Source organism: Colletotrichum aenigma (assembly GCF_013390185.1).
Source record: "Colletotrichum aenigma strain Cg56 chromosome Unknown KSG_Cg56_contig07, whole genome shotgun sequence".
In the NCBI taxonomy this organism is placed as follows: domain Eukaryota; kingdom Fungi; phylum Ascomycota; class Sordariomycetes; order Glomerellales; family Glomerellaceae; genus Colletotrichum; species Colletotrichum aenigma.
The window spans coordinates 2,244,197-2,464,254 of NW_023500913.1; the positions used below are offsets into that span (position 1 = coordinate 2,244,197).

At 51.6% G+C, this 220,058-nt stretch overlaps 55 protein-coding genes across 55 annotated transcripts; 28 read left to right on the plus strand and 27 right to left on the minus strand.

Moving 5' to 3' along the window:
* Positions 1-10,762: 10,762 nt before the first annotated feature.
* On the plus strand, positions 10,763-14,893 carry CGCA056_v010864 (UPF0592 membrane protein; the record flags this gene model as incomplete). The annotated part of the gene is made up of 1 exon (XM_037326111.1): positions 10,763-14,893. One exon carries the CDS (start codon positions 10,763-10,765, stop codon positions 14,891-14,893), a length of 4,131 nt encoding a protein of 1,376 aa, XP_037175385.1.
* Positions 14,894-18,882: 3,989 nt separating this feature from the next.
* On the plus strand, positions 18,883-19,128 carry CGCA056_v010865 (uncharacterized protein; the record flags this gene model as incomplete). The annotated part of the gene is made up of 2 exons (XM_037326112.1): positions 18,883-19,024; positions 19,079-19,128. The coding sequence occupies 2 exons, from the start codon at positions 18,883-18,885 to the stop codon at positions 19,126-19,128; spliced, it is 192 nt and encodes a 63-aa protein (XP_037175748.1).
* Positions 19,129-21,758: 2,630 nt separating this feature from the next.
* On the minus strand, positions 21,759-22,487 carry CGCA056_v010866 (uncharacterized protein; the record flags this gene model as incomplete). Its single annotated transcript, XM_037326113.1, has 1 exon — positions 21,759-22,487. The coding sequence occupies one exon, from the start codon at positions 22,485-22,487 to the stop codon at positions 21,759-21,761; it is 729 nt and encodes a 242-aa protein (XP_037175386.1).
* Positions 22,488-23,790: 1,303 nt separating this feature from the next.
* Positions 23,791-24,282, plus strand: CGCA056_v010867 (uncharacterized protein; the record flags this gene model as incomplete). The annotated part of the gene is made up of 1 exon (XM_037326114.1): positions 23,791-24,282. The coding sequence occupies one exon, from the start codon at positions 23,791-23,793 to the stop codon at positions 24,280-24,282; it is 492 nt and encodes a 163-aa protein (XP_037175387.1).
* Positions 24,283-29,274: 4,992 nt separating this feature from the next.
* On the plus strand, positions 29,275-30,188 carry GRX7 (Monothiol glutaredoxin-7; the record flags this gene model as incomplete). The annotated part of the gene is made up of 2 exons (XM_037326115.1): positions 29,275-29,809; positions 29,860-30,188. The coding sequence occupies 2 exons, from the start codon at positions 29,275-29,277 to the stop codon at positions 30,186-30,188; spliced, it is 864 nt and encodes a 287-aa protein (XP_037175383.1).
* A 1,583-nt stretch (positions 30,189-31,771) lies between these two features.
* On the plus strand, positions 31,772-32,839 carry CGCA056_v010869 (uncharacterized protein; the record flags this gene model as incomplete). Its single annotated transcript, XM_037326116.1, has 1 exon — positions 31,772-32,839. The coding sequence occupies one exon, from the start codon at positions 31,772-31,774 to the stop codon at positions 32,837-32,839; it is 1,068 nt and encodes a 355-aa protein (XP_037175384.1).
* Positions 32,840-37,000: 4,161 nt separating this feature from the next.
* On the plus strand, positions 37,001-37,237 carry CGCA056_v010870 (uncharacterized protein; the record flags this gene model as incomplete). Its single annotated transcript, XM_037326117.1, has 1 exon — positions 37,001-37,237. The coding sequence occupies one exon, from the start codon at positions 37,001-37,003 to the stop codon at positions 37,235-37,237; it is 237 nt and encodes a 78-aa protein (XP_037175619.1).
* A 1,654-nt stretch (positions 37,238-38,891) lies between these two features.
* Positions 38,892-40,062, plus strand: mlcG (Deshydrogenase mlcG; the record flags this gene model as incomplete). Its single annotated transcript, XM_037326118.1, has 2 exons — positions 38,892-39,809; positions 39,865-40,062. 2 exons carry the CDS (start codon positions 38,892-38,894, stop codon positions 40,060-40,062), a joined length of 1,116 nt encoding a protein of 371 aa, XP_037176013.1.
* A 297-nt stretch (positions 40,063-40,359) lies between these two features.
* RPF2 (Ribosome biogenesis protein RPF2) lies at positions 40,360-41,446 on the minus strand (the record flags this gene model as incomplete). Its single annotated transcript, XM_037326119.1, has 3 exons — positions 40,360-41,248; positions 41,316-41,372; positions 41,433-41,446. The coding sequence occupies 3 exons, from the start codon at positions 41,444-41,446 to the stop codon at positions 40,360-40,362; spliced, it is 960 nt and encodes a 319-aa protein (XP_037176012.1).
* A 724-nt stretch (positions 41,447-42,170) lies between these two features.
* Positions 42,171-43,321, minus strand: CGCA056_v010873 (uncharacterized protein; the record flags this gene model as incomplete). The annotated part of the gene is made up of 2 exons (XM_037326120.1): positions 42,171-42,561; positions 42,621-43,321. The coding sequence occupies 2 exons, from the start codon at positions 43,319-43,321 to the stop codon at positions 42,171-42,173; spliced, it is 1,092 nt and encodes a 363-aa protein (XP_037176011.1).
* A 2,057-nt stretch (positions 43,322-45,378) lies between these two features.
* srr (putative serine racemase) lies at positions 45,379-46,287 on the plus strand (the record flags this gene model as incomplete). Its single annotated transcript, XM_037326121.1, has 2 exons — positions 45,379-45,703; positions 45,761-46,287. 2 exons carry the CDS (start codon positions 45,379-45,381, stop codon positions 46,285-46,287), a joined length of 852 nt encoding a protein of 283 aa, XP_037176010.1.
* Positions 46,288-47,258: 971 nt separating this feature from the next.
* On the plus strand, positions 47,259-49,538 carry SP1 (Subtilisin-like protease 1; the record flags this gene model as incomplete). Its single annotated transcript, XM_037326122.1, has 2 exons — positions 47,259-49,317; positions 49,384-49,538. The coding sequence occupies 2 exons, from the start codon at positions 47,259-47,261 to the stop codon at positions 49,536-49,538; spliced, it is 2,214 nt and encodes a 737-aa protein (XP_037176009.1).
* A 5,868-nt stretch (positions 49,539-55,406) lies between these two features.
* Positions 55,407-56,936, minus strand: CGCA056_v010876 (uncharacterized protein; the record flags this gene model as incomplete). Its single annotated transcript, XM_037326123.1, has 2 exons — positions 55,407-56,650; positions 56,843-56,936. 2 exons carry the CDS (start codon positions 56,934-56,936, stop codon positions 55,407-55,409), a joined length of 1,338 nt encoding a protein of 445 aa, XP_037175618.1.
* A 3,336-nt stretch (positions 56,937-60,272) lies between these two features.
* On the minus strand, positions 60,273-62,795 carry pta1 (mRNA cleavage and polyadenylation specificity factor complex subunit pta1; the record flags this gene model as incomplete). Its single annotated transcript, XM_037326124.1, has 7 exons — positions 60,273-60,403; positions 60,430-61,312; positions 61,359-61,710; positions 61,765-61,968; positions 62,031-62,161; positions 62,215-62,380; positions 62,455-62,795. 7 exons carry the CDS (start codon positions 62,793-62,795, stop codon positions 60,273-60,275), a joined length of 2,208 nt encoding a protein of 735 aa, XP_037176008.1.
* Positions 62,796-63,934: 1,139 nt separating this feature from the next.
* Positions 63,935-64,272, plus strand: CGCA056_v010878 (Cytochrome c oxidase assembly factor 3; the record flags this gene model as incomplete). The annotated part of the gene is made up of 3 exons (XM_037326125.1): positions 63,935-63,942; positions 64,003-64,130; positions 64,184-64,272. 3 exons carry the CDS (start codon positions 63,935-63,937, stop codon positions 64,270-64,272), a joined length of 225 nt encoding a protein of 74 aa, XP_037176007.1.
* A 464-nt stretch (positions 64,273-64,736) lies between these two features.
* DEP1 (Transcriptional regulatory protein DEP1) lies at positions 64,737-66,794 on the minus strand (the record flags this gene model as incomplete). Its single annotated transcript, XM_037326126.1, has 4 exons — positions 64,737-65,159; positions 65,213-65,696; positions 65,755-65,824; positions 65,876-66,794. The coding sequence occupies 4 exons, from the start codon at positions 66,792-66,794 to the stop codon at positions 64,737-64,739; spliced, it is 1,896 nt and encodes a 631-aa protein (XP_037176006.1).
* A 727-nt stretch (positions 66,795-67,521) lies between these two features.
* Positions 67,522-69,317, plus strand: NOP12 (Nucleolar protein 12; the record flags this gene model as incomplete). Its single annotated transcript, XM_037326127.1, has 4 exons — positions 67,522-67,532; positions 67,588-67,654; positions 67,719-68,759; positions 68,814-69,317. 4 exons carry the CDS (start codon positions 67,522-67,524, stop codon positions 69,315-69,317), a joined length of 1,623 nt encoding a protein of 540 aa, XP_037175674.1.
* A 560-nt stretch (positions 69,318-69,877) lies between these two features.
* On the minus strand, positions 69,878-71,612 carry TUB1 (Tubulin alpha chain; the record flags this gene model as incomplete). Its single annotated transcript, XM_037326128.1, has 5 exons — positions 69,878-70,356; positions 70,414-70,917; positions 70,981-71,291; positions 71,365-71,423; positions 71,601-71,612. 5 exons carry the CDS (start codon positions 71,610-71,612, stop codon positions 69,878-69,880), a joined length of 1,365 nt encoding a protein of 454 aa, XP_037175675.1.
* Positions 71,613-77,473: 5,861 nt separating this feature from the next.
* Positions 77,474-79,171, minus strand: CDH-1-0 (Cellobiose dehydrogenase; the record flags this gene model as incomplete). Its single annotated transcript, XM_037326129.1, has 2 exons — positions 77,474-78,484; positions 78,536-79,171. 2 exons carry the CDS (start codon positions 79,169-79,171, stop codon positions 77,474-77,476), a joined length of 1,647 nt encoding a protein of 548 aa, XP_037175673.1.
* Positions 79,172-81,362: 2,191 nt separating this feature from the next.
* On the minus strand, positions 81,363-82,753 carry SAT4-4 (Satratoxin biosynthesis SC1 cluster protein 4; the record flags this gene model as incomplete). Its single annotated transcript, XM_037326130.1, has 6 exons — positions 81,363-81,366; positions 81,579-81,776; positions 81,833-82,227; positions 82,295-82,362; positions 82,442-82,478; positions 82,550-82,753. The coding sequence occupies 6 exons, from the start codon at positions 82,751-82,753 to the stop codon at positions 81,363-81,365; spliced, it is 906 nt and encodes a 301-aa protein (XP_037175080.1).
* Positions 82,754-84,638: 1,885 nt separating this feature from the next.
* Positions 84,639-86,174, plus strand: CGCA056_v010884 (Trichothecene 3-O-acetyltransferase TRI101; the record flags this gene model as incomplete). The annotated part of the gene is made up of 1 exon (XM_037326131.1): positions 84,639-86,174. The coding sequence occupies one exon, from the start codon at positions 84,639-84,641 to the stop codon at positions 86,172-86,174; it is 1,536 nt and encodes a 511-aa protein (XP_037175678.1).
* A 568-nt stretch (positions 86,175-86,742) lies between these two features.
* On the plus strand, positions 86,743-88,017 carry CGCA056_v010885 (putative NADH dehydrogenase; the record flags this gene model as incomplete). The annotated part of the gene is made up of 1 exon (XM_037326132.1): positions 86,743-88,017. The coding sequence occupies one exon, from the start codon at positions 86,743-86,745 to the stop codon at positions 88,015-88,017; it is 1,275 nt and encodes a 424-aa protein (XP_037175539.1).
* A 1,478-nt stretch (positions 88,018-89,495) lies between these two features.
* Positions 89,496-90,550, plus strand: faeA (putative feruloyl esterase A; the record flags this gene model as incomplete). Its single annotated transcript, XM_037326133.1, has 2 exons — positions 89,496-90,438; positions 90,498-90,550. 2 exons carry the CDS (start codon positions 89,496-89,498, stop codon positions 90,548-90,550), a joined length of 996 nt encoding a protein of 331 aa, XP_037175676.1.
* A 2,862-nt stretch (positions 90,551-93,412) lies between these two features.
* NSDHL (Sterol-4-alpha-carboxylate 3-dehydrogenase, decarboxylating) lies at positions 93,413-94,950 on the plus strand (the record flags this gene model as incomplete). The annotated part of the gene is made up of 2 exons (XM_037326134.1): positions 93,413-93,653; positions 93,710-94,950. The coding sequence occupies 2 exons, from the start codon at positions 93,413-93,415 to the stop codon at positions 94,948-94,950; spliced, it is 1,482 nt and encodes a 493-aa protein (XP_037175677.1).
* A 4,790-nt stretch (positions 94,951-99,740) lies between these two features.
* CGCA056_v010888 (uncharacterized protein) lies at positions 99,741-100,564 on the plus strand (the record flags this gene model as incomplete). The annotated part of the gene is made up of 3 exons (XM_037326135.1): positions 99,741-99,855; positions 99,965-100,038; positions 100,166-100,564. 3 exons carry the CDS (start codon positions 99,741-99,743, stop codon positions 100,562-100,564), a joined length of 588 nt encoding a protein of 195 aa, XP_037175679.1.
* Positions 100,565-101,288: 724 nt separating this feature from the next.
* Positions 101,289-103,175, plus strand: CGCA056_v010889 (uncharacterized protein; the record flags this gene model as incomplete). The annotated part of the gene is made up of 1 exon (XM_037326136.1): positions 101,289-103,175. One exon carries the CDS (start codon positions 101,289-101,291, stop codon positions 103,173-103,175), a length of 1,887 nt encoding a protein of 628 aa, XP_037175680.1.
* Positions 103,176-105,905: 2,730 nt separating this feature from the next.
* On the minus strand, positions 105,906-107,390 carry dmoA-0 (Dimethyl-sulfide monooxygenase; the record flags this gene model as incomplete). The annotated part of the gene is made up of 1 exon (XM_037326137.1): positions 105,906-107,390. The coding sequence occupies one exon, from the start codon at positions 107,388-107,390 to the stop codon at positions 105,906-105,908; it is 1,485 nt and encodes a 494-aa protein (XP_037174942.1).
* Positions 107,391-108,008: 618 nt separating this feature from the next.
* Positions 108,009-112,674, plus strand: DUR3 (Urea active transporter; the record flags this gene model as incomplete). Its single annotated transcript, XM_037326138.1, has 5 exons — positions 108,009-108,296; positions 108,352-108,613; positions 108,669-108,946; positions 109,002-110,250; positions 111,602-112,674. The coding sequence occupies 5 exons, from the start codon at positions 108,009-108,011 to the stop codon at positions 112,672-112,674; spliced, it is 3,150 nt and encodes a 1,049-aa protein (XP_037174962.1).
* Positions 112,675-113,268: 594 nt separating this feature from the next.
* CGCA056_v010892 (uncharacterized protein) lies at positions 113,269-114,009 on the minus strand (the record flags this gene model as incomplete). The annotated part of the gene is made up of 1 exon (XM_037326139.1): positions 113,269-114,009. The coding sequence occupies one exon, from the start codon at positions 114,007-114,009 to the stop codon at positions 113,269-113,271; it is 741 nt and encodes a 246-aa protein (XP_037174965.1).
* A 4,508-nt stretch (positions 114,010-118,517) lies between these two features.
* CGCA056_v010893 (uncharacterized protein) lies at positions 118,518-119,135 on the minus strand (the record flags this gene model as incomplete). The annotated part of the gene is made up of 1 exon (XM_037326140.1): positions 118,518-119,135. The coding sequence occupies one exon, from the start codon at positions 119,133-119,135 to the stop codon at positions 118,518-118,520; it is 618 nt and encodes a 205-aa protein (XP_037174964.1).
* Positions 119,136-121,480: 2,345 nt separating this feature from the next.
* On the minus strand, positions 121,481-123,091 carry yjhC-0 (putative oxidoreductase YjhC; the record flags this gene model as incomplete). The annotated part of the gene is made up of 1 exon (XM_037326141.1): positions 121,481-123,091. One exon carries the CDS (start codon positions 123,089-123,091, stop codon positions 121,481-121,483), a length of 1,611 nt encoding a protein of 536 aa, XP_037174959.1.
* A 746-nt stretch (positions 123,092-123,837) lies between these two features.
* Positions 123,838-124,571, plus strand: CGCA056_v010895 (Oligoribonuclease; the record flags this gene model as incomplete). The annotated part of the gene is made up of 2 exons (XM_037326142.1): positions 123,838-123,918; positions 123,969-124,571. 2 exons carry the CDS (start codon positions 123,838-123,840, stop codon positions 124,569-124,571), a joined length of 684 nt encoding a protein of 227 aa, XP_037174958.1.
* Positions 124,572-125,214: 643 nt separating this feature from the next.
* pgmA (Phosphoglucomutase) lies at positions 125,215-127,175 on the plus strand (the record flags this gene model as incomplete). The annotated part of the gene is made up of 5 exons (XM_037326143.1): positions 125,215-125,267; positions 125,404-125,501; positions 125,559-125,762; positions 125,818-126,831; positions 126,883-127,175. 5 exons carry the CDS (start codon positions 125,215-125,217, stop codon positions 127,173-127,175), a joined length of 1,662 nt encoding a protein of 553 aa, XP_037174961.1.
* A 913-nt stretch (positions 127,176-128,088) lies between these two features.
* Positions 128,089-129,980, minus strand: CGCA056_v010897 (uncharacterized protein; the record flags this gene model as incomplete). The annotated part of the gene is made up of 8 exons (XM_037326144.1): positions 128,089-128,336; positions 128,463-128,590; positions 128,649-128,760; positions 128,817-129,046; positions 129,096-129,241; positions 129,289-129,359; positions 129,414-129,490; positions 129,547-129,980. The coding sequence occupies 8 exons, from the start codon at positions 129,978-129,980 to the stop codon at positions 128,089-128,091; spliced, it is 1,446 nt and encodes a 481-aa protein (XP_037174960.1).
* A 2,883-nt stretch (positions 129,981-132,863) lies between these two features.
* On the minus strand, positions 132,864-133,450 carry nhp-1 (Non-histone chromosomal protein 6; the record flags this gene model as incomplete). Its single annotated transcript, XM_037326145.1, has 3 exons — positions 132,864-132,893; positions 132,956-133,173; positions 133,387-133,450. 3 exons carry the CDS (start codon positions 133,448-133,450, stop codon positions 132,864-132,866), a joined length of 312 nt encoding a protein of 103 aa, XP_037175089.1.
* A 6,552-nt stretch (positions 133,451-140,002) lies between these two features.
* CGCA056_v010899 (uncharacterized protein) lies at positions 140,003-140,871 on the minus strand (the record flags this gene model as incomplete). The annotated part of the gene is made up of 3 exons (XM_037326146.1): positions 140,003-140,375; positions 140,483-140,648; positions 140,706-140,871. The coding sequence occupies 3 exons, from the start codon at positions 140,869-140,871 to the stop codon at positions 140,003-140,005; spliced, it is 705 nt and encodes a 234-aa protein (XP_037175034.1).
* A 669-nt stretch (positions 140,872-141,540) lies between these two features.
* ATG11 (Autophagy-related protein 11) lies at positions 141,541-146,095 on the plus strand (the record flags this gene model as incomplete). Its single annotated transcript, XM_037326147.1, has 4 exons — positions 141,541-141,608; positions 141,669-141,780; positions 141,834-145,829; positions 145,925-146,095. 4 exons carry the CDS (start codon positions 141,541-141,543, stop codon positions 146,093-146,095), a joined length of 4,347 nt encoding a protein of 1,448 aa, XP_037175243.1.
* A 923-nt stretch (positions 146,096-147,018) lies between these two features.
* On the plus strand, positions 147,019-149,048 carry CGCA056_v010901 (uncharacterized protein; the record flags this gene model as incomplete). The annotated part of the gene is made up of 2 exons (XM_037326148.1): positions 147,019-147,785; positions 147,863-149,048. 2 exons carry the CDS (start codon positions 147,019-147,021, stop codon positions 149,046-149,048), a joined length of 1,953 nt encoding a protein of 650 aa, XP_037175242.1.
* Positions 149,049-149,706: 658 nt separating this feature from the next.
* SLC1A1 (Excitatory amino acid transporter 3) lies at positions 149,707-151,371 on the minus strand (the record flags this gene model as incomplete). The annotated part of the gene is made up of 4 exons (XM_037326149.1): positions 149,707-149,879; positions 149,932-150,438; positions 150,499-150,984; positions 151,083-151,371. The coding sequence occupies 4 exons, from the start codon at positions 151,369-151,371 to the stop codon at positions 149,707-149,709; spliced, it is 1,455 nt and encodes a 484-aa protein (XP_037175241.1).
* Positions 151,372-154,328: 2,957 nt separating this feature from the next.
* mx1-0 (Interferon-induced GTP-binding protein Mx1) lies at positions 154,329-156,570 on the minus strand (the record flags this gene model as incomplete). The annotated part of the gene is made up of 3 exons (XM_037326150.1): positions 154,329-154,559; positions 154,614-155,141; positions 155,197-156,570. The coding sequence occupies 3 exons, from the start codon at positions 156,568-156,570 to the stop codon at positions 154,329-154,331; spliced, it is 2,133 nt and encodes a 710-aa protein (XP_037175240.1).
* A 4,386-nt stretch (positions 156,571-160,956) lies between these two features.
* On the plus strand, positions 160,957-162,863 carry stcS-0 (putative sterigmatocystin biosynthesis P450 monooxygenase stcS; the record flags this gene model as incomplete). Its single annotated transcript, XM_037326151.1, has 4 exons — positions 160,957-161,203; positions 161,291-162,220; positions 162,278-162,723; positions 162,789-162,863. The coding sequence occupies 4 exons, from the start codon at positions 160,957-160,959 to the stop codon at positions 162,861-162,863; spliced, it is 1,698 nt and encodes a 565-aa protein (XP_037175247.1).
* Positions 162,864-164,114: 1,251 nt separating this feature from the next.
* On the minus strand, positions 164,115-164,477 carry CGCA056_v010905 (uncharacterized protein; the record flags this gene model as incomplete). The annotated part of the gene is made up of 1 exon (XM_037326152.1): positions 164,115-164,477. The coding sequence occupies one exon, from the start codon at positions 164,475-164,477 to the stop codon at positions 164,115-164,117; it is 363 nt and encodes a 120-aa protein (XP_037175246.1).
* Positions 164,478-168,444: 3,967 nt separating this feature from the next.
* CGCA056_v010906 (uncharacterized protein) lies at positions 168,445-169,894 on the plus strand (the record flags this gene model as incomplete). Its single annotated transcript, XM_037326153.1, has 5 exons — positions 168,445-168,738; positions 168,790-169,156; positions 169,219-169,363; positions 169,414-169,484; positions 169,539-169,894. The coding sequence occupies 5 exons, from the start codon at positions 168,445-168,447 to the stop codon at positions 169,892-169,894; spliced, it is 1,233 nt and encodes a 410-aa protein (XP_037175245.1).
* A 213-nt stretch (positions 169,895-170,107) lies between these two features.
* Positions 170,108-171,268, minus strand: CGCA056_v010907 (putative aryl-alcohol dehydrogenase AAD14; the record flags this gene model as incomplete). Its single annotated transcript, XM_037326154.1, has 1 exon — positions 170,108-171,268. One exon carries the CDS (start codon positions 171,266-171,268, stop codon positions 170,108-170,110), a length of 1,161 nt encoding a protein of 386 aa, XP_037175244.1.
* Positions 171,269-175,236: 3,968 nt separating this feature from the next.
* CGCA056_v010908 (uncharacterized protein) lies at positions 175,237-175,923 on the plus strand (the record flags this gene model as incomplete). The annotated part of the gene is made up of 1 exon (XM_037326155.1): positions 175,237-175,923. The coding sequence occupies one exon, from the start codon at positions 175,237-175,239 to the stop codon at positions 175,921-175,923; it is 687 nt and encodes a 228-aa protein (XP_037175249.1).
* Positions 175,924-176,116: 193 nt separating this feature from the next.
* YHM2-0 (Citrate/oxoglutarate carrier protein) lies at positions 176,117-177,356 on the minus strand (the record flags this gene model as incomplete). The annotated part of the gene is made up of 6 exons (XM_037326156.1): positions 176,117-176,329; positions 176,387-176,703; positions 176,757-176,907; positions 176,968-177,063; positions 177,134-177,174; positions 177,248-177,356. The coding sequence occupies 6 exons, from the start codon at positions 177,354-177,356 to the stop codon at positions 176,117-176,119; spliced, it is 927 nt and encodes a 308-aa protein (XP_037175248.1).
* A 511-nt stretch (positions 177,357-177,867) lies between these two features.
* Positions 177,868-182,469, minus strand: ZRA1-0 (ZEB2-regulated ABC transporter 1; the record flags this gene model as incomplete). The annotated part of the gene is made up of 4 exons (XM_037326157.1): positions 177,868-178,746; positions 178,806-179,756; positions 179,816-181,357; positions 181,426-182,469. The coding sequence occupies 4 exons, from the start codon at positions 182,467-182,469 to the stop codon at positions 177,868-177,870; spliced, it is 4,416 nt and encodes a 1,471-aa protein (XP_037175916.1).
* A 1,077-nt stretch (positions 182,470-183,546) lies between these two features.
* Positions 183,547-185,696, plus strand: CGCA056_v010911 (uncharacterized protein; the record flags this gene model as incomplete). The annotated part of the gene is made up of 5 exons (XM_037326158.1): positions 183,547-183,625; positions 183,685-184,266; positions 184,330-184,619; positions 184,677-185,132; positions 185,202-185,696. The coding sequence occupies 5 exons, from the start codon at positions 183,547-183,549 to the stop codon at positions 185,694-185,696; spliced, it is 1,902 nt and encodes a 633-aa protein (XP_037174929.1).
* A 346-nt stretch (positions 185,697-186,042) lies between these two features.
* On the plus strand, positions 186,043-188,270 carry CGCA056_v010912 (Aconitate hydratase; the record flags this gene model as incomplete). Its single annotated transcript, XM_037326159.1, has 5 exons — positions 186,043-186,233; positions 186,283-186,845; positions 187,122-187,459; positions 187,608-187,824; positions 187,873-188,270. The coding sequence occupies 5 exons, from the start codon at positions 186,043-186,045 to the stop codon at positions 188,268-188,270; spliced, it is 1,707 nt and encodes a 568-aa protein (XP_037175917.1).
* A 759-nt stretch (positions 188,271-189,029) lies between these two features.
* On the minus strand, positions 189,030-190,802 carry CGCA056_v010913 (Serine/threonine-protein phosphatase 6 regulatory ankyrin repeat subunit C; the record flags this gene model as incomplete). The annotated part of the gene is made up of 1 exon (XM_037326160.1): positions 189,030-190,802. One exon carries the CDS (start codon positions 190,800-190,802, stop codon positions 189,030-189,032), a length of 1,773 nt encoding a protein of 590 aa, XP_037175918.1.
* Positions 190,803-191,756: 954 nt separating this feature from the next.
* CGCA056_v010914 (uncharacterized protein) lies at positions 191,757-192,077 on the minus strand (the record flags this gene model as incomplete). Its single annotated transcript, XM_037326161.1, has 2 exons — positions 191,757-191,997; positions 192,043-192,077. 2 exons carry the CDS (start codon positions 192,075-192,077, stop codon positions 191,757-191,759), a joined length of 276 nt encoding a protein of 91 aa, XP_037175919.1.
* Positions 192,078-192,506: 429 nt separating this feature from the next.
* Positions 192,507-193,706, minus strand: mii-0 (3-methylitaconate isomerase; the record flags this gene model as incomplete). The annotated part of the gene is made up of 1 exon (XM_037326162.1): positions 192,507-193,706. The coding sequence occupies one exon, from the start codon at positions 193,704-193,706 to the stop codon at positions 192,507-192,509; it is 1,200 nt and encodes a 399-aa protein (XP_037175920.1).
* Positions 193,707-198,203: 4,497 nt separating this feature from the next.
* On the plus strand, positions 198,204-200,230 carry qutD-1 (putative quinate permease; the record flags this gene model as incomplete). The annotated part of the gene is made up of 6 exons (XM_037326163.1): positions 198,204-198,309; positions 198,369-198,481; positions 198,571-199,249; positions 199,416-199,735; positions 199,797-200,013; positions 200,079-200,230. The coding sequence occupies 6 exons, from the start codon at positions 198,204-198,206 to the stop codon at positions 200,228-200,230; spliced, it is 1,587 nt and encodes a 528-aa protein (XP_037175921.1).
* Positions 200,231-200,397: 167 nt separating this feature from the next.
* On the minus strand, positions 200,398-202,366 carry Hsp70Bbb (Major heat shock 70 kDa protein Bbb; the record flags this gene model as incomplete). Its single annotated transcript, XM_037326164.1, has 4 exons — positions 200,398-201,907; positions 201,960-202,050; positions 202,104-202,176; positions 202,232-202,366. 4 exons carry the CDS (start codon positions 202,364-202,366, stop codon positions 200,398-200,400), a joined length of 1,809 nt encoding a protein of 602 aa, XP_037175922.1.
* Positions 202,367-208,176: 5,810 nt separating this feature from the next.
* CGCA056_v010918 (Chitin deacetylase) lies at positions 208,177-209,411 on the minus strand (the record flags this gene model as incomplete). Its single annotated transcript, XM_037326165.1, has 2 exons — positions 208,177-208,818; positions 208,869-209,411. 2 exons carry the CDS (start codon positions 209,409-209,411, stop codon positions 208,177-208,179), a joined length of 1,185 nt encoding a protein of 394 aa, XP_037174930.1.
* Between the last annotated feature and the right edge of the window lie 10,647 nt (positions 209,412-220,058).

A 220,058-nucleotide genomic window follows, 5' to 3' on the forward strand; every position in this document is an offset into this window, starting at 1 on the left:
TTGGCGTCGTTTCGGATTTTGATTTCCTTTGGGAGACGGAACTTCTGGTCGCCTTCTAGCTGGGTCGCGAGTGCGACAGAACAGCAGCAGTTGGCGTGATGATTGATCCTGTTGGACACGCAAACACCGCCGATCCCATCTGGGGTTGGCCAGGCAGGCAATTGACTTTGGCGTGGCTCACTAACCAAACACTCAAAACAACAGCAGCTTGTGACATCATGTTATTGTCCGCCTCATTCGCGCGCGATGACAACAAAACACGGCATATGTGTGTACAGCAATGGGCTTCTCTCTGTGCCATTCTTGCTGAAGGAAATTTTTAACGTGCCAAGATCAAATCCTGCCATTCTATTACCAAACACCTATGTCGCTTTTCGTCTCGATAGCTCTGGTGCATGAAGAACGGGCAACATCTCTTATACTATGACGCCATAATATGTTGTTGTGCGCATGTGCTCTGATTTGTCTGACAATGTTCCTGCTGCTACCGTCGTTCGTTCCCGTTGCACTAAATCCGGGGCATTTCCCCATGGCAACCATGCCACGGGAATTGTGTCGAACCCGTTCGGATGAAGGAGACCTGGAGATGGGAGGCTCAAATGAAAGGCGCGAGGCATTCGGCTCCACAACAATGTGCCCATCGCCCAGGTCCCCCGTTTTTTTCTTTCTCATCTGCCCGGAGTGTCCGGCTCACCGCCCAACACACGAGACGTCGCTGGAATTGCGGCCGACCGGTGGGGGCAGGGGGGTTCCATTGGAGGACACAGCGCTCTCTCCGCGTATCGGCCGATGGCCTGCTGCTGCTGCTGCTCGGCTGCCTGAGCGCCGCGTCCACTGTAGCCAACCGCGAGATCAGAGATTTCAGCTGACAATGCCCGCTCAATGATCTGATGGCAAGCGCATGCTAGCTGGTGCAGGTGGGGAGGGGAATTCAGGCCAGGGGTTGATGAAAGCCCACCTTCAGGCTTCAGGAGACGAAGCTGGAAGCACTTCGCTAAAACCGCGCTTGGCTCTTTCGCGATTTCATCTTGCGCTGTGATTACAGATCTGGGCAGAGACGCCGTATAATGGCACCAGTGACCACGGGTGCCGCCCGAACACCGGGCACCTCCAATTCTTGGTTTTTGCCGGGTAAGATTATTGGGCGCGAAGGAGGCACATCGTTGGACGCCACATTGTTGACTCCACGAACCTGCGCTCACGGACGCTCCTCATTTCCTCGAAAACCCCAACCTTTCCTCTTCGCTTCAGAGAGTTCGTTCTTTCTTTTTCCGTGAGGCTTCTTCTTTCACTCTCACCGACTTGCTTCGCTCTCCGCCTCGACCTCTTTGCGACAGGTCCGCCAGTTCGACCAGACGGTGCGAAGACTATCATCGTGGGCAACACATTGGGCCCGGCACCTTGCACCTCCACAGGCTTCTCCAGGACGTCCCAGGGATATCGGAGGCCTTGGCTTGAGGACTGCGGAAAGCTGGCAGCAACAGGGCCCTGGCAAGCCCGCCGCCGCCCATGATGGCATAAGCCGCGTCGGGGGTCACCAGCCGTACCGGGTAGGGGAGGGTTACTGAACGAGCTAGTGTTCCCACTCCCGGACAGGGGGGTCGAGTGATGGCAATGTCGAGGATTGCGATGTGCGATTTTTGACAGCTGACGGGCCACCGCAGCAGCAGGGCTGGTTCAATGCCACCACCTCTTCTCTGGAGTCCCAAGCCGCTGGGTGTTGTCCACTGGGGCGTTCAGGCGTTCAGGCGTTCAGGCGTCGTTGCACCGCCGTGAAGGAGAGGCTTCAGGCAAGGCTTTTCGCTGGGTGCCTGGCTCTGCGGGCTTCGGACATTGCACAAGACAGAGCCGACACACCGTCTCCAACAGCCAGTATTGACCGAGACACTTCATTCTGCCTCAGCCATTGTGTAATGTGTTTGCCGGGCTCGAAACAAGGTTTAACACAGCAACAAAGTTGTTGTCGCCGATCGTCCTCCCTCCCGTGCATTCCAACGGCGTCGACGGTTCGAAATAAGCCCTGCCCTGTCGAGCTGAAAGAAAGAGAGGCACGAGCAACAACGAACGCAGGAGCAGCAGCAGCAGCAGCATGCAGTCAAGAAGAATCTGCTGGCCCTTGCGTACCGGTTGACGCGCCTGGGACTAGTTGCAGCCCGGCAGGCCAAACAGTTCCCGAGTTGGGAACATGTGGCGTTTTTACGGCAAGCTAGGAGCGGGAACGGGGCGGCGTTGGTGTGAGGCCGATTAATACCCTTTTTTTTTTTTTTTTTTTTTTCTTTTTTTTTTTGCTCCTCTTTCCTTCTCCCTGCTAACAGCGCGTATTTGCTGATTAGTGACCTCTGCGAATATAATTACGCAGAAAAAGGGGATGGACGGAGGCGGGAGATTCGTCCAGCCCGGGACGGACATATGACCGGTCTAGTCGTGGATGATGAGGAGCCACCACCCGACCTCAACTTGTCTCATTATCGCGCTTGGTGGTGCAGTGCAGCGCACATCAGTCATCCATCGCGCATCAGCGCGACCCGGTATCGTACAGATTGCAGCTGCAGATACGGCGGCAGATGCAGCAGCGGCGCGCTCAGGCGTTGCGACGGCCGAAGTGTAGTACCAAGACTGTGTAGCATGCGGCATGCAGTATGCAGCACGCTGGCCGCAGGGCGCCCCCCACGCATTTCGCATCAGATGGTTCAACATTGTCAACGCGAATGACACGGAAACAGAGGACGGCAGGAAGAAAGGGAGCCAGCAGCCCCTCACTTCGCCGAAGCGTCGCCGCGCCTTCGTTCCTCACGAGTCACGATGCGCTGCTGCGGCGTCTGCGTTGGCCGTGGAAATAGAATGTAATGTTGGTCCCCGCTGGGCCTTGTTCGTGCTGGGCGGCCACGGGCATGGCATGCCACAGTACCCTGCCGAATGCCGATGAAGCGAAGGCGGGTCGGGCGGTTCGAAAAGGGTTATTCTTGGTTTGATCTCCCCAGGCATTCTGCCTTGCTGCGTTTACCGCTTTCCGTTTTGTGCCTCTGGGCGGGAGAGAAGCAACACTGGAAGGAAGGTGAGCCAGGGACAGGCCGGACGGAGAAATCGCCCGAACTTTTTTTGACTTTCTGGCAAGATTGTTGGCGCGTGGGAGAGCATGCCTCTTTGGTGTGTGTGAGGCGACGGATGAGGGAGAGAGGGGACGGGGCGATGCGAGGCGGAGGACGGATGAGCGTGCGTTTGCAGATGTCAGGTTGAGGGCGTTAATGCGAGCAGGAGGAGATGTCGTCCGTTGGTTTGTATCTTTTTCGGAACGGTGTTCTGTGCGCCCAGGGGCATTTCTCTGGTCGATTGTGTTGGACAACAGCTTGTTTCCAAGCTTTTCTCGGGCTAGAAGAGATTCGCGACGCCTTGAGACGCTAGCAGATGCGCCAGCGCAAGAACGCACCACACCCCCTTCATCGTTCATGATCGGCGAGACAACGCTCGCCCCGACGGTTTAGTCTTAGCCAGGGGGTGAGGTGTGTGGTGGATGGTGGATGGTGTTTGGAGGAGGAGGTGCTGTGTGCCTGGGAGGAGGGGAAAAGAAGAAGCGGTTGAAGACACCCTAAGCCTGCCGCTGGGACGGGTAGATCCCCTCCTCTCAGTGTCCCCTCCCCTCCCCGTGGACAAGGACCAAGGAGGAAGGTTTGACTGACGTGTACTGGACGAGTATGAGGAAAGAGGTGGTCGGAGGGCCAGCACACAGCATGCCTAGCGCGCGTCCGCGCCCAGTCTCAGGTCCCTCGGTGCGGTCGTCACGGGAAAAAAGGGACTTGTGAAGCGCGCAGGAAATAAGGTGAGATATTAGAGCGCAGGAGAGGAGAGTACGGACGGAGGAGATTCAGGGTCTTTGACTCGAGGAACCGAACCCCCCTTCTTCCCGTCGTTGGTTGCCAACAAGTCTATTATTTGGAAGGCATCTGGAATGTGCACTGACTGGCATTTTGGTGTTGGGGGCAGAGGGGTCTTTGATCAAGGGCTAGGATAGTCGGCGCCCCCCTCCAGCTAATCGGCGCCCCCCTCTTGTGGCGTTTGAGGCGCATGCCTCCAATAACCGGCAAAACTAGCATAAAGCTAACTTAAGTAGTTAAAATAGAGTCCTCTAATTAGCCTAGATTAGCTAGAAGATTAGCTAAGATTTCACTAAGCTGTTAAATAGTTTAAAAACTCCTTAGATTTAAATTATTTAAAGCTTTATAGCCAATTTTTTTTAATTTTAATTAAAAAGCTATTATATTATATAGTTTTTAATAGCTATAACTAAATATAATATTAAAATTAATAGTTTAGCTAGTTTTAGTATTATTTAATCTCTTATAGCTTAGCTTTTTTTTAACTAGTTTCTACTTTACTAAATATTTAATCTAAAATCCTCTTAAACTTAAGATTAAAATTAATACTATATCTATATAATAAATTATTAAATATATCTTATATAACGTTTAACTACATAAATTTATTCTTAATTTATAATTGTATTTTTATTAGTATAAAAGTATACTATAATAAGCTTAATAATATATTAATAATAAGATTAATAGTATTATTTATAAAAAAGTTATTAATATTATTTTTAAGAGTAATAATAGCTCTATTTAACTAATAGTAATATTAAATAATAAGTTTATATATATCTTTTTGTTAGCAGTCTAGTTAACCTATATAAGTAGGTATCGCAGTTCACTCTATACTTTTTTTCACAGTACTAAAACCTAATAGCATCACTTTAACCTATACTTAATCTCAATAAAGCAAATAAATAAATCTCAGTATAACTAGTTATTAACGCTTAGCTTAACTTATCCTTAATAAAAGAGGGTAAGTAAGCAGGTAATAAAGCGGCAAAATATATTAATAAGAGCGTTATTTATAATATAACTAGAGCTTAATAATAGCTTAAACCTATACTTAAGGGCGTAAACTTAATAGTATAACTCTTTACTATTATAGCTAAAAAGGTTCTTATAGCTATAATATAAAAACTTAAATATTTAAATAAAGCCTTAAGCTTATTCCTTATATCCTCTTATATATACGATAACTTTATTTAATATTTTTCCCCCTTATTATAGTTATATATAGGCTAAATAAGGTTATCTTAAACGACTTAATCTATAAAACTAAAGTAAATAAAATTAAGGGCTCTAAATATAATAACTTTTTCTATACTAATAAAAGAACTCTATTTAAATTTACTTAGAAATACCTACTTAAGATAGCTAATAAATATAAGATATTAAAGTTATATAGCTTTAAAGTTAATATAAAGATAATTAAAGTTACTAATAATAATCTTAATATTTATAAATACTTTATAGACTTCTTTAAGATAGCTAAAATAGCTTAAAAAGTTAGTAAGTTAAAATAAATAAATCTAATATTAAGAATATAGCCAATCGTAGTAAAGCTATTAAAACTACATAGTAAGGCAGAAGATATTATCTATTATAACGTAAATATCTAAATAATAGAAGAGACTTTAATAAAAAGTGGGTATAGCTTAGAGGAGTAGGAGATAAAAGAGACTAATAGAGATAGAGGCGGCTAGAGGAAGACAGTTAACTTAGCTTGTTGTGATATTTGAAGTTAGAGGAGCGTGGAGGCGAAGAAGATATCTAAGTCTATAGTCATATAACCTAAAGGTTATTAGTAGAAGGCGAGGGGACTAGTTTAGCTTTCATAGTTAATACTAGTTAAATTTCATAATATAAGGCTAGTAGCTATATATATCTTTATATTTAATAGTTTTAAAGCTTTTTTAAGTTATTATGGCTTTCTTAAGTGAGGCTAACGCTATTAATAGAAGCAAAATTAATAGTAATAATAGTAAAAGCATTAGTAAAGCTATATTAAATATGATATATATTAATAAAAATACTAATAATACTTTTATACGCTTAATAACCTCTTTATATTTAAAACAAAAAAGGTTTTACTAAATTAACTTATTTACCTTTTTAGAGGCTTTTTTAATATAATAAAAATAACTATAGCTTTATATCTTAAATAGCTTATAAATCTTAAAAATATTAGTTATAAAACTATATTTATAAAGCTAGTAAAAATAGATTTTATTAATAAGTATTACTTTTTTAGTTTATATAAAGTTCTATAGTATATAATAGTAAAATAAGCTATATAAAATATTAAAAAGATAAAGCTTTTTATAGATATCTTATTATTTTTTAAAATAAACTACTTTTATATTTAATTAGTAGCTATTTTAGCTTTATTACTAAAGTTAGTAATACTTTAGAATAGAAATAGTACTAAATCTTCTTAAAAAGATAAATTTTAGCCTCTACTAAAACTTTAGCTTATTACTATTTTAACTTAACGTTAATAATATTATACTAACTAGTCTAAAAAAGTATTAATTTCTTGAAAATATTCTTAAAGTTATTAGTATAACAGTAGACTTTAATTTTAATAGCTATGTAAAATAATTTAATAATTAAAATAATAATATAGCTAAAATAAGTAATCTAATTAGTCTAATATAGTACTAACTTTTTATATTAAAACTAATATATATTATATATATTACTATAGAGAAGCTTGTTTTACTTATTAGGAAAATCCTAAAAATATAAATAGTATATAATACTACTATGAAGGCTTTTTATAGCTAAAAAGAAGTAATATTAAGTTTTAGCTAGTTTATGAAGATTAATATATTCATAGTAAAATAAATAAGATATATTTTTAAAATAAAAGCTAGTATAAAATATATTAAATAAAGCTAACTTATAATCTATACAAATAACTTTTAAGTATAAGATTTTGAACTTCTCAAGTAAGTTAGTAAATATATTAATAGCTTACTTATAGTTTAGCTTTTTTTTAATACATAAAAAGTAGAAAGCTATTTAAAAAGCTTAATTATTATTAGTAATACTATATATATCAAAAAAGGTATATTAAAGTAGTTAGTTTTATATATTAAATCTATTAGTAGTATACTAAAATAAATAATAAAAAAGTTAATAGTAGTATATAGTGTAATAAAAAAAGTAGTAAAATAGCTTTTTATATTAATATAATATTAATATTAATACTAAATATAGTTATATAGTTAATTAAAAAGCAATTTAATTAAGCTATAACTGTTAAGCTTTTTAAAGTAATATTTAGTAAATAGATTAATAATATTATAAATAGTAACTTTAATATATATAGAGCTCTCTATATATAAAGTAGCAAAAATCTATACTAGCTATATACTTTTATTCTATATATTAATAACTTAAGCTTTATATATAATAAAAAGCTTTTAGCGCTACTAAAAATAAGCTATTATATTAAAAAAAAGGTAGTTATAATAATGATAATTTTTATTATTAATAGAGTAAATAAAATACTTATTTTATAGCGTTATAAGTAATGTAAATCTATTAAAAATAATTAGTAGAATAAATAAACTTCTTATAGCGTTTCAATATGTATATAATTTTAGTAAATTAATATATTTTAGTATTATTACATTAAAACCTATAAAACCACTATATATAGACCTTACTAGCTTTTTTATATATTAAGTAAAATTTGAATTTAACTTTATAATAAATAGCTTCTAAAGTAGTAAAAATAATATCATAAATACTTAAAATCTTACTTACTATAAGTATAATAAAAAGTATAAAACTAAAATCTTTATAATTAAATATATAGTTATAAATAAAGCTAATAATAAGAGTAATATTAATATTAATATTAATTTTACTTTTAAGTACTTTGTTACTATTAATATTACTAGTAATAAATATATTAAAAATAATATTACTATTAATAATAGATAAATTATTAATAATAATTATATTAACTATTATACTACTAATATTAATAATAATATATATATTAAGCTTCTTCTTAAACTTAATCTCTTTCTGTATTAATAATATTATAATAGCCTTAAAATAGTTCAGTTAGTAGTAGTAGTAGTAGGCTTAAATCGATAAAGTATAGACGTTAGCGCTAAAAGTTTAGCAATCAGCAGAGCAGAAGGCTAGTATTAGCATCTAGGCAGAATTAAGCTATAAGAGGGGGGCGCCAATTAGCCGGAGGGGGCGCCAACTATCCTAGCCCTTGATCAGTGGGCTACTTTTCTTGCAGAAGATACGGATACCGCAAGGACAATGAATGAAGGGCGTGCAGCAGGCATCTTTGTGGTGTCCCTCGCATTCGACAGGGCTGGCTGCCATGGCAAAGTTCCCAGGTCCAAGGTCCAAGGCAGGTTTTCTGTTCCTTGGCCGGCAGAAAGGAGAGAGGCGGACCCTCCTTCGTATTAATCCCCGCCGGCTGGGCGATCAACGTGCAGTCCCCTCCCATCTGCAGCTGCTACACCGAAAGAGGGACAGGCAGTGCGAATGCTAGCTTCGATGCGGCATTGGGCGGACTGCTATTTTATCGTCCATCTTTTTTTTCCCTTCCTCCATTAGTTTACTATGCTGTACCGTGTTGACAAGCGAGGGGGAAAAAAAAGATGGGAGGTTGGGGGTCTCTCGAGATGTAACTGATCTGACAAGTAGCACCATGGTCTGCTACCGCAGTACATCACGGCGATGATGAGATTGCTTCTTTGCCCCGACTGGACTGGTGTTGCAGCGCCGCGGCGTCCGTTCCTCGACATCAAACAGGCTGGTGGTATTGTTTGAGCGTCCGACTCCGTGCTCCGTATGGCACCGTCACAATCCCATGCTGCCACATCGTGGACTATCCGCGTCTGGGAAAAGATCCAGGTAGGCATCGGAAGGCAAACTGCGTCTGTGTGTCGCTGCTCATTACTCTTATTTCATTGCCGCCGCCCAGTCGTCTGGTTCGGTTCTTGGTGGCATCGCTAGCACGCGACCTACGAGACCGCCCTTATTCCGCACGTAATCCATTAGTGAAGTGGTGGTGCATGGATGGATGGGTGGATGGACGAACGAACGGTGAGCGAGGTGAGGTGAGATGCAAGTACCTTACCTCACATAGGTTGGCTACCGAAAGTCGCTATGGACCCTTAGTGAATGCAATATTACTGGATGATTTTCGACTCAGTCAATCGAGACTGACGTATCTTGTATTATGTGCGGGCCCCTGATTTCTATTATTACAGTCGTCCACCGTGGGCGCCCCGTCCGTCTGCCTCCGCTCCCCTCCCAGTACCCGACTCCTGGTCTTCCGATTGTTCGATCTGCCTCTTTGCCAGCCTTCCATTGGCCTTCTGTCGCTCGCTTTATTTCTCTGTCTTTTCGTCTGAAATCCTTCAGGCCTCTTTTTCGCCCCCCCACCCCCTTTGCCAATCTTTGGAGTGTCTACGGTAGCAGCCAGGTTGCCAGGACATCAAGAGAAGGGAAAGAAAAGTGTTTGCTCAGCACCAGCACCAGCACCAGCACATCACCCCTCTCTCTCTAACTTCTATTGCCTACCCGTCCATCTGCCGCCCGGTGTGCTGAGACATCCTCGATCGAGTCTCACACCTCACCATTCTTCTACAACAAGCTTCTGTCTCGCCTGGCGACCGGAGGCGTTTAATTTGCATCATCTGCCGTCCTGTCGCAATACAGCGCGCGTTCCTCAGCACCTACCTACCTACTTTACAACGTCAGGTACCTACGGCACACGGAGTCCCCAGCAGCAGGTACCTTAGAAGAAAAAAAGGTGGAGGTCATCATAATATCCCAGCTCCGCTATTTCATCGCTCTTTGAAACGTTCCAGCTCCAGTCTTGGACCAGGGAGCCCTCTCCGTCCCGTCCTCACAGCTGCACCTCGACCACCTCTGCGTCTTTCTGTCTCTCGCTCGACGCACCATCCCCGACACCTCAGAGTCCACAGCTTGTCTGCCCGCTGAGGAGAAGACCCAGCCGACACTCGGGATACCCAGGACAGCCCAGACAGCACTGACTGGCCGAGTTGCTGGTCGCCGCAACAGTCGTTCGTTAAGGTCGTTCGTTCGTTCTTGCTATTCATATCACCAGCCCACCACCACCGCCAGAGGAGCACAGAGTACAGGCCATCGCCTTGTCTGCCTCTGCCTGCCAGCTTGCCTTGCCTTACCTTACCTTACCTTTCTCTGTGTATCCGTTCCTACTTACCTAACTTCCGAACGGATACCTTGTTGTTGCTTGTCTCTCTCTCTCTCTCTCTCCCCTCTGCCGGTGTACACAGATACCGACAACACCGCACCCCGGGCACCGCATTCCCAAGTACCTACCTTACCCTGCGGATACCTTACCATTCGTAGGTTTGCGGCGGCTCTTGGTTCCCTTAACTGTGTACACCCCCAGCTTTTTTCCATGGTCATGTCCGACTGAGGGGGGAATTCGAGAAGCAACCTTACCTCACCTTATCTCGCCTCTCCTACACCACCACCCTACCGTCACCCTCACCTTACACACCTTACCTCACGCACACCTCTCTCTCCTCATCTCATCTCCAGCCTAGGGGAGCCAGCAGACGTCGTGCCACTGTGACACCGAGCATTCCGCCCGCCCTCCCTTAACCCTTCTCAGCCATATCACGACCCGATTCCCTATTCAGTCGGGAGCCCGCACCTGCTAGCCGCCCTCTGTCGTCACAGTCGCGAGTAAACAGCCCTCCAACACACCGGGGGACTAGCCAGTCATCATTTATACGACACCCCAAGGAAACCTGCAGCTGCAGTCAGTGACAAGGTCATCGAAGGAAGGAGAAAGGAAGAAAGAAAAATAATCTTGTGGTTGGGGAATTGGCCATGAAATGAATGGTCCGACGCTGACGATGGCCCCGGCCGTTGTCGAACCAGCCAATGGTTCCTACATGCACCGAACACACACATCCGATGACCGCGCCGCCGATGCGACGACTTCGACAACACCGACAAACCCCCAGCGAGGGCCGAGCGTGCAGGGCCGAGCTGCATTCGAATTGCCGTCTTTCGATACCATTCCCGACTTCGACACGACTCTCTCCTTCGACGTCAAGGACAACAAGGAGGAGGCCCCGGCAGCAGCAGCAGCAACAACAACAACACAGAAAGCCGAAGAGAAGCTGCCGCAGCCGCAACCGCAATTGCCGCCGACAAAGGTTCGGTCAGACCCCGTGAAGCTGTCCAAGCCTTCCAAGGACGACGACAAGGAAAATGCGAGAGATGGGAAGCAAAAGGAAAAGGACAAGCAGAAGGAGAAGAGAGGCAGGAGGGCTTCGCTAATGGAACGACGAAAGTCATGGCTGCCAGCCTCCAGGTCGCCTTCCAAGGTTAAAGAGCCGCCTCTTCCCGACAGACCCAGCACACATGCCGGAGACCACGTGGATTTTGCTCTTGTTGCTGCTGCTGCCGCCGCTCCACCTGCTCCAGCTGCGGCGGTGTCATCCGGCTCGGCGGTACCACTGACGCGGCCAGAGCTTGAACGCCCCAGGACAGTCTCCGAGAGTTTCGCTAGCTTTGCAAAGAAGTCATGGATGTCGACCTCGCGGTCCCCATCTCCGAAGAGAAACCCAGAACCTGTCACACAAACACAGCCAGCTACATTGCGCCCTCCCCGCAGCCGAGCACCGAGCAACGATTCCGCGAAGAGCGCTGCCGAGTCCTCCCGCAAGAGACCCGTCTCTCTCCTTGTTGACACCTCACAGTCTCCCGCGTCACGGAGCACCGAAAACCTGAAGCCCACTTCGCGCGCCCTCAACCGAGCGAGCACGTATCTGTCCAAGATCAAGCCTCGCCCGACAAGCATGCTCATCAAGTTAGGGTCTGGCAGCGAATCCGAGCTGAATCTGGCGCCTCCTTCCAGCCTCAGCCTGGCGCCTCCGCTCAGCGCCCCTCTAGCGATCGACCAGCGCAACAGCACCAGCAGCAACACCAGCAAGGCTCCCGAGCCGACGAAGCCTGCCGCGAAGACACTGTCGAAACCAGCCCCTTCAAAGGCAGCTTCAAAACCAGCTTCTTTCGCAGAGTCCCAGACGACGGTGACGGACGAGTCATGGAGCGAAATGTCGGCTAATAAGGACACCATTTGGTCCGCCTTCAGGTCATTGGATACCGAGTACGCCGGCTTCCCGAGCAAAATCATGCCTCAGCGAATGCACGTGGTGCGGGTAACCCTATTGCCCTTTTTGCGGACCTATATGAATCACATATCCAACAAGGGACTCAATTTCGAGGATGTCGAGCGGAGAGCGACGGTGCTGAACAAATGGTGGGGCGGATTGTTGGAGATGCTTGAAGGGCACGGCGGCCAGTCGCTTCCAGGTGTTGACCGACCGGTCCTTCTCGAGGCCTTGACGATGTTGATGATGAGACCCGAATGGCGATCAACGACGACATATTTCATGCCATTGGTGGACCGTTCGCCAAATGAACGCGTCCGACCCCGTTCGGGAACCCAGTCGACGGCGGATTCGTCACTAGCGTCGAGTCAGGCTTTCCTGGCCGAGTCGGCAGAGCACAATGTCCGCACCATGTTCGTGAGCAATCTCATGAAGCAGATGCAGATCGTGGTGGACAAGATGTCGCTGCGCCATGCGCCGCTGAGCCTCGTCAATTGGTGCGGTAAAGCCTGCGCCTACGGCTTCTTCTTTTGCCCGTCGGTCGCCGAGATTCTAGTCCGTCTCTGGGATCTGCGGCCGGAGCTCATTCGACGAGCCGCCGACGAGTTTGGCCTGCCGAAGAAGAACAACGGCGAGAGCGAGGACATTATGGCGCTCTTCCCACCGAACCTGGGAGTCCTTGGTTGGCAGTCGCAAAGATACATTAGCATGCGCTTCAAGGAGAGGGTCAAGCTGTCTGTCATGGCCGCAAGAATTCCGTGGTTCAGCCCTTGGGTGACTAGATGGCGAGGCGGCGAGACGGATCTCTTCTTCATTTTCTGCAAATATTTCCACATCTTGTCGGAAGAGTTCATGCCTGAGGGCCTGCCTTTACTTGAGAAGGCGCGGTCGCCAGGTTTTGTGCTCGTCCAGAGTCAGCTCCTGGCCTGCCTCGAGTCTACGATTCACAGACAGGCCGAGGTAGATGCGATGATGAACCCGCTCCAAGCAGGTGATTCGTTCTACGGAGCTGATGCTGCGGCTACCTCCATGAATGTGCCAGGCAACTTGTTGAAGAACATGGCCGAGAACCGCCTCATCGTGCTATTGAAGGACATTTTGGGAGAGTCGGCACCGATCTTTAGCGCTGCGAGACGCACCTTTGCAGAGGCCTTCTTGTCCGTGATTCGCGGGGGCGTTCGGAAAGTCTCGGTGTATGATCACAGCGCCGTGTTCACACTTTGCGATTTCCTGGAGGAGGCTTTGGTGGCTTACGACCAGTTTGACGATCTCAACAACCCGAACATCTCAAAGTGCGTTGATTGGCCTTTCTGGCTCGATGTGTGCAAGAAGATGTTGGTGTCCGACAACGCCATGACGGAGGTTCGCCTTTTGTCCTTCATCTACTCGACCTGGGAGACCGTCACAGCAGACCCAGCGAGAAAGAGGGCACTTTGCCTCGACTGGCTGCTCTCTGAGGAGATCTTCGACACCTACTTCAACCACTGGTGCCCCATGGTCCGTGGCTACTACATGCGCTTGCTTTGCTGGAGGATATGCCGAGACGCCGGCAGCGCCAACGAGACTGATGCCGAGATCTTCATCGTCGCTGCGTCCAGACTTAAGACAGTCTGGGCTCACTACCTCTGGCTCCGCAACACCGCCGAAGCAGCCGAAAAGTTTCCCCCGTCTACAGCACCCTGCCTCCCGACGCCGGGCAAGAAGTTCATGATCATCCGCACCGAAGTCAACCTCCCACAGCCGGGCTACTTCAACCAGCCCTTTGACTCGTTCTCCAAGATCCTCAACGGCGAGGGGTCTGTTGCCACGACCCCGCCTACCGAGACCGCCGAGGCTGCTCCTCCCCCGAAGCCCGACAACAATAAGAAGCGCTGGTCTCTGTTTGGCAAGGTCTTGTCGCTTGGTGGCGCTGGCTCATCGAACTCGGACAGTGAGGACAATGAGCCGCGCAAGGAGTCGAAGTCCCTCACCAAGAAGGTTCGCCAGGGCGGCCCGCCACTGCCCCCCAAGATTTCCACCTCCGCTGCCTCCGCCATGACCTCATCCTCAGACGGCAGCTCTCCCGGAGGCTCCCCCATTTTCATGGAACAGAAGTTCGTTTTCAAGTTTACACTTACGTGGCAGCCTCCTGCTGTCCAGCAGCCTCGCGACCGCGTCCTCACCCGCCCGCGTCTTCCCGCTCCGGCGCAAGCGTGGGTCAGCGCCCGCTCTCGCAGTGGCAGCACCCCTCCGCCCCCGCCGGCCGGTCTCCCCGAACCGACACGCCGTGTCTCTGGCGCAAAGCACCGGGGTCTTGTCGATGAGGCCAAGAACGCCGGCCCATTGAGCCCGCCTACGTCGCCGATACCGACATCGCCCACTGCCACTGGCCTCGAGCGCAAGTCCTCGGTCACCGCCGTATCCTCGACTTCTTTGGTCCGCAGACTCAGCAACAAGTTCGACTTTGAGGAGAACCCTAAGGCCGAGCTGATGACCTTTGACTTTGAGAACGCGGAGAAGACGTCTGCGTCGTCCGTGTCGTCTGGCGACTCGACAGATGCGTCGCCGGTGGAGGACAAGATCGAGGAGGAGCCGCAAGAGCAGCAGCAGCAGCCGCTATCCCCGCCGCCGCAGCAGCAAACGCACCAGCCCCCGTCGAGGATGCAGAGCCGCAGGTCCGGCCCTGAGCCGCTGACCCAGCCTCTGCGTCCCACGGGTTTCTACACCAAGCGCGCCGTCTACACTGGCCGCGCGCTTGCGGAGTGGAGCATCGTCGTCGCCGAATGCAACGGCTTCGTTGATCGGAGACGGGACGAGGGCGTGCTCGGCCTCAGCGACGTCGAGGTGCCGCTTCTCACCGTCGAGGGTTTCAGAAAGATTGGTTAGCCGCCGTCTATTGGATACCAGAGGCAGCGCAATGCATCTCCCCCTTTGGGAAGACTACCGAAAAGCGTTATGACAGAGGGCTGGATACGAGAACTGCTGGACACGAATGACTCCCCTCCCGAATGAAGACAACAGCAACAGCAAGCAAGCACAAAAGCATCAAAAGTATAGGCGTTGGCGAACCACGCCGCCTGATGAAAGAAAAAGGCGGCTCGTATTTTGGGAATTCTCTTGACGCATTATACCAATTCCCCGACCGAATTTCCCCACCACCCGAACAAGCTCCCACCGTTTCGTTTCTTTCGTGGGCTCCTGTTCCAACAGACTCGAATCCCAAGCATTGTTTCCCCTTATCCGCCCAAATTATTGCTTAGAGGATCATTTTATCTTCGTTGTCAGTATTGTTCTTGACTTCTGCAAACATCATCAAAGTAATGATAGTTTATTCTTTTTCTTTCTGCGTGTGTGTGTGAGACCGAACTGGTGTGGTATTTGGTTGGGCGTTTTTTTTTTTTTGGAAATTCGGAATCACAGAGCGGATTATAACCAATCGTTGCGAACAAGGGGAACCGGGGCATTCATTGGGATCAGTTGTCATTTTTGTGTGTGAACCAAACAGAGTTTATTCATTCCATCCTTTTTTTTTCCATGTTCAAATTCGTTTTAAACCGGGGAACACGGGACGGCTTTATTCGAGGGAACATTGTGTGTGAAATGTTTGTAGGATAAGTATATCCCGTTACTATCAATGAGGAACACCTCTTTTGAGTCAATATGAAGTTGAGGTGATGTCTGTTAGTGATTGTTTGAATACGACGTACATGATGGAGACGGATGCCGTGAGAGAAGTGCGATGAGCAGCGGCTTCCTTGTGCGGTCAACATGTCAAATTCCCTTTTCGCGAGTGAGTTACCACTAAGCCAACAGGCTCGATGAGGGCCATCAGACATCATTTGTTGGGCCTGTATGATTGGTTTGCAAACAACGCAAACCAATTCAATATATATATAGATCATGGGTTCGCTACATCAATGCGCCTATTCATACATCACGTACAATGAGTTGATGCTTGACCAATGCCTAGGCGTGAAACCGCCTGGTGAGACCACATCTTGATACTATGAAATGTCTCAGCAACCGCTGTCGAGTAGGAACAGCAAGGACAATGATACATGCCTGTGATAATGCCCACAAAGGTTGATCGATTCAAGTGTTGGGCAAGAGACATGACGCGTGTCGAGATTTGTGGGTGCCTGCCCACGACCTAGAGGCTGGCGCCCACTATCTAGTTGACTGGTGTCCTCTGCTGTTCTGCATCTCTAGGGCTTTCAATGTATTCTATTGGTATACTATCCTCTGACGAGAACTGCGACTCGGAGTGGGGAGCTTCGAGAAGCAAGAAAGTTGTGTCGTTGCCGAGGACTAGACATTCAAGAACCCACTGATCCCAAGGCAGAGTCTCAAGGAGATGTTCTATTCGCTGCTGGTTTGAATTTGAGTCTATGGCAGGAAGAGGGGTCTTATATAGCATACCGTGTGAGAGGGTGGAAATGGGAGGGTGAGGGGTATAAGTAGGACTAGTTGGCGAAGAAGTCTTACAGTATTGGTAAGCAAACAATGTAAACGGTTCTTTGTACTTGTACTGATATGAGAAGTTGACCCTCTCTGTTTGGTGCCTCTGAAATGGCCCTTGTTCTAAGTGCTTGTCGGGAATATTGTGGTCCACATCAACATATACCTTCCTGTGAAGAGGAATAAACCAGTGCTAATGATGGACAATGAGACCGAAATGAGCGACGCGGAAAGCCGGCGAGGCACTACCATGGTCTCTAGAAGTCTTGCTTAATGGTGGTTGTTTTGTGGTCCCTGAATACAAATTCGTCAAGAAAACACCAATCCATTTGCGGTTGCAGGTATGAGGATGAAGCGGTGGCTGTTACTTTTATGGGCGACACAGGGTATTGTCATCATGTGAAGGCTGAAGCAAGAGTAAGGTGACAGGCGTAGCAAGAAGGCGCGTCATTTTGAGAAGCAGGTAATTGACCAATCTTTGAGCAGTCCATATATTCGAGAAAATGGCTATCGTGATGGATGTTGAAAATAAAATAAGGGCGTGACGTGGATCTTTCGCATCGGAGAATCACAAAAAGCCGCCTCGACCTGAAGGGATAGGCCATAAAAGATTTGATATGCCCGGACTTCAACACCGTCTTTATCTTTTCCCTTGGGTCTCTATCGCCGCTTCTGTATTCACGACTTATTCGTCAGGTCGGAATGAGACAGCGCCTGGGTTCGGCTGCAACATTCTGAATGATGTTTATGTGAAGGGCTTGCCAGGTTCTTCTTCAAGCGACAAAAAGAGTTGCGTCAGATATTACATTGGTGTCGTAAGTCATGCTTTTGTTATGGGCCTGCTCGTTTTATATCAACTAGCGCATCTTGACGGAACCCTGGGATTTACGGCATTCGCGCGGCCATGGATCTGGTTTAGGAGCATGACTATGACCACCATCATGTTTAGCAGTACTTCAACATGAATTGCTAAAAAAAAAGTGCGAGAATTTTCAGAGTATTTACCGTGGTATTCCGGTGCCAAGATCAGCTTCCTGTGTGGCTTTGCTGCAGCACGAAGCGGGCGTCGAACTGACGTTGAGCAGCGTTGTATACTCGTGTCACTCTGACTGGCCCTTTTGCAGCTGGGTTTTGATGTTTCAATCATACAGCCAATTTCCAAACGCTTTACGGAATTCTCTTCAAACCATCGTCTCTTGTTGCGTGAAGATGGCTGTGACAAGGACCCAGCTTGGAACCGACTCATCAGGTCACTGAAACCTTTGTGTTGTTTTTTGCTCGTGAGATCAGTGGCTCAAGAATGAAGCATAATGAAGTAAATAACCAGAAGCTGCTAGTAAGCAATCAGAAGAGGAAGACGGGACAATCGGCGGAGGCCACGGACGACAATTCTATCTGGAAAGACGGCATCGAAAGTCATCTTCACGGTGAGCCCAAGAATGGCGCCCATGGCTATGAGACGCGTTTCGATCTTCGGGCCGTCCCTTGCCTCTGCTCTCTGGATATTGAGTGCGAATACGCAAGGCGTTACCGTGAAGTAGCGGGCAAGCCTCTTCAAACTGACAAAGTGAACGTCCTTTAGTGATAGGGCCAGACTGGTATTCAGCGCATCTGACGGTTCTTCAGCGTCAGGAAATTCATTGTCACACACCATTTGACGAAGTGACAGTTTTAGATCTCCCGTGTATTTATTTATATGGTGAACAAAGATAATGGAATAGCCGCCCTTCGCAGCTGGTAGCAATCAAATATACTTACATGCCTTCGAGTTGCTCCACCTTCGATTGCAGAACCATGACGTCTGTCTCGTCTGCCTGAATTCGATAGTAGCTTGTATGTGGCCCAAATCCAACTCCCGAAAAATAGCTGACGAAGCTGATTGCCTTTCTGGGCATGCAGCTGAGGCCCTTGGCCGGATTCGTACCCTCCATCTGTCCCTGTTCAGCTAGCGTGGACGGATGACTGCGGCCCGACCCAACCAAGATGTCAAACTCAATTGGAAGGATCGTTTTGGATGCGATAGATTGAAGGAGTTTCAGCTGTACATGAAGTTGACGCTGGTCCAATCGTTGCGTGCGGAATGCGTGGCATGAGGTGCGTTCAGCTGGTGATTTGAACGCCATGGTTCTACACCAACAGAAACGTCGCGGCCGAAATAAACCCTTCGACTGAGATATGCTGGAATCGTGGCTGGCGTGGTTGATCTAACGATTCTGATGTAAAGTACTCACCGGCTTTCTCGTCGTGTAATCAAGATGATGCCGAAAATAGCTGAACATCTCTTCCGAGAAAACAATTGCGAGAAAGTGATTGAGTATATAAGGCAGACCTTAGTAAGCTGTTTCCCTTTTGATGAAGATCTTCTCAACACAAAATTCTCAGAGCAAAACGACCATTCGCAGAATAAGCCGATCAACATGAACCCGGCAGTCATCTTGACCACCCTCATCGCCGTGACGGCTGCGCTTCGCATTCCTTCCCAACACTCAACTCAGTCCGTCGTGGTTTTGGACACCGAAGATATTGAGGTTGCCTGCTCCATCTTTTGTATTGGGCTCAGTAAGTTCGACCACTTCAATAAATACCTTATTCTTTCTGACTGGGGGTTCTCAGCCAAGTGCTGTCCAAGCGGGTTCTGCGTGGCTCTCTGGGAGTCTTGCTAGGGGCTTGATGCCAGTCGACCACTCGGGTGGAATTTCGATTTGGATGCGGTACCTAAAGTGAATTAGGCAGTTGGGACTTGAGGACCCTGCCAGATTTCAAGCCTAAAGATGGGCGACAGGGCGATTGGATGGAAGACTGGAATATAAAAGGGCGCGTCATGTACCGGCTCATAGCTCTGTTCTTCTTCAAATCGACTTGGTTGTAGCCTGAATCTGCTTGTGTTCGCGACCCAATTGCTCCTAGTGACGATTCGCAACCAAGACTCATGAAACACATAATGTCACTTCAAAGCAGGCCGTGAAGACCATTGCGGCCATTGGGGCCTCTTCGGCCTCTCTGCTGTTTTATGTGTATTGCGTACTTATAATCAAGAAGAAGTACATACAGAAATTCACCATGACAGCGTATTGACGGATCTCAGGGCGTCCTCCTTCCCTGTAAATAAATCATAACCGGTAATCAAGACCTGGTCGGAATGTTGGATCATTGGCGCTCAAATTTGGGCAGCTAGTCTGATTGTCATGATGCTTCTCATACTTGAGAAAGAGGCAAATGCTGATGGTTTTGCGCATAGCGAAAATCCAAGACCTAGACTGAGCTGGATTATAGATATAAATTTCACACGATTGAGACGGTGTTCCAACGTGCAATCCATAATTCATCCCACACATCGAGAATGTGAGGATGGTTTGTGAATGAACGGGGGAATTTGTAGGCGTGCGAATGCTATTGATAAGGTTGACAAGGCCAGCACCGTGCGACGGTAGAGTTGAGGCCGCCAAGTGACTGAACCCCTTTCCGCCTCTGGTGTCCGGCATTCTTACCCATATATGTGAGGGGAATACTTCGACGATACAAACGAATTTCTTTGCTTTGGAGCTGGGAGTTACAATGTTGTGTCTAGGCATGAACACGACGTCTGAAAATGACAGACTTACACACATAGAGTCGACGTTAAACAGCTCCCATGAAGAATGGTCGACCGCGAATTGCCCGTCTCTGTCCCGGAAAGAATCGAAAGGAGGTCGTGCATGATTCTAGAGGGCTTAAATAGCTTCAGTGTCCCAACACATACGTTGCCGCTGCACGCGAGCCCACGTCCATGTTTATGTTATCCCGGTGAGTCCACAACATGAGGCATACGACTACAAAAGGGCTTGTAACGTGATTTCCAGGATAGTATTTTCAATAAACAAGAATCGGATGAGGAATCTTGAGTCTCGATGAGATCTTTAGGATCATTTGCTCAATACGCTGATTGGCTACTTTACACAGTCACATCCATCAGCGCACGTCTAGGGCTGGGCGAGGCAACAATGAGCAACGCGGGCAAGGAAGGTCATCCTGTATCGTCGCCAGCGTATTCTGACTGCATACGAAACCAGCAGAAACGAGAGACGTAGTCGACTTCGCCGCAGAGAACCCCCTCGAACACTTATCTCTTGTACCACTGCGAGCACGAGGAAGATGATGAGATGCCCGTCGTCTACATCCGCCATCGCCGCGCCGGGCTGTTGATTGTGGAGGAACCAGATTTGTTCTTCATGGTCAGCTCAGTTCCGCCTGTGGGCACGACTTTTATACACCTTCCCCGCCATAGGGTGAGGGAGATCGCGGCTACGTCTGGTGCTGATGACATGTTCAATTTAAAACGTCCGTGAGTCCTTCCTCAATTTTGAGTTCAGACAGCAATAACATCTGCGATAGCCCGTTGTCGATCTAATCTGCCACGACATGGTCAATGGTAGTGGTGTCCATGTTGGCAATGTGGCTCATAGAAACAGCTCCTTTCTCAGTTCGCATCGCATTTTCAAACAGAAGTCTTGGTTCGTTCTCGGGTATTCCTTATAATTAAATGCATAGTGAAAGTGACAAGAGGCAGAGCGCGGCAAAGGGACGTCTGATACAGGAGAAGCTTGCATCGTCCAGTGGTGTAATAAATCTCGTTCAATGACCAGTTCCAACTTGGAAAGGACGAAAGGACATTGCAGAGTCATTTGACAGAAGATTCACGTTTATATGGTCAAACCTGAGGTTACCCAGTCTCGAATCTCTGCCCTCTGCCCGAGTTATGTCTACTTCGACCACTCGAAGTAGGAGAACATGAGCACACAGGGCAGGATCTCAAAGCAGCGAAGAAGTGACGGGGGAACGCTGACCTGCTGAAATGCTACAAAATGGAATGGAAGGACACTATGAGACATCGCGGAGGACGTGGTCCGTCCCAAAAGCCCTTGAGAGTTCGAGGCCCGCGAAGCTGGATCGTGCCGCCCTCGGAACGAGGCCTAGCCGCTTGCCAGTCTAGACCTTGCCCCTAGTCCAGACCCTGATCAGCTGAGAGAAGCTTCCATCTCCTGTCAAGGAAGACACCAATCCCTGCATCCAAAGCTTGGTTCCAGGCAGAAGACGAACAATATCCCTCAGTCTAGCCCCTTGGACCCTGGCGGGAAAGCATGATTGTGAGCTGATGTGAGATGTGAAATGTCGGAATCCTCTTCTCGTGCGTCGTGAATCCAGGCCCCATCCGAAAGGAGTGATAAGAACCAAGAACTAGGAACGACAGAATGCCGCAAAAGAAAGAATAAGAAAAGCCCCGAAAGCTTGCATCCTGCTGACCTCCCCTCCTTCTCTATCCACCAATCCCCTTCTCCTTCTCCTTCTCCCACTCTGCGATTTTAGCGAGCAGCTTCCCCCTTCTGACCATCGCCTCGGGTCGCCAGACGCCCTCCTTCTGCGGATAAAACCCCTCAAAGCGGAGCTTCCCGTCGTCTGGAATCTCAAAGAAGGACTGTTTGCTCCGCACGAAGATGTGCACCAGGTCCGGGCCCGCAGCGAGCGTCGCCGGCGCATCTAGCGTTCCGACGCGCAGGAACTTGAGCAGGGGGCAGTCGTCGTAGTTGCTCCAGACTGCGGTCAGGCAGACGGGGCAGCGCGCGATGTTCTGCGGCGCGCCTGACTCTGCGGGAACAGGGAGGAGGATCGGTGAGGCGGTGGTGGTGGTGTCGTCTGGTAGGCAATCCGAACTGCCGGGACCGTCCTCGAGGGGCCTGGGCCTGGCTTGTCTAGGGGTCCAGGTGTCTAGAAGGGACGGTGGGAAGGTTATGGACCGTTGGAGGGTGGTAGCGGCGCCCGGCAGGAGTGTGACCAGCTCGCCCTCGACGACGGCGTTTACCGCAAAGGCGGTGCCGGTCTCACGTTGGCAGGAGGTGCAGTGGCAGCAGTGGACCACGAGAGGCGCGGCGGTGAGGGCGTAGCGGATGTTGCCGCAGGCGCAGCCGCCCTCGAGGGGGAAGATGGTGTTGTTGTAGGTGGTGCCGTGAGGCGCGGTCTGGACGGGGTCGTGAGACGGTCGAGACATCTTCTCGGCGGTGGTGGTGATCCGTTTGGGAGAGACCGGGTTGCGCTTTGCCGTAGTCGATCAATCAGGCAGATCTGGACTCTGACGGATTGTTTCGTCAGGTCTCAGTACTGCCTCGCTTTGCGTTCTCGATGGTGGTGAGGGAGGATTGGATAAAAAGGCACGACGGCGCAGCCTGGACGCAAGAGGCGTGTAAGTGACATTTCTGCGGGAGGCTGGGGATGGGGGGATGGGGGGGGGGGGTGATAATTCTGGCACCTGAAGACGTGTCTCAGAAGGACCCTTGATCTAGGCAATATTGGTCTAGCCGTGATGCAGATGGCAGATTTTGACTGAGAAGACAGTGAAGAAGGAAGAACAAGAGAGGCGAGGAGAAAAGGAGAGACGGAGGAGAAGAGCTTTTGGAGCAAGAAGAGCAGGCGAGCGGGGGCTGACACGAAGAGCTTGAGGGAATTCGCAGACCCAGTCAGAGGCGGCATGATGGCCTGAATAGGCAAGTTTCTTATCTAATCGCTGCAAAGTGACGCCCGCCCCTCTTGCTCTGCGCCTTTAGGCAGACAAGGCCGGAGTATTCGTGCGGAAACGGTCCTTTTGGCCGCTCCTGCATGGCCCTCCTCGACTTTCCGACCTCTGTGGACCAGTAAAAGGTGTGTTTTGACGATGGTCCAAAGGGGAAATCTCCTGTAGACTGAGGTAGGCGCATCCGCTCTAAACGCGTTTAGCCTACTGTACGTTCGAAGTGGTGTGCTGCTCGCCCCACGGCCGAGAGCAAGGCGACGCCCTGAGACCAGGTGAAGCGACGAGATGGTCGAGCTTTTCTTGGCTCTGGGGAGTCAAGGCCATTTGAATTGATCATTTGTGACGGTAGTGGTGTTGTGAAGGAAGGGATTGGGTGGTTGACTCAGACAGAAGACCCTTCGGTCTCTGGGCAAACCGCCAAACAAACCATCGCAGGGTCTGAATCGCCAATGCCCCCTCCACCGACGATGTCCGCATTCCAGCGGGTGGCAGGTTCTCGTTTGACGTCGGCGTGACTTGAACAAAGCTAGGCGCCGTTGAACATGACGTTGGGGTGTCTCTTCGTCATAGCATGTCTGGCGTGACCGCTTTCCGAGAACTTTTCACTGGAATATAAACCGTTGCAACGCCTTCCACGGTCCAGAACCCCGCAAGACATCACGCCTCGACCGTTTTTCAACCATACCAGCCAGCCAGCCATTCCGATAAGAACAGTGGAATTCTCCAGCTCCGAAAACGATCGAACCCAAAACTCTTTCAACGGAAACATCCGAATCTCATAATCATGCAGCCTGTCACCTACCTGGGACTGCTCTTCTTTTGCTCAACGCCGGCTCTCACGGCGCCTTCGCATGTTCACAACCATCTGCAGCGTCACAGAGACCGCGCTGCAACACATACCCTCATCAAGCACAACCACGAAATGCTGGCCAGACGGGCCGAACAAGTCCAACTGGAGGCCATGGAGAACGCCCGGCTGGAAACTCAATCAAATTCACCCGCGGACAAACCAGCGACACAATCCCCGTCAGAACAAGGGCCGACCGTAACGCTGTGGGGACAAGAAACCGGACCCAAGACCGCCGCGGCCGGGGCCGATGAGGTGGTAATACGAGCGTCCGGATCGGCTTTTGGGTACGGGAGAAGCAAAGTTGCGGCGCACGGCGAAATCGACTTGGAGCATGTTGTGGAGGGTCTGGACAGCCGGCAAGTGGACGCGGCGACACGGCTGTTGCTTGCCCATGCGGCGCGGAAACACAGCGGGTTCCGTCGTTAGGTCTCAGCAGGAGGAGGCATCTTTGGGTGGTTCGTGCGGCTTCATGTGTATTTTTGTCTGGAATGGTGGCTTTCTGCTTTGGACTAATCGGGCGGCGGTGAGGTCTGGAAGAGTTGGCCAAGATGAAGATAGATAGCGACTTGCTGCAGGATCAGCGGGTGATGCGCGCGGGAACGTAGGGCTGGCTGGTATTTTTAGTAGTCAAATTGTGGATAAACATGATTCTTCTTCTGGGCAGTTGAGACGATCCTCATTCGTATGTATTGGCTCTTGCGTTGATGTCGGGCAAACTCTGTATCGTAGAGATGAATTGGCACACCCACCAACAATGAACCCTGAACTGCACTGTGACTGCTCGTCATCGTCATCGGATTTTGCAGTGCATGTCGTGTCAGCATGCGGATGGAGAAGGCGGTGGATTTGGGTGTGTCAGCGGCGCTCTCGCATCCCTGCGTGTATCGAGAATCCGCCCTGGTGCTCCTGGAGACAATGTCTGTCTCGTCGAAATGCCGGTGCATATCAGTCTTTTGTGTGCTGAAGCGGCTAAAGAAACGAGGGCGGGTCGAGGATGCTCCCTTTCGTTAGATGATAGCGCTGATCGGTGAGAGTCCCTGACAGTTGTTGTTGGGGAGAATCTTCGAAATAGTTGGGGCGGTCAGCGGTTGACATCACAGTCGGAGATATTTGTAAGAAGCATTGCGGCGATGGCGACTGCCGTTTCGTTTCGAGTCGTGTAAAGCCATCCCATGTTGTTTCCTGCGAGCAAGGCGGCGTGTGTCAGGGTGACGATCCTCCGAGCCGTGCGGTGTTTGGGAAAGGGAACTGTGTAGCCAGGTGTCTTTGTCGAGTGAAAGTACAGTGCGGAGAATCTGTTCAAATGGCGCGAGCTGATTGGCGTGTGTGCCCTCAAATGACCCACAACAGCTTGCAGGCAGGGAACGGGGTCGGGGTACTTTAATCTGTGATCTTGGCACGGGCAACTGTGCTCCCCGTCGCGCACGTTGGCAGCCAGCAGCCGAGGGGCTATATTCGGCACCCCCCAGTCGCTTCTTCGGCACCTAGTTAAACCCTTTTTAGTAAGTTATAGCGTAGGTGCTATACTATATATAGCGTAGTAATACTTTAGTTTTAGTAACTACTAAAAGTTTATTATATAAAGTATTATACTATTCTATAAGATATAGAGCGAAAATTTATATATTAATATACTTACTTAAAGCTATAGCTATTCATACTATTTATACTATTTCTAGTATTTATATTTATACTACTACATTAGCTAACTTAAAAATTACTTAAATTATTACCAATTTAAAAGTAGTAAAATTTTAAAATATATTTATAGAAGTAATAAAAAAGTTTATGAATACTATTAAAGCTAACTTTAATTAAAAAAAGTTAAATTTAAAGCTAATAATAGTAGTAAAAATGGTAATAACTAATTTAAAATAATATTTTATAAAGTTTAAGCTAATTACTAACTTATCTAATAAAACTACTAGCTAATTAATATTTGTATCTTCTTTTTTTATTTTTTAACTTACTTTTCAATAGCTTATTTCTTTTTCTTTTTTAGTAATTATAATAATAATAGTAATATAATAAATATATTAATATTAGCTACCTTAAACATAGAGAGGTCTTTTTTAATAAATATATTATAGTTAAGATAAAAGAAAAGTATTAATATAGTTAATTAATATTATAGTATATTATTTATAAAAATATTATTATTGTTAATTAATATAAAGTTTTACTAATAGTTCCTTTTTTTATAAAATAATATTAAGATTAAGCCTTTTTATTACTACTCTAAATACTATAATCTTTAGTTATAAAATATTAGTTAGAAGTATATTTAGTAAAATAATAGAAAAACAAATATATTAAAGTTCAGTTAAGCTATTAGTAGTAATTAGTAGTATTTTATATAAATAATATTTATTATTTATTAATTTAAAATAATTAAAAATATTATAATAATAGAGTAAGCTTTATTAATATAAAAAAGAGATAGAATAGTATCTTAACTTTTTTATTTATAATTTATTAATTTAAACCTTATAAACTATTTTATATTATTAATATATTATCTTAAGTATTTTAAACAAAATACCTTAAATTAACTAATATAATATAGATATCTTATTATAAATGTTCTTAAATTAATATTTCTCCTTACTAAAATAGTTATATAATACTTATTTTTTTATTTTAATTATTTTAGTAATTATAAAATAAAAGCTATAGAGATTAATAAAGTAGTTATATAAATATAATTTTAATTTAGTATAAATATTTTCTATATATAATATTACTTTAAAACTATAGTTATAATATTTTCTAATAGTAAAGTTAGTAAATTAGAGGTAAAATAGAAAATAAATAGTAGTAAAATAGTCAATAATTTAAAGCTAAGTTATTTTAAAAACTTTTTTAAGGTTTTTCTAGCGCTTTTAGAATAAAGCTTTAGTTATTATATAGATATATACTTTCTATATTTATAAAACTTTATTTAGCAATTATTTAATCTTATTAGAATTAATAGTTAATAAGATAATTAAATTTAATATTATAGTTAGAAAGTTAATATTATTACTATTAAACAATAAGAAGTTAATAGTTAATATTAAATTCTCTATTTTATAGCTAGTTATTAAGTTAATAAAATCTTCTATAATATTAACTTTAAAATCCTAATTAATAGAATTAACTAAAATTTCTTTAGATCTATTTATAATTAAATTAGATAAATTAGAAGTATTTCTAATATAAAGCACGCTAAGATTGTTAGTATTTCTAAACCTACTAAAAAGCTAGTTTTTAGCTTAGCTATTATTATCTATTTTTAGTACTTTATATTATTTATTTTTTATATTAAATATTATATTCTTTTAATATATACTAAATATAGATCTACTACTAAATACTTAGAAATATAACTCTATTAGCTTTTTTAAGTATTTTATTAGAATTAGTTATTATTACTTTTAAGAATCTTTTTTTTACCTATAATTATATCTCTAAGTTACTTAAAGACTTATTTATGTATAGTAGTACTTTTACTTAAAATAAAGTAGAAAATAATATTAAATATTAAGTATACTAAAATAATATTATTAAATTTCAAAAGTAATATATTAAAATAATTTACTTATTACTAATTAATTTTACTTATTTTTTTTAACTTTATAACTAACTTTATATATAATATCTATTAATAATAATTCTAAATTTTATTATTACTACTTAAAATACTAAAAGTATATCTAAGAAACTATATTAATCTTATTTAAACTAATGTTATAATAGAAGCTTAAATATCTAATATTTACTCTTTATTTTAGTTTATATATAAATATTTAAGTAGCTAAAAAAGAGCTATACTTTTTATAATATAGTTAATACTACCTATTATATATATTAATTATATAGATATAATTAATACCTACTTTTTTATTTATTTATATAGTAATATAACTTACTAAATTTTAAGAGGTCTTTAATATATACCTATATTACTTCTTTACTACCTACTATTTTATGCACTATTACTTAGAACGCTTAATTATATAGCTTTAACTTATTAATAATAAATAAGTAGTTATAATAATTATTAACTATAGAGGTAGTTTATCTCTCTAAAGTTTCTAATAAATATATAAATTATTTATAACTTATTTTATTAGTTATTAAATCTCTAGAAGTTACTATAGATTTCTTTAAATAGTTTTTATATTTATAGTTTAAGTTTTATTAATATTCTATACTATATACTATTAATTATAATTTACTTCTAATTATATTATACTTAAAAAGCTTCTAATACTCATAGACCTTTTTAATAAGCCTTTTAAAAATGAAATTAATTAATTTTATATTAAAGATATACTAACAATAATAAAATTAAAAAATTTAGTAAAGATATTTATATTTTAATATTAGAGGGATATAAAATAAGTTAGGTTATTAATAAATAATATATTTATACGTTCTAAGTAACTTACTTCAATCTATATACTTATTACATAAAATATCTAGTATAAGGATAGTTTAAGTGGCTATAAAGTAGTAGGCACCCTCTATAGCTATAACGCCTATAAACTGCTAAAAGGGGTTTAACTGGGTGCCGAAGAAGCGACTGGGGGGTGCCGAATATAGCCCCTCCCAGCAGCCCATTTGCGTGAGGTGCGCCTCCAGCTGAAAGAGCCACAGCATCCCGCCCAGCCCAGCCAGCGTCCGCCAACCCGTGAAAAGCGAGCTTCCAGAAGTCCCTGCCTCTGCAGTATTCCGGCCAGCCTCTCTTGTCCAACCCAACGGCACAGCACAGTAGCCAGTCACGAGGGCAACACTGCACCTTGTCGATCCCACTTGCAGTTGGAGCTCTCCAACTCATCGCCTTTTGACGGCTCCCACTTTCTCAGAACGCTGCCTCTGCCTCCGCCTTCCTTCTCCTGTTCGTCCCCTTATTACGAGCATCACACGTTTCGACAGCCACTGCGCGACACCTCCTCAGCTCCAGCAACACGCCGCCCCTTTCCTTACCAAGAAGAGAACAATACTCACCGTTACTATTGCTGCGCTTGCGACGCCAACATCAATTCGCCTTGTTGCTTAGGGAATCCTGCCTTACCTTATTTATCCGTCGTCCACCCATTCGAAACATTCAAAGCACCCGATTGCTGGGGGAGCTCCGGAACGCTTGGGCTCGTACTTATCCACGCCAGAGCCGCAGGGAGACCGCTTTCCGTGTCGAATCCGAATCCCTGTCGAGTCTTTGCTTCTTGCCCGCTTGCTACCGTAGCATTTACGAGCCGCCATCTCCTGACTGTCAACTTGCCATCGTTGCACCAACTCAATCGCCCACAACAGACCAGAAACAATCGCGACATTGCTCGACCGTCGCATCCCGACCATTGTCTTCTGCCCGCGCGCATACCCTCATACCAACCTCACCCGTCGCGCACCGTCGAGCGCCAAGACTCCCTCGCGATGCCTTCGCCAAGGCAACTGCGCACCCTCCTGATCGGTGTCATGATCGGAGTGGTCTTCGTCCTCTTCTACACCTCATCACTCCGATCCGGCGAGGCCAGCGACTCGCGCTCCGTTCAAGACTTCTACCACAAGACCGTCGAGGGTCTTAACAAGAAACCTCCACCAGGTCAGGCAGTGCTTGATCAGAACAAGGGTAAGGCCGCCGGCCATGCCCCCACCGACAAGGACGCCGACGGCGATATCGACGAGGACGATGCGAAGCTGGCCAAGGATATGCAGGAAAGGCTGAAGGCCGCCGAGGACAAGGCCAAGGAGTCTGCGAACAAGAAAGCGCCGCTGAAGCCTGACGCACCGAGCGAAGTGGTCGGTAAGGGCAACTCGGCCGCAGGACAGGACAAGAAGAAGGAGAAGACGGGCAACGCAAAGGACGTCTCAGCGGAGAGCCCGAAGGAGGAGAAGAAAGAGAAGGAGGAGACCGCCGAGGAGCATGCTGTCGAGGTGGAGCTCAACTCGATCCTGAAAAAGTCGCCGGGTAGGTCGAGCGTGGCAGCTGGGAATGAATATTTACTAACTTGAGAACAGTCATCATTTTCTCCAAGACATACTGTCCTTTCTCGAAGAAGGCAAAGGAGATTCTGCTCAACAAGTACTCAATCTCCCCCGCCCCTTACGTCGTCGAGCTCGACAAGCACAAACTCGGACCCGAATTGCAAGCTTTCCTGGGCGAGAAGACCGGCCGCAAAACTGTTCCCAACATTTTGGTCAATAGTGTGAGCATTGGTGGAGGCGACGACATTGTCGAGCTGGACAACCAGAACAAGCTGTTGCCCAGGATTGTCGATCTTGGACAAAAGAAGGTTGAAATGAAGCTGCAGACCGCCGACGGGTTGAAGAAGGAGAAAAAGAACTAGGCCGGGCGCGCTCTTGCATTTCCTTTCTATATTTTACATCCTTTCTGGCCGACATTATCTTCTTGGAGCAAACTAGGGATACGGTGGGAAACTGGAGGAGGATTCCCCAGTAATGGACATTGCATACTCGGCGTTTGGGATCGATTCAATTCTCGTCACCTGCAAACAGACCTCAGCCAGCGATGTCGAGTCTTTCCAGAATTGCGACGGCGGACGAAGTCAAGGAGACAGCGGCGCGAGACAGCGACAGCCCTATAATGCGGAGGGACTTGTACGATTAGCTCGTTCAAAGAATACATGACTATGCCGTTCCGTCGGCCGGTCGTTACTTCTCCAACCAGTGTGTCCTTGACAGCCAGACCATGGCGCGGCTGGCTAGATGGGCTTGCACATCATCTGGCACAGATGGCCGAGTGAGCCTCTGATGGGTTCATAATGCTAACGAAACATTCTAGCGACGTTTCTCGAGGCTCACAGTTGTCGGCAAGTAATGCGAGAGACCTTGAGTGGCACCGATGTTCTGCCTTCACGGCACTGTCAAATCACAAATCGAGGCTAGTAAACTAGATCTCCTGCTCGCGTCTCTCTGTCGTCTTCTCATCGTCCCCTACAACATCTTGTCTTAATTCATAGCTCTGTGGGCTTTCTCACTAACCTGGCCCCTCTACCTATCCTTCTCCTCGTTACTCTGAGAGCGGATGTCTTTTGAGACGCTCCAATTGCGTCAATTGACATGGCGGGGCAGGGTCCTCACGATCCAGCTGAGGCTCTTTCTAGCTACCCCGCCAAGATCGGCAGCGCGCCTCTGCCCAGGATTAGGTCTCCATGACACAATCCGTTGGCGCGTGTCGGCCATAAAGGTGTCAGGTACGTTCAAAATCAGGATTCGGGCCCTATTGAAAGCTTTGTACCCATGTTTCCTGTGGTTGTTGCGAAAGCGCTTGTGTTCATTGTGTCTTTGTCGTGTCTTCTGAAGAGTTCAAGGTGCCCCGCGGCAATTGTCATCGCAGCCCCTCGCCTCTCTCCGAAGCTTCCAACAACCACAATCCCGTTCAACTCCAGGAGGATGCAAGCACGACAGCGACAATGTCACACATGCCTGACTAATGCAAGATTAATTGCGACTCTTTTTGACGGCTCGCCTTCTGACACCACTTTTTTGATCTAGATTTCTGGGGCGGAGCGCAATCGCCATCATCAATTGAGAACCCGGATGGTCCACGTCGCAACATGAAAAGGCAGCCGGGTTCTCACTTGCGCCTGCGAGATGTGTTGCTCAACAGCCTCTCCCGTCTTTCCGTCTCATCCTGCCTCTTGCTTTTTTACTTTCAGAAACCACGTGGTCACGGGTGCTGAACGGCGTGGCGCCTGACATTTCATCTTATATCGTTGACTTACACATCGACTGCTAGTGCTGCCCCTGGCGCATCGTCAACGACCACCCTCTCCAATTCACTACCTTTCTTAAACACCTCAATCAAGACCATCTTCCCCCTCTAATTCCTTCTTGGAAACACTCGAAACCATCAATTGGACTTGAATCACTTATCAACAACCTCTACTTCATCATCTATTCTTGGATAATGTCTTTTCTCCCTCCACACCTGCTTCTCCTCATCGCGGAGCGCGCGGGCTTCTCAGAGATTCAGGCCCTCAGAGCAACATGCAGAACGAATCGTGAGCTGCTGGACCGGTACGAACATGCCGTGACCAAGATCAACGCCGCCCACTACCCCTGCGCACCCCGCAACCACATCCTCGCCTCCGACACAAGAGAGCGCGAAGTCCTGCCCAAGGACACGTTCGAAATCATCCGGGAACTCGAGACGCGCGAGAGCAATATCGAACAGCTCATTAACGGCGCCTTCCTCGCCTTCTGGGAAGAGTACGACCTCCAAGATACCTCCAAGGCGGACGTAATCCGCGCCAGCCTCACCAGCGCGCTCTGGCGGTGCTCAGAGATTGCGGACCTTGAGACACACTCCATAAGATACAGAGAAGACATCGTCCCGCGGAGAGACCCCTGCGTCAAGTCGCTGATTCACCAGGACATCATCCTGCGCGACGCGCCACCGCCGGACGGCTGGCACCTCGCGCTCAAGGAGGTCCACCAGTCAAATCGGCAGGACGTGCGCTTCCGGCAGCTCGCCTACATACGGGGCCTGTCGGCGCAGGAGCTGGCGGGTATGGTTGTGCTCTCGCACCTGACGAGCCAGGGGTACATGCGGTACCGGGCGCCGACGTCAGCGGCGTCAAGACCGGAGATTGTGGAGATGGCGGTATGCATGGCGGAGAACACGATCCGGCACGGGGTGTTCTTCTTGTACAGCAAGATCAAGGGCTCGGAGGACGCGCATCACCATGCAAGGCTGTTGCTGGACGACACATACGAGGAGATGCGGCGGTGGGAGGCAGGGGATCCGAGCGTGTTGCCGGGTCTTACGATGACCGTTGCTTCGCAGCTTTGCGAGAGGGTCGGGTGTGAGCACAGAGATCTGTTGCGGGCTGCATGTGTCTTGGTTAAGGGGGGTGTCTGGAAGAAGGAAGAGGACACGGAGCAGGCGGAGGAGGTTGAGCGGGAGAAGGATGTCGGAGACGAGCATGTTGGAGATGAGGATGTCCCTGAGCTGGTGCAGGTGGGTGGTCCTTGAGATGAACAGGGGGTGTGAAGATGGCCTGATAGAGATTTATGAGATTCATGCGTTATGACCCTGCCTCTGGACTGGTTCGAAGACCAAAGCGATACTTGATACTGATGGCTTCTACATGAGGGTGAACCAACAGATATCTTTTGTTCCCTGGAGATCTATTGGACTGTGATGGCCATCACGATCTCCGCAGGTGTCCCGCGGCCAAGGATCAAGGCTCTGTTGGCATGAACGTTGCTTCCTGATGGCGTCGGAAAGTCTCGTCGAAACGATGGATCCCCTCGAGGCCCCGGATCTCAGCCTCAAGGGGGCCTCGTCGACAGAAGCCGTTCAGCAGCTCTGGAGTAGCTTCAGGCCAGGCATCCACGCTAGCAGTGGACTGTCAGAGACAGCTCGGGATCGCGAGACTGACGTCTAGGTTTCGTGGGTTTTACGTCAAGCACATCTGCAATGCCGAGGGCAGGACGAGACCTCCCCTCAATCGCCGGGTGCGGTTGAGGAGGGTTATGTGGCCGACGCGGTGGGCTCTCTGGACGGTGCTTGGGGGTTGAGGAGTCGGCAAGTGGTCTTCTGCTGAGGCGTGACGGAGGGACGCTGATTTATGAGGAGGGCACTGGGAACTGATACCCAAGGACTTGAGCAAGAGTGATGGAAGGATTGTTCGAGACTCTTTGGATGAGGCCTCTGATTCAATGTCACCAGAGAGCTGAAACCGAAACTTCCCATGAGCGGCCACCCTCTCTTGTGCCGGATGCTAAGGTTACCCTGTCTCTCTGACAGCCAAGTATCCCCTCCAGGAGACACCGGAAGAGCTTGCAAAAGGAGACGATCAGGACAAGCAGAGTTCTGGGGCGGCAACTCTTTAGATGTCATGGTGTGCCTAGGCAGGAGGATGGGGACAGGTGTCGTCGACGGCTAGGAGCTGCCTTCCGAGACCGAGTCCACTGCCGCGGAGAGAAGGAGGGAGAGAGACTTGCTCAAGTGCTTGAGTCAAGGTGTGTACGGTGAGGCCTTAGGGTTGACGCGTCTTCGACGGTTCTCATGTCCATCATGGTTTCTCTTGGTCCAGAGAGTACTCTGAACGAGGATCAACTGGGAATACACCTAGTAATGGCCGGAAAGATGCCGTTCAGCAGCTTGTGGGATCGCATCTGCCGGACTACGAAGCGAAATCAAGCCCGTAGGTCCGCCGAGACGCTGTCACACCTTCCTCCTCGGCCAGTGGGATCCCTAGCCCCTTCTTCATGTCGAAATCAGAGTGGGCCAAGTATTACGGGTTGAGGGCAGACCAAGTTACCAGTCTATGTCGTAACTGAGGACAATCGACTTCTACGATGGCAAGAGAAAGAATGCAGGCGCGGCTTCAGAATGGGATAGCTCTTTGTGCCCTTCCCTCAGAGACGCGGCATTGGACCTTTCTTAGTGGAAGTCGGCTGCCATCTAAGGTGTGTCGAGGGATGTACTCTCCCAGGATATCAGACCTCAAACTCAGCGAGAAGAGGAAAATACAAAAACGTACAAGTCGACGAGGCTCCAACGTCGTAGACACCCATCCCCTATCTCGCATCATCCTTGGAACGCTTCAAGTTAGGAATCCCCCACAGCAATCAGGCAACCAGGCGGGAATCCAGGCAGCCACAGGACCTCGAGAAGGACATCACCGCAGGACCATAGTTTAAACTGGGTCAGCCGTGGGTAGATTCTTCCTGCCTGGCTCAGCAAAGAAAGAAACAGTACGGTACTTGTCGGAGGGGGGCTTGTGTGACCAACACCCGACCCCCGGCAGTCCAGAGATGCATGCCGGGGGTTCAGTGGTCAGCAAGCCAACGCCCGGGATGCCATGCCGGTAAGGGATCGCCGAGAGATCGGGCTGCGGCGTTGCGTGGTAGACAAGCTTTCTTCTCTCTTTCTCCTAGCGGCCGGGGAGCCGCGCGGATGGGCGACGACGTTCAGGTACGAGTGGAAAGCGGAGCGGATCTTTGGCGTGGTGATGGCTCATTGTGATGCGGAAGAGTCACTGTGGGGGCTGTCTGAATTCTGCGACATGACGTTTTTTTGAGAAAAATATCTTTTTACGCGGATGTGTTCATCTTGTCAGGAAAAAGAAGACGAACAACACAGCGAGAGATTACGCGGTACTCGGGCAGAATGCCCTCAACACGAGGCAATAACCCTGCGGACACGAATCTGCGCCACAGAGAAAAAAAAAAAAAAAAAAAAAAAGATGATGTTGCGCGTCCCGTAATTAGCGGGTTTTGCAGTGTAGGCTGCGGAATTATGCGCGAAGAGTCATCGGGTCCTCTTACACGCATACGGGAGGACTGCTGATTGGTCGGGAGATCGACGTTGGCAGCATCCCGCGGCGGTGGTCTGTCGTCACGGGCCACGGCGGCATCCCCGCTGATCTGTCTTTGCTTATTGCATCCCTGTCAGTTACGCTCCGTAGGACCGGACCTTGCGGGATTCCTAGGACCTGCATCGTGGCTCGAGGCCGGCGAGAACATGGCAGGTGTTGGTGGTGATGCATCGCCTGGTGACTCAGGCCAATGTCTCAAAGACAGGGTTGCGATGATGTTCAGTCAAGTCACCGAGGGACAGGGTAAGGGAAAGGGGTGTTGGGTTCTCTGTCCGATATCCATCAGCCCGGGCTAGAGAGATGAGGTTCGAACCAAGGACAATAGACGGGCTGCCAGTTTGCTACGGCGACAACCTTGTTTTCTTTGGCGAATTGGGTCTGGATGCCTGTTGTCTAGCGGTTCCCCCCTCCCCTTTAGTCTGGTTTGCGCAAGCAGGGAGCTTAATTTGAGCCCTATCTTTTCTGTTGGACCCGTTGCCGGGAGCCGAAGAACGCGTCGCCTGCTTCTTCCGTGGAGCCTGGGCTCCCGACGGGACGGGGATAGTTGGGGAGGTACTCGTAAGGCGGTTGCGTGAGGCATGTACGTTTATCGGTACGTTCGTTCCGTTTTCCACTGCAACTTTTGTTGCTTTCATTGCCGATATTGCCAATACGGCAGCGGGCGATTGCAGAGATGATGGCAGCGCTTGGCGGCCACGGGGGCTGAGTACCATGGCTTGCCAATGCAGCTAGTCTGCAGCATTATTGCCTGTGCCCTCTTTGTCGCCTTGGGAGACTTGTCCAGAGGTGGACAGTTTTGGGGTTCAGCCAGCGTAAGCAGGAGGCAGCAGTAGTGTGTCCAACTGCCGTCGGTCCGCTGACAGCCACGGGGGGAAATCAGGACTCGACAGGACGTGCCGCAAGGCTTTCGGCGTTTGGGGATGATGGATGGCGATGTATGCAGTGCGAAGTTGAATTTTTTCTGTGCAAGCAGGGAAGCCGCTACTCGCGTGAGTCACGGCCGAAGGAGATGGAAAAGTAGGCACTTTGGTGTGCAGGGAATTATGATTCTCTCTTGAGTTCGCATTGAAGGGGTTGACGAACCGGCGTCACTCCTGTCCTGCGTGGGTTGTCGCTGTCAAAACGTGTTGTCGTAGGCAAGGGAGGGCCGGGGTTACATGCTACAAGGCCGGCGAGTTGCGCTTGTGTCATTTCCGGTAATGTGGTTGGGCGGACTGGCCCTTGGTGCACAAGAGGCGGGGGAGGGGAAGGGAACCTAGTCCTCCTCAAGGCTCAGGGAGAGAGGGGGGGAAGACGCGGATGTGTGAGTGCGTGCGTGTTGCCTTGCGAAAAAGGGGACAATACACATGGGATGGATGGAATTAGAGGTGGGCGGTGAACTTTGGGGGTAGTGTGGTGTGTAGGTTGGAGAAGGGACCATGCTTGTTCTGCGCCCGTTTGGAGTGACGCGCCAATTCCCACTGGTTCGCCCGTTTACCATTCGGGACTGCATTTCTTGGTGTGTCCTGGAGATACATCCAGAGATACATACAGGCGATGCGGGTGACATTGGCCTTGGGGCGGTGCATTTCTTGGAAGCATATAAAGAGCTAGGGCAGCGCCGGATGATGCTGCTATCTCCTCCTCTTGGCCTCCGTCAGCAATCAATCAACCTTTCACACATTGACACCCAACAAACACACAAAAACACCCTCATCGCCTCGATCAATTACTCCCAAGTCGAGCAACCACTACAACCAGACAACACCGTCAACATACTTACCACCACCACCACCACCACCACCACCACATCACCCAACACCGCAAACATGGGCAGAGATTCCTTCTCCGAGACCTCCACCATCTGCTCCTTTGAGAAGGAGACCTCACCAGAGGCCGTCGCCCCCGTCAAGCTCTCCAAGAGACAGAGAGTGAAGCGCGCGCTCCGAGATATCGGACACCCGCCCACGTACCGCTACGACCTCGAGCACGGCATCGACACGATGAAGACTGTCCCCGTCGGGCCTCAAGGCTCTAACGTCCTCAACCAGCCATCGCGCATCTAAAAACGCCCTAAAAAAATTCAATATTTTGTTACGTAAGACATGCACGAGCGAAAAGGGGGAAAGACGTTCTCTTTCTCCTGATTACAACGGGATACCAATGAGCGATGCACACAAACGGCGGGGCGTTTTGGGGGAACTTTTCCTACGGGGAACCCTGATGGGCTACATTTCTTTGGGTCATGAGATGTTTCTATGAAACGACAAAAGGCGAGGTCGTCTTCTGCTGTTTTTCTTTTGGTCTCGCTGAGCGGGCCGGGTGTTGGCAGAGACGGACCTTGGGCCACGGAGGCATCGTGGGCGGCCGCTGCTTGTCATGAAGCGAGAGGGCGGATCGGGAAAGGGCCGTGGATGGCTTGCGGGTTTGCCGTGTTCCAAGGATTGGGTCGACACTGGGCTGGCTTTCAGCATTTTTGGGAGTTGGGAATGAGCAAAATTGCCGGATACCCCAAGATTCGGATTGTTTGAATAGAACAGATACCAACAAGTTTTGTTTCTCCTTAACAATTTTGTGCCTTTTCGCACCCGTGATGAGCTCTGCATGCCTCTAACATAGGAGACAGACTGCAACGTGATGCTGACTGCTTTTCTTGTGTGCTCCAACCCTTTCCTTCTCGCGGTCTCTCCATTTCTAAAATCACCACTGTCAAAAGAATGTGTCACTTGCACTTGAAAAGGGACAATGCTGCATTCCTCAATTCTACTGACGGCGGGGAGAACCGGGCTCCATTTTTGCCGTTCGGCCCTGCGCTTAGAGACCCGGGTTGAGTGGGGCGGCCGGACCGGCGGGCGAGGGAATGCATTCCGCCCATCGGCGGAGATGTACCAGGTTGGTACATACGTTCGCCTCATAGCCTCAACTTCCAGAACTATCTGAACCCCAGGAGATAGTCTCGAAATGCCAAATGCACATTTAGTCATGGCTCTGAATGCCCGCTGTCTGCATGCTCGCTGCCGCGGCGGCCTCGTGCAGAAGTCCAGCATGAAGGCAGTGGCAGCCCGCAACAATGGCATCCCGGGGCCGCGTAATTCACCAGTCGAGAAACAGGGTCTTCTTGATGTTGCCCTTTTCGAGCAAGACTTCCACTCTAGGCAATCTCGGTACCAGGCGAGGCGCATAGAGCAGATGAGCAAAGTACGTCGCGACCCCGAACCAAATTCATCGAGGCTAAACCCAACGTTTACTATGTATAGAAATTGACGTAAGCAAACTCAATTCTGCAAGAACCCATTGCGAGATTCGTTTCTATCCCATGTTCCTGAAACATTTCTGCCAAATGAATCTATTCTCGGACCAACAAAGTCTGAGCGGCGGAGGGACACGGGAATAAGACCGGGGCGGCGGCTGTTGTACGGCGCGCCGTCTAGCTTAGAAATCACGACATCTCTCGGCGCCGAAGGACTTCATCTCACCCGGAAATTATTCAGCATCAACTTCCGCGGGAATACTCGATCATGAGCACACTTCGACAATTGGAACTCCGGACATGTTTGTTGCATCGGAATACAAGTACAAAATGGATCCAAGCCCCAGAGGTCGACAGCATGGCAAGCCACACGTCACGCATCAACCCCCATCAGACATCAGACGGCCCTTACATCATAACCCAACAAGCTTAAACATCCTCTCCCAAAGTTTGCCGTTCTTTAGCCAAGAATGGTAACCATCCCAAAGACGCACAAAGCGGTCGCCACGCCCGCCAAACGCGCGCCCCTGATCCTCCTCGACCGCGCCACCGAGCCCCCCGGCCCGGGCGAGGTCCTCATCCACAACGAGTGGACCGCCTCCAGCCCGCTCGACCTCCACCGCGCCGACGGCGGCCTGCTCTGCACGTACCCGGAGGTGATGGGCGGCGGGGCGGCGGGCACCGTCGTCGCGGTCGGCCCCGGGGGTGACGGCCGTCTGCGGGCCGGCGACGAGGTATTCGCGTTCGCGTTCCACCTGCCCCGCGAGAAGGCGCACCAGGAGTTCGCGACGGTGCCGGAGTATCTTGTGTCCAAGCTGCCGGGGAACGTCACGCCGCAGGAGGCCGTCACGGTGCCGACGAACCTGATCACCGTCTTCCACGCGGCGACGGCGGATCTGGGGCTGGAGCTGCCGTGGCCGAAGCCGGCGGGGTGGACGCCGCCGGGGGGAAAGGGAGAGGCGGCGGTGGTTGTGTGGGGGGCCGCGAGCAGCGTTGGGGTGTACGCGGTGCAGGTGCTGCGGCACTGGGGGTATGGGAACGTGATTGCCGTCGCGAGCGAGAAGCACCATGCGTACCTGAGGAGCATCGGCGCCAGGGAGACGTTTAGTTACCGGGACAGCGATGTGGCGAGGAAGATTTTGGGGGTGGTCGGGGAGGAGGGGGTGCCGTATGTGCTGGACTGTATTGGGTCTGTGGAGGGTACGATGAGGCCGTTGACGAAGATTGCGGGGAGGGGGACCAAGGTCGCGGTTATGCTGCCTGTCATCGCGCGAGATGCGACGGAGGAGGTCGAGCCTGAGTATGAGATGGATGTGAGCAAGGTGCTTGTCGGCGAGTGGGCCGCGGGCGTCGAGGTGAGGGGAGTCCGGACGCATTTTTACCTCGAGGTAAGGTTTCTCCTGTGCAACACGACGTGGAAATCGATGCTAACTTTGGGCTCAGAATGGATTCTTCAGGGAGAAGATGCAGAGGGAGATTGTTCCCACATTGCTTGAGGAGGGCATCATCAAGCCAAACAGGCAGAAGATTGTCGAGGGCCCAACCATGCTGGAGCGTGCTCAAAAGGCCATCGAGCTTCTTCGAGCAAGAGATCCCTCGGGTGAGAGGCTTGTGTGGAGGGTGTCAGATCTAAAGTTGTGAGACTGGGCAAATCAGCATAGCAAACGTAGGGAGGCCGCCTCAAGGCTGACCTCTCTGTCCATCACTTTATCCAGTCCAGTTCGAAATGGGGTCCTGAAATGCTTTTGACTTTGTTCCTGCTTTTGTAATCTGCCGACCATCTGCTGAAAGAAGCTCAAAACTCCGACCGTGGGAATGAATGCCTCCTGACCAAAACAATAATAAAACGCCGGTGAGTGGTCTTCCGCCGCATCTCTCCCACCACTCTTTTTTGGGCCTAAACGTCTCCAATACACACAACACATCCAACGACATCCATTACGCCTTGCGGCTCTTCTTGGGCTCCTCCACCTCGACGTCGTCGTCTCTCTCGTTGTCGTCCGCAACGTCCCTGCTGCGCTTGAGACCCTTCATCTTGCGAGTCTGCAGCTCGCTGAGGTCCTGGCGGCCGACGTGGATACGTCCCATCTTGTCACCCATGCTGTCGGTGGTGATGTTCTTCTTGGTGCGCTCCTCGGTGCCGCGCGGCTTCTTCATGGCCTCCTTAAGCATCGCCTCGTCGGGCTCGCGCTGGCGTCCGACGCGGAAGTCCATGCGGGGGCCGATCTCGTTGACCTCGACGCGGGGCGCCTTCTGGCCGCTGCGCTTCGTGCTGATGGTGTAGCAGCGCAGGCGGATGGCGGGCTTGTCGTTGCCGTCGGCGGGCTCGTCGGCGGTGATGGAGACGATCCACTGCAGGCCCTCGACGTCGATCTTGTCCGTCTGCTCGCCGCGGAAGAAGTCGATGAAGAAGGAGCGCGCGTGGGTGTACTCGTTGGCGATGGGGCTGTCCCAGGCGGTGCCGGAGAAGTTGAGCATGGGCTTGAGGCCGATGGGCACCTTCTTGCCCTTGAACTGGGCGAGCGTGCGGAAGGACTCCGGGTCGAGGTAGAGCTCGAGCATGTCGAGGACCTTGTGGCCGAAGGTGCGGATGAAGGTGATGGCGTGGGGCCTCTTCTTGGAGGTGTGGCCGAAGACGACGATGGAGGTGTCGTTCTTCTCGGAGAAGAACTCGATCGAGTCGGCGTTGTCGAAGGGGTGGATGTCGTTCTTCTTCACGAAGCGCTTCGCGAGGGGCTGGCGGAGCTGGTAGAGCTCGTTGAGGGCATCTTGGGTGACCTGCGAGCACGACGTTCCGCGGAGGAAGAGGGCTGTCTTGGGGTTCTCTCTGTATGGCGGCGGTGGTTAGCTTGCGGGAGGAGGTCAAAGTCGAGATCGAGCGAAGGAGGACATACTGGGTCTTGGCCTCGCGCTTCTCGAGCGCGCGCTTTGAGCGAGCGTTACGGGGCTTTCTGTAGAAGATTGTTAAAATTTTCGATGGCGAGTGTTCGATTCGGGTGGTTGCGACTCACATTTGACGAAGCATTGTGCCGTTGGTCGAAGAGTCGTCCGTCGGGTGTGTTGCATGTGGCTGGGATGCGACTGGATCTGGGACTTCAACTGGAGTTGCCGTCAAAAAAATTGCTTATCTTCATTGGAGAGTTTATCTTATCTTATCGGTGCCCCTCGGGTCAGCTTTGTCTCTGCCAGCTGGTGCCGCTTGGCAGCCGAATGAGCTCAAGCGGTGGGTCCTCACTTACACCCTCGCGACGCTTTTTAGATACAGCAACTATGAGCATTAAGTGCGATGTCTAGTACTACGATCAGAAATCGTCTCTCTGGCATTGCTTCGTCGTTTCAAAAATTATTTTGATTATCTTCTTTAGATTTCCCAAATTTATTGTAGGACGCCCGTCCAAAGCGTTTCTAACATTCAACGCAGTGAACAGTGTAGATTAAGCCACTGTAAGCATATTGACTCCGATAATCACTTGATTCAGGTTGTTTTAGTGGTTTATCATGCGTTGCAAAGGTAGATCAATTTAATCATAATGCGTTGAGAGCTTGTTTGTGTCAATAAACAGTCACCCCTTACCAACTCGTGGGGACTCACTTCTGTTAAAAAAACACACAAACACAGTCCTGGTGCAAGTTCAATACCCCGTAGCCAATGTTCCCCCTTTTTCCGTATTTTTGCTCTTTGATATCATGTGTGCGCGACCTTTGAATATGTACATCGAATTCATCATTGGTTCTCAAAGCCATACGATCTAGTTCACTAGCTCATACTTCTGACTCACAAGACCGAGACCCTCTCTCGAGTACAGAGCCAAGAAGTGCGTAGGGTCGAGGTTGAAGACTCCAGGCCAGTGAGCTTCAGCCTCGCCCGTGACAACGCTGGTGCTCCATGTCTTGCCTTGATCGGTACTTGTAATGACCTTCATTTGACCATTGTTGTACCCCTTTCCGACGTCGACGTCCTCGTTAGTCATGAAACTAGCCACCAACGTGCCCCACACATTGTAGACCTGGGGGGCACCAGAGAGCTTGCCGTCACGGGCAGTGTACAAGCTTCCACGCTCTCCCCAGCTGTAGCCGTCGTCGTGAGAAAGGACATAGTCGACGTTGAATCTGCCCTCTCTTGTGTGCTCAAATACGGCACTGCGTGTGCTTTCTGTTAGTTTATGTGCCAAAGCATGCATATCCAGAAGAGAACTTACATCAGGTTTCCGTTATTGTCGATGGGCGCAACGCCAACCATGCCATCACGAGAAAGAAGGTCTCCACCAGAAACCTTGACCCAGCTGGACCAAGTCTGACCTCCATCCTTGGAGTACTTCATGAAGTTGTCCTGGTCATCAGCCGAGTTCTCGGCAGAGTAGTAACACTGCAGAGTGCCGTCCTTGGCGATACGGAGGAAGGGTTCCCACAGTCCGTTGACGCCACTGGGAACATGCTCCTCGACGGTGGAAAGGTACTTGAAGTTCTTGCCGCCATCATCGGAGTAGGAGACGGAAATGCGGAAGTAGGTGTAGTGCAGGTCGGCTCCGGTGCGGTCATGGTTGCGGTAGGCGTACAGGATTCGGCCGCTGGGTAGCTGGAGAGGGAACGCGTTGTCCATATCGTGCTTGGCGACTGGGCCGCGGAAGACTTCGCCAATGTGCTGCCACGACTGCGCGCCGTCGGTAGACTTGACAACTCGCATTATCTTCGTGTCGCCTTCGGTTGCGCCATAGCCTCCGATCAAGCTGCCGTCGTTCATGAAGCTGACGCGGAGATAGTGACTGTTCGTATCGATGACGACGGGCTCGCCGGCTTTGACGACGCGGCCGGGCAGGCGCTTGTCCAGGGAGACCGGGCTGCTGGCTCCGAGGCCGACGAGAGCCAGAGTGGCAACAAGTGTCTTGGTGAGGTTAAACATTATGATTGACTGGGAGGTTGAGGACTCGAGAGTGACGAAGCAGTCGGGATCACTAGCCTCGAGTCTGGATGTGCTTCTTTATGTATTGCGTCCTCTCAACGCCCCATCTTACGAGACACCTGGTACAGCAGTCTGACGGCATGTACCGGTGCCATTGTGGTTGTTTTGCTACGGCCTGGAGCAAGGTTGGCGATGCAGTCTCCCTGGGCTTGTAATTTAGCTGCCTGACAGGAGAGCGGGTAAAATCCTCTGAATTGGGAAACTTGCCAGGGCCAGGGCATCGAGCTGTCATCTTTTTCTGGGGTTCGTGCTGGGCGGAGGCCATGTCCGGATCCTTCGCTGAAAGCACCCCTGCTTTTCGCTTTTACGACTCACCGCACGCAATTCTTAGTTAGGCACGACCACATTGACAACATGGTATGATTTTGCTTCCTCAGAATCCCTTGAAAATCAGGAGAATGGCGTTCAACCGCTGCAAGTCTGCTTGGGTACTGATATCTATCACGGCAGATCTCAGATTCAAGCTGCGACACAGACTCTACTTGAGATTCTCTCAAAAGTCATATTTGATGAGGCAGCATCACACAACCCGGCGCTTAGAATGCACCCTATTTAAATGTTCGTTGTCTTCCGATCCCATGGACCCACAGAAAAAACAACCAAGGCAGCTTCACCAAAGTCCCATTTGCGACTCCGAAGGATCGTAACCCTGGGACCCATGTGGTGGGTTACAACTACTCCGCCTCAACGCGGCCCCCTCGGACTATTGCAGCTTCAAGATTGACAACCTAAAAATGCGGTCTGCCTTTAAGCTCAACGCAGAGAAACGGCGAATTCAGGAGCAACCGAGGCTAGTCAATGCGATGCTTGACGTTGGGGAATTCAACGAAGTGATGCGTACATTGGTAAATTCCTACAGGATCCCAGGCAACAGCTTAACATCCCCCACATTGATCTAACAACATGGACAACGGCATGGATTCAGTTGTTGGCCCATGATACGATGATCTGGAGTTGAAGCGATAACACACTTGCCTTCCTACTCCATTGTTTCTACAATAGCAGTGCACTTAACCTCCACAACCAGCTTTGGACTTGGCAACTCTCTCACCCCAATGGTCGTCCGAGCCGGAGCCTCCTCAACGTTTGGATAAAACTCATTCCATACGGCGTTCATCCTGGAGTAATCCCTCTCCATATCCACCAGGAATATCGTCGCGTCAATGACGTTTCCGAGGCCGCCTTTGTTTGCAGTGGCATGCTTGATTACCTCTTCTATGTTGCGGAGGATTGCGGCTGTCTGTTTTCGTACGTCCAACACTTGAGTGCCGTCGCTTCTTGTTTCGACGCCGTCGAAAGTCCCATCTGGGCGCCTGGAAGAGGTTCCTGAAATGTACAGTGTTCGATGACTTGTGGTAGGCGCCAAGCGTCCGCGGGGATAGTTGGCAAGGCCAGTGACGGTGCCTGTTGGGAGAATGACTGCGTCGCCATTGCCGGCCATGTTATCTGCTGATACGACAATGTCGTGAATGATGAAGAATTGCGAGCGAAATCTTGACTTGTTTTGCCCTAAATAACGATAGTTGGGAATATTTCAAACGACTGAACTGGCCGCCTTCGGATGCGAGTTCCGATATATTTGTCTTTCTCGGAATAGGCTTGTAACTTGCTATTCAGTGAGAGTATCATCTATGAGTTGGGAATATCATTGAGCGGTATCGGAATGTTTCCCTCGGTGTTTTGCTTCTTTCTCCGCCGATTTACCGGCGTCATCTTCATTTATGCCGAGGCGGCAATAAGGTTCACCTCGGGCATTGCAGCCGAAGACCGCATGGTGCAAGATTGAATTGACTCGTTCATCTCAACGTGAGCATCTTGTATAATACTCCATATTAATATTACCTCGGCCAAAACTGTACAAAGGCCGTTAGTCGCAAAGGTCTTCAGACTTCAACTAATACAAGTGAAGCGCTACATATGAAGTCGCTCACGGATTCTTGAGAACGCTCGACTCAAGGTTAATCATTTTCAGATTGATATAAAAATCGGTAGAAACCATGGCGAGTCTCGCAACATGCCCGCCCTTGACCAGAGAATCGGTCTTTGAGGCACGAAAGCTCATCCAGACTCATGTTCACAAAACTCCGGTCCTCACAAACAAGACTCTCAGCCAAATGGCGTCCACGCCGAGGGCATCTTCTACCCTCGGTGACAGAAAGCCTGCCAAACCTATCATCAGGCTCTGGTTCAAGTGCGAAAACATGCAGCGCATAGGTGCTTTCAAAGCTAGAGGAGCATTTCATGCCATTGAGAGACTCAAACAGGAACCCGGGTGGCTTGATAATGGTGGAAAGACCAAAGGAGTCGTTGGATTCAGTGCAGGTGAAATTGAGAACAGTCACTTAAGCCCCCGGAATCAAAGCTGACAATCGCATACAGGAAACCATGCACAAGCATTGGCACTGGCAGCCAGAGAGAATGGCATCACAGCGCACATTGTGATGCCAAGCACCACTCGCCCTTACAAAATTGACGCCACAAAGGGATATGGCGCTAACGTTGTTGTCTGCGACCCCAAAGACCGTGAAGCTGTCGCGGCCAGGATTGTCTCGGAAACAGGCGCTCGTCTCGTTCCGCCGTTTGACCATCCAGACGTGATTCTCGGCCAAGCAACTGTTGGCTTAGAGATGCAGGATCAGATCGAGAGCCTCGATGCCGTTATCGCACCATGCAGTGGCGGCGGTCTTCTTTCTGGCGTGGCATTGAGCTGCGAGGGAACAAGAGTGAAGGTTTTTGGAGCCGAGCCTGAGTTTGAGGGCGCTGATGACGGGCGTAGAGGCTACTATTCAGGAAAGCGAGTTACTGAGGCCAGTACCAGATTAATTGCGGACGGTTTGATCGGCGTCGTTGGAGCATTTCTTTTCCTTCGAAATTCTGATCTTTTAGGATTTGATTATCGCCTTTAACATTTGCAGTTTATAGACAAATATAGCCAATCAACCAGTAGTAACAACCTCTACTATCAGAGGTCTGTTCTTGTTGAACAGAAAAAACTTTGACGTGTGTCTTCAACTAAGACCATCCCATAAACAAATTTCAATGTTCCCACATCGGACATCAAATCCCAACATCTGGATGTTGTTTTCACGTATCATAGCAGAGCAAGATTTCCTTATCGCCCAAACAATCACCAATTCAGAATTCAGGCTCGGCATTAAATGCTCGCCGGTCGTGTATTTGTGGGCCTGGGCGTAGTCGCAAGCGCGATACAAAAGGCTGAAGTTAATTCGTAAGACAACAATACGTAATAGTTGCTATACGACTATCGGTGTGCCTTTGTCACAGATGTTTGAAACTGTGGTATTAATTAAAAAGGCCGTCTTAGCCGGCGATGCACGCCGCCTTATTTTGCTCACGGGTGTTCTGAGAAGTGCAGGCCTGACATTAGAGACGATGTTCTGAAGCAAGCCACAGACTCTGAACGCGATCGATTATGGCCCACAATGTCAATAGTTCTTGGGGGCTGGCTCTAAGCCACGCGCAAGAAGAATAAGGTGTGTCTGCCATTTAGTGTAGATTGCGGAAATGCCTTGGGTTTAAAGTTTGACGGACGGCCCCTTCATTGCCGAGCCTATCTAAAATCTTTATGCGCACGTCAAAAATAGACATCAGTCACGAGGTCGCGCAGATCCATGACTCGGTGTTAATTCACATCCAACAAAACATGCCTTCTCATATGTGCAAATAAATGTCAAACATATTGCGGTCTGCTATGGGAACTATGGCTAGAGGCTCGAAAAAAAAGTAGGCGGCATACTTAAACCGTCCGATCTAGCCCACGCCAGAAACACAGAGGGCTCAGGGACAAGTCTGTCTACACGCTGACCTTGAACATCCATTCTTTTGCGGGCCAGGTTTCCTAGCCGTTTCTCTCATTATGTATTCAATTCAGGCAGTCACTCTTTTCTTCACCCTTGTTTCAGTGTGCAACTCCCAACAGTCGGGACCTGTGAGGTCTCCGTTCCCTTCAATTTCTGGTTTCCGTAACACAACCAGTGTCCCTGTATCGACGTTCATCTCTATCACCCCAACACCAGTGTCCTCATCAGTAGCCGCAACATCTTCAGCCCCGGCAACCGTGACCGTCAGCAATGGCGAGACTGTCGCCGTTGCAGCCGGCGTCGTCGTTGTCGGTGCTGGCATAGGCGGCTTTTTCACTGTCAACGGTGTTACGACGCCTATCGCAGGAGGTGCATCTGTGGTCGCCGGATCATCAGCTGCGAACCCGGGTGACCCGAGCAATCCGGATGATCCAGACAAACCAAAGTCTAACGACGGCGACATTGCGACAAACTCGGGGCCAGCATCTGTGCCGGCCTCGTCCGCACCGCCGGTTAGCGCGACCAGTTCAGATATCCCCTTTTCGAGCACATCGTCGTCCGCAGTCCCAACAGGCACAGGTGTAGACTACATGATCTTTGCCAAGGAAAACACCGTCAAAGCGGACGCCGATGGCTTCGGCAACACCCTGGCAGGCCTGGTTGGTGCAAATAACATAGACAACATTGTGAATGATGCCGGCGTTCCCTATGCCTGGCGTGCAAACCTCACCCCCGATCAACTTGAGAAGGTCAAGAACGACCGCGTAATCGCCGGGACGGACATCAATGACCCTCTGACACGCGATGATGATCCGCCGGCTGGAGCCCAACCGTCGGCCACTCAGCAGAAGCGAGCCGAAGTCACGCAGACACCGATCGCCAAGAACGACATCTTTGACCTCCGTGTGCTTTCGACGCCGCCGAGGGAGAAGGAAGCACTCCCCAACTATCGATATGACGACTTCGCCGGCCAGGGTATTACCATCTATGTGGTTGATACCGGCCCGTTCGACTTGCAGCATGAAGAGTTCAGGGCGCCCAGCCCCGACATCACCCGCCGGGAGTTGAACGTTGCCAGGAACAAGAAGTTCACGCTGGAAGATACTCAGCACGGGACGTGTGTCGCTTCCAAGACTGTCGGCGGAACGACCGGAGCTGCAAAGCGCGCGAATCTGGTCGGAGTGCGTATTGACTTCACCGAGTTCGGTCTACTTCGCGGTCTCCAGTCCGCCGCCAATGAGATCAAGCAAAAGGGCCTGAAAGGTAAGGCCGTCGTCACAACGTCCATTCTCATGAGGGCGCCCGACGCCATTTATACGACCTCATTCCGCAGCGTCATGAGGTCCTTCGTCGCCTTGGACGTTCCTATTGTCGCGGCAGCCGGAAACAAGTTCTTGGACGGCCTGACCGAGCCCGACAAGTTGCCGGCAACGATGGCGAAGGATTTCCCCGTCATCGTGGTAGGCAACGCAGGGAGGGATTTCAAAATAGCCCCGAGAAGCCAGCGAGGTAATCTCGTGACGACGTATGCCATCGGTGCCGACATCAAGTGCGCGGATCCTCTCGACCTGACTGGTCTCGCGACAGATTCAGGTACTTCGTTCGCCGCACCCCAGGTTGCTGGTATGGTGGCATACTGGATGTCACACCCAGAGTTTGCTGGCGACTTGACGCCAGGCAAGGTGGCCGAGACGCTCCGCAACATGACGGGTGCCCTTTCGTACCCCCGCGTTGCCGAGACAGGATACCCTCCCATCGCCTGGAACGGGCACGACCTGGCCGAATCGTGTTCCATCCCGAACAGCGGAACCGGAAGGAGAGCAAAGCGCGCTATGAGGCGTGACCTGGGCCAGGCGTGTTCGTATGCGCCCACCTCGGTCGCTTCAGCCGCCCCGACAGCCTCAGCCCCGGCCGGCAACGCTCCGCCGTCGGGAAGCGACGTGCCTACGGCGACGACAACCTCGGTCACGGAGACGGCGACCGCTGGACCGCCGACGTGTAACTTGTGCGGCGCCATGCTCGACAGTGGCAATGCAGGCAATTTGGGAGGACAGGTTGGCTGCAACGGCGCTGAGTATGCCCGGAGCTCGTGCGAAGCTAACGCCGACTGCAAATGTAAGTCTTGATCCTGTCTCTTTCGCGATGTTGATCTGGACATGACATGCTGACCGAACATGATAGCTTGGGCTTACGGCAATGAAGACCGGGGGACATACACCATTCCTGTCTGCCTTCTGTTCACGGAATCGGCTACGCAAATCGTCAGCCAAGCTCCGCCAGATCCCGAGGGCAAATGCCCTTTCAGATACCACGATAAGGCATGCCCTGTACCATGAAGGACCTTGGTGCATGAATGGCTATTGTGGGCGTCTGCTCAAGACAACTACTAGGTTAGAATTTCATACCGCTACCCACATCCGGCGACGCCGCAAGCTCTTCTTCGGTTTGGATGTTGTGTTCTATGTAGATTAGTTAGAGATAGTTAGAGAACTTGTACATACATCCATCAGTGTATGAACTCACCTGTAACCTCTATTATCTCCTTTACGACATTGTACTGGTTGCTTGTCCGGGATTTGTGCAATTGAATCTTCAGCTTTGTCACCTTCGGCAGACCAAAACCTCAACCTTTCTCAGTCTCCGAGTGAGATGACACCGTTTGGGCTGGACAGAGATAAGATGGGTAGTTGAAGATACCGTGAGAGACGGTGGAACAAATTTGCCCGGTCGGTAGCTTGATTCCGACAAGCTAAGTTGAAAGTCAATAAGCCAACAACGATTGAAGTAGAAAAACACAACAAAAAAGAAAAAAAAAACATGCCCATGTTACGGAGCACAAAGGAATGGTTACCTCTCTTCATACCGCAGCGTCTGCTATTTCAAAACCGTTCACTTTGTTACATGGTGCTTTTCCAATAAGCCTCGCGCCACATACCAGCTGAGCCTTCATGTGGGCAAAATATCACTTGATAATCCACGTCAGCAGAAGAGGAAGAAAACGCTCCGTCGAACTATTCCAAAAGATGTAACAAGAATCTGTCCTCATTGCCTTATGTCCTACCTTGGGGGATGCTCGCAGAAATCTGTAAGTGCCAGAGCCATGTGTACCGAGAAAGTGCTTGGACTGTACTTATATGCTTTCGGACTGCTCCTGACCTAATCAAAATAGGCTTAGACTTGCCACCCCCCCGAGTGAGCCAAGTTGGTTGCGAGGATCCCCTCGAGTTCACAAGACCGGCTGAGTCTTCGCATCGGAGCGTTCCTTCGACTGTTTTACCTCAAGTTAGTTAGAACACTGCTCTTCAATCTCAGGTCAAGGCTGTTCCAATAAGAAGCAATCCGTGGATTGCTCTCTGATGAAAACCGTACCTCGATGTGGACAGATCCGTGGACAGATCCGCGTATTCTCTTGGGCTATTACAATTGTGATTGCTTTAGTATCGTGAGACTCGAAGGCTTTCAGGTTTAATGAGAGGCGGTGCATTTAACGTCCGGTGATCTCACTGGGCAAGCTCACAGACAAGTTCGTCTTTCATGCAATCAATGACTTGGTGACTGGTATCCCAAAAATTAACACACCGTCACGGTATTACCTCAGGGCAACGTTAGGACAATTTTGTCCATAAAGTCATGGCTGTAGAAGCGTGCTGACAACCTGGGTGCAACGATCTGCACGCATTTAAGTACTTCCATTGCATTATGCTGCTGCCAGGAAGTGCCCACTTCGATGTTTGGGGCCAGGAGCTGGCGTAATCAGACCTCTGCTTACGCAGTGGTCCTCGCAACCACTGCGGTCTTCCCTATCGCCTTCCAGCTCTTTGGTCCCTTACTCTGCCTCCCAGTCGAGCGCCTCTTACTCCCTACCACCCACGCTTCCTCCTGTCACTCCAACACGGGCGTCCTCCTCAGCATCCTCAAGAACGTCACCCGAACCTCCAATCATCGTCATCGCCAGCAATGAAGAAACTGTTGTTATGGATACGGGAGTCGTTGTGTCGGGGGCGGCTTCTTCACCCTGAATGGCGTCACGACAGCTGTTCCGGCGGTGCTGCCGTTACTGCTGGATCAACTGCACAGAATCCAGAGAACCCAGACGACCCAGTGAACGAGGCAACCAAGAACTCAGAGCAACAGATACCTTCTAAGGTACACTTGAATGCGACCAGTTCAAGTGTACCTGCCTCAACTTCAGGAAGCCCGACCACCTCATCAGCCGCCCCCACTGGTACGGCCGCCGAATACATGATCTTCGTAAATAGAAATACTACGAAAGCAGATTCAGACGGTTTTGGAAATACCCTCAAAACCATCGTTGGCGATCAGCCACTCAATTCTATTGTAGATGAGAATGGCATTGCTTACTTGTGGCGCACGAAGCTCAGACCGGACCAACTCGGTAAGGTGAAGGCTGATCGCGTCGTCGTCGACGTAATCTGTATCAGAAGGGTGCCGCTGAAAAGGACCCGACGCCGGATCCTGAGGACAAGGATCCGGAGGTCGACCAGGCTCTGGGTCAGTCTCCCTCAAGGACCAGTGCCGCACCATTGGCGAAGAGAGCGGGCTACACGCAACTGCCAACGACTAAGAATAAAATGCTCGATCTCCGAACTCTATCCACACCACCCCAGACCAATGAACAACTTCTTCTACGAGGATCCTGCGGGTGAGGGGATCACGGTATATCACATCGACATCGGGCAGATTGCCATGGACCACGATGAGTTCAAGACGGATTCCAAGGCTAGGCGAGAAACCATTGAAGTGAACCTCGACAAGGAAAATCGCGTTGAGGATGCGGATCACGGAACCTGCGCAGCTTCCAAGATCGTTGGCCAGGGAGTAAGCACTGCCAAATGCGCCGGCCTGGTTACGGTTCGAATTGACGCGGATGCTTGGGGCGTCATCGAGGGCCTACAGGCTGCCGCCAAAGATATCATGGCTAAAGATCTTCGAGGGAAAGCTGTTGTTTCTATCTCTGTCGGCGTGGAGACTGAAGACGCTACTATCATCGAGTACATTCGCGTGGGTAGCGTCGCTGCCGACGTGCGCGATCTCATCGGCGCAACTTCATTCCCGCGCATCACCCATGAGGCGGGATACCCCTCCATGGCTTGGAACCTCTGGGGCTCGCAACAGGCGTGCTCCGTGAACGGAGGCGGCAGCAGCGGTGCACAGAGCAGAGTCATGAGAAGGGCCCTCGAGGGACGGCAACTTCCTGCTTGTTCTCTTGCTCCCTCATGGGCACCGGCCACGGCCGCGCCAACGGCGGCACGCGGCACCTTCTGGAATTCCCAACGGAGGCACCCCGACGACCGGCGGTCCGGTCACCGCTACGGTAACTTCTCCTGCCGCAACAGCCACCGGGCCTCCCAGCTGTGGTGTCTGCGGAGCGCAAGTCCCGGATGGTGTGAGCGGGGAGATTGGAGGGCAGGTTGGTTGCCAAGGGGGAATTCCGTACGCACACAGTTTCTGTGAGGGGAATGCGAACTGCAAATGTGAGTCCCTTACATGGAACAACGTTTTATGGCATCTTCGTACTGACTATGTATTACATTATTGGACAAGAAGACAGAGGAACCTACAGTATCCAGGTGTGCCTGTTCTTTGACCAGAACGCTCCGAAGATGGTCAGCCAGGCGCCGGCAGACCCAGAGGGGAAGTGCCCGTTCAAGTACTACGATAAGGCGTGTCCAGAGCCAGCGTCATGAGTTGATGCTGGCGGTGTGGAGTTGTGGAGACATACGGGCAGAAAAAGTCCAAGATAGGAATGAATTAAACAATGTTGAAATTACATGGTCTTTTGCAGTTCAAAGCTTCTTGATGGTATAAATTGATGGCTCTAGATGGCCCAGCGTCTCCATATCGTTTCAGCACTTGTCTTCACACCACACACCTCTTTCACAACGGGCAAGACCAGTCTATGTCGCGCTATTTGCATGGCATTGCCAAAGAGAACGCTCGGTATCAATACTCTCAATGTCCTGAACACGTAACGGAATATCAGCGGAATACTCACAAAACCCCGAGGATAGGCGGCGACAACGTTGACTGCATTCTGGTGCCCTTATTCCAAACCGTAAGTCAGTGAGAGTTCGGATTCGGGGGCTGGTGTGCATTTTCAAATGCTTATCGAAGCACTTACCTGAAGAAGCTTCAATTTCCCAAAGATCTCCATTCTTTGAGTCTTTGAGTGTCTTTATACTTCTCCCAACCTGGGCAGGCGGATGGCGGGAGGTTTAGTCGACTCTACCATTGCGCAGTCGTTAGTGTATAGGGCCCACGGAAACATTGGAGGGTGCGCTTTCAAGTATCATGTGATCACCCACAACTAACCGGGCGAATGACTATTTATATGACTGCACATCCGGTCCCCTGCCTATTTCTCAAATCAAGAGATCAAGCATTGGTGCGAGAACGTTTCGAGCAAGCCTAGCTCACGCATGACGAGTCGCGTTTGCATATCTTTGAACGCGATCTCCTTCTCTGTTACGACAGCTTTTGTATGCTCGCTCGGCACCTTTCAATGTCGCTGTCCAGCCAGGAGTGCGTATTGTTGAATACTTCGGTAGAGACGGAGACTCAACTACCAAGACACGGCTCAGATCACGCAGATCGACATATCGGAACATTTCAAGCCCTTACAATGAAGAGGCCAGCTGCATGAGCACGCTTGCTTAGGTATGGAAGCCGCAAATTTGTTGTCGTAAAGACACTCAAGTTTCGTCACTTCCCGTGACATTTAAACCTTCTCAAACTTAAGGGTGTCCAAGGGTCTTCACTCTGAGTCTTTGACCACGACACACGCGAGACTCCGTTCTATCGGGCTGATGCAGAGGACAGAAGGACTGGTATATCAGCAGGCCGGTGCTGGGAATCTTGGAAGTTGTAGCCGAAGAACAACACATTGCGCACTTGTGAATCCATGCGCATTATGGTTAGCGAAGGCGATAGTGCGCTACAGTCTTGTAAGACATCTAAGCAGCCATCTTAGACGACACCCACTCAAAATCACCGCAAGCCTGTCCGAGTTGCGTTGCCGTCGTCCTTGATTGTCGCCTTGATATACTGGGAATACATGAGTACCATACTGGTTACATTGGCTTTCACTCCCGTAGGATACGATGGCATGATGCCTGGCGCGCATGTCTGGAAGCTGAAAACGCACTTGGCCGTTACATTTACTGGACCGGTTTGACGACTTGATTGTGTCTTGTGTCAAGGGCACTTACACGAGGAGCCGCCTTTAAATAGGTAGACTGAGATGCGTGCCAGAGTCTTCACGACTTACTACCTCACTTACCCACAAGCGATCTCAGCACGCCTTTCACCAGGGCTTACCTCTCTGCCTCAACTCAGCCCGAAGACACATTCAACACACATACAGCTTCATGAACTTGTTCAATATGATTTGATTCTCAAAAGACAATGGTCTCAACTATGCCCCAACACGCCGTCCTCGGACGTAGGAAGTTTAAAAAGAAAAGAAACCCGCACAATCCAAAGTCTACCCACTCCTTGCCCCCCCCCCCCCCCCCCCCCCAGGCGGCGGCGATACTCCCATTCAGCAAGTGTCCTACCCTCGAGGGCAAGGGGGAAACAAAGTAGACACCAACAAAGGGGCGAACGCAAATCTCATGCATTCCCTGGCATCCGGCCGCCCCCGTTCCCCAAGAACGCCCCTAAACTCCGATTCCCTAGTATCTTTCTCTTCTTGATGCTCTTTTTTTGTGGACAATCAAGTGCAGACCAATGTGCGTTTTGTGTAAGTTATTCGCGGTTCCGATGCCTAGGTTCCCCTTCCGTCCGATATGGAGAGAAACAAGGAGCGGTAGCCAAGTCTCTGTATCCAGAAATGTGAGAAAAGGAATGTTTTCCTATCCGCCATCCGTCCCGGGTTTCGTTTTTTCTATTCTGTCGTGTTTGACTCGGTTTCCTTAGGAGTGTGCCGTCGATCGAGAGAAGAAGAAGAAAAGACAAAGTGAAGTTCTCTGATCCGAGGCCTGGTCTGGTCTATGGCCTGTGGCCGGCGTGGTTCGGTATGCACATCTTTCCTCGTGTGCTGGGTGGTCCGTGTTTTATCGCGGTAAATTGTAAATGTGGGTATAGCCGGCCAGAGGTTACGGGATGGAGCTGGTATCGTATGAGAGGAGGTCCGGCTGCGGCGGTGGAAGGTCCTGTGCCGTCTGGAGGCAGCGTGACCGAGATCATTGCAACAAGTCCTTGACGTTCTCTTTTACGCTCAACGCCCACTTCAACTTTGCCAACGTCGATCTCGTCTCTTCCAACAACCTCTCCTGCTCCGCTTCCCTCTCCGCCGCGTTTGTCTTGATGCTCTTCAACGCCTCCTCTTGCCCCGTCTTGTAATCCGAAAACTTCTTCTCCATGTCCTCCTTCTGCCGTTGCAGCTCCTTGATGTTGCCGTCCTGCTGGTCGCACAGGTCCCTCAGCGTCGTGATCTTGTCGTCGTCCCTCCTCCTCTCCTCGACGAGCCCCGCAATCTCGGCACGCAGCTTGAGATGCGCTCGCTTCACCTCGTCGCCCTGGTCCTTCCAGTGCGAGCTGATGGCGTTATACCGCCCCTCCATCAGCGCGGCGTGCGTGTTGGCGTCCTCGACCTGCTTCGTCGTGCTGGACCGCATCTTCTCCATCTCGTCGCGCCACATCTGCTCCTTGGCCTGCGCGTCCGTCGTGCGCTTCTTCTCGAGCTCCACGTTCCCCTGGAGCGTCTCCACCTGGCGCTCCTTGCGGCTGAGCAGCGTCTTGGTGACGCTCGCCTCGAGCAGGCGGCTCTCGTAGTCGCTGATCAGGCGCTCCATCTTGTCCTCGACGAGCTTGGCGGCCTGCTTCGCCTCCTCGGCCCGTAACCGCTCGATCTGGATGTCTCGCTTGAGGGCCTCGTTGTCGCTGACGAGCTTGTTGATGACGCGGCCCGTCTTGCCCAGGCCCGCCTTGCCGATGGTCGAGTCCCAGCCGGCGCCTTGGGATTCGGCGGCGGCGGCGGCGTCGTCGTCGACGGGGGGCGAGCCGTCCCTCGGCTTGAGGGTTGCGTCGCCGTTGGACCATTCCTGTTTTAGCTTCACGCTCGGGGGCGTTCTGTCTTGGTGGTTGGAGGCCATGCTGACGGCGCTGGCGTTGCTGTTTACGGAGGATGAGAAGGCGGAGTTGCGGGAGTGGTGGGTGTCGGAGCTCGTGTCGCTCGCGGCTTCGAAGCTGGGTACTGTGCGGATGGTCTGGACCATCTTTTGGGTGCCTCGGGGAGACGGGGAGGGGCTGCTCGTCGACTGGATTCTGGTGTTCCCGTCGAAGCGAGTGCTCATGCTAACGTTGCGGGCAGCACCGGCGGTTGATGTTGCGAGGCTGCGGTTGGACTGTGGACCATTTAACGGGGTGGTTGTCGTCGTTGTGGTCGCCGCCGAGGAAGGGTTCGCTGAGGATGCTTTGCGGGTGTCTATGGTGAGAGGAGAAGTTAGCCAAAGAGAATTCTCCCCAGAAATCTGCGTATCCCCCTCTGTCTCGGGCCGTCGAAAGTAGTGGCACAAGGACGGAAGCGACGTCGATCGAGAGAGGCTTCAGGAGTGGTGGACTGGCGGCGGACGGGGCGAGGTTTCAAGCAAACAGCGGGAAGGACGGGGACCCTTACCGAGAATGAAGCCCTGGAATTCGGGGACTTGGGGAGGATTAGAGGGGATGCGCTGCGTCTGTTGCTTCTGTGGTTTTTGGATTTTACTGGGCATGTCTCTCGTTCATTGTCCGTCTTGTTGAGGTTGAGTAGTCCGGGTAGGCTGGTCGAGGTTAAGATAGTTCGCGGGCTGGGTGTTGGGTAGCGCGTGGTAGTACTAGTAAGGTAGGTACGGTTGGTAGGCGGTTCAAGTATGTAGCAGCGGATGGTGGTTGCGGCAGACGGGAGGATGGGAAAGTTTGGGGGGAGGGGAGCGCGTTCGTCTTTTTTGGATCGGGGGTGTGTTCGCTTCAGTGGTCGAAAACGGCGGGCAGCATGTGCGTCTGATGTCGCGGCGGCCGTTCGAGGGCACGAGGGGTGGCTGACGTGGGATTCTTGGGAGGGTTGGAATGAGAGCTGCAGCTCTGCGTCAAGCAGGACAAGACAAGCGATGGCGATTCCAGACGTTTCTTGGGGCGGAAGTCCGGGGCGATGCTTGGGACGAATTTCCTCGGTGCGCAATGCAGGCGATGCAGGCGCAGAGCAGCGCAATGGCGATGCGATGCGATGCAGGGAAGAACGAGAATCTCGCTCCGCTCGGTGCCTGGCCGGATCACGGAGTGGAAGGCTGGCTGGTAGTGGTATTTCGTACACTGCAAGCTACCTAGGTACGGCACCTAGGAATAAACAGCCGACGAACGTGGGTATGTGTGTTTTGTGTGTCTCTGCTTGCTCGGGGCCGTGTGTTTGGAGGCTACGTCAGTCAGGTCATTTTCCTCTGACAGGAGGTGGGAAAGGAGGGTCGAGCGAGAAGGGGAAAGCCCAGATAAATTAGTGTAAAAGAAGGGCCGCTCTGCTATGAGCATGGGGATGGAAGAGAAAGAGGAAGACGACGCGACAGGAAAAGGCTCCAGTTTCTCCTTGCAGCGCGTCCAGTGTCCAGTCCTTGTTAGCGAGGCCGGGTTCAATGGCAATGTTTTTCTGCGGCCCCCAGATTCGTTCTAAAGTGGATGCCTTCCCATTTCCTTTTTTTCGGTGCACTTGCAAGCAATTCGAATGAAGCCGGTCCAGGCACAAGCAAAGCACAGGCATAATTCAGACTCACACACGCGGATGGGCGGGAGCCACCACACCGCGTCGGGGAATCAACACTGCCCAGCTACGAAAACAGTCTAGCACAGCACAACCAGTTTACTTCGCTACTATGTATGTACTTGTGCAAGTACTGCCGCCATCGCCAGGCCTTGCCCTCCACGCTCACGCCAGACTCCCGACCGGCTGGGCAGGCAAATCACAGCGGACCACGAGCCCTGCGAGGCCACCATCTTCCAGGTCCTTCCGGGCTGCCGCCGCAGGGCCAGCCAGTCGGACCCCACTAAAAAGCAGGAGACCACCCTGTTCCCCAGCAACGAAGATCGCTGCTGCTGCGTCACTCTGTATCCGTCCAGTACTGGGTGCTGGCAGCTGCGGCTGCTGCTGCTGCTGAGAACACAAGTCAATGCACGGCCCCTCGCATGTCCTCTTTCGTGACCCCCGTCCGTCTTTTTCGTGCCTGCCCGTCTTAGCTTAGGGGGGCTCAGGCAAGGGGAACATGGTGAAGCATTGAGGCGTTGTTGTCGATGTCACTCACAGACGGACGTTGATGGTTGGATGCATTACATCGAATTTCCCTCTTGTTTGAGTTGAACAACACCAACCGCAGCATAGCACCCCCTTCTCCTGCGGCACCACACCCACAACAGACCAGCGCCTATCAACCCATCAACACCAGAAATATCTTGACACATCGAAAGAAGAATAGCATTGCCTCCTCGCATAAAGCCAACTGCATCCCATCTCCTGCCCCCCCTCGCCTCCCGCAGAATAAGACTTGCAGCAATCAACGAGAGATGCGATTTCGAGAAAAAGCAAAGCCCAGCCCGTTTCCCCTCAATCCCATCCAGTCCCAACTCCGCCCCCGGCCCCCGGCCCCCAGCGCAGATCAAAGATAATATCGTGCTCGATGATCGATCCAACCCTCCCAAGGTTCCTCCCATCCTCGGTCCGCCTCTGGCAGCGAACCCCCTCGTAGGGCTCTGCCTGTCCTGGTCGTATCAGTGACAAAGCATCAAACCCCTTGAACATGAGTCTTATTCACAACAAACCAACTTCAACTAAGTGCATGAATGAATCCCGTTCCACCCTTTGATTTAGCATATCTAGGTACTCAAAGTCCGACAACGAGGCTGAAAAAATCCCAAACGGAAAACGAAACCCAAAAACGGCAACTCTCCAACGAGGCCAACTACACAGAAACGCCAGAGTTCCTTGGACAAAAGGTTGTTATTATTATCATCAGACCCTTAACCTCGAGCCGAAAAGTATGACCAACTATTTTACATCACCAGAGAACATTGAAAACAGCCCAGCATCGTCAGATCTTCGGCTCCATCTGCATCCTCTCTTGGCGCAACACCGCAACTGCACAGCATTGATCAAAGTCTCTCTACGCCCAAGTTAACCCCTCCCCGCAAAAAAAAAAAAGCCTCCTGATCCGCCCGCCCCTTTCTGTCTGTAACAAAATATTCTCCGACGCAGCATTTCCTTCCCGTAAACCTACACAAAAAGGCTGGATGTCACCCGTCCTTCCCAAAGCAAGGCAAAGCTCAAAAAACGCATCGACCAACAACGCCGGCAGATCACCCGCGCGCCGCACGCCGCCGCCCCAGCCATCCATCCATCCCCCCTTCACGTTAGTGTCGGCCGGTCTTCCGGAGTCTTTGCTCGGTCTGGCCTGGCCTCTCGGCCCCCCGGACCCCAACCACTGATAGCCCCACAGCGTCCGTCCAAACCGCTCCCGCCCTTCCCGTGCGTGCCAAGATGGCGCCCCACAGACAGCGGTCTTTGCCTCACTGGCTAGGAATGGGAATTCGTCTTTCGAACATCCGGCAGACAAAGATCTGGAAAACGGCACTCGAAGATCTCTCCGGAAACCTGATTTCCATTTGCTAAGCTTTAACTTTTGAGACTTCATCTCCCTTTGCCTTGCGAGGGGAACTCCTAACCCCTGATGTTATGTATGCACAGTAGTAATCCGTACACTCCATGGTCTTCCCGTGGAAAACCTCATAGTCAAACGCCAATTCGATGCCATGCTTAGCCATTCCCGCGTACGATTCCCCTGCCTTTCTGCGGTGGGGAGTCATCGAACGCTCTCTCTTTAGGGTATCCTCAGTCTGAAGCTCAAACAGCCCATGAACCACCATCGTTGACCACTGCCCGCCAGTGTCCACAGGGGACCTCTCTCTCCACATTCCAGTCCGCGCGTACCTTTTTTGCCGTCTACATCCTTTGTTGTGCTCATGTGTATGTCTGTGTGAAAAATCATCCATGGTCGCGTCATTGATTGACGGCGGCATACAAGCGACCGCCTTCACGTCGCGATGGCCGTGTTGTTGGTCGCCGCGGCAGCGTTGTTGTTCTCCGCGTCGCCCTTGGCCGCCTGGAGGAAGGCCGGTCTGAACTTGACGAGGTACTTCGCCGCCAATGGCTTTGCGTCCTCGACTGTAGTCGGCGTTAGCAAGCATAACAGTACACAAAGACGGGTCTCAACTTGCACTCTGTCCAGATATTTTGCACGGTATCCAGAGCCATCTCCTTGGCCGGCGGCCGCATCATGACCAGGTACAGCAGACTCGTCAGCGCCAGCGGGACGACTGTCGGGTCTCGACAGATGGCCTTGACGCGCGACAAGATCGCCGGGCTGAGCTCGGGAATTTCTCCCAAGAACCTCGTAAGCACCTTGTCCTGCGCATTGAGATATTGTGAGAAGCCGTCGATAAGCTTCAACGCCCACTTTTCGTAGTGCATAGGTTGATCGCCGGCTTGCTTCTTCTGCAGCTGGTCATTGTACCACTCTTCCGTCAACCATGTGATGGCTACGTCGATACGCCGTCGGAAGTCCTCGAGCACGTAGGTATATAGAGATTCTCTGATACTGTTGCCGAGTGAGAACCGTGCCGCGGAGCTACTGCTCTCGTCTTTGACGTCTACCCCCTCCAGGCCTGCCGCAGACCTGCTAGCCAGACGTGTGATGATGGCAATCCATGATTCACGATCATTGCTACTAGCCGCCAATCGATTGATGCCAGACTTGGACTTCTTGGCCGGATCTTCGAGCGTCTTCACGAACTGGAACAGGGACATCACGGAACCTTGACCCGCGCTGAGCGCCATTTCGGGCGTCAGCGTTGGTGGCGGCGGCAACCTGAAGGACCTGAGCCCAAAGTCTCCGTCATCCAGCCTGGCCACATTATCGCCATCAAGCTTGTTCAGAATCTGCTCGTTGTCCTCGGCCGCAGAAAAGTCCGGCTCGTAGTCATCATCGTCTTCGTCTACACCAAGCGGTGCAGTCTCTGGGTTAATCGGGGGTGGTGGCTGGGCAGCCAACGCATTGAGTCGTCCACGAATGCCCTACGGAGTGTTAGATGGGCGCCTCGGGTCGTGGCAGCGAACTTACCTCGAGCGCCTTCATAAGCAGATGTTGATCTGTACGGATGAGAGTGGTGATGCTGATCTTGGCGGCCATAGCGGGAGGCAGCGTTGCTACGTCAAACGCCTTGAGGCCTTCGCTGCCCGTGAGTGTGAACACATCGCCGAGGCTGTGAGGTCCTGGTGGCAACGGTGTGATCTGGATCTGTGGTGTTGTCGATACTTGTGGTACCAGTCGCTGACGCTTGGGGTCCATGCCGTCGTGGTGCTGAGCCTCATAAGCCCGTTTGCGGCCGGCCTCGTCGAATATCTCGTTTCGCATACGCATCATTCTCTCGACGTGTTGCTGGATTCGTGGCGCCATGGGGTTGTGCGGGTCGCTGGGTGCATGTTAGTCGGTGGCAAACACCAGCCAGAGACAGTGGAAACAGTACCGTTTGGACAAATGGATCAAGAGCATACGGGTGGTCTTTTCCATGGACTTGACCATTACGCGGGTTTTGGGAGTCATGGGCGAGTTTGCGAGCTTCAGTGGGTTGAAGTTGAGCACGGCATTCAAGATCCTGTTGGCCGTGCCGGGCCGTGTGCGGATCAAGATGGACAAGCAGTTGAGAGTGGCATCAACAATGAGGACATCACTATCACCAAGGCGCCCGCGGTTAGCTGTGATCCAGGCCTACTCCCACATACTGATCCTTACCTGCTGTTCTCCTGCAAGACGCTCAGCATTCTGTCCAGCAAACCAGCTCCTTCAGCGTCGAGCGTCCTAGCATCCAACGTCTGATGATTGGGCGGGATCTTGTCCAGCGATATATCAAGAGAGTCACCACGCTAGGGAAGTTTGTCAGTGTCGTCAAGATAGCGATGCATCGGGCCGAGCCTACTCTGGGTTCCGCTGGGTTGGCCGTCGACTGCGCCAGTACGACTCGCTGTGCAAACTTGATGCAGCAAATGCGCACCGTAGGCTCAGCGTCGTCCCATATCCTGAGAATCCTCTTCTTGATCGCTACCATCCGCTCCCATGTGGTGGTGTCATACGAGTTGTTGATGCTACCGATAGAAAGTCAGCGTCCAGCCCTGCCCCATCACCACCAATCGCCGTTCAATCCTAGGGTCGTACGCACATCCATCTCAACGCATACGGGTAAACGCTAGCGGCGGTCTGTATAGCGCTCCGCAAGACGTGGGCGTCCTCATTGGGGTTCTCGACCATGGTCTGCAGCGTGTCCAGCACGAAGAGCTGCATCGTCTCCTTCTCGCTTCCGGGAAGTGCTGGTGTCGCAAAGGCCTCGGCCAGGAAGTCGGCGCCCCATCTTCGTAGTTCGACGCGCGCGGAGGGCCCGACGATCGGAAGGATGCTCTGGACGACGTTGGGATAGTATTTGACGTCGCCGAGGACGAGTTTGCGGGCGTCGTTCAGTTGGCGGATCTGGTCGCTCACGGACTGCTCAGAGGCGGACGCCATCGTTGCGATGACCGATCGGGAATGGAGGGACTACAAGTCGAGCCGATCTCGCGAAGTACTCTAGAGATTCAAAATGCGAGATATTGTGGTTTGTTGTGGCGGAGGTTGACCACGGCGAGGGGGGTTGAGATCACAAGGGTCGTGGCAGGAGCTTGTCGCGACTTGTCGAAATTTGGAGAGCTCAAGCTTTTTCCAGGTCACCATGCCTCCAACGCGCCGGAAAATAAACAAGATCGTAATCAGTCGTCGTCGCCAAGAGGGTCGCCAGCAGAATCCGATGGAAAATTTGTTGGATGGTTAGGCGACTTGAAGGCGACTGGTGTCCGATGCGATTGCCTTGTCCTTCTTTTTTCCCCCAAGCTCCAAAAGTGTGAAGTGTTTCTGCGGTGCAAGTGCAGCAGCGGCCTGGCGACGTCGAAAGGCTGCGTGACAAGCGACCAGCGACGCGGGTTATGACGGGGCGTGTCGACCTAGGTAGCTGTTTTGGGCTTAGCGTCCTTTGTGCCCTTTCTGCAGACAGCGCTCCGTGCCTGTGGTCGTGGTGCTGGCAGTGGTGCCTGTGGGTGGAGGGAAAAGACAGCCTGTGCACCCGTCTGCCCCCCCTGGAGCTCTGGGCCTCTTTAAATCGAGATGTTGGACGTCCGGCAGATGAGAAGGAGCTGGCTCCGTGATGACGATGCAAAACCGGAAAGCTCCTTGATTTCGAAACACAATTGGCTTGGGATTTTAAGCTTGCACTTCGCAGCTGTTCTCACCTTCAGGTAGAAGAAGCACTAAAGGAAGCAAGGTATGTCTCTCATGTTAAAGGCAGCGAGCGCTCTCTGCGTCCTGGCCCGGCCCCAAAAAAAGACAACCGCCGCCCGCAGGGACCCCTGCCTCCACCTAGGCTTATCGGATCAGTCTACGTCACTATCAGTTCAGCCGATCTTCAGCCGCTTTATCGATACCAATCAGCGGCGAGGGAATGTTCGGCCTGTGAATTTCCTCTAGATTGTTCGGTCTATGCGACAGGCGAGATCGAACTTCATCACGGCGCAACCCACGATCGCCCAAGGGCAGCGACACACCCCGTCACCTCCACACCTACGACGTTCCTCATAGCGATCGAATAGAGCTGAAGGCCGATATATCCAGTCGCAATGGCAATGTATGGCAACGAGTCCCCCGCAGTCACCGGCTGAGTGTGGTCTGACGAGTAAAAAAACAGCCCCAAGAAGTCCTCCTACTACGATCGCAACCTGCGACAAGGGCCCGCCCTGATTCGAGCACGCAAGCCTTACCTCGTCAAGAACCTCGCTGTTGGTGCCGGTCTGTGGTGCTTCGCCGGCGCAGTGTGTATGTGGCGACTGTTGATATTCAAGAAGTGTTTAGCTAATTAGGCATCTTAGACTGGTACACTCTCAAGGCGGTCGGACAGGACGAGTTCGAGGACGTCAAGGTCCCCGATGTTCCAAGGCAGCCAGCGAAGAACAACTGAGGGTACGATGCAGCGGATGAGCGATGGAATGAGGCAAAAGTGTCACTATGTGGCCAAGTCATAAGACGCCGAATACGTGGGTTTGCAAGTGAGAGCGCATTTGCATTGTATAATATATGCCGGCGAGAAGAAGTCGCCTCCTAACATGAATGCACCTCTGTAAAAAATCAAAAACAACCAATCAACTTCTGTACATGTCTCGTTAAAGGTACAGGGAACAACTGCCCACCCCAATGCAGACGAGGCGCCCCAAACCGATCCAAACCACCCGTCTTTTTCTTTTTAAAACTGAGGGACTTCGCACGTCTATGCGAACCCAACGATGAAAAGCCAACGCCTCTGTGCGCGGCATAAACGTAACCGAGATGAAGAAAATAAAAGAGGGCGATGCGCCCAAGCCGTCGTGGGGTATCATAACAGTACAGTAAGCCTCGAAAACGCCGTCAGCAACCGGGTGATGCCTCTCAACTTGCCACCGCTGTCGCTGGTTCCTGTTTGGGCGCCGAGTCCTTGGCCGCTTTCGATGCCCGACTTCCTGCGCGCTTCATCTGAGCGCTCTGCGTGAGAACGTTTGCTGTCCTTATCATCTCTGGGGATGCAGAAGGAAACAGACTCGTGTGTGGTGACGTCTGCGGGACCGCGTGGCCGTTCGATAACGGCGGCGGTTGCGATGGGCCTGCTGGAGTCTTGCTCTGCGACGGGCTGTTGACCCGCGCCCCCTGCGCCGAAGGACCTGTGCTGATCTTATGGGAAATGTGGTTCGGGTTTGCCCAAGGCGTGTCCTTAATGAATTGCTCGCCGGCAGGGCCAAGAGCACCCCCGAACGCAACTGCTTGATAGTCCTCAAGAGGCTGCATCATTGACCTTTGACGGGGCTTTGAGCTGCGCTGGGAGGCCATTAGCGGATGTCCGGTACAGCCAGGGGACTACGTTATCTTACCTTCATGGCCTCCAGGTCGTCTTCGACTTCCATCGCGTTGGCGCCGCGGATGGCGGGCATCGCAGGGAAACCTTCGTGCTTGGCAAGCCCTGCAAGGAAGGAAACTTCCGAGTTGTACGCGACAGCATTCCTGGTGCGCTGGGTCGGGTTGGTAGGGAACAGAAGCCCGTAGTCTGGCACGCTATGCGCGCTACGTCTAGCATTCTGTGTCTCGTACCACTCCTTGTTGAGATCCTCTAGCATCTTTGAGCGCTGTTCCCTTACGCCTTGGTAGAACTGGTCCCAGATCTGGGCGCGGCGTGCCACAGCTAGTCGTTCGAGCGCCTCGACGGACAACTCGTACTCCTTGTTCATGTGCAGCAACTTCTTCTCGAGCCTCTCGTCCAAGCATTGCTTCATGTTGAGGTACTCGGGATGGGATGGAGGTTCGGCTTGCAGGGAGTGCTCCTCTTGCTCGAGGCGCTCTAGGCGATCCTTGTACAGGCTGCCGCAAATCAATCAGCGCGTGTCGGGCGGGGTGATTCGACGCGTAGAATACTCACCGCTCGCGGAAAAACACAAACTTCTCCTCCAAATCTGTCCATTCCTCAACAGCGGCACGCTTTTTCTCGACTAGAAATCTGGTCAGTCTAAGCTTCGTGCACTAGGTCAAGGGCTCCTTACGCTCTTCGTCGTGTGTCGCTTCCGCCTCGTCGTCACCCTCGTGTTCAGCGTGGTCGTCATCGTGAGCCCCCGCATCTTCGTCACCCCGGATGTCATCGCGGGCGTCGTCGTGACCTTCATGATCATGGACCTCAGCAGCATTGCCTTTGCGCTTGCTGCCGTTGCGGGTAATCTTTTTCGTTATTTGAGCGTCCTTCGCCGGACTCTGGCCGTCGCGCGACAGACCACGCTTGGTCGGTGGAAGCTCGGGGGCGTTGTCGTCGGTCGCAGAGTGGTCGCCGCTGTGGGAATTTGTGGATGGGACCTCGTCCTCGTGCATCTCCACGTCATTCTTGTGTGGTTCCTGGTCCTGGGGCACGACTGACCCGGTGCGCTTCCTGGAAGGCTGCCCCGGCTCGCTTGACTCCGCAATCGGCGACCGTTTCCTCTTCTTGTTATCGGCGCTCTCAGAGTTGTCTTCGGCGGGGGGGAGCTCTGTGGACTTCTTGGGCTTGCTGGGGGACGCCTCGTCACCGTGGCTGGAGGCCATCGACACGTCGTCGTGGTCGGAAAGACTGTCGTCGTCGCCATCGTCGGCGCCGTCGACAGAAAATGTCTTTTGGAGCTTGCTAGGCGTGCGTTCAAAGATCTGGCCGTCGTTGAACTGATTGACGACCACGTCCTTGTGCCGCTGTGCCTGCGGGGTGTCGTAGAGGCGCTCAGTCTCCGCCTCGGTATCGTTCGCCTCGGACAGGTTGCTGTCGGAGTCGAGCGCATCGTCGTGGTGTGACTGAGGCGGATCGAGCTGCATGCCATCGAGGGAGTCTCCGCCATCCTTGTCCTCGACGTCGCTCAGAGGGCTGGAGATGTTGCTGTCGTCGTGATCGAGCGTCGCCTGGCCCGGTGAGAGGGCAGGCGGCGCTGACGCCGTGGCTGCCATTGAAACGAGGACTTGGTACCGTGCTTTACGATATCAAATCGGGTGGTTCGGGTGCAGGATGGGTCGCGGACGGGTGCAATTCGACCAGACGTTTTCGTGGGAACGACGGCGACGGGGCGCGGAGGGACAAGCAGAACCAGCAGAGGTAGGTTGGGGTGGTGGGCTGGCCGTTGTGGGGAGAAAAGCGAGTGTCTGCCAAAATCTAGAGGTAAATAAAAGCTGGCAGAGGATAGCATGAAAGCTTGGGATTGCGTAGAGCCCGGAAACAGAGGTGGGCGAGCGCGGAGTGGTGGTGTTGTGGTGGGTTTTCGGAGATGGGAAGAGAAGCGTTAGTGACCTGCCGCTCCATGAGAGATGCGCTCACCTGCTGCTCCCTCTCTGTCTGTGCCTTTGCCCGTCTTGCCCAGTGCGGAACCAGCATCGGTCGGCAGAACGAGTCCTCGCCCTGACAGCGAAAGCGGTGAGAGCTGGCACAACAGTGGGCACGGGGCACTTGTTCTCGGCAAATAGCGCCCGGCAGACCTTTTGCTCCAATGGCTGGTTGTTCCGTTTCTTATCAGCCTCCGAACCGCCGAAAATTCCTTATCGGCTTGGGGGGCGTAGGCCGGCGACAGAGGAGCTTGATTATTTTTTCTGGCGGGAGACTTTGGCGGTCGGTGCATCTACAGCAGGCCCGCTGCAGAAAAAACATCGTGACGTTACGCAAGCAAAGAAACTCGTCGCAACAATGGCCAAGGGGTATGTTTGGGACTATTTGAAGTGTTACAACACAGAATACTTACATATTTACCAGTAACTCTAAAATTACGGCCTCAACAAAGGCCATTGACCCCACCCTCGATGCACTCTTCGCATCCAGTGTAAGTCTTTGATATAACACTGGTAGTCGGCCAATTGAAATCCCATAATTCTAATAAATTCCAGGCTGGTCCGGTCAAGGCTCCCTCTACGACGAGATACTCCCAAGCGCCTCCCCCAAAGTCAAAGCCCGAAACGGCAGACTCTGACGAAGAACTGCCCGATGCCGATGAGGAAGACGACGAAGAGCTTTCGGAGCTAGGGCAAGACTCCGAGGAAGGAAGCGATGACGATGAAGAGGCCGAGGCTGAGTCAGAGGAGGAAGAGGCATCAGAAACGGTCGCGAAACCCAAGAAGGAGCGCAAACGCAAGAGGGACGAGGACGATATCGAGGGCAAGTACCTAAGCAAGCTTGCGGAAGCCGAGGAAAAGGAGGCACCCGCGGAGAAGCGCAGCAAAAAGGAGGACAAGGATAAGGAGGCGGGCTCAGAAGAAGAGGAAGAGGAGTCCGACTCTGAAGTCCCCGTCCATGAGTCCCTCGCAGCCGAGGGCAAGAACAAGGACAAGAACGACGAGATCGACAAGGCGAACCGCACCGTCTTCCTCTCCAACGTCGCCTCCGAGGCCGTCTCCAACAAGGCCGCCAAGCGCACCCTCGAAGCCCACCTCACCAGCGTCCTCGACAAGGACGCCACCCCGGCGCAAAAGATCGAGTCCATCCGCTTCCGATCCGTCGCCTTCTCCGGCGGCGCCCTGCCCAAGCGCGCGGCCTACATCACCAAGGCCGTCATGCAGGAAACTACAAAGTCCGCGAACGCGTACGTCGTCTTCTCGACCCCCGCGGCCGCGCGCAAGGTTGTCGCAGAGCTTAACGGCACGGTTGTCCTGGAACGCCACCTGCGCGTCGACAGCGTTGCCCACCCTTCTCCGACAGACCATCGCCGCTGTGTGTTTGTTGGTAACCTGGGCTTCGTCGATGATGAGACGATTACAACGGTGGATGAGTCCGGTGAGACGGTGCAGAAGAAGCGCACCAAGGTTCCTGCAGACATTGAAGAGGGTCTGTGGAGGACGTTTGGCAAGCAAGCTGGCAAGGTTGAGAACGTGCGCGTCATTCGTGATCCCAAGACGAGAGTGGGCAAGGGTTTTGCGTACGTTCAGTTTTATGTGAGTACCAGCAGAACTCCCCAGGTCACAGTCGCAAGATACTAACATTCACAGGATGCCAACCACGTCGAAGCAGCCCTTCTCCTGGACGGCAAGAAGTACCCTCCCATGCTCCCCAGAATCATGCGCGTAACCCGTGCCAAGGCCCCTCACAAGACCGCACTCGCAATGGAGCGCTCATCCAAGGCGAGGGTTCAAGCCGCTCGCGGCGCACCGGGTAGCACAAGCTACAAGGCGAAGATCACTCCCGAGCAAAAATCCATGGCCGGCCGTGCAAGCCGTCTTCTGGGTCGCTCCGGTGCCATGCGTGAGCAGCGCAAGGGCGGTGACAGGAAGCCCCCTAGGGCCAGCGGCTCTGGTGTTGTTCCCAAGGATGACATCAAGGCGCCGGAGGCCTTCATCTTTGAGGGACGTCGCGCCAGCGCCAAGGACGGCAGGCCCAAGGATCTCAAGTTCGGCAACAAGCGGGCCAAGGTCAAGGGTCGTGTCCAGAAGTCGAAGCCTACAGGTCGCGGCGCGAAGAGAGCGGAGGCGTGGAAGAACAAGGAGAAGAAGTAAAGAGGTTGTTAATGATCCGGGCAGAGAAGCATGCATTATTGTCAGGGAATACCACTGGTGAACATAAAACGGCATAGGTAAAAGGCGTCCAAAAATGAGATAGATCACTTATTGCAGCCACATGATAATTCTTACCTCACTTTATTCCTGACATTGTGACATCACTGGAGTGAGTTCGTCTGGCACGCTGATGTGAAAATGTAATGTGCAATTTCAGTTACAATTGACTACGGGAAAAGGCCCCGACCTTTCAAGTATCGGGGAACCAAAAGACCACGTGTATGTACTCGTGTGAAGGAAAGGGACTTGGTCTCATCTGTTATCAACTCGAGCTCGACTCCGAAATATCCATTCATGGGTTATGGGGTAATCCAGTGTCTTGCGCGTCCATGTCCGTTCAGTGGGAACGAGAACAGAGAAATCTACTGAACCGACACTCCAACGGCCGCCAAAACAAACTTTTTCGTGAATTCGTTTCGCCCAAGGCCACCAGATACGTCGTAGTTCGTCGCAGTAACCGATTTACCGCGAAACGAAGAAACGGTGCGTCCGATGTCGGCTTAGTACTCAATGTCTCCCTCATCGGCCTCGTAGGAGTCGGCAGCGACCTCCTCGTAGTCCTTCTCGAGGGCGGCAAGATCCTCACGGGCCTCGCTGAACTCACCCTCCTCCATACCCTCACCAACGTACCAGTGGACGAAGGCACGCTTGCTGTACATGAGATCGAACTTGTGGTCCAATCTCGACCAGGCCTCGGCGATGGCGGTGGTGTTGGAAAGCATGGAGACGGAACGGTCGACAGAGGCAAGACCACCGTCGCCGGCGGCGGCGGGAACGGCCATGGGCTTCTGGTAGTTGATGCCGAGCTTGAAACCAGTAGGGCACCACTCGACGAGGTTGAAGGAGGCCTTGGCCTTGAGTGCGGCGATGGCAGCGTTGCAGTCGCGGGGAACGACGTCTCCACGGTACAGGAGAGCGACAGCCATGTACTTGCCGTTGCGGGGGTCGCAGACGACCATCTGGTTGTTGGGCTCGAAGCCTGTAATCTGTCAGTTTTTATGCTCTCAAAGCGCGTACGGTGCTGGGGCGGACGTACACTGGAAGGTAAGCTCCTGAACCTTGAAGCTCTCGTGAGAGCTCTTGGAAGCCGAGATGACGGGAGCGTAGCTGATGAGGGGGTAGTGGATACGAGGGTAGGGGACCAGGTTGGTCTGGAACTCGTTCAGATCGACGTTGAGAGCACCGTCGAAGCGGAGAGACGAGGTGATGGAGGAGACGACCTGAGCGATCAGGCGGTTCAGGTGGTCGTACGAGGGACGGGGGATGTCGAGGTTGCGGCGGCAGATGTCGTAGACAGCCTCGTTGTCAACCAGGAAGGTACAGTCCGAGTTCTCGATGGTGCTGTGGGTAGACAGAACAGCGTTGTAAGGCTCGACGACGGCAGTCGAGACACGAGGAGCGGGGTAGACGGCGAACTCGAGCTTCGACTTCTTGCCGTACTCAGTGGAAAGGCGCTCAAGGAGCAGAGCACCGAAACCGGAACCGGTACCACCACCGAAGGAGTGGAAGATCAGGAAACCCTGGAGAGAGTGGCAGTTGTCTGTTGATGTCGGTCAGTTTGGGCGCGGGCTGACGGGTATGCGTTGGACGGGCAGAAACGAACCGGCGACGCGGCGGACACGGTCGATGACATTGTCAACCATCTCCTTGCCAATGGTGTAGTGGCCACGGGCGTAGTTGTTGGCGGCATCCTCCTTGCCGCTGATCAACAGCTCGGGGTGAAACAGCTGGCGGTAGCCACCAGTTCGGATCTCGTCAATGGGGGAAGGGTCGAGGTCGACGAAGAGGGATCGAGGGACGTATTTGCCATTGCTAGTCTCGGTAAAGAACGTCTCGTAGGATCCTCCGTCGACGACATCCTTGGCGTTGGGGTCAGGACGACCATCGGGGCCGAGGCCGTGCTCGAGGAGGTAGCTGGGCGCTGGCGGTCAGTCCATCGGATTTTCCATCGGATAAGGAAGGCATGGGACGAAGAAAGTCGACGTACAGCTCCCAAGCAGAGTTACCCAGCTGGGTACCGGCCTGGCCGAGGTGAAGGTGAAGAATCTGGAGAAGATTGATGTCAGTTTCGAAGCTATCAGGGCCGAGGCAAGGCGAGGTAGACTGGGTAGCTGGGCCGGATTTCAGGGGTCGTTGCTGCCGCGAAAATGGACAGCGAAGCCACGATGCAGCAGCTTGAATCGCCTGTTGGGAATTTTGGAAAAAGAGGACGCGTTGACCTACCTCGCCCTTCATGATGAATCGTAGCTAGACGGTTCTGGAGGGATACTGCGACGCAAATTGGGTTGGGGAAGGGGAATATTTTCACGCGCGCAGCGCAGAGATGAGGTTCGGAAGAGCTAGGGGGGGGGAAGGCGTGGTGATGGTTTTCAGAGGTTTGGAGGGTCTCTCGTTGTGGGCAAGGCGGGGCAGAATCAACAAGGCCAGCCAGTGGCACGATAGGCCTGTGGGAGAAGGGTGCTCCCCCCTCCTTCACCGGGTTTAGCGCCAATTGATCACTGCTAAGGTAGCTTGGTCTGTTGGGTCTCCAGTACTTGCCAGACTGCGGGGTCCTGCTGAGCCAATCAGGTAGCTGCGACCCTCTCACCGCTACATGGTCCAAGCGTTTTTGCTCGGTGGCTATTGGGTGGCATTCAGGGGTGCATGAAGATACCTAGGCACTGCCACCTGCCATCACAACACACTGAGTTGGCTCTTTCAGCCTGTTGGCAGTCACAGCAGCCTGGCAGGTGCAATGCCGTGCTCCAATATCAACTAAGGAAGCCACTTCCCCAGCCTTCTTTCCTAGACTTGGCCACTAAGCTTCACCGGGTTAACATTCACCGCTCGCTTTCACATTGACTTCACACTGGCTGTCATCTCTGAATTGGCCAATGGTCTGTGCGCAATATCCAAAGTGTACAAGGGTCTCTCAATGGCAGTCAAGATCAGCAACAAAACCGCAACTAAAGAGATTGTTCTTTCCTCTTTGAGTTTCAATGACTCTTTGCCTTCCTACCTCCTACACACACCATGGTTCTAACGGCATATCAGATGATAGGATACACCTCAAAACACTGACAGCAGCCAGGTTGAGCTTAACTCAACTTATACTAAGGTAGTATCGCTCCAAGGGAAATTCCTCGCGCCGTCGGCGGGATCCGAGCGATCTTTGGAGGGGCCGTGCCGGAACCGGCCCCACCCGCCGGCTTAGTCTAAAGGAATGCCACTCACCATCTGTGATAAGACATATTAGAAGCTACGGATTACACTTGAGGACAACTCTGCAAACATTGTTGATACAACGCGTCTACGAAGCCGCCGCGTTCATTTGAGGGACGTTATGGTACAGGTTGCTCGAGCCACAGCTTAAAAAACATCTCTAGAGGCAACACCACCTTCTCCCAGATGCCTTGCAGGCATTCGGGACTCATCATATCCGGCCCTCGATTAATCAAGAACTTCAGGCACCATTCAACTCCGTCGGCCAAAAGGCATCCCACTTCACACCTTGCCACTTTTACCCACTCCATCGCTGTGCAAAAGTCCATGAGTTCGTTCGGCTTGCCGTCGACTCCTAAATGACCAGATCGAGGACGTGCTTCAAAAGACTCTCCGAATATGAGTTCAAGAAGCACTACCCCAAGGAAGAAAATGTCATGGAAGTCTCCAGCTGAAGGTTTCGACTCTTGTATGGTATTCAGAATAGATGAATGCATGATGTACGGCTGAAAATTGGGTTGGAAAGTGTCCCCTATCAAGATTAGCTCCGAGTTATGGGAAAGCCAGGAGGTGCCGCCAGTACTCGCAACCAGCAAGACTGTCGACAGACCAATTCGCAAGCGTTCTGGTCGCGCAACCTTTTCCTTGCTCAAAGAACCCAGACCTAATTCCCGATAGCTTTGAGTGGTCGGTGGTTTGGAAGGTTTTAGCTCAAGACAGATTTGATCCTGGTGATCAGTCTGGAACACCCCAACTCTAGACTGTGACTGGCGACCGCTAACCGCAGAACAAAGGTTCGATGTTGATAAACTGCCAACAATCTCAACGGCATGTTTGTCAACCCCCGAAGAGTTGTGTGAAAAGTTGACCCGCTGAAGTTTAGATCTAACCTCCGAACTGGTTCCTTTCCCTTGCTGAGGGTGTAGATATTCGTTCGGTCAGTTTCGGGAGCTTATGGTTTGTTCATGTTCCTGTTCAGGAGTGCTTACGCGTCAAACGATGGTGGGCTTTCCTTCTCGATTTCCACACTTCCAAACAACATTCTTCTGACAGGATTCAACCTTTTCCACGATCTCTTCTCGGCTGTGTTCTGCGTACGATTGGTATAGATGCCACTCTTTCGAGCTGAAGAGATCTGGTTACTCGCGGATGACGGTGCCTCCCCGTTGGCGTATTTGGAAATATTACCCTCTGTCAACTGACGGCTGCAGTATGTTGGTTCGCTCTGTGATATGCGGTTTACGTCATATCTCGGCCTCTCATTTTTCATTCTGACACTGAGTTGCATCCGCTCAGATGCGACCCAAGGATTGAACATAACCATAACGTCAGGGTCTCGACGACCTTGAGTGACGTTGTTTCGGACTGTGATGCCACAGGGGTGACCACTGCTGCAGTTACATGTAAGGCTTTTCTGCAGACAATTGTACACTTGGCTCGCCTGCTTCTGAAGCATTTGAAGTATGTCTCGCCGCTGTTGCTCCTCCAATGTAGCATGGTTTGGTAATCGCACCGACAGATGGTCTCCCAATGCTACTTGCTGGCGAAGAATTTCTCGTCGGACATATCCATCTAGATCAGAGTTTGCTTTCTGAAGTTGCGCAAGAAGTCGATCCTTTTTGTGTAGGAAGCTGACAGTGAACTTGAACTTTTTGTTATCGGCTAGGCGAAAGTTGGATAAGTTGGAAGTTCGGATCTGTGTACACCGAATGAGTGATTCGGCCCACGCAGTTTAGTAATAGACATACTTCGGTTCGGGTAAGTGCTAGTTGACAAAGTTGCTTCAAAGCACTGTCAATATCCTGCAGTCGGCGAACAATTATTTCATAGGCGTTGCTCGTAAGCTTCTGCCGAAATTTCTCCTCAAGCCATGGTCGGTGCCAGATCGATGCTTCGTCACCCGCTGTCATTCGTGTATTCTGTAGGTCATCCCTGCCCGCGCCGTGAATACCTACCAAATCTAGAATGATATCTGATATCTGGCGATAGGTGTGTTGCTCCAAATCAACGTCTGCAATGAATTTTTCTAGGCTTGTCTGAAACGTCCAGTAGAATTTCATGTCTCCTAGAAAGTCTTGTAGTTGTTTGAGACCTTCCACAAGAAGAGGGAATCCGCCCAATACGATGCCAACGATTTAGAAACCCGAAATTATGCTTAAGCGCGATTTGGATTTTCAAACACGAATTAGAGTGGCTGCTGATTGATGTGAATTGAATAGAATGTGAGTTCAGAGTGAAAGACGTAAGATCAGGAGCTGTTTTGTGCACCTCGTCATCTTTTAGCCCCCAAGCTTACGAATGAGGGGAACTGAATTACCACGTGCCTTCCATCGTGCTGTTGGTCAAGAAACTGCCGATGATCGATACGTATTCTACACCTGTCTGGGTTCTGCAGCAGATGACGCCCAAGTCTGACCTGAGCTGTTCTATCGACCGGTTCATCACTGGTTTCAGAAGCAATGGCCTCAACATTCAGCAGGCACAACTCCAGCACGGTCAATTTAGGCATGGACGCGGACTCCAACAACAGATCCCAAGTCACTATAGAGGTATTGGCATGTCTCAACGCGCTTTGTGACCTTATGAGCGGCCTCGAAGAGTCGGGTCACCATGACCGCCAGATCCTAGCGGAGGACTCCAAGGGGAGATTACGGGTTTGGGCATTCGAAGTAGGTGTATTGCAACCGTCAACAGCACCAGGCTATTTGGAGGATCGTTTCGACATCACCAAAGAGATGAGAATCAGTATTTCCTCGGGCCTGGGAAGGATTAGACGATCGTCATTTTCCGGTCAGATTCCCTTGCCCTGCAGTGCCATCCCTTAGGCATGGTCAGTCGCTAAAGTTGAATAGCCACTCAAATCGTCTCGGGCCAATTACCGAACAGAAAAAGCCCGGTGCCACGGCGACCGCCGGAGACCAGTCCGGACGAGTTGCAAGAACTTTTGGAAAACATCAAATTTGCCGTGGATTATCTATTCAAGTTGTCTATCCTGTTGCGAAAAGAAATACCTCCCACCCAAGTCAGACGTTCTCAGACAGGAAAACCAGATCAATTAATACATGCGGACCAAATCACGACCGACATCTCGAAAGTCATGAAAAGTTCTTGGCTTCTTCAACGCCTTGATTTCAGTATAGATATCAGGATACAGGATCTTCAGCATCAGCTGAAGCAGCGAGATGCAAAGAACGTGGCCAAGCCCATTACACAAAGGACTCTTGACAGTGAGTCCGGGGTCGAGATAACATACACTCCCGGCGGAAACATACATTCAGCTTCAAATGTCCAATTCTCGGTGGCAGATCAATTGGCGGTACCACCGTGGAGTCTTGCTCAACTGACTCATGTTTCCGTCGACGGACTTCGGTTGACTTACGGGGTGCCATTTGAATGCCCTTTCTGCTTGACGAGTACAACGGTCTCGAACCAAAACCAATGGGAGTATGTACATTCTCAAATAAGACCCCATAGCCGCTGACCCTTCCGAAGAAGTCACGTCGACTGCGATTTAAAACCGTACATTTGTACTGTCAAAGGCTGCAAAGAACCAGGTGAACGTTACAGTTCTCAGGAGTCGTGGCTTAGCCATGAAAGACTACATCGACGCATCTGGTGCTGTCCAATTTGCACCAAAGGCACGATTCACCAAAGTCCCCAAGATCTGGTCGAGCACTTCCATATATCTCATCCGTACAGGGTCGGAAAAGATCAAATACTGACTGTAGTGGATGCGTGTGAGAGACCGCGAACTAGTCTCGAGCCGACTTCTTGTCTCTTCTGCGACTTGTGGGGATCGCACACTCGTCAGACAAATGACGAGAGTCAATTATTTCACCATGCTGCTGAAAACCTTAGACAAATAGCCATACAGTCGATACAGGTTGACAAAAATGGCTGGATATCCACCAAGTCAGAGATATCGATGAGAAGGAAGATCACAGTCAAAGCTTGGGCGAAACTGGCGTATCTACACTTGGAAATAACCAGGAGGCAGATTCGGTGCAGAAGAGACACGCAACGAGAGATTATGCTTATCGCCTACATAGCCAGGAATCAGGGCTGACTGCAAATCTTTCGAAAGCAGACTGTCCTTCGGCAAAAGCTGCAGGTGGAAGGGGAAAGATCTCGTATCTGGATCAACAGCGGATTCGGCAATACCAGGATGCATCGGGTGTTAGTGAGGAAGAGACAGGGTATCTGTGGCGCTCGAACATTATTTCACCTGCGATGGCCGAGACCTTCGGTCGGCAAAGTCAGCAACCGGCGAACGAAGACGATGGCGACCCTAAAGACGACACCCATGTTTGCAGGGTACTGAGGTCCTACTACGCTGAGAAGGGTCGCCCAATTCCTTGGTGGTTAAGGGAACAGGATGCCATGATTAAGAAAGGGAAAGGGATTCAGTTGGGAGAAAAGCAATTGCTGAGACGGACCTAAGACCCGTGAGCACCCGATCCAGTATATAATCTTTTCATGTGGGTGTCACCGAGAACGCAAAGGGCCGATTAGTTGCAGACATACGAGATGTACCGATTACTTAGTATCTCAACCTAAGTCAGGTGCGGCTTCCCTTAAGACACAAGCTCTCAAAGTCCTTCTGGGTTCGATGCTATGGGCTTGTGTAAGTTCGCGACAACGCCCATCTTACAATTGATCACATCACAACGACATTGCGGTAGCTCTGAACTGAGTTGTGCTGACACATCAATGCATCCGAGACAGATGGAGCGTACGGCATGACTAAAAGTGAGTGGCAAAGAGCGATATATCGCTGCAATTCAAAGCAAAGCGAATAACGTGAAGGCGCAAGCATGGTTGTTGTGCCTGGTGTCTATATTAAACATCTTTCTGTCGAGCGTGTTATACTTGAACTATATCTCAAATCGCTGGACTCAGGCAGAGAGAGCCAGAATTCGCTTCGCAGCATACGCAGCAGCGACCATGATGGGAGCCTGAGTGTTACCAGTAGGAACCTCGGGGTGCATGCTTCCATCAACAACAAACAGGTTCTCAGTACCCCAAACCTTGGTGTCAGGGTCGACGACGCTCTTGCCGTCGTTGGAAGAACCCATCTGGGTAGTGCCAAGGTAGTGGCTACCGCTACCAGCCGCAGCAACAAGAGCCTCGGCAGTGGCGTTCTCGGGAACACTCAGGATGCTGTCAGGCTTGCGGGCGTACTGGAGGAGAGTGTCAACCATGGTAGTCAGAGCCTCAACATCACCCTCGGTGTGCAGGAGAGGCTTCTGGGTCATGTTGGTAGCTCCCTCAGGCGTGATCTCGACGGTGCCGACGGAGGTGGTACCGTGGGTGAGGTAGACCTTGACGCCAATGGTGTTGTTGGCATCAGCACGAACGGTGCCCTGGATGTGACGGGTAGCGCCATCAGTGGTGTTGACGGAAGTCCAGAAGTTCAGGCGTTGACCAGACTGAGCCATGAGACCGCTGCCTTGGGCGAAGAGGTCGATGGTGGTCTGGTCGGGGCTGGTCCAAGCAGTGCTGGGGAGGGCAACAAGCTTGTCCTTGGTGGTGAAGGTGACGGTGGCGATGGCATGGTCCTTGAGGTTCTCGCCGACAGGAAGCTCAATCCACTGCTCCTTAGGAGGAAGCTGGATGTTGGTGTTGCCGGAAGCAACGATCTCGATCTGGGCGGCAGGGCCGATGCCGGAGTTGAAGAGGACACGGGGAGTGGAGTGGGAGCCGGCGGCCAGGACCAGGGATCCGCCCTTGGCCAGGTTGATGATCTCGCGGGCACCGCTGTCGTGCTCGACCTCAATGCCGGTAACCAGGCCACCCTCACGGATGGCACGGAGGACCTTGGTGTTAAGCTCGAGGTGGAAGTTGGAGAGGGCCTCGGCGTCGGGGAGGATAGCGCGAACGGGGCTGTCACGGAGGCCGTGGGCGATCTAAATAGTGTTAGATTGGGCTGGGACTTTGGGAATGATGTTGTTACTTACCGACCAGGGAGGGTGAGAGTACATCAACTCCTTAGCCTCAACATCGTTCAGGGCATCCTGCTCGCTCCAGCCGTTGGCATCCAAAAAGCGAGACATGATCTCGAAAGCGCCGTCATCGTAGCGCTTGCCGTCCTCCGAAGCCAAGGTGGTACCGGGAAGACGCTCGTAGAACTCAGCAGCTGCATCGGCGATGCCGTTCTCCCAGTGCCACTCCTCGTGCCAGGACGCGAAGTCCGCGGCGCGGGGCCTGACGAACATGAGTGCGTTGAGCATGGCTGAGCCACCGAGGAGGCATCCCGCCGCAATAGCAAGATCTCTGCAGTACTGCAGATCGGGGGAGGCGCCGGTGTGGTCGGCCATGCCGGGAACATCGTACATGGTGACGGTGCTGTTCCATGGCATCGTCTTGTTGTTGCCGGTCATGTAGAAGGAACGTCCACCACGCTCAAGCAGGAGAACGCTGCGACCGGAGTTGGCGAGCTTCTCGGCTGCGACAATACCAGCGGTTCCACCTCCAGCTACAATGTAGTCGTAGGTGGTGTTGCGGGTGGTCGTGGCATTGTCGCGGGCGTAAATGCGAGCGGCGGCCGTCTCGCCCAGCGCCAGAAGCGCGGAGCTCAGAGTAATGAACTTCATGATGCCGGATGACGATGCAAAGAAAGGAATGGCAAGACACTCAACCAAGAGCTTGAGGAAAAAACCAACGTCATGATGTTGGCTTACACCTTAAATATGTGAACGATTGATAAGATGAGATTGATAATCTTATTCAAGTACCTTGTCTCGGTACTGGGAAACACTCCGCAGAACCGGAGGGTGCTAACTAGGAAAGGCAACGATGGCACCTGTTCTGTGGATCTGATAATATAAGCATACTCTAGTGTGGAGGCCCTACACGAGAGCCCAGTGAATCAGGCAACTGGACGCGGACGATCGCGGGAAAACTTTGTCGTTTCTTGGTCGTGTATTGTCTTGGCTGACTGCCCCAATGCCTCGCGTAAAAATGCCTCATATTCGGACCGTCGCCGAATCAGTACGGCTACGTGGAGAAAGGCGGTGCAAGACGGAGCCCGTGATCAATCAGAATTCAAGCAGGCCGGGTAATCGAACTCCCAACGAGCTGAGCCATGTCGTCAAATCTTGCTCTACCCAGTCTGCTGCAGGCCGCTGCTCGGGAACATGGTCCTGCGTAGCCATATGCAGGCACGCGTGACGCCGGAGCGGTCAACTTGAATGGCCCAAGAAGCCCATCGAGCTTGACCGGGCTGACTTAAGAATGACATGCTGGCAATAGCAGTGGACATAAGAGTGTTTATGGTTGCCAAGGCCGAGTTCCAGACTTTAGCGACTGACACATTTTCAAGACCTTCCGATGACAGGTTACCAACCTCAAATGACCCACTAAGCACAGCCTTAAGGATGTGACCTTCCTTAAATTTCGCCCCCGCGGCTTCCGTTCATGCGTCTCCGACGTCGCTGAAGGATGTGAAAAGCTTCCGATGAGAAAAAGGACATTGGAGTTGAAAGGAGAACTTTCTGGCGCTAGTCCGCATAAAGGAGGTTGCGTTGGGAGTTGCGTCAATGCCCCTTCTTGGAAGTAAGGTCTTCGTGGACGAACTTGATTGTTAAAAAGAGTGGATACTCATCGACATCAACTCAAAGCAGAAGCTACGGTAAAGGTTTAAAATGTCAATATGGTGTTCATGTTGTGCCCAGAGCTGGTACTATGGCACCTGGTCTGTTTGGCCTGTTCAAACAGGACGGCAAACACAGCTCACGAAACGATATTCAGGCAAGCAAGGCAACAGACTGCTACGGCTGAACCAGCCCCAGTTGACCCACGTTTGCCATTCCACACGAGATTTCATCCTCGCAGTTGCACACATTGCAGTTTGGATATTAGAACTCGCCAAACCACGGTGAGCAAATCTCCCTTTTAAAGCAACCTGATTCCATGAATTTACTGTAGATCGATCGAATGTCGTAGTCTGGAGGCCGACTCCCATGTTCAATATTGAATGCGACGTCATTCCCCTGGTCGATCTGATGTTACAGATGCCAAGTTTCCTACCAACTCGAAGCAGGGGTGGCGGCGTCGCATTACTTCGGCCCCCAAATGAACACCGCGACTCTGTGCATGATGACACATCGGTTGAGACCTCCAAAATTGTGTTCTTGCTTACATGCTTTGCAATCGAGAGCTATTTGAAATTCCTACAAAATCAGTCTCAAGACCAAAGAGGAAGATAACAGCAGCTCATAAGAGCGAATTCTCCGAATCGCCGTCAGGACTCTTCTGGAAGAAGCTAGCAAGCGGATTCGAACAAATAGGGAGCAGCTTGGCTATATATAGAGCACAGATAACACATCACATAGAGTAGGCAGATTTCAGTGTTCCATCTTTTGACCCCCAACTCCAATTGGCCTCTGTGAGCCTTCACGCTGTGTTGCAAACCTATTGGTGGGCGCGTAGCCTTGGAGCGCCGTAACTATGACTTTTGGAAACCGCGCTTCTTTCCGCAGGTACACGAGTGATGAGTGAACCCTCTTGTCGGGTGTGCTTACAAGAATTCTGGCTTTTAGAATCATTATATTACGGCGAGAAACTTAAGTTCGAAATCCTTTTACCCAATCAAGGTAAATCAAGATCATATCGCATGGCTTCAAAACTCAACCTTTGAGTTTCATGTTACTCGCAATATGTCTTTCATTAGGTTCATGATTTCAACTCCGATGCATGTTCTATTTCTCATGATGCTTGTCTTCTTGTTTCTGTGAAACTACAGATACCTGAGTCCTGACGACAATCCCTCGCTCATAGTCAGAGCTACCTTTGCTCTCAGCATCATGACTCGATACCGTATCCCCAGAAGCCACCTTGCAAGTCAGATCGACCTCATCATCCTCAAGTCTTGTATGACCCGCCTGGCTTCGGCTCAGACCAAAGCCCCCCACACTTGCTCTTGCAAGATGACTGCCGTGAGCGTTGCGGCTGCGTTGCCCCCCGTTACCTGAGATACCACCGCTACGTTCACCTGCGTACGGATAGGATGGACTCTTCGAGGACTTGTTCCGACCCATGCGGAACAACGGGGCGAATGTTGGTAAGCAAGCGGAGATGATGGCGACGGAAGGCTCAAGGCTGGACCAGGCAAAGGAGGGACCCATCCACCATGTGACGTCGATGTTCTGGAACAAGCCATTGAGGTAGTAAATACGCACGACACTTGCAACGCAAACGCTGTAATCACCTGTCAGCATACATATCATTTCAGGCTGGAAGTGAGGAGAACATACAAGCCGCCCAGAAGCATGATACCAATTATGGAAGTCTTAGTCCGCTTGTTCATATGCAGTCTCCAGATACGAGGCACGGGTACCAGCAATATGACGATGTCGTTGAACATGTTGACGATGCCTAGAAGAAGGAAGAACAAGCTGACATTGATGCAGCTTCCCTTCTCCCCCAGATATTGAGTCCAGTAGAATGATACCGGACTGCAGGCACAGGCCATGGTAATCCAAAGGATGAATGGATACGTACTGGTAAGAAAGGTCGCGGTCCAGAACATTATCGAGTACATCTGACCTAGGCCAGTCTTGGAATGAAAAAGACGACGGTAGAGAAGAAGGATGCTAACTTTTGTCGAGGTGACGGCGGTTACGTACACGTAGGGCTCGGCATATACGATCTGATCAGGGATCAATGTCAGTGACCTGAATGATGAATGATGACAAACAAAGCCTGCCCCAGCATACCTTCAATAACGTCACGAAACGCGAGATGTTGCTCGACCAGACGTGTTCTCCGGCGCCATAGCTCCCGGCTTTTCATGAGGTGTTAGATGGTTCTTGTGTCGCGTGATCTCATGAATGGAAAAGAGTTATCTGGCCTTATGTACTCACCCAAGATGGTCATAAACGTCGTCGCTGCACATAAGAACTAGAATGGCAAGGAAAAGCGGTCAATATCTTCCACCGGATTTCTCAGAACAGGGGCAAAGTCCAACTTACAACGCTGAGAAAGATTGCCCAATCATCGTACCAAAGTTTCGACCCCTTGACGCAGCGCACGTAAAAGCGAAGCGCGACTGATGCGGCCGCAAGGCCCAGAACGATGCATACCGCAACGTTGTAAGAGGTCACGATTTGCTCATCTAAGTCGAGTCCCGCCGGCGACTCTCCAAAGATAGCCACGATATTTGGGTCGACGGTCATGCTGGCATGATCTGTGAAGAGTTTGTCGAGTGGCAAGTTCTCCTCGCCAAGGGAGAAACGGAAGACGGGGAGAAAAGGGGAGCCTCACAATGACATTTGAGCGGAATGCTAGAGGGGAAAGAAGCCAACCAAAATTCTCCGCTTACCACAACGTTTTAGCGAAGATCTGAGTCGCTCTTAAGCCAACCCGCGCTTCCCCATGATTGTGGCTGGCTGTACCGACACGGAAGCTCCGAGTTGACACAAAATAATTCTGTTCATTCCACGTTGCATTTCAGCTTCGCCTCTTTCCTGTATAACTTCACAAAAGTCTTCCATTGCCTCGGTTGTCTCAAGGACTTTTGCAAGACATGTTGGCGCTAGACCAGGGGGCTAGCACTTGCGTGTATGTTTGCTTCGCGTTCACAAGGGTAGCGGACAGAAATATTCGTTGGCAAACATCCAACAGTAGTACGATTCTGCAATAAGGTAGAAAGATCTTCAGCTGTGCCGCATGCACATTACGATACCGAAGTCTCGGACACCTTTTAGCCCTTGGAGGCCGAGACGACCTGGTTGTTGCCGGAGAAATTTGCTAGATAAGTAGAATGGTTGATTGAGCCGTTGGACAAAGACTCAGGGCCTTGTTGGGGCAGCATCCGAACAAGTATTCTTCCCGTGAAGACGATCATGCCTTCTTCGTGTTGGCAGGTTCTCGGATTCCCACCTTTTCAGCGGTAGTAAACTGTCACTCTTTCCTGTCTGAGGCTGTTCCCACAGAAGTCGGGATATCCGCGAGAACCCGAGCCTGGATGAGAGCCACCTTCATCTTCCAGCGGGAAGGATGCGACTGTCTGTGCAAGTATTCTCCACTTGTCTCAATGGAGTTCCTTTCAGGCCATCCATGAGAAAGCGGCCCAATCGCGTCAGCCGATTTCAACGGCGAAGAACCAACACAACACCAACGGCTTATTACCAGGCATTTCCAGGGTCCACATATCATCCAACACTCGCCTGAAGAGTGCATTATCTCCTTTAGCGTATCGCAACAGGCAAGAAGTCCGAGTTTTCAGAAACACACCGAGGCGAATATGCGTCCTAGGAAGCTTCCGCGGTGCCCATCTGCAAGCCTCCCGGTATGGTCAGCACCTTCTTGTAACGGTCTGCTCGATGCCGGGGCCCTTGCTTCTCGGCACGGCGGGAAGCCGGAGAGCAACTCGCACTCACCACTAACAGGTCCAACACAACTACCATGCGTACCGACAAGTGTCGAGCTGCAAAAACTCCACTTATCATTACGTTTAAGAGAGTGAATTCGCAAGCATCGACAGGCCCAATTGCGCTAGCAACGGTCTAGATATCCAGAAGTCATCTTCGACAAGCCGGTTCAGGCACGCTGCCATGTGAATCACGCTCTCAAAGCCCGAAAACCCGAGCCCTTGTCAAGGGATATCGCGACCAGACTGTCATCCTCGAAGGTCGATCGGCATGGAGTCCCTTTTCATAATGAGCAAACAACGGAGGAACGAGGCATTTGCCTGTTCGGGATAGCGAAGACGTACAGCTTGTAATCACATTTCAACTAGAGTGCAGCGATTGAGACGCTGCAATCTGGCCGGGCCTGAAGATGTTGGTTCCCCTGAACCGCATGTACTACGCCACCCGAGCTGCAGAATCGCGACCAGGTCGGCAGAGACTATCATACGAGCGACGGAAAATTCCTTTGGCATCGATGTTACAGTTAAGATGATAGACCAGCGATGAGAGCTCACTTCTTCAAAAGCCCTTCGTCCCATGCTCTCCAGAGACATCTGAGCTATCTTGTCTCTGATCATACTTTACACTCTGGGTCTTGTAGACATCTCATACTATTTTTAAGTTCTGAGTTCTTTCTGAATTTCTCAACATGGCACCGGGACTCACTGAGCTTAGTCTGGTGAACGATGCCCAGCCTCTCCCTGAGAAGATTGTCTCGACCACAACAGCCACGGAGATCCCCTCGCCGACTGAGACGAAGCTCGACCTTGCCCCTCCCCTTCTCCCCGTCGAGCAGATCGGCCCCAAAGGATGGATTCGCTGCATCTATCACTTTGAGCTGTCCGACAACTACGATGCCGACCGCCTTACACACATCCTGAAGACTGCCTACAAGGCCATGAAGGATCGTGTCCCTATCGCCGGGTGTGAGGTCGTGCCCCTTGAGGACTCCAAGCAAGCAGGTCTTCTCAAGCTCCGCCACTACGGTGACGAGATTGAGGACTTCCTTGCTAAGGACCTCCGTGGCGATGAGACCTCGCCTACCTTCGCTGAGCTCAAGGCCCGCGGGTTCCCTTCTTCGGCACTCCTCCCTGAGAAGGTCTGCCGTCGTGGATTGGGTGGCGAATGGCCTCAGGCTGGTGACAGGCTGAACGTCACATGGATGCAAGCCAACTTCATCAGGGGAGGTCTCCTTCTCAACATGCTCTTCCTACATGCCTATGCAGACGGCACAACGGCCTACAAGTTCACGGAGCTCCTCGCTGAGGAAGTCCGACGCCTGCAAGGCATCCCAATTACCCGCCCGGCCGAGGTCCCCGTAGAGGACAGAGTCAAGGTGATGAAGTCCACCGGCGCCCAGCCCGGCCGTCCGGAAGACCATGCAGAATACATCGAGCTCCCCTTCACTCCCCCTGGTGTGCCACCCAAGCTCGCCTCAGACATCCACCATGGCCACGTATGGTACTTCTCTCCCTCTGCCCTCGCTGCCCTCAAGGCCGATGCATCCCCTGCCAACGCCAAGCTCTTCAGGGGTCGAGAAGGCATTCCAGAGTACATCACCACCAACGACGCTTTGTCGGCGCTTATCTGGCGCGCGACAATGTCGGCACAGCACAGCACCAAGATCCGCCCCGTCTCCGAAGACCCGACCCCTTCGCCCTCGGTGATGGGCATCGCTCTCGATGCGCGCCGGAGAGTGGGCGTGCCGGTGCACAAGCACACCATCGGTAACATCCTTGGTTTCGCACCGGCCGTTCTCGATGTTCGTGAGGTTGTGTCCCCGGAAAGCGAAGCAACGCTCGCGGACCTGGCCATCTGCGTCCGCCGCGCCGTAGCCAAGACTGAGGATGTCTACCTTGACAGCCTCAATGCTCTGGTCGAGAGGCTCCAGGATGTGACTAGGCTCGCGCCGACCATGTTCCTTGACATGCCTGGTAACCATATGCTGCAGTCATCATGGCGCGAGTTCCCTTTCTACAATATCGAATGGGGCTCTGCATTCGGTGAGAAAATCCTGGCTGTCCGCCCGCCATCTGTAGGTGTAACGCACACGATGCAGATTGTGCTGCCGGACCCGAAGAAGGGCGGCATCGAGGTTTTTGTGGGTGTTGAGCATGAGGCAATGGAGAGGCTATTGAATGATCCAGTTTGGAGAAAATATGCCCAGGCTCCCGAAGGCCTGTAAGCGTTGGCTTTGTATAATATGTACGTATCGTTCAAATGGACTAGGTATCACCATGTTGGGGGTGCTAATGATGGTTTCAATGAAGAATTGCCTTTGCCAAGGATCTAGCTCCCATGCACCCCGCAAGTGTATTTCCAATGCCAATTTTTTGGGGGCGCTATTTTGTGAAAGAGGCAGAAGTTCATGATGCCGGATTTCCGTGTTCTCCATAAATCGGATTCTCGTCAATTCTGGATCTCGGTATTCAGCCACGGAGATCTCCCGGCATCTGCCATCTACAAGCTGACAACCAGCTGCGACCAATCAAAGCGCCTAAATCGTTAGCTAAACTGCCTGAAATGTAACATCTCCATTTCCCGAAAGTCGATGACGTCCCGAAAGTGAAATAGCTACTCCGCAGCCGACCACCACATTTGCCAGGAACTATCGCAAAACCGTAAAACGCGTGACGTCAAGCTTGCGATACTGAAGCTTTGTCCGCTAAGAATGAGGGGGGAACATAAGTAGGCGGGTGGCCGGACAAAGCCATTTTATTGTGAAAAGGGCAATCTCAACATACAGCACGAAAATGGTCGACTCGAAGAAGCCTGTTCTCGCCGTCATCGGCTCCGGCTGGGGCGGCTTCACCCTGACCCAAAAGATTGACCTTTCGAAATACACCGTCAAGGTGATATCGCCTATTCGCACGATCCAGTACACCCCGCTCCTCGCCAGCGCGGCATGCGGCCTCTTCAACTTTCGCATGGCGGAGGAGCCCGTCCGCCGTAAAAGCCGGACGGACATGAGCTACTACAAGGCCTTCGCCGAGGACATCGACTTTGAGAAGCGGGTCATCCGGTGCAAGTCCGACACGCACATCAAGGGCGATGACGAGGAGCCCGAGTTCTTCGACGTGGAGTACGACAAGCTGTGCATCGCGCCGGGGTGCGATATCCAGGACTTTGGAACGCCCGGTGCGAGCAAGCATGCTTTCTTTCTGAAGACGACGAACGATGCGCGGTTGATTCAGCAGAGGATCTTGGAGATTATGGACAAGGCGTCGCTGCCGACGACGACGGAGCAGGAGCAGAGAGATCTTTTGAGTATCAGGATTGTGGGCGGCGGGGCGATTGGGATCGAGGCGGCCGCGGAGTTGTGGGATTTGTGGTTTGAGGAGATGAGGTTCTTGTTCCCCCAGTTGGATGGGAAGTTGACGATCACGATCCATGATGTCGCGCCTTCGATTTTGTCGACATTTGATGCCAGATTGAGCGAGTACGCGACACAGAGTTTGGAGGGGAAGCAAGTTGCGCTCAAGACGTGTTCGCACATTTCATCGGTGGAGCCTGATGGAATTATCACGAAAGAGGATGGGAGGTTGCCTTCAGGCCTGATCATTTGGGCTACAGGGAACAAGGCAAGCTCGCTGGTGCAGAAGCTGGATGTCAAGAAGCCCGAACACGGACTACCAAGGATTCTGACGGACAAGTACTTGAGGGTTTTGCGGCCTGATGGGAGTCCAATGAAGGATGTGTACGCGTTGGGGGATGCAGCCGACATTGATGGGGTGTCACTGCCTACTCTGGCTGAGGTGGCGTTGCAGAAGGGAGAATATCTCACCACGACATTGAACGGAAGGGAAGAAGACGTGAAGCCTTTTGGTTACAAGCAGAGAGTTTTACTGGCTTACTTGGGACGCCACGATGGTATCATTGGAGGGCGACAAGAGTGGACTGGCATGAGTGCTTGGCTGGCATGGAGGTCCGGCAGTTTGGGTTGGACGAGAAGCTGGAGGAGGAAAATCATGATTATGATCAGCTGGATATTCGTCTGGCTGGGTGGAAGAGACATTGTAAGACCGTAAACGAAATGCAAATAGTGTTTGTTTGATGGATACAGCGGGAAATGACAATATCTCAACCGAGCTGCTCAATCATTGACATGAAATAATTGGATAAATCAATTATTGACGTGACGCCCAATCTCAGTACAGCGAGAAGCTGTGCGAATGTCATGAATTTTCTCCCGCCGCAAACATGTGCATATAAAACGCCGCCAACGTTTGTGATCCGGTACTGCTTAAACGCTGTGCCTAGAGAGGCTACATGTCAAGAGCCATGGGACTCCATGTAGCTAGTATCCTTTGCCTCGTCTAACCGCAATGCATTGCGGAAGCTCTCTGTGGTGATTACCACACTCTTTCTTTTCTGCACTGTCCAGTGAAAACTTCTAAAGTCACCCTCAAAGTCTTTTCTTCCATTCGAGGTGAGCCTACATGCCTCTGAGTCGCAGTAAACCAGGGCAGCAGATCACATCTACAGTGGAGCCTCAGGAAAATCACCGAAACCATTTCTATGGCACTATGGATGTGGTCTGATTCCATGAATTCAGTCGTCGGCAAGTCATGCACAGCTAGCCACGAAGTGCCGCTATGCGCCGAGCTGGAATTTCCCACTCCAATGTTTCTCAGTATACGGCAATTGGTAATTAGAAAGGGTCTTCAATTGAGCTGTTGCAAGGAGTCAAGGACCCGAAAGCAGGTTGCGCCACGGTTAATGTAAGGCTGATGTCGCAAACGGCAAACCATCGCACGTGTGACTGTTGTTCCGTGGTGAGACACAACTAGCGGCAAGTCCAGCCGTATTTGAACCAGCCAGTGACCGCGTCTAACTAACCGAAAATAAGGGCCAAGACCGAGCTGGATTACAGTGGCTAGCTGGACTTGCCTTCGGTGAATGAGATGGGGTAGCTAGGTCATACGACTTTGCGAATTTTGGTTGCAACCTTCGTTCGACTTCACTAAGGTTTAAGCGTGTGTGATGAGCCAGTTTCAAGCAGACATGAGGCGACTAAGTGGGCAAATAGAAACTGTTTTCAACACGGCAGTGTGAAGAGTACCAATTATTTATCTCAGACGACTGATAGTCTAACAAGTCGAAAAGAGTATAAGTATATCCGTTCAGTCTCTAGGATGTGGTTCTCAAATTCAAAAAGGTGTATCAATACATTTGACTCTCTGGAACAATTTGAAGCAGCACATTTCGGAAGTTGACCAACTCCTGATCACTCCAATACTCTTTTAGCCATGGCTATTGATTCATTCTCTCTATCTCGGAAGTCCACGAGCAGCTGGCGATTGCCAATCTCGATCGTCTTGTCCGGCACGAACCTCCGTCTCGCCCAGACAATTCCCTCATCGATAACAAGGAGCTTTGCAACATCACACTCCGAATCCTAGAAGGATGGAGTTCCAATAACACTACGAGCATCAACACTTCAATTGCATCGCAAGTTTTCAATGGGCAAAGTAACATCTCATGGCCTATCGCATTTCTTCCTTTCATGGAGAGCATGGGCATGTACCTTCGCGATTACAGTCTGCTTGACGAGGCTTGGCAGGAATATCGCGCCTACAAAGCTAATGGATCAAACGACGAAATCAGTCTTAAGCGTTGCGTCAAAACATACCATGCCGCATATGATCCGATCAGGAAGCTAGCCCAATTTTGGGGCTTGGAATTCGTGCCTCTCTGCGATTTGCTTCATACCCCGCCGGACGGCCAACCTCATTGGGATGGACCATATTGCGGCGCTTTCTACACAACAAACGCTCAGAAAAACAGCCCGTTTGTCGGAATTGCCTTCAAAGTCACCAATCCCACAAACCTACGAGACATCAAGGTTGACTACAACTACCAACTCACCAGCGTTGGACAGCATCTTGGCGGGGCTCCCACGAGAGTGTCCCTTGGTGTCTTCACTGCTCTTTTCTCCCGTTTCGAAGACATAGAAGACATTGCGTATGATTACATAGTCGCTGCACTCACCAAGTGCGTGTCGACCATACCTGGGCGCTCTGATACCAACATCGTCAAGGCTCATGTAACCGGACATTCCTTGGGAGGCTCCTACTCTTCACTATTCTACACCCAATTTTTCCAGGATGGCGGAAAGATCCCGGTCAACGTTGGAGATGAGTACACATTCGGTGCTCCCCGGGTTGGGAACGAGGAGTGGGCAACTTACAATAACACCAATTTCGGCCCGCCGTCTAATTCACAGTCTTGGAGAGTGGTAAGTGACCAGGATCTGGTTCCGCAGATTCCAGCCACCAGTCTCAGACCTACAGAATTAGATTTCTATCATATCAACAAGGGCATGAAGATATTCAACAACAGTGTACCACAGCCCATCCCCACCGAAATTGGACTCCCCCCTCCGCCCCCTGTCCAATTCAAGAGTCTGGCCGCTTTAATCAAGGCTGTCAAAGATTCGACCTTTCACTGTGAGTAATACCGAGAACTTCGTGTCTCGCAAATTATATTGACATATTTGGAAATCAAGTACCGAAGTCCTACTACGACTCGATGGTTTATGCGATCAACAACACCAAGTAGCCACTTGTGCGAACGGTCAAGAATCGAGATGGTGTAGCCACCACCAAGTACCGAACACACTGCTCTCTAATTTGATGCTCTCTGATTGTTGGTTATTGTTTGGGGAATGCGTAGTCGCGCGGAAATAAGAAAAGAAGAACAAGAACGGAGGGGGAAAAAAAGGCAAACAACATGCGGTCAACTTACATCAGCGTTTATAATCTGAGCATGTGCCCCCGGTTAGGCTTCTTGTTTCTTGACTGGAGAGAAGCGTCTTTTGGGGCCACTTTCGTTTTACCATCTGCGGAAATCACTCTTTCTTTTTACTAGGTAGTCTGGTTTTGAGTCTAGGCTCCCGTAATGTCTAATCAATCACACACATTCCTTTGAAACTGCTACTCAATCACCCTCGAAAGGGTTCTCTATCGACCGAGAGTCAAACGCGCAGAGTAGTCATCTCCTTCCCATTTGCTCAGTTCATGACATGATAGTCTTACCTTAGCTACGAATATAGCAGCTATATGCGCCCCGTAAACATATCCCTATGGACTGACCCCTCTATCTTGATATCCTAGCAATTCGCGCAGGGACTCTTACACCGTTGGACTGCTCAAACTGGCAGTGACATTGTGACTAGCTAGGACCACTTCATGAAATCAGATCGTTGTGGCTGCTTAGTATAGAGCATCACTACTAGCCGAGTACTTTCATAGAACCAGAGATGGCCGATACTGCGAGTACGCCACTGTGACGGGAAACTCAGGGACTCATGACACAGCACCTAGAGGGCCTCCTTGGCCATTCGACGCGTTCAGCTTTTAAGCCTGTCCATTACTGGTCACATTGTCTGCAAGGAAAACAAATGTCCAGCGGGCATGTGGCCTTTCAATTGACACCAGGCAATGGGTGCTGGCGAGCAGCACTATATTGTGAGCTTACAGCCCAGGCGTCCAGCCCTGCGTTGGCTTTGAAGTGGATATGGGTTCTTACTATACCTTATGAAAGGGTGCGAAGATGAAAGTTTTGATTTGATCAAGCAGAATTTGCTTGGTCGCCCCTGCCATGACCAAGGGCATACCGCTGACGGAAACCGCTAGCTCAATGATGCCAGTCTCCATTAACCGTGGTCTTGGTCTCAGCAGAATGCCACGATGCAATATTTTAGCTCCGTTTTCAGTTCTGCTGGGAATAAACTGGCAGAACCGCATTCCAGAGACGACAGGCACCGGCGAGGGCGTTTCTGAAGTAAGCCGCGGACTTGCGAAGAGAACACGAGCTGCTAAGACAACACAACGGCCGGCATTTTTAGATGCCACATAACCCCATAGCGGTCTGACTTCATTCGGCATTGCTGCAAGAGCAAACCAATTTCGGTGCGCATCTTTAAAATGGCGTTCATCATTCGTACTTATACTCTTGGACAGACCGATTCCAAACGTCGAATTTCTTTAGGTGGCCGGCAGTGGCTCACGGTAGACTGTAGACATTCTGAGATCACAAGTATAAAAGGGGTAGCGAACAGTATCACAATCGCCAGACAATGGCTTAAAATCATCATCAGAGTGATTGGAAGCACAGTCCGACGTGATTCGTCGCCTTGTGATAGGGCTTTCCTGGTTCACAGCAGTTGGGTTGTCCGCCAGGTTCGTCAGCAACAAGACATCCTCAAGTTGTCTGTGGTCTCTGGGATGGTCTGTCTCTTGGCAGGTACTGGCGGGTATTGAACCAGAATATCCCGTTGACGTGGGATCGACGACAGGAAGACACCACAGTTTCCCACCTAATTCGTAAGGTTTGAGTACAACCTGTGTTCTGGGTCCACGTTTTTAGGCACCGTTCTGCTTCAGATGCGATTGTTTGTAGAAGCACACTCCCTGGGGCTTCGACTGTTTTTATACCGCCCAATCTTCGGACATCACTGGAAGCAGGGTTGTTACGCAAGGTCTAATTATGGCACGAGCGGTATCAGCATCTTCAACGGATGGACGAGCCCAAGGACGGTCGTCGCCCAGTTGCGGCTCAAAAAAACGCTCAGTCGATCTGCCACACGGCTTCGCACAGCCAATGGGCAGGTGCTTGCTGCTTACGGACGTGCCCTGGGTATCTTTTCGTCATAAGGTTCTGACATTGAAGCCACCCACCGCACCGCGTGCTGCAGGTCTCGTGTAGCACACGGGGCATGTGCGGGGGAGCTGCCGGGGGTGAGAGCTGCGTGCGCGCCCAATCAGAACGTCACATCATGAGCGAAGAGCTCTCCGCACAAGCAAACCACGCGGGAGTGACGGCCGCGGACCCCACCACAAATCGGTCTCGGGTCGCACCGGTCACGCGTCGAAGAGTGCCAGGCCGTTGGAGGTGCGTAAGTCGGTGCAGGTTACACTGATCGACCCGAGGGATACGAATAAGAGCAGTGCAACCCTCGTTTGAATTTTGCCTGCAAGGACTTCGTGAATGGCGTCTTTCGATGGACGGCTTCTCCGCGCGCTGTCTTTGGTGATATCAGAGCGGAGCAGTGGGACCTCGGTTCTCACCGCCGGAGGAGGACTCGACTCGCAGTCCTGGAGGAGCGATTTGATATTTGCGCAAGGACCGGAGTGGTGGGGGCTCGAGGACTCCAAATGTTTAGCGCATTGATCGGCTCGGGAAGCAGGTGCGACCGGCGAGGGGAGCTCGGTCTCGAGAGGCACCTGGCATTAAAAAGCTCCCGCCGCCCCCCTCATTAGCGTTGCGTCATGAACAACAAGCTTCTTGCGCCATTATATCCGGAAATCTTCTTTGTCTGAAGCCGCCGTTAGTGTACCAAAAGAGCAACAACTCCACGAGGGGCAGAACCTTAGAGCAAGCAACGGTCAACCGGCGGCGCCCAACACTAACTAACCCATGATGCTGGAATCATGGACTGCCAAACTCGTCTTCGGCCTAGTGGCGGCCGCGGTGCTGTACCTCTGGAGGATCAATTGGGCCATGTCGAATACCCCGCCTGAGGCTCAGCGGGTGTCGCCGGATCGATGGACGCCAGACCGAGTTAAGCGCGTCTTTGAACGCATGGAGAAGCAGCCCATCGACTGGACACCACACTTACCCCCAAAGCTGGATAGACGCTATGTTATTGTTGGCGGAGCTGGTACGATGGCCCCTTTGATGATACCAATCTGATTGCGCTGACCGTCTTTGTCACAGGCTTGGTTGGAGGACAACTTGCGATTCAGCTGATTGCGCGCGGTCATCCCCCCGAGGCGATCCGTATCATCGACTTCCGCAAGCCCTTACGCGATGATATGAGCGAAGGCCCCGTGTCGCAGGTCGATTTCGCCCAGGCTGACATATCCTCAGAGTCAGCAACCTCTGCTGCGTTTGCAAAGCCGTGGCCTGAGTCTGTCGCTCAGCTCCCTCTGACAGTGTTTCACACTGCCGCCGTCATCCGCCCGTCTGAGCGTAGCCCAATGGTGTACGACCGCTGCTCCCGCGTCAACACGACTGGTGCCGCTCACGTTCTTGCTGCCGCAAAGGCCTCCGGCGCCGGCGTCTTCATCTTCACGTCGTCGTGCAGTGTTGCTCTGAAGCCCGTCAATTTCTTCAACTCGCCCTTCAAACAGTGGCCGGCGAACTTCGTGCAGGTGCTGAATGAGTTGGACTTTTGGAAACCTCTGCGTCCTCATGGCGAGTTCTTCGCCAACTACGCCAGGAGCAAGGCAGAGGCAGAGCGCCTCATCTGCGGTGCCAATGACATACCGGAAGACCCGCTGCAGGATGGAGGCTTCCGTACCGGCGCGATCCGACCTGGAAACGTCATTTACGGCCACAAGGATGATTACCTCATCGGCACAACTTTGAGAATGGCCAGCTTCCCGACCTTCACGGCGCCCTTCGTGCAGAATTGGGTGCATGGAGCCAATGTTGCGCTGGCTCATCTGCAATATGAAGCTGCTCTCCTCGGACCTCACGCGCACAAGGTGGCAGCGCGTCCATTCTTGGTGACTGACGGAGGGGCGCCTCCCACGTTCGAAGACTTTTACACACTCATCCGATCAGTGAGCGTGACGCCATTCCACGTCCAGTACCCCCCGCCTGTGCTTTTGCTGCTTCTCGCCCACTGTATCGAGGCGTACTGTTTGCTGCTTTGGCACGTACCAGTGCTGCAGAAGATATTCTCGGAACCGAGTATGCCGCTATACATGATGCAGCCGGCGAGTATAGCTGGCTCCGTCACTGCGCTGATCAACGATGCGGATGCGCGGAGGCGAGTGGAAGACGGCGGCCTGGGATATCAAGCCAAATGCACCAGCATGGAAGGGCAGTGTATGCAGCTGGTGGCTTGGAATCGATGGGTGCGCAGCGGAGGCGAGGAAGTCAGGAATGAGAAGGGCCTCGTGAAGGACACCCTCGAAGTCGGTTTAGAACCGGTTGCGAGGAGAGCATGAGACATGATTTTGCATGTGCCCGGTATGTAGAGGATAGATCTGCACACGAAGCCAAAAGTGGGAAGGCGAGCGTATTTGTCAAATAGAATAGAGAATCTCTCGAGGTTGCGAGTGCCTGTCAATGTGTTCTCCATCGCAGAAGGTGTCACGGCAACAGAGGCCGGCACAAGCCGCATATGTCGGATGGCGACGTCGGAAGATTTGTTGCATGAGGTATTTGCTCCAGAAACGCGACTGGTTGTTGATTGGACGACGAGTGACATCTTGGTGCAGGGCGGGTATCCGGAACCTCAGATCCACGTCCGGGCTCCACAGTCCCGGCCCGCCAAGTTGACGGCGTTGGGGGCTGCTGCATGGCGTGTGGAAGATCCCTTCTGGATCTATGACGATGGAATTTTCCACAATCCCATGTCAAGACGGTTGTGCGTCCGAAGCCGTCGCTTCCTCAGACTTCGGTGCCTGTTGTGCTGCTGGGGAAGACCTGGGAAGTACTTGTTCCATTGAGTTTTTTGAGGGCGCGAGTTATTGAGGTAGAATAGAGAAAGTCGCGCAAGCTGCGCCTCCCATCACGCCGCGCATCTATCCAAAGTAAAAAGACTTGGCACGATGCGGGCTGGTGCGTTCGTAAGCTTCGTGGCGGGGTTGTTGGCGGCGACGTCAGCAACCCTCACGGTGTGGCAGAGTTCGTATCGGCAGCCTCGTGCAGGTCTAGCCCTCGTCTGCGAACAGAATCCGACGAAACTGCAGCAGTACACACACCACTTTTTCTTCGGGAGGTTGGTTGGACGGTTTCGTACTGGTTGGATGAAAAGGCAGCTAGACAATGCGGAGAATCTGTATGTACGGCGCAGGCAGGCCCGAATGGTTGCTGGGGATGGCTCACTAGAGAGACTTTGGGGCTGGGCGGGCAAAAAGGCCAATGAGACATTGGCTGTTGGCCGCATACCTCTGGTCAACTGGAATTCAACCAGGAATTAATGTCGCATGAGCACGAGGAGCTCCATATTGGGCAGACAACCAGCCTCTCGGGAAATCGAAGCCGGTTCAATGCTTTCGGAGCCGTCGTTGCCGCGGGATATCAAATCGAAGAAAGACAAAAGTGATAACCGTCAGACGATTTCGGGCACACCAACCCCTCACGGAGCAACGGCGGGCAAAGAAAAACGGCTCCAGGATGTTGTTGATGACGATCGGTGGAAAGCTCGGCATGCAATTGGCCGTCATGATTGGACCAAGAGCTCGTGGTAGCTCCGCGCCCAGGACCGTGGGAGGCAGCTCACCGTGGTGTAGCGTGTGCAGGTAGCGTGTGCCACGAACGGTGGTACCCACGGCGGTACTACTGCAGCAGCGTGCTTGCAGGCTTGGGCCTGTAGGTGGACTGCTGGATGTCCTGTATTGTTCTTTCTGACTGGCCGCTTAGCCGATTTGAGAACGTCTTGTCTTGATTTCATCCCCGGTTTTGGTAGGGGAGAGGCGGCCTCTTTGACAACGCAGATTACCAGTTGGTGATGGCGCTTGCAACGGCGCTGGAGCTTTGGGCAGGAACGTCCGTCCGTCGGCCGATAGGTGGTGGATGCCACCTCAGGGCTAGCGTAGCGTACCAACTCCGCAGTATCCGTCCTAGTAGAGAGTAGTTTCTTCTAGGTGCCAAGATGAGCAGCGATAAGGCACGGCAAGGAAAGAAAAATAAACTGGAGCTGGTGCCGGGTTCGACCGCAAAAGCCAGTGCTTAGCAAGCAGCGGGCATCGGTTTGCGGAGGCCAATGGCATCTGCCGTGCGTTATGGTTGTATGCTTATGAGCCTGGGGTGGTGATTATCCGTAGGGTGATTGCATTGCAAGAGATGTTTGAAAGCAAGGGGCCGCCAACAGAAACACAGAATGGCACTGGGATGCGGCAGGGGGCCAAATGAGCCAGCCCTGGAGAGCAGCGGCCAGAGACTGCCAAGAGCGAGAATGAGGAGGTTGTGATGTGAGAAGGGGTTGGTGAGGGCGAGGACTGTTTCGAAAGATGAGACGCTGTGTCTGCCAGAGTGGTAGGTGATGGCGATGGTACGGCACTGTGAAGTGCAAGTGCGGAGGAGGTTGTGTTGGCCGATGGTTGGAGTTGTGTTGTGCATGTGTCTTGTGTATTCGTCAGTGATGGTTCAGGTTGAGCACTGAACGCAGTTGAGTGCCCACTGAGGGGTCAGCACCAGTGTTCAGTGGGCGAGTCCACTGTTGGACAGGAACGACGACGGGTTTAAGGCGGAGGACAAGAGCCTAGCGGTCCACAAGGTGCAGTGGGTTGGGCCACTTTTTGCTGGGCGCGTAAGAAAAGTCATCGATGATCTGAGCCTGAGAGGGTTGTGTTCGGGTTCCTACCGGCAGTCTGGAGGAAACTCCGAGGAGAAGAGATGGGCGCGGTTCCATCCAAGGTTGAGAAGAAGAACAAGCAACAACGGACGCGACGGCACCACTGCAACAGGGAAATGGATTGCGTCCAGTTGATTGGCAATAGATACCCATGTCCCCACACGCTGCGGTCTCCCGGGCCACGGCAACATCCCAAAGCTGCATATCTGTGGCTGGTGCACCCTTCTGAGTCCATGCCCTCTTTGGACTAGCGCTGTCTTGCCGACTCCAGAAAAGGGCAATCAGCCAATAGCTTTGCAGCGCGGAGTCAGAGGGAAAGAACGGCGGAAGGTGGAGCTGTTTGGGTAACGTTAGCCCGAGATGAAGAGCCCGGGCCTGATGGGAAAATCTGAGTGGGAAAGGAAAAAAATCTTGTCGTTCCCCTCGGGCAGTCTATGATGAGACAGAGACCACCGAGGAATGTGATTTGAATAGGCTTGGCACTGCGACCGTCGCCTAGGCCCAATGGACATCCCATCCCAACCTGTCTGTAGTCCGTCCCATCAGGTCGCGTCCGCGGGCAGTAGCCGCTTTCAGTTTGTGTGTCGTGTGTGCCAGAGTTTGGATAGATCATAGACAGGAGGAACGGTGTGGTCGAGGCAGGGGCGAATTCAATTGACCATCGTTGCCATTGAGGCTCGTGTCCGTACCGGACCAGCACCTCCCTCCGTCAGCTGGCAGGCTGGCTGCCTCGGGCTCTCGTGCAATGACGAGGGGAACCTCCAGCTTGGCATGACCAACATGTGCACCGCCGGGGTTAAAAATGGAAGAAGCGAGAGAAAGATGCGACGAGGCGAGTGAGGCCATCACGAGGGACCGACGAAAGTTTCAGTCTCGGAGTCTCCAAAGTCTGAGGCGACAAGGGCCAGGCACCGCGGCAGGGGAGTCGGGGACAGCCTATGCCTGCCCAGCGCTGGCATCCACATGGCGGCGTGACGGTCCTTGCCAATTGGCGGGTGGGTGGTTGAGGGCGAGGCTTGATTGCAGCGTGTTAGTCTGGTGAAATTGCGCTGCAAATTTCAAACTTGGATTTGATATCTTCTCGCGGCGCGCTCGCACCACACCCAAACATCGGGATGACGCTGTCTTAGCTTTTTCCAGAGCTATTTTCTGTGCGAGGTTAGTTGCACAAGTGCCTCAGAGCTGCCGCTTTGGAGCTGCTGGCTGGTGTGCTGCAGCTGCGGCCACCCGCTTCAAGCAAAGCAAGCGTATCTGATGTTCGGATACGTACCACCCCGGCCAGACGGTTCGCGACCGCCCTTGCCGATAAGAGTCCGTCCCGGTGCGGCCTGGCTGTCTGTGCAGATGGATATGATGACGGTCCATCGCGGTGAGTGAGTGAGTGATTGAGTGGGTGGGTGGGTGATGGCCAGTCGGGCAGCAGAGTTCTGACCTCGCGCCTCGCCTCGGTGTCGCCTTTCACCACAACAAGGAACGAGAAAAAGTCGCCCAGCACTTGATCAGAATGCGAATTTCTCGGTGGGAACTCGAAGAGATACGGCGGAGGTACGGCGGGCGCGTTGGAGAAGACACGCCAAGGCCGCGCTGGACACCACTTCCTGGTCATTAAGGTAGGTACCTGGCTAGGAAGGTTCCCCTCTCCCCCCCACCCGCCGTCCTCAGTGATATGTGGACCCCAGCCACACACCTCACTGTTAGTGCGCCCACCCTTGCACGAATACACACCCTGTTTGTGGGCAGCAGCCAAGACCAGCAACCTGCGACTAAGAATCATCGTGGGAAGGAAGGGAAGGGACGGGAAAGCGAGGGAAAGTGAGGGCGAGCGGACAAGCCGCAACACACCTTGCTGCGTACGCACACGCTTTGATTGCGGCACCTGCCCGGCCGGCTTGCCATTCTTTCCCCCTTCAAGAGGGAAGGTGCGGTTTCTGTTCCACCAGGACACCGTGTAAAGCTGCACCTGCCTTCTAGTCCAGCCAGTATTCCCCATCGCGCTTACCGCATCGGAAAGACAGGCACGGAAAGAACGTGGGACTGGGGACTTGCTGGAGCAGCTGCCGCCACCGCTGTCGCTGTTGTTGCTCCAAAGGTACCTACCCAATGCCTACCTGCCTTGCCGACCGACTGCAGAAGGTACCTTCCTACTGACTGCATGCTTGCCTCCCGTCATAATAAAACCACATCGTTGCCCATCTCGCCCTTCTCTTTAGACTGGCCTCTTCTCTTCTCCCGTCCAACGTTCGTCAAACATCCCCACGAAGCAGATCAGGCAAAGAAACATCTTCACCGCCGTCTATCCGATTCTTGGACCGAATATTGCTTGCTTGCCTACCAGACAACGCTCCAGTCTTCTTCCGCCACAGAAATCAACCCAACAAACTTTCTCCGCACCACATCACCACACACCCAACAACAACAACAATCACCACCGTCAACATGCGTACTTCCTTCGCCGTGCTCGCCATCTCGGCCGTCACCGCTGTCTCTGCCCAGCGCAAGGTCTACTCTGCCGCTGACATCAATGTCGCCAATGTCAACCTTCAGACCAGAGGTATGTTTGGCCCCAAGAATACGAGGGGAAAAAGTCCCGGCTCCATTCATGTCGGGGCCGGCCTTACCGATCACAACTAAACCTTGGTGCTAACAGACCATTTCTACAGCTTCCTGGTGCACTGGTGAGCGCAACGTCTGCAATGTCCTTTGCAACCGCGCCACTGCCAACGAGTGTGATCCCGTAAGTTGCCCTCTATTCCTTCAGACTGCGCCAATTGAGTCGCCAGTCGCCTCTGAAGTTGTCGCCAACCTGGCGCAACAACCCCAGCACCCATTGTGATCCAACCGAGCTAACTCCACCTTTACAGGCCACCCTGAACTACACCTGCACCTGCTCCAACGGCACCGCTCCCGGACTCGAGTACTACGAGCAGACCCTTCCCACTTTCATCTGCAACCAGGCTTTCGAGGACTGCATCGCTGCCAATGTCGGCAACGCCCGCGGCCAGACCAACTGCACCGACTCCATCAAGTCCCAGTGCGGAACCATCGACGCCCAGGCCGATTCCGCTGCCTCTTCCACCACCACCTCTGCCGCCGCTACTGGCACCGGCTCCGGCTCGACTACCGGCACTGGCACCGGCTCCCAGGCTTCCCAGACCCCCGCCTCCTCCAGCTCATCCGGTTACGCCGCCCCTACCGCCGCTCCCCGCTATGGCAATGCTGCCGCCGTTGCTGCGATTGGTCTTTTCGCCTACATGCTCTAGATGCACATCTTCTAGATCATGGCTGCCCAATTTAGCAGTGGTTTCGCCTTGAATACGAGGCGAGCTTGCAGCCGCTTTCACTTCTCTGTATTCACCTTCCCTACTACCCGATCCCGCGTGCTTGCCACGCGGCACCCTAATTTTGATGAGGAATACGTGGAATTATGCGATGGAGACGATGGATATTCCCACCCGTATGGTATTTTGAAGTTCGAGGAGGAGTCAGTGCGTTACGGGGGATGGGTCGTGTTACCCAATGTTTGCTATGCATTTCGCGTTTAGGCATGATCAAAGACAGTCAAGACGACGACAAAAGAAATGAAGAATTGGTTCTGCAATCCCCTGTCCCTTCTGACACGTTTCGGGGCCATCTGCCTCCCGCCATAGACTCTTTGTAAGGCCTGCCCAACAAAGGTAGGTTGCCAAGACTTGGCCACGTTGTCAACGGTTCGCTGATAGTGTTCTTTTACGACACTGCAGACAGCTCAAAGCGCAATGATAGATGTCTGATTCACAGACAGTTCTTTTGCTATGTCAACACAATCACCTTGTTCAGTAACCCGAGCTACACCAGGCATCGCGATGGATATAATACCCAGTGGTCGGTGGCCAGTATCGTCCTCCCGACAGTAAATCAACCAGCTCTTCGCAACCACTGCATCATTGACTGAAGCAGATCCATCTACCCTCACAGAAAACGCAACCAACTCACCCAAACATCACCATGCCTGGGAAACAGATAGCCGCAACTGCTCCTCGCGTCTCATTCGGCGTCGAGCTCGAGTTCTTTGTTGCATACGTTTTCGAAGGCAGCCCCGATCCCGACGAGCCCATCAAAAATGACATTCAGCCACTGTCTGTCGTCCCATACGACGAAGAATTCCCAGATAAGAGTAAACACAAGATCCCGGACGACTGGGTTCGCGAACAGATAAGAAAAGCGTTAATCAAAGCCGGCCTGCCCGTCTTCGGCAGCAAAGAGAAAATGGTCCCGGGATCCGTCCAGGCAAGCCATAGCGAAAAAGTCATGTCTGCATTCAGGATAGTGGACGACTGCTCACTCCGCGAATTCAGGCCTGAAAATTACTTGATAACGAAAGTCGAAGTGAACTCCCCCGCCATGTACGACATGCCAATCTCGTTCGATTTGATTCGCCTAGCAGTGAGCACGATCACGACCCAATTTCGATGCCGCGTGAATCCGACCTGTGGCTTTCACGTACATGTGGGCAACGGTCTAACCGAGAGGATTGACCCGAGAACGCTGAGGAACTTTGCCGCGTTACTGTGGGCTGCTGACCCGTTCATCAGTAGACTCCACGCACCCTGGAGAGCGATCACGAAGTACAGCCAGTCGGCGCGCGTCAACGGGATCAACAGGGTGGGAGCTAACGAGGGCCCTTCTGATTGCCTCTTGGAGCAGTTGGAGAAGGGTCGCCCGTTTGGGTTCCCCGCAAATTGGATGGGCAAGGTAAAATATCTCGGGAGGGATCGATGGCTTGGTGAGTCTCCGGTTGCGGATGCTGACGAAGACAAGATGCTGCGAGAGATGGAGATGTACACAGCGGATGACGCGACCGTCTTGAAGTCGGAGCCGTGGACTCATCGACCGCAGGTTCCCCCGCCTGTCGTAAACAAGGGGCCTGCTTCGAAGCCGACCGACGAGTTCGGAGAGCCGGTGCTTGACTACGAGGCGCCTGTCCCCAGACCGGCGGACTTCGAAGAGCATAGGGCTTCCGCGGCAGAGAAGTTTGCTCCGCCGCGACCGCGGCCGTCGCCATTGAAGCGCAAGTACCCCCGCGTGCCCGGCACGATGAGGCGGGACTGCCGCGAGGACCCGGACTTCCTGAAGCCGTACCTGATGCGCTACGACGTCTATGGCCACGACGCCGGCCCCCTCGAGAACCCGGCACCGCGCGTGGCCCCCAAGCGGACGGACGTCATGTCGGGCGTGCGGGACCTGCTGGCGGCGGACATGGCGTCGGCGCAGATTGGCGAGATGATGCGCAACGTGATCGGGAAGCACATCAACTACCAGTTTGACGGGTACGCGCTCGGGTACATGCAGACGATCGGGGCGGTGCCGGAGCAACGCGAGACGGGGCGGATGTTCTTCAACGCGAAGCACGACACGGTGGAGTTCCGCGAGGCGGCGGGGACGCTGGACATGGAGTGGATCACGGCGTGGGCCAAGATCTGCTGCCGGCTGCTGGAGTGGTCGCGGGACGTGGCGCCGGCGGAGTATATGGGCGTCATCCGGCTACTGGCGTGGGCGCAGGAGGAGGAGGGCGCGGAGGGGGAGTATGATGTTGTTGACTTCTTGGTTGATCTTGGCTTGGTGGCCGAGGCGCGGGTGTGTGAGGAGAGGTTGCATAAGGGGGATGCTGTGTTTTGGGAGTGTATGAACTTTGAGCCTGATCCTCTCCGGGAGGGGGCTGCGATGCACTTGTTAGATGATTGGGAGACGATAGAAGCGAATGAGGTGGATATGGGAGGGATGGGGCTGGCGGAGGAGGGGTTCGGGCCGCTTATTGGGGAGATTGTAGAGCAGGTGCAAGGTGGACAGGTCAAGGTGAGCGACGAGGAGGAGCCTGATATTTATGATCCTTGACGCAGGTAGATTTTGTGGTGATTTGGTTTTGGTTCTTGGAGTTAGTTGATATTGTGCCGTTCGGTAAGTGGGATGATGTTTTTAAAGATTTTTGAAAAATACAGTTTTGAAGAGCTTTTGGTACGACTCATTAGTGACACGGAGCGATACAAACGGAATAGGCAGGTGAGCCGGACAAAGGATACCAAAGCTCCGGATCACGGACCGCGGTGACCCACTCTCACCCGAGTCCGGCCGGCGACCGGCGGAGTTTTGGGAAGGAATTTTCTGATTGGTCGATTGGCACAGAATATGCTATGCCACAGACGAAACATTTGAAAACTTACCTACCTACCAGAAGAGATTGTAATACATTGTTGTGCGGGGAGTGTCAGTATTGGCCGCACTTTTTTGTCGAGTTTTCTTTTCAAATATAAATACAGCACCTTTCTGCATGTTGAATACCAGCCCAATGGATCGCCACGAACCATAGATCCGCTCGCTCATGACACGTACATTCATCCTTACAGATGAGGAGCAACGCCTGATCGATCTATTAGGAAAGCGCGGATTAATCGGCCTCTGCAGCGCTGCTCTGCTTTGCTTTCTGGGCGTTGTTGGACTCAGTGTATGCTGTGCGAATACTTGACGGACGATGTGTGTGGTTCCGCCTCCATATCATATTGGTGTTCTGAGAACTGTCTTCGTCACGAACGTCTGGTTACACAAGACCTTCGTCTAGAGCGTTCAACGAAGCAACACATCGCAATATCTACCAGGCAATTGTCCTGTCTTAGGCGGCCTCAAGTGAGCCTCCACGTCAGTCTTAAATAGATGTTGAGAAAGACGAAGTTGGATGTCAACCCGGCACTTAGAAAGAGGGCGCTTCACCGACTTGAGAAGAGCGAAGGATGATAGGAAAGGTGTTTAAGGATCCCGAATTTCCTTGTCCGTTGGGAGAATGACACAATGCGGGCTTGCTCCTTTGCCATACCTTAGGTCATGAGACCAAGACCCCACAGAGCCAACGTTTTTTTTTTGGGTCATTTCTTGAGTATGCTGCGTCTCTTGTTTACAGGTGTTAAATACACAGCGGTTGGCACCTTTATCTGCACAGTATTTGTAGCTGTATACGTCGGTTAAGAAGGACGACACCGCTGAGCCTGTCTTTGAACGGAGAAGTGCTCCGACATGATTCCCTCTCAGTTGAGAGCATCATGGGAAGTTTCACGCATGTTCCGAAAAGCCATCATTGATTGCGTTGTTAGCAAGAAGTCGAATGCGAGATGCGCTGATAACCATCATCAAAATACGTGTCTAGTTACGATTCAGTGTGAGTTTGAAAGCTCCAGCTCAAACACATGAGTCATAGGGGTAGAGTCTAATTCACTGTAGACTTGTACTTTCGCGCGTGATCTTAACTAAAAATCTGAAAGCCTTGATAGAGGAGACACCGCAGCACAAATCATCGTCATAGAGGACCGCTCATTCTCAATCATAATTCTGACACAGAGCGCGACGTTGCGTCGGCCAAGTACATTCCAGGTTTTGATGTCAGTATAGACCGAATTTGTTGTTTATTGCTGTCGTAGTCGATCATCGTTTCTTCTAGAATACTTCACGGCCGACATACAGAATGGAAAATAGTCGGCTAATAACATGGTAGCATCTTCAGTTTTCTCATGTGCCTCTTTGGCGGCGTAGGATAGGAATCAGACTTTGAATCGTTTTTAAGAATGCCAGTTACTTTGCCCTCTCTTCAGAGCATTGGGGCGCTGATATGGAGCATCTGTTCGGGCACCTGTCTCAACTATTTCCTGTAACGCTTTCCAGAACACCACGCTTGTCAATCACGGACGGGACCGACTTGTGGCTGGCCACTCATGCCTGGTGAGTATTCTTGACGATATCGTAAACGATGAAAGACGCCAGTGAAGCAAGCTTTTAGTGGTCTGATACAAGAGCGGCGATGCCCATTTTGTGACGGTCTTGTCGCAAAACGGATCACGGTTGTTCTCGAATGCGTTGAGCAGCCTGTGCCTGTGCGATCGACGGTGCTCAGCACCGATTTGCGTCTTCATAGCAATACTTTTAGAATCTGTAATATTTGTAGCTTTCATGGGGGACTTGAGAAATGAGGCGAATTCAGAAGATGCGATTTGTTCGCCTAGCTTGAATCACCCGATAGAGCTTCATGGAGGCAAGATTAACGTGCGATCTCACAGGGAAGCATAAATATACATAACGCGATGTCTCGACTTGGTGCGTGTCAATGTGACAATGGCAGCGCCGCTGCGAAAGTTCTATGAAACCATGTGGAATGGGATGTAGTCATTTTTGGTGTTACTTACGATGCTAAAGGTGCCGAAACCAGAGAGTGCGCTCATTGTCGTTTGTGTGGACTACTTCTTGTCGAGTATTCAGCTCACACGGGATGGGCCAGACTTGCTGGCACAACTTTGTAGATTCTATTGACCCCTCAAGTATACTGACCTCAGAGGCTGATCCTCCCCTCAAATTACGGGCATAATTGACTCAGCCAGCAAGAGTCCGTAACCGCGAACACAAACCCAAGTAAGCAGCAGTCAGAGCGATAGCCCCAATGGATTGGTTTTTTCGGTAACTTGACGAAAGAATTATAGAAAGGTGTTAAAAGCTTCTCCTAATGAAAGGGTTTATTTCTGGGTACATGAGATTCATGTGTAACGTGTAGTGACATAGTATCTGTACCTGTTGAATCCGTGAGACGCTCTAAAGTTGGCCTGATTTCTTGTCTTCCCTTCCCAAAAACGGTGGTCTATCCTCACCAGCCTGCCACTTGTACTTGCTTCCTGGGTGGTCTTCAGGCAGCCTCCTTGACCCAATGAACACCTCTCTTGCTGTCGCTCCCTCCTTCTCGACTTCAGACCTAAAGATTCCGCGCTTTCGCAGTTCAGGAAGTAAGTGCTCGATGATATCCTCAAAAGTACCGGGGTTCGTAACATGAGCCAGGTTGAAACCATCAACACCGGCGCCTTGAACCCATCGCTCCAACTCGTCAGCGGCCGTTGTCGGACTGCCCACAATTTTGGCGCCCATACCGCCGATGCTGAGGTACTCGACGATTCGCCTCTTGGTCCAGGGGAGATTGTCTGTGCCAGGGACGGTATCTGACCAGCGACGAACGATGGACCGGATGCGAGGAGAGTCGGTCATGAGAAAGTCCTCGTCATCTGGGTATCCGGACAGGTCGACTCCCGTCCAACCGCCGAATAGCGCGAGGGCTCCTTCGGTATCGGCGTACTTTAGGTAGTCTTGTCTCTTTGCCTCGGCCTCTTCATCTGTTGCTGCCACGATAACGTTGATGCCCAAGATGATCTTGATGTGGCTGGGGTCTCTCCCCTCCTCGGCTGCGATCTTCCGAAGATTGTCCACCGTCTTCCGGACGCCTTCTATAGTTTGACCGCCGATGAAGATGGCTTCACCGTGCTTGCCCCCGAAACCATTTCCAGCTTCGGAGACACCAGCTTGGAACAGGAACGGCGTGCGCTGTGGTGACGTCTCGACGAAATGCGGCCCTGCTACCTCAAAGTACTTGCCCTTGTGATGAATCTGACTGACCGCATCGCTGGCGATGTAAGTCCCGCTCTCGCGATCAGCCAAGACTGCATCGTCGCGGAAGCTGCCCTCCCAGAGTTTGTAAAGCACCTCCAGATACTCATGGGCAATTGCATAACGCTCATCATGTGGGATCTGCTCTTGCAAGCCGTGGTTTCGCGCGGCGCTGTCCAGATATGAAGTGACAATGTTCCATGCCAGCCGTCCTTCGCTCAGATGGTCCACCGTCGACAGCCTGCGTGCCAGAGAATAAGGCTTCTCGTAGGTCAAACTCGCGGTAACCCCAAAGATGAGGTTCTTGGTGGCCGCCGCCATGGCCGGAACCAAGTAGAGTGGGTCGTTGACGGGGAACTGCGCACCGGAGGCCAGGGCCGGGACCACGTTCGCCGGACCCTTGTACACGTCGTAGGGGCCCAGGGTGTCGGCAATGAACATGGCGTGAAAGCCTGCGTTGTCTAGCAACTGCGCGAGCTCGGTCCAGAAAGAGAGTTTCTTGTATTGGTCGGTCTTGTTGCGCGGGTGCTTCCACAGACCCGGGGCCAAGTGGCCGGGGGTGTTCATTACAAAGGCATTGAGAATGATTTGCTTTTTGGCTTTGGGTGTGCTTTCGCTCAAAGAAGGGTTCGTCGTGTTGGTCATGTTGAATGTGTTTTCAAGCCAAGCGCTACTAGATTCTCTGAATGGAGAAAATTGCATTCAACAGACGCGCGAGGACGCCGTTGCTCGAGTCTTTCGATTTACCGTCATAACTTTATCTTGTTATCTCGTCTTGAAGGATTGCCGATCGCGCGTGTTTCGAAACCACAAAGACCCAATAGCTTTGGCGGGATTACGCATGGGTGGCTCTTTCGACATAATGCACCATCGCACGCAACCGATTGCGATCTACCGAGACGTCGACCCCCACTCACGAAATCCTCCGATGCCACCAACTTCTCCCGCGACAGTCCCCAACTTGCTCCTGTGGTATGGACCCGGAACTGAATTTATACATGTGAATAATCAGGGTAGCTGCCAACATGGATTGAGTTCACATAACGCAATGCGGGGCATCTAAGATGTGACCGAGAACTGGGGCTCTGGGATACCGATCTCGGGTTGAAGTCAAGCTCTGCAGCCACGGCCATTCTTAAGAGAGGGCGTTCCTGGGCCAAGGAGGCCAAGAGTGGCTCACGGGTCCTCGAGCCAACATTCTGCCTTCGATTGCCTTGGCGCACTTCTTTATTCTCCGTACCAAGAAAAGACAAGGCCTTGAGAATGTCGGTTCAGTTGGGCGTGTCGGGGGAGACCCTGATCCCCCAATCGACCGGCTATGGCATGCTCATCGGGTTAGGCATCGGGTTCTGCGGTGTCATTCTGGCAGCCGTCAAGATTCAAAAGGCATACCTGGCCGAAGACTCGGGCACTTCGGAGATGTTCATGGTGGCCAACCGATCTGTCGGGACTGGGCTGACGGCGTCGGCGGTCTTTTCCTCGTGGATGTGGATCAACGAAACAGTTTTCTCGGCGGCTTTCTGTTACAAATTTGGTCTTGCAGTGCCTTTCGTACGTTCAATCTACAATTCTATCTAAGTGTGAATGTCACTAATGTGGTTATCAGTGGTGGTCAACAGGTCTCTGCTTCCAGATCGCTCTGATGGCGGCTCTGGGCGTCCTGGCAAAGATCCGAGTTCCATACGCCCACACGTCACTTGAAATCATTCGAATGCGCTATGGCTGGGTTGGACACATTGTCTTCATTGTGCTCAACATCACGAACAACGTCTTTGGCTGTGCAGGCATGATCCTCACAGGGTCACAGCTTATCTACGGTATCTCGGGAATGCACTTCGTGGCTGCAACGATTCTTATCCCTCTTGGAGGTTAGCATTCCCTGCAGATCTACTGGAAACTTGAGACTAATCAGGTGCCATGCAGTCGTGCTTTACACCGCTGTTGGCGGGCTGAAGGCTACCTTCATTACCGATTACCTGCACACGCTGATTGCTCTGGTCCTCATCATTTACTTCACGCTCAAGGTCCTCACGCACGATGCTGTCGGTGGCCTTGGAGGTCTCTACGACAAAGTCGTAGCGACAGCTTCGGAGAACATGATCGACGGTAACTACAAGGGGTCTTTGCTTACGATGAAGTCCCGAGATGCAATCATTTGGGGATTGATTCTGAAGTTTGGTAACTTGGCTCTTGTTGTGATGGTACGTACTTTCAATTCTAGTATCCCTACGACTATGAAACTGACCCTTTTAACAGGACACTGCGTTCTGGCAAAAGTCTTTCGCGACAGAAGTCAACGCAACCGTTCCCGGATATAACCTGGCGGCCGCAGCTATTTTTGGCATCCCATGGGGTCTCGGCACCGTCATTGGTCTTACCGCAAGAGCGCTTCATAACACTCCAATCTGGCCCGCCTACCCGCAAGAATTCACACTGGCACAAGTCAACGCAGGACTCGTCATGCCTTACACCGTTGAGGCACTGATCGGTGACCAGGGAATCGACGCCTTCCTAGTCCTAGTATTCATGGCGTTAACCAGCACCGTCTCGTCGTCCATGATTGCAGTCAGCAGCATCTTGTCCTTTGATGTTTACAAGACTTACATCAACCCCAAAGCCTCAGACAAGAAGCTGGTGCACGTCAGCCATCTGACTGTCGTCTTCCATGCGGTGTTCATCACTGTCATCTCACTAGCTCTGAACTACGGAGGCGCCGACATGACGTGGATCGGCTACTTCCGCCCGATTCTTTCCTGCCCTGGCATCATTCCGCTGGGTTTGACTCTATGCTGGTCAGGTCAAACTCGCCTGGCAGCCATTGTCTCCCCTATCCTCGGCTTCCTCACCGGGCTGGGCATCTGGCTTGGAACAGCCCATGTTATTTACGGCGAGATCAACCTGAAGACAACAGAGGAAAGCTTGCCAGCCTTGTACGGGGCAACCGCTTCCTTCTTCTCACCTGCTCTGTACTCGGTTCTGCTTTCGCAGTACAAGCCAGAGAAGTTCGATTGGAGGAGGTTTCTGCTTACAGAAATCGCGGAGGAAGTCCAGCTGAAACAGAGCACCGAAGCAGAGAAGGACACTGACGATGGGAACAACTCATCGACTTCCGAGTCACAACGACCCGCACCCTCCTTGCTGAGTCCCGAAAAGGCGTCGGACCCGGAACGAACGGCAGCCACGGCTGGAAACGAAAAGGCTCCAGCTGCGGTATTTTCAAGGGATGCTATTCTGAATGGCAAGGTCAATCTAGATGACGTTCGTCATCCGTTCGACGGAGACACGATCAAGCTGCTATACAAATGGTACCGTATTGCCTGGTACATGTTCGTCGGCATCGTTCTGGTCACCTTTATTCTCTGGCCGATGCCGCTGTATCGCGACTACATCTTTGAGAAGACCTTCTTCAAGAGTTGGACGACGGTGGCCATTATCTGGCAGTTCTTTGCTTTCTTTGCAGTTGTAGTATACCCTCTGTACGACGGGCGCTACGAGATTGCCCGAGGTGCGAAGGGTGTATGGCACTCAGGGCGGGACCTTCTCCGGTCTAAGCATTGACAAAGGAGGAGAGATTTTCTTCTTGATGAAAAAGAATATGACAGCAATGGACATTTTGATGAACGGTTATAATAAGTAGCCCGAATGCCTAATGAGGTTGGCTCTGTCTATAGACGTTAGACATCCAGGAGTATTCCGAATCGTAGCATGTAGTAGCGACAGTGGCATCGGTCTTCAGTAGGCAATATCTACTACAACAGACATAGCGTGCGTAGCGGGAGTGGATCTGTATAAGATGATCTTGTATATTCGACGGTTGTACGTGAACAACTACAAGCCACATTTTTACAATCTCCATCACAATCTAGTAAAAGATCGGTTTTTATATCGCGCCGTAAGCATTCAAATATGATAGTATTGCAAGTATGATGATATTGAATGGCGTCCCGTTTCGTAGCCTGTTTCGAGTGGAAGACGGCATCATCAATGTTTACCTACTCTCAGACAGCTGGCGATTAGGGTTCTTTCAACAGTGCTGATCCCCAAGGTCTACATCCAGCACCACAGCAATGTGGCTGGAGTTATTGCAGAGAGAAAGAGAAGCCATCCTTGAGCCCATCCCATAAGCAGACAGTACGAGCAATGACTCCGGGCTCGGGTGTCTGATACTGATCAATGAGGCAACACCAACTTTCGGCTCTGGTCAACGTCATCGTCGATTGTTTCTGTTGTTATAACTCCAGAATAAGTTGGAGATAAAGGCACCAGAGTAGCAGCTGACTATATTGCGACGACCAGGCTTGTCAAGCCTTCGGGATTCTGCAGCTCTAGACAATAGCTTTAGGAGCACATTGACAGGGGGCATGCTTGACCAGATGAGTATTTGAGCCTTGGCATACGAGTACGAATTCCATGAGCCCTTTACCCGAGACCGTTGGCTGGGGCGAAACTTGCAGACGCGTGGAAGCTCTATGAGCCAATCACCGCTGACTATGTGTTCAGGAGCAGAGGCAAGAACAAGTTGGTTGGCCCGCACTGCTCGAGGCTTTGATCAGGCACAGGCCTCCAGGTCTCGAGGGTCAAGGCCCGAGTTCCAATGGCATTGTTCTCGCGTTGAAGAACTGGGGCATTGTTGTGGCATGGAGAACAAAGGAGCGGGCCAGGCCGCGATCGATCACGCTGTGACGAGAATCAAGAAGAAACCAGCGTCTGGGGTATAAGATGCCTTGGAAGACCACACTGAGCAAGTCTCGAAATTCAAGCCTCATCGCGGTCGACTACCTGGAAGGAAACTCAGCTGCCAACCATGGGCGACAAACCTGGCCCTTCCGTACTCGACCGACTAACTAACTTGCCAGTCGAAATCCAGCATAACGTCTTGGTAGAGCTTCTCTCGACCAGCAGCCCCTGTGTCTTTGCTCTATTTGTCCCAGAATGGGGCGTCTGTTCTCACGGAAACGATCCGGTGAACGCCGCGTATGATCTACAGAGGACCGAAGTCTACACCCGGGGAGTTAATGGCGGTCAAGGGACTTTCGTGTCTGGTGACGTGCATCGCGAGGGGGACCACGTCTCGTTCCCTCTGAAAAATAACATCCCATGTCGGACTATCGAAGAACTCAAGTCACGCTTTCCCGCAGCCATGGACTGGGCTCTGAAAGACCTGGAGCGAACCCGACTTCAATGCTATCACCAAATCTTTCCACGGGCGCCCGACGATGATATAGGTAAGTACATGGCACACGGCGGCCTGGTCTTTGGTGAGTATGACCCCGCAGAACAACAAGACAAGCTCGACCACCCTCCAGCACCGACAGCAGAAACGCAGATGTGCGAGCTGCCCCGCCACCTGATGTTCCACAGCGTCCCCAAAGACCCCTGGTTCCGGCTCCGCCTGCGGCGCAACCCCGAGCCCAAGATCGGCTTCGGGATGCGGTTCTTCGTGGAGGCCGGCGCGAGCATGCTGCAGGTGGACTGGAGCGTCATGCCGCAGCTGGAGACGGTGTTCCTCGACCTGCGGTCGTACGGGCGCGGGTACCGCGGTGCCCGCGGCAAGCCGGAAGACGACGGCATCCGGCGCGGCGCGGCGGAGATGAGCCGCTGTCTGCAGCTGCAGGACCTTGTCATCGCGGGCCTGCGGAGCGGCGGTAAGTATGTGCGGCCGCCGGGCTGGCAGATGTGTGACTGGGAGGTGGACGAGTGGGAGGTTGACGGGGAGGTCAACTGGGTCAAGGTGTTTTGCGGGGCTGTGAGGGAGGGCGGCCGGTTGGTGTTTATTGATCGCAGGGTCGTTGATGTGGATTGGGGGATGTGGAGAGTGAGGGCTAAGATTCAAGGTATGCTGCCCAAGGATCGCTCTGAGGAGAAAGGCGGCATGACCTACCTGGCTCATGTCGACAAGGTAATGGGACCGAAGGACACGAATAACTAGGTGAGTGAGCGGGATTCTTTCTTTGTAATTAATCCCGTAAAACTTGGTTGATTTGTAGCCATACTTCTGTCTTTTGGTCCGTCTATTCGATACACATCCTCCCAAAACCAATGTCCATCAGATGAATTGACGTCAGATGGTTATGAGAGCCCCTCCTCTGACCAGCGCAGAGCCGCTCATGCGGGATCTACTCAGCATGCGCCTCATCGCGCATGCGCAGGAAAGTCGAAGGGTTGTTGGTATTGAAGCAATTGAAGCTGACGTTCTGTACACCGTCTGCCGGTCCTGTTCGCGGCTGCGCTCTCGCTAATGATGCTGCTCCTCAAAACTCAATCGCCTGGGGTGAACCCCCGGCATGGTGGCGGTAACGCCCAACTCCCTGCTCCTCGCCTTTCGGTAATCATATTCATTCTGTCATACTCATCAGCTCATGCACGTGTGACTCTCCCGCAAGCGTCGCTTACAAGTCGTCCGTCTCGTAAGAAGTTGCCACTCATAGTCCCAAGCCCAAGCCCGATGAATCTCATCGCTTGCACGACGACTCATCCTCAGACTCGGCTTGCTTCGTGAAGAACTGGCTCTCTCGTGGGCCATTCACTCCTCGTCGGCAGGCTCAGGCTCAGCCAGCACGCGCATCCTCGAGGCCTCCTCCTCGGAGTCGCCCGGGGGCGGCTTGTTGGGCTTGATGCCCTCCATCTGGAGATAGCGCACGAGGGTCTTGGTGGCGCAGGTGAGGTTGGCGTCGCGCTTCAGCTCGGCGTACGAGATGTCGGGCTTCTCCTTGAGGACGCGCAGGACGGTCTTGACGTCGCGGTCGGAGAGTATGCGCGGGCGTCCGGGGCGGGGGCGGTCGCGGCCGGCCTGCTGGAGGCGGTAGCGCGTGACGATGCCCTTGATGGAGGACACGGGGACGTCCTCCTTGACGGAGATCTCCTTGAGCGACATGCCCAGCTCCGAGAGCACGGCGATGCGCGCGCGCTTCTCCGGGGAGTACTGCGGCTTGCGCGGCTTGGGCTCCGGGGCGGCGCGTCGAGGCATGCTGGGCTTCTGCTCCTGCTGCTGCTGTTGCTGCTGTGGTGGCGGCGGCGATTGCCGTTGCGGTTGCGGCGGCTGGGTGAAGGTCGCGGTTTGCGTGGGCAGCAGGAGCTGCGTGTAGTTGTGCGCGTGGCCGTGGCCGTCGTGGTCAGCGACAGGGAAGAAGAAGGCGCTCGTTGTAGTGAGTGCGACCGAGGTGTCGACTGACGACGGAGGCCGCGGTCGTTGGACAACGAGGTTGCTGTTTGTGAGAGGGAGTTGTTTGTTGAGATGAGATGAAGACGGAAGTGAGAACGGCATGTCCAATTTTTTTTTTTTTTGCTTCACGGTCCGTGGATGACCCACTTTCTCGGGGTGGATCAGGGGTACAGCGCAGTTGTACTCGGGGTAGTGGATACGAGGGCTGCCTTGCCTTGCCTTGCCTTGCCTTGCGGGCGGGGACGCACCCACTGGGGGCACAATGTTGATCTGATAGATATTGCGAGAATAAGCAAGACGGCGTTGAGATCTATCACCTTTGGGCTGTTTCTTTCTGGGCTTTCGGAGGGGAACCTTGTTGGAGCGATGACTGATGACTCTCTGCTGGCGTCCGTCACGTCAGCTGTGCTGCTGATGTATCCCCCTAAATCAGGTGATCAGACCACCATCTCAGACGCGTTCGGGCGAACTCGGCTAAACTCCGTATCAAGCGCCGCTTGGGGCGGCGGCCCGACGATAACTCTATCCCCGTGCTTTAGGTACCTAGCCTTACTAATCACTTGGGAAGCTCACTCATTCGCCCACGACAACAGGGCCTGGTTTTTTCATCCAACATCGCCTGCTTCTTGCTTCATGAAATCACCATCCTTAGGCAAGATGTTAGAATCACCATGACACCGACATGCTTCGGGGCCTCCAGGGCGGATCTGCCTCTTCTCTTGGCAGGCGCTGCCAGGGGCCGGCCACCTAGGCGTTAGCCGCGAAGTCGCGACCGTGCCACCAACCATGGAACCACCGTCCTTTGACCAAGGTACGCGTATTGCTCCGGCCGCTGGTAACAACGGCGGCTGTCTGGTTGAAACACCCAAAAGGAAGGACTCGGTCAACAGGCGCATGGAAAGGAAGATAGCCAGGCCTATCGGCCGCGTTCGTTATCCCAAGACATTAGTAGTGGCATTGGATACATTCTAGCCTTTGTCCACTACCACGATATGAGCACTGACGGTAGCACAATGCGAACAGACGGCCTTGTATTGTCTCATAAATCAACATCGAGTAAACACACAATGTGATATCTGATTCAGATGGCTTTCTTTTGCAAGCCGGTTCTTTTCCCTGTGGTCCGGTCATTTTTTACCTTTGCTTTTTCCTTGCCCCTCTTCCCAACAGGAGCCCCAACCAAGGGGCCCCCGCCCGTGGTCAGATACTAGTCCTCTTGCCGGCTGACTTTACGTCGCCGCCGGGAATCGTGGCTAGCTGAAGTGACTCCCATATCTTGAGCACTGCGTCATTCTTGGGCACATCCAAGGCGAGGTGATCTCGGTGGACGCCACAGAAGAGCAAGCCACAGCGCCACGGATGTCCCATTCATTCATACGTGTGCTGAGTTTGTTCGGATCAATTGAATCAGCACGCAACTCAATTGCTCCAGTAATTGTTCGTCGATCTTGATATCCTACGCGGGTCCGTAAATTATTAGTTTAAAACGCTGTGGTGAAGAGTTCTCGGGTGACATCCCTCCCCGACACCAGAACAGTCGTAAATGTTTGTCGCAGCTTGGTTCAGTAAGGCCCAGTGGAGACGTGTTAAAGACAAAGATATGAGACTACAACGTGCCGTAGTGAGAAAGCCAATGCTGGAGGAAATTGGTGATCGAACACGGGAGCTGTATCAACTAATGATGATGACGGACTACGAAGGGGACATGTAGAGAATCTCGCTGCACTATGCACCAAGAAGCAGAAGAAAACTCTCACCAGCGGCTGGCCAAGTCGTGGGCCAAATGTCATTTATTTTACAAATATAGAGCCGATACCTTGTCCAGAGTCTCAAGACCAACATTGGCGGCTCAGTCAGCCCAATTGAGACATCAATCAATGATTCAATGGCGATATGCGTTGGTGATTTCAACCTTGAATCAGCTTCTAATTAAGTTCATCGATTCGATCAAGCTAGGCTTTGACACAAAAACACAGTCAGTTTGCTTTGCAGCTTGCTATAGTCAGCTATAGTATCCAAGGTATTTAAATGCTCTTGTGGACCCTTTCAATTGATATGTTCTTCACCAGAAATGCCGGGTGGCAAAACATCTCTGAATGTTCCTTGGTCGTAGGATTCAACTCTAGGAAAGTCTAGATACCAGAGCGGTAGAGAGCACGGGGCGACACTCCATGAACCATTGCAAGATAGTACCAGATGTAAAACATTGGATCTATAGTATGAGAGCCAAATCAACAACGCAAAATGGGGGACTGCAAAAGATGTACATATGTACTATTGCTACAGACTACGACAGGAAGACATTCTGTTTAGCTTAGCCAAAGACCAGAGATACTAAGTGAGCTAACGAGACGGACGTAGGGCAGCAAATCATCTTCCTGTTTAATTGCCTACTTGAATCTGCCAGCCAGGTACTTTATAAGTAGACCGCACGCTGCATCCAGTGAATACTGAAGTTATTGGCCTTGGACTTAGTTAGGGAGACCACATGCAAGCTTTGACACAAGCCACACGCAACTTGTCTGGTTTTGACTTTGTACGGTGCCGCGGCTCAAGATTCTGCTTTACTTTACGTCAAACAAGACTTGTAGGTATATTTAAACCATTCATATAAAGATATAGAGAACCTGAAGACAATGAATCGAGGAAATATTCCCATGTGGGCTGTCGTTTGACGTCTGGTTTAGTGCCGAGATGTGCTCGAGAGTGTGATAGTGTAGGAGGTTCAAAAGGATATATAAATATCCCTGCTCGTATCCATGGATATCAAAGACAATGTTCACAGAAAGACTGATAACAACACCGAATAAACAAAAAGATGTAACGACGAACGGCGGGAAACGGATAGTTGCAGCGTTCACTGCCAGGAGGCCGCTAAGACGTAGTAGTTGCTGGTGTTCGGCTCGGCGCCGTTGTCAGCAGGTAGGGACAACTTCCATTGTCTGGAGATCCAAACACACCACCAGGCGACATATTTAAACGGACTCAAAGTATCGTGGAATTTCGCGAGTCCCACAGGTACGTCATGTGAACACCGTCGCGTGCTCCTGTAGTTTGGTATCGAGTGTAAGGGTATAAGTAATCTCCGACGACACAGAAATGTTGGATCTAGTCAAGCGAATGAGCTCGTCCCTCGAATTCTCTTCTGAGTTGCAGTTGCTTGGCAAGTCAGATCCTACCGAGTGAGGCGTTTGTTCTAGATTTAGGACTCATACTAGAGAAGAGCTGTATTGAGAAGACAGTACATTCGGTAAGAATACGCCTTCAAATAATTGGTGAAAGCACGGTAACTGGCGGCGACGGAAAAGACCGAGTGCCTCACAAACCCAGAAATGGCCATGCTTATGAGGCTCAAGGCTAGACACGGTCGTTGGTCACAGAAGCCTCTGTGTTTTGCTACCGAGAGAGATGACTGCCGGACTTGTCTGACTTATTGTTGTTCAAGTCCAAATCGCCCAGCCCACTGTGTAAATATACACTCGCGTACTGAGAGGGGGTTTTCACCATTTCAAGTTCGAGATCTCAGGAATCGCTGCCTCCCCGGTTGACAGCTCAGTTGCTAGGGCCAGCAACGCGTCGACGCATCAACAGACCAACGACTGAAACTTAAACCAGCGGCCGGTTCAATTTTCGTGACACGCATGCAAATTGTGCACCCGCGGGTATTCTGAAGAACACTAGGAACCTCTTTATGCTATCACTACAGACGGGACATGGTTTACTCTAGGCATCCTGTCCGGATGACACCAGGCAAGCAAGCATCGCAGACCGCATTGAATAGACTGTATCTGACAAGAATATACCAAAGTAGACGATGGTGGACGTCTGTTTGTGTCTGTGACAGTTGGGGTAGTAGATTCTGACGTCTTTTGGTAGTCATAGTTCGCCTAGGTTACCGATGCTTAATGAGGATCAAGAGGTTGGTATTCAAGCACAACACAGCTACCAGGGTCCGTATTTGATTTTCCTACTTCATTCAGACTACAATAACCGACTTAGATATATGAACAATCGCCGCTTTTGACAAGGTCTGTGTGCCTATATAATCCCGGCCTCTAACTTCCTCAAAGAAAGGGGGCCAAAAATCGTTGGTAAACGACCCTTGCTTACATTGAAGAACAACCCATTGCGCTTGTACATACGTTCTAGTTCCCAAATTCGAGAGCCAACACCCTCATTAGACGTGCGCGGGGATCGTTTCACCGAATATACAGTCACATCATCTATGAGGGATGGGCAGTGATCGACGAAGATGAACTCTAGGATACTGCGATGATCGGCTTCTTACACTGACAAATGGAGCTCAGGGGTACACAGCTAGGCTCGTAAATTTCATGTGTTGAGAAAAGGACATTTAGGAAGATCTGATTCTGTTGGTCGATGAGTTCTCATTGGCATTGGGTTCTTATATATACATACATACGAGTCTCTCTTCATCTGTCTGTGTCATTGAGCATTGTTGGGCAGACCATCGCCGGGAGACCTATGGAGTTCTCATTTGAGTCTCCCACAGTTGATCTCGCATTGTCTCGACAGCTCAGTTGTCTTCATACTTTATATTCATACTCTGTGCCGCCCCTTTTCACCCACCCCATCCAGATTCAATCGCCTCACTGTTTCTTGGCAGCCTGCTCCGCCATAAACTTCTCATAATCCGCCTGCCTCTCCGGGCTGACCTTCATAAACGGAATATCATCCTTCATCTCCTCGCCATTGACCTCGACGGGCTTCGCAGGCTGCAGGCAGAAAATGACTCTTGCCCACTGATCCGTCGCGTTCTTCCAGCCGTGCATGGTCCCCCTCTGGATCATGATCTCGCCCTCCTTCAGCGTGCGCATCGCCCCGTCGTCGAGGTGGCACTCGACCTCGCCCTTGAGCACGATGCCGTAGTCGAGCGACTCGGTGCGGTGCATCATGGGCCCCGTGTGCGGGCCGAAGTCGACGACGCGCAGGACGCTGCCGGAGGGGAGGTGGAGCGTGGGCATGCGCGGGTGGTTGGCCGAGTAGGCCGTCAGGTCTTGCTCGCCGTCCATGTTGATTGGTTGGCCCGGGGTGGTGAAGCAGGTGTGGAAGTACATGTTGGGCAGCGGGTCCGGGGTGACGTGGACCGGGAAGGCATCCGAGAAGACGGCGCGGCCTTGCTCGTTGTGGGTTGTGATGTGGCGAGAGACCGGGCCGAACGGCAGCTCGTCGGCGGACGGTGCGGGAGGGGCTCCGGAAGACGACATGGTTGCGGCGGCAGTGCTTGTGCTCTTTTGGTGAAGGTGCCAAGACTCGAAGCTAGTATTCGGAGCTAAGACGCAGGGAGGGCGCAAGGTTCGGTGACAGGTCTGACGGGGAGAAGCGTGGGTTGCGAGTGGACGGAGTGAAAGTGACGTGCGCGTCTAAGGGGTTCTTATTCTTCGAGATTGAAAGCTTCCTCGGTTGGTTCGGGGACGGAGAATCGTCTGATATGTTCAGCGAGAGAAGACTGATCAATGCCGTCCTCGGTTTCTTTGAGTTGCGATTGGAAGAAGGTGGGATGGGACGGAGGGGTCTTTTATGAAGGCATCTGCAGGTTGTGCATACGCTACGGCCGTTGCCTTTTGCGGCGCACGGGACCTCGGGGGCACTCGCCGACGCGGTGCGGTGTGTCTTCGCTCCTCCCTAGCCAGCTGGCACTGCTTTAGATCCAATGTGTGTCTTCATTGTTGTCCCCTCAGCTGACACAAGACGAATAGCTGCATCCTGCGCGTCTTGTTTGCCGCAGAAGTTTTGGAGATGGCCGCATGTCTCGTGCTTGGCTCAGCTCAATTGGCTGAAGTCGAGACGGAGGCTGGGAGAGGACAAGGTTCGTCTCGTCCAAGTGCTGACGCCACTCTGCTGCCCAGCGCACTTTCAATGTGTAGAAGGAATTAGACCCCGAGCCTTGCAGTACCGCGGCGCACAAGAGTGAGGAGCCGTTAGCTCAGTGGCTGACTACCCTGCGGCTAGATGCCGCCGCTATCTCAACATTTTTCTGGCGTTTTGGGAATTGGGATTCGACGTGCAGTCCGCAGCAGGGATGGCTTCACTAATGGTGAGGGGGAGCTCCTGTGAAACGGGTCATGGTTTCTGGAGCTGTCGCTTGGCGCTTGGGCGGCACTATGTGATTGAGCTTCGGGGAAGCTAGCAAGCGGCACTTCTCTTTGATTGAGTCGGGGAGTCTTCAGCATATGGGGGAATAGACTTTGGGGTTCATATTGCTTCAGCTTGGCAGTGGATACGCGCTCCCCGATGAACCCGTCAGACCGGAGTTCGCGAGGAGTCGCGTCGTTGGAACCGAGTCGAGCGACTCATGTCACCGACGGTTGTGTGGCTCCGCCGGAGCTCATTTAACAGACCGGCAACATAACCTGCTGTGTTATGGATGTTGTGCACACATCGTTTTGTTTTCGAGCCAAGATGGTGCGGATTTCGACGGACTTTTGGATGCCCTGAAAGAAATTCCGCATTCAATTACACATTATCCGTGATCTGACGATGAAAACGATCGAGAATTAGATGACAAATGCCTGGCTGTCAGCTATTGTGGTCTGGTTTGGCACAATCTGATCCGAACTTCGGGGAAGGGCCGACAGATTCTGGAACTGTTCCAAACAACGGCCTGCAACATTGCCTCTCAGGACCGCCAACCTTTGGCCTCAACGACACAAAAGCAATTTTCCCGAAAACGAGTGCTCCGTATTGATTCGACATGCCGTGTGCCGGCAACCTCCCCGGCAGAATGGCTTTGCTGCCAATGACGGGGAGAGAGACCGGCGGGGACGGCCGTTGCCAGTGATCATCGCGGAGATGGACATCAAGATCCAGCTCATAACCTTCACGGGGAGTAGGTGCGCCAAAATCGAACCGTGATGTCTCTGAACGCTGTCCGAGGATCGAAGAAATAAGCGCCAGTGCTCAAGCTTCTGGGCTCAAGATGCGACTGGATGAAGAGCCCGCCATATCTGATGACATAGTCTAGACGTAAAGTCTGGCGCGGACGAGACCGCCGGGAAGGGTTCAGAAAACTGGGTGTCTTCGAGGTCTTGAAATCGTCAGAAGATGAGATCGCGCAATGAGGACGATCTTGCGAGTTGTCAACGTTGTCTGGCCTGCCCCTCGGCGGTTATGCCGCAACAGCAACAGTGCAATATTCAGCTGACCATTCACCCCAACGACTGCCACTGAGCTCGCCGCAGTTGGGGCAAGCAGGCCATAAACTCTCATTTCATACTATATGAGACGCAAGATGAGATGACTTTGGTGGCAACCCTACGTCTGCACATGAAATATGGGGAGAGCAGGGGCAGCCGTACATGCGTTCCTTCACACCGTTCTATAGCACCGCAGAGCTAGTTTGATGCTCGAGAGACTCATGTCGGGGAGAAACCGTCGGCGACGTGTCCCCGACACGGCGGCATGATAGCAGTCTTTGATTTTGCACAACTTCGGGAGCAATTCCTACATGGTCGTGCCTCTGTCCTGGCGTCCTGGGTATTCAACACATCGGCCAGAGGCGATGATGTTGGCCGAGAACGACAACGGAATTCTTCCCCGAGAACAAGCTGATTCAAGCGTTGCCCGTGTTGGCAACCTTACTTGCCCACCAAGGCTCCCAGTCAACGACCGTCTTGCCCGTCCTAGCCTCTTCCGCCGCGAAAACCATAGCGTGCGATCGAATTACTTCTTCCAGGGTGCACCCGATATACTCATTCTGCGCTCTTTCGGCGGTCCAACCGTGGTTCTTCACGCGGTCGACGGCCAGAATGAACTGGCGCGCAAGTCCCTTGTCACCGCCACCGTGACCAGCGTCCTCAATCGTCGGGTGATAGGTTTGAGTGGTACCAGTGTTGAAGTCTTCGATGGTGATGGTGCGGGAATCGGCGTAAATCTCGCCATCGACGCCATAAACGTGCGTATATCTCTCGCAGATTTTCTTTGTGTGCGCAACCATATGGAGTGTAGCTGACTTGGAGAGCTTAGGCGCTTCAGATTCGGCTGCAACGTCGTCCCAGCTCATGGTCACCGTCTGTTCATCGCAAACGTTGTTGTCTGCATCAAACACACATCGGCCAAACCAGTTCCGCGACGAGACAACTTCTTTCGGGGTCGAATCGTCATAGTCTTCCGCAAGCTTCGAAGCCAGCACCTTGTTTCGCTCGGAAGCGGTCCCGAAGTCCTCGATTTCGGGGAGCACAATGCTGACGGGCCAGTCAGTGTTCCCCGATGCCAAACCTTTGAGGTCTGGACCAAGGTAGATATTCTTCGCCGAGTACTTGCATCCGTTGTCACCTAACGGGCAGGACAGACAATTGGTTGCATTTCCTGCTGCTGCAGGTTTGCGGCTCTTTCTGAAAAGCTGAAGCGAGCCGTTTGAAGATACGGTGGACGGAAGATGAGGTGTCCCCTGTCCCGCCTTTATCGGGGCGCTGAGAAGCCAAAGGAGGAGATCAATATCGTGACAGCTTTTGGTTAGTAAACTTGGGGCAGTTGTTTTCTCGTTCCGCCAGTTGCCGCGGACGTAGGAATGGGTAAAGTGCCACCAGCCCACCGGTTCTGTGTGGACGATGTTGAGAATATCGCCAATGACACGTTCTTCCAGCAGCAACTTGCGAAGCAGCATGTTGTGCGGGCTGTAGCGGAGGACATGGCCGATGGAGAAGACATTTTTGGGTTCCTGGCCAGCAGGAGGTTTGAGCGCCGTGTACATGTCGAGACAGTCTTCCAGAGACGTTGCTAGAGGCTTCTCGCACATCACGTGCAGGCCAAGCGGAGCGACTCCAACCACGACGTCACGGTGCATCTCATCCAGGACGCAAATGAAGATGGCGTCGACCCCAGGTGGTACCGTCTCGCCGGCGGCCTCTCTCTCACGGCGGTTCGTCTCGTATGATACGAATTCGGTCCAGTCCGCGAACTGTTGGCCTTCTTGTGGAGGACTAGAGCCCCAGATGTATCTCCGGCCGAACGTTTGGCACTTATAGGCGATGGGCTCAGCAACGGCGGCCACGACACCGTTGCTGGATGTCTCTGTTGCGGTGGCATATGCCTGGCCTCTTGAGCCAGCGCCGATGATGAGGATGCGCGGTGGCGAATCGGACATTGGAGGTTTCTCTGGCGGCACAATTGTGGGTTCTGCGGGCACTGCAACGGGCGAGCCCGACTTCTTGATGGATGACATTTTGGATTCTTTGTCGAAGGACGCCAAGTAGCTCGACGGACACTGGTTCTGGAGGAGCTTGGCCCCTTGACCATGTGACTTCACGGGTGCTGGTTCAATCTCTGGTTTATGTAGCTGGTGCTGGACGGTGTAGTCTCTGATGTCGAGGAAACGAGGAAGGTACAACACGGTCACGATAGGTAAGGCAGATAAGCATGGATGAGTGAAGATGGGAAAGAGCAATGGCGGTTTACAGCTGTCGGATCGCGTTGCCAAGCGGGGCGATCTTCGGCGTCTGTCCAATCAACGGTCTCGCATTTGAAGTGCCCGGTATCCGGTATCCGGGCCGGGCTTATCTTATCTATCTTTATCTTATCTAAGAAAGCGCAACAAGAAGCTACGCTCCGCGTTTGAGATGGCGGGGTGGCAGCTTCCCCCTCTGGCTCTGGCGGTGAGTCGGGAAGACCTGGCCTGGCATAAAAGTGTCACTTTCAGTGGAAAGTTGCCGCCACCCGATCGCCAGATGCCTCGTGCGCCACCGTAGTGATGTAACGATGCGGGCAGCCACACTTGACCGTTTGGAGCTGTCCCGGTTCGACCCCACCTGCTGCAGTCCTTTCTATACCTTACCTAGTGCTTCTCGGCCGAGCCTACCTTGCCTATCTACTGCAGAAAGCGATTTCGCGAATACCTTCAGGCCGTCTTAGTCACGCGAACAACCGGAAGCCAGGAATCTTACTTGAGAGAATCAGTCAGCAGCAACCACCATGGACTTTCTCAGACCCAAAGCGCTCGCACCCAAGATGCAGTCCGCATCGGACGGTCCTCTTGTCTGGATCGACTGCGAGGTGAGTCTGACCAGTCTGAAGAAACAGAACCCGGCTAACACATCTCCAAGATGACCGGCCTGGACCCGGACAAGGAGGAAATCATTGAGATCTTCTGCATCATCACAACTGGCAACCTAGAAGTCGTTGACCCTGAGGGCTGGGGCTGCGTGGTCCACCAGTCAGAGGAACGCATGGCACAGATGGACGACTGGTGCACCAAGACGCACGGAAACAGCGGCCTGACCGCGGCGGTCATCAAGTCGACAACGACGCCGGAGCAAGCGGCGGACGAGCTTCTGGCGTACGTCAAGCGGCACGTCCCGGAGAAGCGGACGGCGCTATTAGCCGGCAACAGCGTGCATGCTGACCGGTCATTCCTGGTCAAGGAGCCGTACCGGAAGGTCATGGACCACCTTCACTACCGCATCTTGGACGTCAGTTCCATCAAGGAGGCGGCGAAACGGTGGGCCCCGACACAGGTGTTGGACAACGTGCCTGTCAAGCAGGGGCTGCACCAGGCCAAGGAGGACATCCTCGAGAGCATTGCCGAAGCCAAGTACTACAGGGAGGCCATTTTTGGATTGACATGGAGACGGGGGGACGGCAGCGCCCAGGAGACACCGTTGACCGAGACGGACGAGGACGAGGCTTGGGCGGACAACCTACTGTAGACGATACAGCCACTTGGTGAATATCAAAGTTGAATAGGATCAATCGAAGTGGCCCCTTGAATGCAAGTAGATGATGAACCAACACCTGTACACACACTAGGAGTTCGAGTGACAGTAAGCCAACTGGATGAATACTGTATCGCCAGCCAGATTGAGACTGCACCAAACAGTGCGTTAACACGAGCTCCCCAGCCCCGCATTGATTCGCCCGCATTCCCTGCGCTGAGGCGGTATGCGATGCCCCTGGCGGGGTGAGGGGCCTCTCAGCAGAGCTGCCCCTCCTTTGCTGGAAGCGACCCCGCCCACGTCGACGCTGAGAATGATATCACTGGCCAAGCAACAGTCGTGAACCCCCACTATCCAGCAAAATCGATCCTGGCCTATCGTATCGCACTATCGATTCACTGTTGCTGCCACTCACCTGCCTCACCGCAGCAAGCTTCCCAGGCCAGCGCCCCTCATTCACCTGGACCAGCAGCCATGGCCCCCTGGTCGGCTCTGGTCTGGCCCAGTCAATTCGAGTTGCCGTACCTACGCTCAACCCATACCTACCTACAAAGACAACCCAAACCTCAACAACCTCCTTTTCCTCCTTCAACTCGTCCTCCCCCAGCACCATCGTTAAGTGGCATTGCATATCATCATGGACGTTCAGACTGTCGAGTTTAAGCCCTTCCAGGACCAGAAGCCCGGAACGTACGTATCCCAAGCAAGAAAAGTTCCCCTCTGACGTTATTCCCAACGCCAATCACCCCAACTTTTGCTACCCCGCCATAGCTCCCACCTCGCACGCTGCATCCTCGATCGAGACGCACCGCTGACAATGCCATAGTTCTGGTCTTCGCAAGAAGGTCACTGTTTTCCAGCAGCCTCACTACAGCGAGGCTTTCGTCACGAGCATTCTGCTTTCCATCCCTGAGGGTGTTGAGGGTAAACAAACTCCCACGCGTCGTGACGACTCCCGAAACTGACAGACCGCCTTCGCAGGCTCTTTCCTCGTCATCGGTGGTGACGGTCGCTTCTGGAACCCCGAGGTCGTCCAGTTGATTGCCAAGATTGGCGCCGCCTACGGTGTCAAGAAGCTCCTTATCGGCCAGAACGGTATTCTGTCCACCCCCGCCGCCAGCCATGTCATCCGCAAGCGCAAGGCCACCGGTGGTATCCTCCTGACGGCCAGCCACAACCCCGGCGGTAAGAGCACACTCCCCTTCAATCCATCTGCCACAAGCTAAGATATCTCCAACAGGTCCCAAGAACGACTTCGGCATCAAGTACAACCTTGCCAACGGTGGCCCTGCCCCCGAGTCCGTCACCAACAAGATCTACGAGGCGTCCAAGACCCTCACTTCCTACAAGATCGCCTCCATCCCCGATGTCGACATCGCCACCATTGGCACCAAGACCTACGGTTCCCTCGAGGTCGAGATCGTTGATAGCACCACCGACTACGTCGAGATGCTCAAGGACATCTTCGACTTCAACCTCATCCGCAACTTCTTCCAGACCCACCCCGACTTCAAGGTCCTGTTCGACGGTCTGCACGGTGTCACTGGCCCCTACGGTACCGCCATCTTCGAGAAGGAGCTTGGCCTTAAGGGCGCCACTCAGAACTGTGTCCCCAGCCCCGACTTCAACGGCGGCCACCCCGACCCCAACCTGACCTACGCCCACTCCCTGGTCGAGGTCGTCGACAAGAACAACATCCCCTTCGGTGCTGCCTCTGACGGCGATGGTGACCGCAACATGATCTACGGCGCCAACGCCTTCGTCTCCCCTGGTGACTCCCTGGCCATCATCGCCCACCACGCCCAGCTGATTCCCTACTTCAAGAAGAACGGCGTCTTCGGCCTTGCCCGTTCCATGCCCACCTCCGGCGCCGTCGACCTGGTCGCCAAGAAGCAGGGCCTCAACTGCTACGAGGTCCCCACCGGCTGGAAGTTCTTCTGCGCCCTCTTCGACGCCGACAAGCTGTCCATCTGCGGTGAGGAGTCTTTCGGTACTGGTAGCAACCACATCCGCGAGAAGGACGGTCTCTGGGCCGTTGTCGCTTGGTTGAACATCATTGCCGGTATCGGCGCCCAGAACCCCGATGTCACCCCCTCCATCAAGAAGATCCAGAAGGACTTCTGGACCGAGTACGGCCGCACCTTCTTCACCCGTTACGACTACGAGGATGTCGACAGCGAGGGCGCCAACAAGGTTGTCGGTGTCCTGAAGGACCTCGTTGCCGACCCCAACTTCATCGGCAGCAAGGTCGGAGGTATGTATCAGTCCCTACATGATGTCCAGAGCACGCAGCTAATATGTACAGACCGCACCGTCACTGGCGCCGGCAACTTCTCCTACACCGACCTCGACGGCTCCGTCTCCTCCAACCAGGGTCTGTACGCCACCTTCTCCTCGGGCAGTCGCATCATTGTCCGTCTCTCCGGAACCGGCTCCTCCGGCGCCACCATCCGCCTGTACCTCGAGCAGCACAGCAGCGACCCCGCCACCTACGACCAGGACGCTCAGGACTTCCTCAAGCCCGAGATCAAGATGGCCACGGACCTGCTCAAGTTCAAGGAGTTCATCGGCCGTGACGAGCCTGATGTCAAGACATAAGCACGTGCAAGTTGCTGTATGATGGGGAACGAAGATAAAACAAAAGCAGGAGGGGTAAAAAGGTGCGCTTCAGTATAGAGAAGCCCAGCATTGGTTTGCTGTGGATGATGTTACGATGGTACACGACAGCATAAATTGAATCAAATCAACCTAATAATTGCATGCTGCTTCTCACATTGTGCAACCTGTGCGGACTGACGCATTGTTCAATTGCTCAATTGCCGATACTTCATTTCTTTTGTTGCATTCTTTTCCAAGCTCATTATCATAAATCGTGCGTCATGAAAGATTCAAATAGTAGTAGAAGCGAATAAGTAGACATGAAAGTTAGGGTCTCTTTGGGGGAAAAAAAAGACCAAGAAGAGCAAAGAGAAAATAGGAAAAGAAAGAAAGGCAATGACAGCTATACGCAATGCAAGAGAGAAACGCTGCGCTCATGTCATGCCACAATCAAGGAAAAGCATGTCAACGAAATAAAGCAAGATCAAAACGACATCACAGTCATATCAGTCTTCCCAGGGTATCTCCATCAAGTCCAAACTTTTCCAGACCCAACAAGACAAAACGTATGTGAAGGGGTGAGGGAGGGAGATGGATGACCTGTTTTGAATAGCAAGGCGGTCTGCGCGCGGACCGCCGTAGAACACCAAAGAATCCCCTAGGTGAAGTGGATTTCCAGGGGCCTGATCCACGATTGTTCCTGGAAATGGCGAGCCGGCGTGTGGGACGGGAGGTAGAGAGGTAACGTGGGTACGGTGGGATACGAAGCAGCTCCACCACGGGGAATCGGGGACCACGCCTGGAGTTTGTGTGGAGTATCGGGGCTGGTCGGGCGGCGAGGTATCGATCGGTGGTGGAATATTGGACCGGTCCTTCGTCAGTTGAGCTTCGGCCCGGTACTTCGCACGCACGACTACTTCGCATCCTCGATCGCCTCCATCGAAACTTCAGACGTGTCTTCAGGTGCGGGAGCAAAGACTTCGCGGAACCGTTTGCCCCCCTCGTCGGAGACAAAGTTGATCTCGAATGCGCCAGCTTGTCCCTTTCTTTGGTTCTGCTGGCGGTATCGATGGCAGAAGACGTAGAGCTGGACGTCTTTAAGCCAGACGCGGTGATTGGATTTGCGCTGGAGCCAAGTCGGAGACGCAGACTGATGGGTTACTGAAGATTGTGAGTCGAGGTTAGAAACAACATTGGTGGGTCGAGGACAGAGGGTTTTTTTAATAACTCTAGAGCGGACCCGGAACAGGAACTAGAGAGGGGGGTATGTAGAGACGGAGGGCGTACCGAAGGCCGTCCAGACTGGGCATTGGCGGAGTTCACCCTCCCAAACGGCGGCATGCAGGCGGAGGCCCTTGGTTCCGGAGTCACGATAGACTATCAAAGAGTGTTTGAAGCCATCGTCAATAATTTGGCTGGATACAGACGTTAAGTTTTGACGTACATGAGACCGGGGGATTGATGCAGCCTTACGCCTGGAAGAGTCTCTCCTCGCCTTTAAGCTTGAACTCTCTCGCGTTCATGTCGATTGTAAGGGCGTTCCTGGTTTTCAAGGAGACGAACGTGCAATGGAATAAGACCAGTTCTAGCGCACGTCAGATGCAAGCCACCAAGCCTGTTGGAACTTTGGTAACGGCTTACCTTCCCAAGTCTTGAAGCTCAGCCCAGCCCACAACTTCGGCATTCGGTCCACCTGACTCCACCGATTAAGATGCAGGGCGTTGCTGTGTTCCCTGTGGATAACAAGCTCGTGGGTTCCACGGAGGCTGAACCATGGTGCACCCTGGTGGAATGTCCGAAGAAGGATATAAGGTGTCTGGTTCACCAAATTAAGGTACATCATGAGACAGAGACGGTCGTCGTCAAAAGGTCTAACGAGAGTTAGTACGGCTTATGTGTCGAGGCGATCTGTTACCGTACCGCCTGAAGAGCATCTTGGTCTCCTTCGGGATATTAAGTTGGCCCCATGCTACAAACTGGCCGCGAGCTTCCGACGGCCTGTTGTGCTTCAATGCCGTCCGAGAAGGTAGTGGGAGCGAGAAGATCTGTTCAGCCCAGTGCGCATTCTAGAGTCCCAGTCAGCAGAATATCGATCCACTATTGGGTAACGTACGGGATCTTGGAGCGTCGGCAGGATCATCACTTCTGGTCTGAGAACGGGACCGACCTGTGTGGACGGAGTGGCTGTCTGAACGTCAGCGAGATGAAACTTGAAATTTAACTCAAGCAGTTGCGTACGAAGACCCCGCGCTTCTCGAAGTCCAATAATCCGTGTCCTCAGGCTCTCCAAGCCGTTGAGGTCGAAATTTGGCGACCTACACTTTTGTCAATATATCCCCACAGGAGGCACCCTCCACAGACTGTGGTTTACCTTATGAGGAGTTGCTTCAGACTAGTCAAGAAATGGTTATAAAGCAGAAAGCGTTGTGGCAAGGGCAGCCCGCCAACTTCTTGTGTCATCGTATGGTACATCTTCCGCCATCGCATTTCCTTGCTCAGCGTCCGGGTCTCATAAAAGTTGATGATGTCGCGGAGGGTCCTGGACAGACACGGAAGAACAATGTTGAGGTAGTTGAGTAGTATTGGCACTCGGTTGAAATGCATCTGGGATAGATCGGCCAGGTCTCGGAGAACCCTTGCACTGCTCCGCATCTCCTCGACAAGCATGGCGAGATGGCCGCCGTAGGTCTCCGGTAGGGCCTGGCGAAGACCTTCAAGATGCACTGACACCATATCGGCGCGCTCGGCCTCGAGGCAGCATCCTCGAAGGAGATGGAAGTCGGCTTTCTGTAGGCTCAGCTCCATTTTAGGCGGATTTGGCGGCGTCCTCGACTGGAATGGGTGATTATGATGCGATTCACCTTCTCATCGCTCGGCGGGATCTCTCAACCGTCGGTGCAAAGCCCGGCTGGTGCTTAAACTTCTGTGTGTTGTAGCAATGTTTTGCACAGGCGGCATGTAGTCCGAAAAGTTGACGAAAGCGATACTGAGCAGCTCAAAAGATCTGACGATATATCGTCCTGAAATAGCGACAGACAATACAGTGATAAGAGAAGAGGAGTAAGAGGAGGCGACCCGCTTCCTGTGCTCGGCATGATCTTCCTCTGGTGGTAATGTGTGGCCACAACGGTAGGCGCTCACTCAATGGGTGGAAAGCGGCTGCAATTGCGATTCGGAGCTGCAGGTCTCGATTTTGGCGGCCAACCCGGAAACACACGCCACCACACCCTGCCAGACTCCGAATTCAGTCCTGCCTTTTGTTTCTGTGTTGGCAGTACGAGCGAACCCAAACACCAACACAGGCTGATCACATCTGACGTGTCGAGTGTTCCGTGGTTGGCGAGCACTGGCTGTTGTTTATGAAGAAGGCCGCCTCGGGTCGATTGAAGATTGGCTATGCCTTGTCGTCGGGTCTCAATGGCGGTTGCGACTATGCCCGGAGCTGAACGGGTGCAAGCTGGTTGAAGTTGAGTTTGGCATTCGGTGGCCTGCACTGACTTCACCGCCAACGGCGTTGTATGTCAATCACTGCGGAGCACCGAGTCAACTGACCGATGCATGCGCCGAATATATCAAGGCGGAAACACAAAAACACACCGAAACCGAATGGACCGACGATCCAAAAACTGGTAGGAGAGGCTCTGTAAGAAACTCTGAAGAAGGAGGCCGAAAGGTAGGGAAAGAAAAGAGGGCACATCTGTCAGATTGCTGCCAAAGCAGAATGTGTGGGCTCAACACATATTGACCTGACGACCGACTAGCCAGAGCATGCCACGACTGCTGAGGATGACCCCATGGACCTGTATGCTTCCCCCTCTGCATGCATTAGACGTCCAAGACGGTGCGATGGACGAATGAGGCCGGGCCGGAGCCGGCGGGGTTCAGGCTTGGGCGACTAGCACTTGCATAAACTGGATAACGCAGATGAACACTTGCTTCTGGCAGAGACCTTCCGGGCACCGAAGGAAATTGGCTCATGGCCGGCATTTTGGCGAAGGTATACACAGCAACTGGCTGACGGTTCCCATGTGTGCACCCCGCGCCGAAGAGCTCGACAAGAACGGGGCGTAGGGGCGCAAAGGCGAAATAGCACAGCGTCACATTGCTATCGTGCCCGCTTCGATCGTCGCTAGCGGTGCGTCCAAATTTACGGGGTTGAGTGTCGTAGACGCAACCCCGGAGACGAACAGATCGTGGTAGGGCAAGTATCGTGGCAACCGACGACCGAGTATTGACATATGCATGGTCAGATGCAGCACGATGCCATATCCTTCCACATTGGTCTGGTCGTTGATGCACTATGATTCTTGTCATCCCCGCAAATGCATGCGATGTGGCATCGGTCGCTTCTTCATTCGAACCGTTCGCGCGGGGTGCAATGCGCAGAGCCTCCTTCCTAGCGAGGCGAGGTAGTTCTGTCTGGTGCGCAAGACGGGATGACGGGACAACGGGACGGAACTTGACAGAGCCCTCCCTGATGCAAGGAGCTGCACCATATCGACCGGTTCATCTCATGAATAAATGCCCACCACCAGGAGTGGGGGAGATGCTTTTGCATGTAGTGACAATTGGCTGACGAAGCAGATCGGCTCAAACATCATCTGTCCCCATGCTAGGAGAAGCAGGCAGTTGAGACTCGATTGCTCTGTCGACCCGCGCGACATGGTCGATGGAGATGCACGGTACGATTACGTGGGAGTTGGGAGGTTCGCGAAAGAATGAACGGAGGAGCTCTATTGCGGATGCTGCTGGCTTATGAAGGTCGAGAATGGACCTTGGAAGGAAGCGAGGGACAGGCGGTAACCTGACTAGAATCAGGCATCTATTTCTGGTCCTGACTTTCGCTGGGAAGGCAGGAGGCAGCCCGCCTCCATTGACTCCTGCCTTCTATTGCGACAAGATACTGGATGCAGGAACCTCAGTGAAGGGACCGGCCCCCTCCCATCTTGCTGTGTCTCAACACACCGAGACCACCCTGGCCCCGGCAATGGATCGGACGGGAAAGTGTGGAGATTTCGTTGCACCGTTTTCGGGTTTGCTAGTTTTCTTACCTAATCGGCAGCCACGAAAGCCTACCGGCTGGCTCACCACTCTCTTTCCATGACTTCCAGTCGCGGCACCCGCTTCATGGCTACCGATGCCGCCTTCGCCAGACACGGGCCACACAAGCCGCCCAAGTCGGCCCCAGGCCCCCGGACGGCACGGCAGGTCGACCCCGGCCGTGTGCACTCTGCATTAGTGGACAGGCCGATCCCAGCCGCTGTTCTGGCCTGCGTGCCTCCCCCCTTCACCCCCACGATACGATGCCCTGGCAATTAAGAGGATCAGGACATTCTGACTGGTTGACCGAAAATAAGGCCTGGACGTCCAGATCCTTGGGTCCGGGGAAGCGACCCTTCATTCAGTGAGCACGGTGCATGGGCCGATGACCATGTGTACACAAATTCTTTGCTTTGGTGCAGCATTGCAATTCGGAACGACGAAGCCAAGCCACTGAATACTTTACTTGTACAGGAGTTCTCATATCGAGATATTCGTTATTTCATTGTGGCTCCGTTACCAGACGTGGTAACACTCGAGTAACACTCGAGAGCCTTCCCTGCCCCAAAACCATTTAAAGATAACCCATAATGGGCCATTCCACCATTGAACGCCGCGGCCCGAGATACAACAGAAACAACGAATACCCTAAGAAGACTCATCCTCCTCCTGGTCGGCCTTCAGTAGGACTAATTAGCTTCAGCACAACACATCAAGGGAGGTGCATGAGGGCATCTTACGTTGTAGGCCTGCTTCTCGTCCTCGTAGCGCTTCTTGTCGGCGGCAGCCTTGGCCTCGTACGGGGCGCGCTGCTTGTCGTTGAGGGCCTTCCAGCGCTCACCGAGGATCTTGCCGACCTGTCCGAACGAGATACCGGGGTTCTCCTCACGGACGTTCTCACGCTGCTCGTTGGCGAAGAACATGTAGGCGGAGAGGCCACGCTTGGGGGCGTTGGGGTCTGGATCAGTGTTAGACATAATATGGTGAGTAGAGCAGAGACGACTGCGACACGGCGCCGTTAGGCTTCGCGAGAGCATGGCTGACGGCCGAGAACACCCGTTGGGCAGTCTTTCAAATGCCTTGGAGATGTTCAAGGCCGTGGTGACCCAACACTCGAGTAACCCGTCGACGAGACCGCGGTCGACTGAACGGGAGAAAGAGATAAACGTACCCTTCTTGCCGCGCTTCTTCTCGACCTTGCCGGCCGCGCCACGCTTGGTTGCTGCCTTAGGCATGTTGTCTATGAGAAAGCGATTAGTTTGACTGAATGGCAGGAACTTGGCAGATGCAGCGTGTTTTCAAAAGAAAGTGGGTTGGATGTTGCGCAGGGTTGGTGGCATTGCGCCGCGCACTGGGCAAGGCAGCGTTGCGCGATGGTGCGAATCCCTAGGCGCGGGTGGTGATGGGTCGCAAGTGCAATTGCGGTCGGCGACGCGCGATAATTGAGATGTGAAGCTCAAAGTCGTAGTAAAGAGATCGTGAAGCATACCTGAGCGGGTTTTTGAGAGATTGAGAGGGTGTTGTGGAATTCGGGGTCTGACGCGTCAAGCTCCGTTAGCTGTCAAGCTTCCTTTGGGTGAAGTTGAGGAAGATGGTTGAGGTGCGAAGAAAGATCGCGGAGGGGGATGCACGCTCCAAAGTCCGCCAGAAAGCCACAGGATTTTGACTTTGAGCAAAAGTAAAGATGCGCAATATAATTGCCAAAATAACTTTGGGCGTCCGCAGATATTGAGGGTATTGGATATGGGCGTGATGCTAAGGTGCAATGTGGATGGGGAGTGCGACAAGTACTCACAAGTAAGGTGCGCAGAGGCTGGTTGTATGTGTGTATTGCGAGAGAGTGGTTTGTATGGGAGGAGGATTTGGGTGGGAGATTTGTATGGGAAAAAGAAGAGGGAGGAAAACGTATGGGGGAGGGCCAAGCAGCCTTTTTACTATGGGGGAGTGATTGTGCGGCAGCAACGCGCCTTTCGCACTTGTTTTTGCTGGGAAGCCTGGGACTCTGCGGTCGACTGCGACTGGGGGGGGTAAGGACGAGGGGTGGCACTGTGGGAAGGGGAAGTGGAAGGGGAAGGGGAAGGGGGTCACCTTGGTCTTGCTTGGTCTGGCGGCCTTGGGCTGGGCTAGTTCTGGCTGCTGAATGGGTGCAGCAGGCGAAAACTGGACTGCGCACTGGCGCACTGGGCAAAGGACTCTAGCAGCCGGGAGAAAATACTGGGAGGTGTGACTGGGCACACGCGGAAAAGGAGGAGCGAAAGGCAGGAGAGAGAGGAGAAGGACCGTGGAAACAGCAAGAGCAGGATGGGTGGGCGCGGCTTCCCTCCCTGAACTGTGAGGGCGAGGACTGACGCGGGCGGGAGGTGAGGTGGAAGACCAGCCAGAGGAGTCCAGAGTCCCCTTCCCTTCCTTCCCCCATCCTCCACCACCCATTTTACCCATCACCCCCTCCAGCAAGTAGGTGCAAGTGCAAGCAAGTCAGTCTACCTGCCGTGCCAGTACCTACTGTCTACATAGTAAAAGCGCGCAGTATCCGTCAGGGAAGCACGGTATGGTGGGAAGGTGCGGGTAGTGTGTCATGTACCTCCCGGCGGACAAGACCAGGGAAGGTACCTCCCGTTCCTTCCACCTACCCTTCCTTTCCTACCTTACCCCTTCCTCCTACCGTCAGGGAAAGGCGGGGGACCGTCAATCAGCTTGCTGCTGCTTTTGCGCCATGTATCGTCTGGCCTTGGCTAGTACGGGAAGGGACCTTGCGCCTACCTCTGCTTGGTACGCGGTGTGTGCCCGCACGCAACCAGTACGTTGCGTAGGTTGGCCAAACCAGACATGGCATGGCCTGGCGTGGGCACGCGCAGAGAGAGAGGTGAGAGGACGTCGGGACGTATGCGTATGTAGGACGCAGGCAGAGACAACGAAATCGGCAGTCGCAGCGAGAAGCGGTAATGGGAGAGCAACAGCAAGAGCGACAGCAGCCAGGCACTGGCAAGTGGCAGCTGTGCCTGTGCCGCCTCACCTTCCTTCCTTGCCTTGCTTTGCTTGCTACCTTACCTACCTTACTGCCAGGTGCGTTGCGTGCGTTGCTGCGTCCGTTGCCTTGCCTCACGTCGCCGCCATCTTCCACTCTTCTTTCCGTCCCGTCTTTCCTGCCCATCCATTTGTACCTGACCTTACCTATCCTCTCCTCGCCTCCCCCCTCGCACCTGGCACCTCCTTGCTCTCCTGTCGCGTTCTATTGCCAGTCGCTGCTATAAATGTGTGGTACTGTACAGGTACAAAGTGCGCGCGAAACTCCGCACCAAAGTACTGTACTTACGCTTTGTACCTCCCGCCTCGGACTGGTTTTCGCACTGGCTACTTTGTCGCGCCTTCCCTTTGCCTCCGGCCAATGTACCTATCTTTTCTCTCCATGTCTGTCCGTCCGTCTGCCAGGCATCCCGCCTTCCTTGCACGCAACACCGGCCTTTCGAAGTGCTTTTTATTTTCCCTCACTTTCAGATCCGGATTCTGGCTGGCTGGCTGGTTCAGTGTTCTGCCATTGACCCCACCTGCCGCCGCCTTCCGTCACCTGCACTGCGCTGCACCTGGCACAAACCACAATATTCCATCCACACAGACCATCCTTAGCTTTCACTTCCAGTTCCAGCTCCTAGAGCTCCAATTCCCATCCCGCAGCCCGCAGCCACCGGACAGTCTTTTCAATTTTGCGCTCCCGTCATTTCAGTGTTTTCCTGGTCTCGTCCGATCCATTTTGCTGTGGATGAGGAGCTGTTGCATCGCTGGCTTTGAGTCGTTGGCATGCGAACATGCGTAGGAAGGCCCTCGCAGACACGGACAACTTTGCCTGGAGGCTTCGTTTGCGCGTACGGCTCCAGGTCGTCCACTCCACTTACACGGATCAGCACCCGCGATTTCTTTGGCCGTCACTCACAAATCTTGCTCTTCGCTCCTCTGCATCACTTAAAACAGCCGGCTCCTCTCTCGCAACCCGGACACAATGCCCAGAAATTTCTGCGCCAGTCCATGTTACTTGCACCCTCCTCTACGGATACCTCACCTGGTCGAGTTGCAGTCCAGCTCCCTCCCTCAACCAAGCAAGCCATGGACCATACCATGGCAGCGTACCGTACGGATTCCCTCACCTCTTGTTGCGGATACGGACACCTCCAGGCCGAAAGCACGCGCAGTGACACGCCTACCACCACTGACCAAACCAGGACTCGGCCAGGCATAATCATTTCCTCTTCTTCACCGGCGCTAAGGCTGCCCCCCTACCGCCAATTGACTTGCTGATAGGCAGGTTGGCCCAGCTTGCAAGTCGCCTTGCCGCCGCAGGTCCCTTGCTCCTAGACGAAGGGAAATCAGCATAGTCCGCGTCGCGCAGGCCAGAGAAGACGGGACTCGGAGGTGATTGCCAGGAGCCAGAAATCAATAATCAGCAACAGGCTTCGCCTCAACCCCTGCTGTACCGTCCCCTCCACACTCAGCTCTCGCCCCTTCTCACTGTACTGGGACAAGGTCATTCGGCTAATGTGAGCAGTGCCTTCCTGGCACTCGACGAGACTGCATCTGATGTGTTAAAATTTTGGGACTGCGTCACTTACAAAGACCCTATCAACGCAAACTTTGAATACGACAGACCTCACGTATAACAAGAGGACCAGATTTGTCCCTATCTGCTGGGGCCGTGGATGCTGGTGACCTCATGCTTAGAGGCTTTCTCCATTTAGCGTCATCTGTCGACAAGCTTCGCAGCATCCGGATATCCTCACCAAAAAAACACCAAGACCTAATACTACTACCAACTAGCTTGAGCTGGTCTGGTGTGTGAGGTGAGGAAACAGATGGGGCACCACCTCTGGGTACTCTTGGATGACTGCAAAGTCGTCGCGTTGGAGACGAGACACCCTACGCGCACACACTGTGTCTGGACGTCGCTGCGCAATCTCGCCCACACTAAAACACCACTCGACATACTTTGTCCATTCCCCCTCCTTCAAGTGGCTTGTCCTATCATCATCACACCAACTAACGAGATCGTCTGCCAAAGCACACCAAGCCCACCAGTACTTCAGCGCAGAGTTCTCGACAAACGCTCCATGCCAGGCTTGACCTGGGTTGCAAATCCACGCGGTTAGACAGGATACATACTGCTACTCCAGTAGTGGCTGTCCCGTGCAGCCCAAACTGCAACACCATTAGCTGACTTCCGGCGAGGTTCCTACCTTACATCGGCGCATCCACACCGAGGTTCAACGCGACTTGACGAGACCTCGAAACCTTCCGCCCGCGACATGAGCAGCAATAGCACCAGCCTCGTGCAACACAAGGCGGCTCCCAGCTGCTTGTCACCATTGACGACACAATCCTAGCTACTTTTACCGTGTTGCAAAGGCACACTGCCTCGATCCAGCAGGGAAACAGAGACATTTTCTCTATGGTCGTACGGATACACTCGACTGTTTGACGAGACGGCATCAAATGCAGCCATGTACTGCACCGAACGGACTGCGCTGCGTTGCTCAGGGAGATGCGACGTTGGGACGACCGGGAGGCCATAATGACTGACTGATCACTGATGGGGATCACTTGAGATGGCCGAAACAAAACTCGGGTACTTTATTCATGCATACGCCCCATGTATCGTCATACGAGATTGCCATGTACCGCTACAAGGCGCGAAGTACCTCGAAACTGGTCCACCACGACCGGAATCAGCTTGGGCGACTGCGCCCAATCACTCTCGCCCCCAGCTGACGGTACTCTCTGGGCTCCCCAGCCTCCCTTGTGCTCCAACAACTGCTGCTCTTTCCCCTCTTCCTCTTCAAACCCAGAGGCCAGTCTGTAGCACGTGCTGGAATCATACGGATGCTAACAATAGACGATACAGACTGATTGACCACCTTAGGCAATCCTGGTCACCGACTGGCCTCGACAATTGAATGAATGCTACGGATGCTCATCCGTCCAAGCTGCTACTTCAGAGACAACAAGGCGAATCAGGTCAAACGGTAGCATCGCCGGCCTATCAAGCTATCAGCTGCGGATAAGGGCGCTGCGTGCTCAGCTTCTCTGGAGCTTTATCAATCAATGGACATGCAACAGAACGCCGAGGTCGTCGGCGCACCTCGCTGTATTTCGGCCTCGTCTCTGTGCCTCCGCCTAAGCTCCTCAGTTGGGGGTACGGCAAAGCAGCCAGGCAGTGCAACGCTCTCGGCAGTGAGAGAAGAGTGGGAATACTTTGTTATGCGCAGAAATGTGCGGGCGTCATGTGTACCCTCGAGGCGCCATGCTGGGTAATGCCTGCAACCACGGTCAGAGAGACCCCTCTACAATGCACACTGCCAATGCAGGCGGCTTCTGCAACTTCACAGGCCGGCACAGCACTTTGCCATGGCTCATGGCCAGACAGGCCAAGTCTGCCAGGAGTACGACGGTTCCGCACATTCCAGACAGCCCGCCGGGCCCAGCCATTTTGCTTTTGCTCGCTTGTTCCCTGTTTGGCTGGCACCAAAGAGAGGGCCCTGGCAATGGGATAGGCGGCGCGCTGGCCAGCAAAGTGCGCAAAGTACTCGCGACCTGCAGCGGATACACGGGGCCAGGCAATTTCGCTGGGCTAGTCACCTTTTGTCTTGCTGATACTGTGCTGTACCTGATGCTCCCCCGGCAAATTTCGCCCTCCCTGAGGACACTCTCCTCTCTCACACACACCCCCTCCCAAACCATACGGCGGTACACTGTCAGTCGCCTTGCCCACTCTCACGACCTGACCTGCACGCGAAAGTAAGGTAAGGTACATGTTGCAGTGTAAGCCAACGCCAATCAGCTCCACTCCCTCCGAGCTGATCTGGTCTGCAAAGACAGAGCTTGACTGACGGGGAGCTTTGCCCTCCCCCGAACCTCTGCGGTCTGTGGTTTCCTCGACTGCTCCCTCTCTTTCTTTTCCTCCGTTGACTTTGTGGATGACCCCAAACCTTCCGCAACGTCTTCTGAGAGGATATCGCGTGCTTCCCCTCAGTGGCGCGCTGGCTTGCACCGACGCATGCATCGGGCTACTTGCAATCAAATAACTTAGAATTCTTATTGGGAGACCTTGTACCGGCAGAGCTTCCACGTGCGCATTTGGGTCGCTCAAAATTTCTTCATTACAACAAGATCGCGACATCTTCAATGCTATCATCAAAGGCACTGGTTGGCGGCGGACCATGGCTCACGTGACTATTCACGGTGGTCATAGCGCCTGGGTTACGCTAAGCCTTGTCAAGCTTCCTCCGAGCCTCTGAGTGGTGAGATTGTGTGGGGGCGGCAGGGGCCGAACATGAGTTTGGGAAACGAAAAGGCCAAAAGTGCCGGTGCCGCGCAGTCGGAGGCGAGGCACGACTGATCGATCGTGCGCAGGGCAGGGCGAGCACCGTGATCTAGGGTCCTCTGTCTGCCCTGCTGTTAGAAAGGAGCAATTGTAGCCGTGAGATCTCCTAGGGTCCCGTACGGTCCGTACCTGCATACGTCAGGTACTGTGCATCTGGCGATCGTAGACAACGGATCAGAGCCGACTCCGGTCCACCTTGGCCACGTCCTTACGAACCCAATTTGGCCTCGGGCAATGGAGCAGCGTGTTTCTGTCATGAAGTAACGAAAATCGGAACGTCCGCGATACGTCGGGCCCAGGCCACATGTCTGAACCGACTCCACCAATGCTGCTGCCAGCGTGAGATGTCGCGTCAATATTCATTTCGGTGAGAGGCTGCCAGCCAGAGAGAACCACTGCCGATTGACGGGCTCTGCATCGATCAGTCATTCTCAGGATCCAGCACCATCTCTCTCAACTCCTCGTCCCTCGCCCAATCAACACCGCTCCCGGCCACGACGGCACTCGCAGTCCCTTTCATGACCTTCCACCGCTGTCTGCTCGCTTTCAACTCGGCCTGTAAGCTTGCCATCTGGGCCTGCACGGCCGGATCGTCGGTCTCGCCGGCCTTCCTCCTCTCAGCCTCCTCCGCTAATCGGAGCACCTCGGCGGTGAGTTCGACGTTGCGCCGGCCGACACGGAGGCTCTCGGCCTCGACGTCAGTGAGTTTGTCGAGAGTCGTGCGGATCTCATTAGATGTCTGCGCGAGGGCGACGGACGAGGTATCGCGGGAGTTGATGTGCGGTAAAAGGTCCCTTGGGTGTGTTAGTGGTGGGGTTGACAGATTCCATAACAAGGGAAGAACAGCAAGTAAACGAAATGAAGCCCGAGTGAGGGATTCCGAGTGCGGGAGTAAGCTTACACTTCAATGGGCGTGGCTTGTGTGCTTCCATGCACAGCTTTGAGGATGGGGTTGGCGGTCATGACGCTATCCGTGATATCGTTCCTCAAGAGCCATCCAGCACGCGCCTTGGCCGCGTCCTCCTGCGCTTTTCGCACATCATCTTGGCTGTCTGGAGCTGAAGAATCTGGTTCGTCATGTGAGAAAGAAATCCAGAAGCATGGACTAAATGGGGAAGAAGTACCTGGTCTGTAACTCTGTTGCGCTCTGACGAGGGCAATCTTCACCTCGAGGTCGCGCAGCTCATCGTAGAGCTCCAGAACGCGCTGCTCATCTTTGGATAACAGGTAGGGCGGCACCTCGTCTTCCTGTTTGGACGTTGAGGTCGCCTGGGTTTGAGGCTCATCCATGTTCGTCGGTGTGCGTGTCTGGCATCGGGCTGGGGAATGCGGACCCTCCTCGTTGACTGCTTCCGTGGAGTGAGCCCGAATATGTCCGCCCGCGTTCGGAACGCGGTACGCGACTCTTAGATTGAACTCGCCCGAAATCACAAGCTCCGGCGGGGATGGATTGGCGCTGGGATTGCAAGTCCGGAGCCAAAAACGTGGCAGTGTGGCTGGTGCATCGTTCCTGGCTTGCCTGTGATTTTTCTTATCGGGCGAGTCAGCCGCGATTATTGGGTTATCTGTGGCTGGAGTGAGCCTTTCCCCAGACCACCCAATCAAATGACAACAAGGATCACGAGGCGACATCACGCTACGCCCACCAAGGTTTTTAGCGGGTTTGCAGCCTGCACGAGCTCCGGGCGCCTCAGCGGTCATCTTTTTTGGAAGCCCGGCGGAACGAACGCTCGCGCCTTTGCAAGAACCGCTGCGTCCTGCATCCTTCCCACCGACCGGCGCCCCCAACGACGAGGACGACAACACGAAGACGACCGCTGTTGTCCTCGCGTACCGCAACAGCAGTTCGAAACGCAACGTTCGAAGACAAGCTAGGCGGGCCACGAGAGTCTTCGTCAACATACCCCGAGACCGAGCGGCGGGCCAGCTATCGCAGCTGAGGCCGGGAGATGCTCCGGGATGGCGACGCAGGTGTTGATTGCCCATACGGGCCAGCGCCTGCAGGTGGACACAACGCAGTTTGCCGCGTAGGATATCTTCTTTCTGTTGCGGGGCAATGTTTTGGGAGACTGACTCTCTGGTGTTAGGCTCGATGAGCTGAAGGCGTGGATTGCGAGGAGCACGTCGATTCCCGCGCATCAGGTCGTCGCTTTGACTTCCCAAGGACGGGCGGTGAAGTTGCAGACACTGCATCAAGAGGTAACAGGCTTCAAAGGTTCGAAGGCGAGGAGCGCAAGCTGACAACCCTCTAGACGGAGATCTACGTCTACGACATCCGGATATCCTCACCGACGTCCCCCGGCGGACCCTCTCCCAAGTCCGAAGTGCCCCTCCCGAAACGCTACACCGTCCCCAACGCCCCGAACTACATCGGCGACATCCGCGTGCTGTCCGAATGGCAGGCTCTCTATAAGGAAAGACAGGCCTGGGCCCTCGGCATCGTGGGTGACTCTGCGCGCCTGACCGCAGAGGTGCAGGACCGCTATGGCGAGATGGATGTCATGATCAAGTGCCTCGACGCGGCGGTGACCAATCTCGAGATTAGTGTCAAGCAGATCGACCCGAAGTACACGGAGCTCAAGAAGTGGGTGGAGCCGTCGATGGGCGAGTTCGAGCAGCTGGCGGAGAGCTGGGAGCGGTGTCTGGAGGTGGCGCGCAGCGTGCCCATCTCGGCCGCAATGGTGCGCTTCATGACATCGCGCGACCTCAAGAAGAAGCAGGCCACGCTCGAGGACCTGATCGATCTCGACACGGCAAGGAAGTCCGGCAAGCTGGCGCCGACCTTGCTGAAGAAGTTCAGCGCCAAGGCGGCAGACCTCGACAAAACGGCCGACAAGATGTACGCCGGGGTGGAGCGGCTCTTTGGGGAGTTTGACAACCTTGTTGGCCGGTCTTCCTTGGCTCGAAGCGGAGAGGCGGCGCAGCTGCTTCAGGATATCGAGGCTGTGGCCAAGAAGATAGAAACGGACCACAGCACGATGCTGGAGTATGCCGACACCCAGGCGAATGTCCTGCAGGCCTCGCGTACGGCAGAGAACCACACGTCGCGTCTGATTCCGAGCCTGAAGAAGCGCGCTGTAGAGATGGCTGACATGCTGCACTACGCCACAGAGGCGCGCAACACCATCGCAGCGGATTCGGTCGATTTCATGCGGAACATCACTGAGATTACATCCATGCATAGCAGCGTTAAGAATCAGATTACAATTCTGAACCAGGCTGAGGACGTCATGACGACTTTTGACTACCTGAGGCTCATCAATCAGCTACCCTACATGTATGCCTCCTTCGCTTCGGAGGCGATCCGCCGCCGGGAGTGGTCCGACAAGATCAAGACGGACTCATCGACGCTGGCCAACGAGATGGCTCTGTTTCAGGACGAGGAATCGAAGAGGCGAAGAAAGTGGCACAAGATGGTGGGCAGCATGTATGGCCGCGACAATTTGGAAGCCAACATTCTTGGTCTGGAGGTCAACTTACTAGGAGAGGAGGAGCCTTGGCCCAGTATAGTGAAGCGCGACCTCGAGGAATTCCTGGAACACCTCCAGAGACAGCAGGCTGAGGTGGCGATCATCGAGGACGTGACGAAGCTTGTCAATGAGCTGAGCAACCCGACGAAGCAGCAGTCAAAGAGGTTGAAGGCATTCAAGAACGGGAGTGTCCACGAGGCTGCCCTCGGGCGTAGTGGCCTGATGATTCGTGGAGACGACGACTTGAACCATACGCTTCGAGATGACAACACTAAACTCCAGAACAAGCTCAAGACTGCAGAAAGTCGTGTGCGCAGGTTAGAGGACTTACTTCATAGGCAGAGCCAAGCCTCCTCTCGCCCTGGCATCGGCGGACTGTTCGGTCATGAGAGGAACGATTCCACGAACTCTGTCAGATCTGTGCCACCGGAAGACAGCCGCCGCGCAGCTAGCAATTCTGAGGCCCTTCTGCAGAAAATTCAGCAGCTCGAGAATGAGCTCAATGCGGAGAAGGAGAAGGCAGCCGCCTTCGAGAAAGATCTCACTGCCCGGACGACGGAGCACAACGAAGTCTTGGGTCGGGTGGACGAGGCAAAATCCCAGGTGGAGGCGGCTAGGGCTCAGATGGAGGAGGCCAACGCCACCAAGAAGGAGCTACTCGAGAACATGGAGGCGTTGCAGAAAGAGTTCGTCATAGAGAGGAAATCGTTCGAAAACGAGATCAAGGGACTTAAGGCGCGCCTTGAGGAGACCGAGGACGACATCGAGAACTTTGGCGAGTCTAGGGAGAACGAGAAGGCCACCTACATCGAGCGGATGCACGAAATGGAGGCCGAGATCGATCGCCTGCAAAAGGATCAGAAGGACGACTCCCTCAAGACCCAGGGCCAGGTTGACTTCCTCCGCAATGAGGCGCGTCTGCAAAGGGAGCAGAACGAGGCTCTCGAAAAGCAGCTTCAGAGCACGAACGATGAAGCCAAGAAGCTGACAAAGAGTCTGAGCTCTGCTCAAGAGACGGTTGACACACAGCTTAAGGCTCTTCGCGACATCCACGATCAACTCTCGCCGAACGACGATACTACCGAAGACCTCAATGATCTGATCGAAGCACTCGTGTATAAGGCTACTGATGTTGCTGCCAAGTTGAAGACCCTGGACAACGACAAGTCGATTTTGAAGGCCGATCTCGAACAGGCCGAAGAGCATGTCAAGAGTCTGAAGACGGAGATCGCCGAGACTAAGGAGAAGCTCGCGGCCGAGGAAGAGACCTCAAGACATCTCAAGGAGAACCTGGATGGTGAGAAAGCCAGAGTTGCTGCTCTTGAACAAGAGGCCGCCGAGAGCCGAGAGCAGCTTGACCAGCTGCGGGCCAAGATTGCCGACGGCGAGACGGGCTCGGAGAGTTTGCGGAAGAAGCTTGACGAGGAAGAAGAGCGCATTACCTCCATCAAGGAGGAGCTTGCCTCTAGACAGTCTCAAGTGGGCAGCCTGGAAGAGGAGTTGCGTCTCTACAAGGAGAAGCTGCAGGCTTCCCAGGCCAAACTCACGACCGTCACTGGCCACTTCGACACCAGGTCAGAGAAGACCAAGGACTTGACGCAGCGTCTGTATTCTCACAACGATCGCCTGTGTCGACTACTGGAGCGACTCGGGTTCTCTGTCACCCGCCAAGAATCTACAATGACTATCCAGAAGGTCCCGAGATCCGAGAGGGGAACCATGAGCCAGATCCACAACGCCAACGACTCCTCCGACCCAAGCCAGTCTACGATACGCCGTTCTGGCATGCTCACCAGTCGCACTCTGGCCGATAGCACCGACCTGGACCTGTTGTACTGGATGAACGGCAGCGATGCCGATGTCGAGTCTGAGAAATACGAAGCCTTCATGACCAAGCTGGGTAGCTTCGACATGGACTTGTTCGCTGAGACGGTTTACAGACGTGTCAAGGACGTTGAGCACCTCGCTCGTAAGCTCCAGCGCGACGCGCGTGCCTACAGAGAGAAGGCACACACGCTGCAAAGGGATTCTCACGAGAAGATTGCGTTCAAGCACTTCAAGGAGGGCGATCTCGCTCTCTTCCTGCCTACTAGGAACCAGACAGCCGGCGCCTGGGCTGCTTTCAACGTCGGCTTCCCCCACTACTTCCTGCGCGAGACCGACGCCCACCGACTCCGCTCTCGCGAGTGGCTCGTCGCTCGCATCACGCGTATCCAAGAGCGCGTTGTGGACCTCTCCAAGAGCCTGACGAGGCCGGCCGAGACCGACTCCGTCAACGGCGAAGATGACGACAACCCTTTCCAGCTGTCGGACGGCTTGAGGTGGTATCTCATCGACGCTCACGAAGACAAGCCGGGTGCGCCTGCGACGCCTGGTCTGGGCAAGTCGACAATAGCGACAAACAATGTCGAGGCTATGGCCGACATGCACACCCACGCACAGGCGAACGGCAAGGACAAGCACAGGATCAGCGTCAATAGCATTGAGGGTGTCAGCAAGGCGCTTAACAGAAGTTTGGAGAGTCGTCGGAGCAGTTCTAACTCGAAGAAGGCCATCCCCTTCGCTGTCGGCGCTGGGGGAGCTGCTTTGCTCAAAGGCAACGCCCTGGGCAGCGAGACCAACTCTCTCCGCGCCGTGGCACCGGAGACACCCACGGGCACCAGCCCGCCGCAAGGGGGACTGGCAGGACCGTCGTCGAATGGACAAGACCAAGGGCAGGCTTCAGCCAGCTCGCCGCAGACCGAGGGCCCGTCCGAGGAGAGGCCCAGGTCGCCCGAGGTACGAAACATGATCGATTCCCTCGTTGGACCGTGAAAATCGCAGCTCCCTCGCTGATACCCGTTCCGCTCTTTGCGCGGCGGTTAGAAAGCCAGATCCCCTCAGAGACTCCGTCGCCAGATGAGCAGGGAGAGTTCGAGCCCGACGAAGAGGAGCGTGGTCTGGGATTCGCTGTGGAGCGTCGACCTGAGCTTCGAGAGCGGCGGAGTGAGTCCGACGAAGCGGCGGTAGGCGACCCAACAAGACGCAACATCTTCAACTCATAGGAAGTTGCCCCGTTATGGGGGTTTCGTAGTCGGCGTCATCATGATGCTTCCCGGAGTTCTTTTGGTTTATATCATGTACTGGTACCTCTTTTCTTCCATGCATTCATACGACAGAGAGGACAAAACAAAGGAATGGGATTGGAATGGAGACATTGGGGGGTTCTTTATGTTTACTACTAGCTTTTTCTCTCTTTGCGTTCTGCTTTTGGCTTTACCCCCTGTTCATACCCGCGCTTTGCGAAAGACTGTCACGGAGTATGGGAGCACCGCCCCTTGGAGAATTTTGTTTTGGGCTGTAGGTTTTTTTTAGAAGCGGATGGTGAACAGCGGAGAGAAAGATTGTGCGAGCTTGTGGTTTCGTTCTTTTTTCCTGGGTCAATTTGCATGGCGTGCCTGGGATAGAGTCGCCTTTTAGAGAAATATATCATTGGTTGCACTGTTATTCGATGCTATGTTCTCTGCGTGTGATGTGTCAACTCTGGGTTTATAACATGAGAAAACCGTATGCCTCGACAGTTTCCCATATCAAGACCGTGCATTTCGTCAAGTTTCACTGAACACAAAAGAGGCGTAAACAAAGGCTATTGTGCCTTATCATGATGGACAATGGGCATCGGGGCTGCTTCTTCCCTCTACAAAGCCCATTTGGATATCTTTGAGTCTTTAACATGACAATGACAAGAGGATTCATTGTGTTGCAGTTATGAAGCTCTTTTACAACCTGCCCTGTACAAAGTGGATAATCAATCTCCAAAGAGTAAGTAGACAATGGTCAGAAAGATGTCTTCTCATCCATCCGATCAAGACAGAAAACATAAAAGATGCAGGAAGACAACTATGTCTCATGATGAATTCGGCATTTCCACCCCGAGTAGCAATTTATTTAAACCTCCAGTACCGTTTCAAAATTTAAGCATTCCAAAATGGCCAACGCCATCAACTTCGCAAACCCACCAGGGGGACGTTGGATAGAACGACGGCTTCCCACGGTCACGGAGATCCTAGGATGCAAGCCCGACAACGGCGACGTCCAGCTGGCTTACAGAATTCTAGGTCTTCACTCAACAACAGCCCGCCCGACTGGCTACCGCCCGAAGCCGAAATTGTTCACCCACTGTTGCAATAGGGTTCTCAACCGCATATGGCGTGACGAACAGAATGTGAACGAGATAGATATCATCCCGGGCGACGTCCCTCAGAAACGCGTCATCGAGGCAAACAAGCGCGTCCTTTCGGCCATACACACGATAGCTGGTATCCGACGCCCAGGTCACCCGCATTGGTCACCCAACACCAGGGTCCGAATTCAGCCGTGGCAATCGAATAACCATATACTGACAAATTGGGACTTGCCACAAGACATCACCTCGGCTACTTGGTCACAAAGTGTTGAAGTCCCCCTGAGCGTGAACCAGTTTAACGCCCATTACGCGCGTGCGGACGTGGCACAGCTGGCGTGTGACCGGCCTAGGAAGGGGAAGACGGGGCTGCCTACAGCTTTCATGGTCTCGGATGCGAAGGAACGCGAGGACAAGGATATCTTTGACGACTTGGCTTGCTACGGCTTCGAGGCCAAGCCGCATTTCATGCATCCTCAGGACAAGCCTGTTGGCTCGAAGGATAATCTGGAGTACAAGTTTTGGGCAGGCCCCACGCCGAAAAACGAGAATAGCTTGTGGTATGCGCTGGCGTAAGTTGAATCTTTCCCTGATCTGTCGTTCGCAGAAAATAAATGAGACACCGATACTGACGATAAGAACCTCGCAGGTTGCTGGTCGAGCACAATCCCACGAAGGCAAAAGACATTAAGTGTCTAGCCGCAAAATGGTTCTTCGACATGACGTATGAACATCCCAATACGGGGGCTCATCACGCTGTCCGCCGGGCAAAACGCTTTCGCATGTACAGCCAACTTCTCGCCGACTCGGCCAGATGCGCCGACCCAGACGACGAAGAGATTTGGGGCAAGATGAGCATGTTCCGCGCCCTCTGTAGCAACAGGCCAGATGCCGGAATGCCCAAAGAGGCCGGCTACCACGAGATGTTGCACATGTTGGCGGACTTCTTCCACACTGAGATCATCACGTTTACCCGGCCGAACCGCAAAAAATTCAAGCTGAGAAATCTCGATGTTAAGGACATTGATACACAAACCCTCGACGCGGAGTTTGTATATGAGATGAGGGTGTATGGCGAAACACCTCAGGGGGCCGATCCCACCTTCGGGTTTCGAAAAAGGAAACAGATTCTTCTGGTCACGGATTCGTGCTTGAGATACTTTCAGCCGGTGATGCGTGTTGTACCAACGACGTACAAGGAGGACGAAATTGACGAGAGTGTTCTCCCGGTACACCTCGACACCACGGCGTTTGACAAATGGGAACGCCACTCGCCCATGCCCTGGTGGCCCGGGTTCCAGCGTAACGCAGACAACACGGGCTGGACGGGCGACTGGGACGACCCGCAGCTCCGGCCGGGGCTCCGCCTCTACCCAGCATCGTCGGTGTTTGATCCCCCGGTAATCTCGCACACGTTGTCGCCCTGGAGCCCTGCCATTGCTCTACAACTACTTGAAAGCCCATACGAAGTGATGAAGAACCTGAGCGGAGGACTATGGCCCCCATGGAAACCTTGGTTCGAGGGCGACGAGGACTGCGACTTGTGGAACATGATTCAGCCGGAGAGACTAAGGCTTTCGTGGAGACATCCAGAGGCTCCACAACAAAGGCCTGATCGGCGTATAGCGCTAAGCGACAATCGAGCACGCATTGGGCCGAAGACCCCGAAGTACACGTCGAAGAGACGGCTCGAGTTGGTAGATGGCGTGAAGGAGGCATTTTTGGATAAGCCAAACATGGGTGAGTCTGAGATTGGTTGGATGAAGGTTGTCACCACAGAGGGCGAAAATCGGGAGCCGTACTGGCACAGGGTCAAGCGAAGGAGGATGATTTGAGCCTTCAGGGAATGGCGTTGGGACAGCCGGGCTTTTTGGAGAAATTGTTTCGTACGGGGAAGCCTACGGGTTGCATAGACTGGCGTTCAATAAGTCTGGTGTACTTTTAGCGTTGACCTTCAGCGAGCGAATGATGATTATCTGATTAATTCGTGATTAAGGTCTACGCCGCGAGGTATGTGTTTGTACAACGTAGTCTCTAAGGTGGAGAGAGGACTGCTGATTCTGATTTGGGAAACTGTCGAATACGTCTCTACCAACACCTCACCGCTCTAGATGCCGGCTAGACGAAAGTTCGCCGCACTGCCGAAGTCGCTGAGCACGGCGAAAGGTTTACTGGCCGATACGCCGTCGTCCTCAAGGCCGAAACAAGCTCGAAATGATCACGGAGTGGGACCGCCCAGACATCCTTGCCCATAAGCGATCGTCTACGGGATTTTCGACTGTTGACCGCGCGAAACCGGACGCATTATGTGTCACCGAAGGTTGTTCGACTGCGTATAAGTTGAATGGCTTTCCCTCTCCCGCACACGAAAGAGATCATCTCATATCTGGAAATCATCAAGAAGCATGGGGTAACACCAGAAGATTTGATCAAGATGGTATTCGCTCCGTTTGTACAGCATTATCTATCGCACCATCTTTCCGACCGAATGATTTAGACGCGCTCGTCGTTTTGTCTGACCTCCGTAACCTCGTCTTCGGATCCATCTTCGGGATCCGTGATGCCAGTCATCTTGGAGACGATCACGGCAGCAAAAAGGTCGCCAGACACATTGGTTGCAGTTCTAAATCTGTCGATGAACCAGTCCACGGCTACAACCACTCCGTCTAGGGTTGGGGTTAGCAAAGTATCTGCAGCAAGGAATAGGATATGACGTACACATGCCGCTAGGCGGGATGCCGACACTCGAGGAGATCATGACGGTCAGGACGAGGGAAGAGCTGGGAATAGGGGTCGTGCCGATGGACGCCAGGGTCGAGAGCAAGAGAATGATGATGTAGTCTGCGGCATTGAGAACATGGCCTTGTGTCTGTGCGAGGAACACGACGACAATTGGGAAATAAATCGCCGTGCCGTCCATGTTGATCAAGCACCCGAGGGGCACTGAAAATTTAGAAATGGTGGTGGGGACCTTCCCTTTCTCGCGGGCGCATTTCATTGTCAGGGGGAGTGTAGCGGCGGACGACGCAGTTCCCCACGCGGTCAACCAAGCTGGTGAGCATGAGAGCCACAAGGAATAGGGGTTCATGCGGGTAAAAGCAAAGAAAATGATCGGTAGAACCACGAATAGGTGGATTAACATCGAGCTAACGGAGCCGCCCATCAGGATGCCAAGGTTGACACCAATGTCGTTGATATCAAGCTTAAACATGTTTGGGAGAATAACTGGCTCATGTTAGTTTGGTAAGTTTGAACCCGGGCTGTCAAGGACAAGATTCTACTAACGGAAGAAGATAGCGATAGGGGCCAGAGAGATCAAGAATGTGATGATGACGAGGATCATAGCCTCGATCTCCCTGCAAGCCTTCATGAGAGAAGATCTTCCATCGCGATCATCGATGAGATATCCAACAACCACCGCAGATACCAGAACGGCAAGAAGGTGGTCTGAGGCGAGAGCATTGACGACGTTCGCCGGGATGAGAGAGTTGAAGAGTTCGGTCACGGTGGCTGGGATATCTTGCTCCTGACGTTCGTCGTATGTTTCCTGGTCCTTTTCGGACATCCCGTCAACGGCGATCGACTCTGCTGAAGCCACGGTCATCAAACGAGCCCAGACCTGGGAGGTCATGATGATGGAGTGGACGATTGCGACGATGGTGGTCAGGACGTAGTAGCCGATTGTCCATTTCGCCAGCTTTGCGCCACCGTGACTGATCTCCTTGAGCTTTTGCACTGCGAGGATCATTGCCGTTACAATCATTGGTAGGACTGGCGTCGTGTTAGTTTCTGACATGCCTACGACCAATCGATCTGTATCGAAAGAAAGACCAGCCGTCAATTACGGACGGACGTTGAACAAAACTTACCAACAGCCTTCAGAGCCCTCAGCCAGAGATTACCGGGGATGATGAGGATCGTGGTCGCAGCGTCGGGGATATCAGGGTGAGCGCTCTTGACGCCGAGACCGATACCGACTGCAAGGGCGGCAGCGATGATGATCTGGATGGCAGAGCCAGGCTCGATGATCGGATGCCACCAAGGGTTCTTCTTCTCGACAGACTGCCCTGAGGCGATCGAGGTCTGTTGCTGCACCTGGTCCATGGAGGAGTTCTCCGGGACCGACTTGTTGGCCGTACCCATCTCTGTCTTCTCCATCCTGAATCGCCTATGGGGAGCAGAGATTGAAGATGGTTATCGTCGGTGGTTGGCGGGTTCCTCAGGAGTCAGGACTTCAGAGACGAGCCGGTATAAGTTCGACACCGCACTGAGGGAAAGGACGAGGGGAGAGGGAACGTATTCCCAAGACCCTGATCGGCGGTCGAAGTGAGGATAAATACTCGAGAGACAATCGGTACGTGGGGCAGACCAGCCCCAAGAGAGAGCAAGAGCAGGTGCAGGTGGGAAGTCATGTCTATCAGTGTGGCGAGCTGGGACCGGGCCGGATGCGAGCGGTCAAAAGGACCAGATTCGGATACATCTTCGAGCAAGTTTGGCCCCTCAGCAAGAAGTGTACCCGATGCTCGCGTGTGCGACCGATGAGTGGGCTAGGCTTTCTGGGGTAGGATTCCACCGAGATAGGGTGGAGGGTGGCATATCTCTGCCGCCAAGGCAGGGAATCGTAGCTGAGAGAAGGCACAGCAATTGGCATCTTTCACGCGAAAGGAAGGTGTAAGAGGATCCATTACATCCCCGCGTTACCCACCAGTCGCGTTCGATGCAGGGCCGGGCGACCTGGGGTGGTCTTGGACTCTTGGGTGATCCATGAGTCCGGATTGGGGAGTCGGGGACAGGTCTCGGCGAAGATACGTGGGATGAACAAGACAAAGTGGAGAGACACAGGGCGAAATCTGACCGAGCCTGGAGTGTAACACGATAAGGTTCACCGGCGTGACCGGTTGGTGACAGATGGCTGTAGATGTCACTCAAGACAGCAGAATCAAGAGACGACGAATGCATTCCTCGTAAACCAACACTTTGAAAGAGAGGGGGCACCTGGGGCGAAATCCAATGGGTCACCAAGAGATAATGCCGTCGAAACTGACTGGCTGAGCCTGTCTGTTGCGTTGGGGTGTTTGTCTGGGTATTGGCCTTGGCCTGATTGTCTACTTGGCGGTGACGACAGGGGCTTTTATCGCGACCTTCCGCCCCGGTAACCGTTGACGGACCTTGTCCGCCGTCTTCAATCAGATGCACGAGGCCTGTATGGGTTAAGCACGCAGGGGGCGAAGAGCCTCATCTACGGCGTCGCAACGCTGCAGCTTCGACAGGCCATCGCAGTTCACCAGTTCTTTGAGGGCAGCGCTCAAATGATCGATATTCTAGAAAACATCTGCAACAGGCTTCAATCGGTTCCCCGATCTGGGGTAAAGAAGAGGGTTCGTTTCCACCAAAACCCAGCAGACCATGCCAAGCATACATCCGTCTCCTCAGCGTCTCCTCATGCTGACAGGTGACAATGACTACTGGGCAACGGGCGAACGAGAAGCATCCCTCGGGTTGCTGACCTAGTTTTGACTGAGAAGGATTGTTATCCAAGAATCACCAAGGCTCGTCACCAAGAAGACCAAGAAGATGTGCACATTTGGCAGCGTAAGACATGACTCTGGGACGACGTTGGCGCGAGGAGGACGCTCGCCCATTGGCCCGCCATGGCGGATGCCGTGCCGCGCCAAGAATTGCCGAGAGGCTCGGCGGGAACTGAGAGGACGAGGGTCGGGGGAGGGCTCCGAAATCTAGACATGGGGGTGGGGGAGGAGGAAGAAAATTCAGTGGTAAAGCCTTGGCCGTGGTCCTTCGGAGCTCCTGACTTTTCACCCACCTCCGCTCGCTTCCTCTGCCTCTCCGCTATCAGCCAGCGGTAGCCGTAGCAAAGCGGCCTGTCCGCTCACGTTATTACGCTGTGGGATGCGCCCTTTTGCTGGCCGCAGGGCGTCGTTGATGTTCGCCACTGTCCGGTGCCGGTCGGGAGATGCCAACGACCCTGGTCAGATGTTTGTTACTTACGTACAGTGTAACGGCATGCAGGGAGGCTGAGGGAGCTCATGTGGGCAAGCGAGCGCCAAGAAACGTCAGAGAACCAGCGACACAGTGATGCTGGGTGAGATCGGCTGGGCGCAGAATGTCTGACCACTGACATTCGAGTTGTTGAGCTTGTCACCCAGTGTTCTGGGAACTTATGCGGATAAAACGTCTTGCATTATCCTTGGAGGATGCTCTCCAGATTGATGTTCCTGGTCCTGATGGGGGTTAATGTGCAGTCCAGCAGTTGTCTTCCGACTGTCCATAACCTCATGTCGTATGCAATTCAACCGTGGGGGTCCAGTTCATCCCACAAGTTCCGTAAGCATCACGGAATGGTTCTACTTCGAGAGAAAGGGCTCATGACTCCGCACAGAAAGAAGGGGTTGCTTACCGAGTTGCGAAATCTGCAAAAGCGGTAACCAGCCATGGAGTCTTTACATGGGCGTGTCAAGGGACCATAAATCACGTCCACGACCTCAACAGCATCCTTGTTAGTAAAGGTCTCCCCACAATAGTCATCACAGGTCGCTCTTATGATGAGTGGGAGCCATTGTACTCAATGACAGGAGATATTGGGATTCAACGTGTATGAAGACTAAAGGCAATCGGTACTAGCCTTCGGCCTTCTTTGAGGTCATGGGATTTCAAGCTGCCACAGTGCCAAGAGCATTTGCAATTGATGGGCTGCCATAAGATATCATCATCAGATTTCTTCCGGTTGAAATACTGCTCAGCGTGCATATCTGATGCATCGGTCACGGTCGAGGAAACAACAAGATCTGGTAAACGAATGTGATTAAATCTACGTGGACCATCTACATTCTATGCGTCCGACAATATCTCTATCTTCCCGAGCGAGTGAGTGAATTTGAACCAGAGCCTTCCAAATTTGTAACGCCACCTCCAATTTTCGTAGCCCGCCCGTTACCAACCAAGCATAAAATAAAGCAAACGTCAGCGCAGCATCTATTCTCAGTAGTAACAGCAGCACTCTGTTCGCACGTCTAGCAAAAGAACCACCTACAGGGATCAGTGAACACTCGATCTATCTAGGCCATCTTCTTACAAAGCACACAAATATCAGGCACAAGCTAACCTGAGATGCTTTGCAAGTCTACCAAGCTGCTTCGAAGTCCTTGGGCAGAGGCACTGAGCTTCTGTCGCCGAGCAATCTCCTTCTCAGGCTCCGTGCCGATTCTCACGAGCTCGTCGTCAGACAGCTGGGAGATCGTGGCTGGCCAGAAGATTTCAGGCAAGGGTGACAAGATGTGCCGCTCAACAACCTGTCTGCATATGTTGTCGACAAAAGTCTTCATGGCGACCTTCACATGCCTGTTAGAAGGAGCGTCTGAGAAGTGAGCTTGGGGGCTACACACCTTGTAGTACGCATTCAAGCCCGCAAGCGCCTCCTCACAAGCCTGTGCATCCATGTCCACGCAAATCTTTGGTTGCAGACAATTCAAGAACTTCTTCATCTGGGAAGCATCGGTAATAGTGTCAATCTTGCTAGACCAACCATTTTCCAAGGTCGACGTCAAAGCGCTCTGGAGACCGGCCTTTTGCAAGTCGCTGCGCGCATGCTGTATGTTGTCCGTGTAGTAATGATTGTACGTAATAGGATGGCGCTCCTCATCAGCCATAATCTTGTTGAGCTCTTCAAAGGCTTTCTCACGAGAGTCTTCAAGCTTGTGTTGGCAAATGGCGTCGATGTCCCTGCGAAGGTGTTCCTCATGGAAGAGACGAGTGATGGCTTGGTGAACCCACTTGGAAACCCGGTCAAAGACGGTTGAAACATGCCGCTCGGCAATGTCACGCCATGGGCTGGATTGCTCATGGAACAATTCGGCGAGAAGGACATGATTATAATTCCCGGGCAGCTCGCGACCTCTGGTTTGGAGGTAGGTCTGTTGAAGTTAGCAAAAGCGCAACCATCTCCATGGACCAAGCGCATTGAGTTACCGAATGAATCCAATCGATCATGTCCTCCTTGGTGACCAAGATTTGGAGCCCGTCAGGTGTAGAAGTCCCAGACTTCTTTGGGCTACTTTCACCGACTATCTGCCTCTTGTGGCCATAGTCGCGAATCTCCGCCGAGAAGTTACCGTTCTCTTGATGGACGATCGCGCGAAGACGGGTACCGCTGTCTTTGGAGAAGAATTGCTGGTCGGTGCTGTGGTAGTTGCCAGCCAATGCAGCCTCGGCGAGCTGGTAGTAGCGCATGCTGAGGTTGGTCATGAAGGAACGGATGTCGTTGAGCGACCGTCTCTCGGGACCCATAGACTTAAGATCATCCTCTGTTGAACCGAGCACCCGTCTGATCTCGTCCCTGACCTTGGGAAGCTCTCTTTCAAGATGAGCATCTAAGAGGTCCTGGAGGTAAGACTTGAGGTTATCAACACCGACACGGCTCATGTCGAGATTCTGAGTCTTCCAGGCACCGGAAGAGAAAAATTCCATCTCCCGTTTAGAGCGGGTGGCAGCATCTCCTCCAGCCTTCATCTCGACAGGGCTAGGGTTCTTCAGGAGGAAAAAGCCAAGCTTAAGCTTGATTGAATCCTTGTTCTTGGCAATGTTGGCTAGTTTCGCCTCAGTGCCGGCGTTGATGAGGTCAGGTTTGGTGATGATGCCGACAGTACGCTGACCATCCAGGTCATACTCGCGGGCGATCTTGATGATGCCCTGATTTGCGACGTCATTGCCAGCTTGAACGACAGCTAGGATGATTGTGCGGGTGCTTTGAAGGTAGCTTCGGACCATGCTGTGGACCGCTTCGACGTCTGCCTCCGACTGCTCCTCATTCGCAACGGAAATGAGACCAGGGAGATCAACTACGCTGAGTTGCAGTCCGATGGGCCCGGTGATCTCAATCCTGAGAGCATCTGAGGCAAAAGCAGAGTCGTCATTGGAGGAAGTGAACCCGCGGATTCCCATGAGCTTTGAGACCTCCTCGATGGCGGTTGGAAGATCTGAGAGATCCTCCTTCATCTCGCGCTGGTAGCCGCGGAGAATCTGAGAGATCCCAGCGGACCGGCCAGCATGAGGCCTAATGGTTGCTGTGCATCGGAATGCGCCAGTGGAATGACGAAGTGTAATCTCAGTGGGGAAGCGAGTGCAGAGGCCCTCCTGACGAGGGAAGGGAATGCCAGTGATACCCTCGAGAACGGAGCTTTTGCCGGCCGACTGATCTCCACAAACCACCAACTGAGGCAGGTCAACCAGATCGCCGATTCCGTTGGCGCGGATTTTCTCAATCTGGTTGAGACGATGGGTGGATCGCTGAGAGCGAAGGCCCATGGAAGGAGGCGTAGGTCTGATGGGACTTGCGACAGCCATTGTCATTACAATACAGGGCTTGAAATTGTCGTTGTGAATTTAGTCGGGCAGGTTTCTAAAGCAGGAGCGCTGTATGCGATAGACGGAACTAATTAGCGAGTGGCAATTTGCACCTGTTAAATATTGCATTCACTGCTTCTTCATTATCGTCAGTACAGCCTTAAATGACTCAGGGGTCGAAACTCAACACGTGAAGTCGCAGCACAACATGATCCGGGACTACTTACCGTGGAACTGCCCGACTGAAAGCGCATTGTAGGCCTCAACTGAAAGATTACGCAATTCTCTAGATTCTGCATCTGCAAAGCATATTTTCGCGTGTCGTTGCTTATCACAGATGACACGGAAGACGTCAGCCCACGAGAATTTGGCTTGTGATTGAAAGGATATGCGGCTCTGGATTCAATTCTGGTTTCTTGCTCTCACTTTCTGAAGTGTGATTGATCAAGCTCATGGTTCTCAACAGTTTCGGGCCTCTTACATGTGATCTTGAGGCTCGAACATGATTTGAGTTAAGCTCCCGTCAACGTCACGTCCCGTTCCCACCCCGATAGATGTTCGGGCGTCCGGCTTCCCACACGTGTTCGTCAAATCTTCTTGAGGTCTAGCCTCATCTTGATAAGAATCGCAAAGTTACAGCGAAGAGACCGCTGACTACGGTGCCCGGTGAGAATGCCATATTGTTAGTGTTATCTTCGCAGGACCCAGGGGGTTGTTGGTTCAGATGCCATGAAAGTAACACCCGAAATCACATGCACTTGTGGATTCAATGATGGAAGTTACCATCACAAGTCTGTAAACCGCGCGGTACCCCGGCTATCTGATAAAGGTGTCGGGTATCTAACACGAACAGTTAGGTAGCATCTCAACAAACCTAGAACCCGCTGTTTTCATCTTATCCAAACATCGAACATGTGAAGGTATCCAAAAGATCAAATGCTGTCACATGTAAACTGACTGCCTTAGTAAATAATTGGTAGTCTTGCATCATATGCAATTATCTATCGGCACGTCGTCGGCTCAATCTCGTCTAGGTCACCCAAGACAGTGAAGCGATCGGTGGAGTATTGTGATCCGGACATTTCACCGACACGAGCAAACCCAAAGCGTAACTTAAGATTATTTAGGTCCCGCAACATATTCTCTCTACCACCAGAGGAAATGTTTTAGCTTGAGCCTCCAAGGACGCCGCTGGAGCTGGTTGTGGCGACGAACTGAAATCAGCGATTCCCAGACAAGACTTCGTTTCGACGAAGGCTTATGTAACCGACAGCATGAATGAAGAGTTTTATTACCAAGCATGAGATGTACGGCACATAGAATCAATTACCATGGCCCAGGAGACGTGTAGGTGTTAGCACCAGAGAGGGCGGTAATCGGCCCATCGATTAGCCAAAGAGACTCAGATCCTTGAGATTCCAGTCCAATTTAGGATCTACCCACATACTAGAGATATGAGTCGATACCGGACGTGGTGACATCAAGTCTGGCGTCGGGCTTATATTAAAGTCCGAAACATAGGCTTCCGGCTGCTGATAACCGATCATTCGTAGAGAGAGTTGGCCGAACAGTGCATTTTTAGCTATGGTGTGTCAATGCTTCAGCACTAATGGCATATGAACGAAATGTATTCCATTGTCAAGGGTGAATGTGAGAAATATAGGCAAGGCGAGGGATTCCTCCATACTTCGTACACCAGGCGTTCTACAGACGGTCATAAATGCTGTGGTCGAAGCAACTTGGGGGATTGTCACATGATTATGTGTTATAGTTAACAAAACAATTGTACTAGTTCTCTTGCATTGGAGTTGGATTTGTCCCTACTGAAAATTCGTCGAGAACTTTGGTGTTTATTACTCCGTAGCCATTGTGTAGGTTCGTGATAGTGTATGATGGGCGTGTATCGGTAGCGACATGCAACAATTCATGGAGTAAGTCGTGCTGGAGAAAATCTTAAGGTTCATCGTCTCAGACCACTCTGACCAAGGAGAACGTTAATTATAAATGAAATCACTCCGTATACCCCTGTCATTGGGGGAAACAAACCTTCAATGCTTTTTTGTCTTCTCATCGACGGTCGTTTGACGTCGTCTATTTTAACTGAATATTTTGGACCATCAGACATCAAGGAGGGGTAGCGAAGTTTGCGAGAGGAATCAGAAGATGAACCGTGCGGAACTTTCGTGGTAAAGTCTCTCCAGCCAAAAGCCATGAAGCTTTATAGAACACGATTGAAAGAAACTCTTGACCTCGACTTTGAATGCTGCCTAGACTATATAGGGTATGCCACCGAGTTATCTACCTAGCCACACCAACATGCAGCTCTGACCAACATAGCTACGAGCCCCCCGACGCGACCAACGAAACAGGGTTGGCCCCAGAACCTTACACCAAAACAGCAATATCTTTCAATCTACATTCAAAAGATGGCCGTGAAAGAACGACTTCACATCAGTTAGTTATATTTCGCTACAAGCGGAACAGTCATCTATATCCATATCTATGTTATGGGTTTGGTCAGTACATCCATCCGCCCTCTCGCCTAGTTCAAATGGTGGCAAAAAAAGCGTGCAACTGAAAAACCACTCACTTCTATGAGTTTGGTTCACTGTTAATTCTGCGACGGCATGCTGTATGAGTGCAATTCCTATACATGGAGCTTTCGAAGAAAACAAGTAATTCTATCTGTCCATAGCTGAACATCAAATGCCTTAATCAGAAATCCTTGCCAACTGATAAGAGCATGGCCCTATGTGAAATGCTATCCGATGTGAGATCGCCGACGGGTTCTTGGAGAAACCCCGCTTGGCAACTGTATGACAAGGATGGCAGAGGCCCCAACGACCCGAACGTTCGGGAGGCGTACCAGGCTCGTCCTTTACTTAGCAGATGTTCGTGACGCAAAAGCTCAACATCGTCAGTCCGGGCAGTCAATGATCGGAATCTCCAAGATCTTGGGGCTCGAACGGATAAGGCCTACTTCTAACAGTGAAGACCTGTGTAACAAGTTAACAAGTCTCCCCCGAAGAGAATCCAGTTAGTTCATTAGAATGAAAAGGTAATTGATCTGCACTGGCGAACTGTACGTTGACACGTGGGAGCTAGCTATTTGATGTTAGGGTAGTTAAGGACAAGATGTGTGATTGATGTCACTATCAATGTCCCAAAACCGGGTTTTGCTTTTCCGCAGGTAAGCAGAACTACATTTCTATATCTTTAGATGGCAAAAGCCTGAAGACAGCTCTCAAAAGTACCTTTACAACGGTCTGGTTGAATTGCTTCAATACCTAGACTTGAGACGTGAATAATCAGGTTCACACCTTTCGTGTTTAGGCATCCCGCCGGCGGCTAGCGTAGATGGCGTCAGGAAGTTGACCCAGATTTCTCCGCACAAGTTGCCAGTCCACAGCTTTGATTGGACTGGAGCACAGCTCGTATGTTCTTCACAAGCTTGACTCCGCTCTCGATGTACAGACACCCACATTTGGTTAAGGTTCAGACGATTTGCTGACAGCATGGCAGGCTATCATCGATGCTATCAGATCAGGGCAGCCATTTTCGAACCACAGAGGCACATGAAGCACACAAAATTTTGCGACCGGGACAGAGACGGCGCCATCAGCCCTTTTGAGGACAGCTGCATGCGGATGTCTCCGGGATGCCGTGGTCGGCGCATTAAGGGTTCGGATTCCCGCTAATGACCCGCTTTTGTATGAGGAAGGTAACATCGGAGGGTACATCGGATCAGATAAGATGCCATCAGATTAGATGAGATGCATCTGATTCGAGGAGCTGCATCGCAGAGTCTCGCCATTGAAGAATTTTCCACCCACAGGCCCATCCACACTGGGGCTTGGCATTACGTCGGTTTAACCGCAATTTAACTGGAAAGCGGGATGGATGAAACCCTCAACGGGTAGTGGGCTGTTCATTTCTCCCAGCCACGGCAATGGGCGGCGTTTCCCGTCAACTGCCAGATGTACTCGGCGTGCGGGCGAGCTGCTCAATGAGGAGGGGAGGAAATTTTGTCTGGGCAAATTTTGGAGAACTGGTGGGCTCGCAGCCGGAGAACTGCTTGTACCTGTTGTCCAGTACGTACAGCACCATTTCACATGGGTTTGCTGTTGAAGAACCCTCGTCAAGGCACAGCGACTAGGGTGGCATTACCGACGATGGACGATCGTCGGAGCCCGTTGCGACGCTCGTCATAAGCACACAGTTACATGAGTGGTTTGTTTTTTCCTCGGCCAACATATACCTGCTGTACCCCTCCAAAAATGGCGCAGCCAGAAATTTTGGATAGTTTGGGCATTCCATCCTGAGCCACCGTTTCTCATTCATTCGCGGGCAAGTCGAGCTGTCGGTGCAGCTCCCCCAGATTGCAAGATGGCTTTGCTCAGCGTCTTCAATAAGCTCGACGCGGCTTCTCTAGCTCCCCTCCTGCAATGGAAGCTTCTCATCTTGGCGGCGATCCCGCTCGCCGTGGCCTTCCACCTGAGGAGGACGAAGGCTGATCCCCTCGACATCAAGCTGTTTTCACATTTCCCGCAGCCTGAGGAGGCCGACCCGAACAGAGGACATTGGCCATGGATCGAGAAGGCCGCTGCGCTGGGCGACCCTCGAAGGTCTTTCGGTACGTTCCGCGCAGCCATTGCCGATTGCGAGCGAATGGCGAACAGTGAAGCATCTTCGAGAATCGCTAACATGAATGATTTTGTAGATGAACTCCTCTACGAGCAAGCTCAGAAGCTTGGCTTCCCTCCCGTTCTCCTGGTTGATTGGCGCCCGATGGAGTCTTTCATGATTCTCTTCATTCTCAACAACGATGTCGCAGAGCAGGTCACCAAGCCCACGAAGCAGTACAGCACTAGTGTCCCCAAGCACCCGGCTATGCAAGATCTTGCTCCCTTGGTCGGAGCGCGATCTCTTGTCACCACTGACGGCGAGGAATGGAAGGGCCTTCGCAAGAGAATTTTGCCTGGCATGCAACCTCAGCATCTGCTTTCCCTGGTCAAGGTTATTCTGGACAAGACGGAGCTTTTCATTAACCTGATGGAGGAGAAGGCTGCTTCCGGAGAGGCCTTCAACATTGACGAGTACACCACGAACCTGGCTTTCGACGTCATTGGAATCGTGACTTTCGACATGGACCTCAACGCTCAGGTTGAGGGCAAGCAAAGCAAGGTCTTGACGACATACCGCGCCCTGTCCCACGCTTACATCAAGCGCGAGCTGGGCAAGCACTGGCTTCGGAGATACTTCTCGGAGAACGAGCGCAAGATCAGACGTCTTGACAAGGAACTCGACGCTATACTCAAGGAAGAGATTATCAGACAGCACAAGGACTTCAAGGCCGGCCTCGCGACTGCATCCCGCAGTGTGGCAGCGCTGAGTCTTCACGACATCGACGTATTGACCCCCGAGGTTCTCCAACAGACCAGCGACACTTGCCGAGGATTCCTGTTTGCCGGCCACGACACGACTAGTATTCTGCTGCAGTGGTGTTTCTACGAGCTTCACAGACGTCCGCAGTCTGCCAAGGATCTGAAGGAAGAACTCGACGAGGTTTTCGGTCCCGACCCCAGCCCCAAGTCCGTCATCGAGCAGCTCTCTGGTCCCCAGGCCGGAAAGCTCTTGGCTCGACTCCCTTGTAAGTGTCACTCATCATCGATGCAACATTGAAAATGCTGACATTTAATCCACTTAGACACCGACGCCATCATCAAAGAGGCCCTGCGTCTCCACCCGCCCGGAACCACCGCTCGTGTCGCCCCTAAGGGTGCCAATTACACCATCACCCTGCCCAATGGCCAGCCCCTTGTTGTCGACGGTCTCTGCTTGAGCCCGCGAGCCTACATCATTCAGAGAGACCCCAAGATCTTCGGAGAGACCAAGGACGAGTTCAGACCCGAGCGCTGGCTGGGCCCCGACGCCGCCAACATCCCCGACAGCTCCTTCAGACCGTATGAGAGAGGCCCCAGACGTTGCACCGGATCCGAGCTTGCAAACCTGGAGTCCAAGGTTGTGCTGGCGATTATCGCGAGACATTTCGAGTTTGTCAAGGTTGGCTTGGGCGAGCTGGATCTTACGGAAGAGGGCAAGCCTCAACTCGATGACAGAGGATACTACAAGACCAAGGGAACCCTGTTTTCTGTAAGTACCGCACTGATTATGAACACCGCTTCACAGCGCGCTCCTACTGACTCGCAATGTGATAGACCGATCTGGTTACTTCGAAGCCTGTGGACGGTATGCACTTGAGAGTCGAGCTCAAGAACAAGCCCAAGGCTTGAAATGATGCCAGATATGGGGAAACGGTAGAGAAACCGTCCCATAGAGGACCGAATGAAAATAGCTTTGCTCGAGAAGATGTTTGACTGACGTCCGTCTTCACGCGCGCAGAGTTGTACGATTCGACTGAATGATCGTCACGTCATCTAGACAGTGTTATCTTACGGTACATATGTTCTGGTCAGCTATCAGAATGAGCTTAATGAGAAAGAGTACATGACTATGAAATGGTGTGTTGCTAGCAAAACGTGACTTAGATTGACTTTGGTGATCTAGGCCTGTGCCAAAGCAAAACAACGACACATGGATAGGTAATAGTTGATGAGTACACGAATTGACTATCTGTCTCTGCAGAATCTCATCAACCTTCGCCTCCAAGCTGGTTTTGACTAGGGGCAGTGAGTAGCCTGAAATATCAGTCTCCCTTTCAGCTTGCTTGTACTCGAAGCTTGAAGAACTGACTCAGGTCAACTCATGGATGTGAATAATATGGTATGGCGAACTCTGTTCTACACATGTGATGGCATAATGCTAGAAACGACATGGGGGTGCCAAAACGAAGTCATCTGGCAGGCTACTATACTCTTCGGATCCGGGGTTCGTCCTCGGTTATAACAAGCTCCAACTAATCAGAGCGCGGCTATCACGAACATCACAGAACATATCCGAGTCACCAATAATTGTAGGGCTGAAAGAATGAGAACATTTACTGCGCATTAAAAGCATCTCAAACCTTGTTCGCCGCCATGGAGTCACTTAGGCGGCAACACCCATCACTGAAGCACCATTTCCCAATGATCTCAAGAATCCATGATGATCTACTCTCATTCCCTTGGCAATGCTGGGCAATAAGCTTACTTGACTGCAATGTTTCCGTTTGTTAAAGATACTTTGTGACTACTTTCGGCACGTTCTTGGCAGACCAAAGTGACAACAGCCCATCTGATATACGCATCATCACTTTGGATTGCAGCTGTCGTGCACCGACGGTGATCAGAAACGATTGAGGGCACACTAAAGAAGTTTCTGAATAATTGCTATGCATAGGGCGCAGACATTATCATATCATCTTATGAGACAGTAGATAAAACTATTCCGGACGAACGAGTGTTTCCAAGCTCCACCGCCCGCATCCCAGGATGCCACGCGATGAACGCGCCCACACGTCTGAACGTTATCTGCCATGACCATTTCTAATAATAACCCTGTCGTTGTTGTTGTCGTCGTCGTTTTCGCAACCATCGTGACACTTCTTACTTTGACGACCCGACACCACTACCACCTTCCGCCAGAGTCGTCTTCTGCTGCGGCGGATACTTCGGTTCCGACCCAGCATCAGTCCCCCATCCGCCGAAGCCATCGGATGTTGCCATGCCACCAAACCCCGTTGCAGGGCCGGCAGCAAGTGTGCCCGCGGCCTGATTTCCTGCAACGCCCGGTCGATCTTTGGCCCACGCGTTTATCTCTTCTCTCGTCTTGCCGGTGTACTTCAGGAGGTCCTCGTCTGAAATGACCTTGTCGCGGCCGTTCTTCTTGTCTTCATAGCGTTGGTAGAGCGACCTTTTGGGGGTGTCCTCGTCGCCACCCTCCTGGGCTGATGACTTCCAGAAAACCATGTTGATGAATGCTATCTTGTGGTCCTGGCCAATATCAGCACTGCATTACACTTTAACACATATGTCGAATACCAACTTGCTGTTCAAATCGGACTTTGTTTGGCGATCTAATTTCTTCTAGATTGATCGTCTGGAATTATGCCACGCTGTTAAATACTTGAGCTCGAAATGGGGCTACCATTAATATGGCAGCCTAACCGAATCACGTTGGAATTTTGTCTGGCTGCTGCGCCGCAACTTCGAAATCACCAGGCTAATTAGCGGCGACGTGACAGGTCACTTGTTGTCAGACCTAGCCGCCCCGTTTTTTGTTCTTTGGAAAGTCCGCGGTGCACCAACACGTCAAACATCAAGAATCAGTCGAGTTAATCGCTTGATCCAATGCAGTTAATATTGCCACTAAATCGCCCAAGGCTGTGCAGGTTACAATCATTGCAGATCTTGGGAGATCCTGGGCAGAATCCATATTGGTCAGGCCGAGTTTAGCGGTGTGTAAGATGACTAGCTCCAAACTTGACTGCGAGTTGACAAGCCACCGACGTTTCTGTCAGCGCCATGACATGCACAGCAGATGGCACGGATAAGACGGCTGTCAAGCACTCAGTTTCGGCTGACCAATCTGTCAAATGTTGACAGTCCAACCACGTGCAACACGATGGCCTCATGACCGTTGCGAAAAGGTATCAGGTATTTCGGCCAACTTGCACGATGTCACGGCGCAGAGCGATCTAGGAGGTCGAGACATGATTGAAAGTTCCTAAACCTAATCAAAAACGGAGCTGAGCTTGACTTCTAACTTGTTTGACACTTCAAGTACGCTGCTACGGCCCGGGCCATTCTAGAATATTTCAGTAGGCCGCGTGTTTTGACAGCGCGAGTACGCTGCCAATTAAATGGGAAACACGTACTAGATTTTCTACAGATCTCGTCAAATTGTGCTAGGCAGGCGAATCTCTTGGGCGGCCGCAGCAGATCATTCGCTTCTTGGCGACGTACAAGCCTCCCCCTCACAGCGAGACCAAAAAATCCGATGTGGATGGATAACGGCACCACTTAAGGCTATGACCTGCATGTATCAGTTTCTAATTTCGTAGAGGCGCGTCTTGCCCGCAGCGCGTCGAAGGAGCTATGGTTGGCCGTCCTCAACAGATTGGCCCTCAGATGCCAGTCTCAATCCACATGTTCAGTTGAGTTCGTCTGGTTCCAGTCGATTGCGTCTGGTCAGATGCCTCGGGTGATGCCCAACCGGCAACGGTATTGTTCGTCTTAGCTCCTCGTCGACGCGGCCGGTGTTTGCGATCACCTAGTTCACGACTGCATCACATTCACGATTTTGAGCTAGCATCGGCCGAGAATAGGGTCGAATATCGTCCAAAGTCGCTTTAAACTGATCTGTGATATTGTCTCATTGACGCTTTCGTCGTGATGTTTATGGGTTCCCCTCATTGCTCGGACCTTTTCTCGCTCTCCGAGCTCTGGACACACCACCTCGGCGAAGAATTCCTCCTTCATTACGTTTTACTCACTTCAAAGAGTCTTTGACTTGATCGACATTATCAGAAACATGACTATAAACTTGGCAACTATATCGACGGAAAGCCCTCGCTACGAGAAATCGGGGGTTGTGATTTCTCAGCAACACGGGTCTCGAAAAGCAGCCGGCGGGAGATGTCAAGTCGGCGCTGTTGCCAGCAGGTGGTCTAGTTGGAGTAGTAGCAGTCTCTGAGTTCAAAGCCCGCGGTTCATATCCCGATGGCACAGCTGCAGCCGACAGGCGGGCAAATTGTTACTGCTTGCTCCCCTGTAGCACTTCAGGCTCTCAGGGATGAGCTAATATAGCCAAGACGCGTCAAATATGCACGATCATCGGCGCTAATAGCTGCAAGGCTCCTACCGTGGAGGTTAAATATGCTTATCCCACGGGTAGCTGGGGAAGAGAAAGGGAAAGCTTCCTCCTATGAGCGCAGCGACCCGAGCTATGGATACCCTGCCGGGGTTTCAGCTCTCTCAGAGCTGACATGAGAAACCGAAAGATTGACGCTGCAAGGACCAAGCCAAGCCTGCAAGCTGCAGCTCAAGCTTGGTGTATGAACGACGAACCTTTCAGATATGCAGAGGTGTATAATAACTGAGTCATCAGACGCAAAGTTGAGGTGCATGGATAGCGAGGAGCTAAAAATGCCGTGCATCTATAACGCGGGAGACGACTTGGCCATATAATATCTCCCATAAAATATGTCTGTGCAGCTTCAATTAAGCCCGTGCTCTGTCCTCGATGGCGCCGTGGTGGCCGTTTTCCCGTGGAAACTTCTGATGTTTCGATGACACACTCGGCTCGAAGATCTGGGTTTCTCAACGACGAACCAGCCCATGTGAAGCTGTGTTCTGGACTCATATCGTCGACAGTTGAAGGCGCTTACAGAGGACTCTATTCTTTAGATGATCCCATCACCGGCACAAACAACTCCCGATTTGTCGCAGGTGGAGGGGGCGCGCAGCGGCCTAGTGGACGGACTCAAGAGCGGACAGAAAACCGCAGGGTTTCATGAAGGAAAGCGTACTTTGCCGCTTGTGTCGGCGGTCCTTCATCCCATCGAGCAGAAGAGCGACTCGCCCTGCGGCAATGTTGTGCAGGTAAGGTAACCTGGGGCAGAGCCGCAAACCGGGTGGGAAAGCCCGTCGCAACTCGGAAACGCGCGGGTGGGGAAGAAGCTGAATCGTGGTGACAGGGCGAGGTATCCTACAGTAGCTAAGCTGATGGTTCGTCATAGTGAACTGTCTTATACACGTTCACCTGCCTCTTACGGTGATCATACAACGACTGAATAAGGCGCATACTGGGTAGTACCCTTGAAGAGAAGCTGGTTCCCCCGCACGGGAACAGTAGCTTCGCCTAGCTCCAAGCACGATGCGCAAGTCATAGGGCTGTTCCTGCACTAGTGCTGTCGTTTCCTTACCTTTCCACCATTGCCGCGAAATCGAGAAATCGTTGGCCCTAAAGATGGGAGAAAATCGTGCAGAAAATGTGCAGCGGAAGTGCGGCATTCCGGATTAAGGATAACAGACGACTCAGAATCCGATACCGCCAGGACATTTGCCCGTGAGGCGGAGCACGAGCTCAGGAGTTGCCGCCCATGGAGGGCTGGACGGGAATCCGGGAATACCCTGACTAACCTACGCCACCTATCTGTTGATGAAGTAAGCTTTTCAAAGACAAGGCCGTAGTAACCACCACCAGACCGTGCACACTGGGATCCCTCCCCAGACGCGACACGGCTGTGACAGTGGTGATAACTCAAAAGGAAGTGTTCGATAGGTTCCTAGATCAGCCGTACGGGGATCGTGTGGATAGAGAAAGCGAGAAGACCAAGAAAGGCTCCACAAATCTGTGCCTGGCGATGCTGGCAAGTTAAGACGAAGGAGGTCAAAGAGTCGGCTACCCCTTGGCAATCATGGCATCGCTCCAGGTGGCCGAAGGGGGGTCTCCGTCCTATGAGATTCAGGTTTGTGGATATCTCGCTCTCGTGCACGGATTCCAGAAAGTCGCAAACACTAGCCTGCGCTTTGCCTTTCAGGCCTCCATTTCTGCACACCGGCGGATATCGAAAGACTTGGTCTGTGCTCGATCGGACGCTGCCACGTCCGCCTCAGTGCCGTGATGCGAAATTATGTTGGGAAGCAGAGCCATCTGGTCATGGACATCCTGGCAAGATGCTTGTCAAGTCTTCGCGTGGTCCACGGTCTCCATGTGGTACATAATGAAACGGCGCTGCTCGCCGGTCCCATAGAAGCGGAAGAAGGAGGGTGATATCGGATTCTCGTCGTTGATAGACGTTACGCATATTCAGGTGATCTTATAACAACGGCTTGCGACCCACCTCGATTGTCAGCAGAGATGTGCTATGTTTATCTGCCATGAGGTTGCTGCTGTCACTTCAACAATCGGTAACCAGCACGGATACCAACGATGGCCGTCGTGCCTCCTCACGGATGTCTTGACTGTCCAAGAAGCCGGGCGCAAGCATTGAGCTCCTTGGCACAGTCCATCAACACGACGCAATTATCTACAGCGGACCTCGATACGACGACGCTTTCCCTCAACATTCGAGCCGATGATGATGCTACTGCTGAAGGGATCCAGACGGTATTATGGATCCTCGTTGTTCTCTCGGCTGTCTTCCTTGGCTTGAGGATCTACTGCAAGATATCATATTCGTATACGAAGTTCAGGTTCGAGGATGGTCTTCTCATAGCTTCCTGGGTAAGCACCACAAGCCACGCCAGGTTATCAAAGTCACTAACATGGTATCAGATTGTTCTAGCTGGAGACGCTACACTGAATGAGTTCATCATCAAGTCTCGCTTTGGACGACCAGGGTTTCCCATCACGATTGAAAATATTACAACGCTTGCCATCGTCGGCTTGTCTTCGATCACATGCTCCTTTGTCGGCCAGGTCTGGAGCAAAACAGCCTTCGCCATCTCACTCTTGCGTATGTGCGAGGGATGGAAGAAGGCGTTTGTTTGGTTCTCTATTATATCGATGAACATCCTCTTCGCCTTTGCCTCCCTATCATTCTGGATCGGCTGCGTGCCTCTTGAGAAGAGGTGGAAGCCCTTTGGCGATGGAACATGCTACGACCTGAAGTGGGTGGTATCGTTTGGAATCTTCGTCAGTGGTAAGTTGCATCCGTTTCAGTTCGATTCATAGAAGATACATCGTACTGACTCTCCCTCCCAGTATACTCAGGCCTCCTCGATCTAGCCCTGGCTGCCATTCCTTGGATGATTCTCATGCGCCCGACACCAGCCGAAGAATCGTCCGGACTCACTCTCAGCAAAAAGGAGAAAATCGGTGTATCTGTTGCTCTTAGTATGGGAGTACTGTGAGTAAACTTTCTTTGCAACTATGGTGTCTGATGCTAATTCGACCCAGCGCCGGAATCGCGGCGTTTGTGAAAGCGTCTTACATGCGCTCCGTGAACGACACAACGGGTGACTTCTCTCGTAAGTTTCATAAATGTTCAGACCAAACAGCGAACTGCGCTGACAGCTTTTCAGATGGTGGTGCACAGTTGGCTGTGTGGGCTGCCGCGGAGACCGCCATCACTATCATGGTGGCAACTCTGCCCGTGCTACGGGTTCTCCTCCGAGACACTGCGGTGAAGACTCGGTATCTCCCTGAAGCCATCAAGATGAAGGTCAGAAAGTCGACCAGACGCTCAGAAAGAGTTTCGCGCAGATCTGCGGAGGTTCCAGAAGACAAGTTGCATCTCGCGTCTTCGGGAGCTTCCATGTCAACGGCGGGGGCGTCTTCATCAACCTCTGGCGGGTCTTCGAGATCTGCAGATTCGCAGAAAACCTTGATCGGAAAGCCCAAGGAATACCCAGTTCCAAAGCTTCCGAATATGATATGAGGAGTTCTGCTGTGTAGGATTATGTACCATTAGAGACATGACAGCGCAGATCATCGGCTTGACGCTGAGATCTATCACGATTGATGACACGAAACCTTCACGAATGTAAAAGACCAGATGTTTAATGATAATAAAACCACAATTGATTTGAATTTGGTGCACCAATCGCGACATGAGTTTCTCCTCCCGCAAACCCTCTTTTAAGTGCCGCACTCACTCATGACCAATTGGCTTGCCGCTGCGCTGCCACGCCATCGGCGCAGACGCGGCCACCAAAGTAGGTGTCGGACCCCCCTCTCGGGGATCATCCAAGATGAAGTTCATAGGGAACCCGATTTCGAATTCCTTGTAACCCTCAATCTTCTTGATTTGGTCCTCCGTCAGGTGAAGGCTGAGGGCTTTAATGTTGTCGTGTAGGTGCTCGACCTTGCGGCCACCAACGATGGGAAAAACGTAGCGGGCCTTCTGCATTACGTATGCAAGAGCAATCTGCTGGATACTGTCTGTACCCTGCTCCTTTGCGACCTCCTCAAGGATTTCGCTGGCCCTGCGGTGCTCTTCGGACTGACTCTGGCCAAACATGGCACGAAGACCCTCGCCGGCCTTTTGGCGCTCCTCGAGCTGCTTCTTGGTTTGCAGCTTACCTCCTCCAAGGACGTCCCATGGTGCGATTGCCATACCGAACTGGCGGCACATGGGGATGATTTCCCGTTCAAGATCGCGGATCAAGACGTTCCAGCGACCCTGGTATACGGAGAACGGGGTCTTGCCATGAGCCCTGGCGTAGGTGTTCGCGGCGGAAACAACCCAAGCGGGTGTATCAGAAACACCAAGGTACAGGACCTTACCCTGCTCAACAAGGATGTGGAGGGAGTCCATCAGTTCCTCAATAGAAGTGGTCCAGTCCCACCAATGGATGTAGAGCAGGTCAATGTAGTCGGTCTGCAGCTTCTTGAGAGAGTCGCGGACCGAGAGGTGCAGCGACTTCTTGTGATTGCCCGAGTAGTTGACACACTTGCCGGGTCCGAGCTCTTGCTTGCGGTACTGGGTGGTGAACTTGGTCGCGACGAACATGATGTCACGGTTCTTGCGAGCGGCCATCCATTCGCCGAGGATCTTCTCGGACTCCTCGTTCTGGTAGTTGTTGGCGGTGTCGATGAAGTTACCTCCGGCGTCGACGAACGCATCCAGTAGCTTGAACGAGTCCTCCTTCTCCATGGAACCCATGAATGAGGACCACGCCGAGCCGATGGACATAGCGCCCAGGCAGAGTGGGGAGACCCTGACACCGGCGGTGGAGGAGAGCACGCGATAGCGGCCGAGCTCTGTTTTGGGCTCGGGAGCCGGTGCGAAGAGAGTTTGAAGGCCCGACATGTTGGGAACTGGTGCGATGTGCGGTTATTGGGGTAGACTTGGAAGCGGCGCTAGACTGAGAAGAGCCGCTCGAATCGAGGAGAGAAGTGAGAGGTCTGATAAGATGGCAGAACACCGGCCAGTCCGCGTTCGATTCCGTCACCTTTATACCAACCTTAACCGTATGATGCCACTCATCGATTGACCTCGGGCAGTATGATAAACCTTAGATTCGCGGGCGTAGAGTAAAGTCCGAGAGCACATGCAGGGTTTCATGGAGGGCAGTCGCTGGGACACCGTCAAACCTGGGGCTGTCTGTGCCTTGTGCTTCTCACGACTTCCTAGTCTGCGCACTACCGTTATTTACTCATGTTAAAAACTCCATGTCATTTGAATACCTCTGATATCAGAATGCCTCAAAAGGGCAAATTGTGGATGCCAAGATCCGTCCGCGGCTCCGGCGGGTGGGGGACGTGGACTCGGGATCCATCCGCAGAATGTGCGTGGATCTCAAATGTTACCAGGAAATCCTTGGCCTACTCAACGTCACAATGGGAGGATCGCCGACGTCGTCGGATTTGAGATTTTGGAGTATACCTTCTGAGACCAGGGTTGAGTGATCCCGACATGTTAGGAGAAAAGAACCTGTTCTATTATGAGCTGTGATTTCATTTCGCAGACTCTCCCCTTGACTGCCCTCCCCTTCGAATGCCAATAAAATTTGCAGGACATCCTACGTGTCTGGAGTAGTCACCAAAAGAATGGTCTGCAAGTCTAGTGACGGGTTCGCGGAGTTTCAAACTCTTGAATCGGAGCCACCATGGGCAATCCTGGTGGAGTTGCGGAGTTCGCGAAGTAGGATGGGGATGCCCGTCGTTCATGGCAAGGGAGCAACATCGGATTTAACAACGGCATTAACTTTGTATCCGTTTTCCTGCGTCACATTTAAGATGTTCTCAAGAGCTATTCGAGGGGACGTTAATACCCATGCTTGGTGGATCTTGAACATCCTGTCATAGAAACTGCCTGTAATGGAGAGATGCCTCCAGCATTCGGTTCCGGTGTACTTGCTGTGCTGGTATTGCAATACCGTCTAACGTTGGCTGAAGGTACCTCGGCGGTCTTTTCGATGATATTCGTAACAATGTATCAAGACAATAATGAGGGTACTTTAGTGAACAGAAACTATAGAGTGACACTTCGCAGTATTAAAATCAGCTTTCGACTACGGTGGTTTGCTTCGCCAGTGCAATCACCAAAGGCTACGACAAGTTACAAATATCACGACCAGTTTTCGTTATAGACAAAAACATCGAACCTCGAGACTTAAGCCAATTCTGCCTCAAAGTTCTATGGACACGATCAAGGTAATGTATGGTTTACAAGATGAAGGTCCATTTCAATCGTGTAACCCTGATGAGAGAGGTCCAAAGGGTAACGTATTTCCTAGGTATAAAGACTACTAGCTTCTCAATTCATTTCTTTTTTCTCAACTCACACGCATGCATGGCTTTTGACAAATATCTTCTCAGCAAGCCGCCACCAGCAACGGCAACACGAATCACGATCGGGCGCGACTCCATATCAATCACTACACTACCCCGTTAGCGACAGAATGCAAAAGTGCGAATACCGAAGGTCTTGAGGAGCTCCAAGCGAGAAACCCCCTTGCATCATTCTCCAGCAACCAAGGAACTTCGCCAAAAAGATGGAGGTTTCTTACCCTTCCGTATTCTTTGATAAACAAGGAATATGGTGGCGGAAGCAAGCCGACAATCGTCCCGTGAGTTACACTGATGGAATCGATGGGCATGACTTCCACTTCATCAATGGCAGTATGCGTTTCGAAAAAGAGAATGAACGCCTATCCGCACCATCCTTGGCAAAGCATCTTCTATACATTACCAAGAAAGGGAAGAATCTGAAGGCGAAACAGAATCAACAACGTCGCAAGAAAGAATTTACGGATCTGCCCCTCGAGATTCAAGATATCATCTTTGAATTAGCAACTTCACTGCTCTTCATCTCTTCCACAGGTTGCTTTCCAGCGACATATCTCTGGCATGTAGGATACTACCCCCGCTGGGGAAACGAACTTTCCTTTTTGGAAGAGAGCGAGGTGTCTGATCCCCGCCGCATCATCTGCGATAAGATATCCAAAGCCTGTCCACTTACATACGTCAATCGCCGAGCGAATTTGAGCGTCCTTAGAAGGCTGTACAGACTATTCGAGGCCCGAAGTCAACAGTGCCGAGAGGAAGAGGGAGGAGCCTTCGATTGGATGTTGGAACAACTTAATGTTACCGCAAGATTCAACGCAGATCTAGCGATTGAATCGTCCTTGAGGACAGTCCTACCAGAGTTTGGACGGCCTGCGAGGTGCGGAATCGCACTCTTCCCGTTCACATGGGCCTTCGATCATGCAGTAACTGCTGTGAAATATGTGGCCGGCAAGGGGGTTTTCATGTCGCCCGATCTTTGTTCCAAAGTCAATCGAATTCATTTGGAATAGAATCTTGAAAACGATGAAAGTTTGGGGATGCCGACTGGGTTACTTGTTGAGATCTTGGAGGAGCTTGATAGGGTGGAGAACATCACAATCTCGCTGCGGCCATGCGTGAGCCCTCGCGACCGTGAGAGTGACAAGCGTGTCACCCAGGAATTGCTGGCTCGACGCATCAGAACTATATCTCTCAAGGATGGCACATATATCAAAGTTGGATGAATCATGTCGCGACGCGTAAGTTTCAATGAAGAATAATAGACACGGAACAAACAAGTTTCAAGGACTTGGTGGATGCCCTCACCAATTAGTGTTTATCGACAACATGGAAGGCTTAGATGAATCCAGGTACATAAATGGAAGCGAAAAATGACAGAGTGACAAAATGGTATCATCGTATAAGAATAGCGCAATTTACCTGCAATCGTTTTAATCTGGACTTCTTCCAACGGCTGGCGAGTGATACGTCTTCGAGCTGCGCAATCGGCAATAGTTACTGCGGGTAACAAAAAACGACCTACTGTTTTCAAGTTCCATTCTCTTTTAAAACTTTTCTCTCCTTGCGAATGATTTTGCAAGTAAAAGGATACTATGTAGACGAGACCAGCAATGGGAAGAGATACCAGGACAACCAAACAAATTTTGGAAGAAGCTCATCACGACCTCGAAATTCCACACAGGCTAGCGAAACGGCTAGAACTTGCCAACGGCGCTCTCAGACACGTGCAGCACTTCAGCAGCCAGTGCGGGGAAACGCTTTCCTCAGCAGTAGCTTCTCATGCATCGTCTAGGACCAGAACAGCTAAGCGGAATCACGACGAAACGATGGCTTCAAGCCCCGGCTGTGGCTCAACTGTTAGCGGCAATGCGGCAACCTGTGGGGAAAACACCACGTCTTTCTATCTACGAGCTTCTCCCGGGCCCTCATCACTTCGAACATCTCATCTTCAGAACGCGAGAATGCGCCTGTTCCATGTTCAGAAACAGGGATCAATCCTTGTCTTCTCGTGATGACTCAGCGTTCTGGACCTCCTGCAGGCCGCCGCACAGTGACATCCCGCCAGCAAGACTGATGTCATGCTCCGCGCAGTGCGGGGCGCCAATCGACGCAGCTTTCCCCCACGAAACCCTGCTCGACACCAGCTTCCAGTCGCGACAACTGACGTCACCTCGGTCGGGAAAGCAAGAAATCTTTCATTCGGCCGGCGAATGTAGAGAGAAAGGACGTCAACGGGCGCTGGGGCCGCGTGACGGGAGACATCATACCACGTAACGTCTGCCCGTTGCCTTTGCCCATTGCCTTTCTCCCCCATTTGAAGTAGCTGGTGCCCCCTCTTTCGTTGCATCCGGGAATGTGAGCCTGTTCTTTTTTGGTACCACCTGCTCCATCTACAACATAGCGAACGCATTCATCGACGAACAAGCGATTTGAACGTAATTCCCACACTACAATATAGCGACCGAGAACATTAGAAACAACGCCAACATGCCTTCCGTCCTCGGTCTCACCACAGACCCCTCCCCTCACGGCCCGGGTGCGGAGGAGCGTCAGAAGAAGAAGAAGCCTCAGCTTGCGGGCGGCCAGGAAACCGAAGGCAAGCAACTAGCCCGGCGCCCGCGCAAGGAGTCGGCCTCGCAATCCCCTCCGCGTGAGAACGGCGAGGAGAAGAAGAAGAAGAAGGAAAAGAAGGAGAAGAGGGAGAAGCCCAAGCCCAAGCCGCGCCGCGAGTATGACACCGACGACGAGTCGGAGGACGAGGGACCCCTCAACACCATCGCAAAGCGCAACCACGCCAAGGCCATCGAGATGGAGACGCTTCTCTGGGGTGCGCTGTGCCACAAGCCCAAGAGCGCACTGAAGTACATCGGCAAGGGCGCCATCATGTGCAACCCGCTGCTGTTTGGCGATCCTGAGGTGTACACTGAGAGCTCGGAGCCGACGTTGAAGGAGGTGCTGAAGGAGAGCGACCGGTACCTGAGCTACAAGATGCACAAGCCGCACGTTGTTGAGATCGGATTGATGTCGATGGCCATCTGCTATGACATCACACTATTCCGTCAGGCCGATGACGGCACGCTTGAGGCGGAGGAAGCGACTGTGTCAACCAGCTGGAGACAATGCGCCAGCGGTGACTGGGAGATGACAAGCTCCATGGCCGGATGGCAGGATTAGATGCACGACGTTTGTATCATGATGGGTGTATTATTCTTTCGTATGGCGTCGATAACTGGTGTTTTCCTTGATGAGTCTGCGATGTATGTAATGTACTACAGCCTGCATGAATTTGACTTAAAGCCTTTAATCCCAATGCTCCATTGCGGTGTCTCCGTGCCGCGACCGACCCCATCATATGTCTATAATTAGTTCAGGCTTTCGACCCAACGGCATCTTTCACCATGTCGCCAAATCCGACCATGCACACTGTCGCCCAGGCAGCAACTCCAATCCGAGGTACAACACCCCTAAAGAATCCAGCCAATCCATTTGTTGCCCAGATATGCTTCGCAGTGGAAGCCATCGTGAGCTGTTGCGGACGGGAGGGGTCTGCCTTCAGCGACTGCATCTCAACCCGCACAACCTAAATCATGAACGATGATTAGTATCAACATCGACACTGGAAATAGGAAGATTTTACCTCGAATGGCTGATTCCAGCAGCTCAGCGCACCTCCGATGACGGATGCAACAATTTTCTCTGGGGGAGCTAGTTTCTCTTCCGGCGACTTGCCCCGGAACGACTTGATCTGGCCCTCTGCTACTCTCGAAATGCCGATTCTTGAAGACCAGCCCGTAATTTGACGAAGGGCCACTGCGTTGACACCTCGATTTACACCCCGGATACGCTTGGTGCGTAGGATCTGGAGGAACACTTCCATGGTTCCTGGCGTTCTGCCGGCTGTAACTGGAGTTTTTTGCCTTGTGACCTCGACGGTCTTCATACATGTTGTTACACCTTGTTTTTCGTGTCAGTTGTGAGCTTGAAGCATGATCTCACGGTAGTCATACCCATGGTAAGGTATGCTTGAGATGCACCACCAATAATGCCGCCCAACACACCAGCGATCTCGGTTCCCAGGCCAGATCTCTTAGCGTAGTACTCAACCTCTGTAGAGGTTAGGACCAAGATTGCCCCTTTCGTTGAGGCCTCTAACCAAGCCTGTAGTAAAAGTCAATACGATAAGCCTGAGAGAGAGAATATCTCTGATGATTTACTGACCCATGGTATGAGACCCTGATAGAATCCTCGAACCCCAGCACGAGCCCAGGTTTTGCGTACAGCGTCACCAAGAGTATCGGTCCTATTAGCACTGGCCTGAACAAAGAAACAAGGCAGTCTAGTAAGTATGTGGTCCTCATAGTGAGCTCGGCTTGCATTGCCTTACGTGGGTCTTGATGACTTCCATGGGCTGCCCCAGAGTGGTGACTGTAGTCGATGTTAGGACATGTGATTGGACGGGCGTGGAAGACGCAGGTTCCTTTTATAACGGCCAACATACCCTGGATAACGTTCTTACACGCGCCGACCATTAGATTCCGCCATGGGGTCTTGCGTTTCTCGACCGCCCCGAATGTTGGTGCATACGCTGCTGACGTTGAAGTTGCCATCTTGCGATCTTTGGTTGGCAATACCGCGGAATAGAAGTCAGCTTGGAAGATTGCTGGTTAAGAGAAATGAAGAGATTCAATTGTAGTTGTGATGGGTTAGTGTATTGATTGGTGATTGAGAGATCCTCTGTGAGGTAGACGGGATGCAGCAGTGTCATTAGTGCTATCGGATAGGGCCGATGTCTATTAATGTTGAGGCATCGGACACTTCCGATAGAGTCGGTACACAGCGCCCAACAACAGAACTTCGATCCCTCACTAACGCACTCACGAATACTGCAGCTATTGAAGCTCACATACCTGGGCTTGGAAATCTCGGGTCCGTCTGATCTTCCCTTGCTTTAACGGAGGTGTTGCTGATTGGGTCCTTGCATTTTTGGTGATCTATCATCTACCTTACATGTAGTCTTCAATTTCTACCCAAGACTCTGAACCTAATCTGACATAATAATCAATACATCTTATATCCCTTTTATCCCGAAAATTCGGGTCTCATCATTATCATCAAATTTTAACTTCGTTTCTTGAAGTCATCTTTGGGTACCCTCACAAGCCAGTACAATCCCGCTGCAGCAGCAATGTTGAAAACACAATACGCCCAGATAAACCCAAAGTCGCGCCACCGATTGTCGATGCTCATATTCATGCTGGACAAAAAGTCGTTCGTACCGGCCATACCGCAGTACTGGCAAGAAGTCGCATTCCCATCGACGACATAGCCGCCGTTGCTCTGGATGTACGACGACATGTAGTCGCCACACGTACTACCACCTGGAGCACTGAACTCCAGCAGTTCGTTGGAGCTGCAGGTGACTGGCGCGTCTGCGAGACTCACGCTGAGAAAGCCTTCGACGACGTAGGTCAGAGGGTTGACTCGGTACATGAATATCCAGAAGCCCGGGAGCTCGGTAGGCCCTGCGAGAACACCACAAAAGGCGAACATGAGGATGAAGATCAGGTTGAGAATACCACCGGCCACCTCAGCGCTTCCCAGACCTGAAATGAGGAGGTGGGCGAAGGTGCTTGAGAACAGGAAGAAGACCCAGCATATCAAGAACAGCGTAACCGCACGTAAATGCACCGAGTCCGTCCACTCTGCGTTGCGGTCGAGGCGCATCGGGAAGTACCAGAAAAGGAAAGAGAACACGGCCATGAGCGAGTTCCAGGCCATCTCAACAATGATGTTCGCCAAAATGAAGGCTTTCCATGAATATGCTTTCGCCGGCCGCTCGCGAGCCTCGTACATCGTTCGTTGATGGACGAAGGCGGGCATGATTTGTTGAACCAGTTGGTTGAACAGGAAGAGGAAGATGTAGACGCCAAACATCTGGTTCTTGAGACCCCGCTCGGTGTTCTCGTTACCCAGGAGCGTAAGGCCAATGAACAGTGCCTATTAATAATTGCATGGTCAGTATTGCGGCAGAAAAGAGCTTGGGAATCCGAACTTACCGAGCCAAATGTGACGACCGATTTCGAGAAGATGTAAGACGGGCTTCTCCAGTACTGCTGGAAGACCCTTGTCGTTACCTCTTGCACTTGTGTTCGGAAATCCGCCGCAAACTCAGCATACGCCGCAGAGTCATGAACATCAGCGGTGGCCTGGGTGCCTTTCTCGTATTGGCTGCCCGAAAGCCTCGCAAGTTCCTTCTGCACCGACTGGGATTCCTGACTCTCACGCCATACAGTCGGCCAGTCAATGTCGGTGTGGGCCTTTGGCGCTGCCCCAATCACCTCGAGCATGTACTCAGCTGGGTTCGATCCAGACTTGTAGGCTGGCGCTCCGTGACGGCTGAAGTAGTCGATCAAGACATGGGAGTTGCGGCCGATGTCGCCGAAATACACAGTACGCCCTCCCTTAGCCAGCAGTAGTAACCGGTCGAATCTCTGAAAAAGGGACGCTGATGGCTGATGAATTGTGCAGAGAATGGCTTGTCCGTTTTTCGTCAGTGTTTCCATCAAATCACAGATCGACCAGGATGTTTGACTATCCAAGCCAGACGTGGGTTCATCCAGAAAGAGAAGCAATTGAGGACGCGCAGCTAGTTCGACGCCAATGGTTAGGCGTTTACGTTGCTCAACGTTGAGCCCTTCGCCCAGGTCACCGATAACGGCGTCGGCATATTCCTGCATTCCCAAAAGATCGATGACGGTATCGACATAGGCCAGTCTCTCCTCCCGACTGTACTGCTGAGGTTGTCGCAAAACAGCGCTGAAGCTCAAGGCTTCTCGAACGGTTGCGGTGTGGAGGTGGAGATCCTGCTGGGTCACATAGCCCGTCTTGCGCTGAAAGGAAGAATCTCGTAGATGACCGTCAACGAGCATCTGACCGCTCACAACTCCCATGGTCACGCGGCTGGCGAGTACGTCAAGAAGACTGGTCTTACCAGCACCCGAAACACCCTGTCAATCGAAACGTTAGCATTGACCCGAGGTAAAGAAAGGGTGGGTTCGCAACTTACCATGAGGGCAGTCAAAGTGCCTGGCTTGACCCATCCGTCGACGTGCTGCAAAATCTTTCGAGTCTCGCTCTTGACCTGTACCTCGTAACACACATCCTGCCAATGGAAAACCGAAGTCTGCTTCGCGATGTCCGGGCTGTCGCTATCACTCTGGTGCCGAGTTGTCGACGACGAGTGGCTGATACCGGTGTTCTCCACGTCCTTCGTGGCCCGCTTCACCTTTTTCAGGGCGTTGCGGGTGAAAACAAGGACTTCGCCCCTAGATCTCTCAGACGAAACCCACTCAACGGCGAAAAGATAAAGCACCATGAAGAAGATCGTGAGGGCCATTAAGATGCCAAAGTTCCTCCATCTATGGCTCGGGTCAAAGTCGTACACGACGCGAAGATGTTCCTCGCCGCTGACGAAGTCAGCACCAGGCGCGGCACCGCCAATGTCACACACTCGCTCGCTGGGCTGCACTGAAGAATCAGTGTAGCCTGCGCCTGAGGGGATGAACTGCGCGCAGCTGAAGTTACGCCCGACGAACTCGTTCAGTGCAAGACTTTCCTGGGCGTAAAACACTGGGTTGACCCAGCGTAGCCAACCAATCCAATCGTGAAGGTATCCCTGAGGGATGGCAAAACCGCTGAAGAGCATCAGGGCCAGCAGAGTGATGGATGAAGGTGCCAATGCTTGCGCGATCGTCTTGGTGACCGAGCCGAGGAAGCGGAAGATCATGGACATGGAAACCGTAATGCTGAAGGAGAACAGTAAAAAGAAAAAGAAGGGACCCGCATCTTCGCGTCGGAGGTTGGTCATGAAGTAGATCGGGATGTTGATGAAGAGCGAGTTTAACAGCTTGTAGGGTAGGTCGACAAGCATGGCGGCTACGGCTTCGCTGCTCGGGTGATAGAGGGCGTATCGCGCATGCTTCTCTATGATCTTGCGCTTGCCGTAGAGGGTCAGGATTTCCAAGATGCTACCCATCGCGTTGATGAGGATGGTGTAGAAGATGAGGAGCATGCGGTTGTACAGAGTCGACGAGTCGGGTTTCAAGTTGTAAAAGATGCTGGAAATAATGAGCGATTCGAAGAAGTTGGTCGAAAGCATGGTGATCGTCATCCAAGGCTCGCTGATCAAGAGTTTGAAACTGCGCCAGAGATTGAGGTTGACCTGTTGAAAAAACGACAGGGTGAACGGCGAAGACGGACGGGTCTGCTTGGATTGATGCGCTCGTCGTGTAGCCAGAAATTTGGCATGAGTGTCGCCTCCCAGGGGAAATTCGCATTCGAAGCGGTCGATCTCATTGAGGAGCAGCTGGCAATCTCGACTCTCCTTCCAAGCTTGCGCAAACTCATCAGGGCTCCGTGGCGGCGGCTTTCCACTCCAGTCCGGGTGGATCACTCTCTCCGCAGAACTGGTCATGGAGGTCAGGAAATCGGCTGTTGTCTTCTGCTCAGGGCACTGGAACCCAAGACCTTCGAAGTAGGCTTTTGCCTCTGTCGCCTTCCCAAAGTAGATCTGTCGGCCCTCGTAGAGGACTACGACCTTGTCGAAAAGCTGCATCCACAGTTAGCACATGAAAGTAACTCTGATGTCAGTCTTTTTGGGGTCTGGATTCAACACACATCGTAGGCCTCCTGAGGCGCCTGATAAATAGCCACGCATGAACTGCAGCGGAAGATGTCTGCCTGCATGCGGAGAGTTCGGCAAAACTCGATCGCGTTCGCGGAATCAAGTCCTCTTGTGCTGTTGTCCCAGCACTGGAGCGGGGCATAGCTCAAGACTGCCTCAGCGATAGACACTCGCTTGCGTTCACCACCACTGACGCCTCTCACGAAGTCATCTCCAACTCTGGTGTTTTTGGTATGAGAGATACCAAGCATTGCCATCACAACATCCCGCAGGTGCTCCGCGTACTGGTGCTTGGAGATACCATCAGGAAGGTCCATGTTCTGGGGGCATCGTGCCCTGGCAGCGAAGTAGAGAGTCTCTCCGACTGTCAGATAGGGGAAGTGGTAGTCAAATTCGGCAGTGTAGATCGCTTCTCCCCGAAAGCTCGTCCGCATATCTTCTGGTGAAATGCCTTCGTAGTTGAGAGTCGCTCCATCGGCGATATAAAAGCCATGGGTATCGCCAGTAATGGTCTTGAGGAGCGTGGTGCAGCCAGATCCTGGGGGCCCTAGCACAGCGAGCATCTCACCGCTCTGGACAACGCCTTCCAAACCGTGAAGGATATCGATACGCTGTTGTCTCTTCGACGGCGAGAATAGCGATGCTGCTTGGAGAACGAAGTTGCCAACAGTCTTCTGGTAGTCCATCGTGGTGCCCAAGCCATACACTTGAAGATCTTTGAAGGCCAGGCCAGCCTTGTTTGGCGCGTTGCCAAGCAGTGCTTGAGTCTGAATTCTGTAGAACTCCGCGGCCCATTTTTGAGCGTCAAATTCATCGCTGTTGGGATTGAGTGTCTTGTCGGAAGGCTCAGGAAACAAGGAGTGGCCCTGGTCACCAGGGCGAGATGCGCTTGTCAAGCGCCTGGCTAGATCGTTGATCTCCTCGCCGACTGAAATCTCGGCATCTGACTGGCCAGACGGGATGGCGTCGGCATCCAGGTTGTATTGTTGACCACCGGTCTTGTGAACGTCATGTTCAAAGAAGCCCGTTGATGGCATTGCGAAAACAAGCCTTCGGGCGCCTGTGTAGTTGAACCGTGCTTATGCGATAGCTGATTGGGGGGCGGTCGTGAGATGATTAGGGTAACAAGAGACAACTAAGAGTGAGGAAAGATGTGATAAGATCGACTGAAAGGGTGTATCTGCAGGTGATAAAATGATACCCAACGTAAGTCTTTGTAAACCAAAAGATCAAACCAAAACCTGAACCTCTATGCCCGACTATAAGAGAAAACAAGCAGACTACGAAGCCTTCAAGTATTCCATCTAATACGAAATGTCCTTGGCGATGGGGTCCCGGATGATCCAGCGGTCAGCTTCACCGCGTGTGAATGACTCGAAGGCCACAAAGTCAAAGATTCGAAATGAACCCCTACATGATGAAGTTTTCACGGAAAGTGCGAAGTTCCTTGGCTGGCCGATCCGGCGTCGCCCCCGGCATGGAGAAACAGCGGGACGAGAGGGCAAGCCGCACTTTCGGAGAGTGCGAAGTGCCGGATAAGTGGGGGCTTTTTGGCATTCGCAACTGTTGTTCAATGGGAATCGAGCAAACCACCCCGCCGAGAGGTGCGCTTTGCAGATGGAGCTCCTAATGGGGCAATGGTGGATGTCAGCTGGGAGCAGCTAACGATCCGTGTTTTCCAAGTCTCGGGAACGTGGGCCACTAGCTGCGGATGAGAAGCTTCTCATTCGTCAATCGGCGAGAATGACTCTGAATCCAGATCTCTTTGTGGAGAAAGCTGTGCCCTCGGCGGCGTGGACTCGACAAACGACGTGATCCATCAGTGTCAGGTTGGCGTCTTCTTGGGACTTTCCATCTTTTCCATCTCTCAATATCGACCGCTTTCATCCCGCAGTACTCACCAACCGTTCTTCCGATCCCTGAATCATCTGCTGCCCCCGCGCATTGGCTGTCACCCAGGACGTTCGCACTCTGCCTGCATGTTCCGAGTTTTTGACTCTCCATGGAATGGATCGGCCAGGGGTTGTTGTCGTGAATGGCCTGTCGGTAAGCTTCCATTTCACACCCATCTCGTTCCGCCTCCAAGGCCATATTTCCGAGACCTACATAACGTTATGCTGGGATCGGATGACAGATTGCCGGGAATTTGGCTGATGAATCACAAACCAGTGTTCAAATTGCAGAAGCAAGAAGGTATGTGCTGACCAACAAGACTCCATGTGAGTATGTTGACTAATACCAGTCAAGGTCAGGTGCAGCCGAGACACCCCAACATGCGAACGATGCAACAGTCAAGGCCTCTCGTGCCACTATCCACAGCGACGGACTAGAAAGAGTATTAGAAAAGAGATACCACGGCATCAAAGGTTTGGCTCCGTTTCACATCATTTATCAATATGAAAAGCTTACCAGCTTCTATCCATGTAAAAGTTCTGAAAGTGAGACTCTGTCTTTGATTCTCGAGCGGCTGCAACGCATTGAGGGCAAATATTCGTCCAAGCCCTCGTCTCCTATTGCAGGCTCCTCGTCGCAACGGCAGAAGTCTACTTGCAGTGCGACCGATGATGTCTCTGAGACGCCATATTCCACTCCAAGTCCGTCTGGGGATCCTTCCCCAATCCCATCTGTTGAAGACAGCATCGGGCTCTTGCATTTGAGAACAAAGCCATCCGAGGGCATTTCTCCGGGATCTCCCCCACTCGATGTGGCCTACACTCTCAGCGACACCTTCGATCGGGTCCGAGATCTGAGGTTGAAGCGCACTGTTGGGTTGCAAGCAATCACCACAGAGGGTGTTCTCATCCCACCGGAACTTGCAAGGACTTGGATCCACAGTGAGAATCTCCCGCAGCCGCAGGCACGATTATTTCTTACTAATGACTGATTCCTTGGCCCAGACTACTTCACTTACACGCCCACGGAAACGTTCCTCAGTCTGGTTGACAGGAAAATGATTGAAATGATACCCGACATGCTGACCATGAAGCATGTCACCCTCGACCCTTGCATTCTTATTGTGTACTACGTCATCCTTTGGCGTGGATGCTACATTCTCAACACTAGATCCTTCCATAGTCCCGATCGAAAGTACGCGAGACAGCTTTACCTATGCTGTTTGCGTGCTATCCCAACATGGCAGCAGGAAGCGACCGGGTCAATAACTGACTTCATTGCTGCCATCTTCATGGTGAGCCAAAGCCAATCATTACCAAAATCTGTCTATATGCTGACAGGTTGCTCTAAGACTGGAGTTGCGACGGAAATGTTCGACTTTGACTCAAGTTTGGAGATGCACCAGCTAGCTTGCGACTATGCCAAAGGCCTTCACCTGCACAGTCTTGATGGCTACGATTACTTCGCAGTAACTGAACCCGGTTCCACGAGAACCGATGGCGACCGCCGAGGCATGTGGGAGCTTATCCAAACAGATCTGTTCTATCACTTGATTTACAACAAACCGGCAAAGCTGTTCCGCAGTCTTGACAGCTGGCAGGTTAACTTGCCGTGGCTCTCGCTCGACTCGACTCCGAACAACGATGCGCCAGTGCCAACCATTGCGTTTCTCGTCCGCAGCCGACTCACCTTCGTTCTGATCCATTTTTTTCAGATGATCAAAACGCTTGATAACGAATCTGAAGCTGTAAATTCTATTGAGCCTCTTTGTCACGAGATCGAGTCGCTGCTCGAAGAATGGAGGATTGTGAGTTTTAACTTATGACCTTGTTCAAAATATGTCACGGAGTGCTCGGGGATCGCTAATAATAGGCAGGAGGATTGGGTTCAACGATCTGCGCACGAAAATGATATGATCAACTTGTGGATTCTTGGGGATCTACTGCTCAATGGCTATACATGCATCATCTTCATGCTTAGAAAGGCGACGCTCCTCAAGACCAACTCGCCTAACCCCATCTCCTCAGATGACAACATCCCAAAGACACACCTATCGACTAGAATATCACGTCGGATCCTGGAGTTAACCTATCTCATGCTGCATGTTTGGAGGTTTCCTGCAGCTGAGGCTATCTCATACATCTTGGGCGCTTACCGGGCTCATATTGCATATGCCCACATCGCTAGCAACATGATCAACGCTCCGGGTCTCGAGGAGAATGCGACTGCTGATCTGGACTTGCTAGACCGCGTTGCCCAGAGTATCGAGACAGCGGCTCAGGAGGAGTGCGATTTCGCACCTTTGGTCAGGGTCATGAAGAAGATCAATGCAGAAGTCCGAGAGCGTGTCACCGGCGTCGATGGTGATTAGGCCGGACCAGGATAATTACATGGACCAAGGAGTGGCTTCACATGCACGCAATACGCCTGGAATATCAATGATTTTGTTGGGTCATTTAATTGAGTGAAAGCATCGTCGCCTCGTAGTCATTATGTGCCTAGCTAGAGTGCAGAGCAGTTGGGTCATCTCCGGCTAGAGCCGACGGTCCTCCGCTTGCTTGAGGAGCATCGGAACGCTCCGATCAACCGCCCTCGCAGTCATATTCGCCCCCTGCAATGTTCAAAAACACCCCAAGACGAATTATTTGAAAAGAATTACCTGTCGCACGATTGGCGAATACAAACCGTGGTATTAGTCAGTCAATGCCGAGTCCAAGATGTACCTCCACGCATCCAGACCCTTGCCGCGCCTATCAAGAGGCTCACCCCACCAGCAGCATGTTAGTCTCAGAAGAGGCCTGGCATCAGTGAGCTCGACCAGCTCCAAAGCAAGACTGAGTCGATTTGAGACCGACCATACAATTGACTATGCCGACCTCACGCGTCGAATTGAGTCAAGTCGAAAGATGTAAGTCTGCATCCTAGATTCTTGAACATCGCGTTGACCCTTACCACAGACTTGGGCGACCCCTGACGTATTCAGAGAAGGTGCTTTTCGCTCATGCCGACAACATCGGCGACGAGCCCCTCCACCGTGGCAAGACGCAGCTGAAACTACGTTCTCGGCGAATCGCATGCCAAGATGCGACAGCTCAGATGGCAATCATCCAGTTCATGTCAGCTGGTCTCGACTCCACTGCCGTGCCTACGACTGTTCACTGCGACCATCTTATCGTCGGCAGGACAGGCCAGGATGAAGACCTTCCGCAAGCCCTGAGCACGCATAAGGAAGTTTATGACTTCTTGTCAAGTGCGTGTAAGAGGTACGGCATGGGCTTCTGGAAACCTGGCGCTGGAATCATCCATCAAACTGTTCTTGAGAACTATGCTTTCCCAGGAGGCATGATGGTCGGCACAGACTCACACACCCCCAATGCGGGCGGAATGGGGATGATTGCAATTGGCGTAGGCGGAGCCGACGCTGTGGACGTGATGGCTGGGCTGCCTTTCGAGTTGACTGCACCGCATATCATTGGGGTGAGGTTGACGGGACGGCTGTCGGGATGGGCTACACCCAAGGGTGAGTAAAAGTGCTTCAAAGCGACCTTATGCTTCCATGATTTCTGACCTAGCATCTAGATGTCATCAATAAGTTGGCGGGCATTCTTACTGTGAAAGGTGGAACTGGAGCTATTATCGAGTTCTTCGGCCCGGGAAGAGTCTTTGTCTGCTACTGACATGGCAACAATTTGCAACATGGGCGCTGAGACGGGAGCCACAACTTCGATTTTCCCATATTCCGAGGCGGTGAGATCGTATTTGCAAGCGACCCACCGCCACGATATCGCTGATGCAGTTCGCTTCGTATCTTCTGAATTGCGCGCGGATGAAGATGCCCAGTATGATAGAATCATCGACATCAACCTCTCTGAGCTGGAGCCCATCATCAACGGACCATTCACACCTGATCTGTCAACGCCAATTTCAAAGCTGTCAGATGCCGTGGACAAGGAAGGTTGGCCAAAGGACTTGACCGCAGGACTCATTGGTTCTTGCACGAATTCCTCGTTTCAAGACATGTCGAGGGCCGCGGAGCTGGCGAAACAGGCGATGGATGCCGGGCTTCAGCCGAAGATGCCACTCTTTGTGTCTCCCGGAATTGAGCAAACGAGGAAGACACCGCAGGAGAATGGGGTACTCCAGGTGTTTGAGGAGCTTGGAAGAAAGTTATTGACGAATGCTTGTGGGCCGTGTTGTGGTTCTTGGGATCGTCAGGATATGGAGAAGGCAAGCTGCTCAATGTTGGCTGGAGCTCAAGCGCATATGCTAACTCCGAAATCAGGGCGTCAAGAACTCTATTCTCACATCCTACAACCGCAACTTCACTGGCCGTCTTGACGGAAACCCAGCCACTCACATCTTCCTAGCCTCACCAGAAATGGTTATGGCGAAGATCTTCTCTGACGATCTGAGTTTCAACCCCACTTCGGACTCCATTGTTACCCCTTCAGGCTCTGAATTCAAGTTCACGCCTCCAGGTGGAGAAGCTTTGCCATCTCGTGGGTAGGCCAACACGGACTACGCCTACAGTCCTCCACCAACGACAGGCCGTGACGGAGTCGAACTGCAGATTGCGGAGACATCCAAGCGCCTCCAGAGACTGGCCCCGTTTGAGCCTTGGCACGGAAAGGACTTTGAAAATTGTGCTATTCTGATCAAGGTTCAGGGCAAATGCACAACAGACCATATCACGCCCGCTGGCCCGTGGTTCGCCTACCGTGGCCACCTTGGGAACATCTCAAACAACACCCTGATTGGAGCCGTGAATGCCGAAACGGGAAAGGTCAATCAAGTGAAGAACTGGTTGACCGGTGAAGAGGGTGACGTTCCTGGTACGGCGCGGGCTTATAAAGAGGCGTCGCAGCCCTGGGTCGTGATTGGTGACCATACCTACGGAGAAGGCTCATCCCGTGAGCATGCAGCATTGCAGCCTCGCTACCTCTGATGCGTGGCTATCATGGCCAAGAGCTTTGCGAGAAGCCACGAGACGAACCTGAAGAAGCAAGGACTGCTGGCGCTGAAGTTTGTGAAGGAAAGCGACTATGAACGGATCAGCTCTCCTGACCGCATTAGTATTGTAGGTATCAAGGATTTGCAACCAGGGAAGACCGTTGAGGTCAGGATTACGCCAACAACAGCAGGTCGAGAAAGGTTCAGCATCGAGCTGAGCCACACATTGACAGGCGAGCAGATTGAGTACTTCAGAGAAGGAAGTGCACTGAACCTGATGGCGAAGAGGAAATAGGAGAAAGATGCTTTACTATAAGGGATGTTTTTAGCCTCGTACCAATGATACCTCGCTGAACCTACCAGTAAGGTCGCCAGTGCTGTGTGACGTGGCCACCCCTGTAGCGATATCCTTGCCAAACCGACTATCAGGGTCACTGACCTTGTTGCCGCCTGCGTATATCTGTCAGGGTCCTTGTGTGGGATGAGTTGTTTATCCCCACGTACATAAGTTGTCTTTTCAGGCGCCGTGTTCCTATCTGGAAATTACTTTACGAGGCTCCCTTCAAAATTCCATAACTTCACTTCTAGGGCCTACCGAAGTCATCATAGTGGCTTTCCCGGGGATGTACACATTTGAAGATCGTAAAACCGATTCTTCTGACCTTCTCATGTCTATTGAGATGTCAATCCGACGAAGTTACGCTGTGATCTCAGCCAGAACAGCTTGACATGTCTATCAAACGACAAAAGTAATCTAATAAAACGGCCGCACGTGTACGGTATCTTTGGATAATGCCGACAACAAGGAAGCTATTTCATTGTTTCCCAAAAACATGGCAAGCTCGAGCGGTGCCATAAGCTTGGGGAGAAATACCACTTCGGCCTCCTCTAAACATTCGTTCTGTGCTTCCTTTAGTTTCAAATAGCTGTTACAACTGCCGTCGATGCTACAGCTAGCCTTGAAAAGCTCTTCGATACAACTTGCATGTTGATTTGCGACGGCGAGGTGTATAGGCTGGAAATATGCACCATCCGTTGACCAAGAATTCAACGCGGCAGGTTTCGGACCATTTAGTAGCTTTGCAACACAGTCCGAGAATCCATAAAGACATGCGAAATGAAGAGGAGTTAGTCCGATAGCAGTAGTCGTCGCGTCTGGGTCGGCGTTCAAGTCTAGCAGTATACCGAGAGCGTCAGGCTGGCCAGCCATGACAGCAGCATGCGCCGGAGTCCGACCGTGAGAGTCGGCCGTCTCAAGTGAAGCTCCCATATTGGTTATCCTCTCAATGATCTGCCTGCTTCCACCACAAGCCGCATGAAATAGCACGGTGCGACCAGCATTGTCTGCGGCATTGATATCAGCAGTCTCCAGTAGCTTGCCAATTTCTAACGCAGCAGTTTTCCCATTGGCAACAGCCCTGTGGATAGGCAGCTCACCACGGGAATTCACCCGAGTTTCTGCCATGCGCTTGATGACCAAGGCGTCTATGACCTTGCCCTTGGAGGTATTCGACATCCAATGTTTATCGCCCCACGACAGGTCTTGTGCATACGCGGCAAGCAAGTGCGAGAGGGTTTCCCCTGTTACAGTTGTTAAGTCCCACTCGCCACGCGACCGTCTAGACTTTTCCAAAAGATAGAGCACAACTGGAAAGTTCTCGGTCAAGATGGCTAGATGTATAGCCATCCATCCGCCTCTGGTCCGACTTCTGACGTCTGCCTTCAGGTTGATCAGCTTTTTGATGATCCGGAATTTATCTTGAGAAGTCCACTGAGCAGCGGCCCAGTGAATAGGTCGAAAGTCGTCGAATTCTTCCGCCTGACACTCAATCAGAGCTTTATTCTCAGCGGCCAAGGATTTGATCTTGGATAGATCCTTCTCATGTATAGCGCGAACCATATCTGCGTATGGTTTGTCATGGTTGATGACATCCAAGGTCAAATTTGCTGCAAAATCCCGACCTCGTTCCGCTGGTCTTGTTCTGACTCCGTCTGGGGACTGTGAAGGATTGGAAATTATTCGGCATAGGGTATCCTGATAGCAGCATTTGCGTGTTGCTGATGCGACCAGTTCGGCAATATCTGTCACAAAGCTCGCTTTTGTAATGGCAGCTTCCGCGTTCACGATCGCGTACCCGGTCCCATTTGTCAAAGTGGCGGGATTTGGCTGCTGCGTAAAGAAGACCTCCAATTGTACGAACCGTCTGCCACGTTGGTTTTGTTCCGTCGTATGGATGGTCAGAAGCCCTGCGTCTCCAGATTTGTCGCATACTTCTGTTCCAGACTCAACCCCAAGTTGCGGGTTCTTTAGATATACTTCTTTGAGCTGAGTGTCGATGTACGGGTGCTTCTTATACTGCACTTCCCATTGCTTTCCGATGCGTAACAGGCCAACAGAAAGATCAAACAGGGGCTTAAGTAGCTGACCTCCGAATCGCAGTATGACAATGGTTTGACCTGACTTGGGCTCACCAGTCCGCACGATGGACTGGGTCGTGCTGAATCGATCTGGCGGATACGCCTCCATGATCGAGATTGGAGAAGACACAACGTCGCTGTAATCGCCCTGTGCGTATGTTCTGATTTCAATTTCCGGCAGAATGTAGAATGGGGTTTGTTTAACGTAGATTGTGATGATTGCGCCCTTTCGCTGAAACCCATCCAGGTTGTTTTGCACAAATTGCACACCGTAAGGTACCATCCAAGGAATACGAGCAAATTGGTCGCCCATAGGCGCCTGAGAAATATACAAGGCGCTTGTTTTGCGACAGGTGTCGAAGGCGTGGAAACCGTGCAGTCCAGCACGGCAAAATATTCGTCTCCTTCGGGGACAATTGGGATGAGCTGCATACTTGTCCGGAGACCTTGACTTGTGATACTGGCTGGCACGCTCTCGTTCGATTCTAATGGTGGCATCGGGCGAACGTTATTCATCTCAAGGCGTGAGAATGACTCGGGGGAGCTAGCAAGTAGTCCGTGGAGATTGTCGATTGCCGAAGCGCCTTGGGGTTCTATTGCCCAAAGAAATATAGACTGGTCGTTTGTCTCTCTCAATATCTCTTGCTGAAGACGTATAAAGCCCTTGGAGCCTTCTCCATACAGTAGAGGCATGTTGACATCGAACAACCTAAGAAGACAGTAGGCGATGTCCTCCCTGCGCTTGGTTTCGCGCTTGGCAGCCCAGCGCATCTTGTCGGCTATACTGGCGTCGTGTAAGGCCATCCTGCCGGCGAGAATATCAAGGTCAATGCCAGTAATGTCAGACAAGATCCCACAAAATGCATAATTTCCAGCCTGTGTCGTGTGAGGACAATGATGCCTTTGGGGTGAGATTTGTTACTTACTGCTTTTGCATCAATGTAATACCAGTCAGAAGCATAGAATTCCACAACCCGGGGCGCGATGAGTTCTTGTAATGTCCAACCTCTGGTGAACCAACGGCTGCTCCTAAATGCGGACCTCGTTTCGTTCGCGTTTTGGGCTAAGCTAAAACTGACATCTGAAAGATACGCGAAGCATACTTTCGCTTGCTGATACCATCGGTACATCGAGTTAATAGACTCAGATAGTTCGGCGCTGCTGGCTTTGTTGATGCAGCATGTATCAACCCATAGGTATGTAAATCCCTGTCTTTTCGGCAAAATCGCTGCTCCCTTAATCTTTTGGAAACCACTGGAACTGAATAGACTGTTATCTCCGTGATCCAGCTGGATTTCATCAAGCCGAAGTGACGACGATTGTAGATCATTGAATTGCTCAAATGTCACCTCATCGGAACTCCAAGTGTGGGACAAAATAGCATAGCTATTGGGAGGGTCTCCCAGGAACTCCACAAGACGAAGAGACTCAAGATCGCTGGTGTCGATCAGCCACATCTTGAGCTTGTACAGTGACTGCGTTTTGACTACCAGTAACGACACAGGAGTGAGTAAAACCCATGGAGCACACAAGAGTCAAAACAGCGGATGAGAAAGAAGGACGACGTCCAAAAAGAGGGGAAACAGAGGTTGGTTGATTTGAGGCCTTAGGCTTTCATGAAGTAAGGGATGCAACTGCATGCTGACACAATATGTGCTACCCTGATCTAAACGCACTTTTCCTGGCCATTTGGAGCAGCCAATCGTTTGAGAAGCTGAACGAATGTGTGACTCCAACTATGTTTAGCGACTGACATTATTGGCTCGCCTGGTTCCTGCATAGTCTCATTTGTACGAGTCAACGCCAAAATAGTTCACTTCCAGAACACCCTTCCTTCCATGAGCCTGCGTGCGGTTCGATATACGGTCGCAGACTCCAGAGACCCATCCTTCCCATAATCCGCAGCTACATCCAGAGTCCCACTCGCGTGGAATATCCTCACATCACCGCCAGCCCCAGCGTTTGTCTTGACACACTCAGATACAACTGTGCCCTCTGCGGTGGCAGCTGCCGCTGCAGCCAGCGCAACAGTGACTGGAATGGCCTTGTGAGGCTGGTCGACCGACATCGCCCGCGCGACGAGGGTGTTGATCTTTCCATCCTTTGGTGGCGACACGATCGCGATTTTCGGCACGCTTCCAGGCACCTTTTCTTTGGTTTCGGCCAGACCCATCTTCACACCAGCGGTTCGGCGAATCTTGTCCAATGTCTGCAATAATGTTGGGTGATCCTCAATTCCCTGAGGAGTGATGGTTCCCTCTACATCAAGAGTCGCAGCCTGGACGAAGACGCAAGGATTACCAGCATCGATGCAAGTGACCTTCATACCCTCAACCTCATCTACCTTGGCCTCCGTGGGGAATAGCTTGCCAGTCCGTGACCCAGCCGGGTTGAGAAACTTAAGCTGCACCCTCGCCGCCGTGCCCGCGACGCCATCGATAGAAAAGTCACCATGGGCGGCGGCCTCCTTCCCATCAAGAGGGAAGATGGACTCAATAACTTTGCCCGTGTTGGTGTTGAAAACCCGAACGGTCGCCTCCGTCGCTCCGTCGGGCACTTCAACAAGACCGGAATCCACCGCGTATGGTCCTACAGCGGCACTCATGTTACCGCAGTTGCTGGAGTAGTCGACATTCGTATTCTTGATGCCGAGAGAGACAAATGTGTAGTCGACATCTGCATCGGGCCGATCGCTCTTTCTGATGACACAGACTTTGGACAGACTGGAAATGCCGCCGCCGAGACCGTCGAGTTGCCGGCCGTATGGGTCCGGGCTGCCGATGCTGCCGAGGAGAATGCGGTCCCACTCGGAGCGGTCGGCCGGAAGGTCCTCTTGGCGGAAGAAGATGGCCCGGGATGTGCCGCCGCGGTAGTAGGCTGCTGGCAAACTGCTCTGGGCGCGAGTTTGGCGCTTGGTGGATATTGAAGCCGCTGAAGAGAAGCGAACTGATGATGTGGTGAATTGTGCTAGCGGGCGGGCGCTTCGGCCGCTTAAAGCTCTGATTGAAGCCATTATGCCAGTGAAATTGGTTGTCAAAGATTGATTCACCAGAAGGCACTCACTGAGCATTAAGGGGATGAAATCCGGATGGAGTGCAACGCAGTAACCGAGACGGGTTTAGCCCGTGTTTCCGGTCTCCGAGTTTGGCTCTTCGGTTACATCCGATACCTCAATGCCGGGTTTGCGTGTAGGCGCCTTCAATGATTGCCGCGTTCATCGGTGTAATATTTCCAACCTCACTCATGAATGACTTGCTGCCCGTTGCCAATCTGAAAGAAGTGATGCTTTTGATGGCGAAACACATAGTCTCGACGAAATTGTGGTTTGAACAGGGGTGTTTCGCTACTCATAAAACTTCTGCGGGTTTCTCACCGTGACCTTCCCCCATGTCTCCTCGCTTCCGATCCAATTTCTGAGATTTCTTACAATCAGATCATTGTCGATTACTCGGAACTCCTCGATGGCATCTTTCCCTCGTTTCAAGCGATCCTTGCCTTCGCCGGTGTGTGGCCAGTCACTGCCCCAAATTAACCGATCAGGTACCCTCTCGGCCAAGGCCTTGATAACCGGCTCCATGTCGTCGTATCCGGACTCTGCACGGCTTGAGAGTCAATACAGCCCTGAGATTTTGATGATCACTTTTGAAGCTTCAGCCAGTCTGACCAGAGACCCGAACCCGGGCTGTTCGGTCGGATCAATCGCCTGCGTTCCACTGGTTGGCTCTAGCTTAGAGGAGCCCCGCAGTCCGCCTACATGGTCGGCGATGACCTCGACTGGAAGCTTTGATATCGTATCAAAAAGATCATCCCATATTGATGCAGCGCAAAAGAGTTGAATCTTCCAGTTAGGGAGGGCCTTGATCCTTGCGGCTGTTTCGATCACCACCCTGCGGAGAGCTTCAACATCGGTACTCTTTCCATCGGCCTGCATATTGATCCGGAGACCTCGAACGCCTAAATTGTGCATTGACCAAAGTTCTTCGTCGCTGATGCTTGCAATGTCGACGACAGCAATAGCTCGAGGAGACTGTGCCCCGTCATCGCGAAGCTTTCGGAGCAAACGCTGTAGAACAGTGTTATCGCTGCCATATGGCGATGGCTGAACCAACACAATGTTGAGCGCTTTGTCTTTTGTCAAACTTGAACTGAAGTCCAAAAGTTGCTGAAGGGTCGCTTGGGCCGGGGTGTAAGCCCGGGATGCTGCGAAGGGTCCGATTGCTGAGTCAAAGACATGAACATGCGTGTCCCAGCAGTCGGCCGAGAGACATGGCGGGGCCGATTTCGGTTTGGGTGGGCTTGAGAGAGTTAGGAATCAGCTCAGTGTTGGATCCGATAACTTACTTCATTGTGGCCTTACTAGCAAAAGCCCTACCTGGACTTGGTTTTTGCCTATTGAGGACAGAAAAGGCAGTTGATATTCTGGAATTCTTCTGAGGAGACGCAGCAGCCAACATGACGCGCAGGTACATCCCACACACTTGCTACAGACAGTGAGGTGCGAACGAGTAAAGCCCGTCATCAGCGGCGTTTTCCCGAAGGCAGCGAAGCCCCACTCTCTGCACGGGGTCTTCGGATCGATCCGACGGAGTGACCCCGAATTCTTTCACAGGCTCTTGTCCTTCTCAGACCGAAGACAGTATGCCCCGGAATGCGATCGCGACGAACTTCTCATGAATGGAAGAAACTAAGATTGAATTGAAGTGAGAGCGTTATAGTCTTTACCATCCATGGCTGAAGACACGACCGCCGACGGGGCCTCTCCATCTTCATCACCGGCTCAGGCCGACAATATCCCGACGCCAAGCTCCAACCCCCGGACACGCTCAACAACCCATCGGCGGGGGCTCAAACGTGGAGTCGCAGCGTGCGAGAGGTGTCGGAGAAGAAAACAAAAGGTAAGAAGGGCTCCGACTTCACCATCCCGAAGATGTCTAGCAACTGACAGGGGCTCATGCAAAGTGCGACGGACAACTTCCGATATGCGGGCAATGCTCGGCGGCAGGCACGCCATGCGTACCTTCGGAGCGTTTCCTTGTCCGTGTAGCCAATGTTGACTGCGAATGTGACCGGCTCCGAAGTCAAGTGGAGAATCTCACCGCGCAGCTGGAGGCGTTGATGGCTGCGGTTGCCAACGGAGATGTTGCAACGGACTCATTACACCCACCGACTGCGAATGACCTGGATACAGGTACCAGTCACCATGCATCACAGCAAGGGCACGGTTTAGAAGGAATACACACTCATCGTCTTCTACGTCCTACATTTTCAGGAACAGGGACATCAAGGACTGGAGAAGAGAGTCTTCTAAACAGCCCGTCCCGTCTGTGGGATGGTGTTTCGACCGGACGAACGCCGGAAGGTCCCGTATCTGTGATACACTCAAGCCTACAGGACAACAACTACTTGATTGAGGGCTTTTTCAGTCGTCGATGGCCTCAATTCCCTGCCCTACACAAACTCACATTTCTTGAGAAACACTATTTGCCCTTCTCCCAAGGCGAGGCAGTCGGTGACTTGTCCCTATTCCAAGTCAACATCGTCCTGGCGATCGCAGCATCGGAAAGAGCCCGCACAGATGAGCGATATAGGCAGTTGCAAGATGACTTCTTCCAGTCGGCCACCGCCAGCCTGGGAGGTGCGCTAGCAACGGATGACTTTGACAGCATTCAGTGTCTCTTGTTACTCTGCATTTATGGCAACAATGAGCCTCAGTCGGTCAACTTATGGCATGCGATAGGCTTAGCCCTACGGCTTGCTGTAGGCATGAATCTTCATCGCATCGAGACAATCACCTCCAAGGAACCTCTTGAAGCAGAAATGTGCAAGAGGCTTTTCTGGTGCGTCTACACCATGGATCGGGGCATCTCAATGTCTCTCGGCCTTCCCCTCGGGATCCAAGATGCAGATATTACTATGCCACTACCCTTATCTCTCTCCGATGACGTTCTCGCCAACCCATCTCAAGAAACACCGTTGAGATTCGGCCCCGATGTGAACGATTTGTCAACATTCCTTCACATCATCGAGCTCCGCCGCATCAATGCCGATATCTATAAGTCCCTGCACTCCGCCGGAGACACGAATCTTGAAGGGAGCAACATTGACGTTATCCGAGTTCAACACCATACCAGACTAAACCAATGGCTCATCTCGGCCCCTCGTTACTTGGTCCCAACATCCATGCACCAAACACCTGAATGGTTCCAAATCGCCTATCACCAAGCAATCATGAACCTGTACAGGCCATCGCATGCATCACCGGTCAGCACCATCGAAGCCCTGCGCCATTGCGCAGACTCGTCAATAAGCCTTATCAGTTGTTATGCGGCGCTCTACGCCAAAAACAAAGTCACGTACACATTCGTGGCCCTTACGTCACTGTTCATGGCGGGCGTTACCATGTTGTACTCACTCAGAGCCAGCGCTGCCTTGCGACAGGAGCTCACGCTTGACGTGGTAGAGTCCAACATTAGGTCGTGTACGACACTCCTTCGGGATATATCACATGGAGGAGCGGTCGTAGAGAGAAGCGTGGGGATTATTCAAAGACTGGGAAGGGCCACTTTGCCCTTCTTCGAGAGCAATCTTGACCCTGCTGATAACCAGGTTGACACGGAGTTTATGTCTTGGTTTGGTCTAAAAGGTCACCATCCAACAGATCATAGTTCGGCTCAGCCGACGCCAAGCGCTGATATTCCTTGGAACGATTTGTTCGAACATGGGTTTGATCTTGGAAATATCTACTATGGTGATGTTTTGATATAGCATGAAATATACAATCCTTTTAATGACCAATAATACCTTTCTCAATTCTACATCTATTTAACATCTGCATGTCCTCCAATTCCCAGCAACGATAAAGTGGGAGTTGACCAAAGCCTCTATCTTGCGAGCTGTGTCTTCGAATTTCGTGCCAAGCATTTATCGGAGCTGATCCGATGGCAACGTCCTTCCTAGAAACGAAGGACTATCTGCTTGTCCTTGGCATTCTAGGACGATCTCGTTGATAGGTGGACTGATTTGCGGGACAAGCCCGCAACCCTGGCTGATTCTTGGGCACATTCATCTGAGATTTTCGATGTGGAAATAAGGTTGATACGATTTCGATCTACCAAGTAACCCGCTTCTTCCCCGCCTGACGCTTCCCCGGACTCAGTTCTGGCGCCACGGAGAGCTTGTAAGCTCATAATCTCTCACGTTCATAGGCTGCTTGGTTCCCCAGGTTTTCTCAACCCCGCGGGGAACCTAGCAAACATGTCATTCAAGAATTATGCCAAGGATCACGAGCGTGAGGGTGTATCCGATCGGGGTGCACATTTGAGAGCCGTCTCAGTGCATTTAAGACGTCAGGGTGAGCTACTAAAGATGCTCCTCGTAGCTCAGGCACAGCAGCCAGGTAGCTTCAAGCCTCGTGACTGCCTCTCAAGCTCTCAGGCTTCAACATCTTCATATCTCAGAGCATCATCCAAACTTTCGCCAGAAATCAGGCCTCCTGTTGTGGCGTTTGAATATGGGGTGCTTCAACACTCACGCTTCGGGGACTAACGACCCACCGGAAGTGCGGAACTGGCGCATCCATTTTATCGCCCTCGTGGCTCCCATGTCAGCTTTAGCATGTAAGACCGCCTTCCATCTTTAGCCATACGAACTGGACCAAAATCTCTAACCCATGCAGTGGGCTACGACAGTGCCGTGATCGGTGGGACGATGGCTCTCGACTCCTTCGTCAGGGACTTTGGCCTCCTCGATGCCACGCAGTCCAAAAGGGATGAAGTCCAAAGCAACATCGTCTCTACATTTTATGCAAGTCTCCTATCCAACCTTTCCAATATTGCTTTCATTGAGATTGAATGTGGAACTGACCTCATGGCGTCTAGGCTGGTTGCTCTTTCGGCTCGCTATTAACCTTCCCTATTGCTGAGAAGCTAGGCCGCAAACGAGCCATCCTCATCGCGTCCTGCGTCTTCCTTCTTGGTGTTACAGTAATGACAGCATCTAATGGCAACATGAACATGATCATTGGCGGTCGCGCCGTCGCTGGTTTAGGTATTGGAGCCTGTGCCCTCGTCGTGCCAGTTTATATCGCCGAAACAGCCCCACCATCCATCCGAGGCCGTTTAATCGGGATATTCGAGATTGCGTCTCAAGGAGGAGGGATGCTCGGTTTCTGGATCAACTACGCAACCGATCAGATTGTCGCCAACGACGCCAAGACGCAGTGGATAGTTCCTCTGGCTACCCAATTGGTCCCTGGCGTTCTCCTGTTCGTCGGCATGATGTTCTGCCCAGAAAGTCCCCGATGGCTGGCCAAGGGCGACAACTACGAGTCAGCAGAGCGAGTTCTGACTATGATTCGAGGACTCCCGAGTGACCATTCTTACATTAAGCACGAGATGGGCGAGATACGGACCCAAATTGAGCAACGAAGCACGACGAAAATGAGCAAGACCGCGAAAGCGAAGAAGTTGTTCCAGAAAGGTGTTTGGAACCGCCTGGGTATCGGACTAGCCCTTATGTTCCTCCAAAGATTTACTGGTGTGAACATCCTTATGTATTGTAAGTCAAGAATCCCCCACAGTTCCTACGAAGTACATGTATGGGAGAGCCCAGGGAAGGAGACTGTGCCTCCGGGATATTTTCATACGCCTCGTGCTTCATCTCCGGGTCTTTATCGCTGCGAGCAGCCAATGTCGTTATGCTAACAAGTTTCCGACTTGGCTAGATTCCCCTCGAATTTTCGAGACACTCGGCGTTACTGGAACCTCCACCAAGCTCTTCTCGACCGGGTTTTATGGAGTTGCAAAGACCCTCGGTATGATCACCTTTACTGTTCTTGTCATTGAGAAGGTTGGGCGACGCAAAGGCATGATGTGGGGTTCGGCGTTAGGGTGTATCCCAATGTTTTACATCGGGTCATACGTCATGAAAGCCAACCCCATCGAAGCAGCAGCAGCTGGAAGACCCGTCGCTAAGGACGGCTGGGCATATCTCGCCATCACTTGCGTTTACATCCATGGATTCATCATCACGGCGACATGGCAGGTAAGCGACATGTTCAGTTGAAGAAATGTTACTTCACAATAGACAGCTAACCTAGCCACAGGGGATTACATGGACGGTCTGCTCTGAGATATTTCCCCTGGACATCCGCATGCTGTGCGTAGCTCTCACGACAGCAGACACGTGGGTCGGATCGTTCATAATCGCACGAACAACACCGTACATGATATCTGATCTGGGCTACGGAGCGTACTTCTTCTTTAGTGCTATCCTGGTCGGCATGGGTATTTGGGCATTTGCCTTCGTCCCAGAAACCAAAGGTATGATATACTTGGGACGTTCCCGATGTCTTGGGAAGATAATTGCTAATGCTCCCCATTTCCAGGAATTTCTCTTGAGGACATGGACGCTTTATTCATGAGGCCTACTCACAAGATTATTTGGGCTCAACTGCGGCGGAAGTCCTTCCCCACGGAGCGAGTGGAGGCCGAGGCAGATGTTAAGGATCTGGAAGTTGAGGAAATTGAGAGAAGATGAGTCAGCGTATTCAGTGGATGTCGGACCAGGTGGGTGTTGTGGAAGTTGGAACGCCTGATGTGGTATCAAAGTATTGCCTTCAGACTGTCCAGCACTTTCTGTTATCTTGAGTTCCAACTACATACAAAAGACCTGTCATCTCCACAGCTAAGATGACGAACTTGCTGTCATGGATACTGACGGTAGCAATCGCTTACCAACCGACTACGAAATGCATTTTCTGGCCCGCTGAATGCACTGTGATCCATCCGCTCTGGTATTTGTTTCCATAGAGCCTTGATCTCTTGATGAAGCCCGGAATGTCCAATGGGAAAGTAAGGTAATGCCTTCTCATAGAAGCAAAGTGCACGAGCAGCGTGTCCATTCTGCACATCTGCTTTCGCTCTCAGTCTATCCGTCACCCACCGGTCATCTAGATTGTCAAAGTCTTTATTCGAAACTTGGGTGCTTTCATCGGAGTCGAGGTAAGGACTTCTTCGGCATATATCGTCGTGATCATCTTTCTCTGCCTCCTCTCGCAGGATAAGGTGGTACAGTTCGTCATCATCCCAGCTAATCCAGTCGTCTAAAATCATATGGTGATCGATTGATGTAGCCCCTTGAGAGCCAATCAAAGTTGCATTTGCCGACAAGAGTACAGCTGCGTATTGAGTTTCATCTTCTGAGATGGTAATGCTGACACTGATGACCGGCTCGCCTCGGGGAGCAGGAGGAATGCCTTCCAGTTTCAGGGTGGCGATCCTCTGGTTCTTCGCAGTGGCGACAAAACCGCCTAGTACGATTGGAATTGTGACGACTGTCTGGTTGTCGAGAATGGTTGTGAAGTTAAGTATCTTCGCTGTTGGAAGGGGCGTGTTTCGTTGAACCATCTGGCTGGTAACACCGCCGGCAATCCCGACTCCGATGGAGCGGGGAAGAACCATAGACATGTATTGAACTTCTCCGCATACTCTTCCCGTGAGAATCGTGGAAATCATGGCAGTTCCCAGAGTGACTGTCTCGTGCCACTCGTTGTGGACGAAGTACTCGACTGAAGAGTTGTAGTTGAAGAACTCCTCCAGCAAAGCACGGATGGCCGGATGCTGTGTAAATTCACCTGTCATGATGACCCGTGGAACGTCCTTCTTGTTGAGATCAGCCTTCTCAATTACATACTCAACGAGATTGGCGACTTCTTTGGCAAAGGTTTCTCTGACTTGACCATCGAGCTCATACGCAAAGGGTCCGAAAGCTTGGCTCAAGTGGTTGTCCGTCGATGAGGAATAAACTTCGACGACTCCCTGGTCAATGTTGATAACCGAGACTTCAAAGTTCTCTCTGCCCATATTGAAAATCAGGAAGGGTTCTTCGTCGTAGAGTCCGACATCCAACTTGTGGCCTCTGGCTGCGGATGTAAGAGCGCTGGAAACTCTGAGAACGTCTAGTCCAACCTCTTCGCCGAGTTGCTTCAGAAGTGCACGTATTGGATCAGATATCAAAGCCTCTGGGACGGCAATAACAGTCGTTTTTGACGATTCTCCAAGCCAGCTTTCTGCTATTGTTTTGGACTTCTGTAGGACAGCCAGGAGGGTTTCGTTGGATAACAAATTCTCGTCAAAGTTCTTCGGATCCGGCGGTGGGTTTTCAAACGTTCTTGCCATGAAGAAGTCAGGCTCGTCTTTATGGCAGACCATGTGGCTATTTATGATAAGTCTTCAGTATCTGAACCACTTCTCGGAACAAATAATACCTTGGATCAAATAGAGCACTTTGCAAACTTGGTTCCTGTCCAGATAAAAAGAAATCAGGTAAAGTTGTGTCTTCTGGGAAGGGCGTCCACTCTGGTACTGGATTAGTGTTTAAATTCCCGAGTTCTCCATCGCATGATACAAACTTGTGTTTCCGTCTGGTATCTTTCTGAGGCCAGGCCACGCAGCTCCAACAGTTGAATGCGAGCGGCCGATGTTCTGATGATTCACGTTGAGCCAAAATCCCCCAACCTCAACATTGATAATGACTCACGATGACAAACACGTTAGGATACTCTGACAGACCACCCCGACATTCTACTGCGGTGGCAAAGTGTATGGTTGAGAAGAGAACGATTAGCGTCGCAAGCACGCCGAGACCACAACCAGAGTGGCGGTTTCGCTCCATGATGATCGCCAAATGAAGGTGGGCGATGTCTTGTTTCTGGCAGTAGCGTAGTTGGCTACGCGCGTTTACCAAAACATAGACCTGGAGGTTTATCGAGCATATATGAACACTCCATGTGATTGCGGTGTCAACATCTACCAGGCAGTCGTGGTGAAGCCAGATTTCTCATGTACAACAGACTTATTCTCCTTTTCGAAGTAGGTACTATTTCGGGCAAGGGCGCTCACTTATCGCTTAGGAAATGGCTCGTGCGGGGGCGTTAAGCGATGCCGGTTTCAGTCTATTGCGGGCTGGGAAGTCCAGGCAGCAGCGGAAAGAACACCAGGCGCTGCAGGAATGATCCAAGTTGCTGCAGCCCGAATGAAGTCCGCTCGAAGGGCACTGATAGCCAGCAACCTCAGTGAATGTCGTGTTATTCTCCTATAAATCAAGGGACCATCTTTCAAATGGTCGGTACATGGGAGAAAGAAAAATGATTTGATCCAGCGTACAGGTCGTTCAAATCATAACAGCTTTCAGCTTGAGCCAAACAGAGCTTTGTTTATCCCAGGCCGCTGTCACCTCAGTTACCCCTTACAGCCAGCCTCCTTCTCCGGCCAACGTTGCCCAGGCACAACCCTACCAAAAGCCGTCAGAACCCTTTCTTTTGCTCATGAATATGTCCACTTGAAACTCACTTGTATTCCCAATTAGTGTATTTCGTGTGCTCACCATTGCGGCACTTTATGGCTTCGGACTCCATGCCGCCCATGCACTCTTTTTCGCTGATGTGACGACTTTTTTGGCCGGTGCCAATGAACTATGACAACACGAGGTCAGGAACAGGTTTTTGTTAAAACAACCACGGCGTTAATGGTGTCATTTGATCGCGCTAGATGGCGATATATACTGAAAGTCGCAAGTAGACACATTTGGGCATGGACGAACCTTCAATTCAAAGTCCCATCTCCTGCCGCGTTTGTCTTCAATGCACTTGGCCTTGGATTGATCCGGGGAGAAATCGCCTGCAAATTCTGCGCACACAGAATCTATGTTGACGTTTCTATTCCGCCAGCTATAGGAGCCTGGTAGATACGCGTCCCGAAGGCATTTGCCAAAAGCTCCAAACGTGAAGGGCAAAGTCATGAAGATGCAAGTAGGCAACATCGTGGGTGTGAGAAAGAAGAGGGAAAGCCTGAAAAGTATGATGAGGGTTTGCGAAGGGTGCTTGGTTGACTGGACCGAGACGAATGCGGATTTACAGGTTTTATCTTTCAGGGAGCTCTTCCAACAGTATTAATTATGCCGTCGGAAAGAACGAGGAAAGTCGAAAGTTCGCTTATGGTCTTGTTGCACATCTATCAGAAGATCATGATGTCTCAAGCAAGGGCGGCATCACACCGTCAAGTGCTTTGTTGACTTGGCAAACCTGGGCGCCTCCGGTGCCACAAGTGGGCGACGATCATGGCGGCCCAGCCAGTCATTTCTCATTTGCTGCTTTGTAACTCAAGGGATCTTCCATGCTTGCAGAAAGCCGTTAAAGACGATGTACCCAGATGTTAACCGAGGAAACAAGTTATCAAACACCGAACTTCTGGTTCTTGACTTCGAGGAAGACTGAGGTCGTACTCGTCCTACTTCAGCTGCTTTTCTGTGGTAAGTTGGTGTGTCATTGAGCACGACGTGACAGTTAAACGACGGTACTTGAGTTGTTAAAGGATAATGTGACATCCAGAAGTTTATGAAAATTCGCGACTGACACGAGCAGACTGCAATCAATCACCGTGACCCGTGGGAAACGATATCGTCGGCTTGTAACCTCGAAACCTGCGAAAAGGACTAGACACCTCGTGCAATCCAGTAGTGGCATGTAAGAAAAAAGAAGGGGGCAGCTTAGATGCGCTGTGTTCGATGCCCGTGCAATTGTGAAACCATGGCATTAAAGGGCTTCCCAGAGTGATATGATGCTCTACTGTCCCTCCCAACCATTTTGAGGGTATTCGACCATTGCCTTCTACGGGAACACTATGCTAGAGAGATATTATGCCCGTATCCGCCATTCCTAAACAAACCACAAACGCCATGTTGGCGATCGTCCTTGAGATGTGAAGCCGTGGTGGCATGCTTTGGGCATTCTTCGGAGTGTCTTCTCTGGTTGCATTTTCTTTTTATGGACAATCGTTAGCACCTATTTGGAATATATTCTCGGCGTCGTCAGCAATAATTTCCACAAGTCGCCTCTCGAGTGGACGCCTTTCCTCCTTTATAAGGGGTGTGTCTTTTTTATAAACTGTTCTTTCCTTAGGAAGGTCATCTTTTTGGATTCCAGACAATTGTTCCTCCGTGTTTGATTTGGGTGTCTCACGATGTAAAGAATTCTAGACCCCCTTTCTCCACATCTCGACAGTTCTCCCAGAAGCCGCCATATCCCGATGATCTCCACTGCCCTCGAGGCCAAGACATTTCCTTTCATCTTCCTGCGACTGTTCTATCCAGCATATACAAGGGTGCAACAGTATATCTGTTACTAGGGTTCCTCGAGTCACTACTGCTTTCGTCAAAACACAGTCGCATCTTGCGTTTTGAAGTCTCCTGACGGCAGAAGATTCTCCATTCGATGATCACCGAACAAAGGCGGACAGTCATTAGGGTTTCGTAGCTTCTTCGATCTCATAGCTTATACCTTTCTACACGCCTGCCACCGTCAAGATTCAACGCGCGGCTCGTCATAGAATTCCAGATATTCCTTTATGCAACCCTGTAATATGACTTATAGACAACAAACTTGAATTGCCAGCTTTTCAGACATAATGAAACTGAAAGCAGAAGCGGGAGTAGTGATATGGCAACATTCTTCACAGTCTAGAAATGTCTTTTTCTTCTAGATGCATGCTTCCCCCTTACGATTCACGAACGTCTACAAGCTCCCGTATTGCTGTTCTTTGGAGGATTCCTCCGAGTGTACCAGCTCGTATACACCGAAGACGATAGGTTGAAGGTGACAAGCTGGTGTTGCAGTAGTTGCCCGTTCTCAACTAACGACTCGCTGATGAACCGGGCTCCATTCTCGTGATGGTGGAATGAGGTATGGCGATGAGAATGCGGATTTCAGATGGACGGTTTTCCGGATGATACGTCCCATTCACGGCGCCCTGGTTTTATATCAGGTATTCGTCTGTTCACATAAATCTACACAACGATAAGACCTCCCACCCACGACGCCAATCGTATGAATGACCAGATCTTCTCAGATCAAGTTCCCTTTTCTATCCAATGAAATACTTGGCCGCTGGGTTTCGTTCATTGTGGATGAAAACATAGAGACACTGCGTGCTAGCACCTCTCCTCCTTTAAAGTCTCCATGCCCATGGCACGCAGCAGATTCTATCAAAAGCCTTGAGCTGTTCCAAATATAACTGTTCCTGGGCGTCATCTCCGTTTGGTATCACTTTGAAACTATTCAGTCAAACTATTGCAAGGAGTACGTCTCGAGACAAAGCAGAGAAATAATTCCATCTTATCTATAGACCCGAGGGGTCTCTTCACGGACTTTCAAGCTTGAAGGGCGCCCTATAGAAGATTGCAGATCACATTCGCGTCTGTCGCCACCTCCGTCTATTGTTCGCTGACCAGCACCTGCGATTGCTACCGGCGACGGCTTATATATGCAAAAGCTGATGACAGAGAGACCTGTTTTGCTTTCTGACATGTTTGAGATCTTCATGCTTAAAACTAGAGTCTATAATCAAAGCCCATTCCTATCGATCTCCTTTTACACAGCAATATATCTCGATGTTGTCTGCTTCGGCAACCCAGCAGTAGCATTTGTTGCCAGCAAGTGTTCATAGCGAGCCAGCGGCCCTCGCATTTTATCCTAAACCATTAGAACACTTGCATGGCTGTTATCTCTGTCCATTCCTCAGCGATTATTAGCAGAATAGACACAAGTGCCTCGCGTTCTGTGGTGATAAATATTAACTTCAGCTAGCATACCACTCAAGATAACCAATAAGCCCGATAGAAATTCATAACGTGATAACTCCTGAGCGAGTAGCTTTAACTGTGACCATTAGGATTCAACGTCACAGAGTATTTATGTGACAAATATGAGATCTCGTCTGCTGGTTTTACGCCCCTGCAGTCTAAATGAACAGATCACCGAACAATTATAAATTCACTCAATCATCTTCTTCTTCAGCCGACAAACAAACGGTGCACATTGAAGCAGATTGTTTTTCCTGTTGACTCGAAGTACTGCTGCTCCCACGACCGATGCATATTTCGAGAGGCAGCCTGACCTCGTAATTCAGCCAGGCAGCTTCCGGCTGGCGTATAGCATACCCCAGACTTGGAATACTCTCGAACAGATGATCGACAACAGAGATCACAACTTCGCAGGCTCCCCCTCCCCGTGTTATTTAGGTGTGGAATCTACAAACCTAAGTCCGTGTGGTTGATGTGTGGACAATGTACCAGACAACAAGCATTCAATCAAAAACACTCAATTGGTTTTTGTCAAGAGAATAAGGTGCCAACCGCAAATATATGCACATGAGTATGCAAATCACAGGCATCGATGTGCGCTTCCACTCTCAGGACGAAGTCATCACTCCCCGAACGCCAAGTTTACTCCGAAGGGCAACACATACCTTACAAGTCATACGCACTCGAACCCTCCGCCCTCGACAATGTCGAGCAAGATATTTAAGATCGCCGCAAAACCTTTGATCTCATTCCATAAACCAATGGTGTGTCTGGCCTGTACGACATGGACGAAGTATTCGCCCGGATAGCAAAACTCTTTGGATAAACCCATGGAACCACAGTTCCATCGCCACCATCTTTAGATCAACCACTGCTGTTTCCATACGTCCTATTCGCCGTCCACTTGTAGCATTCCAGTTATATTCAGCCCTCAAGGCGGTGAATATCTGTACCCAAAAAGCTGTTGCCCCGTTGTTCATCGCATGGGCAGCCTGAGACGTCGTCGTGTCCTCGACACGCCATAGAAGACTACTTAATGACCCTGAGGTGACCGTGAGGTTCGATTTCTCTTACAAACATAGAATCGCTTCTGGGTCGCTTGATTGCCTTCTTGCCATGAACTCAAAGTAGTTCCACGCACATAATTAAGACACTCCCGCATACCATCAGGTCGCCCGTAAACCATACCGCCACCTACTTCCGTCCCTGGTGTCTGGCAGGTATTCAAGACTTATCCAGGTTACGGAGGCGAAGGGGACTTAACGAAAATCTCTTGCCCACCTATGGTCATAATGAGACTGCAGGCAGCACCACAGACATTCGCGCCAGGGCGTTAGAATTAGCAGAGAAAACATGCCTTCCATGGGTTGGCCGACCCTTTCAAGTCATAGTGGCTGTCGATAGTGGCTGTTGGCAGCTAGGTATGCTACTCGTAGACAAAGAGGGTACCATGGAGAAGGTTCTCGTTGACTAGGATGAAAAATAGGCTGATCGCTTACGAACCTCCTCTGCCTTTGCCGCATTGTTGATCGTCTCACTCTTGGCCACAGCGCCCCGGAGGCAAGGTTCTGTCTCTATCTGTGGACATGTCAAGTAGATTTTAATGATGTCAATGGGCTGGCGAGAACATGTATCAAGAATCAAGAATCAGATCAAATGGCTTCTACTTTTCGCGTCTATGTCCGGTACGCGTTGCATACAAAGGCATGGTATCATACATCATCTCCATCAACAATGCCAAACCCCAGGGCGCATCGATCTGGCGATGGCCGAATTAAGGATTACCCAAAATATTACACGAATATATGTTCCCTCCCGCCTTATGGGGAGTCAGGCATACATGCGAATTAGATCATCATGGCCCAAGCCAGGACACCAGCAAGAGCGCCACCGACGGAGAAGACAGCGCGACCGGCGGCGTTGACCTCCACATGAGTCGGGGTGTTGGTAGGTGCGGCGGCACCGGCGGTGTCAGTCGGGCTGAGGGGGCCGAGACCGACGTTAGCACCGCCGTTGATGGTAGCGGAGGCACCTGGGGGCTTGACAGTGGTGGCGCCACTGGGGCCTTCGGTCTCGCGGTCGTCGTCGGAGGCGCTCTTGGTGGGAGTGGCCTTGGCAGTGGCAGACTCAACAGCGGAGGTCTTGGTCTCGGCAGAGGAGGTCGTGCTAGGAATAGCAAGCTTGGACGTCATGCTGGGCTTGGGCTCCTCCTTGACGCCGCCCCAGGGCTCGCCAGTCTTGGGGTCACGGTACCAGTTTGAGGCCGGATCGCCGAGGCATTCGCCAATGGTAGTGAACTCGAAGCCCTTGGCCTTAGCGACATCGATCATGTACTGGACGAAGCCGTTGACGGTGAAGGTGTGGATGTCGTGGGCCAGGGAAATAAAGGAATCGCTCGCGGGGTTTCCAGCGTTGACGGCGCCGGAGTAAGTCTGCTTGGAGTTGACGCCGTTGTCAACCCAATCCTTGGTATCCAAGTTGTAGTCCATCTACTTGCGATCAGTAACATGACATCAAACCGGTGAAACTTGATACCTACAACGTGGTATGAAAGGTCATTCAGCGTGGAAATGCAAGCGCTGCCGCAGTGGGTGTATGGAGGGCGGAAGTAGGTGGGGATGACACCGAGAGTCTTGGAGAAGGCCTCTTCGTTCTTGACAAGCTCCTCAACCTTCTCATCATGGGAGATGGTGTCGAAGTCCTTGTGGCTCCATGAGTGACTGCCCAGCTGGTGGCCAGCATTGAACATGCGTTTCAGAAGCGGAGTGTAAGCAGCGTTGGAGATGCCGTTGTTGCCGTTTGTGCCAACCAAGAAAAAGGTAGCCTTGATGTTTCCGTTCTTCTCCAGGGTGTCGAGAACCTGCTCGGTGTATTCTCCTGGGCCATCATCGAAGGAGAGGGCGACCTTGCCCTTCACGGTGCACTGGGTAAGATCGACTCCATATGGGACACTTCCAAAACGGGGACGCGGCATGTCTCTAGTGGAGAGAGCAGACGATGACTCGAAGGGAATGGCCGTGGCCAAATCTCCTGAGGCGACAATGGCCGCCAGGAGAGAAAGTGAGTGTACTCTAACAAGCATCGTTGCGGTTGAAGGCGGTAGAAGCGAATGACTGAGGTGATGATGGACAAGGTATCGTGGAAGCAGCCTCACCTTCTAGGGGGGGACAAGATACGCTTATATCTCAACCTTCCACGCCAAGGGAGGTGTCCACCCACGCCTTATGAATGCATGACAAGCCCCGGGGATAATGGGAAATGAAGTGCTAGACAGACCTGCCGGTTGGCGTAAAGAAGAGAAGGCTGGGTAGAAGGTAACCGTCGAGTCCGTGGGCAACGCCCAACGGCGGCCGAGTCCTCGGGCGAGATGGGGCGACAGGGTACATGGCTCTCGTCTTGACTACCCTAGAAGCGGAGGATCGCACGCAAGGGGGATGTCCGTACGAATAAGGTGTCTTGCAACTTGCAGGCACTGCTATCCGTGGGGGAGCTATGGGCTATGCTATGGCTTGATGTCGTGCGAGAGACGGACGGAAGAAAACAAGGCCCAAGTGTCGATGCGCCAGCGCCGGCGCCATCGTGGAACCTCCATCGGGCAGACCCCTCTGCGGGGACTCTGGTGGGATCGTCTTCAGAGACTTGGACGAAGAAGAAATGAGGGCCAAGAAAACCGTGTCGGCCTTTGTTGGAGAGTCTGCGCTGCTTAGATGCCAACGACCTCGCGTGTTGCCCCTGACCGGAGTAGTAGGTTGAGGAGACAATACGAGCATTGGCAACCCGAGTGACTGGACGTCAAAATTGCAGTCCCGACGGTGTGCGCCCCGAAGCACTTGGCGCTAGAGACCCGGGATCCTTTTTTTACTCATAAGCTTGTACCTTTTAGGGAAGACGGCGAGCATCGCGACAGGCAGCCAGGCAAGGCAACTTAAAGGGGACAATGACAAAGAGATCATCGGCAACGGCTTTGTGTGGAATGGAAGGCGGCGGGAGCGGCGCGGGGCCAGCAGTGGGAGTTGGTTGGATGCTGTTGAGGCTTGGAGGCTTTGACGAGGTGCGGTACTCTTTCTTCAGGCGTCGTATTAGGGTCCTCCCAGCTGGGCGATGTCATCCGGCAAACTCGTGGGAAAGAAGGGTGTGAAAAGGTGCAGGACTTGGCGCATTAGAGTCGCATGAAAGGGGACTGACGCAAGGGACGCGGTTGCTGTGATTGGGTGTCAGCATCAAGCATCCTCGCTGTCGCACATCGTGAGATGGGGACCAACCCAGTTGCATCTGCAATTGAATGCGAGTGTGCCTGTGAGGATTGGAAAGCTGATCCCGTGGCAGCGGTGTGTTTCCCGAGCGTGCAGGGGATTTGGCGCTATTCGGGGAAAAGAAGGGAGATCGTCTCCAAACGGGCGTGGTTGCGACCTTGAGGCCCTTGAGAGAAGACTGCAGTCAGTACCTGCAGCGTGAGATGAGTGAGGGCGAAAGCGCAGGAGTGGGCAGTGAGCACGGTGCGGCGATGGCGTGGCTGGTATTGTCCGTGGTGTCGATGCGCCGTTCATCTTAGCTTGGGGGAGTGTTTGAGACGAACGATGGATTAGCGTCTTCCATTGCTTCTTTTCGTGGATTGTTTTGGTCATGGTAGGCCGTCTTTCTCTCTCTCGCTTCTGTTGGTGTTGATGCCACCGGCTGTCGTCCGACTTGCGCAAGCCCTTGATTGTCCAGGCTGATGTGTCGCATTTTGATCATCTCCGAAGGTCTGAGATTCCTGCAAGGCAGAGGAGGGCAGGCAGCAGCACTGAGGTGTATGCCAATGCAGGCTGCGTTGTGAATCGTGAGTCGCAAGTCCTGATTGAGTGAGTGATTGCTGTGCCGCCGCCCGCGAGAAAGCCCCGGTCGCTTCGTTCTTGTCCATGTCCATCAGTGTCTCGTGTGTGGGGAGAACGCGCGGATGAGTTGGCTTGTTTGGGGATGTTGTGCTCCGCTTCGTGCTGACAGACTTCTCTGTCGAGTCTTGTCCTACGTCAAATTGATTGCAAAAAGTATGAATTCGTGGGTTGCGCTCGTATTGGGGCCCCGCGAATGCGACCAACGGGGAGAAGTGGATGCTGCATTGGACATCCAACTGCAGTTTTTCACAGTGCAGCAGCACAGGGCATCGCGATGGATGGATGACGACGGGAGCAGTAGCCGCACCTTCTTCCGATGCCGAGGGTGGTCACTGCCCGACTGGATGTTTGGTTGGGAGGGTTGCATCCCCGTGGGTGTGATTGGTTTCATCAGCCTTACGATTATTATTGTGATGGGAAGGAAGCAACGTCGGTCATCCGCTGTGCTTTCTTTCCAACTTTGTGCAGGCCGCGGAAAGCGTGATGCAGTCGCAGTTTCCCCCTTTCATCGCTGGCTGCAACTGCCGCCAATTCGGTGTCGCGCCTGTCGTTGCTTGATTGCTGACTGCTCTACGGCCGGGCAGGGGCAGGGGCAGGTGGTCCTTCCCCTCAATGCTTTCTGTTCCTGCCAGGCACTCTTTTGCTCCTTCCTGACCGGCCTCTTTCCTGGGGGAGCCGTCGAAAAGGCAGGCACGTGGACGACCTCAGCGTTTCCGTTTCTGGCAAGGTCGGGATACCTATTTTATGTTTATGCTTCTTCTCACTGACCACCAACACTGCCATTTATCACAGCGACACAGCATTTCGCCAGCGCAGGTACGGAGTACGGCGCCTTCACAAAATGAACCACGACCTGAAAGGCCAAGCAAACACGTTGCTGAATCCAATGCCCTTTGGCCTCGCCAAGATGGTTTGCAAGCCTTACACCGTCTTAGCACCCACTGCTAAATGACCAAGACACTTGGCATGCAGGCACGGAAGCATGGTTTCGGGCTGAAGGCTCCAGCTGGCTGTCACCCATTGTTTGGACACCACATGAGGCCATCCAGGAACATGGGGACATTTCCAACTCATCCCAATACCATCCCAACCAGGCAGCCAAGCACTCCGTTTCTTATTCCTGTCTGATTTTAAGTCTTATTTTTGGCTTCCGCCCGATCGACCTACGAATCCAGTGCGGCGCCTTCTTTCGACGGCCGCCAGCCACGGCACGCCAATCTGGTCAAGAGTCAGGCACCGGCACGGGTACGGCTTCTCGTGCCGTTTGACATGTCTGTTCTCAGTCTCACCTTTGCGCCTTTCACCCAGTCGCCTCTGTCAATACTGTCCCTCGCCGATCATCTCATTTGCCATTCAGGCTGCTTCACACTCTCCTCGTCGAAGAAGTCAACTACTGACGTTTTGGCGTTCTCTGACGTGCCCGCACCTGCACTCGCCAGCTCCTCCGGCCTCCCCAAGGATCGCCTACCCGATGAACGGACAACTTTTGCCATTTGACAAGCCCCGGTCAATGCCAAGACCGGCCTGCCTCGCGCGTCGGACCATTCGCTCGCACTCACCTTGTCCAGATGCGCAAGGCTCAAGCCCTGCATCCCATTGCCGATCATAATCGACCGTCCGTTGGTGCTGCTCACCCGTATTGTACCTGCATCGCCGAGTATCGGCCAGAGAGAGAGAGACTCACGACTGCTGGCTATCGCGCCATGATCCAGACGCGTTGGCGGCAAAGTCAGAGTCTCACCTGCCATATTCCACTGCCGCCGGCTAGACATCTCGAATTGGATCATCGATTCGAGAAGAAGCAACCACACGCTTGCGCAACTGAACCACTAACGGGTACTTGCGCGTCCCATCAAAGCTTGACTGACAGTGACCTACCTCCCACGCGTCAACCCGTCTGCTATGCCCATCATCCAGAGACACTCTAAGACAGTTCGCCGGCGATAGAGTGCTTGCGGCAAGGGCTCTTGATTGTCAACATCCCTCTGCTTACATTCCGTTGGGTTTGTCGCCACGGTCTTGCAAGTCGGTCGGAGGCGGGCCTCAACAAGCCCATCGGCGCATCTTGTCCGGACGACGCGGCGACTTCCAAACCGCCCCCGGGCCGTTCGACAGTTCAATCTCAGTCAAGAGCCTACGCCTCAGATTTGTACCACTTGCCGACCCCATCATGCAATCCTAATTCAAGCAGCTGGGCTTTTCGTCTCCTCGCAACTACACAACACAATACCACACTACGGCCCCAAACCTCGCACTGCATCATGCACTGAAAAGAGCCAAGCAAAGCACGGTTTTCAGCTGGGGGCCGGCCCAAGATGTTTCTTCTGCCGGCATGCCCCCACTGGCCCGAAGCCCTATCATCGTATGGTTTTGCGGTCAACTTCCACAAGATCCTCCGGATTATTTCTGGAGACATTGCTGACGGATTGCAGCTGCCAAGAATCACTATCAAGCGATTGAGGGGAGGCCGGCATGCGCCCTTTAATTACGCACCGACTAAATTGTTTGCCCCAGTGCTGTGTCACGGTCGCTCTAACAACGACTCGATCTTGGCAGTCCCGAGGAAACCAAGTTTTGTGATCCTTCGCTCAATTCCCCCTTCACCTCAATGGCATGGTATCATTCTACTTATTCTACCCAAGTTTGAGACTGTATCTTGGCAGAGTTGGCTCTCGGTCTCGGTGATCCTTTGGTACCACGCCTTCGCTGAGAGAAAAGACACTCTTGGCCCATTCCTGGCGGTGATATTGCAGAAAGGGAGTCACAGAGACGGCTGAAATTGCTCGTGGTGGAGACCCGTGGAAAGCCCTTCCGCACGGTCTCAGCTTCGGACGCTCGTGACTTGGAATAGACCTTGGCATGGTGACAATTCTCCCCTGCTCGCAACCATTTCCAGTGTGACTTTCTGTTCCGGTATACGTCGGCAGGTCTACCTGTCGTGAATACCATATTCTCTTGTCACTCGCGTGTCCTTTCCCCACGAAATGGGATCTTCCGTGATTGCCAATTGCGGAAACAAATTGCTGAACCGTGTTAGAACGTGAAGGCTCCCATGAAGTGTATAGCATGCAAGCGAGGTACGCATGCTGCATAACCTTCATTAGCCTTCATGGCACCTGGAGCAGCGCAAGCCACGCGACAGTGTTCGTTGAGTAGTATCCTCTATTACATCGCCTAGCAGCGGCTTTCCGTTGACAAACCCGGAGCCTCTTTGTGACGGTGAAAGGTTCAAGATGACGTTCAACGCGTTGGTGGTCTGGCTTAAAAGTTCTCGACGTCGATTGAGCCTTGTCCAGCCTCTCAGTAACTAGAATTGGAGTTCGTGAGTCTGCTTTTATGTCTAGAATGTGAAGGCGACCTATATTCCAGCTGGACCACCAATGTTAGAAGGTAGGGAGTACGGCCATATTCGGTGTAAGAAATGCCTCGTATATTATTGCTAACGTGTAGATTCGAACGTTCTGGCTTACGCTGCGGTTGAGGAAAGGTACGAGTTACGGAAGCATTTAAGCAAATATCATCAGTAGCTCATACTACTATTTCGACAGCTCTCGCCATCACTGAGGCTACTCATTTGTAAGATAGAATTACCTATGAGAAGATCGGAGAATATCGAGGCATTTGACCCGTCTAATATTATCCCACGGCTTTACCACGCCGCTCGTCACCGCCGTCATCTCCAAGACCCTTTCTCATGCCCTTTGCCAACATACCCGCGCAAGCTGGACGCGCTTCTGAACAACATCTGGATATCTGAATACATCTCCTTAGCGACCCCCAGGGCCCTATTGTGCGCTTTACACCGACAAGCTCACCTGATTACTCTATAACTGCCTTCAAACACTGACCGTGAAGATCGCCTGACCTCTCACGCATTCTCGCCCGCGCAACCACAAACCGTTCCTGGGACTCTGCGAGGAAGTTTCCATCTCAAAGATTGTTGTAAGGGTCGCAGCGGCCGCTGTCCATCTCGAGGAACCGGAGTCGCATATTCTGCAGCATATTGACAAAACGCAACATATACCAGGTGTTAAATAGAGGTTGAGCCACAGTAGCATAGAAGGGCTAGGAGTGTAGCTAACGAGGCTTTCATTATATATATATTACAACCCATAAACAAGGATAACAGCTGCATGACCCACTAGGTCATCGGGCGGCTAGGTGTTACGGTCAGCTATCCGACAGTAGGGTCTGCTAACAGAAGCTGGGGATTGATACGTTCTAACAGTACACTGGGTCGTGGTCGTAGGTCGTAGTTCGTAGGCTGTAGTAGATCGGTTCTTCAGAGGCCAAGGTGATCAGTCTTAGACTCAACAAGTGATTCGCAGTGAAGGTAAGCTGAGAGTATCCGTGAGGATGAATACTAAGTTGATTGCTGAAGAGCTATGGAAGTCTGACCATAAGCCAGGCTCAGGGTCATACTATATACAAGTCTAAGGTAGTTTCCTTATTCTGAGGACCGATGTCTTTCCGAGCGGTCTCCGGGTGTGGACCGCTTTCTCCGTGTCGGTCCTAAGTCAGGACCGCTTATCTTTTGTCGGTCCTTCTTATCATCACGTGACTTGTACCATAGTTCTTCTATTCCGAGTGAGCCCCTGTTGTTCCCGTGATCCTGCAGAGTACAAATGTCCTGTCCTAGCCGCCCGACGCCCAAGTGGGGTCGTTCAACTGTTATCCATGCATAACGGGTCGTAACACTAGGACAGGACATTTATACTGCAGGATCATAAGAACAACAGGGACTTACTCAGAACGGAAGAACTATAGTATAAGCTATATAACGATAAGATAAAAGATTAGATCTATACGCTAAGAATATAGAGGCTATATTTAGTAGAAATAAGCTTTATTAGGACTAAAAATAATATTAGAGATAAGAGGGTACTATTTAAAACTTATATATAGTATAACCTTAAGCTTAGCTTATAGTTAGACTTCTATAGCTTTTTAGTAATTAACTCAATATTTATCCTTATAAATACTTTTAGTTTACTTTTATTATAAATCACTTATTAAGTCTAAAATTAATTACTATAGCTTCTAAAGACTTAATCTATTATAGCTTATAACTTATAACCTAAACTATAACCTAATATATTATTATTACGTTTTAATCCCTAACTTCTATTAGTAGACCTTACTATTAGATAGCTAACTATAACATTTTGATTACTCTTATTTTATGAATTAACTATTAATACCTATTAATAGTATTAAATAATATATCTTCTTATACCTCTATTAAGTCTCCCACTTCTAGATCCTCTTCTACCCCTAAGAGAGAAGCTCCTTAGAGCTTAGCTCAGGAAATTAAAGACTATAAAATAAAAGATAACTTAAATAGCAAAAATAATACTAAAAAACTTAAATAATAACTTAATAAAACTAATAAAGACTTTAGAGAAATATATAATATATTTAACTAGAATAATACTGCTCTTAAGGAACTCTAGGAATAAGTATATAGAACTTAAAAACTTAAAAAAAAAAGTTAACACTTTTTAAGCTACTATTAGTTGTAAGGGGCTGGCCCCTAGGCTTGTTCAACGTAGAGGTGCCGTCGATTGACTATTCTAAGCTGAAGAAGGAAGAAAGGACTTTACAAGAGTAGGCACCTAACAGCGGTGAAGCAGACCGGGTTAGGCGGTGTAACGCGGCAGAGTAGTGGGTCCAACGGAGCCGGATCTCGGTAATTGCTCCGGCAAAGCCGGAGATATCAATCCGGGCTCTAGCCCGTGACATTAGTATTGTTTTAGCTCTAATTAAAAAATAAGAACACTTTAAACTTAACACTCCTTCTACCTTTAATAGAACTTTAGGATAACTTAAAGAACACTTAACATAAGGTCAAACTTATTAAGCCTTTTATATAAACATTTTCCAGAATAATACTAAATATATATTATATATAGCTACCTTTTTTTAAAGCTAAGCTTTTATTTAGTTTAAACCCCTATAATAGACATAGCTTAATAACCTAGTTAAGAAATATAATAAAAAAGTCAAAAATATCTTTTTTAGCTTTTAAAGCTATATTAAAGCTTTAGAATCTCTCTTCTTTAACCCTAATAAGCAAAAATAAGCTAAGTAAGATTTATCCTACCTCTAATAAACTAAATTTGTTATATTTTATGCTATAAAGTTCAGAAGGTTAACTATTAAATTTTATATAATTAATAAAAATAAAGTCTTTGTTTTCTACTAAAAGCTTAAAAATAAAGTTAAAAATGAAATAGCTAAATTAGAAACACCTCTTAGTTTTTTCGCCTATATTAAATTTATTATTAAAATTAATAACTACCTCTATAAATAATAAAACAAATAAAGAGAAAAGCAATAAACCTAAACTTAGGATGTAAATACTACTAATAACCCTAGTATAAATTTAGCATCTAGCGAAATAATAATAAACCCTATAATAACTAGAGTAATACCTAGTAAAATATTATTTATAGATAATATAGCAGACCTACAAACCTCAGTATAATAACTAAACCTAATAATAAAAAACCTTAAAACCCCAAATATTATAACTATAATAAATAAAGATTTATTGCTAAAGACTGTAGGTAACCTAAAAGGCTTCTCTAGAAGCTAATAGCTGAATAACCCTAATAAGTTAGTTTAATCTTAAAAGCCTTATATATAGTATAATTTTAGACTAAATATTATAAATATAACTATAGAATCTATTTTTAAAAATAAAGAAATATTAGGACATTATTTAAAAAATAATAACTCTAAGTAGTTAAAATATTATATAACTACTAAAACCTTAGCAATAATGCATACTAGTAATAATAAGATTATAAGAAAACCCTAAAAATCCCTTAACAAAACACTATAAATCTAACAACTAAAACTAATCATCTTATATATAACTTACTAATAACTCTACTATAAAAAATAATAAATCTAGAAAGAAATAGAGATAATTCAGTAAGAAGACGCCTAGTAAGTATAACTAGTTATATTAATAAAAATTAGAGGAAAAACTAAAATATTAATATAACCTTTCAATAAAATAATAACTTCTTAATATAACTAATAATTAGACTTTTAGAGAAAGTAAGAATTCACTCTATAACTTAAATAAACCTCATAATATTACTTATTAATATATTTAGATAGAGATCACTTATAGGCTTACCCCTAGTACAAATAACTTCAGCTTAAAAGAGGAATCTGATAAGTAGGAAAATAAAGTTAAATAATTCCTAAGATACTAGGAAATTAATATACTTTAAAATAAGTAATAATAATACTTCTACAGCACTTTAGTAGTATAATAGGACTAAGACTACACCTCTTAGCTATAAATAAAAGACTACTTTATACTAAGAAGTAACTACTAGCTTTATTAAACCCTCTTTTAGCCCTAATATTTCTACAATAAATATAAAATATATATAGGAGATAAATATAACTACTATTTCTACCTTAAAAGATAAAATAATAAATCTATTTAATAAATCTACTTAATATCTATAATAATTAAATAGATAATAATATTATTTAAAAATAATATTATAGTCTTCTAACTAAGTCTATAGTTCCCTATAAGATACTAGTATAATAATAATATAAAATAGGATAAATACTAATAAAATGAATACTAAATATACTACTAAGAAAAGGTATACGCCTAGAGAATTATAAGAAATAGACCTAAACCTCTATAGGTTAGGTATTATAAAAACAGCTTTATAAAAGCATAATAGGAAGGGAAATAAATTACCTACCCTAAGTAATTAGAGCAGTTTAAAAACTAGACTTACTTATTAATAAAAACCTATAATAAATAGTAAAACAAAAGTTTATTTACTAAATATTATAAAGATATAAAAATAATATAAAACCTAAAGTTATTATTAACTAATAAATAACGCTTATACTAATTAACAGTAAAGCTAAAGCTAATTATATTACCCCCTAAGCTATTAATAGACTAGAAATATAATAGGGAAAAAAGGAATAACTACACCTCTTACATATAGTAAAAAGAGAAGAATTTAAGTATAAAAGAGGTATTATTTATAATAAGATTATACCCCTTAAAATAAGCTACCTAAATTAAAAAAAAAAGAATCTAATTTAATATTACTAATATAAGAATAAATAATATAGTGCTAAAACTACCCTAGCTATAAATAAGTAACTTATAAATAGATTAAAGTTAAAGCTAACTCTATCAGTATTACAACAATTTAGTCTCTAAGCAGCTTTATTAAAATTCGGCCTTAAATGGATTGTTATAAAAAATAGCAAAACGATATATCTATTACCTTACAGCAAAAAAAGCTATATTATAACTATTAATAATAATAAATCTCTACTAAAAGAATAATCTACTTCTATTTATCTTAGAAAAATATAGAGTTTATAAAAAGCTCTTTATAGCTAAACTAGAAACCAGACTGCCGCCAATTGTAATCATACAATCCCCCTTAAAAAAAGAAAAAAACTATAATTTAATAAGATCTATAGTTAAACTAAACTAAACAGAAATAGAAGCTTTAGATAAATATCTTAATAAAAATCTTAGAAAAAGGTATATTAAACCTTTAATATTACTAATAAGAAGCTTAATTCTATTTATACCTAAGAAAAGCAGAAAACTATAATTATATATTAACTAACACATACTTAATAAGATAACAATCAAAGATTACTACTTATTACCCCTTATTAATAAAATAAAACAACTCTTCTATAAAGTAAACTAATTTATAGCTCTAAATCTTAAAAAAGCCTATAACCTAATCGGCATAAAATAAAAAAAAGTAGAAAACTGCTTTTTAGATATATTAAAGATATTTCAAATACTTTATTATACCTTTCAGTCTTATTAATAC